Consider the following 288,358-nt stretch of genomic DNA (forward strand, 5'->3'; position numbering starts at 1 on the left):
TAAAACCAAATTTATACTCATCCTGAAATGGAATCAACCTTTAATTGGAGGCTATAGTAAAGTAAGAATAGACCTCATTTCTCGAGCAATTAGTCTGGGTCAGGCCCTGCAACATGTATTCTCTTTCCACTTCTCAAAGCCACATCGTCAATAGGTACTATTATTATCCTTATTTTAAAGATGAGGAAATGGTTCCCAGGGTGCTTTTTAAGTAACAGGTCTGAAATCACACAGTTAATAAGAGGCAGAGCTGGATTTTAAACCCAGGGCTATCATTCTTCTTGTAGGGTGAACTATTGGAAAAACTAATGACTATGGCTGAAACCCTAATAAAAGGGCTTCTGACAAGATTGGTACCTGCTGGTGACACGAAGTGGACTGCAACTGTCATGCCCATTCCTTGTCACATCTGTTGGTAATTTCTCTTGGTGGGGTTGTGTTGATTTGTGGTGGCAAGAACCCAGACACCACAAAGCATCTGGGCTGCAATGGAAGTCCTGATTCGTTCTCTTTAAATCCAATTTTCCACTTGGTTTGGCTAGGGCAGGAGGATGTCAAATTCTCTGACAGAGGTCAGCCCTATAAGGTGTTTGTCTCTATTTACATAATTCACTGGAACATTTTGGGGGGAGGGGAAATCCGTCTTCACTGACATTAGCCTCGGGAACTCTCCCTGGCAGGAGAGAGAAGCAATCCCAGGGTTAGGCCCGTACAGAGGTCTAAGTTTGCAGTTTCAACCAGGCATATTTATTTACATGTGGAAATTCCCAGTGGGAAGCTGAAGAACACAACTTAGGAGTGGTCCCCAAGTGGGAAATTGAATAGTACACTAAGCTCCTTTTATTTCCATTTAATTTACCGTTGGTATCATTACCATTATTTTGTTAATCATTTCACTAGCAATGATGTAACTTGGGACCAGCTGAGGTAATTGCGGCCAAATGGGGGAGACGCTCATCTGCAGTATTTTAGTTAGCAAAAGCTTTCATTCACCTTTTTAGGGATGGGTATTAGTTCTTTCCTTTATTCATGGAGCAGAGAGCTGCCGGGAAATGCTGAAGATATTAAGAGCTCCCTGCAGCTTAATGAACTCTATACTTGGTTGAAAAGAGGTTTCTGTAATTTTCAGCTTGCTGCTGCCTGAAAGTATCACACTGCACGGCCAAGTGGCTTCCTGAGATTCGAACAAGCCCATGTGAAACACCAGGACTGCCCCATGGCCTGAGCAACATGGAGTAATTGTTCACCCTTGGCCTCAGAGACCTGACTCTACTGTCTGATAGGCTGTGTGACTTTGGGCAAATTGCTTATGCTCTCTGGGTCTCTATTATTTCTCAAAAGGAGAAATAATACTACTTATTGCATAGATTCTCAGGCAGTAAATGAGGTAAGATGGGCAAAAGGCTCAGAGCATTCCTTGGCCCATACCAGGTGTTCAATAGATGCTGTTTCTTTCCGAAAAAGTGCTCGTATGGACTTTCCTCCTGAGCTTCAGGATTATTTGGGAGCCAAGTACAAGGAAGTTTTGAGAAACTAGTGGCTGGAAGGAAGGTAGTTTTCAGGTGGCAAAAGTGAAGACCTTGGAGAGGCTACAGAGGTGTTCATGATGGGACACAGATGGCTCGCTCACCCTGGGACTCCAAGGTGGTCTTTGTTTGGGGGCTGGGGCCCTCCTATGCCCTCACTCACTCCTCCCCTTAGTTCACTGCTGTCTCTCAGTCCCTCCCCTATGCTAGACAAGCCCTTCTCAGGGTCCTTCCGTAGGCTGCTCCCTCGGCCGGTCTCCTCTCTCCCCTAACCCCCTAGTCACCTAGTCCCCTAGGTCTTGGCTCCTCCCTCATGTCCTCGCCGGACCTGCCCCTGATCAGCCCTCACAGATCACCCTGTGGTGCTCTGCCCAATGCAGACTGGTTCCTAGCTAAATGGGCTTCTGTTTGTATGAGATTTTTAATTTCAAGTATCTCTCACCACCAGACAGTTGTTTCTCGAAGCCTGGGTCTGGGACTATTTTGCTTACACTCTAGGTGTTCCGTAATGCAGGTTGAAAGAATGAAAGAGGAAACCCTTGGGGGAAAACAGGGGAAACAAATGGGCGGCTTTGATGCTGACTATTGAACTCTCAGTCTTGGGCTGACTTTTAAGCAAAGGCAGGAAGATGAAAGGATTAAAACTAGCTGACACAGTATGCATTCTAGGTGCAAGGAGCTCTTCTAAATACTGCTTGCATTAACTTCTTCAATCTTGATTATAATCCTATAATTACTATCACCCCCATTGTAAAGATGAGAAAACTGAGGCCTAAAGAAGTCATTCTCAGGTAATAAGTAGCAGAACCATGACTTGGACCAAGACGCTCTGGCTTCAGAGTGTATGTTCTTAGCCATTATCTTATCTGTTCGACACACATTTTCCTTTCCCCCCAGATAATGTTTTCCTGCTCCAATCCTCCCCTTCTCCACACCCATACATGTTTTGGGCCTCAGGTCCCAGGTGATACAGCACTTCCTCAGGGAGACCTTCTCAGACTCCCACCCTAGCTTGAGCCCCAGGTCATCAATACTCACAGCATCCGAATTTTATATTCACAAATCCTGATTGGTTATTTCCTCCCTGATTGCAGGGCATGGCTTATTTATTTCTGGACCCTCTGTAGCAACGAGCACAAGGTTCAGCATATAGTCGGTCGGTGCTCAAAACTTGGTTATAATGGAATGCTCCATGTCCTCGGGAGCTAGCTGTTCATAATACCCACGTTTGGTGAAATGTCATTACTTATCAAAATTGCTTGCATGAACCTTACCCAGCTAGCCCACATCTAGAAATTTACCCTAAGGAGATAATCATGCAAGGACAAAATAATGTTGATGCAAGTATCGTTGATAATGGCAAAAATTAGGAACAACCTAAAATGGTGATCAAGGGGGGGCCTAGTTAAATAAATTATGTTCTCACCACATAATGGGATCCTACGAAGTCATTAAAAGGATAAGATAAGTAAATTTACAGATGATGAGTTAGAACTTTATCCATGCTGTATTGGGGAGTGTTAAGAAAAAAAGAAAAAAAAGAACAGAAGATTAGAACCATAGAGCTGAGCTGAGCTTTACTGAGAGCTTATTGTCAGGCGCTGTGCTAAGCCCTTTTACATACATTAGCTCATCAATCATCACAACAGTCCTATGGAATAGATTTCTTCTGTTATAATCCCCAAGTTTACAGACAAGAAAACTGAAGAGTAAGTGGCAAAGCCAGATTTCAACCCTTGGTTATCTCCAGAGCTTGTAATCTATATTATACCGTCTCTGGATCCTGTTACGTATTATTGCATAAACACTATGACAGAGACTGCCAGATACCCTTGGATATCCGTTTCTCCCTTCCTTCATGGTAATAGGATTTGTAGCTGAGCAGATGGCTGCCAGAAAAAGGACTACATTTCCCAGTGTCCTTTGCAGCTATGTAACTTAGTTCGGGCCAATGGGATATAAGCAAAAATATATGTATTCCTTTGGCCTTTCTTGTAATCTCTCTTTTTTTTTCCTTCCTTCCTTTCCTCCTTTTTCCCCCCTTCCTTTCCTTCCTTTTTTCCATTCCTCTAGAATGCAGATGCTGTCCTTGGGAACATAAGATGGAGGCCACATACAATACAGTGACAAGACGGAATGAGCCGGGGTGACTGACACAGTGGAGATCCTCGCCAATCCTGAAACACCTATGCAGACGTCCACGTGAGAGAAAAATGAGCTGTGATCACGTTTACATCATCATCATTTTCGTTGTCAGTCATTTGTAGGTGAACATAACCTAACACATGCATCCAGAAATTCTTGCAAGGATGCTCATAATGTTAACAGTGGTTCCCTCAGGATTGCAGGATGTGTAGTGATTTTTACGTTATCTTCATAATTCTCTGGGTACATGAGCCACTTCTTACAAAAGCAATAAATCAAAAGAAAAATATACCACAGTACCCTCTACCTTCTGCCCTACAATTTCAGTTCAGTGGCCAAGTTCTCACCTGCTCTCAGCCCATCCGTAGCACCGTGTTTCTGGATGACTGCTCCCCCTGGCTCTCTGAGGTGCACTCTTGGCTTGCCTGACATTGAGGTTCAAGCTTACATTTGCAAAAATGCATCTGCAGTACACCATTGGGTTGGGAGGGGGGGAAGAAGATTAGCTCCATGCCCTCCTCCTCCCTGGGAAGGGAAGAAAACCAGAAAATCAAGCCAGTTAATGTCTCCAGAGAGAAAACATATGGAAATAGATCTGTAGTTCATTCATTTATTCAATAACTATTGATGGGGCATATATGGTCCTAAGCTCTCTTCTAGGTATAAGGATACAGCAGTAAACATGGACTCTGTTGTCATGAAGCATACAGCCTAGAGGAAGGGACAAGCAAGCATTTAGATGCCTCTGTGCTACCCTGTCTTCCTCAGCTAGGTGGTCTGTGTCTGAATCCATCTGTTAGTGATAGTTCTACCCCCCAGAAGATTTGGCCAGTCTGATGGGAGTGTCAGCACTAGAAATGATTGCAACAGAGACAGGAGCCAGATCCCATACAGGGTTCTGTCTGATAGCAAAAGGAATGCCCAGCCTTGCCTGGAGGAGGGCTACAAGGAAGGCTTTGGAGCCATAACAGCTGAGCCAAGTCCCAGTGAATGAAAATTACCAGATATGTCTCAGGCCCAGGGAAATGATTCTCTCTGAGATGCAGACATCAGCACTAGTAAAATGCACGGGGCCCTTTATCTTTCAAGTACACCAGAGATCTTGGCTATAGTTTAAAATGGGTTTCAGATATCTATGAGATAAACAGATGAGTTCAGTTTCTTAATCCTGAAAAGACTGTTGTTTAGGGGAGAAGACAAGGTTGGGGAGGGGGTAGGGTATCTACCAGGCTCTTGGTCCCCAGCCTGGTCCCAGGGACTTGTGTCTGAGCCCTATAGAGGGCAAGCAGAACGGCAAGCTGGAGGAGCCGTTTGCAGGACGGACCCAAGCAGCCTGCCAAAGGGGTAGGTGACAAGAGATGGTTAGAGGGCATGTCCTCCTTCCCGTGAGCTCTCATACTGCCCTGTAGGCTTCCCTGAGGGAATGCTCTGGGAATGCAATGCTGCCTTCATTCTTCAGGGCTGCAGGTCTGGGAACACCAGAACACAGTGCTTTGAGGAGGAATGCATCCTCACCAGGCGCAGGCAGGATCTGAAGGGACAATAGAGTACCTTCAGCGGCTCCTCAGGCAGTGATGATCAGTGAGGGTCCCAGAGCAAAGAACACGTGGGGAAGACTCATGGCAACAGGGGAGCTGGCCTTGAGGATTCCCAGAAATACTGTGGGAGGAGGAAGGTGCTGGATTAGGGGGCTGAGCCTGAGGTCCTGTACTGGAGACCAACAGGTGACAGTTGAGATACCTCTGTCCCGTTAGGTCTTAGCCTGGGCTCCCTGAAGGCAGAGCCTGAGATAAAGGCCTGCATGGAGTTTATTTGGGAATATGATCCCAAGGAGCAGGAGGGAGGGAGGAGGGGAAATGAAACATACACTATGAGGATGTGTTGTGGAGTCGGTCACCCCGTGATGCGTGGGAGTTTCTGGGAATCTAATGGCATGCATCTCAGGACTGTGCCCAGGGGTGAAAGAGGGAAGCGTATGTCCACTGGCGCAGTCCCCCCTTGGTCACAGTGGCCCGAGGGTGTTAATTGCCCAGCACTTCCAGCAAGTTCTCAGGCATCCCACCCAGGGTGTCAGAAAAGGCCTGGGGCATGAGAGGTGGCCCAAAGGGATGGACTGACAGGTGTCCCTGCTCAAAGCAGGCTGAAGTCTGTGCTGAACTGATCACTACACGGTGGCTGGAGTCCAAAGTGGGCTGGCGGGATCTGGAGGAGTAGACAAGAGGTGCCCAAAACAGGCACCCATGAGCCGGTGAGGCCTCAGAAACCCAAGTTACAGAAGTTTCCAGAAACAAGCAAGAATAATGATATGTTGTTATTGTTATTAATAAATAATAGCTAATATTTACTGGACACAAATTACATGCTAAATCCTTATGGATAAATCATTGCACATAACCTCATAACAACCCTTTGTGGTATGTGCTATTATTGATCTCTACCATGCAGATGAGGAAACTGAGGCAGCACATCACTTCCTCAAGGTCATACAGCTTGTAGGTGGTAGAGACACGCCGCCTCCCCATAAGTGAGGGGACAGGCAGCCTGGCTCTGCGGAGGGGCATGCATCTCCCCAAGCCCTTTGACTCTCTGGTCCCCAGTGCCAACTGTGATGGACTCTTCTCTCAGTCAGGGGCCTCTCTGTATAAGATTGTTCAAAGTCATGGTGGGTGCATCAGGGAATGCTTTAGAGTCCTCTTCCTTGGGATCTGAAACTCCGGGCTCAAGGCCTGGCTCTGTCACTCAGCTCTGGGGTGGGGGAGTTTTGTTAGCATTACACACCACATTCCCTGCTTGTGCCTCATCTCCTCAGCTTTACAATGAAGTGATTAGACTGCTGAGCCTGTGAGATCACTTTTGGTTCTACAGCTCACTGACGTTAAAGATAATTCACGTAAGTAGGACCAAGATAGTTGGTCTTTATTCCCATAAAGACCCTCTTAAACAAGATACAGAAAGCAAAGCCCTTAAAAGGAAAAGGATGATGAATTTGACTATTCCCAAATGAAACTTTTCCATCCTAGAAGAGACATCCATAGACAAAGCTAAAATGAAAACACATGGGGGAAAATGTTCGCGAAACATAGAGACAAAAGAGTCCTAAACATTTAGATTACAAAAGGAATGCCTCAAATCAAGAAGAGAAAGGATCATGAACTAGGTGATTCACAGCTAAGAAAACTGAATGGACAGTAGAAATATGAAAATATGCTCAAATTTACTAGTAATGAGGGAAATGAAGATTAAAACATGAATGAAATACTGTTTTTTCACCCACCAGCATGGTGGCACCGAAACGTCTGGTATTACCAATTATTGGCACACGTATAAGGAAGCAGTGCCCCCTGTGAGCGGGAGTAGGGGGCCAGTCTGGCAATATCTGTTAAAACGTAAAACACTCAAATACTGGGCCTCCGTGGTTCTTTCTCCATATGTGCCTTCAAGAAGTGCCCACACCTGCCTATGGGAAGGCATGTCCAAGAATGTTCCCTCCAGCATTGCTTGTAGGCACTGAAAAAAACAGAACAAAATAGCAGCAAAACTGGCAGGGGAGGAAGCAGCTTGTCTATAAAGGAACTTCATTAGTTCTATCTTATGCAGTAATATGCAAAAAATAAGAAGAGCATGGTTGGAATTCTGTGCTGACATGGAAAAATCCATAGGACATACCAATGAATGGGAAAAAAGGTAAGTTGTGGAACAACGAGGAGCATGATAGCTTCCCGGGAAACCAGAATCAATTGTTCCCATAGAAACGGCATAGAAGAGAGTCTGGAAACAAACACCAAACTGGCACCAGAAATCAGTTCTGGGGAAAGGAAGAGAAGAACGAGTGCTGAGAAGGCCTTATCTCTACTGCTTTGGTTTGTTTAGAAGGGGATATATTCATGCATTTCTTGTGTGGTGTTGTTGCAAAGTATTAAAATGTATCAGTGGTTGATGGCTGATAGCTTTCCCTTTTCCCAGGCTCCAAGGAACAGAATTCCCATGCCGGAAATTATAGGATCATCCCGAACCAACCCACTCCCCGGCCAGCTCAGCCACCTCCCCCCCACCGTCTGGCTCTGCACCCACAGCGGTCTCGGGGGGCCAGGCACTCCTCTTCCCCTTCAAAGACTCCATTAGCGTTGTTTACGGTGCTCTGACATTTGTTCGCCCAGAGCTAACTGCAGGGCAAGGCTACGATTATAGTGGTGTTTTTTTGTTTTTTCATTTTTCAATAAAGAGAAAGGTGAACATGTACTGTTAACATTCAACCTGGTGTAAAAACATTTCAACCAAAAGACTTTGGAAATTGATTTTTGTGGTGCGCAACCTGGAAAACATTTGTTAGAAGTTGATCGTGTTTAGTTCTGTTAGTTGGCAAGAGGTGCTGTGGGTGTTCATTTACAGCAGGTCCCACATCAGCAGCCCTGGCATCGCCTCGCAGGCCCCAGCCCAGACTCACTGAATCAGACTTGGTGGGTAAGGCCCAGCAGCGCGTATATGAGCAAGCCCTCCCTGTGATTCAGGTGCACACTCAAGTTTTACACACCTCTGATTTACGGGACCAAACATAAACTGCCTCTTAGGAAGCTGATCACACATCTGCAAAGTGACAACCTGAAGTAAATTGTTTAAATTTCTCTTCATCCCTCAGATCTCAGCTGAATCATCACCTTCTCAGGAAACATTTCCCAGTTCTTTGTTTTCATGAGCCCATGTACCTCTTCTCTCTGCATTGATCACAGGATGCATTTTACACGTATGTGTGTGATCATCTGATTGAGATTTGTCCCCCAGCACCGCCTCACACCATAACGCGCTTGAGTACACTACAGTGCCAGGCACACGATAGGTGCATGAATGAATGAACATATCCTTCACAGACAGCCTTCCTTGCCACAGACTTTTCAACACATTTTTCACAAATCAGCAATGAAGCTTTCTTCATCAAGATCATCACTATTTTTCCAGATTTGAAACCTTGATGACCTTCTAATTTTGTCACATTCATTCATCTGCAGGTGCCAACCAGTTGCCAAGTCCTGTGGATTCTTCCATTGGAATGTCTCCCTGCCTTAAATATTGTGTTCATTCAAATTGTAGCCTGCAACTATTAGTATCTGTTGAGCATTTTCTGTTTTCCAAAGTATTTTACTTATATTAAAATATTAGCAACCACTGATTGGGGGCTCATGTGCCAGGCACCAAAGTGATTCCCATGACTATGAAGGAGGTGTTTATTAATTATTTTACATTTTCATGGAAGGATAAAGCCAAGGTAAGAAGGTCCTAGGTAACTGCTGCACAATCACTCAGCTCCTAAGTGCTGATCGGTTTGGACCTCTGATTGTGGCTGATTCTCTGACCTACCCTCTGTGCTATAATGCCCTCCACCTATCCTTTATCCACAGCCCCTCAAGCTGTAAGAGCTCGGGTGTTTGGATTCCATACCTAGTGCCTCCTTGTCACCCCTCCATGCCGTTCCTTCACTCAAAGCCACGCAATGAGAATAAGCATGCATACTGGAAGGAAGATGGGCTCTGGAGACAGACCTGGGTTCATATCCAAGCTATGTGATCCAGAGCAAGTTATTCATCCTCCCTGAACCTGTTTCTTTTTCTGTAAAATGAGGAAAGTCGAAATTATGACCCCATAGGGTTGCTATGAGGACTACATGAGATCATTCACTTATCCACATACAAAGAGTGAGCACTAATCAATGCTAACTATTATGTCTATTTCTAGTTCTCAATACACCACACCTGAACTCTGTCCACCTTTCAAGGCTGCATGTAATCTGGGCTCCTCTTTTCCTAACTGCATTTCTCTTTACTCTAGAAAGACTTGTCTTTTTTGTTCTCTCAGTATAGATCACAATCATTGCTGTTGCCATGTTCCCAATTCTAAAAAACATGGGTGCTCTTTGAAAAATAAAAGCAATATACAAAACTACAGAGAAAAGAAAAGAAAATCCCTCATTCCCACCCTCTAGAAATAACCAAAACATCTGTTCTTGTATCTGTGTGTGTGTAACTGTACCTAGATAGGCTGTGTTCTGAAATCTGATTTCTTTTTTTTTTAAGATTTTATTTATTTATTTGACAGAGAGAGACGCAGCGAGAGAGGGAACACAAGCAGGGGGAGTGGGAGAGGGAGAAGCAGGCTTCCTGCTGAGCAGGGAGCCCGATGTGGGGCTTGATCCCAGGACCCTGGGATCATGACCTGAGCCAAAGGCAGACGCTTAACGACTGAGCCACCCAGGTGTCCTGAAATCTGATTTCTTTCACTTTACAGTATTGAGTAGACATCTTTCCATGCCAGTAAGTATAGATCATACCATCGCCGAAAACAAATGCATAGTGTGGTATCACATACACGTGCTACCGATGGACTGTACTGGTGAGCAACTGCTGCTTAACAAATCACCCTTCAGTTGTAGTGACTTATACAATAAGTAATCCAGAGCAAGTTTATATAAAATTATAATTTATATAATTTTACATGTTCCATATAAATTCCACATATAGATGCAGATGGATATATATAATGTTATATAAGTATCACATGTCTGCAGGCTGGGTGGAGTTTGGTGGACTTAGGCTGGCCTCAGCTGGGTAGTTCAGGTTCAATTTATAGCTGCTCTGTCTATAGGGGCAAGGGTGGCCCTCCTCCATATGTCTCTCATCCTCCTTCTGGAGCCAAGAATCTGTCCACATACCATTCAAAGCACACCACATAGCCAAGTCCAAAGTCAAGGAATGGGGAAATAGGCCTTGCTTATGATGAAGACATGTGAGTGCAGATTGGGGTGAAGAATTGAGACCAATAATTTAATCTATCACATACATAATTAGTTTTGTTTCCCATTTTTTTACACTTATGAGCCATTTTGAGCCTCTTTGAACACATACTTCTGTTTCCTTGCCCAATTTTATCTTCTTGCGATAAATTTCTAAAGTCAAATTGCTGTGTCAAAGCACATATGCATTTCAAATATTGATTTATATTTAATAGTATTCCAAAAAGATTCTATACTCCCTAATAATAGTGTCAGAGAATGCTGTTTTCCTCATATTCTTGCCATTACTAGGTTTTATCAATTAGAAAAAAAAAAATCTTTGCCCTAATATAAGAAATATGTTGTCTTAAGTTTATTACATTTCTTTGATTATTATTAGTGAGGTTAGAAATATTTTTATGTCTGTTGGTCTTTTATGTGTTTTTTTTTGAGTGACCTCTTCATGCCCTTTGCCTATACTCACTTTTTTTCAAATAAAATCAGATTTCCACAAAACTAAGGTGAAGTCACAACTCGTTTCCCTTAACCCAGCTCTTGTGGGATTCTGTGTGTGGTCACCTTACCACCATCCCTTTTACTCAGGCAGAATGCAGTTCGCAAAGTTGGCAAGAAGGCAAAGCAGTGGACGGGTTCATGCCCTTCAGGTGCCGGGGAGAAGCCATGGATGCAGGAGAGCTAGGAAGGCCAGGCCCTGGAGCCAGGCTTCTGTGAAAGGTGACAATTCCTGCTCCTGATGACGTTGACTCAGAAGGAAGAGGCCTGCTATAAAGTCACCATTATCTTCTTGATGGCAAGAGAAAATTCCTCTATAATCAATGTCCTGGGCTATCTAAATAGTTTCTAATTAAGGGCATTTTTATTTAAATCTAAAATCTAAAATCACAGTCCGAGTCCCCAGGTTCTGGGAAGAAAATGACAAATCCTAAATCCTTCTAGTGTGGCTACAAATGCTTTGAACTTAGGAAAGAATGTCAAGCGACCCTTGCCTTCTTCCATACTGCTTGCTGGGAAACCTGAGAGTCGGGAGACGGAGGATTGGGCTAGAGGCCGAGTGGTGTAACAACAAGGGTAATCCCGGCGTATACTTAGGTAGCACTTCTCAGGGGCCGGGCATTCCTCTAAGCACTTTACGTATATGCTAACTCATTTAATCCTCACCATGACCATAGGAAATAGGAATTACTATTATTCCTATGTTGTAGCTGAGGAAGTTTCTATTTGCTCAAAGACCCACAACGAGGAAATGGTGGAGCCGGGACTCAAACTCAGGTGGTCTGGCTCCAGAGCTGGTGCTTTAATCGCTTTGCTAGGATTTCCCCAGATGCACAGCATGTCCCAAAGTGGACTCGAAGGAGCACCCATCCCGCAGGATGCTGAATGCTATTACATGCAAAGGGAAACTTGGAGTTGAGGTTAACAGGTCTCTTCACTCCAACACTTCTTAGGGACTACAATATGCCAACCTAAATGGTGGGAATTTTTTTTTTTTTAAGATTTTATTTATTTGACAGAGAGAGACACAGTGAGAGAGGGAACACAAGCAGGGGGAGTGGGAGAGGGAGAAGCAGGCTTCCTGCTGAGCAGGAAGCCCGATAAGGGGCTGGATCCCAGGACCCTGGGATCATGACCTGAGCTGAAGGCAGACGCCTAATGACTGAGCCACCCAGGCACCCCTAAATGGTAGATTTTTAAAGAAGCAAATCAACCATGCAGCACTTCCAAACATACTTGACCTTTAAAATCTTGTTTCAGAAAAGATTTTAAAGAATTTGTATTCCACAGACCATGTGTTGTTAAACGCTAGTATAGTGGGCTTCGGAGTCCGGCACACTGGCTTGGGAGAGCTCGTGAGAGCCAGGTGTTCAATTTTCAGGTGATTGAGAAAGCCAGTGGCTCAACTCAGTCATTATTAAAAATTAAACCTACAATTAAATAAATTATATTACAAAGGTAATGGATACTCAAGACTTACCACTTCCTGTTTACTTTATCACCCTTGACTATAATCTAGGCTCTTACGTAAGGTTATGCCTATAGCTCTACTCAGGTCACTGTGTGTATATATTGTGCAAATATTCGTGTGCTCTTGAGCATCTTCCCAGCTCCATGTTCAGTGACGGCGTGTCGGTAACTTGAAATCAGCCACAGGAAGGGTACCGACACCACCAAAATTGGCAAAGCCTCCACATCAGGGCTCTTTTTAGGGGAGGAGGTCTGTTTTGGGAGGAGTGGATGTTAACATTTACCAGCACATCATGGCAGACATGTATGCTTAAAACACTGACTTCACTGGTAAATACAATTTGGGGAAAATGACTCCATGTTTTTGAGCTTTGGTCTTCTACTTAAGACTGTTGTGAAGGTTACATAAACCAGACTGGAGTAAAGCAGTGGTTCCCACATCTGGTCGGAATCATCACAGGTTCCTGATGCTATTCAAGACCTACAGCATGAGAATCTCCGTGGATGGTACCCAGGGATCTGCAGTTTCAATAAAGCTCCCCAGAACATGCAGACCTGCATTTGGGGACAAGTGGTAAAAGCTACCAGTAGAGAAGATTTCTGAACCAACAAGCTATGAAAAGTCATGTGTCTCTTCTAACTCCAGCATAAGTAGCAAGCACAGAATCAAGATCTCTCTTTCTAAAGTATGACTTGTTATGGGGCTGAGGCAGAGAAAGGGGCCTACCCTCCCCAGAGCTATATCACATCTATAATCCTCTATAGGTAGTGTGACCAGGATAGGACCATTTCTCTAGGCCATCCGAAGGATGTGGAAATAACTCAGTTTTGAAATTGTACTTCGTAATGCTCTTTACTATCATGAGCTTTTACCTGCCTTGCATCCAAATCTGGACAGGAAGGCTAAGACACCAGGACTGCTGCAGGCCACGCAAATCCTCTTGTTCATCATTCACAGCTGAACATGGCCAACAGCAAAATCAGATATACCACATCAGCCCCTTGGCCGGACATCCTAGACCCTGTTCCTTCTCTCTCTCCAGCCCCATCCTGACTATCAGAGGGGGTCAGATTTACTACCTAAATATTTTATTTTTACTATATATATTATTATACTATATAAAAATGTTTTATACTATATATATATATGTATATTTTACTATATATATTACCTCTATATACTTGGTTATAAAATCAGATTACAAGAGAAGAGATCATAATAATAGTAAAACAAGGTTCCCTTGCTCCAGTCCTCTGGAGCAATTGCTCCCAAGAACCAACATTTTAAAATTTATTAAATAATTAAAAATTTTTCTTGTGGTCATTTTTACATTCCTAAATAATATGTCTCTATATTTTGATGCATCCATTTTAGACATCATCTGTTCCTTTTCTCTATGATAGAGGAGGATTTTGCTTAACTTCTACTGCCATAACCTTCCCAGTGTCTATTACTCTTATTTCCATCATTAGTTACTTTAAACATTTCACACATACACTTTTATTGCTTATTCCACGGACCTAGATTGTTTCAAGTTCTTACTGTACCCCACCCCAGACCCCTCCCAGCTACTGTCTTTCCACATTATCAAGGCTAAATAGATTTCTTTGAGATGCAGTCTGCCCAGTCATGGCAGAGATTTTGAGATTGACTACTGTCATCTTCAAAGCTCAGCATATTCAAGATTGCCATTAAATATTGGTCACATAAAATGACAGCAGAGAACATAATTCTGAATTCCCTCAGCTATCCTTTGTCTATTTAAAGAAAAGATAGGCCTTTTTTTTTTTTGCCCTGGATCACAGGAGTTATCTCATTAAATCAAGTACCATAGAACCGCATGAGGAGCCAGAGCAGATGAAGGTGTAAGGGGAATAAATCCTATTAGGGTCCCAGCAGGAGAGTCATTGGAGACGCACAGTCATGAAAGAAAGACCTGGGGCTCCACTCATGTTCCTGTGGTCTCAGGTCCAGTTTCAAAGAGGGAAAAATATTAACTGCTTGCTTTCCGAAAACATCTCAAAGCCACTTCTTAAACCATACAAAAGCTTTTGTTCTTTCCAAAACCTTTAGGATAGAAATGGGGTTAAAAACACCACTTTAAAAGAAATCCTTGCTGTCACTATTGCTATAGAACTATATCTATAGGACTAAAAAAAATTTTTTTTTTAAGATTTTTTATTTATTTGACAGAGAGAGAGAGTGAGAGAGGGAACACAAGCAGGGGGAGTGGGAGAGGGAGAAGCAGGCTTCCCACCGAGCAGGGAGCCTGATGCGGGGCTTGATCCCAGGACTCTGGGATCATGACCTGAGCCAAAGGCAGACGCTTAACAACTGAGCCACCCAGGCGCCCCAATATATCTATAGGGTTTAACAAAGTTTTCTGATCAAGATTTCTCATTAGCTAAACTATTCCTAATTATTGATATTATCAGTTTATGTACCTGTGTGTTGAAGAGATTTTTACTCATAATTTTTCCTTGTTTCCCTATTAATTAATAAATGAAACCATATTAAAATGTTTCAGAAATAATATATTTGAGGGGCACCTGGGTGGCTCAGTCAGTTAAGCATCCGACTCTTGATTTAGGCTCAGGTTGTGACCTCAGGGTTGTGAGATCCGGCCCTGCCTGCCTTGGCTCCCCGCTCAGCAGGGAGTCTGCTTGAGAGTCTCTCTCTCCCCCACTCCCTTTCCCCTGCATTCTCTCTCTCTCTCTAAAACAATAAATAAATCTTTAAAAAAAGAAATAATATATTTGATCTTTTTAAGGAAGTTTAAACTATATCCATGCAGTTTTCACACAGCAGAATTAGCCTTTGCCAATTTTAAAACACACCAAATTATCTACTTTTTGAAAAGGATCAACATGCAAGTAAGTTAAAAACCATTTAAATGTGCGTGAGTGGGAGATATAGGCTTCCAGTTATGGAATGAGCAAGTCATGGGAGTAAAAGGCACAGCATAAGGAATAGGATATGTTGTAATCGTGATATATCAGGACAGAGGGCAGCTACACTTGTGAGCATAGCATAATGTGTAAACTTGTGGAATCACTCTGTCGTACACCTGAAGCTAGTGTAACGTTGTGTGTCAACTGTACTATACTAAAAAACCAAAAATCATTCCTAGTTTGTTGGTTCAGAAATCTTCTCTACTGGTAGCTTTAACCACTTATCCCCAAATGCAGGTCTGCATGTTCTGGGGAGCTTTAATGAAAAAGCAAATTCAGGGTTTTACTGAACCATTTGATGGTCTTAGGCTTTGAAGTTTTGTTTTTTGTTTGGTTTTTTTTTTTTTTTTGAGGGGGGGTGGAGAGTCTAATCTAAGTCGGTCGTTCTCAAACTTTCTTGGTTTTAGGACCCCTTTATTTCTTAAAAATTATTAAGAGCCCCAAAAAGCTTTTGTTCATGTGGGTTACATCTATTGATATTTTACCATATTAGAAATTAAAACTGAGAAACATTTATATTTGCTTAATTCACATAATTAATATGTGAATAAGCCCACATGTTAATAAAATTAACATATTTTTATGGAAATAACTATATTTTCAAAACAAAAAATATTTAGTAAAAAGTAATAGTTTAGCATTTTTATAAATCACTTTATTCTCTGGTTTACCAGAGTACAGCTGGATTCTCATAGCTGCTTCTGCATTTAGTCCATTAAGATACATTGTTTTGCTGAGGTATATGAAGAAAATATGGACTCATATAGATAATCTTCTTCAGTACCCAACCCAAACTTGACAAGCAGTTTCTTAAAACTACTTTTAAGTAAAAAAAAAAACCTTTAAGAAAGGTCAATTGCAATGTGGAATCTAAAATTTTATATTGTTTCATTAAAATCCAAGGTTTATCTTGTCCTTAGAATGAATATTTGTAACCTTATGCATTTTGGGTGGCGGAGAATATTAGTTCACTGCATTATGCAGATCTTTCAAATGTTGACACATTTCATTATATAGTCAAAAATCAAGGATGTTATTATTACTTCTGATCAGGTTCAGGACATGCTACCCCCAAAATATGGCATCTTGGCACAATGAATATTTCAGGCTGAAGGAATTTGGAAAATGGCACGTGCAGGAAGGGTTCTTCCTCCCTTCCTCCCTCCCTTCTATTTTGTTAGCTCTGCTTGTGATTTGTTGCTTCTCAGTAAATAGGTGTACCCACAGTGTTCAACAGTGGTCATTAGAATGAACATATATTTGACCGTTCTTAAGATTTCTTCCACCTGAAAAAACTCTCGGACTTTCCCCTGTAGCAGGTCATAAAACCCTCATGTGAGAGGGGCTCTCCTGTCCTGGGAGGAGAGGAATATCTCCAAAAATGAAGGAACCCAGAGAGGATAGGCCTCAGACGAAGAGGCCTTGCTGTTTCCCCCAGTTTACGACATTTAGCTTACCTTTGTCCTATCACATCTTCCCACAACTTTCCATTCTACATCAAACCTAGCATAAAACCTTCAGGTTTAATTGTTTCTTTGGGTCTTCATTTACTTCCTTGTGAAGGCTCCTGTGTTATGTAAAACTTATAGAGGCATACATCAGAGATATTGTGGGTTTGGTTCCAGACCACCACAATAAAGCCAATGTCACAATAAAGCCAGTCAACTGAATTTCTTGTTTTTTTTTGTGTGTGTAAAAGTTATGTTTGCACTGTACTGTAGTCTAGTAAGTATGTGATAGCATTATGTTTGAAAACAATGTACATTATTTTTTAAAATTTATTTGGCAGAGAGAGGCAGCAAGAGAGGGAATACAAGCAGGGGGAGTAGAAGAGGGAGAAGCAGGCCTCCCGCGGAGCAGGGAGCCCGATGCGGGGCTCGATCCCAGGACCCTGGGACCATGACCTGAGCCAAAGGCAGATGCTTAACAACTGAGCCACCCAGCGGCCCCAAAACAATGTACATAAAGATACTTTATTCCTAAAAAATATTAACCATCATCTGAGCTTTCAGTGAGTCATAAACTTTTTTTTTTGAAGATTTTTTATTTTTATTTTTTGACAAGAGAGAGACACAGCGAGAGAGGGAACACAAGCAGGGGGAGTGGGAGAGGGAGGAGGCTCCCCGTGGAGCAGGGAGCCCGATGCGGGGCTCCATCCCAGGACTCTGGGATCATGACCTGAGCCGAAGGCAGATGCTTAACAACTGAGCCACCCAGGCGCCCCGAGTTGCAATCTTTTTGCTGGAGGGTCTTGCCATGATGTTGATGGCTGCTGACTCATCGCGGTGGTGGCTGCTGAAGGTTGGGGTGGCTGTGGCAATTTCTTAAATAAGACAACAATGAAGTTTGCTGCACTGATTGACTCGTATACAAATGATTTCTCTGTAGCATGTGATGCTATGTGATAGCATTTTATCTACAGTAGAACTTCTTTCAAAACGGAAGTCAGTCCTCTCAAACTCTGTCACTGCTCTAACAGTTAAGTTTATGTAACATTCTAAATCATCTGTTGTCATTTCAGTTTATGTAACATTCTAAATCATCTGTTGTCATTTCAACAGTCTTTACCAGGACCAGATTCTATCTCAAGAAACCATTTCTGTGCTCAGCAGAAGAAGGAAGTCCTTAGCCCTTAAAGTTTTATTATGAGATTTCAGAAAGTCACATCTTCCGGCTCCACTTCTAATTTTGTTCTCTTGCTATTTCCCCTACATCTGCATTTACTTCCTCCGCTGAAGTCTTGGACCCCTCAAAATCAAACATGAGTGTTGGAATTCAGCTTCTTCCAAACTCCTATTCATGTTGATATTTTGACCTCTTCCCATGAATCACAAATGTTCTTAATGGCATCTAGAATGGTGAATCCTTTCCAGAAGGTTTTCAGTTTACTTTGCCCAGACCCATCAGAGGAATCACTGTCGCAGCTCTAGCCTTACAAAATGCGTTTCTTAAAAAAACCTTGAATGTCGAAATTACTCCTTGACCTATGGGCAGCAAAATGGATGTGGTGTTAGCAGGCATGAAAACATCGATCTCGTTGTCCATCTCCATCAGAGTTCTTGGGTGACCAGGTGCACTGTCAATGAGCAGTAATATTTTTGAAAGGAAGCTTTTTTTCTGAGAAGCACATCTCAACAGTGGGCTTAAAATATGCAGTAAACCATGTTGTAAACAGATGTCATCTAGGGTGTGTTGTTCCATTTATAGAGCACAGGCAGAGTAGATTTAGCATAATTCTTCGGGCACCTAGGATTTTCGGAATGGTAAAAGAACCCTAGCTTTAACTGAAAGTCACTAGCTGCATTAGCCCCTAATAAGAGAGTCAACCTATCCTCTGAAACTTTGAAGCCTGGCACCGACTTCTCTCTGGCTATGAAAGTCCTAGATGGCACCTTCTTCCAATAGAAGCCTGTTTGTCTGCACTGAAAATGTTTCGTGCAGCCACCTTATTATTTTAGCTAGATCCCCTGGATAACTTGCTGCAGCTTCTACATCAGCACTCACTTGCACTTTTCTGTTATGGAGACTTTCTTTCCTTAAACCTCATGAACCAACTTCTGCTGGCTTCAGGCTTTTCTTCTGCAGCTTCCTCACCTCTCTCAGCCTTCACAGAACTGAAGAGTTAGGGCCTTCCTCTGCATTAGGCTTTGGCTAAAGGCAAAGTTGTAGCTGGTTGAAGCTTCTATCCAGACCACTAAAAACTTCCTATCAGCAATAAGGCTGTTTCACTTTCTTACAGTTTGTGTGTACACGGGAGTGGCACTTTTAATTTCCTTCAAGAACTTTTCCTTTGCATTCACAACTTGGCTAACTGGTGCAAGAGGCCTAGCTTTCCGCCTGTCTCTGCCTTTGACAGACCTTCCTCACTAAGCTTAAACATTTCTAGCTTTTGATTTAAAGTGAGAGACATGTGACTTTTCCTTTCATTTCAACACTTAGAGGCTACTGTAGGGTTATTAATTTGCCTCATTTCAATATTGTTGTTTTCAGGGAATAGCGGAGGCCCAAGGAGAGGGAGAGAGATGGGAATGACTAGTCCATAGAGCAGTCAGAACAATCAGAACATTTATCAATTTAAGTTCACTGTCTCATATGGGTGCAGTTTGTGGTGCCCCCAAACAATTACAACAGTAACGTCAAAGATCACGGACCACAGATCATTATAACAAATATAGTAACAATGAAAAAGTCTGAAATATTGTGGGAATTACCGAAATTACAGAGACAAGAAGTGAGCAAATGCTGTTAGAAAAAATGGCACTAATAGTGGTTGCCTTCACAAACCTTCCATTTGCAAAAAATCTGCAAAGCACGATAAAGCGAAGTGCAATGATACATATCGGTGTTAAATAAATTTGTATGCTTTTCTCTTGTTATTCTGTCTTTTGTTATAGAGGTCATAGTTGAGAACTTAAGAGTAGAGCAAAAAGTTGTTTTTCTTCCCCTACACCACTAATCTTTAAGTCTTTAAGGATTGGGAAGCCCTCAAGCTCATAGATACAGGTTTTCAAAAATTCCAATTTTAGCTTGAAAACTAGTATTTTATCACTAGCAACAAATTCTACCAGTTGTTTTATTTGAAGTGCTAAGGTCAGTTTTTTTTTCTTTTGCAGGCAATGCCTGCCATAGTTTCTCAGTCATTCTTTCAAGTAAAAATAATATTTTATGAAAAAAGTGGCTAGTTTAGGTCACAAATCAATTGCACAAGTGCTTTCCCTGGAGACAAATATTGTATTTCAGCATGCAGCAAAAGTGTTTTATTAGTATCATACAGAATATTAAAAGACATGTATTCAAGGGTAAAGATCTAATAAAATTAATATTTACCATGTCACCAAGGACATTTTAAAGAGAGTATGTGGTAGTGAAGAATAAAATGATTACTTTAGTAATAGTTTGGTGCCTTGATTTGTGTGCTAAAGGGCCAGCACTTTTACCTACAATTGCTTTTGCATCATCAGTATAAATGCCAATACAGTGAAAAAGGCAAACAATGTATCAGTATTACTGCAAGAATAGTTTTGATCTCCTGGACTTTCTGCAAGTTTTATTTTGGAGTCACCAGGGGTCTGCTGGCTACATTTTGAGAACTAACGATTGAGGTGAAAGATGATGCTGGTTTGGACCAGGATAGCAGTGATGGAAGTAGTTAGAACTATTTTGGTTCTGGATATATTTTAAAGGTAGATCCAGTAAAATTTGTTGGCCAGCTTGGATGTGGAGTTGAGGATAAAGGTCAAGGATGACCTTAAGGTTTCTGGCCTGAGCTAATAAAAGAAGAAATTCCATTAAGTGACGTAGAGAAAGATAGCAGGAGCAGGGTTTGGGAAAGATCAGAAATAGTTTTGAAACATGTTAAGTTTCAGATGCCCAGGAGACAGCTAAGTAGACATGTCATGTAGGCGGCTGGATATAGTCTGCAGTGGGAGATAGATGGCTGGAGATACACACTGAGGAATCATCAACATCTAGGTATTTAAAACAGTAAGACTGGATGAAATCACCAAGGGAGGGAAGATGGGCAGAAAAGAGATCTCAGGACTAAGGTACCAACATGTAAAGGTTGAAAAGTGAGGAAAAGCCAACAAAGGCAACTGAAGAGTGGTCAAGGAGGAAGGAAGAGAGTGGGGAAAGCCAAGATGAATGCTTCCAGGAGCATGATCATCAGCATCCAATACTACTGGTACCTCAAATAAAAAGAGGGCTGAGAATTGGTTACTGGAATTGGTTACATGCACACTTCACTGGTGACCGTGTTGAGTAGTTTCAATGAAGTGACGGAGGCAGTAATCCTGGTGAGCATGGGCTTAAAAAAATTTCTACGTCAATGCTCATAATGGCTTCAGCCTGGAAACAATCCAAATGTTCACCAATAGGTGAATGGATAAACAGATGAGTAGAATTTCATTTATACAATGGAATACTATTCAATAATAAACAGGAACGGACTGTTGACACACATAACCATGATGAATCTCAAAAAAACACTGTGCTAAAAGAAGGTGGAAATGAAAGAGTACATACTATATGACACCACTTACATGAAGTTCTAAAACAGGCAAAACAAATTTATCTTGATGGAAATCAGGATAGTGTTTGCCTGGAAAAGGGAGTGGGGATACATGTTGACTGCATAGTAGCACAAGAATAACTTTTTGGTGTGAAAGAAGTGTTCTAAATAGTAACAGGGGTGTTGAGTATATGCATACATTTGCCAAGTCATACTGTACACTTAACATGTGCATTTTATTTTATATAAATTATATCTTAATACAGTTGTTCAAAAAATGGGAAGAGAAGCAGCACAGACCATGAACATGGGAAACTCTTTGAGTGGTCTCAATGTAAAAGGAAAACTAGAAATGTGGCAATAGCAGAGGGAAAAGTGGAGTTAAATTTTTTTTCATCATAGGAGCACCTGGGTGGCTCAGTTGGTTAAGCGTCCCACTCTTGAATTCAGCTCAGGTCTTGATCTCAGGGTCATGAGTTCAAGCCCTGTGTTGGGCTCCATGTCCAGCATGGAGTCTACTTAAAAAAAAAAAAATATCATAGGTGAAATAATAGCCTATTTGTATGTTAACTGGAGAGAGGTGGAGGGAAAATCTGATGATACAGGGGAAACATGCTGAAGCAATTAACTTTGAACTACTCAGAGAAGGAGATGTGGGACACAGGGAGAGAAGCTGGCTTAGCTAGAAGCAATGGAAGTTCACTTAGTGGTGAGGCAATGTACAGGCATAAAGATCGGCTGGGGCATGTGGTATGGAAACCTGTGGAAGTTCTCAGATTTGTCCTATTTTCTCAGTAAAACAGGAAACAAGGACTTCAGCTGAAAGAATGAGGAGGATGTTCTGGAGGTTGGAGGAGAGAAGGTATAAAATAGTCACTGAGGAGTCTGTGAGATAAACAGACCAGGAAAATGACTATTGGACACCTGAGATTAGGAGTCATAAATTTAAGACTAGACCATCAGTATGGTTGAGTGTTTTCCTCCAGCCTCACTGAGCTGCATATGTGCAGTCATGTGTTTGGGTTAGAAGCAGAACTGTGGTTTAGTCAAGAGTACAGAAAAGTGAAGGAGAGGCGAAGAAGTTGCAGCTATATGAAAGGGGGTGTTTATAATGATGGACTATGGATTTTAAGCCGATCCAAGAGAGAGGTGTAAAAATGAAGAGGTGAAGGATGGAAGACATGTGGTATGAATGAATGGATTTTGGTCTTGGTGGAGTTGAAGGATTGCTGGAATTGGATTACAAAAGAGAGTGTGCTGAAAAGAGGTAGTTAGAATGATACTTAATGTTGAGATTTATACAGGAGTTTGAGTTCTTGTTTGGCCAGTTCTACAGGATGACCATAGAAGGGGCTGAGTTAAGGTTATAGGCAAGATCACTGGATGAGGTCAACGAGACAAAAGGTCAGCATATAAAAGGATCATTCACATGAAATCTTAAACTCACTGATGAAGCAGGAGCAGTGTGGGGCAGTGGTGGCAGTTAAAACTTTCAAGGAATGGAGATTAATCTGGAGGTGGAGAGTTGATAGGTAAGATGGTTTGTGTTATAGTCTTGATGACAAAAGACAAAGATGGGAGGGGGCAGGAAGGATTTTGGAGAGAATGGTCTATAACTGACAACCAAAAGCCAGGAAGTCACTTACTGCACATCCAAGTGTAGGGAGATAAGTGGTGTGGGAGAGGACAGTCACTATTTAAGAGGCCTTCGGGGGAAGCAATGTCCTCAGGAGGGCAAGGGATTTCAGAGAGAAAAGAGGAGACGTACAGAACTGCACAGGGATATGAGACTGGGATGCAGAACAAGGGAGGCTGGGGCTTCATCTTCCTTTACTATTTAAGCTATTGTTATCTTAATTTTAAAAAATTACAATGAACTCAATGATAGACTATTTTTGTATATATTTAGGTATACTCTAGAGCTAAATGCATGCTAACTGTTCCACATTAGCCAAGATGTTAAGGCACTATATGAAAACTGTTTCTTTGGTAGGCTTTTTTTTTTTTTGCACCCAAAACTTTATTGAAAAGGACAAATCAATTGCTAAGACACTTTAAAAGTACTTCGCTTATTCATCATTCTGCTTGGAAAAATTTACCTTTACTTTATAGCAAGGAAACAAACACAAAATCATTAAAAATACATGAGCCTCCAAGGCAACATGGCCTCATCTGATAGCTGGGCAGGGACTTTACATACCTTCCCATGGGGCCTCGTGCATTAATACAACAGGAACACCACATGCTAGGGTGAGAACCAAGCAAGGCAGGCATTGGGAGCCTCAAGGCATGTTGAAAAATGCTGATATAAAGCAATTTCCCCAACTGTCTCTCCTAATGTTGGCAGTTAGTTTTGGGTCCAGAGCCCTTTTAAGACACCCAGAAGTTAGTGAGATTCACAGAAGTGCTTCGTAGTTTAGTTTGTAGCTCGTGGGTGGGGTTCAACCATCTCTAACTTTGAAAAGTTCTGTCTGCACCTCTCTCTGGTCTTATTAAAACTTTCTAAATGAAGTTGATAATCAGCTTCAAAGTTTTGTGCTAATTTCCTTTGCACAGGGCACTGTTACAATTCCAGACACCAGTCTCAATTATGTAAGTACTTATATATATATATATATATATATATATTTTACATTAGGGTAAGTCTTGGTTAATCCTCTAAGTCTCATAAATGAAGTACATCTAGTTGCTTAGCTTCAAGTCTGTAAAAACTATAGTCTTTGTAATGTGTTCTATTGGGTGTATATTCTCTGCCATGGCCATTAATGAATCTTGTGAAGAAATATTCTACTTACACTATTAGCTATCTCTGCTCCAATAAAGCCTTATCAAAATGAGCAATGGGGTGGATTTGGCCCCAGGCTATAGTTTGCCAACCCACAGTAGGCAATGCTTGACCTCAGCTATCTCACTGACTTTGCCTTTCATCATAGATTCAAATTCTGTGACAGTATTGTATATTTAATATGTTTTTGAGATATTCTTCACAGAAAAATCTGAATCTCTAGATGTTTTGGATCTATGCTACAGCCAAGCAGCTTAAATGATCACTTCTGACATGACTGGCAGGAGCTAAGTGATATATGATCCTGTTTTAATCTTTCCTATTCAGAGTTTTTAGCAGTACTGTTAGCACACTCCCTCCACTTGATAGTTGACTGGTGAGATTAGTATGGGCTGCTCTCAAGTCAGTAACTTCACACAATACGTTTTAGATATTCCACTTTAAAAAGAGAGAAAGGTAGAATAATGGAAAACACAGGTGGACCAGATTGGTTAATCTAGATTAAGTGGTAAGAAGCAAATAACCCTGTAGGACCAGAATTACTTGCCCTCCCTCTCAAACAGGGATTATTTCAAAGTGAAATGATAGCTCCCTCATTTATTTCACAATGTATTCCTAGCACTTGGGGCTCCTTATTGGACCACTTTGTGCAATGCTGTACACCCTCAAGAGTTGTTTTGTTGAAACAATCCTTCCAGAAAATACTGTTCTAGTAAACAGAGATGACTAGTTGGATGCATCCTACACATTACAAAATAACAATGTTAATTTCACAAAGAAAAACAGGAGGAAAAATATTTTCTTAATGGAAATGAAATAAAATCCTTGGGACAGAGTAGTTTGCTATCCATAAATGTGCATCTGTCACAGCATGAAAGGACAGTGTATTTATCATTGTCATGGGCTGTGAAGTTTTAATTTTTTGTAGCAGTTTAACGGCTGAAATTCCAATCGAAGAGCTAATATTTGGATTCTCATGTTCTCTTAAAATGTTTGGTACACACATTAGAATGTTTCGGCCTGGGAAGGCAAACTGAAAAGAACAGAGATCTACCAACTATGGTTGGCCTATTTATAACCAGGAGAAAATCAAAAGAGCCACGGGGTGAAAATCCTAGGCAAATCTAACAAGAGTTTTTTAAAAAAATCATTTTTGAGAAATACTTTTTTAAATAGTAAAAAATATTTGTTATGCACTTACATGAAAGAAAAATAAGGCAAAAAAAAATTAGACGGTTTTTGGTTACTTTAAAAACCCATTAAATCTTTTCACGGGGGTTCCTTATTTTTATCACTCTACCACACTCAAATTTGTACATGAAGTCATTCTGGACAAAATTTAAAGTACTTTGAGCTATATTATCAGCACCACATATTTCTAGTAATGTTCTAAATCAAAAACAAGTTGGCTGGTTTAACCCAGTGAAAACAGAAATCATGCTTATAGAACAAGACTTAAAAGACGATGGCCTGAAACACAGCATTTGAAGGGGTTAATTTTCCCATTGCTAGAAGTCCAGTTCTCTAAGACCAAAAGACAATTTTCAAAATAGTTTTCGCTACATTAAATACTAATTTCTGTTAAAATCTTCCCACCCATTCATGTACTTAAGGGTGGTATTTGATTCCCCAACGAATCTAATGTAGATAGCACATATTCCATGAAAGGGATCCTTGACTGCCTCATGATACGACCACCTAGCATTTACTGACTGTCTTCTATGTGCCAGGCACTGACTGAAGTAGCTGAAATGTATTAACTCATGAACTGGCACATTCATCAAGGGAGAGAGAGGTTAAGGAACATGACTGAGACCCAATAGCAGTAAGAGCTGTCCCCGGAGCCTGCACCTCGGCAGTGACTCCGGAGCTCACGCTGTTCAACACTACGCTATGCTGCCTTGTGTCGGTCTTATTTTGAAAAAGAACCAGCTGTTTAACTGAAAAAAAGTATATGACCCAGCTGTCCTTAAATCCGTTTTCCTAACGATGATTCCTTTGTTAAGACTTGTTTTAAATGCTTCTGATTTTATAAAAGGCTTTAGTATGTTAAAATACCATTTTATAATGTTAATAGTTGTACATATTTTATTGAATGTTTTCTATTCTGCATTTCAAATTGAGTCAATAACTGTAAATAACACAACTGTAGGTATACTAACAGTTCTTTAATTATATTCTGATATTCTAGCAAATAATACAATTAAAAACTACTCCTCAGAGTAGAAATCTGCAATAAAATGTATAATAGCTTGTGTATAGTTACTAGTTTAATAAAACATTATCCAAATAACTAATCAGTTACTAGTGTTTAAAATTTATAGTAAGAAACATTAAAAACAACAAAAGACTATCTCTGTTTCAAATTTAGGCCTATTTAAATGATTTTCAGTATAGCTAAACTCAATATAATGGTTACATTTAGTAAAATCTTGCTGACCAGACTTCCAAGACTGTGATTATGTAGGTGGTCCACTAGGATCTGTTGTTCCTTTCCTTAGCTGAATTATATCAGATTCCTACCATGTGTCTCTAGTATTGAGGAGACTCATTAGGAAAGGATCCATCATCCATCCACATGCTCACATAAAACCCCCTCTTTCCACCCCCTACCCATAACCCACCCCCATACTAAAACCCGCAAGTTAGTTGTGCTTTTGTAGTCTTTTCACTGGAGACCATAAGTTTGAGTTGAATTATTCAATGTGAGGGTCACAATGAGAGAACGTGGATCTTTCTTATTCTTGTGGACTGTGATCTTTCCTTTCAAGGCTTCACCTATAGAAGAAAGGTAAAAGATGTGTTTAAGAATTCAAGGAATACAGAAACAAACTGAGGGTTGCTGGAGTGGAGGGGAGTGGGAGGGATGGGGTGGCTGGGGGATGGACACTGGGGAGGGTAGGTACTATGGTGAGCGCTGTGAATCACAGACCTGTACCCTGAAACAAATAATACATTATTATGTTAATTAAAAAATTAAAAAAAAAAAAGAATTCAAGGAATACAGTCTAGCAGAAAAGTAATAATGTATACCTAGTACTTCTCTTTTATTGTTGTGAGATGTTTCACTCATTTTGGAAAAAATTAATCGATTTAAATTTTAGGGCAATTTTATGTTTAATTTTTGAACAAAGTAGATCTAAAAAATGAAAAATTTTAAAATTAATTTAAAACATAACTGAATATTTAAAGCATAAATAACAACAATGTATTGGGAGATAATCTATATATAGCACCATTTGGGGAAGTGAAATTTTTACAACAATAGCTCAAAGGATTGGAGGGGGTAAATGGAAGAAAATTACTGAGTCTTAAACTATAAATGAAATGGTGTACTAATGTTTGATGGTAGTCTGGTAAGCTAAAGAGGCATGCTGGAACTCTAGTGCAACAATTATAAAAACAAACCCAACACATGTAGTTATTTAGCTAAGGGTGGAGATAAAAGGAAATAATAAAAGAATATTCAATCAAAAAAAAAAAGGTAAGAAGGAAAAAGGAATAAATGACAGAGGGGATAGAGAAAAACAAATAGCAAATGACAGAATTAAATCTAGTATCACAGATAATAACATTAACTGTAATGTGTTTAATATACTTTGAATATAAAGAAAGGGTCAAAGTAAAATGTAATTCTATATTAATCATAGAGAGTCTGAAATGGCAGTATTAATTTCAGACAAAGATGACTTCAGGAAAAAATACATAACCAGAGATAAACATATTTCAAAATGATCATTCAATTTATAAAGAGACATAATGACTTTTATGTATGATTGTATGACTACAGAGCTTCAAAACACATGATGCAAACTGACAGAACCATAGGAAGACACATATAATCCACAATTATCATTGGGAATTTCACCTCTCCTCTGTCAATAATTGCAATAACAACTAGATAGAAAACCAGAAAGAATATGGAAGACTTAACACACTACTAGATATCCCTCATAAACAAAGATTCAAAAATCCTTTGACTAAAGAGAAAAATACTACTGTCTCATAAAATACAGGAAAAAATCTGACAAAATTAATTTATAACAACTTTCAGCAAGCTAGCAATAGAAGGACTCTTCTTCAAGCTGATAAAAGGAATCTATGAGAAACTCCAGATGACATTTTATTTATTTTTAAGATTTTATCTATTTATTTGACAGAGAGAGAGAGAGCACAGCAGGGGTAGCAGTAGAGGGAGAGGGAGAAGCAGGCTTCCCACTGAGCAGGGAGCCCGATGTGGGGCTCGATCCCAGGATCCTGGGATCATGACCTGAGCCAAAGGCAGACACTTAATGGACTGAGCCACCCAGGCGCCTGACGTTCTTTTTTTTTTTTTTTAAGATTTATTTATTTTAGAGAGAGAAAGTGCATGAGCGCAGGGGGAGGGACAGAGAGAATCTCCAGCAGACTCCACGCTGAGTGATGAGCTGGACTCCAGGACCCTGAGATCAAAATCAAGAGTGGGCCACTTAACCGACTGAGCCACACAGGCACCCCACTCCAGATAACATTCTTAATGGTGAAAGACTGAATGTGTTCTTCCTAAGATTGGAACTGAGGTTAAGGATGGTCATTCTGACCACCTCTAATTAGTATTGTATTGGATGTACTAGTCAGGGCATGAAGGTGTGGGGGAAGGAATAAAAAAGGATATAGTTTGGGGGGGGAAAAAAAAGAAGCAAAACAGTCTTTATTTGCAGACCACATGGTCTTATACAGAGAAAATCCTAGTATGCAAAAAGAGCTACTAGAACTGTAAGATGGTTTAGCAATCTTAGGATAGAAAATTGCATTTCTATATGTTAGCAATGTAGAATTAGAATTTGAAATTGAAATAAAAGCCCATGAGCATTTACAACAGCATCAAAAAAAAAGCATATAATACATGAGATAAATTTAACAATATATGTACAATGTTTAGTCACATAAAACTACAAAATAGTGCTAAAGATGATGAAAGTACAGTCGACCCCTGAACGACACAGATTTGAACTGTATGGGTCCACTTAATTGTGTATTTTTTTTGATGAATATAGTAAAGTACTGTAAACGCATTTTCTCTTATGATTTTTTTTTTTTTAAGATTTTATTTATTTGACAGAGAGAGAGAGGGCAGAAGCAGGGGGATTGGCAAAGTAAGAGGGAGAAGCAGGCCCCCCATGCTAAGCAAGGAGCCCCCTGAGTTGAAGGCAGCCGCTTAACTGAGTGAGCCACCCAGGCGCCCCTCCTTAAGATTTTCTTAACATTTTTTCTAGCTTACTTTAAGAATATAGTATATGATACATACACAAAATAAGTATTAATAGACTGTTTATGTCATCGGAAAGGTTTTTGGTCAACAGGAAGCTATCAGCAGTTAAGACTTTGGGGAGTCAGAAGTTTCGTGCAGATTTTCGACCGTATAGGAGGCTGACCACATTGTTCAAGGGTCAACTGTAAACGGGGACATACATTCTGCTTGTGGATGAAGGACACAAACAATACGGTTAAGATGTCAGATCTCTGCAAGGTAATCTATAGATTCGAAACAGTTCTAATCAAAATCCTAGCAGGCTTTTTTGGGTAAAAAATTAACAATTTGATCTTAAAACTTATATGGAAATTTAAAGGATCTAGAATAATGAAAACAATTTTGAAAAAGAACAAAGTCTGAGGACTTACATCATCTTATGAAGACAGTGTCTAACTGGCATAAGAACAGATACACAGATCAATGGAACAAAACAGCTCAGAAAAAGACATATCCATATATGGTCAATTAATTTTTGACTAAGGAGCCAAGTAATTAAATTGGAAAAGGACAGACTTTTCAAGAAATGATGAAGAAACAGCCTAATGTACGTTTGGGAAAAAATGAACTATTATCCTTAAAATTAACATGAAATACATTATAGACCTAAATGTACAAGGCAAAACTATAACATTTTTAGAAGAAACATGTATGAAAAACTCTATGATGTTAGGGTAGCAAAGATTTCTTAATTAGGAAACAAAAATACAAACTTCAAAAGATATTGAGAAAATGAAAAGAAATGCTGGGATTTGGGATAAAAATATTAGCAACACATATATCTGACAAAGAACTTGTACCCATGTATATAAGGACTCTTTTAATTCAGTAAGTTGACAAACACCCCAATTAAGAATTCAGCAAAGTATTTTTAACAGACACCTCCCACACACAAAATATACAAATGACCAGTAAACACATGAAAATATGCTCAACATCATTAGTCATCAGGCAAATGCTAATTAAAAAGACTGCTTACAGACAAAAGAATGACAAATTAAAATGGCTGACCTTTTTTATAAGTGCTAACAAGGATGTGGAGCAGCTGACCCCACTATGGTGGTAGGAACGTTGAATAGTGCAGTGATTTTGAAAAAATTTGCTAGTTTCCTATAAAGTTAAACATACACTTACCATAAGACCTAGTAATTCCTCTCCTAGGTATCTACCCGAGAGAAATGAGAATGTATGTCCACACAAAGACATGTTTTTACATGAATGTTTGTAGCAACTCCATTCATAACGGCCCCTAACTGGAAACAACACAAAGTCTAGCAGCAGGTGAATGTGGTATTAGTAAACTGTGGTATGGTCATATAAAGGAATACTATTTAAGAATAAAAAGGAACAAACTACTGATATACAGATGAGCCTCAAAATATGTTAAGCAAAGAAGTATAACATTTTAAAAGAATACCAATAGTTTAGTACTAGTAATACTAATATGTAGTGGCAGAAAGCAGATCAGTGGTTGTCTTGGTCTGGGGATTGGAGCTGGGAATGACTAATCACATAGGGGATCAAAGGAAACTTTTTATTTTATTTTATTTTTTTAAAAATTTTTATTTATTTTTTAAAATCTTCATTCATTTATTTGACAGAGAGAGCGCACACAAGTGGGGGAGGGGCAGAAGGCGAGGGAGAAGCAGGCTCCCCGCTGAGCAGGGAGCCCAATGCGATGTGGGGCCTGATCCCAGGACCCTGAGAGCATGACCTGAGCCGAAGGCAGACACTTAACTGACGGAGCCACTCAGGCATCCCCAAGGAGGAAACTTTTTAGAGTGATGCAAATATCTTTTATCTTGATTAGGATGGTGCATACATTTGTCAAAACTCATCAAAGTATACAATGAAGATATGTGAATTTTTATTGTATGTAAGTTATGGAAAAAAATTGTTTAACAAATGTGGCAGCTTAGGAATAAACTGACTCAGAGATAAATGGAATATAGTAGAGAAACCAAAAGATCTGTTATGGAGATTTAGTACATGTAAGTGGGGCATTTTAAGTCACTGAGGAAAGAATTCAACAGAAATGTGTAAATATAGTAATACAATCGTTTTCAGTATGAAACCAAAGTCAGAAACCAAATGGAAAAGGTTAAAGACTTGATTATACAAAAATGAAAACAAAATTCCACAAAGCAAGATACTCTAAAGAACGAAAAGTAACTTGGGGTGCCTGGGTAGCTCAGTCCGTTGGGCGTCTGACTCTTGGTTTCAGCTCCTATTGTGATCTTATGAGTAGTGGGATCAAGCCCCCTGTCGGGCTGCACACTCAGCACGGAGTCTGCTTAAGGATTCTCTCCCTCTGCACTCCCCCCAAAATAAAGAAATAAATATATTAAAAAAAGGCAATTTAAAACACTATACTTTCACTTCTTAGAAGAGCAAATATTTTTTAAAAAGTGAATTTTGATTTGATTCCTTAGGATGAATAATCAGAAGTGGAATACTTTCAAAAAAGGCATAAAGTATATTCCAGTTTTACATTCCTGCCATCTTCATCAACACTGGGTGTTATTAGAAACCAAACAAACAAAAAAATGAGTAAAAGAGAACAATAGAAGTATTTTTGTTATTTAAACTACCACCAGAATCTGACTGCTTTGATTGCATTTCAGTGATTATCAGTGGTGATGGGTATTATTTCAAATGTTTACCACCTAAAAAAAAAAATCCTTTGTGCGTTCAAATTAGTGATTTTGTTGAGGTATATGAGGTATTGTTGCCAATGTTTCTTTTTAGTGCATGTCCTCTAATGGTTGCTGCTGTTTAAGTGCCTTGGAGGTGTTAAAAAAATGAAAGTTGGCTTGTTTGTAAATGTTCTATTCAATCCTTAGGATAAAGGTCAAAATGGAAATGTTCTATAGAGCTTATGAAGCAGGTCATCAAATTCTTCATTTCAAGTTTAAAGGGTACATTTAAGAGTTCTATGTAGTCCTCAGCTTAGAAATATAGCACAAGTCAAGATGAACTAGTAATGGATACTTTTGTTAAATTTTCATGAAAGAAAAAATTTTAAGCATCAATATTAAACACTGAATAATTAAAGAGTCATAACAGTAATTAACTTATAAGCTAGTATAATTTTCATGTCTTGAAATACAAGCAAAGTAACTATTTCTGTAATAATCTTAATTTCAAAATGAGGGTGCAAACAGCACTTATTTAAGTTAATTAAATAGCATGAAGGGTCACAGAAATAAATATGTAATTCACACTGCCAAACTCCCGTCAATTGTTTAGGCCTGACAAAAATGCCAAGGCAGTGGCTGTAATACTGGAATGGATCGTAGTAATTAATCAGTGTCAAATAGATATAAAATGACCGATGCTGTTAAGCGTGTATACGGTGGTGAGAGCTGCAAAGGACACTCTACGTGGAGCTGAGCTGTTATCACCCTGTTTTTATCATCGGCAGACGGCCGTTAGTACCACAAAGCAGTGCTGCAGTTCAATCAAAGAACAAAACTGATTTCAGTTCTGTTCTAGTGGCTTTTTAAAATTAATTTCTTCCCGAGCAATGAAATTTCATTTCCCCAGAAGGGGGAAAATTTAAAAATCATTATTATCACTATTACAGCTTAAAGAATGAAAGAAAAAAGAGAAATGGATTTTCCATTATATAAAAGCTTACTAGATACATATAGAGAAAGAAAAATAAATAGCCTGATTTTAGTCATATTTTCAAAGCCAAATTACGTGAAAAAGATCTGGATTTTTACAGTAAACACTGCCATATAAGTTTGTACAATACAAAATTGTACATTAAAGGAAAGGGGACAAACACATTGAATTTAAACTTTAAACTAAGTGTTCTTTAACTACTTTAAAAGTATTCATTCTGGGAGGGTGGTTTGTTACTCCCAGAATGCTGGAAGTGCTCAAATGTTGACAGCATTCTTCTGACATATTTTTAGATCTAGGTTGTGAATAAAATATAATAAAAAAGCCAAACACCAAAACAAAACAAACTAGGTTCATTATTTTATAGTTCCATTTTGTTTTTGGCCAAATGTACAATTCTTTTTATTTTTTAATTTATTTTATGTTATTTTTATTTATTTATTTGACACAGAGAGAGAGTAAGAGAGAGAGCACAAGCAGGGGGAGCAGCAGGCAGGCAGAGGGAGAGGGAGAAGCAGGCTCCCCAACAAGCTAGGAGCCCGACGCAGGCTCAATCCCAGGACGCCGGGATCATGACCCAAGCCGAAGGCAGCCGCTTAACTAACTGAGCCACCCAGGTGCCCCCAAATGTACAATTCTTAGTCTGAGAAATTCCTTATTCACACAACATCTTTTCTTACTTTCTAAATATCAAGTCTATCCTGAAGGGTGGAAAAAGAGATTTACCATTATTGAAGATATTCACACACCTGCCTCCATGCCCCACAATCTAGGCAGCATGATGAAAGGCATATTTATAATATTTTATTTAAAAAATCTTATATTACTTTCTGGATATTAAGACAAGGTTTATACACACAGTAAATTATTCTGATTAGACATTCAGCTTTATTAAATTTTATCTAATAATTTTAGAGCATAATGAGTCCAAAACTACTTTTAGTTTTAATTAAACCCAACTACAGAGAACTCTTCAAACATGCCAAGATAAATCTGAATACCAATCTATTCAAGTTCAATAGTATGATAAAATTTTTGAGAACATCAGAGTTGACAAAATGGGACAACCAAATAAAACAGCCAGTAAACGCCTTTGGCATGATGTCACCCAAGGTGATTAGAGGAAATGAGATTTCAACGACAATGCATATTACTATACTTACTTGTATATTCAGCAAAATATTTACAATATGGCAAATACTACATCAGATCAAAAAGGAGAAAGACAACTCATCTATTAGAACCCTTTATCACAGCATACTGAGATGTGATAATAGATGTATGCATGAATTGATCTAGGAGAACAAAGAAGACAGTAATTAATTTTCTAAGGTGAGGAAAGATTTATAGAAATAAGCTGGGTAATAAAGAGAAAATTGAAATTTATCAAGTGAAAGAGGTCAAAACAGCTTTCTATGTAGACTATCTTAGACAAAGGCAAGGAGTAAGAAAAGATAGGAAAGTTAGCCAAAAAATGAGCAGTCTGTGTAAGTCCATATGAGCTGGAGCATATGATGGGCTTATGATGTGGAATGTAACACAGTGGGATTGGAAATGATGAAAAATGGTCAGATTATAAAGGGCCAACGTAAGGAATTTGGATTTTATCCTGGAAATACTGATAGTCCAGTGAGGGTTTTTTTTTTTTTTTTTAATTAACTTTAGTAAGGCATGATTTACATACAGTAAAACATGCACATTTTACATGTGCAGTTCAATGAGTTTTACCATTACCTCACCCTCGTAAACTTTTGCCTACCCCAGATCTCAAAGATTATCTCTTACGTTATCTTCTAGAAATTTTGCAGTTTTATACATTTATATTTAGGTTTTTGACTCATTTAGAGTTGGTTCTTGAATATAGTATAAGGTAAGCATTGAGATTATTTTCCTGTACAAACATTTAGCTGTTCTAAGCACCATTTCTTGAAAAGACTATCATTTTCCCATTGAATTACATCGATCCTTTGGAAAAATATAATTAACTATACAAAAGTGGGTCTATTTCTGGATTCTCTATTTGTTATATTAATCTCTATGTCTATATATAGTATAAAACCTTACTGTCTGGTTTAACAGAACTTTTTAATAAGTTTAGAAATCACATAGTAAAAGGATTCCAATATGATTCTTTGAAAAATTGCCTGGTGACTCCAGGTCTTTTGCATTTGCATTCAACTTTTAGAATCAGCCTGTCAATTTCTACCTTGCTAAATTCTTACTAGTTCTGTAGTTTTTCCTGAAGATTCCTTAGAATTCACTGTGGACACAATCATGTTATCTATAAATAATGACAGTTTTATTTCTTCCTTTCCAATGACTTTTACTTCTTTTTTCATTCCTTATCACTTGCTAAGACCCCCAATATAAGAGAATAGGAGTGGTGAATGTGAACATTCTTGCCTTGTCCCAAACAGAGGAAAAGCATTCAGTTTTGGTCCATTCAGTATGATGCTAACTGTGGACTTTGTGTGGATGCCTACTATCAGGTTCAGAAAGTTCTCTTTTATTTCTAGTATGCTATGAGTATTTATCACGAATAGATACTGAATTTTGTCAAATGCTTTTTTGCATCCATTGATGTGACCACGTGGTTTTTCTTTAGATTGTTAGCACGGTTGACTATATTAAATAATTCTACAATATTTTTAAATTTTGTATTATTGAATCAGTCTTGGATTCCTGGACTAAACCTCACTTGGTCATAGTGTATTGTTCTTTTTAAAAAATATTGCTGGATTCAATTTGCTAGTATTTTGTTGACAATTTGTGCATCTATATTCATGAAAGATGTTGTTCTGTAGTTTAATTTTCTTGTATAATTTTTGTCTGTTTTTTTGTATTAAGGCCCTTATAAAATTAGCTCTCTTCTATTTTCTGGAAGAAACTGTATAGAATTGGTGTTATTTCTTTTTGAAGTGGTTGGAAGTATTTGCAATGAAGCAATCTGTGCCTGGAGATTTGTTTTATGGAGGGCTTCGAGGCTGGCTGCCTGTTTTTGTAAATAAAGTTTAACTGGAACACAGCCACACCCACTCATTTACTTACCATCCCTCAGAGTTTAAGATGTTTGTGGGTCCCCACTGCTGCCACTGTGGGGTTATCTGGGGGCGAGGGTATAAGAGAACAAAGAGAAATATAGAAAAGAAAAATGCGGATTTCTCTACCTAAGCATTAGGAGATCCTTTCCCCATTCCTCAAGTTAGAATTAGAGGAGCTAGTTAGTCTGCGCTGATGCCTTAATTGTGGGTTTCAGGCTGTCTGGAGACCAGACTGGGGGATATTGGAGGCAAACAAATCATAAATTTATCACCAGTTCAAGGTATTTGAATTCTGGTCTTCTCCAATTTACTTTTCAGAGATCTCAAATAGCTATTCCCTGCATTCTGGTTTATTCAAGCTGCATTCGGTGAGAGAGCTTATTTCACTGCCCTAAAAATCCTCTGTGCTCTGCCTGTTTGTATCCCCTGCCCTTGGCAACCACTGCTTTTTTCATTCTGCAGTTTTGCTTTTTCCAGAATGCCATATAGCTGGAATCACACAGTGTGTAGCCTTTTCAGATTAGCTCCTTTCATTCAGGAATATGAATTTAAGATTCCTCCATGTCATTTCATAGCATCATAGTTTATTTCGTTTTAGCACTAATATTCCATTATGTGGATATACAGACCATTCATTTTGAATTTAAGTCTACCATCACACCATTTCTTTTCTTTTTTTTTAAATTTTATTATTTGACAGAGAGAGAAAGAAAGAGAGAGATAGGGAGGGAGAGAGAGAGGACAAGCAGGGGGAGTGGCAGAGGGAGAGAGAGAAGCAGAGTCCCCACCAAGCAGGGAGCCCATTGCTGGGCTTGATTCCAGGACCCTGGGATCATGACCTGAGCCGAAGGGACTGAGCCATCCAGGCGCCCCATACCATTTGTTTTCTATTTCTTTATGTTTGCATCTTCTTTTGAACTAAATCTTTTGCTTGAGATTCCATTTTATCTTCACTAATAGCTTATCAGCTTTATTTTGTAGCTTAATTTAAACTTTTTTTACCTGTTCCTCTAGTGTTTACAATATACATATTTATCATAATTTACCATTAAATTGCTTCATGTACAGTGTAAAAACTTAATATATTTCCATTTTCTCGTTAATATTTTTGATTACTGCCATACATTTTATGTTGCTATGTTCTGAAATCCGTAATACATTATTTTTACTTTCGTCAATTATCTTTTACAAAATTAAAAAGTGAGAAAATAAAGTCTTTTTTAGGAACTCACACATTTACTATTTCTGACATTTCCCATTCCTTTGTTTAGATTCAAGTTTCCATTTGGTGATATTTTCCTTTCACTTGAGGAACTTACTTTATCTTGTATTGATGGTCTGCTGGAGATGAATTCTTGCAGTGTTTTTCTTCTGGGCAAGTTTTATTTAGCCTTCATTTTTGAAATATATTCTAAATATAGAATCTAGGTTGACAGTTTCTTTTAGCACTTTGAAAATGTCATTTATCATCTGGCTTACATAGTTTCTGAAGAATATTCTGAAATTATTCTTTCTTTGTTCCTCTGTTTAATTTTTTTCTGGTTCATGTTAAGACTTTATATTATTATCACTATTTATTGGCAATTTGTTTGCGGTATGTCTTGGTGGTGTTTTCTTTGTGTCGATCTTACCTAGGGTTCACTGAGTTTCTACAATCTGTGGGTTATAGCTTTTATCAAATGAAAGAAAAATTTGGCCATTATTGTATCTTCAAATATATTTTCTGCCCCGGCTTCTTGCAGGGACTTCTTTTATCACATTTAAATTAGAGTGCTTCATATTTTCCCACAGGATACTGTGGATATGTTTCTTTAAAAAATCTTTTTTTCCCTCTCTGTGCTTCATTTTGGATACATTTTATGCTGCATCTTCAAGAACACTGACCTGTTTTTTCTGTTAATTGCATCGAATGACATTTTCACTTCAGATACTATAATTTCCATCTCTAGAAGTTCTTTTTGGATTTTAAATATATTCTCATATAAAAGTAGTTAGTAGTTTCAACATGCTTGTGTGCTAATTTCATTTCTGGGTCTGTTTCTATCAACTGATATTTTCCTGCGGTCAGTGCTTTATTGGAAATTTTGGCCATGACGAATTTTATGTTGTTCAAGTGTTTTTTGTTTTCCTTTGTTGCCAATAAAGTTACTTGGGTCCATTTTTTTTTCTTTTAAGGCTTGTTTTTAAGCTTTGTTAAGGAGCATACAGGTTAGCCTTTATTTTAGGGATAGTTTATTCCCACTATGAAGCTATGGTCTTTCTGGACTGAATATATTGATTCCAAAAGGAGTCCCCACTCTAGCTGGTTGAAACTCATACCCCATAGCCCCATGTAAACTCTGAGAACTATTTGTTCACAGCTGCCCCAGATGCTTCGCTTGACCTCAGGCATTTCATCCTATATGCATACATCTTAGTACTCATCTAAAACTTAAGGGGACATTGTGTGTAGATTTCTGGCGGCTTTTTCTGATTAGCATGTCTTCTTCAGTACTCTGCCCTCCAACTTCTGGCTTCTATTCATTAGTACTAGCATCAGAGTTTAGCAGGGTTTAAAAAAAAAAAAGTGTTGTATTTCCTTATATAATCCCTTCTTTATACTATCATAGCTGAGAATTTTCCTTACTTTGAAATTTCCCTCTCAAGTCTTTCCCGGTTATATTTTAGGGGATTCCAAAATTTTGTGGTGTACTGGTCTTGCTATTTAAATACAAGCACATATATAATGGCAGTGAAAGAAATACAGAATGTAGACAAGAAGGCAATATTAAAATCACACACCTCCTTCATAGTATTCTAAAAAAGCTGAATCAGTTACTCTAAGGATTACTGGGTAATGAATAGTGAGGATTTCAAAATTTCACTAGACATATTTTGTTGTAATTAGGTAGGAGAAAATTCAAATGCTATTTTAAGTCTCCCTCAAGATTAAAACATGAATGAATTAGCACTACCCTTAAAATTTAGCATTAAGATAATAAAATGGTTACCATGAAGAAGAAAGCAACATTTTCAAGTTTCCAAATATCAATCCAAATACCAAAGCTATACAAAACCCAACCAATCAACCAAACAAAAACAAATGAAAATGTAATAAAATTTCATTTGTGTTCACCACACTTCAGTTTTGCTGTGCTCAAGCTTTTTGGAGAAAGAAAATGACACCATCAAGGTTTTATTTCCATAGCATTGCAATCTTAAAGTGAAAACATGACAACAAGGTGCTGCTTTACTCTAATAGTGTTTATCTGCATCTACTAAATTCAATTCATGCATCAACAGTGAAATCAAACTATAATTGAATTTTATGGAATATTTTAAACATATAGAGAACAATATAATGACCACCTGGACCCACCACTCAGTTTTGTCAAATCTTAACATTCTCCCACAGTTTCCTCAATCTAAAAGGAATAATTCAGATCAATGGCACTGAACCCTCTTTACCTTCCCTGCTCCTATTTCTATCTCTCCTCAGGGGTAGCCACTATACTGAATTCCGCAGTTATCATCTTTAAGTATCGCTTCTTATTTTACTACATGCGCATGTGTAACTGTTTCAAGGTCTTTAAACTCCATATAAACAATGTATTGTAGGAATCATTCTCCAACTTTTTTTGCTTAATGTTGCTTCTGATATTCACAAATATATGATTTATCTGTTACAGAGATTTTACTGTATGCAACTACCATATATCTTTTTTAATGGACATTCAGGTTGCCTCCAATATTTCACTTCTACAAACCATACTTTTGTTAAGATTGTTGAAGATAGGCTGCAGGGGAGATTGTTCAGAATACATGCCTAGAAAAAAACTGGTTTTAGTGATGGATATTTATACATCTATACTTAACTTGATGGTAGCAAACTGCTCTCTGAAGTTGTACCAATAAAGACTACCAGCAGAAGAGTATAGAAGTTCCATTTGGCTACACAATTGCAGGCACTTAGCCTTGTTAAATTTTATGTTTTTTTCCTGTAGTGATGGATAAGACACAGTTTCTTACATAGTTTTAATTGGCCTCTCTCCCTGGTTACTAGTGATGTTGAGTATCTTTTCATTGAAGTTCGTTGTACATTCAGGTTTCATATAGTCAGAAAGCTTTCAGTGAAGGTGGGGGAGGACAACTTATATGTAATAAACAATTTAAATAAAAAAAGGTTCCATAGTCAAATTCTAACCTTTGGAGCTAAGGGTGTAGGTACATAAGAACTGTAGGTTCTCATCAGAGTGAGCAATCAATGCGGTGTAAGACAGAGGAATGTGGAATTGGGCCAGTCCTTGAGCACTAAGATTTGAGCAGGTGGAGACAGTGGAGAGCCCCCTAGACATATATACTGAACACCGTAACTACTGAATGGCATTCTCTTTAATTTACACTTCACCTCTATGGGTGATATTTCTCTTCAGTCACTTTGGAGGTGAAAGTATTTTTAGTTATGTTTGCAACTTAGTAATATATTAGTTACTGCTTAAAGACAAGTTTTCAGAATTTTTTTGTGGTACTCAAAAGCTACATACTAAAGCACATCTTAACTGGCAGGAATTATAAATCTAATCTAGAGTTTTCTTTAAATCACCACTTTAATGAAATGATATGCCATCTAAAACTTATGCAGCTCTAAGAACATCTTACCTTACTTAGCATCTGTTATATTGCTTCAAATACAGTGGACACACAAAAAGTCATTGTAGAATGAAGGAATATTGTTTACTTCAAAATGAGTAAGTCATTTCTCCCCCTTTTCTTTCTTACCTGCTTTTTTTTAATTTAAATTTTTTTTTTTATATTTTATTTATTTATTTGAGAGAGAGAAACAGAGATAGTGAGAGAGAGCACAAGTGGGGAGGAGAGGGAGAAGCAGGCTCCCCGCAGAGCAAGGAGTCCGATGCGGGACTCGATCCCAGGACCCCGGGATCATGACCTGAGCCGAAGGCAGACGCTTAACCAACTGAGCCACCCAGGCGCCCTCTTTCTTACCTGCTTTAACTGAAAATGGCTTTTCCAATAGAAATATTGTTTGTTTCCAGTGTGTTCTGGCACTCTGGGGGCCCGTGGAGAACACAACCTGCATTGGTAGAGTTCAAAAGTATCTGATTTTTAATATCATGCTACATTAATCTACTCCATCAAATACAAGCTCCAATTGCTTACAACAGCAAAATGCTTATGATCAAATACCTTGGGGCACAAAAATAAAATACAATGTATTTCACATAATTAATTCTTATGAGAAAACTCATGATACTTACCCTGCTGTGACAATCCTTCTCAAAATATATATCAAAGTAGCCAGCAATTGCCTGTTAAAAGAAAAAAAGGGAATATAAATAATTATTAAACTAATTACATGACATAACAATTAATTATTCAGTATTTCAAGACATGGCAACAAGAAACCATTTCAAAGACTAGATACCTCTTAAATTTATGACAGGCCACTATTTTTTCCTGGAAAAGATGTTACATGTAAAAATAAAGTAATATAATTTGGCTTTCCCCCACAGAAACAATATAATAAGGGCAACAAGGCTAATCAAATAATCAATATGTGTTTTATCAGAGAAATGACTGTGGTAGACTACTGAAAAGTGAGAGACCACATTAAGGAAGAGGCCTCGGCCAGCCCCTACCTGACCCATGCTCTCCCAAAGAGAGGCCGCTGTGCAAGCTGAGCCATCTTGGAGCTCTTTGCTCCAGTCAAACCAGATAACTGCAGCAGCCTGAGAGACCCAGGGAGAAACCAGAAGAACTAGAGGATAAGTCCAGTCCAGACTGCAGAATCATACACAAATAAATCTAAATGATTGTGACTTCAAGGCACTCAGTTTTAGGGTGGTTTGTGACAGAGCAATAAATTTAACTTAAACATACTCTTTTATACAAAGATCTCATTTAATTTCTTCTGATCTTGCGCATCTAATTTTAAAGCAAAGTACTATGAACATTTTTGTGATGAGATCAACAGAATTTTTAAATGTCACATTTTTTTTTTCCTGAAGATAAACGAAAAATATATAATAGTACTCAAATAAAACTTATGTTTAAGCAAATACCCAAAGGAAAACCTCTGAGGTCACTCTAAGGATTACTGTGATAGTACAAAAAGGTCTCTAAAAGATGAATATTCAGATGAGGATATGTAATTTTCACTTCTTTTTGTTTAAAATTTAAATGATACCATCCCTTTTTCTTTCACTAATGGAATTAGCTTAATCTATTTTTAAAACTGGCAATAAAAAAAGCTTATAAAGTGTTAAAAATAGGACACCGATGACTGAAAAATCACTATAAAGCTAATTTGTGTACTCTGCTGCTTTTTGTTGAGAATGTGAAGTTTTATTGATCTGTGAGGTTAATATGGATTGGGCCCAAAACAAGTTCAATATTTAACACTGAGGTTCATTATATTTTAGATACCAAGAGAGAATCAAAGTACTATTTATAATACTGTGAAATAGACAAATATAAAGCAATGCAGTACTCAGATACAGATTATTATAGAAAACCATGTAGTTAATCAGAACATTTCTAAAACATGACTTCTTTCAGTTGGTTTCCTGGTATCCCTCCACAGACTAATTCAACTGTCTTCTTAAATTTATTCCTGTATGCCAGTCTTGTTCACCAGTGTCCAGAGCAGTGCCTGGCCCATAGTACACAATAAACATTTGCTAAGAGAATGTGCTTATTATATATAATTCTATCATAGTACTTAACCATACTATCTTATAGTTACTCGCGCTACCAGATTGCAGTGTTTTCTAAGAGCAAAGCCTATGTGGAATTCATATTGTTGTGCCCCTTACCTAGCACAGGTCTGTCATATAACAGGTTCTCAATAAATTTTAGTTATAATTTTCAGTCTTCAGTTTACTAAATTCAGCTAGTCTTATTATGTCGTCAGGACACTTTATGAAATCAGCGAATAACTAACCTTAGATAGAACTAATAATTTTCAACTGAAAATAATGGAGTATGTGTGATATGTATGGGGGAGGAGAGGAACCCTACTTCTTTGTATGAACCTGCACAAGTCTCAGCCTGACCTCTGAACTACAGGTTAGATCCAAATTAACATAACAAAGGCTGAGAGAATGGAACTAAAATCTGAATCACTGGCACAGGCCTCAAAAACCTAAAATCAACAAGTAAAGATCTCAAGAACAAAGCAGAGATTTGAAAAACCTCTACAAGTCAGACTAATCACTAAGAACAGCATATGTGCATGAGAGCCCAAAACACTATAGCAAATGTTTAGAGAACGAGACTGAGATGTGAACCACCGCCTGCCCAGGCACGGTTGACAGAACTTAATGTTTTGGCTTTAATTGGTCGACTGCCCGCTCACACCAAACATCAACAACATTCCCCAGATGATTATAATAGGGCCGAGAGGACACACAACATAACATGCATAACATCCAGAACACAATCAAAAATTATTCAACATACAAAGAACCAGGAAAATGTCTTTAACTTTCAAGAGAAGAGCTACTGCTCACATGTCAATTATGGGATGGCCCAGAAGCTGGTATTACGAGACAAGGACTTTAAGACAGGAATTCTAACTATGTCATTATGAGGTGACAGAGATGAAGTTAGAGAAAACACACTGAAATGAAGTGAACGATAGGAATTCTCGTAGAGAAAAAGAAACTACAAAAAAAACCCAAAAAAACAACTAATGGAAATTTTAGAATTAAAAAATACAATAACCAAAACAAAAAAACTCCCTGCGGTGAACTGCAGAATGGAGATGACAGAGAGAAAAAAAAAAATCACTGAATGTGAAGATAAGTCAATAGAAAGTACCTAATTTGAAAAACAGGGAAAAAGATTGAAATAAAATGCAAGAGTCTCAGGGACCTGTGCATCTAACATACACATAACTGGAGGTCCAGATGGAAAAGAAAAAAACACTGGAGTGGGGAAAAACCTTTCAAAATTCTATATCCAGCAAAAATATCCTTCAGGAATGAAGGCAAAATAAAGACAGTTTCAAGTAAAGAAAAACTAAAAGAATTCATTGCCAAAAGACTTTTTAGAAGAGATGTTAAAGGTAGTTCTTCAGGCTGGTGAGCAATAATACTGGGAGGAAACCTGAAAAATCATAAATAACAGAAAAACAACAGAAATGATCAATAGTTTGGTAAATACAAAAGATTACCTTTCCCCTCTGAATTCCTTTAAAATACTTATGTTTGTTTAAGGCAAACATGACATAACATCATTTGGTGGGGTTTTCCATGTAAGCAGATGTAATCACAAAGATCAGTGCAGGGGGTTGGGGGGTGGTTAGGAGGAAGAAGAATAAAATCCCACCAACATATACAAGTGTTTATAAAACTGGGATGTGAAGAAGGCTTTTTAAGCACCACACATAGGCAGAAACTTAATATGAGAAGTTTAAAATTTTAGTATCACAACCATAATAAGATATTACCTTACACCTGTCAGAATTGCTAGAATCAAAGAGGCAAGAAATAATAAGCATTGACGAGGATGTGAAGAAAAAGGAATACTTGGGCTGTTGGTGGGAATGTAAATTGGTGCAGCCACTGTGGAAAACAGTAGGGAAGTTCCTCAAGAAGTTAAAAATAGAAATACTATATGATCTACTAATTCCATAGGGTATTTACCCAAGAAAACAAAACCACTAATTTGAAAAGATACATGCACCCATGTTTATTGCAGCATTATTTACAATAATCAAGATATGGAAGCAACCTAAGTGCCCATCGATAGATGAATGGATAAAGAAGATGTGGTACACACACACACACACAATGAAATATTACTCAGGATAAAAAAGAATGAAATCTTGCCATTCAACAACAACATGGATGGACCGAGAAGGTATTATGCTAAGTGAAATTAGTTAGAAAAACACAAATACCACATGATTTCACTTATATGTGTAATCTAAAAAACAAAACAAAGAAACAAAGAGACAAACAAAAAAACCCAGACTTATTTTTTTTTAAGATTTTATTTATTCATTTGAAAGAGAGAGAGGAATTCTTAATCTCAGGAAACAAACTGAGGGTTGCTGGAGTGGAGGGGGTTGGGAGGGATGGGGTGGCCTGGGTGATAAGACATTGGGGAGGGTATGTGCTACGGTGAGCGCTGTGAATTGTGTAAGACTGATGAATCAAAGACCTGTACCTCTGAAACAAATAATACATTATATGTTAAAAAAAAAGAGAGAGAGAGAAGATAGTAGGAAAGGAAAAATGAAGGGGGGGGATCGGAGGGGGAGACGAACCATGAGAGACTATGGACTCTGAGAAACAAACTGAGGGTTCTAGAGGAGAGGGGGGTGGGGGAATGGGTCAGCCTGGTGATGGGTATTAAAGAGGGCACGTTCTGCGTGGAGCACTGGGTGTTATGCACAAACAATGAATCATGGAACACTACATCAAAAACTAATGATGTAACATGGTGATTAACATAACATAATAAAATAAAATTTAAAAAAAAGTCACAGCGAAAGTGGTACACATGCTATGATTCTATCTATATATAGAAAATTCAAAACAGCACAACTTCCAGTGTTTTAAGTCACAATAGTAGTTACCCTTCAATAGTGGTAGATTCTAGAAAGGGGTTACGCTCCTGGGCTGCTGGGTAATATTCTGTTTCTTCAGCTGACTGCTGCATGGATACATGGTGGATATTCACTTTGTGCAATTTTATCAAACTACACTTAAGATTTACGCACTTTTCTGTTGTGTGAGTATATGTTATGGACTCAATCAAAATGTTTATATAATGCATATACTCATTGACCCAGTAATCTAAACTTTCAAAAAAATATACTATGGAAATTTATCAAGTATGGTTGCAAAGATTTAGCCATAAGATGCCAATTTTAGCCTAAATTTTCAACAACGGGTGACCAGTTAACAAATCTTAATACCTCCATATGATGGAATAACATTTTGGCCATCAAAAGTAATCCTATAGGTAAATATTTACCAATTTGGAAATGTAGTCACAATATACTATTAGGTAAAAAGAATAATATATATATTATTGGCACTTATTATATGTTATGCAAATATGAATATATATGTACATATCTGAAAAGATATTCACCAAGCTATTGAATGTGGATGATAGATTTGGAATGTTCATATTCTCTATCCGTACCTATAATTTATATTTCCCATAAAAATGAACAGCTTCTGTGATAACACATTATTTCTAAAACTTGAGTTAAATGATCTATAGTATTGCATGGAGAAACATTCAATTTAACTATTACCTTTGTATCAGTTCCTTTTGCAACACCCAAAAATCACTCATCTCTGTACCCCCAAGGGCTAGGGCAATATCTGATATGTAATAGGAACTAAATGAATTTGAAAAAAAAAAAATGACAAGTTTTCCCAACTATAACACAATAACAACATTACTATAATAACAATTTACATTGTCAGAAAATGTGATCTAAGTCTGAAATGTATAAAATATACAAAGTAAAACATCATATACTTAACTCTGGTAAAAGACAGACTGGCAATATTATTATGCTAGAACAACTGTAATTATAACAGAATATATAGGTCTAAACGAAGAGGGGAGGGTGATGCATGAGTTTACAACAAAATTAAAAAATCAAAATATTTGAGAATACAAAGGTATTTTAGAACTGTCTTCCAATCCCCAAATTGAACTGTCTATGAAATTTAGTTAAAAATCAAAGAAGAAACTCACCTTCCTCCAAACCCACAAAAATACAGTGGAAGAAATACTGTGTAGTTTGGGTTAGCAAGAAAACAGTTTGTTAAGTCCAAGACAAATAAATAAAAATGAAAGATATAATTCACTTTGGTTATGAGAATTTGGCAGGGACCTATGACAAAGATAAATCTGAAGTCACATCCACTTTATAGTTCCCTCTGAAATGCATCCTAGTTTCTTCAACTCAAACAGATTTACCTCCCTAATGATGTCTGGTGGAGGGTAATATAAAAATCAGTTCTATAGCACATAGGAAGCAGAAGCATGAGAAGTTAGGAAGAAATTCCCTGCAGTAAAAAATTATGTGCAGATAGTCAACTCATCAGAGAGTTAAGATTCACATAACTGGGGCGCCTGGGTGGCACAGTTGGTTAAGCGACCAACTCTTGGTTCCAGCTGGGGTCGTGATCTCAGGGTTGTGAAATCGAGCCCTGTCTGGGGCTCCACGCTCAGCATGGAGTCTGCTTGAGATCCCTTCTCTCTGCCCTTCCTGCTCCTGCGCTCTCTCTAAAATAAATAAATAAATCTTTTTAAAAAATCCACAAAAACCCAAAAAGATTCACATAACTGAGCAAGTAGAAAACTCTTGCTCTGAAAAAACCAAAGGGCATTTCTGGTTTTAAAATGGGTATTAACCCTCAAACAGAATGCTACTGAAAGGGAAAGGGCTCCCCCCACCCATAAGTGGTCCTTAATAATTAAAACAAGATACTAGAAAAAAGGAGGAAAAAACTTTAAACTTGAATCATAGTCTATAAAACCCAACTGAACTATGATTAGTGTTTTTACTTCTGCAAAGCCATTATAACCAATCAAATATGTCAGCTGATTAGGGGACAAAGCTATTTATTCTGCTGAAGAACATAAATATGCCACTATTTTTCAATTAGTTTCACCACCTTGTTACCATCACTTTGACAGGCTATCTCTAGGTCTTTCAAATGTTAATTTCAATGAACTTACACTCTCTGTGGAAGTCATTCAAATGTAAGAATTAACAACAACCACAGGAAACTGAAAATGATGACTAATAGGCAATGGTAATAAATAACTGGAGCACAGCTTGACACGTGCTTGAAAAAGATCAGATAGGTTATAAGGCCTGAGCACGGAATAAATTTATCTTTTGTTCCACATGTATACCTTGTCAGGGGCAAAGGGAACTGCTGAGGGGAAAATAAGCATTAAAATAAAATATCGGTAGGAGCTGGGTTAATCTGCAAAGGCAAGGTCACAGTTAAATAAAATTTCACTGAATTATACACCACTGTCAGAAAAATTTTTAAAAAGTCCTTAGCTTGAGAGAAGGGAGAATCTGTGGTAATTAAGAACAACAACATGCTTATTATAGAAGAAAAGGAAAATACGTGCACATACAGCAAACTTCTGGGACAGTTTGATCACATTTGTAATTTGGTGGGAATCCTCCACATATACAGGAAAAGAATTCAGGCATGTGGCTTTGTTGTGCATCTTAAACATTCCTAAGCATTAGAATACAGTCTTTCAAAATGAAATGTTTGTTTCTTCTTTGAGGATTTCACAAAAAGGAAGAAAAGAACTCAAAGTATGTGTAAACTGAATATTTAAAAATCTGTTTTAAGCCACATTTTGCTTGTTTATCCCAGATACACAAAGGTAGATGCAGTTCATTTTATACATGCTCATTTGAAGAACAATGACTTGGAATCAAAATAAATTATTTCCTCACATATTTTGGTGTGATGAGTATTTCTTTAAAGAAAATGTATCATGTGTGTATGTAACAGGATGGCAGCCAATGAAATAAGACCAGACTAGACCTTATGAGGAAGAAGGAAATTAAAAATTATCATTATCACTATCACCTGCAGGGAGTAATTTATCATTTCTGTTCTTCATTGGTATCATGTTCCAACAGCGTGTGGTTACAGCAGATACAATTAGGCAGCTGGCCACAGAAGTAGGAGGATAATGTGCTTTTGATGGAGTTTATCCAAGCATGGAGACAGAGTGTTTGTAATCCATGCAGCAGAATCACTATAACAAAAATACAATTCATTTTTTTGTTGGAGTATTTCTTTCAAAATCTTAATACAGAATTCAAAAGCCAATTGATGATGAGTCTGAAGCAAGTAAAGAAAGCCTAAGAAGAAAATGCATAAAAATGATTACTATAGCTACTATAGCTTACATCACTGTATATAAAAAACAAGATGATAACATAAACATAAGCCACACAAGCTGCTGCATAAAGAGTATGAACTCTGCTAGTAATAACTGGTATTAAAACTAAGAAGATGTAATCAACAAATGTGAAAATTATATATGATTTTCTCCCAGTATTAACTATACCTTAAATTATGGACTCTTTCTTCTTCAATTAATTTTCTATTTTATCCCAAGAGAAAATTTGCATCTTTTCTTTCTTTCATGATTCCTCTAGGGAACAATACACATTAAGTGCCATATATTCCTCAAGGGATACTGCCAAATTGAGTAGTGTTTACAAATAGACCAAGCAATAGGGGAAGTAGCAAAACAGACAATAGGTCTAAAAATATTTTTAAAAAGGTATTTTTACTGAAAAACTCAATATAATTAATTTGTGACCTACTTAAAATATTCCTAGATTATAACTGAAATTTCACTTAAATTTACTTATCTGGGTCCCTTGTAATTTCAAAATTGCTTATTAAAGTGCTTTGGGGGGGGGGAGAAGGAATCACCTCTTCAGAGCCTACAACATAAGTACTTTAATTCTGACATTTCATAAATTGATAGCTTACATGCCCTAACTGCTCTACATTTCTTCCTAGCTATAAACACAAGATGCTGTTTTATACACTCAATAATCACTGACATTTACTAATATTTTCACTTTTAAAAACCTTTTAAAGTACAGTGTACGTGCAAAAAAGTGCACTTAAGTGAACATCATAAATTTTCAAACAGAATACAGTTATGAAACCCACACTCAGATCAAGAAATAGAACATCCCAGCACCCTAGTAATTCGCCCTAGCCAATCCTAGGCACCTCTACCCCTACAGGGTAACTACTATTCTGATTTTTTTCTCCAGCTTTATTGAGATATAATTGACATATAACATATAATTGACACATAACAATTGTAAATTAAAGGTGTGCAATGTGTTGATTTGATACACTTATATATTGCAAAATGATTACCATCACAGCATTAATGAACATCTCCATTGTGTCAAATAATTGTGTCATTTCTTTTTTGTGGTGAGAATACTGAAGATCTAGTCTCTTAATAACTTTTAAGTATATAACACAGTATTATTAAGTATACGCATAATGAGGTACACTGGATCCCCAGAACTTACTCAGTATCCTCTGACCAACATCTCCCCATTTCTCCCAGCCTCTATCCCCTGGTTATTACCATTTTACTCTCTGCTCTATAAGTTTGGCTTTTTTAGATTACACATGTAAGTGATAGCATGCAGTATTTATCTCTAATTTCACTTAGCTTAATCCCCTCAAGGTCTATCCGTGTTGTTGAAAATGGCAAGATTTCCTTCTTCTGATGGCTGAATAGTCCACAGTGTATGTGTGCATATATATATGCATGTGTGTGTGTATCTTCTTTATCTTCTCATCTACTGGACACTTAGGTTCCTCCCATATTTTGGCTGTTGTGAATAAGACTGCAATGAATACGGCAGGGCAGCTATCTCCTTGAGATTCTGTTTTCACTTCCTTTACACATACTCAGAAGTGGGACTGCTGGATCATATATTAATTCTGTTTTTAATTTTCTGAGGAACCTCACACTGTTTTCCATGGTGGCTGCACCGATTTATCTTCCCACCACCAGTGCACGAGGGGTCCGTTTTCTCCGCATCCTCGCCAGCACTTGTAACCTCACTACTATCCTGATTTCTAAGATCACAGATTCATTTTCCCTATTATATATTTCAACATAAACGGAATCACACATCATGTAGTATTTTGTGGACTGGCTACTTTCCCCATTATTGTTTTTTAGATTCACTTATACTGTTACATATTACTTAAACTGTTATACGGCTGTAAGGCATATTTGACTATATACAGTTTATTTATCCAGTCTAAGATTCACTGACAGGCACTAAGTAGTTTTAAGTCAAGGCTTTAATGAATAGTGCTTTGAACATTCTTTTTTTTAAGATTTATTTATTTGAGAGAGAGCGAGCGAGCGCAAGCACGAGTGGGGGGGAGGGGCAGAGGGAGAGAAGCATTGGCCTGACCAGGGGCTCAATCCCAGGTCCCCGAGATCATGACCTGAGACAAAATCAAGAGTTGGACGCTCAGCATACTGAGCCACCCAGGCACCCCTGAACAATCTTTTATGACCATGTCTTTTGGTGAACATATGTATTAAATGTTGTTGGGTATATACCCAGCAGTGGAACTACTGGTATGTGCATATTTAACACTTTTGTTAATCTTTACTTTTTCCTGTATTCTGGCTTTCATCGGGGTCATTTTCTGTTTGCCTGGATTCCTGTTAGTATCTTCTTTAGTATAGGTTTCCTGGAACAAACTTTCTCTCTTCTTATTTGTTCATCTGAAATATTTTTATTTCAGCTTCATTCTTTTTTTTTTTTTTTTAAGTTTTATTTATTTGACAGAGAGAGAGACAGCTAGAGAGGGAACACAAGCAGGGGGAGTGGGAGAGGGAGAAGCAGGCTCCTGGCTGAGCAAGAAGCCTGATGCAGGGCTTGATCCCAGGACCCTGGGATCATGACCTGAGCCAAAGGTAGACACTTTATGACTGAGCCACCCAGGCGCACCTATTTCAGCTTCATTCTTAAAAGATATTTTAGTTGGGTAAAATTCAGGGTTAGCAGTTATTTTCTTTTAGTACACTGAGGACGTCATCACTGTATTATCTTTTCAACTCTACTCTTTCTGCTGAGAAATCACTTACCAGTCTATTTACTGCTGCCTTGAAGGTAACTCAGTAGCCCCACTGACTGCTTTTAAGATTTTCTTCTTGATTTCTGTAGTTTTATTAGGATGTTCTAGGTGATTTCTTCTCCCTCTTTTTGAGATATAATTCACATACCATAAAATTTTCCTATTTAAATAAACTGTCTAATTCAATTTTTTAAAGAATATTCAGAGTTGTACAACCATCACCACAAGCTAATTTTAGAACATTTTTATTACCCCCAAAAGAAATTCTGTATCCATTCCCCCTCTAATCCGAGACCTGCCTATAGATTTGCCTAGTTTGAACATTTCGTATAAATGGAATCATATAAATGGGATCCTTTTGTGGTTAGCTACTTGTACTTAGCATAACCTTTTCAAGGTTCATCCATGTTGTAGCACATACCAATACATATTTTGTTTTATGGACAGATATTACTTCACTGTATGGATCTAAATTTTGTTTATTCATTCTCCAGGTGATGGACATCTGGTTTGCTTCCACTTTTTAGCTATTATGAATAATGCTGCTATGACCACTCATGTATAAGTGTTTCTGCGGACATATGTTTTCATTTCTCTTGGGTATGTATCTAGAAGTGGATAATTTTAAAAAATTAATCTTATTCATAAACTCAAAATGGATTAAAGACCTAAATGTGAGACCTGAAACCATAAAATTCTTACAAGAAAACATAGGCAGTAATTTCCTTGAATCAGCCATAGAAACATTTTTGTTGATCTCTCTCCTCTGACAAGGAAAACAAAAGCAAAATTAAACTATTGGGACTACACAAAATAAAAAGCTTTTGCACAGTGAAGGAAACCATCAGCAAAACAAAAAGATAACCTGTTGAATGGGAGAAGATACTTACAAATGATATATCTGATAAGGGCTTAATATCCAAAATATATAAAGAACTTATGCAACTAAACGCCAAAAAATCCAGATAATCGGATTAAAAATGGGCAGAGGACTTGAATAGACATTCTTCCAAAGATGACATACAGATGGTCAACAAACATACGAAAAGATATGCAACATCACTAATCATCAGGGAAAAGCAAATTAAAACCATAATGAGATATCACTTTATACCTATCAGAATGGCTAAAATAAAAACCACAAGAAACAAGTATTGGTGAGGATGTGGAGAAAAAGGAATGCACTGTTGGTAGAGTGCAAACTGATGCAGGCGCTGTGGAAAACAGTATGGAGGTTTCTCAAAAAATTAAATAGAACTACCATATTATCCAGTAATTCCACTACTGGGTAATTTACCCAAAGAATATAAAAACACTAATTTGAAATGCGATTATTGCTGGTTGAAAATATATATGCACCCCTATGTTCACTGCAGCATTATCTACAATATCCAAGATAAGAAAGCACCTGAGTGCCCATTGTAGATGAATGGGTAAAGAAGATATGGTGTATTTATACAATGGAATATTGCTCAGCCATAAAAAGGAATGAAATCTTGCCATCTGCAACAATATGGTTGGACCCAGAGGGCATAATGTTAAATAAAACAAGTCAGTCAGAGAAAGACAAATACCATTTGACTTCACTCATATGTGGACTTTAAGAAACAAAACAAACAAAGAAGAAAAGAGACCAAAAAAAAAAAACCCAGGCTCCTAAATACAGAGAACAAACTGGTGGTTGTAAGAGGGGAGGTGAATGGGGGTATGGGTGAAATAAAAGGGATTAAGAGTACACTTATCTTGATGAGCACTGAGTAATGTATAGAATTGCTGAATCATTATATGGTACATCTGAAACTAATGTAACACTATCGTCATTATAGTTGAATAAAAACAAAATTAAAAAAAGAATCTTATTTAGGTTATGTTGTGCTTCTTGAGTTGTAGCTCATTGTCTTTCATCTGTTTTGGAAAATCCTCAGCCAATACTCTTCAAATACTGTTTTGAAATATTCTCACCTCTTTTCCTTTGGTACTCCCATTTAAAGATGTATTAGGACTTTACTTCTATCCTCTCTATCTCTTGCCCTTCCCATACCTTCATCCTTGTATCCCTCCATGCTTCCTACTGGATATTTCATTTTTTTTTTAAAAGATTTTATTTATTTATTTAACACAGAGAGAGAGCGAGATAGGGAACACGAGCAGAGGGAGTGGGAGAGGGAGAAGCAGGCTTCCTGCTGAGCAGGGAGCCCAATGTGGGGCTCAATCCCAGGACCCTGGGATCATGACCTGAGCTGAAGGCGGACATTTAACGACTGAGCCACCCAGGTGCCCCTGGATATTTCCTTGACCTAAAATCTAGTTCAATAAACCTCTCTATACCAGTGTGTTAAGATCTGCTGTTAGGGTGCATGGGTGGCTCAGTTGGTTAAGCAACTGCCTTCGGCTCAGGTCATGATCCCGGAGTCCCGGGATCAAGTCCCACATCGGGCTCCCTGCTCAGCAAGGAGTCTGCTTCTCCCTCTGACCCTACCCCCTCTTGGGCTCTCTCACTCTCTCTCTCTCAAATGGATAAATAAAATCTTTAATAAAAAAAAAAAAAGATCTGCTGTTAAACTCATTTTAGTTAAGTTTCAGAATATCTGTTTGACTCCTTTTCAAATCTGCTATAATTCTTTTTAAACGTTTTCAATTTTGGCTTGAAATTTACAATTTCTTTTGTCCTTCAACTTAGTATGCATAGTTATTTTTATTTCTAACTTTTTTAAGTAGGCTCCATGCCTAACATCAGGCTTGAGCTCACGACTGAGATTAAGAGTCAAATGCGCTAACGACTGAGCCAGCCAGGTGCCCCGCAGAGTTATTTTTAAAGTCCATATCTGACATATCTAAAACCTGGAGCACCTGGAGCTCTGTTTTTATTACTTACTATTTCAGCTGGTTATTGATTTATGTTGTCTTGTGTCCCTGTGTGACTGATTACCTTTGATTATCATCTGAACATTATATTTGAAAAACTGTAGAAATAATTTAAGACCAATGAGAATGATCTCCTAGAAAGAATCTTTGTGCAAGGAATCTGGGGGTGCTAGCAAACACGAAGATCATCTTAATCTAATAATGGGGTTTGAGAACTTCCTGGGCCACCCAGATGATTTGAAGCTAGGCTGCAGTCCATGCAAGGGTTTATTTATCTATAATTTTACCCTATTCTTGGGTGCAATCTTTCATAGTCACAATGCAAAGCACTGGGGAATCACAAAGGCCCGATTTTTGTATTCCTATCCATGCGAGGCATCAAAGGGCTACACAAATCTTTTAGCTGCTACTTCTGAATTGGTAAATGCCTTTAGGGCAAAAGCAGTCCCAAATGTCAGTCTCATTTCTTTGGATTTTCTTCTTTTCTGAGTTTTAGCTTGATAATGCTTTACTAATTTATCTCTCTGATACCTTCAAACAGATAGTATTTTATATTTTCTTTAGCTTTTGTAGTTGTTCTCAGCAAAAGGGTCACTCCATTTTATGTAGTCCACCATTATAGGAGACAGATTTATTACTGCATTTTTTCTTCCTACTTAAGGCTCCCTGCCTGTAACACTCCCCCATTCCCTAAACTAGCTTCTCCTCATTTACTATGTGTCTGTTTAAATGTTACTTCCTCTGGGCAGTCTTCCCTAATCCCACAGAAAAGATGTTTCTCCACTCCCTGTAATAACACTTTCCATGCTCATAGTGCTTTTGGTTTAATTACAGAGACCAATAGGCCCTTAAGGGCAGTCTCACTACGTCTGTGCTCTCCTCCATATCCTCACTGCCCAAGCACAACACCTGGACATTCCACCTCAACAGTGAAGACAACTGTGCAGTTACAAAGGCATGAAAGAGCCCAGGAAGTGCAGGGACTATAGACAATTAAGAAAGATTTGCTAATTGAGAACCAATAAATGAATAATCAAGTGATATAATATGCTCAACTCCTATCAGCCTTTGGGAAAAGAAAATCATGATGCTTTACTTCTCTTATAATTTATTTTTTTAAATTCAAAATAGCTATTTGATGTCGACTACTTTAGGGAAATATTCCCTAAGTCTACACCAACAACAATTACTTGCTCTCCATTAATCTAGTGCATACGGTATTAGGAAGGCTTTCTGGAAGAAGCCATGCCTAAGGTAAAATCTTAAATACAAGTAGGATTATTGAGGACAAGAAGATAAGAGTGTGCCAGGCCAAGGGTATCTTTTATATGCCTCTCTTATTAAATTCTCTTATAGAATACCATATTACAATTATCTATTTATATGTTGGCCTCTCCTCCTAAACTAAGGTCCTGGGAGTCAGAGATTATATTGTGTTGTACTCACAGTACCTAACACAGAAGCCAGAACTAGCATCCTAGTACACACAGTACTATTCAATACATGCTGCTTAAGTGAAAATTGTCTTGAAAAGTATTTTTGTGTGTATGTGCTTGCCACTAAAAAACTTGCAGCCCACTGCTTCTCTAGATTTCTATATCCTACCTGCTTCCTGACATATCATCAGTTTCTCACTGTTTTATATCAATGCTTATTGTTTCCTTATATTCCATTTTTCATGCTGCTTTTCAATGTTCCCTAAGAACTACCCACCTAAAGGCTCTATGGCCCATTCCTAGTTCCTCAAATGGCAGAAAATACTATCAATGGTAAGCAAACATTATAAATTTTAAGAACAAAATAGCAGATATACTGAATTTAAAAATCAATGCAGAACAAAAAAGACAGCAGTTTCATGATGACTGAAGAGGTTTAAAACTGAAAACTCTTAAAACCCATTTTTGTGACTAGGTGATCAAGTTCTACCAAATGCTACTTGTTTTTACAGGCCTTTGGGAGTATAAATTAAGAAATCGAACACTGAAAGAAACTCTGACAGACAGGAAAAAGAGGGCAGGTAGAAGATGTGGTGCACTTTACTTTCCAGAAATGAACAGGGTATTTTCTCTTTTGAAAAGTGAGGTAGGGGAGCCTGGGTGGCTCAGTCGGTTAAGCATCTGACTTTTGATTTTAGCTCAGATTACTATCTCAGGGTCCTGGGATCCAGCCACGCATCAGGCTCTGCACTTGGTGGGGAGTCTGCTTGAGATTCTCTCTCTCCCTCTCCCTCTGCCTCCCCCCTCCCCCCTGCTCATGTGCATCTCTCTCTCTCAAATAAATAAATAAATCTTAAAAAAAAAAAAGTGAGGTAAAAGGATGGTTTCCACCTCCCCATGTGAGTCCTACTAAAAAAGTATCCAACATCTGAAGTGAGAACTAAATACCTGGTAGCATTCATTTATGTTTGTCCCTTAGAGGCTGCAATTTTTCAAAGAAGGTAATTATACCAGTTGTCATAAGTTCTGGCTTTATATTTGTAATTTCAGTGTTTTTTTGACTGCTTTCTCTGCACACTGCTGGGTAAGACAATCACTTACATTTCTGGGGCCCCAGGACTGACTCTGGCCCATCCTATATCCATGGGGTTGGATGCTGAATGAAAGGATGAGGAGAAAAGAGTAAGAAATCAGATGGAATGCTATGGTGCAATCTTTCAGGACAGCCAGGACATATCACTTGTTAAAGCTAAGGGCATTCTGTAATAGTTATGTCACTGTCTTTGTGATCTAGAAATTTAAAACGTGACTGTTTGCAAAACTGTAGGTAGAAAAGAAGTGATTTTGCTTTGAGAAGTTGATTTGCATAAATGAAACATTTTGAAGAAAGGTCTCATTTCTCCAGTATATCAGATAGTCAGGTATATGGACAGATTAAAGAGTTTTCATTGCATTACCTTTGCCTGTAAAGAAACTAGTCTTTGAGAGTGCCTGGGTGGCTCAGTCGGTAAGTGTCTGCCTTTGGCTCAGGTCATGATCTCTGGGTCCTGGGATCGAGCCCCGCATCGGGCTTCCTACTCAGCAGGGAGTCTGCTTCTCTCTCTCTCCACTTCTGCCCCCTCCTCACCACTTATTCTCTCTCTCAAAGAAATAAATAAAATCTTAAAACAACAATAACAACAACAACAAAACCATAGTCTTTGAAGTGGTACGTACAGCCACATCAGTTATACTTATTCAATTCTGATGGAAGAAGTAAATTCCATCTATCAATTCTCACAATCTAAAATCTCCATAACCAGGGCGCCTGGGTGGCTCAGTTGGTTAAGCGACTGCCTTCGGCTCAGGTCATGATCCTGGAGTCCCTGGATCGAGTCCCGCATCGGGCTCCCTGCTCAGCAGGGAGTCTGTTTCTCCCTCTGACCCTCCCCCCTCTCATGTGCTCTCTCTCTCTCTCATTCTCTCTCTCAAATAAATAAATAAAATCTTTAAAAAAATAAAAAAATAAAATCTCCATAACCAAATGGGTAAGTTAAAAATAAAACTAAACAAATAACCCTTTCTTTAAAAATGCAACAAGACAGGAAAATGAATGAAATATTAATTGGATTATTTTATGGAGAGTTTCTATGAGCCAGGCATAGGGGTAAGTGCTTGTGTGCATTATCTCATTCAGCACATTCAAAATAATAACTTGGTGTTATGATCTCCGCTTTTCAGATGAAAAATCTGAAATTCAGAGAAGTTAAATACCTCTTTCTAAAGTCATACTAGTAAATTCAGTTCATTGGGTCTAAAGCTGAAGCTTTTTTTTTTTTAAAGGAGGCTCCACACCCAGCAAGGAGCCCAATACAGGACCCAAACTCACGACCCTGCAATCAAGACCTGAGCTGAGATTGAGTCAGATGTTCAACTGAGTCACCCCGGCACCCCAAAAGCTGAAGCTTTTAACCACAGTGTTACATTAACACTATTTAAATTTTCCTCTTTGATTTTAATCATTTTTAGAAAACTCCCTACTATTTCAAGATTGGCCCTTTTCTCATTCAGTCTTCTAGAAAAGAGAAAGATGGACTGATTTTGGTAACTAATATGTTCTGAGCCATACAGTATTTGTAACAAAAATTTATTTTTCCAATTCTTGACTCATCTCCCAATAAAGACTGATCCTTCCTGTGAATACATACATATACATCAGATGGCTGGAAACATTAGGTGTTTTGGGATGTTCAGAATTTCTGAATGCCAATATTCACGACGGCTTCTGCCACAGCGTAAGTCAAAGGAAATCTAAACTGAGATTACTTCCTTATAGGTCATTATTCTGGGGATAACTGCCTGAATCAAAGAGGAAAATACCTGGTCAAACTCATTTATTGTCACAACCTAATAATGCTAATTGGCAGCCTCTGAGATAAGTGTAGGGAGGAACTCCCCTGACATGTCTAATCTGAGTTCACTATTATTGATTATTTGATAAATAAACCATTTTTATGCTTATTGCTGTGCTTGAGATAAGTATTTCAGTCCTGCTTGAGTGTGATTATTTCTCTCAAATTTATTCTGACCCTTGGCATTGATGATTTCAAGCATGACCCTATTCCTATCTAGAATTAAATTATGATTGTAATATAGCAGAAGAATTTCAACACTCCAAATTATATTTTAGAACAATATGATGTTCAAATCCTTTTACAATATAACTCAACTGGAGGCTTTAAAATCACTGTTAACGGACTTCTAAAAATGCAGATTCAGAGGCATTATTTACAGCATGGCTTTCAAAGGAGGATCAAGCACAGGAATCTCTATTCACTCTAAGGACACGTTATTTTACTCAACTTCAGAGTTTCTCATTTTGTGGACTTCTGCATTCTCTCTGAGCATGTTTAAATAATGGTTTAATATTGCAGGTGATTCATCCTGCTACTCTAATCAATGAACATATACCTCAAAGTTAATAGGAAGTGGGAAACATATCTTTTTAAAAAATTAAACTTTTCTTAATGGTATGTTTCCAAGGCAAGAGTACAAAAAAAGATAGGAAGGCAACTAACCACAGAAAATTAGTTGAAGAAATCTAGATTTTAAAAAGGCTAAAATCCTCTGGGGCTTAGCTCAGAAGGCTAGACTCTGTGGTTGGGGAAAAATGAAAGATTGCGGGGGGGTCAGATGGAAATATCCAAGATTTTGTAGGCAATGCATTGGGTACACCTGGACTTTAATCAAAATATAAACAATATCAGACTAGATAGAATCCCTCTGAATATGAGACAAAGCTTCCTTTTACAGTAGAGTCATATATTATGTAAAGAATTAGTCACATAGATGCCATGAAACACTCCAATGTCAGACTTATTGGGATCCCGGAGGGGGTGGAGAGAGAGAGAGAGAGGACTAGAAGATACATTTGAGCAAATCGTAGCTGAGAACTTCCCTAATCTGGGGAATGAAACAAACATTCGTGGCCTAGAGGCAGAGAGGACCCCTCCCAAGATCAAGGAAAAGAGACCAACGCCCCAGCATGTAATAGTAAAACTCGCAAATCTTAGAACCAAGGAAACCATCAGAAGGGCAGTTAGGGGGAAGAGGGAGGAACATCAGAATAATGTCAGACCTATCCACAGAGACCTGGCAAGCCAGAAAGGCCTGGCAAGACATATTCAGGGTACTAAATGAGAAGAACATGCAGCCAAGAATACTTTATCCTGCAAGGCTATCATTTAGAATGGATGGAGAGATGCAGAGCTTCCAAGACTGTCAGAAACTGAAAGAATATGTAACTACTAAGCCGGCCCTGCAAGAAATATTAAGGGGGGTTCTATAAAAGGAGAAAGACCCCAAGAGTGATAAAGAACAGAAATTTACAGGGACAATCTACAGAAACAAGGACTTCACAGGCAACATGATGACAATAAATTCATATCTTTCAATAATCACTCTCAACGTGAACAGCCTAAATGCTCCCATAAAACGGCACAGGGTTGCAGATTGGATAAAAAGACAGGACCCATCCATATGCTGTCTACAAGAGACTCATTTTGAACCTAAAGATACATCCAGACTGAAAGTGAAGGGATGGAGATCCATCTTCCATGCCAATGGACCTCAAAAGAAAGCTGGGGTAGCAATTCTTATGTCAGACAAATTAGATTTTAAGCTAAAGACTGTAGTTAGAGACACAGAAGGACACTATATCATTCTTAAAGGGTCTTTCCAACAAGAAGATCTAACAACTGTAAATATCTATGCCCCCAACATGGGAGCAGTCAACTACATAAGCCAACTGCTAACCAAAATAAAGAGTCATATTGATAATAATACATTAATTGTAGGAGACCTCAATACCCCACTCTCAGCAATGAACAGATCATCTAAGCAGAAAATCAACAAAGAAACAAGAGCTTTGAATGACACACTGGACCAGATGGAACTTACAGATATATACAGAACATTCCACCCTAAAACAACAGAATACTCATTCTTCTCGAGCGCACATGGAACTTTCTCCAGAACAGACCACATACTGGGTCACAAATCAGGTCTCAACCGATACCAAAAGATTGAGATTATTTCCTGAATATTCTCAGACCATAATGCTTTAAAACTGGAACTCAATCACAAGAAAAAATTTGGAAGAAATTCAAATACTTGGAAGCTAAAGACCACTCTGCTCAAGAATGTTTGGGTCAACCAGCATATCAAAGAAGAACTTAAACAATTCGTGGAAACCAATGAGAACAAAAACACATCGGTCCAAAACCCGTGGGATACTGCAAAGGCAGTCCTAAGGGGGAAATACATAGCCATCCAAGCCTCACTCAAAAAAACAGAAAAATCCCAAATTCACCAACTAACTTTACACCTTAAAGAACTAAAGAAAAAGCAACAAACGATGCCTAAGCCACACATTAGAAGAGAAATAATTAAGATTAGAGCAGAGATCAATGACTTAGAAACCAGAAACACAGTAGATCAGATCAATGAAACTAGAAGCTGGTTCTTCGAAAGAATTAATAAGATTGATAAACCACTGGCCAGACTTATCCAAAAGAAAAGAGAAAGGACCCAAATTAATAAAATTATGAATGAAAGGGGAGAGATCACGACTAACACCAAGGAAATAGAAACAATTATTAGAAGTTATTATCAACAACTATATGCCAATAAATTAAGCAACCTGGAAGAAATGGATGCCTTCCCTGGAAACCTATAAACTACCAGGACTGAAACAGGAAGAAACTGACAACCTAAATAGGCCAATAACCAGTAAAGAGATTGAAGCAAAAAACAAGAGTCGAGGGCCTGATGGATTCCCTGGGGAATTCTACCAACATTCAAAGAAGAAATAATACCTATTCTACTGAAGCCGTTTCAAAAAATAGAAACAGAAGGAAAGCTTCCAGACTCATTCTATGAGGCCAGCATTACCTTAATCCCCAAACCAGGCAAAGACCCCATCAAAAAGGAGAATTTCAGACCGATATCCCTGATGAATGGACTCCAAAATTCTCAACAAAATCCTAGCTAATAGGATCCAACAATACATTAAAAGGATTATCCACCATGACCAAGTGGGATTTATCCCCGGGATGCAAGGGTGGTTCAACATTCACAAATCAATCAATGTGATAGAACACACTAATAAGAGGAGAGAGAAGAACCATACGGTCCTCTCAATTGATGCAGAAAAAGCATTTGACAAAATACAGCATCCTTTCCTGATTAAAATTATTCAGAGTATAGGGATAGAGGGAATATTCCTCAATTTCATAAAATCCATCTATGAAAAACCCACAGCGAATATCATCCTCAATGGGGAAAAGATGAGAGCCTTTCCCTTAAGATCAGGAACAAGACAAGGATGCCCACTCTCGCCACTATTGTTCAATATAGTACTAGAAGTCCTAGCAACAGCAATCAGACAACAAAAAGAAATAAAAGTTATTCAAATTGGCAAAGAAGAAGTCAAACTCTCTCTCTTCGCAGATGACATGATATTTTATGTGGAAAATCCAAAAGACTCCACCCCCAAATTACTAGAACTCATCCAGCAATTCAGTAATGTGGCAGGATACAAAATCAATGCACAGAAATCAGTTGCTTTCTTATACACTAACAATGCAACTGTAGAAAGAGAAATTAGAGAATCGATTCCATTTACAACAGCACCAAAAACCATGATACCTCGGAATAAATCTAACCAAAGAGGTAAAGGATCTATACTCTAGGAACTACAGAACACTCATGAAAGAAACTGAAGACACAAAAAGATGGAAAAACATTCCATGCTCATGGATCAGAAGAATAAACATGGTTAAAATGTCTATGCTGCCCAGAGCAATCTATACCTTCAACGCCATCCTGATCAAAATTCCCATGACATTTTTCAAAATGCTGGAACAAACAATCCTAAAATTTGTATGGAATCAGAAAAGACCCTGAATCGCCAAGGAAATGTTGAAAAACAAAGCTGGGGCATCACATTGCCTGATTTCAAGCTATATTACAAAGCCATGATCACCAAGACGGCATGGTACTGGCACAAAAACAAACATATAGACCAATGGAACAGAATAGAGAGCCCAGATATGGACCCTCAACTCTATGGTCAAATAATCTTCGACAAAGCTGGAAAAAATATTCAATGGAAAAAAGACAGTCTCTTCAATAAATAGTGCTGGGAAAATTGGACAGCTATATACAGAAGAATGAAACTCGACCATTCTCTAACACCATTCACAAAGATAAACTCAAAATGGATGAAAGACCTCAATGTGAGACAGGAATCCATCAAAATCCTAGAGGAGAACATAGGTAACCTCTTTGATGTCGGCCACAGCAACTTCTTTCAAGATACATCTCCAAAGGCTAGTGAAACAAAAGCAAAAATGAACTTTTGGGACTTCATCAAGATAAAAAGCTTCTGCACAGCAAAGGAAACAGTCAAAAAAACAAAGAGGCAACCCACAGAATGGGAGAAGATATTTGCAAATGACACTACAGACAAGGGCTGATATCCAAGATCTGTAAAGAATTTCTCAAACTCAACACCCAAAAAACAAATAATCAAGTAAAAAAATGGGCAGAAGACATGAACAGACACTTCTCAAAAGAAGACATACAAATGGCTAACAGACCCATGAAAAAATGTTCATCATCATTAGCCATTAGGGAAATCCAAATCAAAACCACACTGAGATACCACCTTACACCAGTTGGTATGGCAAAAATGGACAAGGCAAGAAACACCAAATGTTGGAGAGGTTGTGGAGAAAGGGGAACCCTCTTACACTGTTGGTGGGAATGCAAATTGGTACAGCCACTTTGGAAAACAGTGTGGAGTTTCCTCAAGAAATTAAAAATAGAGCTACCCTATGACCCAGCAATTGCACTACTGGGTATTTACCCCAAAGACACAGATTTAATGAAAAGAAGGGCCATATGCACCCCAATGTTCATAGCAGCAATGTCTGCAACAGCCAAACTGTGGAAAGAGCCGAGATGCCCTTCAAAAGATGAATGGATAAAGAAGATGTGGTCTATATATACTACGGAATATTACTCAGCCATCAGAAAGGATGAATACCCAACTTTTACATCAACATGGATGGGACTGGAGGAGATTATGCTAAGTGAAATAAGTCAAGAAGAGAAAGTCAATTATCATATAGTTTCACTTATTTGTGGAACATAAGGAATAGCATGGAGGACATTAGGAGAAGGAAAGGAAAAATGAAGGGGGGTTAATTGGAGGGGGAGACAAACCATGAGAGACTATGGACTCCGAGAAACAAACTGAGGGCTTTAGAGGGGAGAGGGGTGGGGGGATGGGTTAGCCTGGTGATGGGTATTAAAGAGGGCACGTATTGAATGGAGCACTGGGTGTTATATGAAAACAATGAATCATGGAACACTACATCAAAAACTAATGATGTACTGTGTGGTGACTAACATAACATAATAAAATTAAATTAAAAAAAGAATTAATCACATAATGGGAAAATCAGGTAATCAAAATTACTCTGGAAAATCCCTTAGTAAAGTTTTACATTAGAGACTAATGTCTAAACCATCCCTCACTAAGTTCAATTCAGCCAGTTCTTCTGGCAATGGCACACATCATCATTTCTTTGTCTGGGCTCCAGATGAAGTAGACAGCTTATAACAGAGTGCCATGCTGTATTAAAAAATATGCTTTTATTTATTTTTTTAAAGATTTATTATTTATTTTAGAGAGAGAGAGATAGTGCGCACGCGTGTGCACGTGCAAAGTTGGGGGGAGGGGAAGAGGGAGAGAGAATCCTCAAGCAGAGTCCCCACTGACCACAGTGCCTGATGTGGGGCTTCACTGCAGGACCTTGAGATCATGACCTGAGCTGAAATCAAGAGTCGGGTGCTTAACCAGGAGACCCACCCACGTGCTCCATGGTATGTTTTTAAACTTTCCCGATTTTTTTTTCCTGTTCATGAAGAATGTATCCATGTTGTAGTGTACACTCAAGATCATCTTTTTTCATTGGTATATACTACTCCATATATATACTACATTTATTTATCCATTTTACTGCTGATAAATGTTTAGCTTGTTTCCAGTTTGGGATTATAATGAAGTAGGGTGCAATGGACACTTGTGTACATGTCTTTTGGCAAACACGAACACACTTCTGTTGTGTAAAGACCTAAGAGTGAAATAGTTAAGCCATAGAATAAGCATGTGTTCAGCTTTGGTAGCTATAGCAGTTGTATGGTAACAACTTAGCACAGTACCTTTGCCTCATCACTCCTATGCATTTCTTTTTTTTTTTTTTATATATTTTTATTTATTTATTTGAGAGAGAGAATGAGAGAGAGAGAGCATGAGAGGGGGGAGGGTCAGAGGGAGAAGCAGACTTCCCGCCGAGCAGGGAGCCCGATGTGGGACTCGATCCCGGGACTCCAGGATCATGACCTGAGCCGAAGGCAGTCGCTTAACCAACTGAGCCACCCAGGCGTCCCACTCCTATGCATTTCTTAGAATGCTGTCTGGTTAGTATTATTCTTTAAAAACATCGAAGTATGAAAAATTTTAAGCATACACAATTATAGAACCTCTGAGTACCTATCACCTGTATTCAACAGTTACCACTATTTGGCAAATTTACTTCATCTATTCTTCCTCTGTCCCCTTCTTTTTGCTGAACTGTTTTGAAGCAAATGCCTGATATGTCATTTCTCCCCCATATTACTTCAGTTTACATCTCTAAAAGATATCGACATATTTTTATATAACTAGAATGCCTTTATCACATGTAACCATAAAATGAATTTAAATATCTGTCTCCCTCATTTATGCTTTGTGAATAAAAGAACTGTTTTGGCTTGTTATTATATTCCCAATGCCTTACAGCTCTTAGCACATAATGCTACTCAAAAACAGTTTCTGAGTATAATTGAAGAGATTTAAGTATTGTCACCACCATTGAAGCTTAACTACAAAGGTTCAGGTTTCAGAGAAGAGTACAAAGTTATGGCCATGCTCTAGATCATATGGTCATTTATATAAGGAGAAACCTAAAACTGACTGGAGAGGTAGAATCACATAAATAGAAACGTCCTCCCCCCAACACATAAAATTTACTTAATGAAGCCTGTTAAAATATATACCAGATGTCCCACTAAAATCTATGATGCAAGTTCAAAACAAATCTTACAATTTCTAAGCAGCACAGATGTGTTTTAATAATTAGTTTCTTTAGCTGATTAGCTTTGCAAGGTCAAAATTAGGTCAATTTACACCTAAAAGTACTAAGAGCTGATTTAATACCCAAGAAATGAGTTTGGAATTAGCAGGTTTCTACTGTCTGAGAATTTTCAAGAAGATTTAAGAACAGAATTACAAAGAAATAGGCTCATTTGAAGTTTTTTGGTAAGCTATTAGAAAAAATTAAAGCTTAATTAAAAAGTAAAATAAAAAACAATACTATGAGTAAGGAATCACTAAAGTTTGAATTTTAAACATTTTAAAGTTTCATTTAATAACACTTGCATTAGCCTTAAAAAACTGTTAACCAAAGACTTGTTTTGAGTCCATCAAAAGCTAAATATCAGTGCCTCTTAAATACATCTATCATTTATCAAGTATGTCATTTAAAAACAGGGAAGAAAACCAAAATGAGAACTGGGAGGTAACATACAATTTATTTTTTAGTTCATGGACTAAATTTGTTTATGTTCATTTACTTTTCCTAACTTTCAAAAATCTTAAATACATAAGCCCAGATTTTCCAGATTGGGTTTTTAAAAACAATGCATGCAGGGACTTCTGTTTCTAGTTAGGATGTAGAGGTTTGCAAAAGATCCTCACTCTGATATAACAACAAAAATCAAAAAACCTTCGCTAAACTAAACAGTTATATTTTTCATTAGAACCATCGAAGAATCTTGGAGGCAAAGAAGTCTAGATAAACTATTTCCAGAGAGGGACGAGCCAGCCAGCCCTCCCTAGTTGAGCAGAGAGAAACAGTGGCTTTCATACCTGAAGGCATTTACCCAATGTCGGGCCCCTTAGTGGGAAAAGCAGCAAAAATGCCACAGGCACAGCAACCTAGCTGGAACAAGGAGAACCCAGTCAATTTTTAATGGGCAGGTCTGAGCTAATATGGTACACTAGAATCTGGAGAAGCCTGACAGGTAGAGCAAGTAAACCCAGAAGGTGGATGAAGCTGGTGGTTGTGCTGCAAAGCAGGCAGAGCAGAGACGTTTTCTTGCAATGCTTAGATCCCAAAGCCAAAATCATCTACAAGCACACAGTTCACTGTCACATTAACATGACATTACTATTCAACTCTCTGCTATTCCAGAAACTTGCCCAGGAAGATGAAGTTGTTTGTTTCAGGCACCTTAAGAAAATCTGTTTATATGCACAACAGACCTTTCAACTAATCCTGAGAGCTAATGCCCTCTTAAGAAGAGAAGGCTCAACTAGACTGTTTACTCTTCACTTTGAAACTCACCCTCTCATTGTGTCTGCCAATTCTCAACTAGATCACGAGCCATGCCAAATCCGTATCAGGACCTTTCCTACCCCTGCCAACTCCTTGCTCTGTACTGAGAGGTCCACCGATGATCAGATTTTCCAATATCCTGTGCTTTGTCTTTCTCCCTAAACTCAGCTGTATTTTGATTGTCATCCCAAGAAATTGGTGAGAGGGAGTGCCCTGATCCTGTGCATGTGGTACCCAGCCCTGACCAACCTCAATTCCAGATTAGATAATAGGTATCAGCCCCTCAATCCTACCAACCCAGGCAGAGGTTAAGTGGAAGCCCTTCTAGGGGAAAATATCACCTACTTTACTCTGATTTATCCTTTCAAATAATGGCTAGCACAAAACATAAAATTATGAAATATGAGAAGAAATAGGAAAAGGTGACCCATAATCAAAAGAAAAAAAGCAACAGGGGTGCCTGGCTGGCTCAGTCGGAGGAGTGCACAACTCTTAGTCTCGGGGTTGTGAGTTTAAGCCCCACTTTGGGTGCAGAAATTACTTAAATAAATAAAACTTAAAAAAAAATAACAAGTAGAATCACAGTTGGCTTAGGGAAGTAGCAAATAGACCTTAAAAGAGTGATTATTAATATGTTAAGAAATTTAGATAAAAAGATCGACCAAACTGGTTAAAAAAATGAAAGAATGATAACTCAAAAAATGAAAATAGAAATTATGGAACTGAAAAACATGATATTTAACATGAAAGTATTTAGCAGCTATCTTAACAGCAGGAAGAATACAGATGACGAAAAGACCAGCGAATTAAAAAATAGGTAAATAGAAATTATCCCAAAGTGAACTTCTTAAATGGCTACTAGACTTTAGTCTTTTCCTTCAATCTTCTCATCCTTGGAAACAGGTTTCCTCATTTAAAATAAAATCTTTTGGGGGGGGGGGTAAAGTGTTTTTTTCTTCCTCAGAATCTTGGCTAAAAAATTTAACTACCTAAAACTACAATTTTTCCTCCAGAAAATATCTCTTTTGTGCTCCTGTTCCCAAACCACTCTGTGTATACATCTATACTCATAATTTTAAAGTCATACTGAAATTTTCTTAGCCCCTGTCTCCTCTCACACAAGTGCCTTTTCAGGACAGAGAACAGGTTTTGTGTGTGTGTGTGTGTGTGTGTGTGTGTGTGTTTGTGCATAGATTTCAGACAAGAGCCTGGCACACAGTCAGTATTTAATATTTGTTTAACAAACTGAAATATCTGTTAATATAAATTCTTATATTAATGATCTTAAAAGTTTTGATAAAAAATTAAAAACCTCTCAATGCCTCTGTACTCATATTAATGTACTTTGATAAAATCCAAAAGACTTTATTGTAAGAGGTTTTTAAATACAAATATAAAAAAAAGTCTGCTATTTTTTATTTACTCCAGTGGCTCTTCTTTAATTTAGCAACTGTAGTAAAAGAAAAATGCCTAGGAAAAATGTTGTTCTTTGTTAAATGAGGTTTAGAAATATATTAAGGAAAGTTTATACAAACTGAACATTGTTGTACCAGTCACTGTTCCAGTGCATGCTAACAGAGATGTAGAATAAAAGAAAATATAATGCTGAAATTAATATATAAAAATGATTGCTCTAAGAGATAATGTATCAAATAAAAATCTTTATATGTCAAAGATTTATGTATGTAATCTGATAAAATCATATTATTTTCCTTTTTAAGGTAAACAACTCATTTGTTATACAAAAGGCAGTATGAAGAGTCATTTAATGTATCTGCTTGCCTGTATCTTTAAGGAGCTTATATAGACAGATGCCAATATAAATGCTGCTGGAACACAAAGGGAGAATATTATACAATTACATAAATGACATTAAAAATACACTAGAACTCACAAAATAAAACATATTAGTTCTAAATTGTATGGCTTTAAACCACTTGCTTTTGAACACTTATAACTTCCCATATAATAATGGACTTTATTGCTCATTTACTGCAAGGTTAGGCAGGCTATTGTGATAGACAATCAGGTGCTAACTAAATTCATATCCCATCATAAAAGGAAAGGCAATTTGACCTAAACTGTCAATAATATATGATACATAAAAAATGCTCAGAAAATCGCTATGTATACGCTACAAGTATTCATTGGAAAATTATCCTTTAACCAAGATTCAAGACACTTACATATGATTATTATGTCCCGTTAAATTCCCCAAAACATAAAAAAGTTTATTAATGCAAAACACTACATTAAAAATGCTATCAAATTTCTTCTGTGGTGTATGTACCCCTGTGTGTTGGTGGTGAAGACTGCAAAGAAAAGATGTTTTCTATTAAAGGTTCTGACAAACTTGAGAAAGCCATCTAAAAACACTATCAGTCTACAGCACACATGCTTTTGAAATTAAATGCAAAGGGGGTGTTCTTAGTATCTTGTTACTTTGAAAAATCCAATTTCCTCTAATATTTTAATTAGGCTACAAATTTAGAATCTCATTAGAAATAAATGGTTATGCATATATTTAAAATGGGCTTAACTACTCAGAGAAATCATCCATCTTACTTTTTGGCTATGCATTCAAGTTTTAAGCACAAGGAAGAAAGTATTTAATATATTTGAAGGTTTGTACTCAGCAGTACAAAAGCAAATACTTTTTTCTTTACTCTATCTAGAAGCCATACATCTTCTTCCCCAAAGTAACTTTTTCCATCTCTTTGACACGCATTGCTTTTTTAAAATTATTTTTATTTTTAGTATTTTAAATACTAAATTCTTCTTACAATATAAAGGAGAAACAAAGTTCCAATTAGGCACTCATCCTTTTTAATACCTTTGTTGTGGATTATTCCCAAGTAACCAGGCGAATAATCTATCTATTCAAAAGTAGCCTTAGAGACTAGGTTTGCATAATAGCTCCAGATGGTTGGTAGCAGAAGAGTGTAAAGACTTGGCACCACCTCAAAGAGCAAAAGATAGTTGGGAGTAGATATGGATGGATAGTTGGGATTCACAAATAATGAAACTGTAATAAAGGCATTACAGGCCACAAAACCTTACTCATGCCAGGCTCACGTTAGGGTAAGCATGCTGGGAAGGAAAGAAAGTTCCTAAGACCAAATAACGATAAATACACTCTGAAAATGTGAAGAAAAAAAATTTCGAAGATCTACTTTTTCTTTGCAGCAAAGAGGATGGGCTATGTGACTTATTTTAGCATATAAATTTGTCACCCCATCTCTGAGAAAGAGTGCATTTTGATCACACTCTCTCTCTCTCTCCCTACCAAAAACTGCTAGACTATTGGCTGAGAATCACATTATTCAGACCTGTTTCATATGCAACATGTTTTAGATTTTTCAGATCTGTTTCAAATGCAACAGGCTACCTCCTTTCTTCCCCCCCTTAATATCTCATTCATAAGTTTCTGTATGAATAGTTTGTACAATCCCACCAGAGTTTTTTGGGGGGTCAGGATATTTCACAAGTAAGACATAGTGATTTATTTTTCTTCACCCCCCCAAAAATGGGAATGTTAGTACCCGCTTCAAATGGTTATTAAGAAGACTAAATGAAATAATGATTTTAAAGTGATTAGCACATTGTCTGGCATGCAAGTGTTCAATGACTTAGACATTATCACCAAGACAATTTATATTGACAAATTATTTGACAGAATAATCTCAGAAGGGTTAACACTGAATAAGTACTAAAATTTATATGTTCAGTACCTGGTGTGCATCCAATAAATATGGCTTGAAACTATACATTCCTCTCAAAGGTGAGTTACAGAAGTACATTTTTCAGCAGTGATCAGACATACACAAGTTCACTTCAACCTTCAGCCACCTTCTACCTAAACCCCAGACCTACCTCATTTCCAGACTTCTATATTAAAATCATTCAGGCATGTTGGGAATAAAAATATAAATCTAAAAGGCTCTTTATAGATATAAGGTAATATAAGTTTCTTTTTGATTCATTTCTCTTATGGAACTCTGTACAGGAACAAATGCAGCAAGTACCTATTTGATTTGTTCTTTAATACAAAAATTTCTATTATAATTTTTGTGTTAAACAGACTACCAGCTTTTTAAAAAAATTTTTTTATTGTTATGTTAATCACCATATATTATATCATTAGTTTTACTTTACCAGCTTTTTTGTGTTTTATTTCTATTTTATTCTTTTAAATATACAGAATAAAACCAAGATCGTTAAAGGATAAGTATAATTTATTTCAACATAAAGCTTCTTGTACTCTATGTCAAATAACAAGAATAGAAAATAATTCTATATATGCATTGTGAAACTCTTTTGTAGCATCACACTACTGCAGCTAAAACTACCTCCTAAGACTTTTTAATCGCTAGTGTACAACCTGACCTATGTGCAGCCAGAGGTGCTGAATGAAGATCTGTACGGAGGACCTGAACAGCATGACTGGGGCAGGGGGGGTAGGAACAGGATGGCAGGGAAGAGTTCTGCTCATCTGGGGATGTCAGTGGTGCCTCCCATTTACTGAGAGGGCCAAGGGCTCTAGGGTTTACGGGGGCTGCAGCGGTACAGGCTGCTTTGTAGCAGGCTAGTTCTAAGATGCGGTTTAAGAGTATTTTGTCTATTCTTTTAGCTCTCCCAATGTGTCTGGAATTATGTTACTTAACTCTTCAATAAATCACCTTTTGCTTTAAGAAGCTGATTTGGACTTTGTTGTCTGAAACTAAGAACCCTGACCAATAACCCCAAAAATAAAGAACATTTCAAAAAAACTCAGTAAACTCCTCTGTCTACATAAGGCTAAAAAATATGCACAACTAAAAACAAACAGTTTTTCAGGTCTTGACTACAGTTTTACATTTGCTCTACTTTGATTCATGTGAAGGACACTGAAAGAAGATTTGAAATAATATTATTTAATAATACTGGTAATACGGCAATTTCTATCTAAGAATTCCCTTATAGATCGATCAACTGTCATTAATCAAGAGGTCTTTTTTAATTCTCAAGGATTACTAACATCAAACACAGAGCAAATCTAAGAGTTTAAACCTTTAGCCTGTAATTTCAATTGACCAAATCATTTCAGTTACTATAAAGGACAACTGGAAAATCTGGGAGAAATCTGGGAGAAATCGGGGAAGAATGAAATTTTGTTTTTATCAGTTAAACAAATATAATGGGTGCCCCGAAATCATAAATCTGGGATCTAGATATTTACCTTTTAAAAACTGTAAAACCAATTTCAATGAAAAGAATTCCTCAAAACATCAAAGCACACTGTTAAACTCACATGGATAGAAAATAATTACTGGATCAAAATGAACGGAAACAATTTTTAAGAAGCCATAAAATCTTTTGTATGTCTACCTTTTAAAAAATCAGGTTCAAGAGTCAAAGTCAACATGACTATAATCTGTTTCACACAGTTACTGACCATACAGTTTTCAGTAAAATTTTAATTTTTAAGGTATAATTAGTATTTCAAAAACTATACAATTAATTTTTTAAAATAATATAAATCTTTATATCAATACCACCTATGTAAATTCATACTTTCTTAAGTAAAGGCCCACATTTTATTAACATTCTGAGTCTCCTGGTAAAAAATGTTGTTATCTTAGTATTAATATACATTTAGAAATTATTTAAGAAAGAAAAAAACTAATATATTTTAATAACCTAACATTCCTGGCTACTTCGTAGGTGCTTCCACATATATTAATTCATTAATCTGTGTAACTAGTCTACAAGATAGAAATTATTACCATTTTTCTTAAAGCAGTTGATTAGTCTGAGGTACAGATTACCTAGGTAACTTGAGCAAAGTAACAAGCTAGTGAGTGGCAGAACCAAATGTGAATCCATACTAACTTTTCTAATGCCCATTACACCAGGATGCTTCTTTAAAGAAAGGTATATCATCATTTATTATATTTTACACAGGAATATAAAACACTATACCAAATAAACATATTTTACTTCCATCTACATTGAGTGTTAAGAGCTATTAGGAGGTGTAGGACATGAACTTGTCTATGAAGATAAAGATGAGTGCTTTCAATTAGTTACATGAGAGGCAAGAAGGAAGACTCTATAAAGAAAAATCATTGTGCAAACATGGTGTCCTACTACTTTCTCCTCTCAACTAAACTAACTTTTTTGAAGTCTACTGACCTATCAAAACAGATCCGTTCAATAGCCTAACAAAGGCAAAGATAGACTGTCGAGGGCAATAGTCTTTTTCATTTATCACAAGTCTGGTAATTAATTCATTAGCCTGCCAATCAACTGCACTGCTAGTGAGATTTGTGAAAGGAGATGAAACAGCTTACCGTGCACATGGATGTCTTTGTAATTTGCAGGGTAAAATTCGAAGAAAATTCCAAAGCTGAGACAGATGTTGTATGGCAATCTATTTGCTACCCATTAAAAAAGAGTGGAAGGAAGAAGTTAGTAAAAATAGTGAAAACAAAACCAAAATCAAACAGATAAATATCCTTTTTTATGCAGTAAACCAATGTTTTGCAAAGTTTAATCATTCAAACCTCACTTCTGGAGTTGTTTTCAAATTTAAAGGCTACTAGCACTATCATTTAGTTAATTTTTGTATAAACCAAATTAGTACTTTTTTACTTAGACTTCTTGTAAGAACACTATATATCAAATCATGGCTCTGATGTGCTAGTTAACGTTTTTCTAAGATACACTAAAATATTTTCAAATAAAATTCTTTTCTTGTTTTCCAACTAAAATCATTTTGTATACTACCAGTGGTACACATTTGCTATAAATTATGCATGGTAAGAGTCAACATTTTTATAGGAATGCCAACTTGAAAACATAGGCTAATGAAAAGGATAAGGTGTTTTAGGATTCCTTTTTGTAATTGCATTTGAAGAAAAGTTTGTTAGATATTAGGAAAAACTGTAACGGATAAAATCAAAGAGCCAAACCAAGGAAGAAGATTTAACTCAGGAAAACAATGGCCAAAGAGCCTTATTTTCCTTTCTGCCTTGGTTCAAGTCCTTCTTCACTTCACTACGGAGAGCAGATGGGGACAGACCATGGCAGTGGGACGAGAGGGAGGCCATGAAGGCTGACTTGCCATGAGTAGATTATGACATAGCATACACAATTCACAGGACTATATACCTGAGCCACTACCCTCTTTTAAATAGCTTGAGAAAATTTTAAAGAAGTTATAGTGTGGTTGCCTTCTATTTGTAGAGGATTGTGGAACATGGAACAAAATATATTTACCTAAACAAACAAGTAAATAAACATTGATTAATGTTTAAAAAAAAGAGAAAGGGTATGTGTACTTTTTAAACACCTTTGTTATCAGTCTAAAATTTTCTATTTCAACTATTTCTTCATAGCAGTTTTTGGCATTAAACAAAGAGCACTAGAGAGAAAAATTAGCCCCTTCCCCCACTACCCTCCTCTTTTTGCATAGCTTTGAGGCTGAGTTGACTGAACTGTACACTCCTACCCATAATCAAAGAATACAAATAAATCTCTTACTATCAGTGTACCAGAGCCCTCAACAGTATTATAATCATTAACCAGGCTATAGTTTTTTCTTAGAAGCTAAATGCAATTTTAATCAGCTTGCTTTTGTTGAGAAACTTTTTAAGTTTATTATTCTATGCCAACTTTAAATACCTTTATCTATTAAGAAAATTAACAAATATTTATTGAATATCCATTTTATGCAGGGAACAATTATTGATGCTATGAAAGTACGACTACAAAAAGCAGACAGTGTTCTGAACCTAAAACTGAACAAACTAAATTTATCTAATTAAAACAGACAAATTAAGGACTTTTTAAGAAAAGCAATGACTTTTCACTGCAAAGTTATTATTTAACCTATGTAAATATGACACAGCAAAATTCACAATAAAACTAGAGATTGGCATGGTGAACAGTAAGATTTTATTTATTTATTTATTATTTTTAAAAGATTTTATTTATCTATTTGACATAGAGAGACACAGCGAGAGAGGGAACATAAGCAGGGGGAGTGGGGGAGGGAGAAGCAGGCTTCCCACGCAGCAGGGAGCCTGATGCGGGGCTCGATCCCAGAACCCTGGGATCAAGAGCTGAGCCGAAGGCAGATGCTTAACAACTGAGCCACCCAGGCACCCCAACAATAAGATTTTAAAACACAAAAGGAATTAACTGAGAAATCTGAACAGAGTAGGGCTTTAGTTTCATAGGCAAATTCACTGTAATTACTTAATTTGAAAAGGTGGAAGAAATTTGAATGTGAGATGTTAAACTGTGTAGAATATATGATATGAATGAATAATCTGGCTGTAAATGAGAAACTAGAACAAGGCCAGGGAGGTGGTGATGAAGCAGAAATGATAATACAGCAGGACTTTTCGCCTTCAAACCCCTCAGTATAAGGAACTGCGATATACAGAGAAGTGATTCCAAAGGATGATATAGTCAACTGGTAAATACTGTAACCTCAAGGTACATTAGACTGGTTAATATAGGAAGATCACTGTTTTGAAAGCCCATATATAATATCAATATGTTAATTTCAAATACTGAACTCATAAATGAAAACTAATAAAAATGGCAATTCTGTTAAAATAAAACTGGTAAAAACACCTACCTTAATACTACAAGCATCTGAAATAAGAGTCTTCGGATCTAAAACTTCCACAACAGCTTCTGGAATAACTGCTTTCTTCATACAGGACATGTTGAAGCCATAAACATTATCCCAAAAAGCAATTCTATCAGCATGTTTATTCATATCACTTACTGCCACAAGGCTGATAGTGCAAATATCAGGGTAGACTGTAACAGATAAAATACCCAACAATTTATCATTATCTCCGTTTGTGGCAAAATATACTTTTTTAAAGGCTAAATATAAATCCCCAAATCATCAGTATGAATTACTAGCAACTGATTACTAGTAGTGGGGGATTAATGGAGGTATAGGTCAGGGAAAATAACCAAGTCCTATCTAGTAGCCTCTTTAAAAAAAAGATTTCCATTACAGTGATAGCAAGATTAAAATAAGGATTTCAATGATGGGTTATTAAAATAATTAAAGCAAGAGAGCATAATTGAATAAACCGGAAATGAACGTATTTGTTAAACTTACAATATGCTAACTTTAAAAAGATACTAAATCTTTACACATTACTCTGAAACATGTAGAAAGAGACAAATCATTTAAAAAAGGGCAATTATTGGTGATGTAATAAATACTAAGAAAGGGGAGGTATAAGGTACTGAGGGAGCTCATAGCAAAAATAGCTAATTCAGATTTGGCTATAGCAGGGGTGCAGGTATTTTTTTTTTTTTTAAGATTTTATTTATTTATTTGACAGAGAGAGACACAGCGAGAGAGGGAACACAAGCAGGAGGAGTGGGAGAGGGAGAAGCAGGCCTCCCGCGGAGCAGGGAGCCCAATGCGGGGCCAGATCCCAGGACTCCGGGATCATGACCTGAGCTGAAGGCAGACGCTTAATGACTGAGCCACCCAGGTGCCCCAGGGGTGCGGGTATTATATAAGAACTGAAGACCACATAAATTAGGAGTGGGGAGGGAGTTTCTAGGCAGAGTGAGCAGTGTGCGTATGGGGTCACAATTAATATACACTCCAATTTAAGAGAGTGAGATATAAGACTATAAAGGTAAGCAGGGAGCAAAGAAAACATGGCTGGATAAACCATGCTAGTAAACTGGATTTTATTCTAAGAATAATGACAAGCCTGTGAACAATTTTACATAGGGTCACAACCTGATCAGATTTTGGTTTCGGAAAAGCCAGATGGAGTACAATGTGGAGAATGAATGGGAAGATGCAAGATTAAGACAAAGACTAAACAAGAGATAAGAGATACTTGTAATAACCCAGGTGATCTGCAGTAGAGCAATGGCTGTGGGAATGGAAGGGGGAGATATAAACAGCTGACCCTTGCACAACACGGGTCGATTTACATATGGATTTTTTTTTTTTAAATAAATACAGTACAGTACTGTAAATGTATTTTCTCTTATGATTTTATTAATAACATTTTTTCTCTAGCTTAGTTTATTGTAAGAATACAGTATATAATACATATAACATACAAAACGTGTTAATCAACTGTTTATGTTATTGGTAAGGCTCCCAGTCAACAGTAGGCTATTAGTAGTTAAGTTTTGGGGCGGGGGTTAAAAGTTATAGATTTTTGACCACATAGGGGGTGGGGCAGGTGATGCCCCTAACTCCCACATTGTTCAAGGGATAGTTAGGAGGAAGAACTCACAGGATTGGCTGGCTGTGGAGGTAATGAAGAGGGAAAAGTCATGGACAAGTTTTTAGCTTCCGCAGTGGGGCAGATCTTGGTATTAACCCTTACATTAGAGAATAAATAAGGGCAGAGTCAAGAGGAACAAAAGAGTTCAGTGCTTATGGGACAAATGGGTGAAAATATCCAATAAGCAGCTGAATAAACAGGACTGAAATTTAACAGATGATCTGGGTTCAAGATATAAATTTGGGATGATGATCATATGAATGGAAATGTAAGTTACGGGAGCTCATGAGTTTATCTAGGGAGAGTACATAATGAGTACCAGAATTTAAGGGATGTGTAGAAGGGAAGGAGGTTGATAATAAATGGCTGAGAAGCTGGGGCCACCAAAGCAAGAAGAAAACCAGGAGAGTAAGTATTAAGAGAGGTGACAGAAGAGAGTGATTCAGGAAGAAACTATTCTAATAACAAGGGTAAAAAGTCTGTATAGCACCAAATTAAAAAATATATATATATTGGGGGTGCCTGGGTGGCTCAGTCGGTTAAGCGTCTACCTTCGGCTCAGGTCATGAACAAGGGATCCTGGGATCTAGCCCCACATCAGGTTCCCTGCTCATCGGGGAGCCTGCTTCTCTCTCTCCCTCTGCCCTTCCCCGCTCCACTTGTGTTCTCTCTCGCTCACTGTGCATTCTCTCTCAAATAAATAAATTAAAAAAATATTTTTCTCGGACAAATAAAAACAAAATTAACTTTGTCCTTCAAATAAAATTCAGGGGATTCATGAATTAAAGTAGAAATCACATTTTCTTATATCAATAAACTGAAAACAAGTACATATGTACCAAAGAAATGCACAAAAGAAGTAATTCCATGATTATTAACTAGTCTTTAAACAGCAGAGAAGTGAGCCTCCCCTTCTGCCAAACTTTGTTTCTATCCACAGCCTTAGGAATTTATTATTCAATGACAGCAGCACTAAATTATCTTCCTAATAAAGCCCATGATAAGATCTGTTGGCATCAAAGCAATTGCTCCTTTCAAGCCTGACGTGTGAGATACCCAGAAAAACTACTTGGTGCTATGCCACTGATAAGAAGTTTCTCAAGCCCTCCCTAAGGGGGCATGTGAGGCAGATGTGATAGCTGCACTGGGCTAGAGTACTGGGTACGGGGCTACCATGGACCGTTGAGTTACTTCTACGGTCCTCCTCTTCCACATACACACGGTAAGTCTCTTGACTGTGTTTAAATTCCTGACTAATACAAATTCTTCAAGGTATCTGATTTGTTGCTGACTATGCTGAACCAGCAGAGCATGAGCTACAGGAAAGCATGTTTAGTTTCTTGAACCAGATCCTTAGATGAGAAACACTGAAGCAGAAACAGAATTCTAAAGTAACTTTAGATATTTGGCAACTTCTTTATATATCTTTTGTTGGACTTAGTAAGACAATCATACAAGTGTCCCACATTTTGCCCTGTAACTCCATCCTTAAAAAGGAATATAGTTAGGGTACAGATCAGGGATCAGCAAACATTTTCTGTAAAGTAACTATTTCTGGTTTTGTGGGCCATATGGTCTTTGTTGAAACTATTTATCTTTGCTGCTAGAACTGTGAAACCAGCCACAGACAATATGTAAATAAATGAGCTTGGCTATGTTCCAAGAAAACTTTATCTACAAAAACAGGGAGCAAGCCAGATACGGATACCCCTGATATAGATGTGGGAGAAATGGATGAGGGAGGTCATTATCAGAGCCACCATATTGTACTACTTCAGGGAGTGCCATTCACACCATAGTCTATGGGAAACTGAATATCCTGAGTCTTGTAGTGCACAGACATTCAAGTTACTTAACACTGCTCAGAGTTCTTTTATTTCAGATATTATTAAAAATCTTAGTGAAAAATTTAAAATATCATTAGTCCCTATATCAGGGGCTGGCAAACAATGGCCCATGGCTCAGATTCAGCCCCCTGCTATTTCTGTGAACAGTTTAACTGGAACATTGCTACTCTCATTTATTTACCTATGGTCTATGGCTGCACTGTGTTCTAGAGGCAAAGCTGAGTAGTTGGAACAGAGACGGGAGGGCTTACAAAGCTGAAAATATTTATTGTCTGGTTTTTGTAGAAAAAGTTTGCTGACCTCTGGCTCTGTATCAAGCACTATGATATACTAGTAATATTACCAAGAAATAAGGATAACTTTTTCACAAGGAAAAACTACAATTTACTAAAATAAATTTAAAAAACTTTAAAAATATTTTGGTAAGAAGAAGAAACAAACAGAGAAATATGACTTTACTTTTTCTAGTGTTGAGGTATATTTTTCAAGGTAATTATATTTCACAAAGATACAGAAAATTATGGTTTCTTTATTTGCTAGCATTTAGAAATGAAATTATTTTTTATCTTTGTTAGTAAGACGTATGAATATTCATAAAGGACCTGTAATCAGTGTTACAGGTCAGTTTAGTTCCATATCCACCTCCTCACAGCTGGCTAAAATTTTGGGCCACCTGCCAGAATCTTGACTAACCCTTTACCTTCACATTCTGACACATTTGTCATTTGATTTTTGTCAGATAGAAGCATAATTGAATAATTATACCTTCTTGTAGGTGAAATTAACAAAGCGCTGATTGGACAAAGCACCCTCTTAACAGAACATTTATAAATTCATGGCTTTGACATCTGTGTCCTTCTCGATTCACTGCCCAGAATTCATTTGTCACTAGAACAGCTCACATGGTGAATAAAGATGGGAAATCCTTTATCCCTTAGAAATGCCTCACAAACTTTGGGACACTAAAGGGTAAAACTGAGATGCATAAAGAAACGATTTCTAGTAAGTACTGGCATCACTGCATGTATATAAATAACCAGAGAGTAAAAAGGTTTAGAACAAAAGGAGATAATAAGTCAAAATAAACTATTCTTTTCACAATACACGTTAACAATATGGAGGAAAGATTTTAGTAAACTAACAGTCAATGACAAAATGATTGATATGTATAAAGGGAAGTATACTACTAAGCTACTAAATCAGCAAAAATTCTGAAGTTGAATAAGCTTAAAAATCAATTTCCTATTTATTTATTAAAGATTTTATTTATTTATTTGACAGAGAGAGACACAGCGAGAGAGGGAACAAGCAGGGGAAGTGGGAGAGGGAGAAGCAGGCTTCCCACCGAGCAGGAAGCCCGATGTGGGGCTCGAGCCCAGGACCCTGGGATCATGACCTGAGCCAAAGGCAGACATTCAACGACTTAGCCACCCAGGTGCCCCTCAATTTCCAATTTATATAATAAGGATATCTTAAAAAATTAATTCTTATTTGGAAATTGGAAACATTTTCCCACCATTAACTCATAAATAGTGACTAGGCCCAGCTTAGCTAGCTGCAATATACACTGAAAAATTATGTATTGAAAAACAGTAGAAAATGATACTACTGCAACATCACTGAACAAAACAAAAATAACAAATGTGAAAAACACAGATTTGAAGACAAGAAAGTAGACAGTGAATTATGGAAATACTAAAGGAAATCTCCAAGCACTATGAACCACAAGCAGTGGGTGATTACCCTGAGTTGAACTATATGAAAGTCAAGTCTTAATAGCGTGATGCTTAAATTCATTTCAATACTTTTATAAGGTATAAACCTAACACTAATCTCATTTTGCTAGCTATAGCTCACTTCACTGTAAATCTGTAGTTTACCAGATGTAACTCAGGAGGGGAATTAACCTTTTTGAGCAACCACTTCATTTCAAGCATCCCATTTAATGATTTTGATTCTATAAAGCTAGATTATAATCCTTTTACAGATAAGAAAACTGAAGTTGGTAGCAGTAAAGTACCTTGCCCAAATTACCAGTCTTAATCAGCTAACTAGATTAACTAGTTATCTGACAAAGCAGGGATTCAACATAAGGTCTACTTGCAAAATCTATATGCTTTCCATTATGCATGATGCTACATTTTATGCTTTTCAAATGGAAGAAAGGGAAAGAGGAACCCCATTTTCCCAAGGTAAACGGGCACTTGTTGAAAGAGAAAGAGGAAGGTGAAAAGGGTTGAGAAAGATTGGAGATTAATAAAATTTCAGAGCAAAGTGAGGAAAATGGAAACATTCAGCTTTACTTATTCCAGCTGAGTGAAGGAAGGAGATCATGGTGCAAAAAGAAACACTAAAAAGGAAAGCAACCAAGCAGAAATGAGGGAGCAGTGAGTAAGCTGTACAGTCCAGCTTTCCACATAAAGTATAGCTAGGAAGGTACAGAAGCAAATGGGGACTTCATAACAGAGGCAATTTCTTATTAGCATAGATCAGGTTTCCAACGCAAATTCCAATGCAAAACTGTGGAGAGAGACAGAACTATTGGTGAAGCATATATACCTATATATCTGCCACTCTACTTAGCTGCCCCCTTCTGAACTATTTGTGAAATTCTCTATGTTACAAGGCAGGGCCTGCCTCCCTCTATGGAGGCTGAAAATGACAGAAGCTTGCTTTCCCTCTCTCCCTTGTAGGTTAGGCATGCACATATGACCTATGTCCACAAATGAATGATAAGCACCTAAAATTCTGGCTACTTCTCAGAGGTAGCAATGCCTACTGTTGGTAAGATCAGCAATGTAATATGTCAGCTAGTGCCAATATTAGGGTAGTGGTATTACTTCTAAACCAGGCCTGTAACATAATTTTAAACATTATTCCTGGCTGCATAACCTTCCAGCCTGGTTTTCTAGTTCTCACAAAAACCTAATAACCTACCCTACCTACTTTTTAATAAAGTCCTACTCTGTTGAATAGCCAAGGTAGATTTATATTTCTTCCGACAATAACCTCAAGTGATACTAAGGAAAATATGTATTTCAAATAAATTCTAAAACAAACAAACAAACAAATAAATAAATTCTTAAAATAGGACTCTCCCCCTACATTTTGGCTCAAAAGGATCCGATGTGGGGCCCAAACATCCATATTTTTAACAAAAGGCCCCAGTGATTATGATGGTCTGTCAAGATCAGGAAACAGGAAGTTAGGAACTGACGGCCTTGGTAATTGTGCATTGTACTGGACGTAGTCCTCAACTTCATAATCTTGATAATTACAACTCAAAGATGTATATTCTGAAGAACCCCAGAAGAAATGTGAGTCTAGTTTTGTGAGGGAGAAAAATCTTTCATTTTGCTTGTGATGAAAGGCAGTAAAAACATTCTTTTCTACTAATATGGAAGAAGATATATCTCCTATGATGACCTCCTAAATGTTCTATGCAACAATTATGATTTTACAAAACTATTACCAGTTCTGAGGAAGTTTCAAAGAAATGAATTATTTCTATATGCTCCTATCAGACCACAATTTTAATCTGACCCATTCCTGAGAATGTCAACCCTGATTACTTGATGAAGGTGGAGACTGCTATGCTTCTACACTGAAATTTACTCTTTTTGTAATTGGTAGCTATTTTGTGGGGAGGTTCTTTGAAACTAGGTAACTATTCCATTCTTAATCAAACTTTCAGATTATTCATTCATTCATTCATTCATTTATTATTTTAAAGATTTTATTTATTTATTTATTTTTTAAAGATTTTATTTATTTATTTGAGAGAGAGAGAATGAGAGAGAGCGAGCACATGAGAGGGGGGAGGGTCAGAGGGAGAAGCAGACTCCCTGCCGAGCAGGGAGCCCGATGCGGGACTCGATGCAGTGACTCCAGGATCATGACCTGAGCTGAAGGCAGTCGCTCAACCAACTGAGCCACCCAGGCACCCCAAGATTTTATTTATTTATTTGACAAAGAGAGACACAGCGAGAGAGGGAACACAAGCAGGGGAATGGGAGAGGGAGAAGCAGGCTTCCAGTGGAGCAGGGAGCCCGATGCGGGGCTCGATCCCAGGACCCTGGGATCATGGCCCGAGCCGAAGGCAGACGCTCAACAACTGAGCTACCCAGGTGCCCCTCGTTTATTTATTTATCTCTCAATGGACTTGTTTCCTATTTTATTCAAAGAGTTATAGCACCTCCCACCCCACAAATTAAAGGTAGAAAGTATGGAATGGTAGAAGTAAAAAACTGTCTGTATTTGCAAACAACATGACTGGTCACATAGAAAAGCCTAAGGAATTTATAAAACAACTACTAGAACTATCAAGGAAACTGAGCAAGGTCATAAGATACAAGGTTAATAAGCAAAAATCAATTGTATTTTTGTACTAGTAGTAGACAACAGAAAAATGAAATTTAAAAATTTCCATTTGTAAAAATGACAAAGAAATTTAAATACTTAAGAATAAACTTAACAGGGGCAGGCGCCTGCCTGGGTGGCTCAGTTGACTGAGCGTCCGACTCTTGATTTCAGCACAGGTCATGATTTCAGGGTCGTGAGATTGAGCCCTGTGAAGAGCTCTGTGCTCAGTGCAGAGTCGGCTTGAGATACCACCCCCCCCACCCCGCTCGTGCGCACACAACACACACACTCTCTCTCTCAAATAAGATTTTTTAAAAAGAATAAACTTAACAGAAGATGTGCAAAATCTCTAAATTGCAAATTACAAAATAATGCCAAGAGAAATTAAAGACTTTAAAAAATGAAAAGATATATTGTGTTTATGGTTTGGAAGACAACACTGTTAAGATGCTAATTACTCTCAAGTTGATCTACTCATTCAAGCCAATCCTATCATAATTCTAGCAATCTTTTTAAAATCGATAGACTGACAGATTCAAAACTGGTAAGATTATAAAATTTATTTTAAAAAACCACACACACAGACACACACACAAGGACCAAACTGCCAAAGCAAATTACAGTAAATAATTAGTATGGTATTGATGAAAAAAGAGACTTACAGATCAAATGAACAGAATACAAAAATATACCCACACATATATGGTCAATTAATTTTCAACAAAGATGCCAAGCAATTTATGGGAAAGGATAATCATTTCAACAAAGAAAGAGTGTTAGAACATATTAACATCTATCCTTACCTCATGCCACAGACAAAAATTAATTTGAAATGAACCATAGACCTAAATGTCAAAGCTATAACTTCAAGAAAAACACAGGAGTGTTCAGTGCAACCTTGAGTAAGACAAAGATTCCTCAGATTGGACATTTTTCTTAATAGGGCAGAGACTGAGCACATTTTTAAGAGTCATCTGTATTCCTTTTCTGTGAGCTGCCATTCAATTCTTTGCCCAATTTTCTATTGGGTTTGTGGTCTTATTTGTAGGATCTATTTAAGTGCTAAGGAGATTAGCTTTTTGTTGGTGACAGGAATTGAAAATTTTTTCAGTCTGTACTTTCTTGTATGACTTTGCATATGGCATACGCTGTCATTTAGAAATTTATTTATATAATCAAATTTATCAATCTTTCTTTCAATAAAGGCCTCTGGATCTAAGTTCTTATTTAGAAAGCTTCCCTTCCCAACTTTATATGTCTCCTTCCAGTATTTTTTTTTTTTAAAGATTTTATTTATTTATTTGACAGAGAGATAGAGAGAGAGAGCACAAGTAGGCAGAGAGGCAGGCAGAGGGAGAGGGAGAAGCAGACTCTCCACTGAGCAGGGAGCCCGATGTGGGGCTCGATCCCAGGACCCTGAGATCATGACCTGAGCCGAAAGCAGCCGCTTAACCGACTGAGCCACCCAGGCGCCCCTCCTTCCAGTATTTTTATCCTTTTTTTTTTTTGCACTTAATCTTGACTCATGTAATATTTACACTGTGTGGATTTTTTACTTTATAATTTATTGTGTTTTCTTTTTTAAAAAATATTTTATTTATTTATTTGACAGAAAGAGCGAGCACGCACAAGCAGGGGAGCAGCAAAGGGAGGGGGAGAAACAGACTCCCTGCTGAGCAGGGAGCTTGACACAAGGAGACTCAGGGCTCGATCCCAGGATCCTGAGATCATGACCTGAGCTGAAGGTAGACGCTTAACCTACTGAGCCACCCAAGAGCCCCTATGTTTTCTTTTTTTTTTAAGACAGAGGGCTACCTAACTGTCTCAACATAATTTACTACAGTAAATTATATGATATACCATATATTACTTGGTTTATACCAGGATTCTCAATTCTGTTCAATTTATCTGTCCATTCAAGAACATTGTTTTAATTATTGAGGCTCTGTAATGTTTTAAATTTGGTAGCACTAGCCTTCCTGTTCCCTGCTCCCCCTGCCAGTACCCTTCTCAGTTTTCCTTGCCATTACTACCAAAAAATTTAAAAATCCTAATTAAAAACACCAAACCTGGGGCGCCTGGGTGGCTCAGTCGTTAAGCATCTGCCTTCGGCTCAGGTCATGATCCCAGGGTCCTGGGATCGAGCCTCGCATCGGGCTCCCTGCTCAGCGGGAAGCCTGCTCCTCCCTCTCCCACTCCCCCTGCTTGTGTTCCCTCTCTCGCTGTGTTTCTCTCTGTCAAATAAGTAAAATCTTTAAAAAAATAAAAAAATAAAAAAATAAAATAAAAACACCAAACCTGTTTGTTGGAATTAATTACAATTTTATAAAATTTATCCTATAAAAATATCAAATACACACAAAAACAAAAGAGCATAATTAACTCTCATGTACTTATCATCTATCTTCAACAAATGTCAATGGTTTTGGATTACACTAAATTTTAAATTAATTTTGGGAAAATCAATATCCTTATGGCACTGATTCTCCTTTTCCAAGAACATCTATCTTTCCATTTATTTATCTTCCTTCTTTTAGTAGTAAAACTGCTGGCATGTAAGTTTTGCTTATTTCTAATGATGTTATTTTGTAGCTCAATAATGTACTAAATTATTTTATTATTTGTTATCATTTTTCAGTTGATTCACTTGAAGTGCCTAGGTTTGAATCAGAGAATCTACAAATAGAATTAGTTTTCTCTCCTTCTTGATTTATCTTCTATGTTCTTTCTCTTTTCTAATAGCACTGACTAGTACCTCTGGTAAAATATTAAATAATGGTGTAATAGTGGCCATCCAAATCCTGTTTTGATTATAGAGGAAATGTTTTTAGGGTTTCCCCATTAAACATGATACAGATTTTCACTTGAGATAAATATACTTTACCATTATAAGCCAGTGTGATTATTCATATTTTCTCATTTAAAAAAATCAAGAATGTAAATTGTATTTTGTCAAAAACCTTTTGAGTATCTATGAATATGGGCATGATTTTATACCTTAGCTCTAAGCCCTACTCATATGATTGATTATATAACATTTTGCTCCAATTCTCTCTTGCCTGGTATCAGTAACACCACGACTTCTACTTTCATTTTGAGGGGATTTGCTTAACTATCTTTTTTCATCCTTTTAACTTTTCCAAATAATTTTGTTTTAGATGTGCCTCTATAAGTACACAAAATTGGGGTTTTTTTGGTGATCCAAACTGAAATTCGTTTTCTCTGAATAGGTGAGTTTAACCCATTTACATTGATGGATATGAAAAACATTTTTTGATCATACTCTACCATTTTATGTTATCTTTTTTGCATTTGTAGTTTCTGTTTTCTTCTGTTTTCTTTTGTTTTTAAGCAGTTCACTACATGGTCTTTTTGACTTTTTCCTAAGTATTAGTTCTTATATTTAGGAAGTTTTGTGTTTTTGTTTTAGTAGCTAACTTTGTAATTACATTATAGAATACCTTTAGTTCTCTATTTTCAACACTATTTATTAATTTCCTATCATGAACAATGATAAAATTAGTATATTTCTTTATTCCTCCCCTTCTCTTTTTTTCAATCATAATTTTTTTTTTTAACTCAAAAGGTAGATGTATTGATGATACTAACAGCAAATACAGAGGTGGGCACAGAGTTAGTACACAGCTTTAATATATTTTTTGGGAGTTAGAAATCAAACCATGTCGTAGTCCAATTGACTTCAAGGTGGGAAATGGTACTTCACTTTTTTTAAATGTCACTTTCATTAAGGTATAATTTACACGCAATAATAAAACTCGCTCTTTTTGGCTTTTTCGGTGTATTATTCTACATGATTTGATAAACACATACAGTCATGTAATCACCACCATAATCATGATATAGACAGAATCTCTCACCACAAGCTTCACCCACTAAATTTAATCAATAGTATTATTTTAATATTAACTCTGTAGTGCTAAATGTGCTTACAATTCTATTACTTGATTTGTCACCTTTAAATGAGAGTCCATGAATTCCTGCTATTAAAGATAATGCAACTCAAGTATATACACTTCTTCCTACCTTCCTCCTGCATTCTCTTTCCAATTTTTGTAAAATACAGTATTTGACATTGTTAGGGTATTAAATACATACATTCTATGTAGTCATCCTAAAACATACATTTGTTTTTGTCTTAATTCTAGTTGTAAAAATATGCATAGGTCACAGCATATCTTTCTTTCCCCCCCAATTTTTAATTTAAATTCCAGCTAACTAACATACAATGCAATATTAGTTTCAGGTGTAGAATTTAGTGACTTATCACTTACATACAACACCCTGTGCTCATCACAAGTGCCCCTCCTTATACCCATTGGGTATTTAACCCATTCCCCCACCCACAGCAAATCATTTCCTTAGTTTTCCTCTTTATCTATAGCCTAGCTGAATGTAAAACACTACAGTTCCTGACACAACTAGTGCTTTATAAATCTTAGCTAAAAATAGTAGAAGCAATCTTTAGTAAATACATTTTCATTAACTTTATAAAATTATATTTTTAGTAGTAATAGCAGTAAATGAATACCTCCAAAATACTGCAGAATTTGCTTGGTGATAACAGGGAGAAGAAATACTTTGGCTGACTGTGTTTTATAAAGGACTTCCTCCATACCATTGTATATATAGTGAGACATAAATTGAACCTAAATTCATGGGAAAATATCAGTTGTGGTCCCTTCATGTTTATAAGAATCTTTAATATTTTCCCTCTCTCATAATTCAATCATTCTTTTAAAATCATTGCACTAATTGCTTAGTAAATCTTTCTTTTAGAAAAACATAAAGAAAAATTTGCTTTGTAACAGAAGAACGAGCACCTAGATGATTGGAGATATTCATCAGGCATACTCAAACACAAAATAAGCTAAATAGTCTACTTCATGTTACTCATTTCTGACTTTGCCTTCTTTTCTCTTAATTCTGTTAACAAGCAACATTCAATAGCACAGCCTAGGCAGTTAAATGCTGACCTCTCTTCAATATGCCTCCAGATTACCTCAGTGCTAATATTAGGTACATAAAAATATGAAAAGAACTAGACTTAGGAGCCTCCACTACATCCCTGATGATGGGAAATACTCTGCTACTGTTTAATCAACTATAACCTCATTATTTTCATGCTGTACGTTCTTAATGAATTTCATCAAGAGTTCAATTTAAATGTATTAAGTTGCTGTCAGTCCTTCAGTAAGATCGATGAATACCATTCAGGGAGGTATGGAAACAGTTTCCTGAATCTTCCCTAGAACTTCAAGGCAAGAATCAGATTCAATAAAGTGCACTTTAGTAGGGAACAAAAAGGGGTGTTGAAAAGAACACGAATATTGGAACTGGCAGATCTCAGTCTTTAAAAAAAATAGTCAAGGCCTGACCACTTAATATGTGTCCTCTAGGACACCTTTGTTTCTAAAATTCAAAGGGCTGTTGTGAGGATTAGACATGTAATAATATAAATAAAAGTATAGTTTCTGGCAGCTAGTAGACAATCAACAAATCAATAAATGGTAGGTAATAATTAGTTTTAGTCATTAAGTATAATAGTCATTTAAAAAAAGCCACTGCAACTATAGAAAGATATAGCCAATTTTTGCAGGGTAAAGTATATCTAAAAATTCTAGCCAGGTTCATGTCAGAGATCAGTAATACATCTTGAAATGCTTGCAGAAAATATAGTGATAAAATAAATGAAAGTATTTTGAAAAAGACAGGCAAACCATTTAAAAGCTATTATTAAAGAATTCTATTGTACTGGAGAATTTTCTGTGCTTTTTGTTTTGGCCTCACTGATTTTTACTGTACCATAATTGCCAAAGTGATTTCACAGAATATGGATGGGCAGGAGGCATAACTACGATCAAGTGCTTTATGTTACTAGTTCAAAATGTCCAATTTTCATCTATTTTTTTAAATAATAAGTTTCCAGATTTTAGATTTTATTTATCTATTTGAGACAGAGAGAGAGAGAGAGCATGAGGGGAGGGGAGGGGAGGGAAGGGAAGGGAAGGGAAGTGAAGGTTCAGGGAGAGGTGAATGAAGGGAGACAGATGCTATTCAATTCAGTTTTAATGATTTGATTAAATAAACTTACATGATGCTCTATATATGTTCCAGGAGCAGTAGAGCTTGTTCAAGAGTAAAAGATGGACAAAACATAATCTCTGCCTTGAAAAGGACTGTTTGTATACAACTGTTCATAGCAGAAGGCTTATAAAAACACATTCTCAAAACATACTCTCATTTAGAGTATACAGAATTAATATGAGAAAGCTTTCCAAATTTATTACGATCTAATAAAAATACTGATAAAAAATCCAATATGTCCAGTATAAAAATACTGATTGGGTATGCTGCACTTCATAAACTTAGTAGAAACCAATCACTTTTTAAATGTTCTCATTAAATCACAGAGATGACAGGTTTATATATTTAGCGAAGTCATGGAAAATTGTCCAGTAAAGTAGGTAATATCCAACCTAGTATGAAATACTCTATTAGAAAAAAAAAAAAGACTAAATGTCATAAGGATTAAAAATCAAAAGGAGTTTCTGTTAGATTTTGATTTCAACAGCAAAGAGCTTCCAAAGCTAGTCCTCCCACTAGTATTTTTATAAAAAGCATTCTTGAGATACCATTAACTTGAAGTCCTGCATATCTTCTGTAATGTTCTACTATCAACAGTATAGTAAACAACTATCTTCAAGCTTCATCTAATGGAAACATCTTTCATTTCTATTGGGAATTTTCTCTGTCATGCATAGTTTATTTGAAATCCAAAGGATCACTTGGTTCTGCCAGACTAAAATTACATTATTAAAACTAGAATTTTTACTCACCCGATCCTCCTTTTGCCAAGTATTTGTTCTTCGCATAAAGGACAGAATCTAACATAGACTCAAAAAGAAGAAAATAGCCCTGCATAAAAAACATAAAAAAAAAAAAAAGATTTAGAAATGTGTAATCAATATCTTCATAAGTATATCAATTTAAATATCTGGGCTACTCTTTTTACAAAAAATATGTTTTTGTCTCTGCCGCATAATTTTCTGCAAAGTTTGAAGTTACTTTTTGCATTAAATTCTCCAAGTACATTTAAAAAATCAGGCCAGGGTATAAAGTGGACCCAGAAAGTTTATTACGGTCGAATGTACTGAACCTTCTTAATCTGTGCTTCCACTTTCTAGACCATTGTTTCTTCCTCATTAAAAGGAAAATCTGAGATAGGAATTGTTAATGTACCCTCTAACTCCCTGGAATATTGCAATATTAATCCAGACAGTGGTTCTCAACCACATTTTTGTCCCCTGGAGGACATCTGGCAATGTCTAGTGCCATTTTTGATGGTCACAACTCGGAGGGAAGGAAGGGTGCTACTGGCATCTAGTAACGTAAAGCCAAGAAATGCTGATAAACATGCTACAATGCACAGGAAGCCCCACAATAAAGAACGGTCCAGTCCCAAAAGTTGATAGGGCTAAGGTTAAGAAAGCCTAGTCTAGAATAGCGTTTCCCAAAGAGCTTCCTGCCCAGTGACTTTCTCTTTTGTTTAAAAAAAAAAAAAAAAAAAAAAAGGAAGGAAGGAAACCTTTAAGAAACACCAGATGCTTTATCCTCATCTTGAGATTCGTAATGCACATTAGTACATTGATAGTTCTGGGTAGTGTTATGGTAAAGAGGTCTACTGAACATATCTTAACCATGTTCATAATGCACATTAGCACACTGATAGTTCTGGGTAGTGTTATGGTAAAGAGGTCTACTGAATATATCTTAACCATATCTTAATGTAACATGGTTACGTTTGTACATTTGCCTACAAACCTTTTTTTTTTCCCCCCTATTTTACACCTATCAATATCTTGCACAACTAGTGTTCTACGTTCATGAAATACAGCCCTGGAGTACTCCAGATTTTAGAGACCAGTAATGAATCCTCTACCAAGAAAGGATAATCGTAGCACAGGTGAAAAGAAAATTTACCACTACTGGTATAATGAGTAAGGGATCAATGACAGCTTGAGTCAGTCTTTCTCCTTTTAGAGCCTACCCCCCAACTACCCAGAGCAGTAGGAAGAGTCAAGTGCTTAGCACATAAAACACTTTCTTACTGCTTAGAATAAACCAACATGAATTCTGCCCTAATGACAGCATTCTAAGTTCTCACTTACTCATTTGTTTTGTGCACAAATAACTGTTTGACAGGATAAATGCAATACTCTTTAACCACATGAACAAAGACTTTTTAAAGGGGTCTCTAGAAGAGGAAAAACCTGCAACTTGGGATGGATAATCTTCACAAGAGATTATTATTATTATTTTTAAAGATTTTATTTATTTGAGAGAGAGAGAATGAGAGAGAGAGAGAGAGAGCATGAGAGTGGGGAGGGCCTGAGGGAGAAGCAGATTCCCTGCTGAGCAAGGAGCCCGATGCGGTACTCTATCCTGGGACTCCAGGATCATGACCTGAGCCTAAGGCAGTCGTTTAACCAACTGAGCCACCCAGGTGCCCCAAATCTTCACAAGAGATTAACAGCACATTTAAATTTATAGAAAATGTAGCTCACAAGCCTGAATCACTTAAAAAAAACCTAATTAAACTGCCACTAGCAACTCTACATTGATGTTTACCCAATCCCAGCAACATACCAATTCATTGAAAAGAAAATACTTGCCTACAAAAGAAAGACTTAGCAACAAAGCCTTTTATTAATTTGTTTACATTAGGAAAATTAAGGATTTGGTGGAAACTGTTCTTCTGGTTAGAGTCTCTGTAATATGTCTAACTCTTACAAGTTTGTTCACTGTTAATATCATCTGCGTATTCAAAGAACAAGGAACTTTTGGAAGTCAACTAAGAAATCTTTATCAATCTGACATAATTCATGCAGATCTATGCACACAATTGCTTATAAATAAGCATTCATCTGGTAATTAAAGTGAATTTTAATTGATTCCAAGGAATTATTAAAAGAGAAGTCTTCTATTTACCTTCTATTACTTCTTTTTTCAGACAAGCCAAGACTATGTATATGTATGCACAGACAAAGGAAAAAGATCAGCTGGTAAAACATGTTAATAGGTTGGGGAAAAAACAGTCCTTATTTGCAAGATTACTGCATGTTAAAACATTAATTAAAAATTCACATTTTGATACAAACTTAAGTATTCATTATAGTCTAGTCTTTTTTGGAAGGGGGCAAAAAAAATTAGTTTGTCATTGATTTGGCACTGTGTCAAACTGTTTTTAGTATTAACTTTCAAAGTAGTTGGCAAAAAGCTAAGTATTTTGCTTCCTATGTCCAAACTGTCTTACTTCCATGTACCACAAATAAACCAAAGTTTTTTCCATCAGTAACTGAAAGTAGCGCCTTCTAACAACATGCTTATTTACTGCATTTATGATAAAGTTATTATTAGCTATCTATCAGAGATTAAATTGTGGCATATTTTAAACTGGTGCTAGAGTCAATATCAATAATATAGTGGTGAAAAGCGTGCACTCCTGGATTTAAATCCCAGCAGAGTCCCTTTCTCTCTTTTTTTAAAAAGATTTTATTTTATTTGACAGAGAGAGAGAGAGACCATAAGCATGAGTGGGAAGGGGGAGGAGGAGGGCGGGGCAGAAGGAGAGGGAGAAGCAGACTCCCTGCTGAGCAGGGAGCCTGCTTTGGGGTGGGAGGCTCGATCCCAAGACCCTGAGATCATGACCTGAGCCGAAGGCAGACACTTAACTTACTGAGCCACCCAGGCACCCCAAGGAGTCCCTTTCTCTATATGACCTTGGACAAATTAACATCATTGTGCCTCAGTTTTTTTCATCTGTAAAGTGACAATTATGGTATTCTACTTTATAAGGCTGTTCTGAAGATTAAATATGTTAATACACAGAAAAGGTTAGAAAAATAAATCTTATTAATTTAGCTTAAAAAATTAAGAGCTATTTAAAAAATATATTTAAAAATATGCTTGTGAAGACTAATCAAAATTTTAAAATTATATTTAATAAATTAGAGAATAAAGTTTTACCAGCCTGTCCAGAATCATCTCGTTTATTTAGTCAATGGTCCTATATTACAATCCATGACTCAGAACTGGAATTCCTGTTTTTTCTTTTTCCAGGGGTCTAAGAGAATACATTTTCTTGTGTCACTTTTTTCAGACCAACCAAGACCATGTATATGTGTGCACATACAGAAAAATATAAAGCACTCAAAATTTCTTTACATTAAGAAATAGAATTTTAAAACCCAATAAAAGTAATTTGGTCACATTGGCCAAATTGGTGCCAATTCCAACTTTAAGATTCTTCTCACAAAGATAATCACAGGGATTTTTTTTCCCCCAAGACAAAAAAAAAAATCAGTTTTATTTAATACTTCAAATTTTGGTATTTGCACTTAAGACGCTCCCATATGTCTGCTTCTATTTAAAATAGTAAACATCAATAAGCATTTTTCCACATACCCTATGATGATTACATTAGCTAAGCTTACAATTCTGATCAAACCGTATTAGAGATAGTTTCTAAGGTTTTAACTATTCAAACGACCTAATTTTCATATTATAGACATCAACACTAGAGAAGTTAAATGACTTAAGTCATATGACTGGATGAATAATACTGGACAATTTTTTGCTCCCCTTACAAAACAATGGTTTTATGATTCATTTCCTACTGCTGCTAAACTCAACAGTAAAATCAAGTGCAAACAAACAAAAGAAAGAAGATAATCATCCTTGGCAGCAAAAATACCCTTTCATAAATGGCATGTTTTTCCTTCCCATTTTTTCAATCAGTCATCATTATTGATCAGAGAATTTCTGAAAGCAAATAATCAAATGCTTTTGTTGATATAGGTAAAGGATTTAGCACAGTTCTTGGCATAGGGTTAACACATAAAACCTATGAAAGACTGTATCACATGATTCTTTAATTTGGTAGAAGTCACTATGTGGGGTCAGCTACCATGTGGTAGAATTGGGCTAACATGGATAGAAGCAGAAGGCTAACGTAAGTCTTTCTTCTTTCATCTTTCCCCATTTTTATCCCCCTTTTCTCTCTTCATTGGTGTACAATTAACAATGGTATTCTGTATCTATAATTTCTGACTTCAGTATCAAAGTACTGCTTATGTAAGTATATGATGAGGCTTCTATTCTGTCAAAGTAGTTTGTAAACCTTAACTTAAAGACTAGCTGATCTAGTAAATCAACAGAAAAGCATTCCTTCAAACCAAGAATAGATTCACATTTCTTCACATTTAGTCTTCAGTGAAGACTGACAATTTTATTGGTCATTCATATCACTCAGCAGTCAGATTTCTGCTCAACTATTACCTCCTCAAAAAGGATTTTCCTGATGTCTCCACATAAAATATCATCTTTTTCCTCTATCAACCTCCATCTCTTTACCCTACTTTGTATTTCATTGTGACCCTCATGAATTAAAATGTGGTTTATTCCAAGAGGAACAAGGATTTTATCTATATTGTTCGAAGCTATATTCCTGAGGGCTACAAATGTGGCTGGTAGACAGCGGGAATTCAGTACGAAATTTTTAAATGAATAAAAGAATAAGAGTTATTAATATCATACATCATTATATTTGTTAAAAATGAAACAGTACCTGCTTTTTCTTATTTTTCTGGTACTTAATAAAACTGGTTATTTTAAGAACCTTTTTTTTTTTTTTTTTTTTTAAAGTAGGCTCCATGCCCAGCGTGGAGCCCAACATGGCGCCTGAACTCACAACCCTGAGAACAGGACCTGGGCTGAGATCAAGAGTTGGATGCTTAAACTGACAGCCACCCAGGCACCCCTAAAACTGGTTATTTTTAAATGCTGTTTTGCTTTCTAAAATTAAAATTCTCAAATAGTAGTGATAATTGCTGACTTTTATTGTATTAAGTATCTTTATAAGAATTATTTAATTCTTCCCAAAGCACATCTTATTGTTATTTCCATTTAACTGATAAGGAAATTAAGGCTTACAAATGTTAAATAGCTTAAAACCATATGACTTAAAAAACAGCTCATAGTCACAGAAATAGTTGAATGACCCAGAATTTGAACCTTGGTCTAACTACAGAGTCACGTTCTGAATAACTATCCTATGTTGCTTCTTAAATTGATTTACCTAATTTAAAATAAGATTTAGTATTTGTATTATATACTACCTTTGTAATTAAGGACTCAAGTGTTCTGAAATGAAAAATTTCCCATAAAGCATATTAAACAAGATTAGAATTTATAATAGGTATATGATTCATAATATTTCAGAGTGATAGCTTAGTTGGCAACTGGCTCTTAGCCACCATCCATTATGAAAATTATCAGTTTAGAAAATCCATGCAAATATTAGAATATATGTAGAACCAATATATGATATCTATGAGATAAATTAATATATCTAGCTTTAAATATTAGCAGATGAAAAGATTCATATATGTATTACTAACTATTGTCCTTTCTCTCAACTTTCCACTTTGTTAAACTTCATTTTACTATAGGCTCCCAACGTGATAGAATAGCCTTTAATTTCCTGGGAACTGTCCTTGGTTCTGAACCAAGGCATTTATTACTGATATCAAAAGGAGCTGCTCCAAATGTCTGGCTCATCTGCAGTGTAATTCAGAATGTAATTTCACAGGCTGCTGCCTCACCTGTAGGGGTGCCATCTGGAAGAGAATTATACCCAATATTTTCTCCCATGATGCTCATGGGGGCACGCTTCTTTCCAAAGTGATTTACTTTTTAAAATTAAAATTTGCATTTACACTTCAAAAATTAATTACTACAAAAGGTACACATTGGATTAAATCTGGGACTAAGATATTAACATTATTCATTGAAATGGGGACCTTATTTTTAAAATGTCTGTTCATATCTTCTGAGAATAAATTAATGATAAAAGAAACTTGTGATACCTTCACTATAAGGTTTTCTCTTTTTTTTAGTGCAAATAACTGAGTTACTGATACACTCTTAGGCATAATTAATTATTATAAAAAGAGAGGCAGGGGAGAGTTACAGATAAAATGAAGAGTTAATCTGTAGAAAGTCTAGTGACAAATACTCAATAATTTATCTAAAGATAAAAATAAAAGATTACTTCTAACAAAGAAACAAGGCTACAAAATCTAAACCCAATTTTTAGTATATTTCTGAAGCATAATAAATATTTTATGACACTTTTTTCCAATAGTACTCTCAATTCTATAAAATTTACTGGAGATAGAACTGTTACCCAATGTGATTGGGACTACTAGTTGGTTGTTAACTGAAAACAATACATTTTAAGGAAAAAAATACAAATAAATGTAGATATGTTTACTAATACTCTTTGAGGGGGAATATATTAATTAGGATCTTCACAATCTTCCTTGCATAAACCACACTCATAATGGATTATAATTTCCAGTTTGGATTATTTTAAAATAGAAAAAAGAATCTAAGGGTATGGAGAATCTCTGAGCTCTGTAATTCCCACCTTCCCACTTCTATTCTGTCACGATCGTTTTACTCACTACTTTACTCAACAGGAATCTTTTTACAATCCTGTTCAATAGTTTATGTTAATATTAACTGATATTATGTAAAGAAGCAGAGAAACAAGCACAATAAGCTCTTGGTAAACCTATAATACAATTAATAGGAGCAAAACAGGAGCAGCACACTGAAGGTAATTTATCAGCTTTAAGTGTTCAGTTAGCCATGGAATCTAGCACGTTATACAGAGAGAATGCAGAACATCATTAATTTATTGCATTAAATGCAGACTGGTTAAGGACATGTCTATTGTATATCCGTGTGACAAAGTATATTCTTAATGATGACACCTTTTAAGGAAAATCTTCCTTGATGTCCCATACTAGGTCAGGTGGCCTTTATAATATGATCTCATTTAGAAATTGAGTTATTATCAATGCACAGGAACGAGAACTTTAAAGCAGGGTTTCTCAACGTTGGCACTACTGACATTTTGGGCCAGATAATATTGTATTGTAGAGGCAATGCTGTCCATTGTATGATGTGTACTAGTACTCCTGGCTTCTACCTACCAAAGGCCACCAGCACTCTCCTCCTGTCTTTCTCCCTCCCTAACCCCCAAAACTGCTGTAAAAACCTAAGATGTTTCCAGACATTTCCCAATACCCAAATATCCCCAGGTGGGCAAAACTGTATACCCTTCACCACTGAGAACCACTGCTCTAGAGATATCCAAAAAGTAATTAGATAAGCACTTTCTCCTAATCTGTAATGCTCTCTGCTAAAAATGTACCAAACTTAAGTTTTTACAGGATATAATGTAACCTCTGTTTATTTCACCATTACATTTATAATAGCCTTACACACTGAATACCTGAATTGTAAAGTTTTTTCAAAGATTCCCCAGTCTATCCCTTGACTCTTTCAACTTAAAATGTGCTAATGCTAATGAATTTATCACAAATGTGATAATGAAGATACTGAGATACTGAGGTATTTTCCTTACTGACAGCTCTACAATGACTGAGACAGATATTACACTTACACATTTGGCAAATGCAAGGTGGCTGATGTTATCAAGCAACAAGAATATCTGTATGTTTTGCATTCACTTACTGTAGAATAGGTAAGAAAAATAACGTTTTGAACATGTATATGTACACACACACACAGACGACGTTTCAATGTTTTATGTATTTGGCTAAGATAAACTTCTTAAAGCAGAATTTCTGGATTAAAGGACATGTACATTTAAGATTTTGATCTGTATCATCAAAATGCCTCCAGAAAGACTGACAATTTTTATTCCCACATCTGTCTAAGTGAATTAAAGACTTATATATAGCTTAAAAAGATATAAAGTTTGTGGAGAATATTTTCATGTTCTGGGGTGGGGTGGGAGTATTAACTATAAAGAAAAAGACCAATAAGTTTTACTAGATTAAAATTCAGAACCTCTGTTCATTAAAAAAACATAAAAAGAATTAAAAAGAGTTTGAAAAGATATCAAACACACACATATCTTTACTTCCCACAAAGAACACTAATCATTAAGGAAAAAAAAAGGCAATACAAAGGAAAATGGACAAAGAATTATACACAATTACTTCACGAAACAGGAAATCCAAAGAGCCAATAATCACATATAGAGATGGTGAACTTCATTAGTAATTCAAACACAAATAGAAACTACTATTGACTAGCAGAGTGGCAATAATTACAAAGTCATACAATGTCCAGTGTTGACAAGTCTATGGAACAATAAAAAATTTTTTTACAACTTTTAGAAAAGTTTGGCATCATCTAGTAATGCAGAAGAGTAGCACACCTGTTATCTGGCAATTCTACTTCTAAATATACATGTAGAAAAGCACACTTGAGTGTAACGGCATACATGTACCTATATACGACAGCCCTATTATTTGTCATGGTGAAAGAACTGGAAATGATCCAGTGTCCACCAACCGCAGAATAATAAACATACTGTTATACAGTCACACAATAGAATATACAAAAATGAAAATGAACAAATTATCCATACTGGCAATATTGATGAATGTTATAAACATGACTTAGTGAAGAAAGCAAAAAGCTATTTTTTAATACAAAAACACACTTACATTTTGATTCCACTTACATAAATCTCAAAAATTGGAAAATATAAACTACACTGACTTGGAATGTAAATCTAAGTGGCAAAAACATAAAGGAAGCAAGTAAATGATTACCACAGGGTCAGGAGAGTGGTAACCTCTCTGGGATGGGAAAGAAGTTGTAACAGATACAATTAAAAGATAAAAAGTTATTTTTTTAAAATATTTGGGAAGATATTGTAAGAGACATCTGAAGATGAAATCAGTATACAAAGATATTTGAAGAAAGTTGAAAAGATACTTGACAGCTGCTTTCTATATTTTGATCTGACTAATGATTATACAAGTGTTCATTATATAACTATTTCTTACACTGTGTCTGTAAGTTTATGCTATCTTCTGTGCATGTTGTATTTCACAATTTATTAAAAGGAAGATTTTATGACTAGTTATATAATATGCAATAGTCTGGGAGAAGGCAAAAGGAACACACACTCAAATTTGTTTATAAATGTTAAAATGTGTCTAGAATAGTACACAATTAATTAGAAAAGTGCTAAAGTAAACTAAAGGACCAAATTTAATAGGGACAAAGGACAATACTTCATAATGGTAAAGAAAAAAAAAAGAGGCCAAACTTTATCAATAATACATAACAATTCTAATGTGTATGAACCTAAAAACTACATAAAACTATCTGAAGCAAAAACTGACAAGTGAAAAGAGAAACAGCTCCTGAACTATCGGTAGAAACTGCATTCTTCTTCTTTTAGTAGTTAATAGAACAGATAGACTTAAAATAATAAGCACTTAAAAGATGTGAATCATACTATCAACCAACTTGACCCAATTGACAATTATATAACAGTCCATTCAACAACAGCAGAATACACATTCATTTAAATGAATGTGGAACATTCAACAAAACAGACCATATTCTGGGCCATAAAGCAAGTCTGAACAAATTTAATGTAATGATAACACAGACAGTATGTCCTCTGATATCAACCAAATTAAATCATAAATCAGTAACAGAAAGATAACTAAAAAAGTTCCAAACATTTAGGAATTAAACAACATACTTCTAAATAATTCATTCATCAAAGCAGAGATCACAGGGTAATATTTTAAATTGAACAAAAAATTTGTGGGATACAGCTACCGTAGTCATAATGGGAAATTTATAGATTTAAAAGAGATGAAAAAAGCAAGGTGTAGAACAATATGCAGAATATGCTCACTCTACACTAAACGTAAGGGTGGGGCTTGTCATCTATTTTGTTCACTGCTTTATCCTGCCTAGAACAGGGTCAGGTACATAGCAGCCTCACAATGTTTGTTAAAGAAATGAATCAATGTGCCAAGAGGTAGAGATATATGTTATAACTTATTATAATGTTTCAGGAAGGATACACAAGAATTTGGTAACAGATTTTGTTGGGGAATCAGTGTAGGTCTTGAGTGGTAGTATAAAGACAAGATGAAATTTGTAACTTCTGTGTAATTATATAGTAAAAAAGCAATAATAAAATTTTACATGTATATAACAAATATTTGTCAGAGCAGCTCCTATTTCATTATTACTTCACTTGATCGTTACCTCCCATGCAAGAAGAATGAAAATAATAGTAGTAGCTACCATTTATTAAGCAACTATTATGTGCTTGCTACTCTCCTGCAAGACTATTTCCTTCCTCTCCTCAAACCTCACAACATATAGTTCTCACTTCTTAGTGCCATGGACTTCTGGAGAACATAACAGCACAGGAGATAATTCCTTCTGCATACTCTTCTAAAGTTCAAAAAACTTCTATCATATTAAAAGTCTTTTCCCCACTAGATGGCACTCTCACTTAATGAACAAAAGACTGACAGTCAAATTGGTTCTTTTCTTCAAACTGCAGCAACTGGCCCAAAAAGCAAGCCTATCAAAGGCAAAACTGGAGGTGCCTAGGTGGCTCAGTCAGCTGACCGTCTGACTCTTGGTTTCAGCTCAGGTCATGATCTCAGGGTTGTGAGACTGAGCTCCACAGCAGGCTCCGTGCTCAGTGGGGAGTCTGCTTGAAATTCTTTCCCTCACCCTCTTCTGCCCCTCTCCCTGCTCACATGCTCCCCCCTCAAATAAATAAATAAATCTTAAAAAAAGAAAAAGGAAAAACCGAATCATCTCAAGATCTTTCTAAATGCACATATGGGTCTTACTCCAGAGTTACAGAATCGGTTTCCAAGGATAACGGTATGAAATGCAATATTAATTTTTACTTTTTAAAAAAGGTTTTATTTATCCAATGTGGGGCTCAAACTCACAGCCCTGAGATCAAGAGTTGCATGCTCTATCAACTGAGCCAGCCAAGTGCCCCAATAAATATTAATTTCTAAAAATGTTCCCAATCCCCATACCAGCTGAAAAAAAATCTTAATTATAACTGGATATTCTACTTTAAAAATTACAACTGAAGTATTAGATAGTACTTCTATTGAAGAGAATTATATTAGAGTACATATATATACACATATATAACAATGTATAAAGTATGCTAACTTTTATATAACAAAAGAGTGAAAATATAAATACATACATATCTAGTATTTTTTCTAAAAAGTCAAAAGCTTATAAAAAGGTTATTCACTAAGGGACAAAAGAAATAGAATCACATCATTTCTTCATAATTAAAACACAAAATTAAACTAAATAAAGGAAAAAGCAATGTCCCAAATTGAAGAACAAGGAAATAAATAAATCTGATTGTATGTCATGTTGGTGACATACTAACCTGTGAAAATAATTACTTCAAATGACTTTCAAACACAGTAGTTAGACTGTATATTTCCCATGAGCTATATTCTAGAACAAAAGAAATTACAAAGAAATCTTCAACTGCATGTAGAAGCCTTACTGTTAGTAATAAAGGTGGTATAAAATTTGTAAAACTACAATGGGCAATTACATGATAAAGTCAATAAGTAATTAGCATTATCTTAGAAATCAAGATTTTCTGTAAAGAAATACAAGTATAAAATTAAAAACTTAAAAAATTCCATAATCTTAATTTGGAAAAATCAGTATGAACTCATAATTTTCATAATAAAAAAATAGCTACATCTGTCCACTAAAATAAACATATATAAGCAATGACATTGCATGACAATTCATTACTCTGAAAATGGCAAATAAATAGAAAATACTGAAATTTTATCCTATTTTTCCTATTCAAGCTACAGTTCATAACCAAATATTTGAGGAAAGAAAGTACTTCAGGAATAATTTCAGCTAACAAATAGAGAATAATTGGTACAGGTAGAATATCGTAACTTGGCAACTTTTTATGAAATAATGAATCCAAGAAATCATTTTCAATAGCTTCTAAAACCATTAGGTAGGTTTATAATGAATAGATTAGGCTGACAGCTCCAAAAAGCCACTGATCAACCTTAACATAATAGAAGGAGACAACCAGACATTGAGTCCCCTGATTCAAGGCAACAGAAACTAACCATCACTGCCCCCCATGAAGTATTCTGGGGGGGGAGGGAACAACAACTTTAATTTGTTAAACCTCTATTTCTGGACCCCATATTTCTGGTTTACAAGAAATACAAGGGATAGAAAAACATATTAAGTGACACCATGAGGATGCAATCATCAAAATCTAGAAAGTAGAAAATTCTACAGGACAACTGACTGAGTTTCTTCAAAGAATGGCAAGAAAAAAAGGGAGGAGGTGAATGTATAGATGATAGATTTTAGACTTGATATCAAAAGCATGATCCATAAAAATAAAAATTGATAAATTGGACTTTATCAAAATTAAAAACTTTTGCTCTGTGAAAGGCTTTGTTAAGGGGACTGGCTATAAATTGGAAAAAATATTTGCAAACCACATATCCAATAAAGAACTAGTAAAAAGGAACTATCAAACTCAGCAGTAAATAAACAATCCAAATAGAAAATGAGCAAAAGACACAAACAAACATTTTACTGAAAAAGTTACAGAAGGCAGATATGCATATGAAAAGATGTTTAACATCATTAACCATTAGGGAAATGCAAATTAAAATTATAATGAGATATCACTATACACCTATCAGAATGGCTTCAATAAAAAATAGTGACAATATACAATGTTGGCAAGAATGTAGATGGATACTGCCACTGGAACAGTCACACATTGCTGTAAGAATATAAAATGGTACAGCCCCTCTGCAAAAACAGTTTGGCAGTTTCTTATGGAACTAAACATGCAATTACCGTATGACTAGCTATTGTACTCTTGGGCATATATCTGAGAGAAATGAAAACTTATGTACACACAAAATCATATATGCACAAATGTTCATACAGCTTTATTTGTTTTTTTTTTTTTTTAAAGATTTTATTTATTTATTTGACATAGAGAGAGACAGCGAGAGAGGGAACACAAGCAGGAGGAGTGGGAGAGGGAGAAGCAGGCTTCCCACCGAGCAGGGGGCCCGATGCGGGGCTCGATCCCAGGACCCTGGGATCATGACCTGAGCCGAAGGCAGACACTTAACGACTGAGCCACCCAGGCGCCCCGTTCATACAGCTTTATTTGTAATAGCCCCAAACTGGATATTCTTCAAAAGTTAAATGGTTAAAACAACTTTGGTATATTCATACCATTGGAAAAGTACTTAGAAATAAGGGCGAGACTATGGATATGTACAATAATTTGGATGACTCTCCAGGGAATTAAGCTAAGTGAAAAATGCCAACCCGAAAAGGTCACATGCTGTACAATTCCATTTCATTCTTGAAATGACAAAATTATACAAATTGAGAACAGATTAGTGACTGCCAGAAGTCAAGGCTGGCGAATGGAAGAGGGAGGTGGTTTAGCCATAGAAGGATAACAGGAGGGCTCCTTGTCGTGATGAAACTGTTCTGTATCCAATGGTATCAGTATCAGTACCAATATCCTAGTTGTGCTGCTGCACCATAGATTTTAAGATGTTATAGAAACCGGGTAAAGAGAATAAGGCATCTCTCTGGATTATTTAATCTAATAATCTGGATTATTAATCTACAATTATCTCAAAATAAAAAGCTTAATTAAAAAAAGATTTATGAGATAAATTAATCATATGCAACATGTAGACATAACTCAGGTCCTGATTCAAACAAATCAATTGTAAAAAAATATATAAAATTCACGAAGCAATCAGGGAAATGTGAACACAGACTGAATATTAGGAATTTTTTTGGAATATGGAATTGTGCCTATATCGGTAATTTTGTTAGGCTCAATGACATAATAAATATACATTTAAAAAAGTCCTTATCAGTTAAAAAAAGATAGCAGAAAAATATAATAATGCAAAGATAAATAAAACAAAAATGGCAAAATATCGACAATTGTTGAAGCTGGGTGATAGGTGCATAAGGTTCATTAAAACATTTGTTCTAAATTTTTTACATTAGAAATTTTCCCTAATAAAGTGATTTTAAAAATTAAAAAGAATAAATAACAGTGGTCTGCATCTGTAAATGTCCCAGGTACAAAGCAAAAACAAATGCCAAATTATCTGGGGTAAAACCCAAGCACCAAAGAGTTTTCCACAGATAAAGTTCCTTAGAAAATATATGGCAGAATAATCAAATAGTACTAAACACTCAAATAAATAAGCACCAAGCACCAGGAATGCAGGCTAGTAGAAACAATAGTCAGCAAAAGCAGATCTGCAAAACTGCTGGATATTCTTTACAATTTATGAGATTAAAAGAGGCTTGAAAATAAGAGTAACAAGCAAGCAAAATTTTAAAAGAACCAAAGAGAATTCCTAGAAGTAAAAAAAAATTTTTTTAAATGAGATAAAACTCAATAGATGAGTTTAACAGATAATTAGAAAGAGCTTCAGAAAAAATTAGTAAGTTGGCAGACTGAACTGAAGAAATTATCCAGAATACAGCCAAAAAAGTCAAAACAATAGAAAATATGAAGGAGTATAAGAGGCATAAAAGATAGATAAGTCTAATAAATATGTAATGGCAATTCAAGAAAGATTTACTAAACAAGATACAAAAACTCAAACAATAAAAGAATTCTGGTAAACTTAATACATTAAGTATGTCTTATTCATCAAATCACACCAAAAAATAATGCAATGATAAGCCATGTGCTGCTAACAAACATAACTGATAGGGAATCCATCAGTTGTATCCATCAACAAGCTAAGTTATCCTACATTAACAAACAGTATCCAAATCATCACTGAAAACAGAAAAGATTTATTTCTTACATTATAGGCTGACAAGAGTCATTGCTTATTATAATTACTCAGAAGTCAGGCTGACAGAGGGTTCATATTAATACAAGCTTCCACAGTAACTGATGTGTAAAAAGGGGATATGGAAAACTGTGTACCGGGTGTTAAACATTGTCTGGATATGACTTTCACTGGCCAAAGTAAGTCATAGGGCCACATCTGACTTCGAAGGGGACAGAGAGTTAAATTCTAATATGTGCCCAGAAACCAGGAGATGCAGAAAATATGAGAAGAGCCTTAACAACAGATTGGCAACTAGAATAAATAAGGAGCTCTCAGAAAAATAATAAAAAAATAAAGATCTCCAACAGAAATATAGCCAAAAGAAATTAACTGAAATTTCACAGAATGCCAAAATGAACCATAAGCACACTGAATGTGACAACCGCCAGTCTTTAAACATTATTAAATATTTGAATTATGTACTGCCTTTCAAATTCTTATACAATTGCATTCCAGAATTTCCTTCTCTGGTTATGTAATGAAATGGAAAAAACTAGGAATTAAAAACAGTCACAAAACTTATTATTTTTTATCTCAGGAACATGCTTGTAATGGGTTTTATCTGTTGGCTGTATAAAAAGAATGAGATTTCTTTCTGTTTTTGCAATCTCTTAGTGATTGCCTGTTATGCACATCACATTCTGGCTTACTGCTTATCTAATAAAAAAAACTGTGTGTGTGTTTTCTCTTCTAAAAAACAGTAGTCACAATAGAACAAGGAAAGAGGAAATGACGTCAAAACTGATATCCCTAAGAAAAAAAAGTAAAATGTGTGCTCTTCAGGGTTTACTGGTTCTGCAATAAGGGTTCCTCAGAGCACATCATCAGCTTATGTGGAGAACAAGAGTGCCAGGGATTTTGCTTTATTAATGGTAGATTATCTCTCAAATATGATAATACTTGAGTGTTTCTTATTTTAATAACAGCATAAAAGATAATAATTCAGGAAAAAAGTAATACTTAGAACTATTTTTAAAAATCACTTGAACGTCGGGACGCCTCTGTGGCTCAGTTGGTTAAGCGTCTCCCTTTGGCTCAGGTCATACTCCCAGGGTCTGGGATCGAGTCCTGCATCAGGCTCCTTGCTCAGCAGGGAGCCTGCTTCTCCCTCTGCCTGCTGTACCCCCTGCTTGTGCACACTCTCTCTCTCTCTCTGACAAACAAATAAATAAAATTTTTTAAAAAATCACTTGAATGTGGGATTCAGCTAAATCAGTACTTAGAAATACTAGCTTCTAATGCCACATATTAGAAAAAGAAAAGCTGGAAATCAATGATCTAATAAGCTTCCTTTTCAAGAAGCTAGAAAAGAGCAGCAAATTAAACTCTAAAGAGAGTAGAGGGAAATAGAGACTGAAGCGGAAATCAATACGATAGAAAACAAATGTTGACAGATCAACACAAAGCACAATTCGGGTTCTTTGAAAAGAGCAGTAAATGACAAACCTTTAGCAAAACTGATCAAGACAAATTACATGTCATTTCCTAATAAGAGAAACTAGATTAAGCCTTGGGTTTGTTTCTGGTCACTTGCTTTTATTGGACAGAAGCACAAATTAATAAAAGTAAGACTGAAGACTGAATTCCTGAGATCAGGTAGCCTCAAATTCATTCAACTTCATGTTACTTTATATTGGGTATTCCCAAATAAATATTCTAGTATTAAAAATGGATAAAGGGAAGAGAATAGAAAATGGAGCAGACCAAATGGATGCTATCACCAATACTGAAGAATTTACTCAAAATACATAATCTACCAAAAACAGGTCAGAAAAAAACATTCATTCCTAAGAACAGATCATAATTTACTGTAACTAACTCCTGCCCTAATTCTCACTTCACCTAACTGAACAATGACTTCATAGTTCTGCTATCTATCTAAATTTTGCCAATTTGGAGACTCTATTAAAGAAAATATAACGTGAAAGATCTGTACCCCAAGAGAAGAAAACCTCAGAGGACAATTATCTTCATCAAGCCCTTTTAAATCAGTTTCAAAAAGCAGTGTAAGTCATGGCTTCTTAAACTTGTCCCTTGAAGTATCTCTAAATGGCAAAAGAGAATGGATTGAAACTCCCAAGGAACTAGGAAGGACTTAGTAAAATCAGCCCTGGGAGGGCTCAAAAAGCTATGAAGGCTAATGTTTTATCTTAAAAATTTGTGAGAATTTTGCATTCCACTTCAAAGAAATACAAATAATGCTTTTTCCCTCCCAAATCTTCACATCATACCTAATCTGTTATTTCTCAAACACACGATTGGCAGGTTCTCTAAATCCAGGTTGAGGTGTATATGAGCAAGTTTTCTTTATTACAAACTGGTGGCATCTATATGATTACTCAACTCTTGCGAATCAAATATCTATTCATGGATAACTTTTAAGTAGAAACTTCACACTAACTGTGCCAACTCAGTTACATAGGATAATCTAACTGTGTTTATATTAAATGTCCAACTGTCTGAAAATGAAAACTGAAAATTTTAGGAGCTTTCTTTCATTCACAGGTAGAAGTAAACAACATTACTTCTTCTGCTTTAACAAAGGGCTCATAAACCAAGGGGGGAAGCACTAGGAATGTTCTTCACCCAAGTGTTAATAGTCTTTACTTCATGTATATTACCATTTTCAAATTTTACTTACTGAATAACCTAGTCAGGCAGCTCATTCATTAGTTAGCAAGTGCTTAATAGACTATACAATTTTCAAAACCAAAGAGCTAACTACTGAGATTTTATTATGTGCAGAAAATGCTTCAAGAAATTTATATCTATTAACTTATTTAATCTTCACAAAAACCCTATGAAGTAGGTATTACTATTATCTTCATTTTATAAAGAAAGAAACTGAGGCACAGACAAGTTCAGTAACATGCCCAAGGCAACAAACCTAAGCAGCAAAACAGGGCGAAGGGTAAGGTAGTCTGACTCCAGAGCACCATTCTCAACCCTGTCATATGTTACCTTCTTGACTTCATGTGCTGTATAGCAAATTATAAATAAGATTATATCTATGGCCAGTGAATTTCTAAGTTGTAAAGTTCTCTTATGGTGTACATTCCCTCATCATGCTAAGCCCTGTGATAGAATCTGGTCATACCAAGTAAATCCTAGCTCCCAGTCTCAGGAGAATGGAAAAAGGTACATGAACAATTAATTACAATACACTATAATTTGTGTTGTTAAAAACAGACCAGGAAAGGTCACCTATCCTCATGGCAGTTGGCTGAAATGACATGGCTTCACTGTCAGACTAAAAACGACAAAAACATTTCAACATCCACCGTTTAAAATGTGACCTATGACAGGCTTCATGGTCAGTCTGTGGACTGTTGATAAGCCAAATCACAAGCCATGTTGTTTTTTAAATGATATCTTGAAATGCTACTCATTAATAAAGAGTATTAAATATGAACAAAAGATACCACTGTGGGTGTGGGTATGTGCATGCATGTGTATTACACAGATACACTTGTGCTGGTGAAGATGGGGTAGGAAAGTTAATTCTTAAATTTCAAGGACACATCCAAGAATATTTGAGTAAGGAGAAATTTTAGGTAGCTTCTGTGAAAAGCAAGCCAAGATAGAAAAATTGCTAAAAGGGACTTCAGACAATTTTAATGTAGGTCAGGAATGATCATGACAATGAAATATAAAGTTCACCTAATGTATAATTCTGCTGATAATCCCGATGATGGAAAAAAACAAAGGTGCAAACAAGAATCATCACTGGCAATCGTATCATATGATGCCAGGATCTCATCTATGTATTTATAAGGAGGTCACACTGAAAACAGATGGAAAACACTAACACCAAATGAGTCAATCTGGCTTAACTGGTTTGTAGCACAGAATTAGGGACACTTACTTTGGACAGTTTTATTAGACAATCAGAAATAAGATGTCATAAAGAATGGCTCTATTGGTAGAGTAAAATATGGAAAATGAAAGGAGATACTCTTAGGCATAAATACTAACATCTTATAGAGATTAAACTGATTTAACTCATATTTATTCATTCAGTTATTTATTTAATATTGGCTAATTTAATATCAGTTATTTATTTAATACCAGTTATTTATATACTGATAATAATTTTACCAAATGGAAATTCCATTCAATAAAAAATGAAAATATAAAATTAAAAGAAAGCCTAAGTCTGGAAATTCATAACTCTAAGAGGCAAGTGATAGCTTATTAAATAATATGCTAACAGCAATGATTTGGCTTTTAAAATTACATTCTTTTTTTTTTTTTTTAAGATTTTATTTATTCATTTGACAGAGAGAGACACAGCGAGAGGGAACACAAGAAGGGGCAGTGGGAGAGGGAGAAGCAGGCTTAACTAAGAACATCTTCCAAAATAAAGCAAAGTTCATGAATAGTTGTAGACAAAAAAATAAATCTAGATTAACATGGAATAGTTAGTGGACTATAGGAGAAGAAAACAAAATGTACATCTCTGTAACATACAATACCTACATTGCTACACTGCATTACAAGTCCATTAAACATCTGAGTCCAATTTTTATGCCGAGTATATTCTTTTTTTGACCTTTCTTGTTGAAAATACTTTTAGAAAAAGAGAAAAAAATGTATGTTATGGCTTAAAATTGTGTTTTTCTAGATTTTTGTACCATTACCACCATATGTTAAAAAAAAAAAAAGGCAAAGAGAGGATTCTGTGCAATATATCTTAGTTTTAAAATGCTGGTTCATGAAAATGTGGGTTTAAAATAGATTTAAAATATTCAGTCATCTACCACTGGCCGGCCCATCATTTCAGCCAAAGCAGGAATATCTGGAAAATGTTGGATATATTTTAGAAAGCATACCTGTTCCTCCTGTTAATTAGGTATTTGGAATTTTCCAACTACTCAGCTCAGAAATCCTAGAAGTACCCAATTTAGAAGAGGACTTACAGGATTTAGAAAGTACTATAAATATTGCCAATCCACAAAGTTGACTCAAAACATTCCAGCATAAGCCTACTTAAAAAGCTTAATGCAAATTTTATTAGAGAAATAAGGCTATCCAAAGTTGACTGCCTTAGAATAACGGCCATAAATTATAGTGTCTAATGCTCCACCTAACACATTTAACATGATCTGCTAGACTTCAATTCCACTGATGTCTATAAGGAAAGGGAGACAGTAAGATAATGCAAACTCTTAAGTTACACCCTTGTGAAGAGGAATAAGGAAAGTTCTTAGTTAATACTTCCTGAATACACTGATTTACTTCTCTTAGTGAAGGGCTTCTGAAAGCACCTTGGTTCCAAACAACTGGCTTTCATTCCAGGTTCCGGTGACTCAGAATTATTTGTATTATAATGCCTTCCTAAAAAAGGCAGAGATCACACCTGACCAGTCCTCCAAAATGAAAGGTACCCTTTACATCAATTACAGCCTAGGAGAACAGAAACCATAGGTCATGAAAACAGAGAAAAATGAATACAGGAAGTTGGTTACAGAGAGGGTAAAAGATAGGGTAAGTGATCAAGAAGGGACTGAGACAACTGGACATCAGCAGACACCAGGAAGGAACTACCATTCCTAGGCTAGAGAGACAAAAGGAAGAAGCAGTGCTACAAGAGTCCAGGGCAGAGTCACACAGTGGACACTGGAATTATGACAGACTTGTCCAGTGGGAACTGGAGTCACAAAAGAAATAGCTTCTGCCAGCAATACAACTAGAGGCAAACAGAAGCAAAGAAATGCCCTGACTCTTCCCTTTCTTTAAATCTCCTATTAGTGTTTCCCGTTGGGTTTCCCAAACCCCACGGAAGATGGCTGTCCTTGGAGCCTATAGAAAAAGCAGCCTGCAGAGTTAGCCCTCCTTCAGTACAGAAGCAGGCAGGAGAAGAGTGTAAAATAAAATGCACCTGAGGACAAATAAGCCCAAGAACAGCACAGCTTTTCAATAAAGTTCATATTGTAAATGTGATGATCTCATAAATTCACTCAATCCAGCTAATTTTTTGTTATTATACCAACTGGCTCTAAGATTTTAATTGAATATTAGTACTTCTAGATCATCTTTCAGATTTTGAAATGAGAATTCCTAGAATATCAATATCTAGAAATATAATTCTGCTAGGCAGATCAAGAACTATCCAACTATTTATAACCAGATACGGAAAAATGTTCTACTGAGATGACAGAAAGTTTAGTAAAGTCTGTCTCAGTTTGCTTATATCCTAATTTGGAGTAATTTAATAGATGCATTTTCCAAGAAAAGTAAAATGGTCCCTGGAGAAATGAGCATGTCAGCCAACATTTAGTATACACTATTTTAACTTATTGATGAGTAAATGCCTCAAATGTGCTTCTTCAAAGCACCTTTTTGTCATCCTTAAAAAGATGCTGGATTTTTAATTATATGTAACTAAATCCGTATCTTTTCATCCAATTCATAAAAGAAATCAGAGTGCTAATACAAATTCTCTGGTATAAGAAAAATAATGGCACTGTGATTAAAAATTATTAAAAGCTAACCCTACCATAAAAAAATCAACATATTCTTTCATGTACAAAAGAGTAACTGCTAACAACAGTGACTGTCACTGGCTCTAGATTGAAATTTACTTATACATTAAATCTGAACATTTCAAAAGCTCCCTAAAATCCCTGCTATTTTGCTAGGATTATTGCTATGATTATTCAAAATTTATAGATAATTATAAAGCATAATGCATTTTTTCCAAAATTTTTTGATAAATTCATCTACTGAAAATATATGTATCAAATACAGGTTTTTTAAAAAAGGCTTTAAAACTCTCCAAATACTTAAGAAATCTTTATCTGGAAACACTAACTTGTCTTCATCAAATTGGCATATCAACAAGTCAAATCAGTTGTCAAATACCATTAGTTTTACTTCATATACATTTAAAAATAAACATTCTGTGCCCTGACTTACGATTTCAAAAGCAAATTCTAAAGCTATAAACGTATCTTAATTTTATTATTTTAATCATGCTAATAAATTCTCTTTTATGTGATAAAGAACACTGACTACATGGCCTGACGTAAGAAAGATAGGACATTCAGTATTAGAGCAACAGTGGCAACATCATGTTAATTTTGATGAAACAGTCCTAGTAAGTCCTTACTAGTCCTCACAGGCTTTTCAGCGAACATATTTAGGTCTCCACAAATTTAGAAAATAGAAAAACAATAATTCTTTATTATGATTTTAAAAGTAAAAAAGCTACTTTATTCTCTTTTTAAAAAGATTACAAATGGCCAGTAAATAAGTGCCATATCAGAATAAACTACCATTGTAGCTGTTTTTAAAATAATACCATTATTCTGCCATTTATCAAACATAATTAAATGCAGAAAACTACTACCTTATTCACTGCTTTCTTTTTTTAAAACCAACACAAGTAGTTTTTTTTGCAAACACTTACCATCCACTCAGATATAATAACATCTACTTTTTCTACAGGAAGGCAAACTTCTTCAATCTTTCCTTTAATTAGTATAATAGTATCTTCAAGTTTATTTAGTCTGAAAATTATCATAATGAAATAAATTAGTATGTTAAACAGACTCAGAAAACTAGTTAAATTACATTATTTGTTGGTAACTGTTCGTATTATTTTGTATGTTCAAAGTTTGTTTGATTATTCCCTGAACACTAGAATTACTTTTTGATCACTGCATAAATGTCCAAGAATGTTTCTGATTAATATGGCAATACCCTGAACCCATATTGAAAACTTCAGCCTGAAAAAAATCTGAATTTTATCAAGAACACATGTCAATAAAGTCATGTTTTGTTTTGTTTTGTTTTGTTTTTAAGGGAGGGGTGGAAAGAGATATACAGACCAGACAACAAGAGTACATTTTAAAGGCAAGTAGTGTTTCACAGTGGAGAGAGAACTGAGCTCTAGATCCTCTCGTAATTGTCAGCTAAGTGATCTTCATCAAATTATATCATAATCTTCTGAGCCGGTGTGCTCCATGTGTAAAAGAGAATGATGATGCCTGACCTATCTACTTGACAGCCGATTATGAGAATCAAATATTTGTGAAAGCAGCACATACATCCTCAGCACATATTTCCTCAAAATATTACATGCTGCATAGAACCTGACCTATCTACTACAATCTTAAATTATTTAACCTTGTCCACTGACACTCATTAGGTATTTTTATATGCTTGATCTAAGACTAGTGCATATTTTCCACCTTCCTTTTAACATATGAAATAGATAAGGAGATAATTTCAGAGTTAAAAGCAAGCTGCTAAGTTTATATCTAGTTAAATAAACTCTCAATCCTCAGAGGATGTACATCTAAATTACAAAGGATTTTTTCTGCTAACAAAGGAGGATGTCTTTCCCCAACTTCACTGAGGTATTATTTACATAAAATTAAATGCATTCATTTAAAGGGTAAATTTTGTCGACTTTTACAAAAGAGACATTTGAGTGATTGCTATCATCATCAATATATAGAACATATCTACCTCCTCGAAAATATTCATTGGCACTCCTTCCCAGAAAATCCTCCTGTTCACAGGCAAACATCGATTTTCTCTCTTTCACTACATATTAGATTTGTATTTTGTAGAGTTTCTTATAAATGGAATCATAGCAAATGTACCTTTTTGTGTGTGGTTTCATTTCAATACTTTTTAGATTCATGCATACTTTTGTGTATATCACTAGTGCATTCCCTATTGTTGCTTAGTATTCCCATGTGGATAAAACAATTTTGTTGATCCACATACCCATGAATGGAATTCTGGATTGTTTCTAGCTTTCGGTTATAATGAAAAATGCTACCATAAACATTTGTGTACAAGTAAAATTGCTCTGTCAAATGAAAGTATCTAACTTTTAAAGAAACTGTCAATCTGTTTTACAAAGTGCATATACAATTTTATATTCCACCAGCAATGTATATGTACATTCTTGTTGCTTCACATCCTTGTCAACACTTAGTATTGTTAAGCTTTTAGATTTTAACTGTGTGATGAGATCTCATCATTGTTATAAACTGCATTTTTCTAATGATCAAGCATTTTTTCCCATGTGCTTATTGGCTATATCCCTACATTGCCTTTTATTCCAATTTTTTGCCCATTTAAAAAATCAAGTCAGTTGTATTCTTATTGAATTTTAGGAGTTCTTAACATATCCTAGATAAAAACCTTCTGAGATTTATGTGTAGTAAATGATTTCCACCATTCTGTGGCTTTTTAATTTTTTAATGGTATATTTTGAAGAGCTAATTTTTAATTCTGACAATGACCAATTAATATTTTTTTTCTTTTGTGGTTCATTTTTGCCTACATCAAGTCTTTTCACCTGTATTCTTCTAAAACTTTTGTTTCCATTTGAATTAATTTTTCCACATAGTATCATGTTCATTTTCTTCCATAATAATACCGACTGATATGGTGGAAAAACTATTACAAGGGATAGTTTCAACTTCCCTGAAGAAAAAAAATCACTAACCCAAAGGATTACTTTGGTATCTTTGTCAAAAATCAATTAATCATATATGTATAAGTTTATTTCTGGACTTTCAATTCTGCCTCAACATTTAAATATGCATCCTTATGCCAATACAACACTTTCTTGATTACTACAACTTTAAATTAAGTCATAAAATCTGACAGTATACATCCTTCAACTTTATTCTTCTTTTAAAAAATTCTCTTAGCTATTCTAGGTCATTTGTGTTTTCATATGAATTTTAGCATCAGCTCTTGGTAATGTAATGCACTTTTCAGTGTTAATATCTTAGACATACTTTGTTAAACTTACCCCTAAATGTTTGATGATTTTGGTTGTACTGTAAATACTATATATTTATTTAAGTTTCAATGTCTACTTGTTTGGGACTACTAATAAAAAGTATAATTAATTTTCATATTTTCACCTTAAATCACATAACTATGGGATTTTTAGTGGTTATTTTATATATTTCTTTTTTTAACATTTTACTCCTTTATTTTCTTTATAGTTAACATACAGAGTTATATTAGTTTCAGGTGTACAACATGGTGATTTATTTTATAAATTTCTTAGGATTCTACATGTATATGATCATGTCATTTGGGAGTCATGAAAGTTTTACTTCCTTCAAATCTTTTATTTCCTTTTCTTGGTTTATTGCCCTTTAAGTTAGATTCCCCAAGACAGCAGTGAATAGAAGTGGTGAGAGTGTACATCCCCTGCATTCATTAACTGTTATCAAATATGACACTACCTATCTTTATCAGGTAACAAAGGTCCTTTTTTTACTAGTTTGCTGAATTTTCCTTATGAGTTTCAAATTTTGACAAATAATTTTTCTGCACCTATTAAGATGATTCTACAGTTTTTCTTTCTTTTCTGTTAATATGATAAATTATATTGACTTTCAAATGTTAAACTTACCTTGCCTTCCTAAGATAACTCCACTTGGTCATAGCTTATTATCCTGGATGGATTCAATCTGCTAATTTTCTGTTAAAAACATTTCCATCTCCTAGACTTACCATGGTGATTATTCTGTAATGTATATAAATGTCTAATCACTACGCTGTACACCTGAAACTAATACTGTATATCAAATCTACTTCAATTAAAAAAGTATGTTTCCCTTTAAAAAAAAGAAAATAGGACGCCTGGGTGGCTCAGTCGGTTAAGCCTCTGTCTTCGGCTCAGGTCATGATCCCAGGGTTCTGGAATCGAGTCCCACATCTGGTTCCTTGCTCAGCAGGGAGCCTGCTTCTCCCTCTGCCTGCCACTCCCCCTGCTTGTACTCTCGTGCTCTCTCCCACGCTCTCTCTCCAGCAAATAAATAAATAAAATCTTAAATTTTATGTTCATAGGGATGTTCATCTATGTTCATAGGGATACTGGTATGTAGTTTATTTTCTTGGAATATGTTTGACTTTAGTATCACTGTAATATCAGCCTTATAAATTATGTTGTGAAGGGTTCTGTCCACCTCCAAGAGTTTAGTATTACTTCTTCATTAAATGTTATGAGAAATTTGCTATTTGAGCCTGCAGTTTAATTTGTGGGAAGGACTGTAATTACCAACTCATTTTATTTATTTATTTAAGATTTTATTTATTTATCTGAGAGAGAGAGATAGCGAGAGAGCCCAAGTAGGGGGAAAGGGAGAAGCAGGTTTCCCACTGAGCAGGGAGCCTGATGCAGGGCTTGATCCCAGGACCCTGGGATCATGACATGAGCCAAAGGCAGACGCTTAACACACTGAGCCACCCAGGCAACCACGAACTCATTTTATTTACTAGATCTAGGTATATTCAAATTTTCTAGTTCTTTTTGAATCAATTTTGATAACTGTCATTTTTCAGAGTATTTTTCCATTTTACCTAAATTGTCATTATTTATTGACATAAAGGTGTCTGTAATATTCCTTCATTATCCTTTGTCTAGAGGATCTGTAGTGATGTTCCCATCTTCAATCCTAATATTGATAATTTGTATCTTTTCTTTTCTTCTCGATAATTCTAGTTAGAGATTTATTAATGTTATCTTCTTTAAATAAATTTCGTTTTCATTAATTTTCTCTATTATTTTGTTTTGTATTGCACTGATCTCTGTCTTTACTTTCTTTCTTAGGTATATTTCACTTTTCTTTCTCTACCATATCTTTTTTTTTTTTTTTTTTTTTAAAGATTTTATTTATTTATTTGAGACAGAGAGAATGAGAGAGCGAGAGCACATGAGAGGGGGGAGGGTCAGAGGGAGAAGCAGACTCCCTGCTGAGCAGGGAGCCCGATGCGGGACTCGATCCCGGGACTCCAGGACCATGACCTGAGCCGAAGGCAGTCGTTTAACCGACTGAGCCACCCAGGCGCCCAAAGATTATTCTTTTTTTTTTTTTTTTTTTTTTTAAGATTTTATTCATTTATTTGACAGAGAGAGACACAGCGAGAGAGAGAGGTAACACAAGCAGAGGGAGTGGGAGAGGGAGAAGAAGGCTCCCCGCGGAGCAGGGGGCCGGATGCGAGGCTTGATCCCAGGACGCTGGGATCATGACCTGAGCCGAAGGCAGACGTTTAACGACTGAGCCACCCAGGCCCCTCTCTACCATATCTTAAGATGGAAGCTTAGATCATGGATTTTAAATGTTTCTTCTTTTCTAATATAAGCATTTAAAACTTTAAATTTCCTCTTGGGTATGGCTTTAGCTGTATCCCACAAATTCTGATACACTGTGCTTTTAATGCACTTCAAAATATTTTCTAAATTCTTTCTCTTGTTATTTCTTCTTTGAACCATGGGTTGGTTATTTAGAAGTGTGCTATTTAACTGCAACACAAGTGACACACAAACTTTAAAATATTTACTATCTGGCCATTTACAGAAAAGGCTTGCCAACACTTGCTTTAGAGCACTACAGAAGCATAGCTAAGACTATACAGTGAGAAGATCTAGAACAGAAATAAATGAGGTCACAGAAAGAGAAGAAATAAAAATCCTTGAAGAAATAAAGGATGAGGGACACCTTCATTGTGCACTCTTTGTTGAAGATTTTGTCTTTGTTTTTGATTTATTGAAGCTGTACTGTAATGTATGGATTTAAAAGAAATTAGTCTTAGATTCTTTGGATTCATCTATGGCTTAATGCTTTTTGTCAATTGTAGAAAATTCTCATCCTTTCTCTTTTTTTTAAAAGATTTTATTTATTTATTTGCCAGAGAGAGCGAGAGAGTGTGAGAGTACAAGCAGGGGGAGCGGCAGGCAGAGGGAGAAGCTGGTTCCCCACTGAGCAAGGAGCCCGATGCAGGACTCAATCCCAGGACCCTGGGATCATGACCTGAGCTGAAGGCAGACACTGAACTGACTGAGCGACAGACACTGAACTGACTGAGCCACCCAGGCGTCCCTCATCCCTCCAATAAAAATAAGTTACTCTGACACATGACTTCTTAATAGCAACAACAGAAACCAGAAGGTAAGGAATGATAATACCAATGAACGAGAGCAGAGGTGGGAAAACTTTTTATTAAATTCTCAAATAATAAATATTTTAGACTCCCAAGCCATATGGTTTCTGCTGCAACTATTCAAGTTTTATTGTTGGATAAAAGCAGCAATAGACAATATGTAAACAAAAGGGCACGGCTTGTCCTAACTTTATTTACAAAACAGGTGGCTGGTCCATGGCTGAAGTTTACGGACTTCCATACTAGAGCATTATCACACCAACCCACAATCGCCATGCAGAGAAAAATATCTCCAAAACAGAAGCAGATTATATTTTGAGCAAACCAACACCATTTTGATTTTGTTTGGCTACAGCCATAAGTGCAGAAAATGTTAAAGAATTAGTTCAGGAAGAAGGAAAATGATCTGAGATAGTCAGTGAAATACGAAGGAATAAGAAAAGAGGATGGACTTACGGGTGAGTGAATACAAAGGATCATGAACCACAGATTCTAACCAGGGTCAAGCTTTACAATTTCAAAAATACAGGCAATTAAGAGGTCCTAATTAGAGAGAAGTCTGGGACATTAAAGGCAGATGCTTTGGTCTTTCCTTCTCTACGTCAGGCATGTACTCTTTCACCCAGTGTAGACATGATCTCTAAGTAAGGAGCCCCTCTCCATGTACCAGATTGTTCCCTACTATATGAGTCTCTTGATTGCTAATATCTTTGAAATTATTAATGAAGTTTAATACTGGGTAATATCTCTGGGTAATCAGGTTTGTGTGAATCTACTGGAAAATATGTTAGCTCAGGGTAGCGCTATTAGGAGAACTCTCATACAGATCCATGAATCACAAAGGCTCAGGGTACTTTTTAAACCAGGAAAAGAAGGGGACTAAAAAAATAGAAGGATCTAATCCTCAGATGGTTACCAAGACATCTTTGGTATGAAACGGGAAAACTCAGACTCGGAGAAACTGGCCACTGGCCTGGCAGGGATTCATGGGCAGAGGAGAAGACACGGAAAAGTTCTACTCTCTGGCTGTTACTAGCATGTCTGATAAATGCTAGCCCTTTCAGGGAGGAGATAATACCAAGAGAAAAAAAAACCTGTAAGAACAGTTTTTCCTCTCACTGGAAGGCCTCCTTATGCTTATATGGCTACCTGGGGAGATGAAGTATCCACTAGGAAAGTAATGAACTTAAGGCTATGGGTTATCCCAAAGATGATATAGGTAGATGGAGGACAAAGTCAGAGGACTCCTGAGTACTGAGCCTATTTTGTGAAAGAAATAGGGCATTTCACAAAGACGTACCAGAAAAGCCTAGTGAATCATTATGGCATGGACAATCAGGAGGATGCATCACTTATTTTATATACAACAGAGTAGAAAGGATTACTTGGGTTGATGATAGATCCATATGTTGCAATGAACAGGTGCTTCTAGGTGGTACAACAACTAAACTGCTCAGTAAGTAAGAGCTGAGCTACAGTATACCTACCCCATGAGGGTAACTGCTCTGCCTTCTTCCCAACACACAGATAGTCCTCTAAAGCAGAAGGAATGCTGTGAGTGCAAGTAAACTTAGACTGACTTTACAATAACAATATAATTGAATGCTACTGACAGAGATGATGATAGATGTGGAATTCAGTGACTCCTCATTCTTGAGCATTTTATGCAACCTTGTAATATGTAATCAAGAGGTAGTATCTGATTACTTTAATTACCAAGAATGGGACTGCATGATGTTGCTGACATACAAAAGAAAGGGGGAGTGACAAAAGAAAAAATGGAGGAAGCAAAAACCAGCTCACTGAGAAGGACAGTTTATATGGCTTTGGAAAAACAGTGTGAAAAAGAGGAATTAGATGAGGTCTCTACTAAGGAGTTAGCAACAAGCTTTGTAAAGGATGGTTCATATCCTAGTAGGGTCATTAGGGTCTTTATAGGCTTATTCTAAGCAGAAATTATTGCAGAAAATGTTATAAGAAGAAATTAAAACAGCTGACTTGTGATTCATGCACAACCTTTACTGTGGGATATTCAACCCATGGGTGAATTTTCCATTAAAAGTGAATTAATGTCCTTGCATTATCCAGGAGGTTAGAAATATTAACAATATACTTTGATATATTTTAATTTCCAATGTCTGTTTCATGTTCCTTATAGAAATACAATTGATTTTTGTATATTAATTTGTATTCAGCATCTTGATAATTTTATTACTGGAATAATTTATTTCTGGTTTATTTCTAAAGTCCATATTTATAAACATACCATTAGTGAATATGAATAGTTTTCTTTTTTCATTTTCAATTCTCATAGCTTTCTTTTATTGCCTTGCTGTACTGGGATCTCCTTTACAGAGTTAACAGAAGAGGTGATGGCAGGTATCTCTGTCCTGTTCCTGAACTTAAAGCAAATGCTTTCAATGCTTCATCAAGATATGGGCGTAGGGCTTGTGTTTTTTTGTAGATACAATATATCATGTTAGGACATTCCTTTTTAGCTCTAGTTTGCTAAGCATTGTAATACATGGATACATTGAATGGATATGGAATTTTATCAAACCATTTTTTCTGCATCTATTGAGATGATCTCAGTAGACTGTTCTGGCTGATGTTCTCACACTTAACCAACCTTATATTCTTGGGATAAACTTTACCTTCCAATATATTGCTCAATTAGTTTTCTAATATTTTGATTAAGATTTTTGCATGTATGTTCATGAATGAGTAATCTGTAATTTTCTGTTCTACTGCCTTAGTAGAATTTCAGTATAAAGGTTATACTGCCCTCATATATGGGTGCTTGATTCTTGACAAAGATGAATGACACTGCAAAGCAGAGAGGAAAGAACGGTCTCTGTAATAAGTGAGACTGGGACAACTAGGTCATTTAAACAGATTACAAAAAAACAAAACAAAACAAAAAACAAAAGAATAAAACTGGATCACTACTTCATTCCATATACAAAAACAATGCCCAAGAGATTACAGGCCTAAATGTAAAACACAACTATAAAGCATTTACAAAAGAATACAGGAGAATATCTCCATAAAATTTCTTACTCAGCTCACAAATAGCCTTAAACAAGAATTTTGCTATGTGGAAATTGAGAATTTCAGTACATCAAAAGACACTATGAAGAAAGTGAAAAGGCATGCAAGAATGAGAGAAGACATCTGCATTACATAAAACCTATAAAGAACTAAAATTTTAAAAATATAAAGATCGTTTACAAATAAAGGAGAAGATCCAACTCAACAAAAATCTGAGAAAAGGTATCAACAGATATTTCACAGAAAAGGAAACTCAAATGGCCAATAATCACCTAAAAAGGTGCTTGGCCTCATTAATCATCACAGAAATGCAAATTTAAGTTGCAATGAGGTGCTATAAGACCAATTGGAAAAAAATAGAAAAGATAAGACAATACCAACCAGAACTGTTATGTACAAAAAGTTTGTAAGAAAATTTTTCATAATAGCTCTAACCTGGAAAACTAAAAAATGTCCATCAGGAACAGATCAGAAAATTGTGATATAGTCATCCATAGCATTCTTTACAATAATAAACATGAATGAACTCCATTACACATACCATGAATGAACACTAAAAAATAATGTTGAGCAAAACAAGCTAGACAAAAAAATGCATAATATATCATTTTGTTTATTTAAAAATCAGAGTTGAGTAAACTATTTAGATGGATGGCGATGTAAGTGGTTAAAGTATAAAGCACACAAAAGAAGTAATTACTATCAAAGTCAAGCCGGTAGCTCCTCGATCAGGCAAGGGCAGCATCTGACTGGAAAAGGGCAAATGGAGGTGGGTGGGATTCTATCTATAGTGTGGTAATGTTCTATTTCTTGTTATTTATGCACTTTTAATACATATGTTACATTTCACACAAAAATTTAAAAAAAGGGATGCTTTATCATATTTGGGTTTTTTTTCAAATAAGTACTTAATAAAATTCTTTCTGATAAAACTGCTGTAGTTGCTTACTATTTACTGAAATATATATATATATTTTTTAAAGACTTTATTTATTTATTTGACAGAGAGACACAGCGAGAGAAGGAACACAAGCAGGGGGAGTGGGAGAAGGAGAAGCAGGCTTTCCACGGAGCAGGGAGCCCGATGTGGGGCTCGATCCCAGGACCCTGGGATCATGACCTGAGCCGAAGGCAGACGCTTAACGACTGAGCCATCCAGGCGCCCTATTTACTGAAATATTTATTAAGGCTCTAACAGTTACAAACACTTCAAAGGAAACAAAAAGTGAGCTTCTTAAAAGAGCAAAATGTTCCCATTGCCTAGAAATATCTTGAGAATGCTAATGCTGAAACAAGATGTGTTCTGTAAGAGGCCATCTGCTCAGGCTGTTTATTGTCTGCTACAAGTCATAATCCTACTTGCATCAGTAATTACTTGTTCAAATATAAATATAACAGGAAAGATTAAGATTTTAGGCAATACACAGAAAAAAGACAAAGGCCATAATTCCCAGTAATTCTGTATTAAACAGCTCAACACAGATATCATTCACATAGATAACCCCTTTCTTGAGACTGCTCATCTTAATCACCACCTGATTTCCCATTCATGAAAAAAACTATACTTTTTACTGACTTTTCTCAAGTGGCTACTCACTAAACCTTTCTTTAGCATAAAAGCATGCCAAAAATTCTATCTCTAGAATCACCTGCTTAGAAACTAGCATAGCTTTAATCTATAGAAATATGACACTGTAATAAGAACAGTATTTTAATAAGTCTCTTAACTAATCCAGTAAGTACTGAAATCATCTATTTTTCTGAGTGGAAATTTTGTCAGGAAATAAGATGGGAAAGTATTGGTTGTTCTATCGTAAAAGTAGCAATTAACTTTTATTTCATGATACAGGAACATCAGCATGATTAATTACCTTATATTGGGCATACAGAGATGAAAGACACAGTCCACACATTTAAGAACATGGTCTAAGGGAGAGAGAACAGTAAACAGCATAGGGTATCACAGAGCTTATATAAAAAGCCCTGAAGTAAGTGAGGGACATTTGAGTTTAACCAGGAAAAGAGCACCCACAAAAACATATATATATATATATATGTGTGTGTGTATATATATGTAAGGGATATATATATATATATATATATGTAAGGGAGGGTCATCTCTGTGTGCACGTGTCTGTGTGTGTGTAAGAGAAATGGCAAATTTGAAGAACTATAAATAGTTCACTATGATTAGAACAGTAAGAAGTATACAGTGACAAAGTTGAGAGGTAGAGGTGATGCTCAAGAGTCTAGATTTTATTTAAAGGCAGTAAAGAGTCATTTCAGGATTTTTCAGAATGGGAAACATAGGATCAAATGTGTAATGTCCTTCTGTCCAATGTGACTTAGATTAAAGACCTGGTGTAGGTCCAAAGAAGAACATGGTCTAGTAGGGAGATAAATAAAAGCAGCATAAAGCATCACAGAAGTTCATGCAATGAAGACCTGTAATCAAGCAAGTGGCATTTAAAGTTTGTGACAAAATTCATCTAGAAGAATACATGAGTGCTAAGGAAGGGCAGGGAGGGAATATCCTGATATAAAAATGTATAAGGTTTACATAATAATACTTTGCTTTCATTTCACTATGGCACCCAAGCACAGATACTTCTCTTTTGTTCCCAAAGCACAACGAAATGACAATAAAGCAATGTAAAATACAACAGTAAATTGATAAATGCATAAAGATTTTAGAAGGTGATATCAAAGAAGCAAAGATTCTGATAATTTAGTGGGAGAAAAAGGGAGACTAAATTATATTGGTAAACTTGTCAAGAAGGCTCCAGTGCTTGGTGCACACAGCAGAGATTAGAATGGAGGTGGAGGCCGTTCTTCACAACACAGAGCCCTGGGGTTAAGAGGATACAAGGTAGAAGTGACAGACACTGAAAAATCAATGGAAGAAAGGGAGGGTTCCCTCCACTCCCCTCAGAAACAAAACACATTCCAGCTACCTTTATTAAAAAAATCTAGTCCTCTATTCATAAATGCAAACAAAAAAACAAGGATTCTTTTTTTTTTTAAGATTTTATTTATTTGACACAGAGAGAGAGAACACAAGCAGGGGGAGCTGCAGAGGGAAAGGGAGAAGCAGGCTCCCCACCAAGCAGGGAGCCCGACGTGGGGCTCGATCCCAGGACCCTGGGATCACGACCTGAGTTGAAGGCAGACACTTAACAGACTGAGCCACCCAGGTGCCCCAAAAAACAAGGATTCTTAACCATTTGACACAAATGGCAGATGTAAGTATATCCCATGAAAAATAAATACTACCAGGCAGATCATTTCAAATGCAGGCCCCAGACATGGAGTCAGAATAAGGCTTGTATTCCTCGAATACAATGAACTGCCTCCCTCCCAACTACACTACAGGTGTGTAGTTGTGGAATTCCTAACATTGAGAACATTTATTGTTTAAAATTAGCAATAACTCAGCTTCTAATACAATGAAAAAAAAAAACGATGAAAAGAATTGTCTGGATTCAAGCAGAGAAAATGGGCTTTCAGGTTTGATGTTGATTTGCTTTGTTTGATGTCCCAGGTCTTGAAAATTCATTAATTTATAAACTCATTCATTAAATAAGTATTTAAATTGAATACCTACTATATGCCACATTACCTTTCCTGGTGGTAAAAAAAGAGAAAAATCCCTATCTAACCTTGAGGAGCTGAAATTCTGGAAAAACTCACATTTCTATGTATTTCATCTCCTGACCTAAAGCTTTAAAAATTTACAAAATGCTGATAGTGATCTCTCACACTAGGATCACAGGTAATCTTTAGTTTCTTCTTTATCATCTCTTATGTCTTCCCAACACAAAACACATCCTTTTCCCCTTTCTTTTTTACTTAAAGGGGAGGAGAATTGAGGAGGGAAATCAGTCTGGCTGCCCTGGAGAGAACAGACGACAGCCGCTGGGAGGCAAAGGCAACGTACGAATAACCGAGCTGGTTACACGCAGCTGTATGAATTCAGGTGAGAAATGTAAGAATGGGAACTAAGACATGGATTCAAGACACGTCAATAATAGACGCGGAATGGATTTGAGAAACATTAAGGATTCTCAGTTAACAGGATTATCTCCAACAGGAATGTTGGTAAAAAAGAAGCAAAGGTTAAGTATGAATCCCAGGTTTTCAATTTTTACCCGTGAGAAAAGCATCAGTGCAGGTCTATTCTCTCAGGTCTTATCTCTGTAACCATGGCAATAATTCTTGACCAAACTCTAACAAAAGTCCTGAACATTCACATAATTATTGTATAATGATGCTATTCTATATGCCCTAAGCCATGGACCAGGATCAACCAGGATGACAGCATGTTTAAAGTAAACATGAATATTCCTGATGTGTACCTGGTGTCTGACATGCATTTACACCATGGAGGGGGGGCGGGTCATAGAGCAGGTGCCTGTATGACTAGCTCTCTTTGAGAACTATGGACTCTTTTTTTTTTTTTTTTTGAGAACTATGGACTCTTAAAACTCAAGCAAACTTCCTCAGGCAGAGACATCTTACATGTGTCTCTGAGACTTGCAGCTAGAGAGAAAAGTACATCTTGTGTGACTCTTGCAAAGAAAGGATTACTTGGGAGCCTCTCTCTACATGACCTCTTTACTGATGGATATCTTTTTCTTGCTGTCCCTGAACTGTGTCTTCTGCTATAATAAATCTTAACTGAATACAACTTTATATTGAGTTTTAGGAGTTTTCCCAGTCAACTACTGGACTACTGGGTAGTCATGAGACCTTCAAAACAGGATCACTGAGTGGGAGGGAAATTAAGGGTTTGGTGGGGTGGGAAAGGAAATGAATTTAATTTTCTTGCACAGTGCCTTGATCACCTTCATTCCTTCATAAGAATTCTATGGCTTTTGAGCAGCAAATATGTTTTTTGCCATTTTAGCCTCATCAGCTGTTCAAAATTCTCTGCAGCTTTAACTCACTCTTCTATGTTATTTCTATTAAATTTAGAAATAAAATATGAAGGAACATCCTTATTTCAAGAATTTATCCTGGTATATTTTGTGATCTTGTTCCAAATCTGATATAGGGGCTACCACTATCTTTAAAATCATTATGTTAAGTTCATTCTTCTCAAAGACCTTTATTATGCATTTGCAGTGAATCAGACACTTTGCTAGGTGTTCGGAATAAAAAGATTAAGAAAATACAGCTCCTGTCCTAGAATCCAGAGGACACTTATATAAACATGACAACAGATCAAATATTCTCTAGGCTTTTCTTTGTTTCATTTCTAACAACATTCTAGATACAGGCAATATAAAAGATTGCATCTTTAATGTCATAGTGAGACTGAAAGTATTGGATTGTAGCTGTATGATGGATCAACCTTCTCATGAAAGCTCCTCTGCAATAATATGCAGAAGTCTGAATAATGAGCTATTCCATGGCTGCGTCAATGAGAAGTCAAAGGCAGCCCGAGTAATGGTAAAAATATTACCAGAAGCTATCCCTGCTTCCTGAGGGTGAATACAATATACAATTGTCTGGCAATTCAATAGCTCTGCTATCCTTAGGTAAGTTTATGTTTCTAAAATGATCATTCACGGGGCGCCTGGGGGGCTCAGTTGTTAAGCGTCTGCCTTTGGCTCAGGTCATGATCCCAGGGTCCTGGGATCGAGCTCCGCATCAGGCTCCCTGCTCGGCGGGAAGCCTGCTTCTCCCTCTCCCACTCCCCCTGCTTGTGTTCCCTCTCTCACTGTGTCTCTTTCTGTCAAATAAAAAAACAAAATCTCTTCAAAAAAATAAAATAAAATGATCATTCACTAAAGAGTTCAAAGTACAACAGCACGAATAAGAACCAATTTTCCTTCCTTCCATATTTCACTTTGCGTTCTATTTGCCCCTGCTAATACAACATCTTTGAAAACCTATATTCTACTTTATTCATGTCTGCAACCTCAAAACTGCAAACCTGACCTTCTTCTTAAGGCCAAACATGTATATATTTATATGTGACATATATATATATGCCCTAATATACATGTCAGTTTACATTAAAATCAGTATTTACTCCATTCTAAACTCATTTCTTTAGAAATATTAGATCTTTTTTGAAAAAGGAACACAAATTATTTTATCATATTTTGAACGTAATTCAAGGACTGTAAACTAAATATATTTAAAAGTAATGAAAAATGCATTTTAAAAGTGTCCCTCAGGGCGCCTGGGTGGCTCAGTCGGTTGAGCGTCTGCCTTCGGCTCAGGTCACGATCCCAGGGTCCTGGGATTGAGCCCTGCATCGGGCTCCCTGCTCCGCGGGAAGCCTGCTTCTCCTTCTCCCACTACCCCCTGCTTGTGTTCCCTCTCTCGCTGTCAAATAAATAAAATATTAAAAAAAAAAAGTGTCCCTCTTAGAATTTAAAGTGCTTTTTTACAGATGTAAGCTTACAGAATTTTATAGAAACTCTGCTATGTACAGATCTCTGACAAAATAGCCTCAGAAGAGCAAAGACAACTCACAGCCTGCTAATTGGAAGAGTTGTTTTCACTGATGATAATTCTAGAAAGCTCCAGTATACAATAATAGACAAGTATAAGAGAAGTTGAGAGGGGGTGCCTAGGTAGCTCAGTCAGTTGAGCGTCTGACTCTTGGCTTCAGCTCAGGTCATGATCGCAGGGTCATGAGATCCAGCCCCAGGTCAGACTCTGTGCTCAGCATGCAGTCTGCCTGAGATTCTCTCTCACTCTCCTTCTGTCTCTCCCAACCACCCCCCATGGATGCATGAGCTCTCTCTCTCTCTAAAAAAAAAAAAAAAGAAGAAGAAGAAGAAGAAGAAGAAAATCTTAAAAAAAAAGAGAGAGAAGTTGGGAGTAGATTTCAAGGGTGAGTACAGAATAAAACTGGCCAAAGCTTGAAGTTTAATGGTATAAGAGAGTAGAGACTATGAATAATTGAAAAAAAATGCAGAAAACAGAGTCACCATATTTTGGGGGGATAGCTACAATGAATGATTATTTTAGAAACATAACCAACAAAATATAAAATATTATTTGAGGCACTGGTACCAAGCTAAACATACCACTATTACTACTAATTAATAATATTACAATTACTGATAAAATTTAGTAAGCAATTACACGCCAGCCACTTTGTAAAGCACCATAAACGGATTCAATCCTTATAACAATCTTATGAGATAGTTACCACCATCAACCTCATTTTATAAAGGAAGAAACCAGAGATTAAAGAAGTAATTTCCCCATTATTATGTAGCTAATTAATCAAAAACAAAACCAGAAACCAAGTCATGCAATTCTAGATGCTGAGAGAAATGCTATGCTGCCTCCTCAACCAGTAGAACAATGAGCCAGTAAATTGTGAGAATATTAACAGTAAACTGTTTCCTGCATTTCCTTTTAGAGAGACACTCACAAATAGAAGAACAGAAGTTCTTTTACCCAACAGTATAAATTTCAAAATTTCAAACGAAAGACAAGGGAGAGATGCTTATAGACACTATGGAAATAACTATCTTTTTCACAATGTAAATAGGCAAAGGACAATATCTCCAAAGAAACAGTTTAATGTTGGCTTATCCAAAACAAAATTTATCTAAAGCAAAAAGGTCTGATTTTAAACTCTATCGGTTCTAAGTAAAGCAAATTACTGAATACAACTAACACATGCCCTGTAAGTAGTCAAACGGAGATACAGTGCAGTAGATTAGCTGTGAAGATGAACTATGGAGTCAGGCTGCCTGGGATCTAATCCTGGCTCCACTACAAATAAGGAGATTTACTTAATCTCTGCCACAATTTCTTAATCTCTATAATAAGGATAATCATATACTGTAATTATATCTACCTCAAAGGAAATTCAATACAGTATTAATGTTAGCAATTTTTATTATTAAAATGAAGTACCTAAAACTGAGTGCTAAGTCATTCTCAATAAATGCCCTATGCAAAAGTTCCATACACTGCAGCACTAAATTTTATATACAATGAATGTGAATATAATCATTGTATAAAGATATTTCTAAAAAGGCACTAGGAATTCTATGTGAAATAAAATGAAACAAAACAAAACAATACAAAGTAAAATGAGTGTTATCACTATCCTTTTCTTCCATAAAGGAATTAAAATGAGAGCACATCTAGTCTCACTTTGTAGAAACCAAAAATAAAAATTAATACATAAATGTACATGGTCTTTTATAAGATTAGAGCTTCAAACAGAAATATCTTATCATAATCTTCCTATCAACAATAAGTCTTTGATAATTCTTCTAAAACAATCTCTTGTTTAGAACACTGGTTCTCATATTTGTTTGGATGGCAATGCACAAGCAAGTGAGGGTGCTCTTTACGGAAACCCCAAAATGATGATGATGTCCTTACTGGTATCCTAAGAACTAGGAAAAACTTCACTAGATTACAGAGTTGCCTATATACATGCAACACATATGCCATTTTCTCCAGTATGAAAATAATAACCACAAACCCAGAACTATGAAAAATCTAAGCAAGATCAATGTAATTTTTTCATTAACATTAATTTGGTACTTGTTAATAGTAGTTAACTTTTGAATAACTATTACGTGCCAAGCAATATGCCAAAGAAATTTATACGTGTATCTTACTTGTAACTTACCTTGCTCATAATCATATGAGGTATTCATTATTATTTTTATTTTGACAGTGAAATAGCAGGTGTCAAAAAGGTTAGATATAATTTAACTGAAGTTCAAATAAGTGGTAAGTAGGAGTGAGGTTTCAAACCAATCCTGACTCAAACCTTGCACTTTGAACCACAACACTACACTTCTACATTATGCGATAATATCTAAAAGTTTAAACATCTTACATAACTATATTTAAATTTAATACTATTAAGAAATAATTAATATTAACCAATTTTAAGAACAGAACGTAAGTATCAATGGGAGGACATTTAAGAACTCTTGTTGGGGATTTAATGTATGCAGGTGATTATAGTTAGTAATATTGTATTTATATACTTGAAGGTTGCTAAGAGAGTAGATCTTAAATGTTTTCAACACAAAAAGAAATGGTAATTACATGATGCAATGGAGGTGTTAGCTAATGTTATGGTGGTAGTCATTTTATAATAAACAAAGGTATCGAAGCAATACATTGTATTATCTTAAACTTATACAATGTGATGTGTCAATTATATCTCAATAAAGCAGGGGGGAGGCCGTGAGGGAGAGAATTGCTGAGAAGTTCCTATTAGTTATTTACTCTGAAAATTACTCCTAAGTTCCAAGTCTAAGGTGCTTTGTTAAGTATACAGCTAAAGAAATCTAGTTCTATAAGCTGTAGTTCAAATAAAAGGCCTTGCTGCGACATAAGCCAATTGTAAAGTCAATCCTCGATCAATTAACCTAACTTAATTCCTCAAAGAGAGGAGATATTTTTAGAGAATAAAATTAAGTTTTAGGGGATAAACTAAATCCACTCTGCTTTGTTTGTAGTCATTTCGGAATTTACTTATTTTAATTTGAAGGAGGCACAAAGGTTAGTGTTGTAAAAAAGAAAAAAAAATAACCCTTAGTCTTTAGTCGGATTGTTATTTGCTAAAGGAAACATTACTGAAATAAATATTCAGTTTTGTTGAGTCTTCTAACAATATTACCCTATATGCCAACGATTTCTAATTTTGTATTATTATAATTAGCATATTTATAGCCATAACTGGAAAGATAGGAAATTATATAAAAATAATTCTCATCAATGAGAACTGTGAAAAGATTGTTTATAGCTCAAACATGCCTAGCTCAATCTAACCTAAAATCTTATTATTCTGGAATGAATTTTTACTAAAAGACACATCTTGAGTCTGCACTAGATAGCTATTAAGGACAAGAAGACCTGTCAAATCATCATATTTAAAAATTATCTTAAGTCAAGCCTTAAAATACATCTACCTTATGATATCCATTGCCTGGTAAAGTATTTCAGACTGATCAACTCCAAGAACCTTCTTTGCCCCAGCTTTAGCTGCAAACATAGAGAGAATTCCAGTTCCACAACCAACATCCAGAACTACCTGGTGTAATAAAAAAACAGATGTTACTGAGAAGGTCTAGTATTTTAAGTTCTATTCATATATTTTGACATTACTGGCAAGGAACAGACCACAAAATTTAAAAATTTTACAGATCGACGATGGTAGTAATTTCTATTTGAAGAAACTGAAGGTATCATTACAATGGGTTGTTTTAAATTCTTTTTTTGAGGGGGGTACATAAGTTCTATGCCCAGCATGGGGCTTGAACTATGACCCCAAGATGATCAAGAGTCTTGTGCTCTACTGACTAAGCCAGTTGTTTCATATTCTCAATAGCATGTTTGGCCATATTCTGCTACAATCAGTTGCAACAATGTAAATTAAGAGATGTTTTATATGAAATAAGCAATTTCCACAGATTTAATAGGGAAGTATTCTGTTTCTAATTTCCCTACTGTCTGCATGCTCTAATTTAGGCTTAGTAATTCTAAATTTTAGCAGAAATAAACTTTTGCAAGTTTGAAAGGCAGGAATTAACTTAAGCAGGACAGCCTGATCCAATACAACTAAAAAATGCTTATAAAGGAATCCTAGATGTAGAGTATTGTCATATTCCCTCCATTTCCAAAATTAAATATTCAACTCATTTAAACAATACAGGTACAATAAAAATAAATTGGCTTCCAGAACTTCAAAATATAAGTTTTAAAAATGATGAGCGCCTGGGTGGCTCAGTTGGTTAAGCGACTGCCTTCGGCTCAGGTCATGATCCTGGAGTCCCTGGATCAAGTCCCGCATCGGGCTCCCTGCTCGGCGGGGAGCCTGCTTCTCCCTCTGACCCTCCCCCCCTCTCATGTGCTCTCTCTCTCTCATTCTCTCTGTCTCAAATAAATAAAAAATCTAAAAAAAAAAATAAATAAAAAAAAATAAAAATAAAAATAAAAATGATATGTGGGGCACCTGGGTGGCTCAGCTGGTTAAGCATCTGCCTTCAGCTCAGGTCATGATCCCAGGGTCCTTGGATCGAGCCCCGAAACAGGCTCCCTGTTCAGCAGGGAGCCTGCTTCTCCCTCTCCTCCCAGCTTGTGCTCTCCCTCACTATATCTGTCTCTCAAATAAATAAATAAAATCTTTAAAAAATAAAAATAAATAAAAATGATACTCATTACCATTGGTGAAGGTAGTAAGAACCAAAGTTTAAGATGATATTGGGAACAGGTAAGAAGCAATTATTTCTAAATCAAGAATTGCATGTTATTTCCAAGGTAGTATAGTGCAACCTGCTTGTCAATAAAAAACAAAAACAAATTGCTGAGGACACACATTAAGCAAAGTACAAAGAGATATATACTATTCTGTGAAATTATTGAAAACTGTAGTGCCTTAAGTCTTTCATTATTGATGGTCTAAATCCTATGCACTTATCCCAAAATACGAAATGATTTCAGTATTCTCCTGTAAATATTCACAGTTAAGAGCAGGCACTGATCACAGTGATGGGATATGGCCAAACAAGACCAAGTCCCTGTCTTAATGAAGCTTACCATCTTGTGGAGAAGACCAATGAATAAACAAATAAAATAATGTCAGGTAGTAGTGTTATAAAGAAAAATCAAGCATCAGAGTAGAGGTTAGAGCAGGGAAGAGGGGATATATCTTTTCAGAATCTTAAATAGGTCTGTGAATATGTTTCTGACACATGTGAGCACAGAACTGAAGGCAATAAAGGAGCATGCCATGCAGAGATTTGGAGGAGTGTCTTCTGGCCATGGACGATATTAAAGGCAAGGCACAAAATACCAGGCAAAGCAACACCATGTGGCTAAGCTGGGTGAGAAAAGGTTGCTTGGAGGTGAGGTCAGGGGTTAAGAAGGGCCATATCACATAGAACTTTTGGATTTTATTCTGAGTAATGGGAAGCTACTGTAAGAAAAATAGAACTAGAATTAAGAATTTATTAAATTGTTCAAGAATTATTTTACTCTTCAACTAGGTAATATAGTCACATAGTTTACACACCAAAAACTGTATTTATTTATCCTTCAAGAGACTTTCTATGCAAATATAACACCATACATTTTTTTCCTTCCCCTTTCTACACAAATGGAAGCATACCCACTGCCCTCGCTACACACTGCTCTTTGTATTTAACAATGTAATGTAGAGATCTTCCTGTATCAATTTACAGAACTTCTTTCTCTCATACAGTTGTATAGGATTCCATACTATGGCTGTACCAGAATCTACTGATCTAGTTCTTTACTGATGGACATTTAGGTAGTTTCTGAAATTTTACTATGATAATCAAAGCTATAAATAACCTTATACCCAACCCCATTCACACATGAATAAATCTATAGAATATATTCCTAAAAGTGAAAACATTGTGTCAGAGAGAATATACATACTTGTAATCGTGGCAGACATAATCAAATAAATTATCTTCCATAGGACAATCCAACCAGCAATGTTTTAAGTGCTGATGGCCTTACAGTTGAGGCTAGCCTATGGAACATATAATGAAACTTTTGGCTTTTTGCCAATCTTGCAAGTACAAAATAATGATATATTGGTCTAGTTAAAACATGCAATTCCATTATCATGAGGTTTAGCATCATTCCTTATGTTGCAGAGCCATCTGTGGTTCTTTTTTTTGTAAACTATGTACTTAATATCCTATTTTCCAGTTGTTAAGTTTTTTCTTATCAAACTTCTAATCAAAATTTTCTTATAAATCTTGTCAAATAACAGTTTTTTGTAAGCGAAGTAGATTAGACCTCTATAATATAACTTGGAATGTTTCTCTCAGCATATATTTTTGTCTTTTGATTCAGCTTACAGTGACTTTTGCAATGTCGAAATTCTTTACTTACAGTAAATCTCATCAGTCATGTCTTTTATGGCTTCCTTCTGGATTTTGATCATAATTAGACTGACCCTCCCCATCTTCTTCCCTATTTCATCCTCATATATTTCTTTCTAGTTCATTTATGGTTTCATTAAGTTTGTTTTTATCATAGTATATACTACGAGGTATGGTTTCAACTATACTTCTGTTCAGATGGCTAACCAACTGTTCCAACATGCTATAAACAGTCTGTGTTTCCCCTACTAATTTGATATGTGACTGTTATGATCTGAATATTTGTGTCCCTCCAAAATTTGTAGGTTGAAATCCTAACCAAAAGTGATGGTATTAGAAATGAGGGTCTTTGGGAGGTAATTAGGTTATAAGGGCAAAGCCCTCATGAATGGAATTAGTACCCTTCTAAAAGTGGCCCCACACAGATTCCTCTCTGGAGGAAGAAGGCATTTCTATGAACCACAAAGCAGGCCTTCGCCGGAATTAGCCAGTCACATGATCTTGGACCTCCCAGCCTCTATAACTGTGACAAACAGATTTCTGTTGTTTATAAGCCACTAAGTTCATGGTATTTTTTTTTATAGATTTTATTTATTTATTTGAGAGAGGGTGAGCGAGAGAGAGAGCACACACGAGCAAGGGCAGAGGGAGAGGAGAAGCAGGCTCCCTTGTTGAGCAAGAAGCCCAATGAGGGGCTCAATCCCAGGACCCCGGGATCACGACCTAAGCTGAAGGCAGACGCTTAACAGACTGAGCCACTCAGGCGCCCCTAAGTTCATGGTATTTTTGTTACAGCAACCCGAATGGACTAAGACAGGGACCTTGAGCATTAAGGAAAATTTCTGTATATATTTTGGATTTTTATTCTGCTCCATTAGTTTACACCATCATGTGCCAGTAACTATTCTAATTACAGAAGCTTTATAGAATGTTTTAGTATCTAGTAAGGCTGGTACACCCTCACTGCAAAATTTTTTTCACAGTGTTTCTGGAAAATTTTATATATTTATTTTTTCATAAAACAAGAGAATAAACTTGTCTAGGTTTTTAAAAAAAAGTCTTGGTATTTTTATGGGGATTGAGCTAAAATTCTAAGTTAATTTAGGGAAAATGGATAATTTGAGTTTTCCTACTCAAGAACACAGTCTTTCAAATTGTTTAAATCATCTATCATGTTCTTCAGATTTTTAAAAAAAGTTTTTTCATATAAGCCCTGCACATTATTTAAGTTTGTTCGTATGCATTTTATTTCTGTATTGTTTACTGTTACGAGTGGAGTGCTTCATTCCATTATATCTTGGAAACATAATTTACTAGAACTGACTCCAAAAGAGAGAAAATCTAAACAACCTGATTTTTGTTGAAGAAATAAAGTTGTCAAAAGGTTACTATTCTGTGTCTCCTAACTTGTGCCCTTCCAAGAAGGACAAGGCCCTATATATGCTTTCAGAGGGAGAATCTATTTCCTGTACATGTGCCCCGTCTAGAGTTGAGTCAGCACATTTTAACATAACTACTTTAACATACAAAAAAGTTAAGGATTTTAAGGTGGAAACTATACAACATTGCAAACAAAATTAAATCATTTTCTTAAGTTACAAATAAAATGTGTTAACCACAACAGCAAGAAAATACTATAATAGATAGCATATGCACTTATAGTACATTAGTTTGAAATATTATATGGCATAAAATAAAAGTGGAAAAATATATAACACAATCATAAGTGATAAATTCCCAGAAACTTTCACTGAAATAAGATATTTGCAAAATTTAAAAATTAAAAATAAAAAGTCAGTGTGGAATTTAGAAGTTTGATACTACAGTATTTGGCAATGGTGACTGGGAATATCAATAATCACACACCGTTTATGGAACGACAGGCTGGCAGCACTAACACCATCCAAGGTATAAATAACCTTTTTTGACCCAGGAAGTCCACTGCTAGGAATTTATCTTATTATTGTACTCTCACATATATTAAAAACAAATTTAAATATTTTATATTTTTATATGAATTGTTTCTAGTATTAAAAATTCAAACTTATGGGGCGCCTGGGTGGCTCAGTCGTTAAGCGTCTGCCTTCGGCTCAGGTCCTGATCCCAGGGTCCTGGGATCGAGCCCCGCATCGGGCTCCCTGCTCTGCGGGGAGCCTGCTTCTCCCTCTCCCACTCCCCCTGCTTGTGTTCCTGCTCTCGCTGTGTCTCTCTCTGTCAAATAAATAAATAAAATCTTAAAAAAAAAAAAAAAAAAAAAAAAAATTCAAACTTATGGACATTCTTACATTGGACATATAAGCCATTAAAAGAATGTTAATAAGGAATCATCGCTAAGAAAAGTTGCTGAATGAAGAAAGCTAAGTACAGAGGGATATATATCATATACTCCAATTAAAGTATGTGTTCTTTTGTAACCCTATATACACACACACATAATTTATATACATATGCATATGTGTGTGTGTGTGTGTGTGTATATAAAAGTCTTACTTAATCCTCATTCTGCAAATGAGAGAGCTTCAGAGAGGGAAGGGAACAGGTCCAGGATCATAAAGTTGGTAATTTGTAAAGCTAACATGCAAACATAGGCCAATCTGCTTCTAAAGCTATATTTTAAAAAATATTTTTAATTATATATTAATTATTTATTACACCTACTCAAAATTAGGTAATAAACTAAAACTTAAACTTGATAGAATCAAAGGAAGGTAAAAATGATGACAGAATAAACTAACATTATTTTATGAAATGAAGGAATTTGGTTCCTTTTTCCAAGGAAAAAAAAAGAAAAAGAAAAAAAGTGTATCAATTTAACTGTAGATAATAATCAAAAGCATAGTGAAGGCACCTAATTGTGAATTTCTTCAATGGACTACAAATAGAAATTAATTATGAGTGCGTGAAAACATGATTAAATGCCACCCAAATTAAATTAAATCTGAGAAACCATATGGCCTCCACAGGAGGTTTGTGAATTCAAACAATACTAAGAGAGGAATAAAGGAAAGAAGGCAAGAAGGAAGGGATGGAGGAAGAGAAGGAAGGAAGAAACACATTTTTCATTATAAGCATCTTTTTGAAAAATAAATCTCTACTATGTACTACATATGATATAGAAGCTAGTATCGTATAAAGTTTGTCTACCAAATGGAGATAAAAGCAAACAAAAACAATGGTAATAAAACATAGGAAAACAAGTTATTTCATACATTTAAAAAAAATAATTTTATGAACATATTTTATCATGGCACACAAAAATCGTATGACCTAAATATGAAAAATAATGTCAATTAAAATACAACGAATGCATCCCACCCTAATTATTCATTCTATTTTAACATAATCGTGTTTCAAGTGCAGTGGCACAAGGTTAAGGGCACTAGACTAGGAGGAAAGTGTTTGTTTTTGGTTTAGTTGCCTGTTTTAGGGCAAGTCAATTAACCTCTTGGTCTCAAATATCTACATGTGCAAAAGGAGATAAATACTTGCCCTGCCTAGTTATAGGTATACTATACAGTGACAACGACACAACATGTTTGAAAGCAATATATAAATTATCAAATGCTACTTAAATACATGGTAGTAAATTTTCTAAATCTGTAGCCATAGTATAATAAAGTATCCCAAATCATTTAAAAATATGAAAGTGCTAGATTATTTAATATTGTTAATTACAGAAATTAAACCCTGAAAGTGTTTTTTAAGGAATTAAAAATTGATAGGTATAATATTTTACATTGCAGTATATTTTTGAGAAGCCATAAGTGCTAAGCAAAACTAATTACACACTGATTAACTTAAATGAAAGCATTTTAGAGAAACTGCTAAGGAAAAATACTCCCAAATTATTTATAAGCTGTTTTCTGACTTTGGCAGATTTAATGTCTTCAGTAAGAGCAGTAAGGAAAGCACAAAATAACTGAAACATTATGTATTTTCCATGGGCATGTATTTTGTCTGAAAATGCATAACATATATATGTAACATTTCTATAATACCGTTACAAATTAAAAACTAGAAGCAGAAAAGACTGGGTATGTCTACGAATCCACTAAGATGCATTCCATATACATAGAAATATTCAGAATTACTTAATTTCTCAATGATTAATCTTCTAATTATAAGTATTTGTGCCTTTTCAGTATATTTTTACATATCATAAGACAAGAGTCTATTCAGAAGCATACTGGAAAAGATACTTCTAACTTACTTTCACTTAACAAATTCTTATAGTACTTGCATCAAAAAGTATTATGAAAAGATGGCTCAAAACCATTGCTTTTACAATTTAAAATAATCATAAAATTTTCAAACCAGAAGGGGTTAAAATGATTTCATTTTACAGATGAGGCCCAAAGAGATCCACCCACTTGTCTAAAATTATTATATATCTCGTTCCTGAGAAGCCAGGCAGGACTAATGATGTCCAGGCCAGTACATGCTTAATTTCTCTACAACATATTAATGAAAAAATAAAAGAAAAATCTGGGTACACTCCAACTATAAATATAAAGCAAAATTTTTAATAGTAACATATTTGCTTCTTGGGAAACAAAGTGGTTTTTTAGACATATTAAAAAAATTGTTCCAGCATTTGGGTATAATTATAAAAACCAAACATAAAAAAATTCTTAGTCTCTGCTGTAAAACATATAAAAAGCACACAAAAAAGCTAAGTACAAAGAACTGATAAAAAGTAAGATTTTAAAAATGAAATCACCTATTTGTCTATAACAGGGGATCAGTAAATACAAAGAAATACATATTATCATAAACCTTTCATGTTAGGTAATGCTTTGGCGAAGATATCAGAGTACCATATAAATTTCAACTGTCTAACTCAGCTAAGTCACAAGTGAAACACAGCTCTTGGGAAACAGATAAGGAAAATGAAAAGCCAATCTGTATTATATTCCAAACAATACACAAATCAGGAAAAGAAATTTTTTAAAATATAAAGATTGTTAGTCACTGCTGCAGTATCATGTAAAGCTTATGAAATAACCTTGGAGAACTATCTTTTAAAATGAAGGTGAAAGGGGAATTATAAAAACCTGGTATGTTGTCAGTATATATATTCTTGAAGTGGAAAGGGTGGGGAAAAATTCCCAGAGGTATATATGTGGCAGAAATGATATTATCTTTGACTAAATTAGTGGACTAATTTCCAATAAGAAAGAACAAACAGAAAATCTGAACTTTTAGGTAAACATGCCAACGTAGAATGGGAGGGAAGGAGGAAGTGAAGAAGAAAAAATGAAAACAATTCATAAGGGAGGAAAGAAAAATGACACAAACATCAAACACACACACACACACAGACACACACACACACAGTGTGAAATTTCATCTTTGAAATACCCTGAAATGATATTAAGACTAACTGTAAAATACAAAGTATCTCATAAAGGGGTAAATGAGGTCTTGAAAGAAAGGACCTAAGTTCTACCTTACAATATTTGACTCTACTTATTAATAATAACTTCTTAAAATTATTTTTAACTAGTTAACACAAACCAGAGTAATCACTAAAAGTATGCTTTGGTACAGGGCTTATCTGATACATTTGAAATTCATAGGAATCACAGTAAATCAACAGTATGGTTTAAGCAAAATAATCTGGATAAGCAAAGTTTAACTAAACCATGTCACTGTAATTAATGAATTTTAATTTAAAAAATCTATACACTGAATGGCAGCACCAATCAGCATTTCTGCTATCAGGATTCTGCACCACAGAGAAGCATCATAAAAGTCTTCCATGAAATAAAGCCAGCGTACACTAAATCAACTGCTAGCACGATGAGACCCAAGAGAGGACTTCTACTGCCCAAGATCCACATGAAATGTACAATTCTATAGCCTATGCTACTCACCTTGTCTTTGAAGATATGTGGATTTTGGTATATAAAATCTCGGTAACTTTCTGTTCGTACTTTGTCCTAGAGTAGAGAGAGAAAAGCATTCTGTTTATAGGATAGACTGAAAATATAAAAATTTCTAGGAAGTTATTTGTTATTTTATCACATATTGCTAGTTTGCTTGGAAAGCTAAGCTTATTTTTTTTGTCCTAAAAAAAAACCAAGAAAAAGGGCTCCTGGGTGGCTCAGTTGGTTAAGCGACTGCCTTCAGCTCAGGTCATGATCCTGGAGTCCTGGGATCGAGTCCCACATCGGGCTCCCTGCTCAGCAGGGAGTCTGCTTCTCCCTCTGACCCTCTTCACTCTCGTGCTATCTCTCATTCTCTCTCACTCAAATAAATTAAAAAAAAAAACAAAAAACAAAAAACCAAGAAAAAATAGAAATGCCAACAACACACAAAGAAAATTACTGAAAGTCAGATAAGGTCTAAATTCTTAAAGATGTACACATTTTTGTCTTGACATGCGTTATCATTTCAAGACTTCAACTGATAATTAAAGCTAATAGAAGCTGAACATGATGTTTTGCTCCTTCAAATAGGGCCTGGAATCTAGAGCCTGACAACCTGTAGTAAAGGGAGTCTACTATGTTAAATGTTAAAATGCTATGTTAAAACACGGGAGAAAAATAACCAAAAGAGGTGAATGTAAAAGCTACAGTTACATATAAAAATGAAGCCACACGGAGTATGGTTTTTCTAAGAAAGTCACTGATCAACACCTATCTGATTTATAATCCTGTTTTGTTTCTAGAAATGTCTGTAGTAAGAAATTATGCTTAAAAGCCTATAATCTCAAAGGTAAATCATTTGAGCCCTGCAGCTCACATTTGAGACTTCTACACTCTGGAGTCTCACATGACCTGTGACTGAGACAGGCATCGAATGCAAACATTTATTTTAGTTCAAGAATAGAGCCGATTCCCTTTTAAATTACTTCAGTTGAGACATATACGGCCAGCAAATTAAGCAGTAAGGGCCTCTGCTGTCAAGAAAATAAAATGAGCACGATAAAAATAGATTAGGAATTCCAGTTTTGGGTTTCACGCTAGGTAAAAAGAAATATTACAGCAAATGCTATGATATCAAAATTTATGCAATCTATACCCTTCAAAAAACAATTTTAGGGCAAAAAAACACATAAAGGTCTTAAATTAAAAGCCAAGTTGTTTTACTTAATTACAGGATATAAAAACGGGGAATAGCAGAATTAATTCCATGTTTTCTGATGGAATTATTTCTAATTGCTTTATAAACAAAATTTTAAATAAGGTTTATTAAACCTTTCCCTGAAATTATTTTAAGACTTACTAAAAGAATCTAATGTTTAAATAAATTTACACATATTAACTAATCAATTTTAAAAGTCTTTTAAAAAAATATATACGATTCCATACACTTGTCATTTTTATACTCATCTTATATTACAACCAGTGATTTCTGCTGGGTGAACATCAGTCTAGGAGGCAGTCACTTGGAAAGCTCTCGCCAATCACACTGCCTCACCACTGCTCCTGTCCTAAATCCATGCACCGCTGCTCCCTCAACTACAGTCCTTTATCTGGGCTCTTTCTACAGATCCATCTGCTTTCATTCACATGCTCACTCTGGGGCAATAAAATTCAAAGTATACCAAACAGAGTGCCTTGGACATAGCAGAGCTTCAATTTAATAACTGAAGTTTTGAAAGAAAAACCACTAAACATGAAAATGCAAGCAAATAAAAGACTAGCACTCATAACCACTTCTAAAAATGTATTCTAAGAAAACACTAACACTTCAATACAAAACAAGGGGATAGAAATCTTAAAAATTATCTTTTTCACCAGCCTATTAAAACTAAGAAACACAAAAGAAAAATAAAATCAGAGCTCTAATACTAAGAAGCAAAATAATTTTTTAAGACTAGTAAAGTGCCATGGAATTATTCCTACAAATGTTAAAAAAAAAATTTAAGAATGAGACTACAGTAAAGTATATACTACAAATTTTACATATATAAATAACAGTATGTTTTAAATGATAGGCTCATGAAGGTGGAAGGAATGCATGAGTTGGCTGGAGATACAATGAGAAGAATGCAGTAAAGAAAAATTATGTAATGGTACTATGATCTGTGATAAATGTTCACCAGGATGAACAATATTTTTCTTGGGAAAAAAGAGAGTGATGCATCTCAGATTTACAACATTAGTCAACAATGACTGTTCTTCAGAAAGATAAAGTGGCAAAGGATTCTGAAAGTTCATGTAATCCATCCTTCCATCAACTGTATCTCTGGAATTCAAAATGTTATCTTCATCTGAACCCCAGAAAGTAAGATCACAAAGTACCTTTATTTATAATTATAATCACAACATATGCCAAAATAGTGTCATTGAAATATGAGACTAAGTAACCAAAAATCCAAATACTCTCCCTATAAAAAGCAAGCCCAATTCTAAGCATAAAAATAAATCCTATTCATGGTTTCTCAATTTTAAATTATTTATAAAGATCAAGTGAGATTCTGGTAGTAGCACAACCTTAAACAGATTATGTGAGCTAAGAACTGTTTTTGATAAGAAACAGCTTGATATACGGAACATTTCCTACTCACCCGCAGTATATAAGTTAGCAAAATATAAATTGCATAAATAGTTCTTTTTGCATGGAATATATCCTTTTTTCCTATGAACACTTAATCAAGTCATCACCAAGGAGAGGTAATTACATTGTGTAACAGCTAACAGGAAGTGAGGCATGGAAAATTATATTAAAAGGGATTCTTAAATGATTCTCTAAAAGGGAAAGGTTAGCACTGGAAACTTCAAGCTGGAACTTCTTAAATCCGTATGTACGTCAAAAGGACTTAGGGTTATACCATCAAGGTGTGAAGATGTTCTAGTTATGGATATACAGCTACAAATGTCCAGAACAGACATCTGGAAATAAGCAGTCAAACTGGATTCCCCTGATGACTGTACCTAGGATACTTTTATGTACTATCTACTTGGAGTCTCAGTAACCTTATCTGTCTGAAAACCCACACTATTTCCATACCAAAGGCTTTAAAGGTTCATGGCATTTAAATTGATGGGGCGATTTAAAATGACAAACATGGGCTTAAGTGAACTCCTTAAAAAAAAAATTCTAGACACAATAAAATTAATTTTAACAAAGAAAACAGAGTAAGTCAATTTCTTTTAAACAAACTCACTCTGGACTTAAAATAATTTATCACTTATAACTGTTATTTATAACGCTATGCCATTACCCAAGTGACAAGAAAAAGCACAACCAACTGTGACATGTCATTAGTAGAGAAATGACATGACATTGCTTTAAAACACCCCAAGTAATTACAATTGCTATTAATCAGCAGACCTCCACTCTGTGATAATGCAAACCTGACTCAACAAAATACATACATGTTATTAAATATCCCTAGTTGTTTTAAACCCATCTGTGTCACAGGAACACAGTCTCAAGGCTTTCCAAAATAAAACAATCTTGTGAGGAAGGATTTAGGAACAAATTTTTTGTTGGTTTTCAAGAAAAGGTAGGGGCATCTAAAATCCACAGAGATGAACATCTAACATTTTCAATAAATTTTTTACATTCCAACACTTGTTCAACTATAGATATTTTCAGTTTTACCGAATTAAAAAATTAGATCTTACTATTTTACAATCTATAATAACATAATCAAATGTATAATTACTAGTTATAGCTAAAAATCTACTTATATTTTATATGGACATTATCATTATAAAAATTAAAACCAACCAAATTTAAAAATCTGATTTGACCAATTTAGGAAATTCTACATATCAATGATTTCAAATGTAAAAAAGTTATGCCATGACAATTGTGAGAATTATTTATAATTAAACTTTGTACCAAAAAATTATTTGCCCAAACTGAAGTCAATATTGCTATTTAAAACACTAAAATTAATCATCCCCTCTGTACATTAAAAGGCAAACGTATAATTTATTTGCTCCTATTTAATAGTTGCTCTTAAGAAGACGAAAACCAGCACCAGTTTTTTCCAATGTTCTATTTCAAACAAAAGTAAAGACTTCATAATAAAGATTAATAATGATCTTAAATGGAATTTACAGTGGCTGTGATGCTCCTGCAGTCTTTTCAACCCAAGATGTGCTATTAAGCACCAAAGAGATTTAAAAAGCAGTTCTAAAAAAACCCAAAAAACCCCCAGTTCTCCCAGCATATATATTAAGAACTTGTTTTATTCTGTTTTTCCTTTAGTATGGATTTGGTGCATTTGTGCTCTTTTCTAACCTTCAGCATTTCTTCATGTATCCCATAATGCCCGTATGAGCTGAAATAAACACCATCCTCATCTTCCTGGAGGTCTGCAATGGCAGATGACGAGCCGGTTCTGACATCTGCGTTCATCACAAAATCCTGAGCAAATTGTCTGTAATCAATTTGAAATACACCCTTGAGACAGGTTTATTGGACCATGAAAAGAGGAAAGGCTAGAGGTTGAGGGAGAGGAAAGGGGAGGGAGTGGGGTATGCAGTGTGATGAGCCTTCCAACACAACATTCTATCTTAAGGAACTGAAGGCTCCCCCTGCTGGACCTTACGCAACAGCATATTTAAACCCATATGTAAACATTCCCTCTGCAAACCATGAAAACACTGCCAACTGAAGATTATAGCTGTTTGTATCTTTCAACTGAACAAAAGCACATTATCTTTATTCAACTTTATTATTTCTATTGTTCTAAAATCTTATTTTAGCAGCTGATCAATGTGGTATATTTCAACACTATTAATATTCTTTGAAACCGTATTTCATGGAAGGGTTATACGGACAAAAAGTTGACCCAAATTGAGAATTATTTACATACAACACCACCACCCACTGCTGCTCTAAAGCTCAATTCCCTCTCTGATCACAACATATTAAGAATCTATAATGTATACATGGGGGAGAAACGCAAAGAGGCAGATAGCAGAGTTGTTGTTTACCAGATTAACCAGCATAAAATCTCAAAATGGGGAAAGGGAACCACAATCAGCTATACTATGTTCCCTGCTGGACCTTCTGGCAAACCATCAAATGGGCACTGAGGGAATGGCAACCAACTTACAAATCCAACAGCTAAAGCTATACTTGGTAGAAATGCAGAATCTCAGGCCCTATTTCAGACCTCTGAGTCAGAATGTACAGTTTAACAAATTCTCAGGCGATTCATATGCACATTAAATTCTGTGAAGTAGTAAGCCAGAAGAAGGCTAATTTACTCACTGGAGAAAACCATCCTATGTATCTGGTTTTCTAATTAAATACTACGTAATTATACTTTGATTCTTTAAAAACAAAAATTTCAACGCTGTTTTGTCCCCAACCCTAAAAAATATTAATTACTCCCCTTTAAAAGCCTAGGAGAGATAAAGTAAATGGAAAAATCTATTAGATACAGAGTAATTCAAAGGAAGGCAAAGAACAAAAGCACTCAAGAGGACAACACTCCCAGAACAATAACCATTAGTACAAAAGTAATTATAAAGAAGTATGTGAGAACAGGTAAAACCACAAAATTTTATGTTAATCAACTATATAACATATAAAAATGTTGCATATCATTAATTAACTTAAAATAAATTTAAAATTAAATACCTACATTGTGCTTTCCAGTACATGAAAGTTTTACCATATTCCACCTTATTATTAGTGGTATTACTTTTGGGATCTAAATAACTAATTTTCTTTAAGATTGATAAATTACTTCATTCTTTGCAGATCCTCACGCGCTCTAGCTAATGCAGCTTCAGCAGACAGTGCCCTGGCCTCCATATGTTTCAACTTCTCAACAACAGATGTGTTTTCACTGAGTCCATTGGGGTATGAGAATGGCACTGACACTGGTTCATAAAGATCTTCCACATCTAAAGAAATAAATGGACATTATTATCAGGCCATCTTCTGACAATGAAGCAAATATAAACATGTTATCAATAAATATATACTAAGTGCCTATTATGCAGCCAACTGAGAAATATTTGTAAAAGTACTTCTAATTAAATAAATCTTTAATATCCAGACTGCTTCCATTTACATTTAAAGAGCATGCTGGCAGTCTAAGTTTTTCGTTAGGTGGCTAAATTAACCATATATAAAAGCATTAATTATACTGAACCAAACTCAGGAAGAAACAAAAAAGTGAAAGGAAAAAGCCCTAATATGTATTGATCACCAGGTTTCTTTCAAGTACACACATTGCATCTCGTTTCTTCCTCAAAACAAACCTAAGATGGGGGCGCCTGGGTGGCTCAGTCGTTAAGCGTCTGCCTTCGGCTCAGGTCATGATCCCAGAGTCCTGGGATTGAGCCCCACATCGGGCTCCCTGCTCCGCGGGAAGCCTGCTTCTCCCTCTCCCACTCCCCCTGCTTGTGTTCCCTCTCTTGCTGTGTCTCTCTCTGTCAAATAAATAAAATATTAAAAACAAAAAAAAAAACCTAAGATGTAAATATTTATCCCTAATTTAAGGCATGGGAAATATAAATTTCAGAGAAATTAAGTGAGTAGCCCAAAGTCATTTGGCTATTGAATGAATAAACTAAGATACAGACCCATGCCTGCCCTCCTAGCTCATATTCTTGCCACTATGCAAGGTCTCTTCTCAGACTCTGGGTCTTTATCTATAGAATAAAAGGTATTACATTTAGATATTCACTAAGGACAGTGTGTACATAAAGAATTCTACACATTCAGTAACTTATTCATCCTAGGTAAAAGGGTAGTACAATCTATACACCGATGTCTTATTGCTGATATTATTGATATCCTAATTCCTAATATTAAAAGTTCTTGACTTAACTTTAATTTCACTACGTATAAACTCATTAACTTCCACTGCAGAACTAATAACTCTGCAAACAGATGTTAATATATGGAGTTAGTGACAAAGTGGTCAAAATCCCAGTGTCTATTAACCAGTCCAATTAACTTTCAGATCAACTTAAAGCAATAAAAACAATGTGGATATATTTTCTCTTCAGTACAGTACTGGGAGAAATACGGCTTTTTTTCTTACTCAGTTTTTAGTTGAGACACTGAGTTGAGAAAAAAGAACTAAGCTTAACAAATACATGAGAATATTATAACTTAGAGACTAGAGCCTAAGTCAAACAACTTCTGAAAGCAGTAGTACGGTATGCCACTAATCTCTATCAGTATGACAGAACACCGAGTCTCTCTTTTAAAAAAAACTATAGATTCATTCACTATTTAATTCACCAAAAATCAATGAGAACAACAAAATACGTTAAGGCAGTACACCAGATTTTCTACTTCTTACTACAACTCTATGTATCTTGTTTTCAAACTTCTTCAAACTGTTTATAAGCCAATTTGTTAGTTTAAATTACAGATCAGAACTGAACAAAGGAATTGATTTCTTTGTTTTAGCAAGTTTCTGTTTGCTTTTTGCTGCAATAAAAGAGTAAAAACTTTCAACACTAATAATGTAGATAATCATATATATTAAATGTTGAAAAGGACAAAGGATTCAGTCAACATTAAGATCCATAACTATAATTTACCAAAAGTCTAATTCAAAGTCCTAAACCATATTCAGGAAGATGAATTTCCACATCTACATTCTGTCTCAGGAGGTTCAAATCACCTGGATACTTCATTTTGGCAGCTGAGAACTACCACAAAGGAGAGTCAATTTATCAAGAAGACATAACAATTATAAATGAGTATAAACCTCACAAAAGCAAAAACTGATAGAATCAAAGGGCAAAAACAGACAATTCTTCAGTCATAGAAATGTAAATACACCCCTATCAACGAATGATGAATTAGAAAAATTCAGAAACATATAAAAGATCGGAACTAAAATATTCAGCACTTTGAACTACCTATTTTTAGAACACTGCACCCAAGAACTGTATCTGACACTTTTGTAGAGTACTGATTTTGTAGTCAGTCCATCAACTTGGGTTTGGCTGATGTTTTCTCATTATTGGAATAAAGTTATACATTTTTGGCAAGAACAGCAGAAAAATGATGTTATATCCTGAGTGCATTTTACCAAGGTGTCAATAGGACTTATTAATGGTGATGTTAACCTTGATCACTCAGTTGTGGTATTGTCTCCCGGAAAAGTTAACATCTCCTTTGTATTTAAATTTCTTGGGGAGATACTCTGAACTACACAAATCCTGTTTCATCTTAAATTTTTGCCCACTAATCTTAGCATCCATTGGTGGATCTTTTTTTTTTTTTTTTTAAAGATTTTATTTATTTATTTGACAGAGAGAGACAGCCAGAGAGAGAACACAGCAGGGTAAGTGGGAGAGAGAGAAGCAGGCTTCCCGTTGAGCAGGGAGCCCGATGTGGGGCTCGATCCCAGGACCCTGGGATCATGACCCGAGCCAAAGGCAGACGCTTAACGACTGAGCCACCCAGGCGCCCCGGTGGATCTTTTTTTTTAAAATATTTTATTTATTTATTTGACAGAGAGAGAGAGAGACAGCTAGAGAGGGAACACAAGCAGGGGGAGTGGGAGAGGGAGAAGCAGGCTCCCAGCTGAGCAGGGAGCCCGATGCGGGGCTCGATCCCAGGACCCTGGGACCATGACCTGAGCTGAAGGCAGACGCTTGACGACTGAGCCACCCAGGTGTCCCTCCATTGGTGGATCTTTTCTGCAAGTTATTACTATGGTGTTTGCCTAATGGTGATTTTCTATTTCTCTCTTCCCTTCTATATTTATTAATGAAAATTTTACTCTAAGTTCAAGCTGCTCCTTCTCCGTTTATTTATTTAGTTGATTATGTCAGTATGGATCCACGGATATTTATTCTATCCTATGGGCTAAAACCGAATACTATCATTTTCTGTGTTGCTCAAATTACTCCAGCTTCGGCCATGAAGAGTCCTTCAGGTTGGGTCCTGTGTTCTTGTGTAAGGTCCCCCTCTCCATCTTTTCTCTTTAAGTACTTCCTTACTTTGTGGCACAAGCTGTTCCAGACTCTTTTATCATCCTGCACCATTCATGGAATCAATCACTTCTCTAAAGAGCCTTGGTTCCTTTTATTGGACAATAGTGTTAAAATCTGGGCAATAGGCATACTCATTGCTACTGGGGTTTTTCTAGGCTCCCTCAACAGAGCTAGGAAATACATGTGTGCATACTAACCCACACATGCACAGACACCTATATTTCTGTATCTATCTGTATGTATATTAAAAACTGTGAATTTATACTGATACCTCCGATTCCAATCTATCACCATAGGACTCATCTCATCCTTCTGTACTTCCATATCTGAAACCTCCTTCTCCAACAGTGAGAAACCTAGCTCTTATTATCCGTAATACATTTACTTACTTGTCGATGCTATTATAGACAATACGGAGTCCCAGAATTGCTATTCATACATACCCTGCGAGAAACACCTTTACTGACTACATTACAGCACTTACGTAGTCTTTTTACCTGGAGCCTCAGCACAACGTCCAGTCAAGATTTTAGTTACTCAAACAGCTCTTTCCTTTGCCACCCCCTTCAGCAGTTACATTATTCCTTTGTAATATAGTTGAGTTCATCTGTTAGTGTTTATATTCCATTTTGCACCACTACTACCCTCACACATCCCGGTTGTTCTGTTGTTTTTTGTTTTTTTTATTACATGAAGGCTATGAGAAATACTTCTACAGTCCTAAGAGTCGGGGCTATATAGAAGATACCCTCAGAGAAACGCCACTCCCTTGTTATCCCTGTTACCTCAACCCCATTGTGCCCTTCTCTCCATATCTGTCCCACTAAACTCCACACGTCACTACTCTCTTTAGTTTCTAGTTTATCCTTCCTGTATTTCTTTTGTACAAATGAGCAGACACATGCATTTTCTCAAATCCCTTTCTTTCTTACATGATGAGAATATCATACCACAGATACTCCTTTGAGCTTTGCCTTTTCTTGTTTAACAGTATGTCTTGGATATCACTCATCAGTTCAGAGATCTTTGTTTTTTTTTTTTTTTTAATAGATGGTGTGGATATACCAGAGTTTACTCAACTACTCTCCTATGTATGAGCATTTAAATTGTTGTCAATATTTAGAAATTACAATGCTATACTGACTAAACTTGTGTACATGTATTTTCAGAATGTTGGAGGGGTACCTTCAAAATAGATTCATATCTGTGAAACTGTTGTGTTAAAAAGTAAGTGCATATCCATTAGTTTTTCCCTAATACCCCCTTTTTGTACCAAGATCCTATCCAGGATACTATAATTCATTCAGTTAGGTCTCCTTAAGCCTCTCTTACCTATGACAGTTTCTCAGATGTTCCTTGTTTTTGATGATCTTGACAGTTTTGAGGAGTACTGGTCAGGTAGTTTGTAGAATGACCCTTACTTTGTATGTCTGATGATTTTTCATGGTTAGACTGAGGTTATTGGTTTGGGGAGGAAGACTAAAGGGAAAGTGCCATTCTCATCACATTATATAAAGAGTTGATAACAGCAACATGATTTATCACTAATGTGATTACCAGGTTTCTCCCTTGTAAAGTTACTTGTCCCCCTTTATACTGTACTTGCATTGCCTATTTTCTTAGTCATCTCCTTTATCAATTCAATCATCTTTAAATCCTCAAAGCCTAATACTTAGCAGATGCTCAATAAATATTTACTGAAAGGCAGTGGAGGTGCAATGGTCAGTAATAAAGCTTGGAGCCAAGAAAGCGATGACCTTCTCTTCCATCTCTCTCCACCAAGGGCGAGGAGCACAGACTATTCGAGAGAATGCAGGCAGTTCACTCCAGGACAGGCCCAGTTCAAGTTCTCCTTCTTTTACTAGGCCTCTTTAAGTGTTCCAGATCGCAGTCATGGCTTCTTCATCCAAACTCCTGTAGGCCTTATTTATTTACCAATAACAATAAATTCTCCTTTATTAAGCACTTACCCTCTGACAGGTGCTGTGCTAATATGCATTATCTTTGCAACAATTTTATAAGGTAGGTGTCATTATCACCTTTTTACAAATTACGGCTGAAAGAAATTAACTTTATATATCGCTGAAGAATTAGATTCAATACCGATCTGTACCCACAGTGACCAGGACACAACATTCAATATCTGTTGATCTGAATAACCTCTTCCTCTTCTGAACAGTATTACCTTTTCTACTTCTCACAAAACTTATCATATTTGACCTCATAATACAAGACAGGCGTTTAAAAACAAAACACTCTTAAGACTATGGGCTCCTATGGGAAAGATTCATTTCTTTACGTTTCTAAAGCATTTAACGTACTACTTTCATCCTGTGAGTGTTCAATAAATGATTTTGAATTTAGGAAGTCATAGAGAGCACTTAGTGGGCACTTTGTCATTTATCAAAGAGATCACTTTGATCACTCTTGGGAGAAATGAAATTAGAGAGAATTTGTAAAAACAGGAAAGAATCAACCTGGGACTCACCACATTTTAGAGCCAGAAAGAATCTCAGATGAAAACTTAATAAAAGAAAGCTCTGTCCAGGGTCGCACAGTTCCTGAATCCTACATTAAGGTCCTTACTACTACATCGCACTGCAACACAACTTAATGATGGTCCTTCTCAAGGAAATGAGTAGTTCTCCACAGTTCTCACTAATCAGAGAACTGCTCAACTCCACACTGTCAGACTTCTGTATGTGAAGGTACATGTCTGTTTAGAATGGTCTCACTGACCTGAAGAGAGCAAACCCTCTACCTCACCTGACACAAGAAACATGAAAGACAGTATAAATAAGGGGAAAAAAGCATACATTATTAACCCTGATAAGTTATAACAATAAAGTATCTATAAGAAGCCAACAGAATTTTCACAAGATCCCTGTTCGATAAGGAATGAGTTGGGGTGCCTGGGTGGCTCAGTCAGTTAAGAGCCTGACCTGTGATTTTGGCTCAGGTCATGATCTCATGGGTCCTGGGATCAAGCCCCACCATGAGCTCCACACTCAGGGGGACGTCTGCTTGAGATTATCTCCCTCTACCTCTCCGCCCACTTGCGTGTACACACTTGCTCTCTCTCTCTCAGATAAATAAATCTTAAAAAGAGTAAAATAGGGAATGAGCAAATGCACGGAATAAATAAGTAAGAAAGCTACAGTCAAGAAATGAGAGTGGCCCTGCCACAAGGAAGGCTATAGAGCTAGTGTATGTAGGTAAGCCCATGGAAATTTGAGTGGAATCTGTTCTGCATCAAAACAAAATCTCAGGGGCGCTTGGATGGCTCAGTCGTTAAGCGTCTGCCTTCGGTTTGGGTCATGATCCCAAGGTCCTGGGATCGAGCCCCGCATTGGGCTCCCTGCTTGGCGGTAAGCCTGCTTCTCCCTCTCCCACTCCCCCTGCTTGTGTTCCTTCTCTCGCTGTGTCTCTCTCTGTCAAATAAATAAATAAAATCTTAAAAAAAAAAAACACCACCAAAATCTCAGTAAATTAGATGTCTTTAAAAAAAGTCAATTATCTCATCTTTATATATCATCTTTATATCTCATCATATATATCAGACAAAAGCAGCAAATATTATTAAATCTACTTTAAAATTACTTTGAAGCAGAAAAAATAAAAAAATAAAATTATTTTGCATCAGTAGATTTAAAAATTTTGGTTAATTTAAATTAAAAATTTAGTTAATTTTAGTTAATTTAACTAAATTAAAATTTTAGTCAATTTTAGTAGAAAAATCAGTCTACAACTAAAAATTATTTTCTCAAGTGTCCCAATGTTTCAGAACATCTAGTACACAGTATTTAAAGAAACTCCTATTTCTAAATTTCTCTCTAGTAATGGTCAGTGTAATTATCAGTTCTTAAATAACTTAACTTTCCTATTGAAACCAACTACCTAGTAAGGTCTTTAAAGAATTAAGGAGATGATATATTTTCTTAGAAAACTTAACCACCATTTGCCATTACAAATGACCCTATGTTAAAGTAGACCCAGTATGTTCTTCTTACCAAATTGAAGTAATAGGTCATCTTCTAATACTGGCTTCAAATACTCTTCTTTCTCCCAAGGCACTGGGTTGTATATGGAATTCATATACTCAACTGTAGGATTCTGGACGTAAAATTAATTGCATGTCTTTTCATTGTATATAATCACAACCCCCCGCCCCAGAAAAAATAAGAAAATTAAGCCCCCCAAAAAGGAACCATGTCTACTTCACATAAAATCTCTATTTAAGGAGTCTATGTTCACCTGTCATTTCATTAACTTGATTGGACGATTGCTTAGATTAAGCAATATGGTTTTTCGCACTTTTTTATTGTTTGGATTTGGGGGAAGTAGCATCATAAACATTCATTAAAATAGGAGAGAAAAAAGGACTAAGTATTTAAAAATAGAACAAGAAGACAACCACAGTACTTGAAATCACACTAGAAATTATTTCTGATTTAGGGAAATACGGGGTATCAGTATTATCTGACACTGAACTACTTTTTCACATAAAATCAATTCACCTCTTGGACACAGTTAAAAATGATAACTTTACTAAGCATGGTGTGTATTCATTTACTTGGTGTTGTATGTTGTACCAGCTCCTAAAGTCCATGATTCCCCCAATATGATGATTATACAGCAGTTCTTTGTATTCTTCTAAAATCAACGCACCAATAGTCACTGTGGTATTTCTTTAGTTTCCAAACAAAATTGTAAATTAAGCTACCAACTTACCTTAAGTCTAATAAAATTTATTAGTTTAATGTATCCATAAAATTCAAGTCCTAATGGGGAAAAAAAAAGATAATTCACCTATTTTAATACGAGTTTTGTTTAACTGACCTATTCTATAGAAGCTTCTCTGGTTAATAATAACCTCTAAACTACAACTTAAAATATTTTGAATTTCTTATTAAGAACTAGAAATAGTGACTTAAATACTTCTGAAAATTTTAATTGAGAAACAGCCACATGGATAACAGTTTTTAATGTTTTTCTTGCATTTTTAAAAAGCAGGAAATTAATTTTTAGAATTCAAATCCTCATTTTTAAGAACAAAACAAATCAGGAAAATTCGGTTGTAGATTTTACCAAGTATTTGGCAGCTGATATTGGAGCCAAAAGTCTCTAAATCCCCTACATTTAGGGTGCCTACCAAATTATAATTTTGCCCGGACATGGAGTATACAAAGTATACTAGCTTTTACATGAAGTTAAATGATATAAATTAAAAAACAATGAGGCTTGTTCTCTTTCCAGAAATGAAGCACTGTTTAAAGGAAAAGCAACAGGATATCTAACCAACTGGGTATTAGTTGTTGTGAGAAATGTTGTCATAAGAAACATAACAGCATTTAAAATGTTTTATATGCACAACAGCATACAAAAACCTCTATTTGTTAAGTGAAAAAAAATTACAAAATTATATTTAAAGTATGATTCCAATTCAGTTTAAAAATGCACATTAAAAAACCCAGTAAGTCATTCATGTCTTACAAAAGCAGTTGCCATTGAATTTGATTTATAAACATATTTTATCACATATTTAATGTCTTTTCTAGTTGATAGCAAATATAGGGACTAAAAAAAACCAATTCTGTATTTAGTTAATTTTAGTGGAATCGTGTAACTCTTCGGCATCCATTTAAAGAAGCAGACTTTAATTATAAGGGAAGTATGTTCAAATGCAAGTTTCAAAAGAATCATCTAAATATTTTGTTCATCACCTTAACTTCATCACTCCTTTTTCTATACTCTTGCCAAACTCAACCTTGTATGCCCTGAAGTTCATGTTACGCATCGACCTGGTTGTCTTTTTTCACAATGACCCACTTCCTTTTCCAAAGTCCACCTCCATCCTTGCTCTCCCTAATTCTAATAGGATAAAAATGCAATCACATGCCAAGGTTGTTTTTCCTTTTTAGTTGTGAAGTCAATATAATCTTAAATATAGTGAATCTTATCTAGAAGAATGACTTATAATTAGTCCTCCCTCAAAGGCTACTTGTCAAAACAACTTTGTAAGATAGGCTGTTGTTATATTTTTCACTACATTGAGCTTGTGTAGGAAAGGAAAGATCTGGAAGAATATAAAGTTTGAACTTAAATTTCACAACTAAAATTCTCTTTATTCTAAAAAATACTCACCATGTTTATGGACCATGTTATCAATATTAAATTGATGCTCAGACTTACAGTGTGAAAACGTTTCTTCAGCAGATGTAAATAACCTGAAAAATCAAACAATAACTTTATGAAATAGTCCCCTCAAAAGTCTAAATATTGATTTCATGTTAAATATGTATCCCCCCCATTCTGCTGATTCCTATTTTATATCCAATTAAGAAAAAAACAAACATACCTGTAGGTGAGAGGGACCCAGCATTTCTAAAGGGAATTAGTACTTCTGAGTCCCGTTTTACACCCTACACTAACTACATTTTAAATGTCAAGGTTCATTTATTTGCCAAATAATAGCACTGAATTTATCAAAAGGCTTTTAAGGAAGAGAACTCCCTGTGATAGATTGTTTCTCTCAAGATATGAAAATTCCCTACAGAAGATTCTTTTCTGCTCTGCGTCAACGCTGCTTCCAGAGGCTTTGAACTGTGGCAGCTCAGACTCCTTTTAGAAACAAAGCATAAAATGTAATTTTTATAGGTGGCATATTCCCAAAGTGATCTTGTAGTGTTCCGAAAGTACTTGTGTTACAGACATTGAGAGGACCAAACCTCTTTATTACGTGACCTGCAAAACCGAAGGATACTTAAGATAGGAACACACAGAGGAGGAGCCGCATACCTCTGTACGCTCCGCACCTTTGTGGCAGTTAGTTTTCAACAAACGTTTACTTCGCTGTACTTAGCCTATTACAAAGAAGTACATCCCTGATGCTCAATAAATATTATTTTATGACAACTGGAGTATATGGAGACATTCTGTACCTACGCAAGGGGCGCTACGTGCGAGAACAATGACAATCAAGAGGAACCAATATACCGCCAATCGGCACCATGCCCAGATTTATGGGAAACTGGAAAATGTTTATTCAGGTAACACTGGCCAATGCCAAGCAGGCCTCTTTCACGCCCACTTGTCCAGAAAGTCGACCAAAGTTAAAGCTTACTGAGATGAAGAGGCAGAATTTTATGTGGAAAAAACATGGATTTGGAGATAAGACAAACCACAGCTTTGTGACCTTGAACAAGTTACTAATACAATGGTCTTTTTCCTAAGTGAAAAAGGCATCAATTCCTTTCCCTTCAATGGGTGCGGAGCCCCTACCTAAGAAAGGTGATTCTTCAGACGGCTCAATGGAAATATTACACCTGAGAAGCTCTGTACTCATTAATGAAGAACAGAATGATAAAGCTGGAAGGGTCCTGAGGGATTATGTGGTTTAGTGACTGGCAAACTTGTTACTCATTAGCATCACCCCAGAAAATGCCTTTATAAAAATAGAAGATTCCTAGGCCCCACCCCTGATTTAGAAGGGCTGCGGCGCAGGCTTCAGCATCTTTTTAAAGTCTCAGGTGACAAGGGCGCACAACTAGGTTTGGGAACCACAGATTCAGATTTCACACAAGGGGAAACTGAGGCCTGTGGAAGAGAAGCTAGCATAACCTGGGCTCCCAGTTCATGGCTCTTCCGCCTACAGCACTGTGCTTCCTCCTTTTCTCAACAAACCCTCACTCCACACCACTGGTTCAAGGATTCGCGGGCAGGCCGCTCGGGTTGGACTTCAGACGAACGGACCCACGGGGCCCGGGCACCCTACGGGTGGCGCCTGGCACCGAGGAAGACGAACCTGTCACAGAACAGGCAGGGGGTCTGCTGCTTGTCGTGGGGGAGCTCAGCATCGTCCTCATCCTCCCAGGCGGCCTCGTCACCGCTGTCGGACAGCTCTGGCAGGTCGTCCTCGTCCTCCACAGCGCCGCGGCCGCCTAGCACACGCCAACTATCAGCCCTGCCCGGGACCGACACCAGTGCGAGACACCAGCCTCCGCCCCGCTCCCCCGCGGCCCTCGCCCGCGCCTCCCCCACCCTCCCAGCCAGGCCCCACCGTCCCGCACCGCATCCGGGAGGGGAGGGTCTTTCTCCCGCCCCACGGCCTGCGTGCCGGGCGAACACGGTGCTAAGGGGCCGGGGATACCCACCCGCAGAGCCCGACGCTAACGAGCACATGGCTGTGTTGCCCCGGAATCTCGCGCGCCTGGGGGCGGGGACCGGGCCGGGCAGCGCGCGCGCGGCCGCCGCCGAGCAAGCCGGGCCCGGAACCCTGGGAACGAGCGCGAGCGCAGGGCAGGGACGGAACTCGGGGAGCCTCAGTGTCGCCTAGAAACGCGAGAACGCGCGCGCGCGGACCTGGAAGCGCTTCCGGCCTCGAGGCCGTGGTTGTTGGTCACGTGAGCTGGGGGCGGGACGGGAGCCGGTGCTCCGCTTCCTCCAGCGGCAAGGTTGATGTATCGCGCGCCGAGTAGGCGCTGAAAGCTGGACTGAGCGTCGCAGACTTTGATGTGACTTTTGTCTCCTCCTCGCGCTGCGGCACGTCTTAGCGGGAGGCCCTCCCCTGCGCCCCTGAGCCCAGAGACGCAGGCGCCCAGCGGTTTTGCAATGGGCTCCGCGCCCTCTGTGCCCTTATTCGAGGAATGGGCCGTTAGTGTAGGGGGCGGCCGACCCGCGGCGCCCTCTGGTGGCGGAGAGACGGAGCGCAAGTAAGGGCCTGAGACTCGACTCTGGTTCCTGGGCTCCCTGATTCCCTTGGGGTGCAGCAGGGTGGGGAGACAGGACTGCAGGAGCCAGTGTGGGGGTACTAGAGCACACATAGGTGCCAAAGCATGGAGGACTGTTTTAAGGGTTTTAGTCTTTAAAGTGCAGTGGTTAAGTGAGAGCATGGATTCCGATACAACCTACTCAGTCTCAATCCTACGTCTGTCACTTTGTCACTCTGATCTTGAGCAACATCAAGACCTCTCACTGTCTCCACTTCCTCACCTCCAAAACAAGGATAATGACCGCACTAGCCACAGAGCCACTCTAAGGATAAAATGACTTAATACATGTAAAGTGCTTGGACGTAAGTGTTAACTTTATCCTAAACAATGGGAAGCGGCTGACCTCGGTTAAGCGACGGAGTGATGCCCTTCCATACGTTTAGAAAGTGACATAATGGCTGCTGGGTGGGAAGAACACAAACGTTCCGTTCTTCATGCCTTTTTTCCCCTTCCTAACATCTACTCAAACCACAGAATGCTTTGTTAGGTGGGAGTGGGCAGCAGTAATTTCAGTAGGTAATTGACCAAGCTCTAGTTCCAGAGACTGGCACATGTTTATCCAATTAAATTGACTACCTTGGCCTACCAGGCTCCACACAATCCTGCCTGACTTCCATGTCAACCCAACCCTTCACCCTGGGTCCCACCCTCCAGCCTTTAATCATTTTCACACCTCAAGGCTTTTGCTAAGAATGCTCTACAAATACAAACCACCATTTCTCAAGAAGTTTCCACTGTCTTTCCAGCAAGCCCTCTGTTAGTTTCTTACTGAGCATGTACCATTTGCTTGTTTTTCTTTTCTTTTTTTTTTTTTTTTTTTTGGTTTTACCCCCAATGCTGGGCCTTGTCTCAAAGGGCCTTGTCTCTTTGCTTTCGTTTCTCTGGCACATAATAGATGGCCTAACTCATAGTAGGTACTTGGTAAATTTGCCGAGTGAAAATGATGCCTTATATTGCTCAACTCTTCTGAATGTACTCCTCTGTCTTATCTGTAAACTAGAGGATAGAATCTATCAAATATTAGTTTTGAATATTTGTCCTTACATTGCCAGAATAGCTGCTGGCTCCAGTAGGTTAAACTTACTGTTCCCTGATGTATCCATACTGCCTGTGAGCCCAGGAGTGCTTAGGAAGCATTCAGTATGCTGAATTAAATAATTCAAGGCCTCTGGTTACCTGGGCCCATCCACCTTTTTGCTTTATCCTTCCAACATAAACTCCTTCTCCAGCATGGGCCACCTTCTCCCTGTGTGTATAACATTTGGAGGGATATCCGCTCAGTTCCTTTGTAACACCCAGTCAATGTTAACACACTAAAGTAAGTAACATACAGTCTAGAAGGGTGACTGAGCCAGAATCTTGTCCCTTTAAGTTTATGTCTCACCACGATGCTGGGTTTGGGAGGGAGCCACTTTCCTTTCTACTCCAAAGATGAACACAGACAGACCCTACTCCTAACATCCCATCTCACTATTGAGACCAGAATAGAAAGTTGAACATGACCCGACAGAAGGTTCTGTGGGCAAGAAAATAACATAGAGAGGATAACTTAAAATTAGCCACCGGGGGCAGCTTTTAGAGCCCGCAGGCCTCAGGATGTCCTCATAGGGTCCCCTCGCCTCATGCCTCACTCCTTGGAATCCATGCCTGTTATCACCCAAACACGAAGGCTCTTCAGAGTCCAGCCCCAAAGGAACCCTGCCTGGCAGGAGGAATGTGGCATCTCCTTCCCAAAGTCCACATCCTAAGACCCCACCCCTTCCTAAAATATGTCTCTTTCCGGGGTGACTGACAATGGGAATGTCTAATCCCTTCTACAGATATACACGCCCAATTAAAGGGAATGGCCTTTATCGTCTGGTGTCCACTGAAGCTTGAAATGTACCTGGCATACTGTAGACCCTGTGAAAATGGACTGAATCATTCAAATCACTGTTTCCCTCAGCACAGAGGTTAAGACAGGGTTTCGCCACTATCCTTTGTTCCTGGATGGAAATTAACACTGTGTACTCCTCTTGACTTTGACCCTTCCTTCTGCATCTTTCCTTTTCCATAGTTTTTAAAGTGTGGCACCTTGACATACACTTCTACTGGCTATGTGAACATTTTGTGGTTAATCATTACTGGGATCCTAACCCTATAAAAGAAAACAAATATTTCAATTTTATTCATCCATAGCATGTACTGATCCAGTCACTGTTAACTGGAACTTCCTGGAAATATAGATACCGGAGGCTTTTGCAGAGTCGTTAAAAATAATACAAGCTATGGGTCATGCTGACTTGGGTTAGAATCCTGGCTTTGCCACAGCCTAGCTTCAGGTCTTCAGCTTTGGGCCCTCAGTTTCCCCGTCTAAGATATGGGGATGATTGTAGCACCCATCAGGATTATAAGGATTGTGGAGGGTTACAGGACAGACAGCATGTGCATAGGCTGGCACTTAGCCAGCACTGGGTAAACACTAGCACTGTTATATCATCCCACTGGCCAAAACGCTGCACATTATCAGTGATACTTGGACATTTTCTAAGGATCACCCAGGACTTGTCCATTTATCTTTCTTCCTATGTTTAGTTCTCCCAGGAATTATACAAGCTCGGTTATATAATGACTTTTATTATACATTGTAAAGAAGTAGTAAGGCACGATGCCCACTGACACAAATACAGCAGTCGGGGCCGGGTAACTCAAAGACACAAATGACAATTTTAGAATGGAAATCATCTGCATAATAGATAAGGTTTGTGCTGCTACTCTGACTGCAGAGAAGCTTTTCAAAGCAGGCCGTCCCACCAGTGGCACCAGAAACACTAGGGGAAGCTTTAAAAAAACCAACAGATTCCTGCGCTCATACCCTGAAGATTCTTCTTCAGAGGTTAGAGGTAGAGCCTACAAATCTCTATTTTTGAAAAGCTCCCTGGGTGATGTATCCATACGTCCACCCAGGCTCTGAACTGCTGGTGCAGAACACAGTAATTTTTGATATGATCTGGGCAGCTGAGACTAGTGAAACCACAGTTAAAGCACACTGACTTTTTTTGTCCCTGAAAGTACCAATGAGGTGGCGGGTGTTGAGCTTTACAGTAGAAAGCATTTCTCCACCGTGGTCATGGCGTGAGAGAGCTGTCGGCTTTCCCCAGGTCATGGATGGCCTTATTATCCAGCAGTTCCTTCTTCTTGCCGCTTGGGCTCACTGCGTTGTTCAGCATGGCCCTAACCACAGTTGTCACTGGCACAGAGTGCCCACTGGCCCAAGATTCTGGTAAGGAGCCAAAGAATTTCCTAACCAACCATTCCCCTGGGCGAGATTCTTGCCTGTCACACAGTAGAACTCTAAAGAGAAAAAGAAAAGCAGAGGAAGAGATGGTTTATTGTCTTCAGACCATAGAGGGTGCTATGAACTGTACTGTGCCCAGCCCACCAAATTCATGTTGAAGCTCTAATCCCCAGTGTGGTTGTAGTTGATAACAGTGCATTTATGAGGGGTTATTAAGATTAAGTTAGGTCCTAAGGGTGGGATCTTGATTGGACAGGACTGGTATCCTTACAGGAGAGGGAGAGAGATCAGATACTTCTCCACGTGCAACAGAGGAGAGACCATGTCAGGACACAGAGAGAAGGCCATCTACAAACCAGGAAGAGAGGCCTTAGCAGACACTAACTCTGATGGCACCTTGACTTTGGACTTCTAGCCTCGAGAATTGTGAGAAAATAAATTTCTGTTGCTTATGCCTCCTGGTCTGTGCATAGGCTGGCTGTTATTCTGTTATGGCAGCCTGAAAAGATTAATACGATGGGTGAAAGGTTTTATTTGGTGAATGAAGAGGATTTTTTTTTTTTTTTAAGGCAGCAAAAGCCACCCAGGAAATTCCAGGCTACTCTGAACCTGGCACCAACAAACGGTCTACCCTTTCCTTCAAAGCCAGAAGGTATGTTCTTTGGAGAAGCAATCCACCTCTAGTCAACTTCTTTCATAGCTTAGATATCTTAGTTGTCAGCCTCTTCAAATGAAAAACTAACTTCTGGGGCATGACGAACAGTACTGTACTGTTGGGCAGTATGAACACTTACCCAGGCCTGAACACAGAGTAACGATCAAATTGTAGTTCTTCAACCCTAGCTTCCACTTCTCCCTGTTAATCAAAACCAAATTTTAGTATTTAATCAAGAAGACCAGTTTACTGTAATGCTGAAGAGGGAATAACTTGGGGTTTTGAAGATAATCTGCTTCTACGGGTCTCAATAACTGTAAATATCCTTATCTAGAATTCTAGATTCTGGGAAGTTAAGGAAGAGATCGTTTATCCTGACAGGCAGTAGAGAGTTGATGTCCTGAATGAGAGGATGGCTGCCTAGTCAGTCCAGCCTTTCATGTGACTGATTTTAAAACAGATCCAGAGACTAAGTAATGTGTTAGGAGTTCAACCATCAATGAATAATCTCCCCTTAGTCTAGAATTAATGTTGCAGGCTGATGAACATCCACCTTTTTTGGTTTTCAGGTAGTTCCAGTGGGTCAGAAGACCCACAGATGCTCTGTATTACCATCTTCCTAACAAATCCCATCAAATTTCAAGAGACTGAGATTACATCTATATGATGGCTTTAAATCAAATTTGTTAAACCAACCATGAATTTTCATGCCAGGCATCTCCAAGAACAGAAATGCCAGACAGAGGGACATCTGAAGGCCTTGTGAATTTTATGGCACGCTCTCCTCCTTCTTGGCCTGTTCATACCATTCATTTGGCACCTCACCTGATGCATCACAATCTTGGGCAGCTTTTTAAAAAACTTATTAAAAATTAATGTTTTTTAGTATATTTACAGAGTCATGCCACCTTCCCCACAATCTAAGTTTAGAATTACTTCTTCGCCCCCAAAAACCCTACACCAATTAGCACTCACTCCCATCCCCTCCCCCCAAGCCCTAGCCAACCATTAATCTTTCTGTCTCTACAGATTTGCCTATTCTGGATATTTCATATAACAGAATTCTACAAGTTGTGACCTTTTGTGACGGGCCTCTCTCTTTTAGCATAATGTTTTCAAGGTTCACCCATGTTATCGCATGTATCATGCCTTTTTACAGTCGAATAATATTCTTTTGTATGTATATACCAGATTTTATTCATCCATCAGCTGATGGATATTTGGGCTGTTTCTACTCGGGTTATCATGAATAATGCTGCCATGAACATTCACATACAAGTGTTTATGTGGACAAATCTCTTAGCTTTCACGAAGATGTGTTTTGTCTCTATTAGCAGGGTGCATAGAAGAGTTAACATAGCAGGCTGAGACTCTATTTTAATCGTAGAAAGTCCTGCCTGCAAGGTTGACCTTTGGCTTGTGTCCAAGAACTTGGATTTCAGGAGTGTCCCCGTCATTACCTAACTGATAGGGTAGTTTACGTTACCTAAACTATTTGTACAAATGATGTGGCTTATGCTGAACACTTGCTTTCCTTCTGGAAGTTTATAATTATTTTCCAGGCTCAGGGTGCCAATGTGATTGACCCCATCAAAACTCTGAACTCTGGTGCTCAGGCAAATTTCTCTCATTTTCTCAACACTCGTTGCTGAAGAAATTAAGCATGTGTGACTCTACTGAGAGAAGACTCTTGGAAGCTTGTGCCCCTTTCCTCTGGACCTCACTCCATGCACTCCTTCCCTTTACTGACTTTGCTTCCTAGCCTTTCATTGTAATAAATCATTGCTGTGAATATAACTATATACTGCGTCTTGTGAGACCTTCTATCAAATTACCAAACTTGGGGCTAGCCTTGGGGAATCCCCAAACAAGCATATTAGAGATACCTTGAGGACAAGAGCCATACCCAATACTAAAATATCATCTATGCTGGAAAAGTTTAAGAATCACTGCCTCCAAGTTTCTTCTAATGCTAAGATTCCATACTGATATTCAAGACCAGAGCTGTCACAACTCATTTCATGATTACTGGATAATCAACACGGGGAAGGACATTGGAAATTATCTTTTAAATCACTCCTGTTTACTAAACATATCCATGCAAAAAAACAGTCCCTGCCACTATAGAAAATGCATAATATAATGCATTTAATGCATTTCTGTATTATTTAGCGTTTTACATTATTTTGTAGTGCCACTTAGCCAGGGTTCTCAAAAGTATATGCAAGATAGAAATGTGCACAAACCTTAACTTGCAGATATAAAAAATTGCTTGACTTATCAGCTCCCTTAGAGGACAGCAAGTTAAAATGTTTGCACCCTCCAGCTTTTGCCAGCTCCGCAGACTTGAGGACATAATCTCGATCGACACGAACAAATCCTTCCTAAGGGGGAAAAGGATGTGAGTTATTTCCAAAAAGCTGCGAGTTCATCTTAAGGATTACTACTCAGGTTGGGTGGCAGGCTAGGAGGCCTGCAGGGGAATGGAGATCTAAATAAAATGCATCCAAGCATAGGCCCTGGGAAAAGCTCCAAGTGTGATCCTCAGGATAGAGAGACCAGCTGCGGCAGCAAGGCCAGTGAAATAATAAGGACAGTGACATTGAGACACAGACACCAAACAAATCTGCAAGGAACAAAAGGAACAATAAGACCAGGCTAAGAAAAGGCTTGAAGTCACACATTTCTTTGTCTTCTAATAACTTTCCGATTCTCAATTTTCTCTGTGTCAGCTCTCATGGGCAGGGGTCTCAAGGGATAGCTGAGAACTCTATCCAGGCACTATGAGAACAAAGTCTATTTAATTTCCAATTTGGGGGTATGCTTTACAACATACTTCATATACCAGTAAAGAGTGAATCCTCACATTTTTTTTACTGACAGGTATATAATCAAGAATGTTTGGGGACCCCCTGGTCTAGACTCAGTCCGATGAGTGTAGTGGTAGGGTCTTTCTTCTTAATTCATATCTCAGCATCAGTGTATGCCCGGCACATGATAGGTAATCTAAAAATATCTAAATGAATGAATAAAAGTCCAATAAAAGCAGAGAAAAGGCAAATCCAATTGGGAAAAAAAAAAAAAAGGACTAAGTGGCAATAAATAGGAGGGGTGGGGAGAATGGTGCAAACAATAGAATGTAAACTCATTGCCTGGGCCTAATGGAAGGACACATGCCTGTACCCAGATAAGGGAATGTCATGAAGCAACAGCTTCTCAGGACTACCACAAATGTTGGCCATCCTCAAACTCCAGAGCGCTGGAGAGGAGTCTAAAGTCTAGTGAGCTTTAGACCCACCACTGTATCATGAGGTTTTCTATAATGACGATTCCAAATCGGAAGACGACATTACCACCCTAATGATTTTTTTTAATTAAAAATTTGCCCTAGGGTACTTAATGATCCTAAATGTTTTATTTCATAGGGAGAGGTGGGTCTTGCACCTCAGGAAACACCACGTCCAACCCCTTCATTAGGGAGATGTGAAAACAAGGGCCAGTGACCTGGTGAACTTGTGGTAAGAAGAGAAAGCGGAGAGCGGAATGCATATTCTTGCCTCTGAGCCATGCTCTCCACTGTACCCATCTTCCTTCTTATCTCACACTGCCTCCAGCTAATGAAAAGGACTCATTCATAACTGGGGTGGCCCCACAAAGATGTCCGTGTGCTGATCCCCATACCTGTGAATGTGTTAGGTTATATAGCAAAGGGGAATTCAGGCCGCAGGTGGAATTATGGTTGCTTATCAGCTGACCTCAAAATAAGATTATTCTGTATCCTGCAACTGAGCCCAATGTAATCACAAGAGTCCTTAAAGATGGAAAAGGGAAGCAGAAGAGGAGGGATGAGCTATGCGGTGTGAGGAGTACTCAGTCTCCTGTTCCTGCCCTGAAGATGGAGGGAGGGCACCAGAAAATGTAACAAAGTGGATTCGCCCCCAGAGCCTCCAGAAGGGAACGTGGCCTGTCAACACCTTGATTTTATCCCAGCGAAATCCACGTTGGATTTCTAACTTACAGAACTGTAAGATGATACATTTATGTTGTTTGAAGCCACTAGATTTGAGGCAGGATGTTACAGTAGCAGTAGGAAACTAATACAGATTTCAATCTTAAAACAACAGGCCCACACCTTTTCAGATTTGTATGGAAGTCGATTATAAAAGAAAAGTAAACATATTGTAAGGACAGAGCTGTGACTTTTCATCACCTGAACCCCCTCTGCAACCAACGTCCAGATCAAGAACCAGAATGTCCCCCTGGCCCCCAAAGCCTCTCCTGTCCTCCTCTGTCAGCAGTGATGGTACATTTTAATCACTACCTGCAGGGCAGGTAACATAAACGTCACTCTTCACCCACACATCACCACCACCTCCTTCCGTGTTGTACACTCGCACATTCGAGCCTCGCAGCAGACTCGCCTACACACTGATTCCAGCTCCCGATGTGGCTCTTTCACACCCGTGTGAAGCAAACCGAGTTTACTGCCCTGCTCCTCCTGAGAAAGGGACGTGAGTCTCCTCAGAGCCGTTCTCCGAATTGAGATTTTACGTGTGCGGGAGGAATCCCCAAACTCTGATTTCGAGCCCAGCTCTGTTATTCACAATGAAATCACAGTGCTGACTAGTGAAATAAATTCCTCTTCGTTGCTGCTGCTGTTTGGCACTATTTCTTGGAAGCGTTATCATCGTTGTCTCTGTTAAAATGCTTTTTTTCTTTCACCAGCTTCTTTAAAAATAAAGGAAAGATTCAGCCAATCACAAGTCCCTGGACCGACGCTGTCTCTCTCGCTTAATCCAGGGCCAGTAAAGGGGTAATTTGATTAAACTGAGACCCTAATTTATTTGGCTTTAGTTCTGGATCAACCTCTCCTTAATAGAGTCCTGCCATCTCCAATTGTTTGATGAAAATTAAAGTGACATAAGTGCCATGGGACTTTTTCAATCTGATTAGTCAGCTAAAGCACATCAATACCACCCTAGCCATCAGACTCTGGCGTCCTTCCTTTCACGGGCCTGGCTAACAACTGACAACGGCCCCGTGAAGGACGAGCACCCACGCTGCTGCAGAGACCCCCACACTTAGCCCGTCACCCCTGTTCAATGGGCCCTGTTGACAAGGTGCCCATACCTTTCTCCACTGCTGTTCTCTGGACAAAGCTAAATATTGTTTTATTAGCAATCAATGGCTGTTAATCCAAAATGATTTCACAAATCCTCTGAGCCCCCAAGCTGATTATAAATCCGCATTTTTCCAAGCCCACAATTTTTGAATTTCACTTCCCCCACCCTGATGCGTGGCCTTTTAGCTGGTGAATGAAACTCAAAAGCAAAGGGGTCAACGGCTTTCAAGGACTTAGAAACCAAACTTAAACGTGGATCCTGGTGACAGACTTGGAGATACCAACACACACTAATTTTCTCTGCAGTGAGGAAGATTCCATTTAGAGATAGAAGGAAGCTATCTTTAAAATCTTATTAACATCCTTTCTTGTTCTCTAACGGTGCAAAAAAAAAAAAAAAAAAAAACAATAGAAGAAACAAGATACTTCATATCCCAGAAACACAATTTTCATGTGTTTTCCCAGAAAAACCATATTTAGTTTCCCTAACCATATGGCAGGAGAAAAGACATCTCTTCTGAGAGCATTAAGTCCATTCTGTTACAGTGTCTTTATGATTCTATAGTCAGTGTGTCTTACTTTAAGCTAGGAATCAGAGTTCCTTCTAGAAAAAGGAATTGATTAAATAAGTTCCCACTATAAATTTCCTTTCCCAGCATCCACTCAAAAGAAGAAGCGCAATGTAATATGACTCAGCAGAGCTACCTTCACAGGCTCCACAATCATCAAGGGAGACAAATTCTCCAATTACTCTTTAAATCTTATTAAAATCCAAAGCTACTAAGTATTTCTTCTAATCTTTACACAATCCTGAAAACTAGGAACACGTTGGCTTAGGAACAACTTCTCCTAACAAGGTATTTCAGCAGTGACGGGCATGACCAGAGAGCATGCCACAATGACTCAACATCCGGGGCGTCCTTCTCCAAGGAGGGAGGATCTGTCATTCTGTAAAGGGGCGCACTTAGCCATATTCCTGCTTCAGATTCTTTCTCCTTTACTTCCATTTCAAGCCAGCCCTATAAATTAGACTGGAAGACAGAGATGCTGACAAATAACAAATGGTATAATCTGAGACCCCATTTGTTTGTATTTCTGGAAGGCATCTCTATATTTGATGTACGGTGGTAGAACCAAGATCTTGGTTAGAGAAAAAGCTCTGGATAGAAAAAGAAAATCAAACAGGTAACTGAGATTCCTGAGTCCATCTCTACGTCCTCACAAAATGTTTCCATTTGGGGCCTTCTTTTCTCTGGGTGATGGAAGTCAAAGAATTCTGCAGGCTAACGAGGTCAGTGGTCACCTCCTTCTCGGTACCGACGAGGAGGCACCGGCCCAGGGGAGCGACCCAGCACACCCAAGGCCCCATGCTATTTGGTATCCAAACAGAGAGCCTCAAGTCACTGGGGGCCCTGTGACTTCACAAGCCCCTTCTAGAAATCGAATCAAACAGTACACATTACAGCAGGAGGCGGCAAGCTTTCCCTGTAAAGGATGCGATAGCAAACACTTCCAGATTTACAGGCTTCTGTTACAGTGACACAGCTCTGCCATCACGGAACAAGAGCAGCCACAGATAATATACAAAGTCATGACAGCAGCTGTGTTCCAATAAAACTTTATTTATGATACTGAAATTTGAATTTCTTGTATTTTCACGTCATGACATATTATTCCCCTTTTGACATTTTTTAGCCATTTAAAAATATAAAAACATTCTTAGCTCGATGGGCTATACAAAAACAGGTAGGCTGTATGTGGCCCACAGCCTGTGGTCTGCAAGCCCCTGGATTAGAAGAATGTTTCATTCTGATTCGAATCAGAAGCCAGGAGACTCTAATGATGCCTCATAAATGTTACAACGGCGGCTTTAATCGCATTACTGGCATTGTCCATTCAACAGAATCCAAGAACCTGGACCGTGAGGAAGCGCATGGAGAGGTGAAACCACATTACACCACCTCAAACTCACGAACCACATCCTTCTCTGAAGACAAATAAGGGGAAAGCGCTATTCTCAGTGACATCTGTGCGTTTCTCTCCACACCCCAGGCCAAAGTAGATCTGGTTTTCAAAGGGTATTACAACCTTCACTAGCACACAAGTTACTTCTTAAAGCCAGGTGAAGGCCATCTGGGACTCCAGTACCTAGAAGAGCAGCAGGAGGGGAAGACTAACACATCCTAATGCTTTGCGAAAGCAGGTCCAACAAGAGGAGGGCTGGCTGTGTCTGAATTTCCCAAGGAGCTTGCTAAAAATAGTTGCCAAGCTTCCAGCCTCAGAGATTCTGACCCAGTAGATCTGGACTGGGGCCAAGTAAGGAAGCCACTGCACTGTTGGACAACTGGGGCCTGTGAGTGTGAAAAAGATCAGCATCTAACACGACCAAACAAAATGGTTTTCCAAACAGCTGAAAAAGCTAACAGACCTATCCCGACACCAGTTTCAGGGGAAATCTGAATAGCCTGAATTTTATGGGTTGTAATCGTTTCCCCAACACTCATATGTTGAAGTCGTGACCTCCAGTACCTCAGAATGTGACCTAATTTGGAAACGGGGTCATTGCTGATGTTATTAAGGTGAGGTCATACTGAGTGTGGTGGTTCTTAATCTACCTGGACTAGTGCTGTTGTAAAAAGGAGATATTTGGACATAGCCACACACACTCAGGAAAAACGCCGAATGAAGAGACAGGGAGAGAAGGCGGTCATCTAGGAGTCAAGGAGAGAAGCCTGGAAGTTCCTTCCCTCACAGCCCTCAGGGGAACCAAACCTGCCAACACCTTGATCTCAGACTTCCATCCGCCAGAGCTGTGAGACACTAGACTTCTGTTGTTGAAGCCACCCTGGGTATGGTGCTTTGTGTAAGAACCTCAGCAAATTCACACACTGAAGATCAAAGGGAAATAAGATGGCTACCCCGAGGGTGTCAATAATGAGACAGAAACCCTGAAGTTCTTCCAAGTTTTTCTACTGGAAAGTTCTACCGCTAAGGAAAACTGTGGGATGTTCCAGTTACAAAACAGCTACAGAATGAATGACACCAGGCTTGCATCTCAGTATCTACCTGATGAGACAGGGCTGCTGACCCAGAATACCAGGTAGGTGAGCTTGGAAATCCACAATCCCCCATCAAACAACTATTATTACCTAACCACCTGTGAACCGTCACCTCTTTTAAATTGCCTAAAGTTATCCCAACCTCCAAACTTTATATTGCATCCAATAGAAATTAGTATCAAATTTTTTTTAAAAAAGACATTCTGGAGGAAATCTCAGCTTACTTTCTGTCACAGTCCTCTTGAACCATTTAACCCCCAACTCATTTCTGAGGTTATATTTGGCTTACTAGTTTTTTTTCTCTTGCTTACCCATGAATACTTTTATCTTTTCAAACTGATTTTGGAGAACAAAAGGTATTGCGTAGCCTAACGGGTGGGGAACCAACTCCACCTAAAAAAAATATTCCGGAGAGGGAAGACATCCAATTCCTCTGATTAAAATTGCTTTACAAAATTTGAATGCAACAAAGCAATTTCGACTTTTTCTTGGAGCACCCTATAATGAGATTTGCCTTATGTGATGAAAATCAACTGCTCTATGCCTAATGCAGTCGTTTTTATTTTGCTGAGTCACCACCAAAATCAGCCTGGCACCTGAGACAGTTCAACCTGCAGTGTACTAGAACAAAAGTTTTTCAATGCTTTTTAGAGGGCACATTGCTTGTGACTGTCGCTGGGACAGAAATGACTGTACTCACTGCTGAGCAGGATAATGACCCTTTCTAGGAGACACAATGTGCCAATTCCTGGGAGAGTCAAACTTCTCTATAATCCGTACGTCCCAGCACAGAGCTCAAAACCCAGCTGGGTTCCAAAGTGGACATGACAGAACTGCAGAAGATTTGGAAATACATCCCTACCAAAAGCATAAATAGAATTATTCTTTGGATCACCAACAGGGCCAGAGAAATACATTTGAGCTGAACTCCTTAGTTGGTATAAACCAATAGTTCTTAACCACGTGCCTTCCTAATGATTCTGATACATGGGCCTGTTTATAAATTTATGATAAGGCCCCATGGTAGCATCCTGATCCTGCTACCATAATAGCATAATACCTTAATAGACACATTTAGGGGCATCTGGGTGGCTCAGCTGGTTAAGCGTCCAACTCTCGATTTTGGCTCAGGTCATGATCTCAGGGTTGTGAGATTGAGCCCCACTTCGGGCTCCACACTAGTCGTGGAGCCTGCTTGGGATTCTATCCCTCTGCCCCTCCCATCTCCCTCCCCCCAACTTTCACTCTTGCACACTCTCTCTAAAAATAATAATAAATAAATAAACACATTTAGCTCCAACAATCCTCTGCGAGAGGAATAAACTATAGTCAAGGTATAAATTAAGAGGTATTAACACTTGCTGAAGATCTACGTAGTAAGCAATGACTTTTAACTAGATAGTAACCTAGGACTTCTGGACAGAGGCTGATGTGATTTAGAATACCATTAAAAAGAAGATAAAATGTGGATTAGAACAGTCTGAATCACCACTGGGGCTGAATCACCACTGAAGGCTGAGTCATCACTAAAGGCTAGCTGAATCGTGCCTCTGTTCTGATGTTCTATATCATAAGTTTAAAACTTGGCATGAAAACAGGTTGAAGCAAATCATTTATGTGAGAGAGAATGCTTTAAGTTTAAAACATTTATAAGGAAAAAAAAAGCTTATTGCTAACAGCATGAGCCAATTACTTTTACTCAGATGTAATGGTCTGCCTTAGTCAGGGGACGTAGTGACAGCAATTATTTGCAAGAGGCAAGACCTTGTAAATATTTATGATGTCTCCAGCACGAAGGCCTGAACTCAAGGATTACTTTGAAGGAAAGATAAATTTATCAGTACTATTCAAAGTATAGCAAAGACTACAGCAGCATATGAAATCATAAATGATAAGAGCTTTTTACATGTAAGCACTACGGATGTAAAGAAAAAGAGTAAGCAAGAAAGGAATAGTTGACATTACCAGACAGCAAAAGGGAAAGGGGTCTATGTCTTCCTTACCGCTCCGGCTTTTCTTCTGGTGGTACCCAGGCAACAAAATCCAACATCATGACCTTGAAAGGCAGAAGCGTAGTCATCCAACTTTTCAAAGTCCACCACTTCTTGGTTCTAGACAACAAGGACACAGCTGTATATAACTTGATGTTATTAAAAGAGAGAGAGAGAAAGAAAAATACCCCTCTAGATTTAAAGAATAAATTAGAGAACATTACTGAAGAGGCTGCCCACTTATCATCAAATTTTGCAAGCTCTTTGCTCTGGCATCTCTTCTGCCATTCTCCTATCTTTCCCATGTTAGTCTATTTAGTAGGGCAGATTCCTAGGGCATGGGAATCGCGATTCCACATAGTGTGCTTATTTTACTTAGTAAGAAACTTCTGATAGAGCTAGAGTGGCACTGTGCAGAGTGGCAGAAAATTGGGGCATTAGATATGAAGCATGGATACACTTAATAATTTACACAATATAAATAAGGTACTGGGTAGCTTTTAAGACCTATGATCAAGTGACTGTTACAGATGCTATTTACCAAATTGATACTTTGCTGGGAGACAAACCAAGTTTAATAAGATAAATAGAAATTAAATTAAGGAAAATGCATAATCATATTATAAAAATTTTTTGCAAGCTCATTTCTTCCCCCACTAAAAAGCAATTAATCTGAATTCAAAATCAACAATGCACTTATATGTCCACGGTACACATAACTGGACTGTAAGTGATTCAGACCTCTAAAGTCAGGTTCAATTATAATTTTCTCTCTGGAAAAATAAAAGACCTGTCTGTACTACCAGGAGGGATACTAATGAAGTACAAAGTCAGGGCAAGGAATGGTGTTTGGAATCTCAAAGACCTCGGTTTAACTCTTGAGCCTGCTACTTACTAAGCATGTAATTTTGGCCAAGTTATTTAGCCAAGTCATATGCCTCAGTTTTTCCAGCAATAAAATGGGAATGATAATCTTTCCTTCATTCCAATTCATGAACCACCTGTGTTAGAATCAGCCAGTGAGTGTTTGATAAAAAAGGCATATTCCTAGGTGTTGCACCAATACTTCTGAAGCAGAAAATGCACTTTTAATAAGCACCCTCCGTAATTCTCGTGCTCACTCAGATTTAAGAACCTCCACGTAAGGGCACCTGGGTGGCTCATTCGTTAAGCATCTGCCTTCAGCTCGGGTCATGATCCCAGGGTCCTGGGATCGAGCCCCCCATTGGGCTCCCTGCTCCGCGGGAAGCCCGCTTCTCCCTCTCCCACTCCCCCTGCTTGTGTTCCCTCTCTCGCTGTCTCTGTCAAAAAATAAATAAAATCTTAAAAAAAAAAAAAAAGAAAGAAAAGAATCTCCATGTAGGGATGCCTGCGTGGCTCAGTCAGTTAAGGGTCTGTCTCTTGGTTATGGCTGAGGTCATGATCTTAGGATTGTGAGATCAAGCCCAGTCCAGTAGGGAGTCCGCTTCTCCCTCTCTTTCTGTCCCTCCTCCTGCTCATGCACTCTCTCTCTCTCTTTAAAATAAATAAATCTTAAAAAAAAAAAAGAACCTCCACGTAACATCGTAAGTTTGTTGTGAAACTTAAAAAAGATAGATTGAGAAGTTCCCATCATCCAGGAGTTCAAATAAAATGTAGTTTTCCTTCCTTACCATCAGCTCTTTCTAAAGGATTTTTCTGGCACTGTGAGTATGCTAAAGAAAAATATGTTCCCATTAAGTGCATAACCAAAAGACGTGCCACCAAAACTTGATTATCAAAGCACAGAACTCAATTTCAAATTACTGGAGGTATTTGACACACTCCATGAAGCCAGACTGTGAAGACCACATATTAACTAAGTCTGAGCAAAGATGTCCATTTTATTTTATTTTATTTTTTTAAAAGATTTTATTTATTTATTTGAGAGAGAGAGAATGAGAGAGAGCACATGAGAGGGGGCAGGGTCAGAGGGAGAAGCAGACTCCCTGCAGAACAGGGAGCCCGATGTGGGACTCGATCCAGGGACTCCAGGATCATGACCTGAGCCGAAGGCAGTCGCTTAACCAACTGAGCCACCCAGGCGCCCCAAGATGTCCATTTTAAACAGTAAAGTCCTGATGGACATAAGATAGATGTAAAATGACCTGACCATGGACCTACAGGGATTAAGAACATTTATTTGTGAGACCACGTGGTATTTAGAATGGTCCACCTGTGAAGCCTGTGGGCCCAATGTCTATAGCTGTGGGGTCTCAGGATTACATTATAGTTTAATTTACTGCATTTCACAACTCCCTTTACATGGGGAAAGGAATCTCCACAAAGCTCAGACTTCAAATATTTAGGGGAAGTCTGGCATGTCATTTGGTTAATGATGAAAGTGTGACAATGAAGAGAATATTCCACTTACAAGGCTGCAGCCCTGGGAAGTTAGGCAGGGAAATTCTTGTAGGTGAATAATCTCACCTTTATTGCCATAGACCTTGCCTGCAATTCACTGACATTAATACTGGGTGGACAGGTAAATAAAACAAGCAAAGTGGTTGAGAAAATGGCCCCAGGTTACCAGACTATCTCTAGAACCCAGCTTGAATGGCCCTGAAAACTTGCTCTTCTCTGTCTTCCAAGCCCTCATTACAAGCCAGGCCAGCCTTATAGGGGTCTAGATTGTGAGAAGGGCTTTGCCCAAGGTCATACAGTGAGTGGGGAGGCCAACCTGGGCCTATAACCAAGACTCCAGCTTCCAGGAGGGCCTCTCACAGACCATTCTCCGCCACATTGTGATCACCTCTCCTCCACCACCGGCCGGGCAATGTTCAGCCTTTAGGCATGAATATATGTTCACCCCGAAGAATCACTGCAATTACATTTTTGAGTCCCAGCTCAAATACCCACCACATTTTTATAAGCATCCTCATCGAAGGTGAGCTTTCTCCGGCCAATGAGCGTGACTTTGGAAAACAGGCTCTGTTCCAAGATTTCTTTTAAGAGCACTCTGCCGGTTTCCCCGCTGGCGCCCAGAATAAAGACAGATTTATTCTGCATCCTGAAGTCTTCCCGAAGCTTCGGCAGCGCCTCAGTCTGGGCCATGCTGCAGAAATAACATCGATAGCGGCTGGTCTTGCGATGTTTAAGGGATGGCCCTTGCTTATCCTGGGGAGCAATGGTGGTTTACTTGCTTGGAAAAAGGTATTGTTATTCTCCGCAGTCTGGGCCCAGGGGAAAGTGCTGAATCACCTGCAGGGCGTGACACCCTGGCCATCCCCCGCACCTTAGCCAATCTACATCTCCGAAGGGGCCCTAACAGGAGAATGCGCCCAGGTGCCATGGCACCCAGAGGTTCCCCGACGGTACTCTGGGTTTCAACCCCTCCTTCCTCCGCCCACTGGGGTGCGAGGGCCCAACTAGGTCCCCTGCGCGGAGGGGTTACCTGGAGCCAGCCCCCGACCCCGCGTCCTCACAGCGCAGCAGGAGCAGGGCGGCGACCAGTGCCACCGCCGCAGCCGCCACGGCCGCGCTCAGCGCCGCGGGCCCGGCTGTCCCGGCATCACCCCTTCCCGGCGGTTCCCCGTCCCCTCGCCCCATTTGGCTGGTGCCCCTCCCAGGTGCGCCCGGGGGTCGCAGGCGGCTGAGCCCGCGCCTACCCGATTACTTCTTCCGGTGACTTCGCGGCGCTGCTGCCTCGCCCCGCCCAGCGGGGCGGGGCCTGGGGGAGGTCGGGGGCGGGGGGCGCGGACGGGTGTCTGCGCGCTGGGCTTGGCCGGCCGCGAACACGTGCGCAGCGCCAGGCGGTGTCGCAAGCTTGGAGACGGCTCCCTAAACGTCAGCAATCGCGAGCACCCTCTTTCCGCTCTTCGTGTCACCACCCAGGCTAAGCTCGCCCTTATCCATGGCTTCAGCCAACAGACTGGACCTTCGCTGGTCTCTAAAACGTGTCATTTCAGTTCTGTATTGGACAGCTCTGTCCCAAGTTCACTACGTCAAAACCTTAACCTTTCCCACGCAGCCACCCCAAACAGAAAGGAAACAAACCTACTCCTTGCCTCTCTTGGGTCTCACTGTGCCTATGCATTCTCAAATTCCTCACCCCTCCCTCCTGTCTCAAGTCAGAAATTTGGGCTGTCCGCTTTGACTCCTTTTTCCTGGCTTTTCCATAGCCCATTTTATTTTCATTTTTTTTTTAAAGATTTTATTTATTTGACAGAGAGAGACACAGCGAGAGAGGGAACACAAGCAGGGGGAGTGGGAGAGGGAGAAGGAGGCTTCCCCCCTAGCAGGGAGGCCGATGCGGGGCTCGATTCCAGGACCCTGGGACCATGACCCAACCCGAAGGCAGACTCTTAAGGACTGAGCCACCCAGGAGCCCCTCCATAAGCCATTTTAATCACCAAGTCCTGTCCTATCTGCCTTTCAGATACTTCTCTTGTATAAGTCTCCCTCTCACCATAGCTCACCAGCATAACTGGTTTCCCTGCCCAGGTCCCAGATGGTGAGCCAGGGTGATCTTCCACACCTGATCCTGTGGTTCCCTCTCCCAAGCCAGATCAGTGGTGTTTAGAACATAACAATCTACACTGGACACGCCCTGGATCTTGGAAGTCCTGGACAGGGAGTTAGAATCACAAGTAGGAATCTAAACTACAGAGATAGATTGTGTTGTAAACATTGGTTATTTGGGGCTGCCCAGCATTCAAACTCTATCCCTATTTTTGGGAATTCCAAAGTAAGTGGGAGACAGGACACTGCCATACAGGTTTTTCGCTTTGGGGGGAGCAATAAATAGATGCAGTGGAAGCCTGAGATAGGGTTTGGTTGGGTGGGGCAAAGGCATAGGGTAAGGGCATCCTTTGATCTGTCAGCCAACTAATGGCGTGATCATTTCTGTGTTTTGCCTCCGCAATTCCTGCCTGTTTTCAGAGCCTGTTCTTTATAGTTTGTTATTCTTCCAAAAATTTTGTTTCCTGCTTAAATTACCCAGAGCTACTTTCTCTTGCTTGCAGTTAAAAACCTTGAATGATACAGAGCAGAGTGATTCGTTCCCCAGTGGCCTGTCACGGTGCTAGGACCCTTCCCTTTGAGTCCCTGCAGCTTTTCTACTAAAATGCAACTTAAAATCTTGTCAGCTAGCGCTGTCTCAAGAATTCATTCATCAAATCTGTTGCAGAGATTATTAACTTCCCTCTAGTGTCCATTCTTCCCTTCTTCCTTTTTTTTAGTTGTGGCATAATTGCTATACAATAAAATGCACCAGTCCTAACAGTTCAGTTCCACGATTTTAGACAATTGTGTATACACTTAGGTAACCCACCAAAAGAAGATATAGAACATTTCTGTCATCCTGGAATCATACCTTCATTCCTCTTTCTAGGCAATCCCTCCCCATCCCAGAAGCAACCATTTTCTGATCTCTATTAATACAGATTAGTTTTGTCTGTTACAGAACTTCATTAAATAAAATCACACAGCATATACTCTTTGGTACCTCAAGTTTTTCTGCTCAACATAATGCTTTTAAGACTCATCCTTATTGTTTGTAGGGCTGCATTATGACCTTCACAGGCCCTAATGACCTCATAGGCCCTTTCTTAATAAACCATAAAGTTAAAAATTTATATCTTATAACTGTGTTGCTATAAAAACAAATATGTCCATATTAATTAACATTAATAAAATGTTTTCTTCAGCCTAAAAGTTCATTTTTCCCCCTGATTTTAAAGAAATTAGAACATTCTCATGGGCCTGGGCACTCTGCCTGCTGTGCCAAATGGGTAAGCCAGCCCCGGATGTTTCATGTATCAGTACTTTGTTTCTCTGTATTGCTGAGTGGCATTCCATTGTATGAATATCCCACAACATGTTGCATCATTTTCCTGTTGATGGACACTTGGTTTGTTTCCTGGTTTTGGCTATTATGAATAAGGCTCCTATGAACATTCTTGTATCAGTATTTCTGTGGACATACGTTTTCATTATTCTTAGGTAAATACCTAGGAGAGGAATGACCAAAGAGTTCGCTCAGGTGAACATACCATTTTATTTTCCTACCCACTTGGTATCATCAATCTTTTTAATTTTAGTCATTTAGTGAATGTTATTAAATGGCTCCTCGTCTTTCTTTTAGCAAGAGAGTCCCAAGTTATATCTGACCACATGACTGTCCATTTAGAGTCTATATTTCCCAGTAGCACTTGCAAGTCAATGTGACTATGTGACAATGTTTTAGGCAATGAGCTACAAGCAGAGATAATATGTACCTGTTTGAATCACATTTCATTTATTTTTGCATTTTTTAAAAGATTTATTTATATATTTGAGAGAGAGAGAGGGCATGAGTGGGGGGGGGGTAGGCCAGGAGAGGGAGAGAAAGAATCTTCAAGCAGGCTCCCCACTGAACATGGAGCCAGTTCCAGGGCTCGAGCCCATGACCCGAAGATCATGACCTGAGCCTAAATCAAGAGTCGGAGGCCTAACTGATTGAGCCACCCAGGCGCCCCCTGAATCACATTTTAATAAGAAAATTACCTGCTTTCCCTTCACTTTCCCTTTCCTCCTATCATTAGGCCAGAACGTGAATGTGGTACATTCTGAGCCAGTGAGCCAGCTAGTGAGCCAGCTCTGACTATGGGAAGAAAAATACCCTAGAAGATAGCAGAGCAAGAAGTTAGAACCTGAGTCCCTGGATGACTTTCTAAAACAGAGACACTCACCCACCCTGGACTGCCTGCCCTCCTGTGGGCAGTGAGAGAGAAGTAAACTTCTATCATGTTGGAGCCACCTTAATTTTGTTTCTGCAGCTTAGCCAGCAGTTGCCTAAAATCCTTGTAGTCAATCTTGCCAATGGGTACTTACTGATTTTTTTAATGTGAGCTAAATGCTGTACTAGGCACTATAGATCTTTCCAAGATGAATCAGCTACCAGATACATTTACTCTCACCTGAAAAGGCAAGTTATGAATAGTTGAGGAGCTAAATAAAAGTACATGTTAACATTATCAAGCATCCCCAAAACCTTCATAGGGTTTTGCACATGCTAAATGCCAAGTGAGTATAGAGACAAGAGATGGAAACTCAGAGAAAGACAAGCCCATGACTTTTCTTCTTTGACAGTTGGCAAGCTTCAAGGCCCTGAGATGACGTGGCATGTCCTAGGCCACAAAAGTCCATGGCAAATGGGAAGAGAAAAGCATAAGGGAAGGAGGGAAAAGGAACACAGAAAGATCCTGGGCGAGAAGACCTACCTGCCAAGTTCAGGTTTGACATCACCTGTACTTAAATGAAGTTTGTTCATTTATCTTGGCCTCCATTTTGTTACCTGTAAAAAGAGAACTATTTTATTATGTTCATTTTGCTCGAAGGGGCAGAGACTCACCCAGGCTAACTTGAGTAAAGATGGTGAATATTGTAAGAATACACATATTGTGTAAGGGAGACAGAATCTTAGAGAAACCTGAAAATATTATCTGCTGTAGGATTGGGCCTCATGGAAATAGAACTGGAAGGTGATTCTGTGTTAAGGTCAAATGGAGATTCTTTAGGATCGGGGATCCGTGCATCTTCACTTTTCAGCTATATTTTTAGTTATACCTAATTAAGACTCTTCCTGTTTGAAGCAACTGAAATATCAACTCAAAATGCTTGGAGCAAAAAAGAAAATATGCTGGCTCATGCAAATGAAAAATTAGTGTGTGTGACAGCCTTGGGCATAACCTAGAGTCAGGTCTCAGCCAACGGGGCCAGGACTCAGTCCCTTTGGCTCCCTTGACTCTAGTCTCCTTCATATGATCTTCTCTCAGACCCCACAAGGTAACCTGAAGGCTGTGAGCAGCTCCAGCCCTTCACCCTCTGTTTTAGCCAGGGTCAAAGATAGGAAAGATAATGGCACTCCAAGTGGGTAATCTAGGGTAAGTGTACTAAATGGATGGCATTTAAAAGATCAAAGGTGGGAGGGCGCCTGGGTGGCTCAGTCGGTTAAGCGACTGCCTTCGGCTCAGGTCATGATCCCAGGGTCCTGGGATCGAGCCCCACATCAGGCTCCCTGCTCTGCGGGGAGCCTGCTTCTCCCTCTCCCACTCCCCCTGCTTGTGTTCCCTCTCTCGCTGTCTCTCTCTCTGTCAAATAAATAAATAAAATCTTAAAAAAAAAAAAAAAGATCAAAGGTGGGAGAGTTGATGAGTTCCCAAAACTTCCATTGGAATAGCATGTCTGCTTTCCAGTAAAGAGAAAGCAACACGAGGGAAAGCATATTAAGGATCTGAGGGTCCCATACAGAAGACCATGAAGGGGCACCAGCCTAGAGCAGAGGGTTTATTTGAGACATCGGGTTGGATGAGTGGGGAAGCCACAGATGTCTCGAGCCCTAAATGTCAAGAAGTGAAGAGACAGTATACTAGTGTTTTAGGGCCTCCGTGACAAATGACCACAAAATGGGCAGCTTCAACAGAAATTTATTCTCCCTCAAATCTGGAGGCCAGAAGTCTGCAGTCGAGGTGGCGGCAGGGCCACGTTCCCACTGGAAGATGTAAGGGAGAACGGTTCCTTGCTTCCTCCAGTTGCTGGTGGCTCCAGGCATTCCATGGCCGTGGCTACAGTATTCTCACTCTGCCTCTGTCTGTACGTGGCCTTCTCCTCTGTGTCTGTGTCTTCTCTGTCTTATAAGGACAGTCATTGGATTGCCCAGGTAATCCAAGATGATCCCATTTGGAGATCTTTAACTTAATTACATCTGTCAAGATCCTTTTTCCAAACAAGGTGACATTCACAAAGGTCAGGATGTGGACATATCTTTTGATGGGGGGCATCATTCAACCCGCTACAGATGGCAAACGGGACAAATGTTAGTCAAATTTAAGCGAAAGTGTTGCTCGATGAGCTCTACATTTAGTGGATGAAGATGAAGCTAGCAGGGGTGTGCAGAGAAGGGATAAAGACAGAAGAGGGTTTGTGGTTGAAGCCCTCGCCAGAGTAACCCATGGGATGAAGGTGTGGACCAGAGAATCACTGCAGGAAAGGGGAGGAAGTAATGCATATGAGAGACTTTCTAAAATAACTATCATCCTTGGTTATTTAAAGTTCTGTGCAATATAGAAAGAGCATAGGATTTCAAGTTATAAGCCCCGACTTAGACACTGACTAGCTGTACATTCGGTCAAGTCTTTAGTTGTAGTCTCCTTATCTATAAATGGGGGGGGGAGGAGTAATAGCAAAACCAGCTTACTGCACAGATTGATGGCAAAGTCCCAATTAGACAGGACATGGGAAGGCAGTTGAGGCTAATTACCTGAATATGCTGTGGCATTAGTGCACCTGGTTTAAAGTCCCGCTCTGCCACCAGTTAGCCAAGTGACTTCCAGCAAGTTCCTTAGATTTTCTATTCCTTGGTTTTCCCATCTGTAAAGTGTGAATGATAATAATTACCTAACTCATGGAGGTTTTTTAGGGGGTTAAATGAGATGATGCAAGTAAAGCACTTAGTATCTAGTATAAAACAGGCACTGAATACATGTCTTATGACAGGGAAGAACTTTGTAAACTTTGTTTAAAAAAAAATCTAAGTGCTATGACAGTGACTTGCCATTCTGACTACACTGAAGCATCTCTTGAAGCTTCAGAAAAATGAAGATGTCTGGGCCTTGCCCTAGACCTACTGAATCAAGACCCATAGTTTTTTTTTTTTTAAGATTTTATTTATTCATTTGAGACAGAGAGATACAGAAAGAGAGAGAGCGTGAGCAGGGGGAGAGGCAGAGGAAAAGGGAGAAGCAGACCTCCCACTGAGCCAGGAGCCGGACATGATCCCAGGACCCAGAGATCATGACCTGAGCTGAAAGCAGAGGCTTAACCATCTGAGCCACCCAGGCGCCCCAAGATCCATAGTTTTTAAAGCTTCTCAGATGAATCTGCTGCACGAAGGAGAAATTCGCCACAGCAGAACATGTTATTAAGGATCCATTTCCTAATATCCATAAGAAGAACAAACAGTCTTTAAAGAGACCACATAAGCGGCCTAAAGCATCCCGAGCTTAACTCCTCCTTTAAAAAAAAGTGTAGTACTTATTACATGTCAAGGACCATTAATTACTTTATATGTATTGACTCATTTAATACCCACAACATCCTTATGGAGCAGGAATTTTTGGTATTACAGATAAGGAAACTGAGGCACAGAGAGGCTAAGCAGCTCACCAAAAGTCCCCCAGTTAGAAAGGTAGGTAGGTAGCACCAGCGTTGGAACAACAGTCTTCTGGCTCGAACAACAACACCAAATGGATTCTCTCAAAGCTGTAGGGTCTTTCAAGCATGTAACCTCTCTGAACCTCAGTTTCCCTATCTGTAAAATGAGGATTATAACACGACTTACTTCACAGGGGACTTGTAAAAACTAAGTGAGATGCTGTATGCAGAGTACTCGGCAATGTATTTAGAATCTACTAAGCATCAAATGAAAGTCAGCCATATTATTCATAATTTTAATATACTATCACTAATTATTTAGTTACATGGAAATATAATGCTGGTTCCAGCTTAAGTGTAAGAATCTTTTATTTCCCAGCTGCTGGGGCAGGACACCTGATTCAAGGCAATGTGGGATCTGTCACTTGCATTTACCTCCTGAAGCTCTGTTTCCAGCACTCGAGGATAAGAGTCCTTTGGTGCACAGGAAGACTTGAAGAGTGAAAAGGCCCATTTCATTAGCGAAGAAACACAAACTCTGCAAGACACTGAAGGACAAGCCCTTCTCAGTAAAGGAAAAATGAATGGAGAACAGCTGTGTCTTCTTCCAAAGAGAATTTCCTGCAGCTTCAACTTCTCAGGGAATTCAGAGCCTTGGCCTGAGGAAGAGGGAGAGACCGAGAGAGGCCGGTGAGAGCAGTCTTGCCAGATAACACACGTCACACACACTTCCCTTACGTGCCTTTTATAGGTCGTGTGAGTCTCTAGGAACAGGAGTCGACGGAAAGTCAAACTGATAAAGGAGATCACGGCCTAGGGGGACTAGGGAAGCCCAGGTCACATAATATTTTACAATTCCTGACACAGGCACTGGTTGCAGTAGCGTGCAGAGAGAGAAAACAAAAGTGTGATCCGTAAGGGTGTGTGCGTACTATGTAGAAAACAGATCCAGTTTCAGTTCCACGCCTCTCCACTCCCGCCCTCATCGGCACCCTTGATTAGTTTCCGCCACAAAGCACCAGGGGGCGCCAGAGAAGGCGGAAACTTGTGTTTTCCCGGGGCCCCCAGTGTTAGAAAAATCTTCTCTGGTCTTCATGTAGTATAAGGATGCTCACTATCAGTTCTTTTGATATTTTTTTTTAAATGAAATGACTATATGCGTAAGTTTACTGGCTAATACTTTTGGGCGAGGTGGGTAGTTCACAAATGAAAAAACAAATAATTAAGCATTGTTGGAGAATGCAGAAGTAAAGGAGATTTTCTAGGGATGAATGAATTCATTTGTCAAACATCTATTAGCTGCTTTCTAGGTGCCTGCTGGTTAGATGCTTTTTTGGTGCCATGAAAAGCGAACACACGATTTTCCACTGAATTCCTTAGTAACTCACGAGTCAAAATTTTCGTAATGCTCTTTGGAACTCTCTTTATCTTCCTCATCTATTCACCATTAACGTCTTCAGAGGAAGTCTGTGGAAGGGATAAGCACAAAGGCCTTGGAGTAAGACAGCTGGGTTTGATTCCCAGTTCTGCCACTTTCTAGCTATTAAGCTCCCTGTGCTCTACTTCCCTTATTTGTAAACTGGGGTGATTACGGTACCTACCTCGTTGGGTGTTGTGAGGATTCACTGAGATAATTCATGCAAAGTGTTTGGACCCATCATATTTAAGAGCTCAGTGTCTATTCATTCTTATTCAGATACTACCCATCCTTGGGAGTCCAGCTGAAATCACAGACAGAGATATAATTATGCAGGCCAATAAATTCTCTTTTGGTTCAATCACTTGCAACCAAAAGCATCCTGACTGATACAGTGGCTATATTTATTAATTCTTAAATTTGTGTCAGTTACTGTGCAAAGTACTTTCTGTGTCTTTTCTGTCTTATCTTTTAATGCTCATAATAGCTCTATGAGGTAGACATGACACAGGTACTGATAGGATTCTCATTCTACAGATGAGGAAACAGTAAAAACCATTAAGTAGCCCATCTAAGGTCACACGGCTAATAAATGGAAGCATCAAGATCTAAATACATTTCTACTCCTACTCTTACTATAAAATTGATATTTCCAGAAATGACAAAAATATGCGCTTTTGTAACATGTTTAGAAAGCATGACCTCAGTCATTTGAGACTCCATGTTACAGGCACACTTCCATACACTAGAACCTTCACTGACTTTTCCTTTCCCTGAGTATTGGTCAAGGTCACTATCAGAGCCCCCACATTTATCCCTTAATTACCTACTGTGCTCTCCTATTTACTCACAGTCTGACTAGAATGAACAGTCCAAGAAGGCAGGACTTTGTGTTGTTCACTGTTATGTCCCCAACACCTAGGAGGATGCCTGACGTAATATAGGCACTAAAGAAACCTCTCTCCCAATCTCTCTCAAGTAAATAAATAAAATCTTAAAAAATCCCTTTTTGTTCCTTTCTTTCATATCATCACATCGTAGGAGCTAAATGCACACACGTACACACACATAATGACTGATAGATATTTCAACTCTATCCTTAAAAGGAGCTCCTTTCCTTCAGAGTCCACAGCAGGATCCTGTGAGTTCCTGCTTAGTACACCACAACAGAATGTGAATGTTCCCAACTCTGTTCTCGGTTCCATCCTTAAGGACAAGGGTTTACATTCTTGTCACTGTTGTGATGGAACTGGCCACAGCATAGAGCCTAAAAGATCTGGGGTCTCATCCTAGCCTTGCCACTAATCCTTTAGCCTCACTGAACCTCCATTTCCTCAGGTGTAAAATAGGAATGATCTCTCAGCTTTTTGTAAGGATCAAATTATATGGTTATGAAAAGGCTGAAAAACCCAGCAGGATATACAAAGGAAGACATAAATTTTTTTTTTTTTTAAGATTTTTATTTATTTATTTGACAGAGAGAGAGAGTACAGGTACGCAGAGAGGCAGGCAGAGGGAGAGGGAGAAGCAGGCTCCCTACTGAGCAGGGAGCCCGATGCGGGACTCGATCCCAGGACCCTGGGATCATGACCTGAGCCGAAGGCAGCCGCTTAACCGACTGAGCCACCCAGGCGCCCAGGAAGACATAAATTTAATACATACATACCACTTCTGGGTAAGAGAGGTTTAAAAAAAAAAAAAATCTCATTTTGATGACTGAATGCCTTATATTGATTGGCTTGTGAGGGTAGCATAGGATTTGGCCAAATGCAAATTGGAAATAATTTAGCTACATGTGATTTGAAAGAAAGCAATTTGGTTGAAATTAAGTTGGCTCCTAGGACAATTTAGTCAAAATATGGTTCGGTGAGCAAACTAAATTAGAAAAAAACTAATTTTTCTCAGTTACTGGTTTTACAAAAATTGGTTGTTTTGGTTTACTTTGGGGATAGAGTTTTTTTTTTTTTTAATATCTTTTAGCATTTTTGTCATTTTGAAGAATTTCTGTTTCTTTTCTTCTTAAGTCATTTTCAGTATGCCTTTGAGTTGGGGATTTCATCAGTTTGGTCATTTGTCAAATGTGTTTCCTCTCAGGAGATCCATTTAACATTGATTAATTATTTATAATGGGAATTCATAATTGAGTATAAAAATGAATTGTCAGAACACAGTCAACCACTTAGCTTGATAACTATTGCAGTTTGTCTTTCAAACATCTGAGCTCTTAGAAACTGGCTGGTTTGGGGTCTTTTTACCACTTTTATGCAATTTACTGTTAAGAGAGCAATGAAGGGGAGAAAATCTTGAGTGCAGGGGAGGAAGCATTCAGGATTCCAGTGTGGACAAAGACACCATTATCTGCGAAGAGCCTTCGAAAACCTCAATTTAAATGTAAAACTAGTGGCAAACTCAACTGTTGAAGTGGAAAAAGAAAGATTGCGTGGGAGGAAGGGGGTGAGGGGATTTTACTCGTCTTGATGTTGTAAACTCGGATGAAAGCACAAGAGGGCAGTGCAGTGCTAAATATCTCAAAGCTGACTGTTTGCAATGACTTGCAGACAAACATACCATCAGGGAAGGAAAAAAGTCAAACTCCTAGAAAGAGAGAGCGGGATGGTGTTTGTCAGGGGCTGGGAGGTAGGGGACGTGAGGAAAGTTGGTAAAAGGGTACAAATTTTCTGTAGAATAGATGCCTTGGGACACAGGATTCTTGCGAGGATTGGAAAGGACAACAGACAGGAAGTGCTCGGGACATAATAGCTGCCGCAGAACTCATTACTATTATTGCCAAATTTTATTGTTACAATGCTTCCCATTTCTGAACAAGACAAGTAATACATAATCTGATTACAACAGCAGACAGTTCATTTTCCTCCTCTTCCTGGGTGAAAAGTGTAATTAGTTTGGGTCTGCCACATTCATTCTCATGCTGAAAAACCATCTTTGACTATGGAGATCGGTATAATATAACTCATTGGAATATAGAAATTAGAGTTCTTGCAGAAACACAGCAGATGAAAATGTCCTATTATACGTTAAGATGTTGTTAAAGAAAGTTTAGGAGGGGCGCCTGGCTGGCTCATTCGGTGGAGCATGTGGGGTTGTGAGTTCAAGCCCCACATTGAGCGTAGAGATTACTTAAATATAAAATCTTAAGGGGTGCCTGAGTGGCTCAGTCGGTTCGGCTCAGGTCATGATCCCAGGGTCTTATGATCGAACCCTACGTAGGCCTCTCTGCTCAGCGGGGAACCTGATTCTCCCTCTCCCTCTGCCTGCTGCTCGCCTTGCTTGTGCTCTCTCTCTCAACCTCTTTGTCAAATAAAGAAATAAATAAAATCTTAAAAAAATATATAAAATCTTAAAAACAACCACAACAACAAAGAAAGGTTTATGAGTAGAGCCCAGCAAGCCAAGAATTCATAATCCCATTTTTCTTGTCAAATCCCAATACCTGATCTAATAACAGTAGTAACAATAATAATGTAGTCCTTATTTTTCCAATATAAAAGACTGCCAAGTCTTAATTGGTGAAAAGAATTCACCTGGGCATACAACAGCCATCCTGCCATGATGTCAATCATAATAAATCACTGTGCTATGGATAAATCAGTCAGCAAGTCAATGTTGTCTGGGGCGAGTTTAAAGAAAGGAGAACCAAGGACCAGAAGGAGTCACTGAAGCTCCCCGGTCCCCTAGGGATTGTTGCATGGGAGTCTAACACTTAATAGCAGTAAATATTCTGCAGGTTCAGAAAGATTTCTACCATCATTACTGGCCTGGACACATTCAGGCTGAATCAAGAATTCATTTGGGAATGGGAAAGTGGAAAGACTTGAGTTTATTTTCAAACTGTACATAAACAAAAAGATGAGTGCAACATCAGCTGCTAGTATTTTGAGTTTCTGTTGATCTGAAATATTCTCTATATATGCATTTTAAAAATCTTACTTTTTAATTAAAATGTAGCATCCTGCCTTATACCCTTTTTGGTACAAATCCAGCTACATGTAAATGACTGGAATGAAATGCAAACATCGTAATTAAATTTTAAGATAAACATGTGCTTGTTGTGTTAAAATAATTTTACATGCTTATTAAGATAAAACATCCAAAATATACGAATTTATTTGAAGATAATTTCGGCAATTATCTGGTTGTGCTAATACAACAAAAAATAACCCCCACACATCCATGTTACCACCCTCCCCTGTAACTTCAAAAGCATCTGCTTTAATTCACTCTGCTTATTACAAAATCATCATTCAGTTTTGTTTTTTTTTTAAGATTTTATTTATTTATTTGACAGAGAGAGAGAGAGCACAAGCAGGAGGAGGGGCAGGCAGAGGGAGAAGCAGGCTCCCCACTGAGCAAGGAGCCTGACACGAGACTGGATCCCAGGACTCTGGGATCATGACCTGAGCCGGAGGCAGACGCTTAACCGACTGAGCCACCCAGGCATCCCATCATTCAGTTTTCTAACATTCTACAAAAATGGATATCAAAATTACTATATTAAATGTATTGTGCTTTGGTAAAGAAATGTGCACTGCAGGGATGCCTGGGTGGCTCAGTCAGTTAAGCGTCTGCCTTTGGCTCAGGTCATGATCCCAGGGTCCTGGGATTGAGTCCTGCATCGGGCTCCCTGCTCAGCGGGGAGTCTGCTTCTCCCTCTGCCTGCCGCTCCCCCTGCTCGTGCTCTCTCTCTGACAAATAAATAAATAAAATCTTAAAATAAAAAAAGAAATATTCACTGCAACTATCTGAGTTGTAAGGACTGTATGTATATAGGAGTAAAGATGAAAACCAAAAATATGTTCTTTGTAGGAAAACTAGTGATTTAAATCAAACCCATTCGAAGAGAGTAATGGTTATCAACTTGGATAACTATGGTTAATGGCCACATGAATGGCTTCATCTGCCAACCAAATTCCTCAATTTAAAGTTGGATGGCCCTTTCCCTTAGAATTGCATGGAGGAGATCACACACTTCGACAGGGCCAACATGAATTCATTTGGATGGTATTACTCTTTCCCTGGGATAAGATGGACTGCCAGAGAACATTAGTTCACTCTGCAGTCATGGTTTAAAAGTGAACCTAATTGTTAGTAAAACATGCTAATTGTCAGAAACAGATGCTTTAATATGGGTAGGTCATTCTTAACAGTGTAATCAAGGCTCTTGGAATGATGATCTGCCCTTGAAATATGGATTCCAGAATTCCAGAATTTAAGAGTTGGTGTTTTTAAGCCATTCCTGCAGCCTCTTGGGATTAAGGTGGAGACTCTTCTGACCTTGTAAAACTCCCCAAGATTCTATTCCTATCTTACTAATTGATCCTGTGCACTTACTAACACAAATGTTTAAGTCCTTTCCTGAAGTCCAAAGTGAATCTGATATGCATGAAGAAAGAACAGTGAATTTGGAATCAAAAGATCTGGACTTGACACTTTCTATTTGACCTTTGGCAAGTCCTTTGTCCTTTCTGGGGTTCAGTTTCCTCAACTGTAAAGTAAAGCAAATAAGCTAATAATCCTTACCTACCTCAAAAGAGATTGTGAGAATCAAATGAGCTAAGGTATGTTAAAACATGCAATAATTACAAGACTGCAGACATTTAGGAAGTTTATAAAGAAATAAAATCGGGTTTAGATCTTAAATAATTATGCTACTAGGAATTTTGGTTATGATTGTTCTCAGTCTACACTAGACATACCACTCACTCAGGGATCTGACACCTAGGACTAAATTCTACAGAATTTCCACATCCATCCACTGCTCCTAGACTTTTTAAGCAGTTTGTGAACTGTCAGTCATTATACAAATTAAGCTGTTACCAAAATGACTAGTATTATTATACTAAGAGCCAATGAGCCACCTGTTTCAGAAAAGCCTGAGGCTAAATTGTCTTATAAGGCCTGGGCTGAGGAGTTTTGTCTTAGAACCTATAATGCATATCCTTTATGAATAAATCTAGCTTCCAAGGAATGTGGCCATCCAGAGAATCACACAATCCTAACATGCTAGTCAGCATCCCCAAAGCCAAAGGCCCATATTGACAAGCAAGGTAGCAGGGAAAGTATCTGCCATTTGCATAGGGCTTTCCAGTTTTCTATGCATTTCCATATGCTACAAATCAAATGTGTATATGACTCTCATTATGGAAGCACTGTCAGTAATTTGAGAAGTGGCAACAAAAAGTAAGGAAGGAAATAGCATGAGTTAAACCACTTAAATATCTTAAAGCAAAACTGTAAAATAGATTAAATACACAGAGGTATACCAAATTGAGCTATGATACTAATATCAATCAAAATATAAAGCCGTGCTTGTATACAATGGAGTAAAGATTTGTATCCACTCAGCATTTACTCCCCCCCCCCCCCGCCCAGTTTCCTAACTTTCCTTTGGGAAAACTTTACTCATTTTCTAGCATCTATGTACTTTTGGTAGTATTGACCTCATCCTTTGGTCTTGGGGTTAGCCCTGATTGCTCTACACCAGTCTGAATAATCCTGACCTCTGTTGTTATTCAGAAATAGTCCAATCACAAGAAAACTTAGAACTTTTGTTTGAAGGTTATAGGAAGCATCTTTCCTCCCAGGATGTGAACGAGGAAGTCCATAGCCCAGCATACTGCTGGCAGCCATCATAAAACTAAGAATGAAACGAACCTAATGATAAATACACTAACGGAGAAGAGCAAAGCCTAATCCATCTCAGGGCTTTCCAGTTATGAAAGCCAATACTTTCTCTCTTTATTTAAGCTACTTTGAAATTTCTGTTCTTGCCACACAAATCACCCGAAATGATATATTTAATAAAGTACTTTTCCATCATCTATTGCATAATTGGACCCTCGCAATGACTCAGTGGAGTGGGTTTTTAGTGTCATCTCTATTATACAGAAGAGGAAAGAAGTCTCAGGTTCATGACCTGCCTAAGGTCCATCCATACCATGTATGTGTTAGAGTTGGAAATGGAATCAGGTGTTCTAGTCTAAAACAATTGCTTTCTATTCTACCATGCCGTGTTGAAATGCCAAGTTAAGAGCATAGTTTTAAACTTTTATGACTTAGGCAACATATAAGATTTTGTAATTATTAACATTATTAAACATGGCAGGCACATATTATAAAATCTAGAATCTCAATCTTTGGTTCTTGATTCCTTAATTTTTAAATCTTTTTGCCATATGGGTCCTAACCTGTGGTCTAAGTATGCTGTAATTTTTATGGAGTGTAATGCAGTTCTTGCTCTGTACTGTACAACAAAGCAGAAATATTGATCTTAAATTATGTGAAAGTTGAGCTATAAACATCTCATGGTTAGTGCTACTAGCTCTGATGCTAAGAGCATCCCACAGAATCTTCACATTGCTCCATCTCAAAGCATTTGTCAATCTCAAAGCATTATTCTTTGAAGAAAAGATGAGACCCTATATTAACCTACTGTTAGTTTGTCAATGTTTTGCTAAAAAGTCCATTCTCCAATGTCATGGATGTGGAGTCTCATTATAACAGAAAGACTCAATTGATATTCATTCAGTGAAAATTTTTAAGGACAAACTATGTGTCAGAAACTACTGGAACTCAGTTACACATTTGAATAAACCAGTTTATTCTACTCTTGGGTTTACCTGTCCTTTGTTTTAATTCAGTCAGCCAATAATTAGCAATCTTCTAGGTCGAGCATCTTCTGGGGAATGTGAGGGATTCAAGATGTGGTCTTTGTCTTTGAGAAACTCATGAGAGAGTTGGAGAAAAAAGGGAATACTGAAACATAAAGCTATGTAAGAAAAACCAAATTATATGCACATAATGAATATCAGAATGGGCCCAGTTTTCAGAAAAGACTTCAGGAAGGTAGTGGAACGCAAAATCAGTATCAATAGGGGTAACAATTCTATTTTCCTCAATAGAGGGTCACTATGCCTCAAGAAGACCTACCTCCATGGATCTGGCTCTAAATTATGCTTGATTTATGCAAAGATTCCAGCTTTTTTAGCTAGTTTCATCATCCGATAATAGGAATAAAACGAAAACCTTCTTCATGGGTGGTTGTGATTATCCAATCATATGTATGAGATGAAAGTATTTTCATACCAGTTAGGATGCTTTCAGTTTTAAGTAACAGAAAACCAAAATTTTAATTTTGGCTTAAATAATACAAGGAATGTAGGGGTGCCTGGGTGGCTCAGTTGGTTAAGCTTCCGACTCTTGGTTTCAGCTCAGGTCATGATCCTAGGGTTGTGAGATCAAGCCCCACATCGGGCTGCACGCTCAGCACAGAGTTTGCTTGAGATTCCTTCCCCCTCCCACTCCCTCCTCTTCTGCTCCTCCCCCCACTAGTGCTCCCTCTCTCTAAAATAAATAAATAAAGTCTTAAAAAAATAATACAAGGAATGTATTCTCTTTCTCAACTCTATAGATGGATTGAGCTTTTAGGCACAGCTTGAATAGGGCTCTACCATTGTTTCTGTCTGAATTTCTCTAATTTTTCCTTCTTTGTGTAATGGCTTCATCTTTAGGCTGGCCTCCTGTGTTTTTCAGAGTTTAATCCCGAGACTACCCTCATCAGAATCTCCTATTGAAGTAGAATCTTGGGATGTAGGGTGGGGAGAGGATATCCAGGATGTTTATGTTTGAACAATATTTCAGATAACTCTTAGGCACACTAAAGATTGGGAACCACTGGATAGCCCTGAAGGAGGAAGGTTGAAAGAACATTGTCTATTCCAGATTTTCCTATAACAGATTATAATGACTATAGGGCTTTAGCTAACTACTTGGTAAAGCACAAGTCCATTTATTCTTATTCTAAATGTACTCAGAGAGAAACCGAGGTCTGAGACTCTATAAACATGATATTTAGCTCTGGTCTCTTGCCTGTATTCTTCCCTTCAGACATTTAGCACATCTACCATTTTCTTCTGGGAATCTATAGAGGGAGAGGCAGATGGAAAGTGAACTTACAAAGAGTATCATTGGAATTTTTTATTGCATCAATGAAAACAGACTCTGGCTATATTAGGGAAAAAAGAAAGAAGCCCATTAGGTAGACACTAGGTGCTCACAGAATTGACAGGAGGCTGAGGGACCAGGCTTAGAGACTGTGAAGGAAACATAAGACTCCTGGAAGGGTAAGCATCAGGAATGGCCACACCAACAGTCTAGTCCAAAGTCTACTCGGCAATGCAGATGACATCCATCTCTCCCAAATCCTTGCACTACTTGCTCAAGATGGATCCACCAGAAGTCACATATCTGTTCTATTGTACATGAAATGGAGAGTGAAATCTAGCACCTTGGGTTTCTAGGATAGGAGCTAGCTACTACTTCCTACCAAGACTACACACAAAAGGGAAGTATCCAGAAAGGAAATAAAAAGTGAGACTACCTACAATTCAATAGCCAAAAAAAGAAAAGAAAAGAAAAACAAAACAAAACAAAACAAAACAAAGTACCCTGATTAAAACATGGGTAAAGGACTCGAAAAGACATTTCTCCAAAGAAGATATATGAAATGGCCACTGATGCATGAATACGTGCTCAACATCACTCATCATCAGGGAAATGCAAATCAAAACCACAATGAGCTATCACCTCACACCAGTTAGGAGGGCTATTATTAAAAAAAAAAGATCAGCATTGGCGAGGATATGAAGAAATTGGAATCCTAGTACAATGTTGGTGGGAAAGTAAAATGGTGCAACTCCTAAGGAAAACAGTATGGAGGTTCCTCAAAAAATTAAAAATAAAATTACCATGTTATCTAGGAATTCTACTTCTGGACATATATCCAAAAGAATTGAAATCAGGATCTCAAAGATATATCTGCATGTCCATGTTCACTGCAGCATTATTTACAATAGCCAAGATATGGAGAAAACCCAAGTATTCATCAACAAATGAATGGATAAAGAAAATGTGGCATATACATACAATGAAATATTATTCGGCCTTAAAAAAGAAGAAAATCCTACCAATTACAGTAACATGGATAAACCTGGAAGACGTCATATGAAGTGAAATAAGCCAGTCTCAGGAAGCCAAATACTGTAGGATTCCACTTATATGAATAGTCAAACTTACAAGAGCAGAGAGTGGAATGGTGGTTACCAGGAGCTGGAAATGGGGAATTGTTGTTCAGTGGGTACAAAGTTTCAGGTACACAAGATGAATAAGTTCTAAAGGTCTGTGATACAACATAGTGCCTATAATTAACATGGCTTTGCGCACTTAAAAATTTATTACATGGGTACATCTCATATTAAGCATTCTTACCACAAGAAGAAATGAGGACACAAAAAACTTTTGAAGGTGAAGGATATTTATTACCGTCATTGTGGTGATGGTCCCATGGGTGTATGCATATGTCTAAACTCATCAAATTGTACCTATTAAATATGTTCAGTTTTTGCTCCATGAATTATATCTCAATAAAGGCATTTTAAAAAAAAGTAGTGGGACTAATGGCTGGGCAGCCAAATAATGGCAACTGCCCACTACAGGGGGTTCTGCATTAAGCATTTTCCAAAGAACACTGAGCCTGCCATCCGGAAAAGACTCCCTAGGTTTAAAAGATAGCATGATATGGGTGGCCAGACAGCACCACCAATGAGTACCAAGAAGGGACCAAATGAAGTTCCAAATTCTCATTCATCCCATTTAGGTGACATGCAGGGCGTCTGATGAGCAGATAGAACCTCTGCATTTTAGGAAAGGTCCAGTGGGGAAGGCTGTTTCTCCTTCCCTATAGTATTTATTTCTGGGATTCACATTTATGTCTAGTGAGACTTAAATTCAGAATTTGGGAAGTCTTCATAGGATCCTAGAAACTCCAATCTGTAAAAACCATTAGAGATTAAATAGCACTCTGGTTTGAAAATGTTCTTGCTTCAGACGCCCTTCTTCAAAGCCTGGCATGTAAAGTAGATAAAAGTACGGCTGCTGTGGTTGGAGTGGGGTGCAGTCCTGCGCCACCTGCTTAGTTTCCCCCGCTTCATCCACACCCTCCCTACCCAACCCCCCCACCCGCCCGAAGCCAGACCAGCCCCTCGAGGCACCTGCGCCACACTAACTTAGTCATCAATGCTTCGATAAAGCTGCATAAGAAACCACTCCCCAAACTCGAGGCTTTGTAACAAAGGGCACTTATTTTATCTTACAGTTCTGCAGAATGCAGGGGATCTTGCGTGGATTAGGTGAAGAAAGGGAAAGTAACTGTTTAGAGTTTAAGGGAAGCCAAGCAGGCCCTGCTGCCTTAGGATATATTGCAAATCCTTCCATTGATAATACCCTTCTTTGGGTCCTCTTCCTCCTCTCCTGTTTCAATCAGATTCTACACATCTATAGACTGCCTACTCCATGCATGGCCCTACCCTGGACACTTGAGAAGCAGAATTCAACCTATGGTGGGAGCTTTTGTCACTAATTTACACTAAAGTATCAATGACTTATTGGATCTCTTCGCCTCATAACTAGTAGGACTTATAATCACACAGCACAGGTATCCAGATGAATAAAGGCTGTAGGGCCCTTTTGGGCAGAAGGGCAGGGCACAAACAAAGTTGCTGAGGGTTCCTTCCGCCTATTTTGCAAAGATCTATATCTTATACTTTTTAAAAAACATTTCCCAGGACCCCTAACACAGTGCTGTGAATTCAATCCATGATCATTAATTTGTTCATTTGATGACTATTCATGCACCTGTTATCTCCCAGGCAGCAGGCACTCGTCAACTGATTGATCTGTCTAGCAACACAACTCCAAGAGATCATCACCATTTTTCTTGACTCATTACCTCCAAGAGGCGCTGGTACCATAGGTCCAACAGGACACGTTATCCAGCCAAGCTCTGTGAACTACAGAGTGTTGCACAAATAATCAGCAATTTCCATTATTATCAACACCGCCATTGAGCAGAGATGAGAGGCTTAAAATATGATTCCTGCTTCAGGTTCCAGAAGGATAGAGCCTTGTGTGATGAGGAAGGGACTCCAAAACTATTATTTGATCATTTGATCATTTACTATACCCCCAGACACTAAGGAATACAGCAGTGAACAAGACTTTGCGTTCTGTGTCCTCATGGAACTTACAATCCAGTGGACTGAGGGCTGAGAGCCATGTGGTGATTATAATTTCTTTGAGTCAATCTGTATTGAATGTTCTTTCTGGGCCAGGCCTGTGCTAGGGGTATAAGAATTTAAAAAATAAAGCAAACGAGAACAACCACAAGCCATCCTTGCTTGCAGGCTACTCACAGACACATAAACAAGCAGCTAGAAGGTCGTGCTAAAATTGCTATCATTCAGGATGTACTTGGACAGCTCCGGGACACGGATGAGGCTGCTCTGACTTCTAATTGGAGAGGGGAGTGTCAGAGGAAGCCCCACAGAAACACTGACATGAGCTGAGCTTTGTCAGAAGCTGAGTTCATCAGAGGGATCTGTGAATGTTAAGACTTCATCCTTCTGGTTAACGCCAGATCATTCAAAATATACAGCTTCAGAAGACCCTCGAACAGAAACAGAAACCACTGCAGCAAGGTAGACTTGGGCTTAAGTTGGCTCATTTATAAGTGCAGTTACTTAAAAGTTACTTTTCCCCTGGTTTTGTGAAAATGTCCCCAGCGAAACCTTGTCCTCAGTAACACACCACTCTGGACATCAGGTGTTTGTTGACAAATGTGGTTGACAGTCCACTTATTTTCCTGTTTAACTTTGTCTCTTCTAGACATTGTTTACCAACCTGAACAATGACAAGTGAAAGAAGAGAGAATGTGGAGGAGAGGGAGAGAAAGAGAGAAGGAGGAAGAGGAGGAGGAAGAAGAGGAGGAAGGAAGGAAGGAAGGAAGGCAGGGAGGGAGGAAGGAAGGAAGGAAAGACAGGAGGAAGGGAGGCATGGAGGGAAGGGGGAAGGAAGGGATAAGATCCATTCCAGAGAGAGATTCATTTGGAGATTAGAATCCAGTGCAAAAAAGACCCTAGTTTTAAAAAGGAACAGCACGGCCCGGCACCAACTGAGATGTGAGACAAGCAGGTTCAACGAGTCAAGAGAAAAACAACCAAAATAAGCCGCTGAAAACAACCGGGCAGGAGGAGTCAGAAAAGACAGGTGATGGAGCAGCACCCAGAGGATGTGACCTAATTCCAAAAACAGGCAGAGACTAGGCTGTTGCTCTACTTACTAGGAAAAAGGGCAAAAAGTATGTAAAATTTTACCCCTGTGCACACAATCACCTAAAAATAAAAATTGCTTCAGCAGAGGGAAAGTAGTTAAAAATTGGCTGTTTGCAGAGAAGGAAAATGCCCATTTCACATCCTGTGCTCAGTGAGCAGGCTGAAAAATGTCTCCCCAAAGCCAGCTGAGACTGTGGTTTGAGGGCAATTATGGCAGACTGTGGTGGGGGGGGTGGTTTCCTGTCCTTCTACTGAGCTTTTGACCCAGAGTAATGATGGTGATTCCTATTTGTCACTAGCTGGGGTTCCACTAAGAAGTCTTTTTCAGCTAGTTTGCAAGAGAACAGTTGGAATAGATTGCCAGAGAAGATGACAAGTCCTATTTCTGATTGCTGTGGCTGACTCCTAGAAAGTTCCATCCCTTGAAATGTTCGGATCCCAGGCAGCTGCACAGGACTTGATTTTCAGATGGAGTCCTGGGACTATCACTTCCCCCCGGGGGATTTGCTCTTTAAGCTGCAGAGCGAGAGGCGTCAAATGATACCCATCCTGGCGCGGGGAGCCCAGGGAGAATTTTTACGTTTCACAGCTGAACCAAACTTCACAATGCGCCAGGGAAGAACTGGTAAAAGGTTGAGCTAGAGCGATGGTCTTCAAATTGGAATACTAATGATGACCTTTAATGAAGCCTGACAGTCCAATCTGTTTCTCATTGTTGCTTAAGTGCAGCTCCCAAGCACACCCTGGCTTTCAAGGAAGGGACAGACTGGGATAAATGGACCCTGCTGGTGAGCAGGCCTGAGCACAGCTGATCTTTCAGCCAGGATTAAATTAATTAAAGTGATTCTCTCAGCCAAAGAATTAGTCTTTTTATCTGTCATTATTGTATTGTTTATTAATCTCCAATGGGGGCTAATTGGTATCTGAGCTTTTGGGGACAAGGGATCTTAGAGTGATAGGGATGAAATTGTTCTCATTTGGAATGGGGAGAACAGGAAGGGTTGTCTTAGTTCTAGATGTGAAACGAGCTTGTTAATTTAAGATCTTCGTCAAAAGACTACAACAGCCCAAGGCAAGAACAGTAAGGCAAAATGAACCTATATGGAGAAAGGTTTAGTTGTGTTGGCTTTGCCCCAGATTAGTAATCAATGGAATAGTCACTAAGAAACCTACTGCAATCATGGCATTGTGCCAGGGAATTAGAGGGACCCATTCATATGCCATGGCTCCTTAAATAGGGTGCACTTTAGTTAATGAGATGCCTGAGTCCCATGTCCCAGAGGAATCTGGGGACAAAAAAAACTTGAACACCCATCTAGTTCAAACTCCCAGTTTAACAGATAATAAGGAAATTGCAATCAGTCGTGAGGAAGTTTCTCAGAGCTGGGGTATTTCTTAAAGTGGGAAAAATGTATCAGGCCAGGCTTGAACATCCAGATGTCAGCTGGGTCCAAAGGGAATATGGTCCCTCCTCCTCCTCTGCTTTCAGTTCTACTCTCAGGGTTGGGATGAGCTTGGAGGGATGACCGAGGAGATCTTGGGCCTGGGAAGACATGGGAGGAGGATACACGTCTTGAGACATCCTAGCCAGGAAAAGAGAGAAACAAAGTTCTGTTTGTATCAGCAAAGGCGAAGTTTGCAAGTGATAGAAGCTTCACTGTCCTTTGCCTCATGGCCGCTCCAGGGAGGTACATTCTGGGGGAATTCCTGTTCTGAAGGCTGCACTGCTTTAGCAATTCTCTTCTATTGCTCTGAGCTCTGGCATCCAGGGATTGCAAAAGAAGCTAATCGATTTCAAGACATTATTTTGCAAGCTTGCGATCTCTCTCTGGCAATAACAACCCTTAAAACCATGGTAGGCTGCTAGACTGTTAGTGTTCCATTAGTGACAGTGGACGAAGGCCCAAAGCCAGAAATCCTGTTCACGGTCCCTGAACGTAGACACCACCCCTGTGGTTTCTGTCTCTTAGCAATAGTCTTGCTACTCTATTCCCACTCTGATCACTAGGTGCCACCTTGGCCTCTATAAGCAACATAATAGCCTGAGGTGGAAACAGTGGATGTTCTCTTGCCTCCAGGCTGCCTCCCAATGAATGGCTGTTTATAACAGTCAGATAGGGAGTACACAGCAGCAGTGTTTGGGAGCAATAGAGAGGGTCAGGCTTCCCTGTTGCATGGTTATACCAAGACCCCAATATTATTTTCTATTCTGTATTCTGTCTCCTTCCTTTGTTTGTACTATCCAGAGCACTGATGAAGGATACAGCTTTTTCAACTCAAGCAGATACGACTATCTTGAATTATTGGCCATGGCAGAAAGAGTATCTCAGTAATGACCCTTTGTTGCTGGTGCTCACTTGCTATATGTTGGAAACTCACAAGGGCTCAGCCCTGTAGTGAGCACCTCTACCCAGACCAACGGAGCTCACCTGGTAAAGGGTGGGGAAAATTTCAGAAGCTTCACACTACCAGGGCCACTTCCACTGCTGCTGTCACTGAAGGGGGGGTGGGGCGACCTGTTACTCCCTTGCTGGCTCTCATTCAGAGTGGAAAAGTTAAAAGACTTGTGTCCCACAGGACTCCCCCATCTAAGCCCTCTGGTTACAAAGCATGGGCTCTTATTAAAGCCTTTCCTGTCTGCACCCACATGCAGTTCTAGGTTTTAGGCTGCCCTAGAGCCCGAGACAGGATATCTAGGAGCGAAAAGAGAAGCAACCTTAGAGGTTCGCGTCTGGGTCGTCCCTCAAACATTGGGTTCCCTCCACAGTCCGTTGCTCCACCCCCTTCCCAGAGTCCTCCGATAGTTGCTTTACACATTCTGTCCAGGGTTTTAGTTGTAGTCAATGGAAGCAATAGAGTGAAGGATGCTTGTTCCATCTGGATCAAAACCAGAACTCTTCTGTGTCTTTTTAACATGTGTCCATTATTCTTTGAACACATCCTTGCTTTCTGATTAAACAAGGCGCTGGGCTCATCTTATATCTTCTTTGCCCCAGCCCTTGAATCAGTCATTTCTCAAAGGAGCTCTGGTTCCTTTTATTAGAGAAAGGTTTGAGGAGCCAAGATCCAGGCACTAGATTGCTACTCTTTTGGGTTTTGCTTCTTCTAGGCCCTTTTCTGCTCCCAGGTTCTCTCAGTGGTCAGACCTTAAAATAAGCAGCCACGGAGACACAGATAATTGTGCTACCTGCCTATTTAAATTTAACATTAAAATAAGTAAAATTAGAGAGGCAATACTCTAGTTGCACCAACCACATTTCAAGTGCTCAAGAGCCACGTGTGGGCAGTGACAATCATATAGAATATTGCTGATATGGAACATTTCTCGCATTGAAATGCTGGTCTAGATAATTTCAGCCAAAAAAAGTCTGCATTATCTAGATTGTTTGTGAAAATAAAGTATAAAGCCTACGTCTAGTTATTAAATACACAACATTACCTTTAACAGGCATACATACAATCCAGAATTTGCTTCAGAGCAAAAGGATGATCAATACCTCAAACAATCAAGTTGCTTTTGAGGCTAGCCGTTTATCTATTTAAGTCAGCTTTAGCTCTCAAAGAAGACCACAGGGATTATAACTGAGAATCTTCTCGAGAATTCAGTCCAACCACTTTCTTAAACCATACACAAAAATAAACTCAAAATGGATTAAAGACCTAAATGTGAAGCATGAATCCATGAAGCTCCTAGCAAAAAACACAGGCAGTAATTTCTTTGACATTGGCCTCAGCAACATTCTTCTAGATACGTCTCCACAGGCAAGGGAAACAAATGCAAAAATAAACTCTTGGGACTATGACAAATTAAAGGCTTTGCACAATAAAGGAAACCACCAACAAAACAAAAAGGCAACCTACTGGATACGAGAAAATATTCACAAATGACATATCTAATAAGGGGTTAATATCCAAAATATATCATGAACTTATACAACTCAGCACCAAAAAGACCCAAATAATCCAATTAAAAATGGGTAGAGGACCTGAATAGACATTTTTCCAAATAAGACATACAAATGACAAAGAGACACATGGAAAGATGCTCAACATCACTAACCATCAGGGAAATGCAAATCAAAACCACAGTAAGATATCATCTTACACTTGTCAGAATGGCTAGAATCAAAAAGACAAGAAATAACAAGTATTGGTGAGGATGTGGAGAAAAAAGAACTCTCATGCACTGTTAGTGGGAATGTAAATTGGTATAGCTACTGTGGAAAATAATATACAGGTTCTTCAAAAAATTAAAATATAAATACCACATGATCCAGTAATTTCACTACTGGGTGTTTACTCAAAGAAAACAAAAACACTAATTTCAACAGATATATGCATCCCTATGTTTATTGCAGCATTATTTATAATAGCCAAGATATGGAAGCAGCCCAAGTGTCCAATGATAGATGAATGGATAAATAAGATGTGATATAGATATATAACGGAATATTACTCAGCCATATAAAGGGAGGAGATTCTGCCATTGGTGACAATATGGATGGACCTAGAGGGTATTATGCTAAGTGAAATAAGTCAGACAGAGACAAATACCATATGATTTCGTTTGTACGTGGAATCTAAAAAACAAAACAAATGAATAAACAAGCAAACAAGCAGAAACAGACCCAAACATACAGAGGACAAACTGGTGGTTGCCAGAGGGGACAGAGATGAGGGGATGGACAAAATGGGTGAAGGGGAGTGGGAGGTACAGGCTTCCAGTTACGGAACAAATAAATTGCAGGGATAAATGGTATAGCACAAAAAATATAGCTAATGATATTGTAATGGAGTTGTCTGGTGACAGACAGTAGCTACACCTGGTGGTGAGCAGAGCATAAAGTATGGATTTATTGAATCACTATGTTGTACACTTGAAACTAATGTAACATTGTGTGTCAACTATACTTTCATAAAAAAATAATAAAAAAGAGATCAGTCCAAGATGTATTAGCACTTAAAAGGAGACATTCTTTATTTTCATTCCCCATGTGTATTTTTTCCACTGTGCCATTAAGTAAGCACATCGTTGACAATGGAAGGCATGTTTTAGCAGCACAGTGCATCATGTCCTTCCTTCCTGAGCACCTTAGGATGGAGACTTTGATGTCTTGATGAAAACTGTTGAAGAAACTGACACAGTTCTCACTTTTTCAGCATTCTTACTAAAGCGTCATAAGTCCAGGTCAGCTGAGAGTGATTGTTTAGAGAAAAAGACAGAGGAAAAAAATGATCTCAAAATTGTGTCATAGAATAAAAGATGAGAGAAATATACCGGGAGTGACATATATATATATATATATATATATATATATATATATATATATATATATATAAAATCATTATTAAATGAGATAATGCACATACAGAGTTAGTATAAGACTTGGCACAGTTAAGTTTTTGTTACATTTTAGCTATTCTTTTGATTCCTTTTTTTTTTTAATGTAAGTTTAGTTTCTTTTTTTTACAAAAAGATTTATTTGTTTGAGAGAGAGAGAGAGAGTGAGTGGGGGGAGGGGCAGAGGGAGAGGATGAGAATCTTAAGCAGACTCCACGTGGGCCATGGAACCCACTGTGGGGCTCAATCCCAGGACCCTGAGATCACAACCTGAGCCGAAGTCAAGAGTTGGATGCTCAACTGACTGAGCCACCCAGGTGCCTCTGGAAGTTTAGTTTCTGAGTGCAAGTATATTTCTCTTCCTCCTTCTCTTATGCTGACAAATTCTACAAATATATGGAGCCCTTTTGGTAAGCTCTCTGCATATATTATCTCATTTAAGCCTCAAACAACCCAGTGAGGTAGGTACCATTATTACACCAAGCTCCAGTTAGATTAAATAATTTGCCCAGAATCATATAGCTTGCAAGTGGTAGAGGAGAGATTTTGTGCATGTCGTCTAGCTCTAGAGCCAGGACTCCTAATCCCTGTGTAAGAAATCCCAAAATGGGTTGCAAAATCCTTTCACATCAATTTATTATGTGAAAAGGTTCAGAAAACATTGACCCCAAACTATAAAGCCTTGTACATCATAAGACACACCTTGCACTCTAATACCTAGTTCAAAGTGAGGTCGGGGACATAGATTCAGAAACAATGTTGATGCTCGATGATGATGATGATGATGATGATAGCAAACACATATAGTACTTATTTTGTATCAGACACTGTTCCAAGCACTTTATATATACTAACTCATTCAATTTTCACAATAACCCTATAAGGTAAGTACTATTATTATAACTATTTTTCAGAAGAGGAAATGAAGCAGGGAGGTTTAGTGACTTACCCAAACTCCACACAACCAGTAAGTTTTGAATCTGGGATTTGAACTCAGGTAGTCTGACTCAGAGTCCACACTCCTACCCGCCATATTATATTGTCCCAATGTTGCTATCACATAGCTAGTGATGTCTGTCACTGAAGAAGTCATCCAACCACGACTACCACTGTCATGCCAAACTTAAAAATTCCTCAAAATTGGGATGCCGGGGCGGCTCAGTTGGTTAAGCATCTGCCTTCGGCTCAGGTCATGATCCCAGGGTCCTGGGATGGAGTCCCACATCGGGCTCCCTGCTCAGTGGGGAGCCTGCTTCTCCCTCTGCCTGCTGCTCCCCCTGCTTGTGCTCTCTCTCTCTCTCTCTCTCCCTCTTTGACAAATAAATAAATAAAATCTTTAAAAAAAGTTCCTCAAAATTGAGGTTACAAAGTCTTTAGCCTTATCTGAAGAGAAGCATATAAATAGACAATTTAAAAGAGCAAATCCAGTTGTCATATGTATTCTATTCCCATAGGTTACTGGAATTCTTATTCTCCACCACTCCCTCCCACATTTCCTTATTATTTCTTTATCATTCACACACACACACACACACACACACACACACACACACACACACACAGCTCCTTTAGAAAAACTCAACCATTATGTTTGTCTTTCTGAATTATTCTGACTCTTCGCACTTGAGACTTGTAGCTCCTTGAGTCGCAATATGCCTGAAACAAAAGAGGAGATCAGTTGAAAAACATGAGTGGATTTTCTTAGAAAATTGCATGCTTCCATCACAGGGCTGTTGAGAGGATCAAAGTGAGAATGTGCGTGATCTCGCTTTGAAAATTCTGAAGGCCTTCAGAAATGTAAGGGATAGTTATTGTCACCACACTAAAAACAAAACCCCAAGCTCTCTTCCCAAAACAATTCCCCAAACACAGTATCAATGGGAAGGCAGAGTTGTGGTTCACAGTCTTTCTTTTTATTGTGTCAGACTTTAGAGTTTTTGTGGCTTTTTTCATAGCCATTAATATTTGTTTCCTTGGAGTTGCACAAGGCTTGCACAAGCTCATGGAGACTGTGCAGTAAGATTCGTTTATGAATTGGCCAACAGATGACACATTTTTTTTTCAAGGAAATTTGCATTTGTCATTGCAATAATTGAATTCACTGCTCAACACATGAATAAATTCTTCAAAGAAGTCTTTGTGTTGTGCTTGGGATTAAGAGTACTTTTTTCTGTCAAAGCAAGGCAAATTCTGCCTGAAATGAGTTTCTTTTTGCAGCACAAAAAAAGTGAGTTGGTGAAAAGATGTTAAGACGATCCTTTGCATATGATGACCTCAGTTGAACCAACTTGCCCTATGGCCTGAGTAAAGTCAGAACATTTTTTTGGACCTTAGTTTTCCTAGCTACAGAATGGGGAGGATGGCCTAGGATTTTGTGATCCCTTCAGACTCTAATATTTTATGATCCTATGATTCTTCCCTTCTGAGGTGCCCAAAAGATTAAATATGGTACACCTACCCTAACAATGGAAAAACTTTAATGCTCCAGAAGGAAATGTGAGACTTCATCCTACGTTCATTATAATCAAAAATATGTACCTCTAACTTTATAGTTCATGGAGTGTTTCCACATATATTATTTCATTTGGTCCTTACCATAAATCTTTGAAGTAGTGATTTTTATTCCATATTACAGATGACAAAATTGAAACTCAGAGCGAGTTGTTAAAAGTCTCTTCCAAAATTCCACACTTAATAAATGGTGAGTCCAGGACTCAAAATATAGGTCTGGAGTAGTATAATTTCACCTCCTACTCCATGATGCCTGACAACTTATTATAGGAGGATATTTTTACTCCTTCCTTATGGATTGCAGATGTTGGTATTGAAAATTATGCCGGTGATGCATATATTCTTGCATGAAACGATGATAAGAAATTGGCTGAGCAAGAAAGTTGGAATCTTATTAAGCCTGTTTCATAAGCATCATAAAGGCAAAGGTCCCACAAGCAAACTAAATGCTGTATCTCAACATTCACTCACTTCCTCATTCATTCATGAATTCAGCACAGATTTGCAAGCACTTAGTATTGTTAGGCATGGTGCTAGGAGACATAGCATTGAATAAAGCAATGTATAAAATGTATAATATAACAGGAAAAACAAATAGGAATTGTTATGAATCTGCTGGGCAATATTTAGAATGCTGTAGGAGCATAGAGAACAAGCATGTGACTGTCTGCAGCCTTCCCAAAGGACATGGGGTTCAGACTCAGAACTGGAGGCAGACCACTGCTAACATGAACAAGAGAGAGATGTTCTACGTAGAAAGAAGAGCATGTGCAAAGGCAATCCTTGCTTTTACTTGTAAAAAGTCACTGCCTCTTTCAAAAATACGTTTCTAAGATTTTTAAAGTACAAAAATGATATGAGTGTGTTGTGTCAAAGGAAATGATATAAAGGTCTATAAAGAATAAGTTAATATTCTAGCTCCATCCTCATCCCATTTCTACTCAACCAGTATGAATTGTTCTTGTGTGGAATACCCCGCCTCCTCTATGAATTGTTCTTGTGTGGAATACCCCGCCTCCTCCCTATCATACTGTTATGATGTAGCTAATTTGTTTCAAAATGCTTGAACCCAGACAATGTGATAGTCGTTTGTTAGTCGGTTTAAGTCACAAGCCAAGTCAGCTGCCCTAATTCAGATGTGGCTACTGTAACTGCATCATTAATCTTCATCTTTGATCAATACAAAGACATTTCACTGATTAGTATAGTAAATGTCAGAAATGGGTTTTTCACAGGTGAAATTAGTAGCTTGTTAGCCTGATAGATGTTTAAAATGGGTTCTCATTGGTGAAACTGGTGGTATTCAATTATATATGACTTATCTAAACTCTTTTAGAGACACTCCACTTCCTTGCAGAGATAGGGTTTAAATGTCTAGCAAAGCCGGTAGCCTGCTCCCTCAGGGATGGTGTCTAAGACTTGATCCTAAAGAGTACTGATCCAGGGGTGCCTGGGTCGCTCAGTCGGTTAAGCATCTGCCTTCATCTCTGGTCATGATCCCAGGGTCTTGGGATAGAGCGCTGCATTGGGCTCCCTGCTCAGCGGGGAGCCTGCTTCTCCCTCTCCTGCTCCCCTTGCTTGTGTTCTCTCTCTGTCAAACAAATATATAAAATCTTTTTTAAAAAAGTACTGGTCCAATTTGTTTGGGAGAATTTCTGATGGCCTGATACAGACCATAAGGAGAACAGAATTCCGCCCCTGCCATATTGTCACATCTGGCTCAAGGGAACCTGTCATGAAAGATGGTGAGGAAAAGAACTAAAGGGTCGAGCTGGACTTAGCTGAGCTTCTAGAACTGGTGATATGACCTATGTGTACTTGCTTGTTATAAATGTTCATATATGCAGTGGGATAGAGTCTAAGACCTGCTTACTAAACTTACCTAAAACTTTATTTTTTTAAGATTTTATTTATTTATTAAATATTATCAAATGGAGAGAGATTGCCTGCATGCGTGCTTGCTCAAGCGGCGAGGGAGAAGGAGAAAGAATCTGAAGCGGACTCTGCACTGAGTGCAGAGACAAGACTCGGGGCTCCATCCCACGACCAGGAGATCTCCACCTCTTGATCTCCACCAGAGCTGAAACCAAAAGTCGGATGCTTAACCAACTGAGCCACCCAGGTGCCCCAAACCTACCTAAAACTTTTAAGAGGTTAATATTATTTACTAATATGACCCTAGTCACATTTAGTGCATGACTAAATTGGCTTAGATAAGTTCACAGTACACACAAATAGCCTCACACACACACACGCACACACACTTGTAAAATTTTATAAAGTAAAGATGTATCATACCAGATTAATTTCTATTTTTTTCATTTAATAAATACATGGGATCCATCTAGGTTAAGAGATAAAGATATACTGTAATTTGTTTAAAGACTGAAAAATATTCCATAGAGTAGATATACTCATTTGTTTTACCATTTACTAGATACCACTATTCATGAATACTTTTCATTTTTATTTTTGTTTATATAACTATTGCTATAATAAGCACCCTTGAACTTAGAACCTTATTTTAATGTTTTTATTTCTATGGAATGTATTTTTTTAAAGCAGGATTGCTTGAGCCAATGGAAGTTTAATACATTAAAATGAAGTCTATTTTAATATGTATCGCCAGATTACTTTCCGAAAAGCCTGTAGTAATAGACAAATTCCGATATCCCATTAATTTATGGGAATGGCAGTTTTCTAGCATCCTCTCCAATTCACAATGGTATTGCTCTTTTTATGTTTTGCTGATTTGATGGGTCAAAAGGGTACTTCACTGTTACCATATTTGGCATCTCCCTGATTGCTGAGGTTAAGTCTTTTGTCTTATGTTTTAGGACTTTTGGATCTTTTCTTATGTGAATTTCCTGTTTATATTATTTGCTCAATTCTAAGGTTTGCCTTTTAAGATTTATGGGAGCATAAAGAATAGTAGAAACATTGTTCTGTTTGTCATGTATTTTTCATTTTTTTCTAGGCTACCACTGGTTTTTAATTTTGTCACGGTATATTTGTCACTCTAAAAAACATCTCTCAGGGCGCCTGGGTGGCTCAGTTGTTGAGCGTCTGCCTTTGGCTCAGGTCATGATCCCAGGGTCCTGGGATCGAGCCCCACATCGGGCTCCCTGCTCTGCAGGAAGCCTGCTTCTCCCTCTCCCACTCCCCCTGCTTGTGTTCCCTCTCTCCCTGTCTCTCTCTGTCAAATAAATAAATAAAATCTTTAAAAAAAAAAATCTCTCTTCATCATGGCTTCAAGGTCCTATGAATAGGAAGGTTTCCCTCATAACAGGTTTCTACAAATGCTTTTCCAAATTTTCTAAAATTTTAATTTTATTTTAAAGCATTGAAATATGTAATCCATCTGTAATATTTCAATAAGGTTTGTGTAAGGGGGTCTTTTTCTTCCAGGAAGGTAGTCAATACCATTTATAAAATGAAACATGTATTTTTCCTGAAATAGAATGCCACATCTCATATCTTTTTTTTTTTTTTTTAAGTAAGCTCCATGCGCAGCATGGGGCCCAACATGGGGCTTGAACTCATGACCCTTAGACCAAGACCTGAGCAGAGATCAAGAGTCAAATGTTTAACCAACTGAGCCACCCAGGTGCCCCATACATCTCATATCTTAAGTTCTCAAATGCACTAGATCTTACTTTTATGGAGATTTTCTATTTGACTCCAATGCTTTATTTTTCTTTTATTTTTCTATGCTCTTGCCAATCTTACACTGTGAGAACAGTAGACTTATGGTAAGTCCTACTTTCCTTAGCTGGTTGTTATTTATTAAGAAAAATGAATTAATCAAGTGAAACAGCAAATTATTTAAATTTTAAAAGTTTATTATTCCAATGAGAAAGGAAATGGAAAATAGGCAATAAGACTATTGAATCACAGACCTGTACCTCTGAAACAAATAATACATTATATGTTAAAAAAAAAAAAAGAAGATAGCAGGAAGGGAAGAATGAAGGGGGGGAATCAGAGGGAGAGACAAACCATGAGAGACTATGGACTCTGAGAAACAAACTGAGGGTTCTAGAGGGGAGGGGGGTGGGGGATGGGTTAGCCCCCCATAAAAAGGGCACGTACTGCATGGAGCACTGGGTGTTATGCACAAACAATGAATCATGGAACACTACATCAAAAACAAATGATGTATGGTGATTAACATAATATAATAATAAAAAAAAATCTGGAAAAAAAATTCAGGTTTACCTAACTAAGCGACTCTGGAAATGTCCCTGGACTTCCCTTGCCATTAGTTTACTCATCTGCAAACTTGGCATTTATAATTGTCACTTACTCCACAGGTTTATTTTAAGTAGCTAAGGAAGTTGGATATCAAAAATAATTTGTAAATTCTAAATGGTGTTACACCTGTCAGTTATTGTCTGTGCATGATGTAATATGTGGGACACCTATTTCTTTATGGACTATGCTTGGATCTGCAAGCATGACAACATCTTATAAAGTGTCATGAGCCTGCTCTCATTTCTCCCTGTCAGAATAGAGGAATGGTCTACAAGGCATTAAAATCACATGTGTTTTCAAAGCCCTGGCCAACTAATTGGGAGGAACTATAGAAAACAAACGGCAATGATGAACAATGCAGGGTGGAAAAGCTGCCTCCCCAAATCCCCAGGTTAAATAGACTTAAGAATCCCATGTTGTGGCCTTGCCTGGGGAGGATTCTAAGAGGATCATCCCCCCATGGCAGCCTGGGTAAAGGGTGAAAGGTTAACAGGCCAATCCCAGGACAAGGTGTTGGCCCAAATTAGGTGTTTAGAACATTTGCTGAAGGACTTAAGTCTGTCGAGTTCTTTATTTCCAACAGCAAAAGTATTTAGGGAACAAAAAAAAAGACTTTTGTAAGGAAGAATTCAAGAAATCTAGTTGGGTCCTCTCTTCTCCAAGGGAACCAAAAAGGTTAAAAATTTCCCCATTTCAAGGAGACGATTACAAATAAAAAAACAATAAAGCTTGTTTTGTGTTCTGGGAACAGCTCCCTGTTCAACATCTTTCATTTGGAATCACTCTTCCACCAAGATCAAGCAGAACTGCCAAGAAGTACCTATGATTACCTGGTATTCCGGCATCTAAATACTTCCAATATCTTTTCTGTATTTTAGGCCACCGAATTCTCCAGTGAAATCCAGGTTTGGGGCAAGGGCAGGAAGAAGGAGACAATTTAAGAGCTGGAGGAAAGAAGTGTAATTGGACACCTGCCCCCAGCCCATAACCCCACACACTCCAAAGACCAGAATAATTTTTCTGCAGTCATCCTGCAAAGTACTTAAGCACTGACTTTGGCTATGCTGTTATCCAAAGATGGAATTCTATAGCAATGAGATCATGCGCCTGGAAAATGACATTTTTGAAGGGAGAGAAAAGCATTTCTTCAGGTATTTGTGCAACATACTCTGCAAAGGTGCCTGGCCAATTTCATCTAGCACCAGAACTCTCATATCACCTCTCTGAATTCTGAAGATGTCGGTATAGAGAGAACACAAAGAATCACATTAGCAAATTCATGAAACTGGGCACCAATCGAATAAGGGTTTACCTCGATTTTGCAATGACAGGCCAGAAAATTTTAAAAGCCAAAAGCTTTGGTACATGACACTAACTCCAAACTCTATAAACTATAACATTTAGAAAATTTAGTGTATAGATCCAGATAAAAAGGTAAATGGCAGAGGGGTAGTGGTGGTGGCAATTATTCTGTTTATGGAAGGAACTGCAAATAGAATTCTTTCAGATTGCAAGATGCCTTAATGGATTTCAATATGGTACACAGGAAACAACAATGTGAATTATGCCCTTCTGTGTAAGATAAAATAAAATGCCTCAAAGGCAGACGATGAGCCTGAAATCCCAACCCTTAGCAACATGAAATCCTTCTCATCTCTAGTCTCTTGTAGCCAAGTGCACATTTTCAAAAGATGGCTGGTGGAGGTTGAGGTGCTCTCTGTGGAAGATGGAACAAAGCCTTCTCTCCTGGAGAGCCGTCCCAGATGATCCCACACATCCCTAGCTGCTTCTCCCTGGGTTGCTGTCCTCAGACAACTGCACAGAACACTTCCCTCCCAGTATCCTGCCTTCCTCCGTCCAGGGTGCTTTTGGTCTTTGTTTCTCTGTACCTGGTCAAGGGCCCAGTACATACTAGTTTTGCAGTAGAGAGCTGAAGGGACTCCCATTTTATTTTCTTTGACTTTTAGATTTTATTTATTTGAGAGAGACAGGGAGAGAGCCAGAGAGAAAGCACAAGCGGAGGGGAGGAGCAGAGGGAGAGGGAGAAGCAGACTCCCCACTAAACAGGGAGCCCATTGTGGAGCTCGATCCCAGGACCCCGGGATCATGACCTGAGCCGAAGGCAGACGCTTAACAGACTGAGCCACCCAGGTGTCCTGGGACTCCCATTTTAGAAAGGCTTTGACTCTGCTGTTTTTCTGCTAGGCCCCATTGACTCATGTTTCATATTTTGCCTCTGAATAAGCTACAGAAGCTATGTTCCCACTCCAAGCAGGAAGCAAGAAAGCTAATCATTCTCTGAGTTTTGTCCTAAGCCCCAAACACCTGACAAGACCAAGAACAGCCAGATCTCAAACATGTTCCAAGACATTAGCTTCAAACAAACCTCAGCTGACACTGGCATCAATGACCCTTCCTTCAGCAATTTAGCAGTTAGCAATTTTACATGTACCCTAGACCCTTCTCCAATATAAATCCCTAGTCCCAAGCAACGATGAGTCTCATTCTTCTCTCCTTTCCCAATCTCCCACACACTCCCATCTGCTATTCCCTGTCACTCACGCTACTCAATAAACTGTTTCCACTTTCTCTGGCTTGCGTTTGATTTCTATCCTGTGTGAAGCCAAGGACCCTTTTGGCTGGTCCTGTGGGACCCTCCCCTGGGTTCCCGGACCAGCCTGGCTGCATCAGTTTGATTAAAGGAGGAGGAGGCCCTCATTAGCCCTAAACTCTTCAGGAGTTCTGGGACAAGTTGGGTGCGGGGGCTGCATTTATTCAACAAATATTGATTAACTACCTATGACCTGCCAAACACTGTGCTAGGTTCTGGGGATAAAGACAAGTAAAACAGGGTTTCTGCCTTCAGGCAGTTTATAATCCACTAGATTATAGGGAAGCCAACACAAGTTACCATGGAGATGACGGAGCAATGAAAAGAGGAAGGGGATGTGCAGCCAGAGAAAGGAGGTTTGAATCCTTCCTTGGTCATTCACAAGCTGGTTAACTTGACAACCAATTAGTATCAGTTTAGCCTCTACTTACGTCACGTAACCTCCATGTCAAAGTCTGATCGATACCCGCTGTACTAAGAAACTTGGAAGAATCACTAAGAGCAAGCATGCTACAACATCTAGCCATCTCTGGCACGCCACAGGCACTCAGGTAGGTCCATTTTTCTCTTCACTTTAATGAAAAGTGAGGGTAGAATATAAAATTATTTCTATGCTATGATGACATCTATGTAATCATTATGCATGCTTCTGGGCCAACACTGAGAGAGAACATGAAAAAAATAATAAAAGCCATGCGGAGGGGGATTAGAGGTGATTTTTTTCTTTCTTTGCTTCCTTCCCCCCAACCCAGGCTTTTTATTATGTCTCACTGATCCTTGGAAAATAAAAAACGGTTATAATTTTTAGAAGTCCAACTTATTGTAAGATGAAGAGAATAAGAGATATCCCTTATGATAACAGGCATGTAAATTTACTATTTTCCCAGAAGAGATAGTTTGTAGAAAATCAAGTCATAACATGCAAAAGTCTTTCTTCACCACGAGAAAATTAGAGAAATCTTAAAGAGATTTAAAATTCTCCAAGCCTGATTTTGCTCTTTACACAAACCCTCCTTCTTTTTTTCGCTGGCATTTCAAAAGCCCTCAGGCCGAAGAGAACCCTGGCAAAGCACAGAGAAATTCCCAGTTTTGCCCAGTCAAAAGAGTGTACCCCTGGTTGAGGACCTCACCATCTCCCCATTGGGGGTGTTCTCAGGTTTACACCAATCTCAGGACTAGGAAGATAACATAAACACAGGGGAGGGGGAGTGTGAGACCACATGGAATGAGGGGGCCTGGAACAATCCATCTGTCAAATTCTAAACTCTCAGAACACAGTGCCAGCTAAAGAAAATTTCTGAAGTTGGGCTCTCACTCATCAGCCTTCGGCCCCTGGTTAAGATGCCTGGGGCCAGAATGATCTCTCTAAGTTGTAGGTTAGGTCATGACCCTGCTTAAAGACTTCATGTGGCTCCTGGATGGCACAAAATAGGTAGGCAGGGGACGAGGCTCCCACCCACCCTGCAGTTTCACAAGCTCTGCCTGTCCCCCATGTCCCAAGTCCAACCATACTGACTCTTCTGAGGAAGCCCAAGTCCATGTCCTCTTGGCCTTACCCATCTTGTTGACCTCTCCTTCCCATCATGTTCAACAGGCAAACTCCGACTGATTCTTCAAGACGAAAAGTAATGTTCCATTAGACCAATGGTTGGTAAACTTTTGGTCTCAGGACCCCTGTACACTCTTAAAAATGATTGAGAATCCCAAAGGTTTTTGTTTGTAAGGGTTATATCTCTTGATATGTTCGGTATTAAAAGTTAAAACCGAAAAGTTTAAAAATATTTATTCATTAAAAAAAACCATAACACATCCATGGCAAATCATATGCAATCTCCTCTATGATAAAGAATATAAAGAATTTAATGAAGAAAATGCTAAAGAAAATAAAGGCACCCTAAAAATATCTTGTTTTTGCACTGACCTCAGTTGACAGTGAGCATCTATATGGTTTCATAAATGTGTCGTTCAGTGTCCACAGGAACAGGTTGGCAGTTGACAGTGTTTTATACATATTTAAAAAATCATTTTCCTGTTCTGAATATAAAACAAAACAAATTTGAATACTAACATGTTGACTAATAGAAATGTAGCAATAGGGGCACCTGGGTGGCTCAGTCAGTTAGGCGTCTGCCTTTGACTCAGGTTGTGATCCCAGGGTCATGGGATCAAGCCCCGCATCAGGCTCCCTGCTCAGTGGGGAGTCTGCTTCTCCCTCTCTCTCTGCCCCTCCCACTGCTTATGCTCTCTCTCTCTCTCTCAAATAAATAAATAAAATCTTTAAAAAAATGTAGCAATAATTAATTTTAAAAATGAAGTTTCAGGTTTGTTTTTGTATCTCACAGATTTGTTCCATGATGGTGATATTTGGTTTTGGCCAAATTTTGATGTTACACTAGACCTTTTAGTATTTTATATTTGTCAATCGCTTACTGCTATTTATGGCTTTACCACATATATTGCTCATCTTTGCTCATAATTGAACTTTCTATAAATGACTGTGCATAGTCTCTGGGCTTGCTTTTTTCACTCAACATTATATCTGAGAGTTGTTTTCTTTGCTGTATCAGATTTTATGTATATGCCTCAATTTATCTATCCATTCTGTCAGTAGACATTGGAGTTGTTTCTTGTTTTGTTTTGTTTTTATTAGTAGTAAAACTTTTCTGAATATTAAAAAATGTAAATAAAACCAACATAAATAGCATGTTTTTATGAAAAGTAACTCTTTTCCAGAACAAAACATGTTTGGTAAAGAGAGTGACGTCCACATTTTTGCAAATCCCATTTGTGTCTGGCTTTAGTAGAAGACAGCTGAATTCTATCTGCCTCTGTATGCAATCTGTTGGGATATGTTATTTTGGTTGAAGTATATGAAGACTATCCGGCCTCATAGATAATGTGGTTGGGAAAAAATGAATATTTTAATAACCATTTGTGGATAACTGGACTTTATTCTTCAACATCATACCTAAACAAAACAAGTAGTAATTTCTTAAAGGTTAGTTGCAACGTGGAAGTTGAAACTATTTTAATGGGATTTTCATACTCTGTTACAATAAAACTCATTGGTCTAGCTGGCATTCTGAAAGGATTTTTTTTATCCATGCCTGATTTTGTAATATCATGCATTGGTCGTTTGGAAAATATTAGCCCACTAAGTTATGCAAATCTTCCAAATGTTAACACATTTCATTACTCGACACTGAAATATCACTTGCATTAATATCACCACTAATCTCACTGAAAAAGTCTTTATATTGGGATGTGTCAAATTCATGATGTGGGGATACAGCTTTCTAAAGTTTTAATTTTTGCTTGAAATCTCAAATTTTACCATTAGCAACAGATGCTGTGAGTTGTTTTTCTTGAAATGACAGGCCCATCTCGTTCCTTTGCAAGAAAATGTCTGTCAAATACCCTGAATAAGCATAGTTTGTCGCTCTTTCAAGTAAAAATGGCATTTCATGAAAAAAGCCGCTAAGTTCAGCTCAGAACTTGAACCATCACACGGGGCTTGTCTTGAAGTAATCATCACGTTTTGGTATGAAGACGTGCTTCATATGCACTTCCTAGGCCATCACACAGAATGTTAAAAAGACATGTATTCAAGGGTCAAGATTTGATCAAATTAATGAGTTTTACTCTTCATTCTTAAGAGAGGCTGGAATTTTTTTTGTTTTCCTGCAAGTGAGCGGTGGTGTTCTAGCCGTGTGCTGCTTTGTGCTCAGCCTCCGGTTTTATCACCATTGTTTTCGCACCATCAGGGCAAATGTCAATCTATGAAAACAGGCGAGTTGCATCTTAGCGTAAAGTAAAAACAGTTTTGGGGTGCCTAGGTGGCTCCGTCAGTTGGGCGCCTGCCTGCCACTCAGGTCATGATCTCAGGGTCCTGGGATCAAGCCCCGCGCCCAGCTCCCAGACTCAGTTTGAATGACTGTGCTAGACCGTAGGTCACGTGAGGGCCAGGACTGCCTCCCGTGGTGCACGGGAGCCAGCTCGTACTGGCTTGCAAGAGCTGATGGTTAATTTTTTGAGAATTTTTGCAAGACGCTTGATGTCACGTCGGCGGTTAGGCATGATCCATGGTAGGAGCCTTTACTCCATGGAAATCAGTGGACTTACAAATCAGGGTCTTTTTTCTCTTCCAGAGAGCTGATTGTCAACCGTCTACCAATATACCACTGTCTGTGCCCCTATTTCCCTGTGAATCAAAGTAAGTGGTGAATGATGTTGAGTAAAACTCCCTCTCACTGCTGCTCAGCAGTTTCTCAGGCCCTTCCTCCTGTGGGGAAAGAAAAAAAAGCCCCTACCAGAGGCCACTCTCATGTCGCTGCGTATGCCTAAACACCCAATGGCCGGATTTATTAACTTCATATCTTTAGCGAAGAGTTCATGTCAGACCTACCACAGGCCTAAAGATGGCTCCTGCTGGGCCCTCAGGACGAGGACAAATGTTTAGGCTAAGAGTGCGAGCGCGGCATGAATAGACCTAAATTAGGCCGGGTCTAATAACCCGTTTACTAACACCTGTATTAGTCCTCTATCACTAGGGGTGAACTGCTGTCGGACAAGGCATAATCCCATAAGCTTTTCATTTGCATATCCCTCATTAGCTGATTAAAACCTGAAGAAGGCAGGTTTCTGCAGCTGGTGGGCCCATTCCTTCACACTGTCTGCCTGGGTGGTTTGGGTAATGAAGTCATGTGGGTGGATGTGAGGTTTATATGTATGGAAGGGATTAAGAGTATTAGGATTTGTGTGAGCTGATGTTGCCATATTCTCTCTACTGGAACCCAGTAATTGGATGGGAGGAGAAATGGCAGACCCATTAGTTTTGTCTGTTTACTCAGGAGCAGGGTGCTAGAGATTCAATTTTGCTTTCTTTGGCTCCCTCGCCTTTGTGCGGCGGGCCTGCTTTGTCTCCTCTGGCCCTGAGCACCTCCAAACGCCAGCCCCGCTAAGGCGATTCAGCCACAAAGGACAGACGTCGGTGCCTAGAGGCCCGAGGAAGAGAAAATGCAGCCCCGACTCAAGTACTACTTGAAGGCAGTCCCATCCTGCTAGTCCAATCCTGGGAGACAGAGCAAGAGATAATTGAAATTTATCAACACTTCTGGGGCCCTTTTTTGATTATTTTATTAGTTCTCCACGTTTGGGATTAACAATCCTCAGCATCAAACGCACCGCAGGCTCCTTACTTGGGAAATGAATGGTTAGACATTTCGGGAGTCTTAACAAAGCAATTGTTGTATTTGCCGGGTTTGCATAATTTTAATAGACGAAAAATAACACGAAGAAAAAATCCATTTCCTGTGCTGTTTGTACAGCTGGACACAGAGCTCCTTGTGCTTGATGATGTAAGAGATGCGCCATTGTCTCGCCCCTCACCCCGACAATGAGGTCCCACTAACGTCGTTAACAAAACCGGACCAGGCAATTCTGAAAACTTTGAAGCTGAACATTGTCTCCAAAATGTATGGGGCGCCACAGACAGAACTATGTTTATTCATCAGCAGTGCTGGGGTTTGCAAAGCTGGGAGATGACTTGCACCAGCGAAGAGTGAAGAAGGGAAATGTGGGCGGATCACAAGGCCAGAGTTTGAAGCCACGGAACATAGGAGGGAAATGTGGATGAGGGATTTTATTTGTCTTCCATAAAAATACTGGAGAAGTATGGGAGAATATTTCAACTCACTTAGATTCTGTGAAGGTTTATTTTGTATTTTTAGTTTTCTTTATTAAAAGCCGCAGCCCCTACACAGAGCACCCCCCCCAAATTCTAATGTGAAACTTGCAGTGCAAATACTTTTATCAATTGCTGAAATATTCCATTTCAATTGGGTTTATGCTACGATATGTCTTCACTGAAGGGACACATTAAAAAATCCACCAAATGCAAGTCTGAGTGTTTGAGTTCAGTCATTTGCAGGATTTTTAGTGATAAATTGTTTAGCGAGATTAAGGGATCCAAAGAGACCCCCATAAGCAACAGAGAATCAGCAATACCAGTCATTATAAAAGGTTTCCCATAGTAAAATCAAATCTTTAAAAACAAATCCAACAAAAAACCAAGCAAGCAAGCCAAAAAAACAAACAGATGAATAAAAACACCACATCCTAATCATCCTATGGGCATATTTATGTGTGTTTTACCAAACTGCAAAACAAAACTCTCCATTTCTATCTCCCTCTGCCTTTATTATTTTTAATTATTTTGTCCATTCCTGGTAACATTGTTAGTAAAAGCAGTTGGATTTTCTGTGCTATATGCTCAATTCAGCTAACATTTTTGAGCCCCTACTCTCTGCTATGTTAGAGATAGAAACACAATCACTCAACAAAGCATGCAGTTTCAACCCCAATCGGGCACTACCGGTGTGCATTAAAGGAAATGTAATTAGAAAGATAGAGAGGAAAATTTTAACCTGGCTCATATGATCCCTGATGCCAGAGATTCGTTGAATCTCAGGAACAGAATGAACCTTAAAGGTCCTCAAATCCAACCATGCAACTGATGCTCTAAATCCCCTCTTAGCAAAAATTCAGTATAACCCCTTACTTGTTCCAAGCATTTGTGCCCTATCATGTGCTTCCATTTTTGTAATCCTGATCTACAAATTGATCTTCTAGCCACTTTGCATCCCACCAAAGCTTATCTTTGCATAATATATTCTTCACGGGGAAAATTTGAACATTTTTGAGCACCTACTTACCATACAGCCTGTCAAACATGCAGTATCCTGTGAAGTGGGAATAATCACTCTCATTTGTAAGTAATGAAACTGAGATCAGCGAGGCTAAGCAGCCTACCCAAGGACTCATGGCCTCCAAGCAGTTCAACCTCCTGTTACATAACAAACCACTTCAAACCTCATCGTTTAAAACAATAGCCATTTTATTATTTCTCATGATTCTCTGTTTAGGCTAGAAGGTTATGCTGCTCTGGGCTGGGGTGACTGGGGCTGGATGGTCTAGGATGGCCTCACTTACAGGTCTAGGCCTCAAGTGGGATGACGAGGATGTCTGGTCCTCTTTCCCTGTCATCCTTAAGGAGACTAATGCTGATTTGTTCAGATAGTGACAGCCTTTCAAGACAGTGAGAGCAGAGGCTACAAGGCCTACTGAGGTCTAGGCCCAGAACACATAGTTACTTCCCTGTATTGTGTTGATCAAAGCATGTCACAAAGCCAGTCCAGGCTCAATGGGTGGGAAAATAGATTCTGCCTCTTGATGGGAAGAGCTGTAAAGAATTGTTGGCCATTTGCACTTGAACACATGGTCTGTGATCCACACTCTTAACTCTAGAGCCAGAAAGTCTATGTGCACATCTTGGCTTTGCTAGGTGTTCGCATGATGCCTTGGGAAATGTAACTGATGTCTTCCTGTCTGTTTCCTCATCTGTAAAATGAGGATAATAATAGGACTCTCCTAGAAGGGTAGTTATGAGGATTAAGTGAGTGGATATATATTACACACTTAGAATATTGCCTGGTGCAGAGTCTGCACAAGTATTGATGATGAGTATTGTTGTTAATAATCCATATGTTGTACTGCCTATCTCAATATTTGCTAATGTTTAGTATGTGCTAAGACCTGGGGATATAAAACAAAGGAGTTGAGTGGGAAAGATTTAATATTCATTTCCCACCTCTTTATGTAGGCTCCATGTTGGGTGCTTTACGGAGAGTTTTTCACTTAATTCTTATAAAAATCTGATAGTTTAGGTGTTATTCTTCCTGGTGACAGGTAAGCTAAGGTGAATAAGACATGGTCTCTTTTCTGAAAAAGCTCAGATTCGAGAGTAAAAATCATTACCAAAAAATGACATTTGTTAGGTGATTTTACAAGACACGGCTGTGCATTACTAACTCACTGGGGCTCAATAGCATTTTGTCACCTCTAATAAGCAGATGAAGACACTGGTGTGCAGAGAAGTTAAGTCTAGCACAGAGAAGAGCCTGGACGAGGACTGGTGGTTCAGGTACTCCATTATAAGCTTTCCCATGACGTCCCAATGTCTCACTTACTTAGATCAGTAATTGTCATGTGGGGGAAAAAAAAAGATGCCCAGAAATTGCTAAGAAAAACTTGGCTAGATGAAGGCAGAACAATGAAATGAGGAGTAAGATGGCTGCCTCTGGAACCTTCCACACCCTGGCATAACACTTCCAGTTGTTTGCTGAGATCAAGTTTGGATGTGGTATGCCTACTGAGCAGATATGAAAACACGAATGGATCATAGCCTTTTCAGGACTAGAGTCAAGGAGCCCAGTTCATAAAAGGAAACGGTTCCATGGCCAGCTTGGTCTGGAATCAGCTCACAGGTGCAAAGCATTAGTCAAAGACTAGGATGGTCACGACTGGAGCAGCTTTCGAAAAACTGGAGATCTTCCATTTAATTTAGGGTTGCAACAGCTCCTGGTCCAGGGCTGACTGGCACATGTGGGCTCCCTTTGCACTTTGGAGGAAACTGATACATGCCATCAGAAAGAGCAGGGCTGGAATCAGACAGACCTGGATTTTGATCCTGGTGACATGGCCATGGGCAGTGGTGGCCATGCACCGGGCAAGTCCTTAGCTCTGTGACTCCTTTAGATGGCTGATGTGTGGAGTGTGTAAAGTCCTGCATATAAAGTGCTGAGCACAGTGCCTGGCACACGGTAAACTCTTCTTATTGGTGAAGGAAGAATTGATCCTATCAGAGTGAGGAACCCAGGCATCACCAAATCCTGCCCTGCATTCTCCCCTCCTTCTGAGGGAGTTAAACACATGAGGAACAAAAGTGGATGGAAATCAAAGTGCCCTTTTGGCATTAGCCACTGGCCTACCCTTGTTCTGTGTTCCAGAAAAGCTTTGGTAGAGCACACGGTTTCAGCTTGAGGACGAAGCAGAGATTTTACACTCTCCTCTCCTCCCGAATTTCAATCTCAGAATCATCTACCTCCTGGGGGATTTACAGGAAAAGGAAATCAAACAAGAGAAAGAAAAAGTTGCTCAGGTTTGGAAAGAAGGAAGATAGGGAAAAAAAAAGGAAGTGAGAAAGAAAGAGGAAGAAGCAGCAGAGAGAGGAGGGGCGGGGGAAGAGAGGAAGAAAAAGAGGAAGAGAGAGATGATTGGGCCCACGCTCATGTGCCCAGAGCCCTGTCTGGATCTGCTCACCACACAGAGGTAGCAGGAAATGGTAGCGGTGTTTTAACATAGTGACCCTGTCTTGATAACCATGACCCATTCAATGTTGTAGATTCTTGTTATTCACTTAGCAATGCTTCTTCCCTTTACAGGGGTCATGGAAGCAGGCATTGGGAGACAAGGCTGGAGACTCACCTACCCTATGGCATCCAACACACTGTAACTCTAATCGCTGTCATTGCCATGGGTGCCGTTGTTACGCTCCTGTGCTTCAGTGTCCCCACTACCAGTGGAAAGGAAATTGAATCATAAGGACTTCCTTTCAGATCTGAATTAAATATAGCAATATTTCAGAAAAACTGTGGATAAATAAAAACCTATATAAATCAAAATTTATTTTCTAATGATACATTGAGAGATAGCATGACATAAAAATAAAGCAGAGAATCCTATGTGGGCATATTATTTAACCTCTCTGAGTCTTTGTTTCCTGATCTGTAAATAAGAACTAATGATAACTATCTCCCAAATTTGGGAGAATTAATGAGCTAATATAGAATAAAGTTTTATAGGTGGCCAGGATTCAAGACATGGTAGTTCATTATTATAAATACATGGTATAAGAGTTTATCATCAGTTCATGCCTTCATTATGCTATTCAATGTACTCCTATTTTTCAGCTTTAAGTTTATCATTCCTTACCCACCACCACCCCAGGTCCAAGTGGAGCATTAGAGTAGAAGTAGCTTCGGATTCAGATTCAGTAAGAACTGGAATTGAGCCTAGGCTCTGCAGTTTTATGGGTTTTGTGTCTTGGAACAAATCATCTACCTTCTCTGAACTGCTTCTTCACCTAGATGGTGATTGTGTGGCAAAATTTCTAGTTGTCAACCCCAGGATCCATTCTCTTCCTTTTTATCTGAGCACGCCTGCTTAGAAGACTACATTTCCCAGCATCCTCTGCAGCTAGCTGTGTTCCCATGACTGAATCTGGGCCAGTGAGATCTAATTAGGAGTGTTCCATGCCCTTCTTTAATTTTTCCTATTTGTTGGAACAAAGGCATGATGGCTGGAACTCAACAAACTTCTTGGCCCCTGAGGGTGACTGAACAGAGAGCTAGAGGAGCCTAAATCCAAAGACAGTGTGGTTCCCATGCCAGCCCTGCAAAGACTACCTCTGAATATCCTTATGATTAATTAAAAATAATGCACCTATTTAAGCTGGTTTTATTTTGGGTTTTCTGTCAGCTGTGGTCAAACCTTTGTAAGATAATGAATGTTAAAGTGCTTGGCACATTGTAGGCCCTCAATAATTTTAGTTTCCTCATCTTATCTTTCCAGAGAGTTCGTTCTTCTTACAAAAGCCAGAGAGCTTTTCTTAAATTCAAATATTAAACAACAAATTCCACAGATATGCTCATGTTATCCCCATTTCAAAGTCATTGATGGGGTCATGATGAAGGTCAGAGGAAATACTTCTGTAAAAGTACTTTGTACATTGTAAAACTTCATCTAAATAAGAGGCATGGAGACCTTTCTCAGTATGGCCACATCCCCTCTGACCAGTCTTGTTCCTGCTCTCTCCTCCTGTCCATCCTAAGCTCTCCTTCCAGACATCTCATTTTCTAGCTATACCAAAGTGAATACCTCATGCATAAGTCTCAGCTTTTTCTACTTATGGCAGAGAAGAATAAGCACAGACCCCAAGAATATCTGGAGACAAAGCCTGAAGCAGCCTTATAGAAAAGCCCAGAATTTCTTGGAAGCATTAGATTTTATCTCAAAAAATTAATTTGAATTTTTGTTCTCCTTTACTATATGCTCATGTTTACATTAATAAAACTATACTATTTAAATCACTTACCCTTGAGCAGCCTGTGGTTTTGAGAACTCAGATCCAGATCTGGGAAGGAAGGCCACATTTGTCATATCTGTGCTTTTTGTGCTGTTTCTTCTGCCAAAAATGTCTTTCCTTGAGCTTTCTCCTTCTTGGTCTCTTCTGTAAACATGTTCTTGATTCCTTTAAGCCAACTGAGTCACTTTCTGGCATGTTGTACACCCCTCTACTATAGTACTTAAGAGATTATATCTAAGCTGGTTTGGGGGCATGGGTGTTGGGAGTGGGATGGCTGTATCTCTCATTAGTCTATAACATCCTTCAGGGAAACGACTGCAATTTTGTACCATCATCACCATTACAACCACCATACACCCATACCCAGTATGGCCTCGCCCTGCCTAGTCCATAACATGCTTGTTCGAGATTAGATGCAATGAACAAATTGGTGAATGTTCAGCAAATAAGTCAAAAGAAGAGGCATCTTTGTGGACCTTAGACTTCAAATTTCACCCTCATGCACCATCTAGTTTGGCTTAGGTCAACACCAGCTGTGATCTCTTCCATGTATATGGCTTAGTACACTTCTACAATGGACCCTGAACTCTTCTACATGTACAATGGAAAGATAAAGGCAACCATCTCCAACTCAAGTCAGCCCAGCCAGGAAAATCCACTGCCAATGTCCCAGTGGTCTCCGAAATGTCAATACTATGAAGGTTGACGCTAAGCTCCTCACACCCCCACATTATCAAATGCCCGTTTGCTTCATGTTTTGTCTGGTCTGTCAGCACCATTTAGTGCTGAGCAGGTCCCTTATCTTTATTGATCACTTAATTTATCTTTTCTTAACTTCCCTTGCACCGTCTGGTGCCGTGTGTCCGTCTGTTGAGGCTGTCATGACTGGTTTGCTCTTGAAATAATAGGGGCAGCAGGTGGTGTGACTAAGTCGACCCTTCGCAGAATGGGGGACCATTCCCAGTCCCTGTCTCAACCTGCCAGTGTGTCTACACCCTCCCAGCTGTTCCACATTAAAGCAGTCAACTGTGACTTTACAGTCCGAGTTTTACACAACTGTTTTACAAACCGGGAAGAAGGTCTTTTGTCACAAATCCTTTGTCAGGCAGTAGAATGAGGGGGAGAGAAAGCCAGTTCTGAGACTTGGTGCATTTTAATGACTATGCAGATAGATGCATACTCCTTTGCTCTCTGGTAAAAAGGGGTGTGGGTTGGGGGTGGGAGGCTGACTGGGAGGAGAGAGCAAACTGACTCCTTGCTCTTGGGACAATTTAGTAAGAGGAGCAACTGTTCTTTCAACACTAGTTTCAGCTTCAAACACTACTCCGTGAAAACCTTCGTTCCTCTTGTAAAGTGAGAATAAGGGCAATCAGAGCCCTATGTCCCAGGGTCAGTACTCTGGGGGCAAGTGTTTGCAATTGAGAAAACAGCAAGAAAATTATGCCTTTGAGACTTGAAAGCCAAGTGCCTTTATGACTTGGGGCTTGTAATCACATTGAGAAGCAATGAGACAAAGTGAAAAGAGCACAGAGTTTTGAGTCAGACAGATCCTAGCTCCAAAATTCAGTGACTTGGACATATCTCACTGTTGACAATATGGTATATTTGAATTCCTATTTCTTAATACAGAAATCTTTGATATGACATTTATCTCTATTAACCAGAGGTTAATTAATCAAAACCTTTGAATAATGAAAATCCACATCTCTCTCTTCCTCTCTCTCCACACACACACACACACACACACACACACACACACACACACACCCCTTCACTCTTCACTTGGATTATAAGCTAAAAGGCAAGGGAAAGATAAGTTAAACTCACCATTATGGAAAGAATATATTAAGCTAAGAGTCAAGAAATCTTTCATTCTCTCTTGTTAACACTAAGAAGCTGGTTGAGTTTATGCATAGCACTTAAGCACTGTGAGCTTAGGTAGGAATAAGTCAATCAGAGAAAGACAATTATCATATGGTTCCACTCATATGTGGAATATAAGAAATAATGTAGAGGACAGCAGGGGAAGGGAGGGAAAACTGAATGGGAAGAAATCAGGGAGGGAGACAAACCATGAGAGACTCTTGACTCAGGGAAACAAACAGGGTTGCGGATTGGGAGGCGGGTCGGGGGGATGGGGTAACTGGGTGATGGACAATAAGGAGGGCACGTGATGTGATGAGCACTGGGTGTTACAGTGAACTGATGAATCACCAAACATTATATCAAAAACTAATGATGTACTATATGATGGCTAATTTAATTTAAATAATAAAAAAAAGGAAACTATCGAATGTAGTTTATTTCTAAGGTGAGTGAATCAGGAAAGTGGATGGTAATAGGAGAGTGAGAAGGAGAGTAGAATCATTGTCTTTCTTTCTCCTTATTTATATAGGTTTGTAGAACCAGAATTTCTACTTTCTTCTGGATGTTAGAATGACAGCCCTTCCTCCTAATTACTCCCTAAGGTGGGAGAGTGCTAGATTCCTTGCAGCCACTTCTCTCTCCTGGGTGATGTAGGGCATTAAATGTTGCTGTTTCCACAAGGCCTGTCCTTTTCTCTTTCTGGTTGGCTGGCCCACAGGTCATAGGTACTATACTCTCCTTCCAGCCCTCACTTCTTAATTCTTGTGGTGAGCAAACCTGGATTAGAACCCAGGTCCCATGATCTAAAGCAGAGATACTCAAATGTGACCTGCTGACCAAAATGTTTATGACCAATCCATGATAAGAAATGCAGACACTGTCATTAAACATTTAGAAAGCTGTCAATTCAACCTAAGCATGAAGCAAGTTCATTTTTCACATTAAAAACTAAATATTGATGTAGCCAAGAGGAAAATATATAGCATTAAATGTTCATATTGGAAACCAAGTAAGTTCTTTAATCAATAATCTAAGTTTCCCTTTATGAAATTTTAAAGAAGAGATCAAATTAAAACCAAAGCAAGCAAAGGGAAGGACATAATAAAAATAAGGGCAGAAATCAATAAAATTTAAAAAACAGAGACAAATCTATAAAGTTAAAAGTTATCCTTTGAAAAGATCAATAAAATGGATAAACTTCTAGCCATGTTGATCAAGAAACAAAAAAGAGGGAATACACGAATTACCAATATTAGCAATGAAAAAGAGGACATCAATATAGACCCTACAGAAACTAAAAGGATAATAAGATAATATTATAAACATCTTTATGCCAGTGAATTGATAACTTAGGAGAAACAGACAAATTCCTTGAAAGATAAGAACTACTCAAGAAGAAATAGATAATTTTAATTGTCCTTTATTATTTTCTGAACATTCAGGCATGATATTCTCCAGCTTATAGGAGATCCTAGATTATATTCTTTTGGTGCCCCCCACAGCTCTACAGTGTCTTGCTCATAGAAGGCACATAACTATGTTTTAAAAGTGTCATTTTAAATTTTTTTAATTTTTTATTTGTTAATTTTTTTCTTAAGTTGGCTCCATGCCCAACATGGGGCTTAAACTCACAACCCCAAGACCAAGAGTCATATGCTCTACTGCCTGAGCCAGCCAGGAACCCCTGCCCTTTATTTATTAAAGCAAATGAATCTGTTATCCAAACTTTGCCATAAATAATACTTCAGGCCTAGATGGGTTCGCTGGTGAATTCTATCAAACATTTAAGGAAGAAATATGCTGATTTCATACACTTACATAAAATAGAAGAGAAGAAAATATTTCCTGAGTCATTTTATGAGGCCAGCATTATCCTGATAGCAAACCCAGAGAAAGACATTATAGGAAAAGAATCTCATGAATGCTAAACAAAAATCCTTAATAAAATTCTGTCAAACTGAATCCATCAATATAAAAGATTATACATCATGATCAAATAGAGTTTATCCCCAAAATGCAAGGTTAATTCAATATTTGAAAGTTAACCAGTCATGTCAGTGAACTAAAAACAAAATGCTCTGTGCTCATATCAACAGATGCAAAAAAAGAAAGTATTTGACAAAACCCAACATCCATTCATGATATGATAACATTTTCAGCAAGCTAGGAATGGAAAGGTACTTCCTCAAGCTTATAAAGGCCATCTTTGAAAACCTATAACTAACATTATACTTAATGGAAAGAAATGGAGTGCTCTTCTCACTAAAATCAAGGAGGCAAGGAGGTTTGCTCTTACTACTCTTACTCGACATTACACTGGAGATTGTAACCAGTGCAAAGATGCAAGAAAAAGAAATAAAACAATTGGAAAGAAAGAAAGAAATCTCTTTATTTGCAGCCAATATGATCATCTAAGTAGAAAATCCACATAATCTATTTTTAATGGTCTTAGAAGTAATAAGTGAGTTTAGCAAGGTTGCAATATGCAAGTCAATATAAAGAATCAATTACATCTATCTACTAGCAATGAACAATCAGAAATTAAATTTTTAAATGCCATTTGCAATAGCACCAAAAAACATGAAAAAACCATGAAATAAACCTAACCAAATATGTGCAAGATTTATGTGCTGAAAACTATAAAACACTGATGAGAGAAATTAAATACCTACATAAATAGATATACCATATTTATGGATTGTAAGACTCAATACTGGGAAGATGTCAACTCTGCTCAAAGTGATCTTTGTATTTAAATCAATCTCAATCAAAATCCCACTAGGATACTTTACACAAATTACAAATCAAAAGCTTATTACAAAATTAACATAGAAAATCTGGTACCTAACCTGATCCCAGAGTCTTGGGATCGAGTCCCACATCGGGCTCCTTACTCAATGGGGAGCCTGCTTCTACCTCTGCCTGCCACTCCCCCTGCTTGTACTCTCACTCTCTCTCTCTAGCAAATAAATATATAAAATCTTAAAAAAAAAAAAAAAAAAAAGAAAATCTGGTACCTAAAATAGTCAAAACAACTTTGAAAAATCAGAACATCAACTAATTTCAAGGAACCCTCATGCACTGTTGGTAGGAATGTAAATTGGTACAGCCACTGTAAAAAAGAGTATGGCGGTTCCTCAAAATATTAAAAATAGAAGTACCATATGATCCAATAATTCCACTATTGGAAGAAAATGAAAACACTAATTTGAAAAGATAAATGCAAACCCATATTTATTGCAGCATTATTTACACAGCCAAGATATGGAAGCAACCTAAGTGTCCATCAATAGACGAATGGAAAAGGAAAAGATGGTATATATAAACAATGGAATATTATGCAACCATAAAAAGGATGAGATTGCGCCATTTGGAAACAACATGGATGGACCTAAAGGGTATTATGCTAAGTGAAATTAATCAGACTGAGAAAGACAAATACCATGTGATTCCATTCATAAGTGGGATCTAAAAACAAGTAAACAAATGAATAAACAACAAAAAAAAAGCAGAATCAGACCTATAAATACAGAGAACAATCCGATGGCTACCAGAGGGAAGAGGGGGCGTGGGAGAGTGGGCAAAATAGGTGAAGGGTGAGGTAGATACAGCCCTTCGTGTTATGGAATAAATAAGTCACAGGACTAGAAGGCACAGTATAAGGAACACAGTCAATGATACTGTAATAGGGATGCAATGGGACAGATGGTAACAACCCTTGAGGTGAACATAATGTATAAACTTGTTAAATCACTATGTTGTACACCTGAAACTAATGTAATATTGTGTATCAATTATACTTTAAAAAAAAGACTTACTATAATGCTACACTAATAAAGACAGTGAGATAGTCAAGTAAATATTGATATGTAGATCAATAAAACAGAATAGAGGGTCTACAAATTTGCCACAGGTATAATCAACTGATTTTTGACAAAGCTGTCCAGTTAATGGAGTAGACAAAGTGTAGTCTTTTCAGTAAATGGTGCTGGAAAAATGGAACATTTATATGCCAAAAAAAATTAAAATTAAATAAAATCTCAATTTTTATTCACCACATAAACAAAAGTTAACCCAAAATGGTCACAGACCTAAATGTAAAGCCTAAAACTATAACATTCCCAGAATAAAACATGAGAAAATATCTTTATGATTTTATATTAAGCAAATATTTTTTAAATTTAAGACAAAAACTATGAATCATAGTAGAAAAAACTGACTAAATGGGCTTAATAAAAATTTTAAATTTCTGTTAAGACATTTCTAAGAAAAAAAATCAAACCACAGAGAGAAAATATTTGCAAAAAAATTGATAAAGGACTTATATTCAGAATGTCTAAAGAAATCTTTATAACTCAATAAGAAAAAAATTTTGATTAGCAAACTATTTGAACATACACATCACCAAAGAAGAGATCTGAATGACCAATAAGCACATGTAAACATGCTAACATCATTAATTACGAGAGAAATGCAAATTAAAACCACAATAAGATGCCACTAGTTAAAATGGCTAAAAGAAAACAAAGCACGGGGCACCTGGGTGGCTCAGTTGCTTAAGCGTCTGCCTTCGGCTCAGGTCATGATCCCAGGGTCCTGGGATCGAGCCCCGCATCGGGCTCCCTGCTCAGCGAGGAGCCTGCTTCTCCCTCTCCCTCTACCTGCCTCTCTGCCTGTGCTCTAGCTCTCTGTCAAGTAAATTAAAAAAAAAAATCTTTAAAAAAAAGGAGAAAGAAAACAAAGCTGACAGTAGGAAGTGCAAGTGAGGATGTGGAGCAAATGGAACTCTCATACATTGTTGGTGAATATATACAACAGTGTAGTCACTTTGGAAAACAATTTGACAGCTTCATATAAAAGTAAAATTTGTGCCTACCATATGACCCAGCAATTCCACTCCTAGCTATTTACCCAAGAGCAAGGAAGACATACATACAAATAAAACCTATAGGTGATTGTAGCTGGCAACTTCATTCATAATCACTAAAAATCAGAAATAACCCATATGTTTATCAACTGGTGAGTATGAATAAACAAAGTTTGTTAAATCCAACCACTAAACAATGAAAAATACTACTCAGAAATGAAAATGAATGAATTACTGATACATGTAATAACATGATGAACCTCAAAAGCATCATGCCAAGTCAAAGAAGTCACCCACAAAGGCTACATGCTGTATGGTTCCATGTATATGATATCTTATTACTTGTTTCATTGTTGTTTCTGGAGATTTTCTGTTTCTTTCTTGTCTTTATCACTTTTGGTCTTTCCACTCAAAGAGTCCCCTTTAATATTTATAGACTTTTTAAAACAATATGAAATTCTTTGCAAATTTGTGTGTCATCCTTGCTCAGGGGCTAAGCTAATCTTTTCTGTGTCATTCCAATTTTGGTATGTGTGCTGCCCAAACAAGCACTATATGATATATTTTTTTAAAAAAACAAAACTATAAGCAACAGGGTCAGAATTGCCAGGAGTTAGCATGAGGTAACATTTTGGGGATAATCAGACTATTTTATATCTTGAGTGGTTGGTCGTTACATATCACAAAACTCATTGAGCTATACATCTACAAAGGGTGAATTTTAAAAATGTTTGAATGTACACACAATTGTACGATTACATCCTTTGCAACTATTAAAATGACACTGTAGGAAATATATATATGGGGGAAGGACAAAGGGAGAGGGAGAAAGAGAATCTTAAGCAGCTTCCATGCCCAGCATGGAGCCTGACATGGGGCTCAATATCACAACCCTAAAATCATGACCTGAGCTGAAATCAAGTGTGATGTTTAATTGACTGAGCCACCCAGGCACCCCTATTTGTGCATATTTTTAAAAGAATGATGTAACATACCCAAATAGGGTTTATTTTAAAATTTCAAAAATGATTCAACATAAAATAACCTATTAACATCCATTCCTGATTTTAAAAAACCTCAATAAACAAAAAAGTAATAATGTAACTTACTATGCTACTAAAATATAACATTATGAGGAATTACCTGAAATTCTCAGCAAGATTCTTCTAAATAGTAAAATACCAGATGAAGAAATGAAATAAAAAATCAAAAAAGTAGAGAAAGTTGTAATTATTTATAGATTATACAATTGGCCATATGGAAAACTCAAGAAAATAAAGACAAGGAAATCCTGTTACATGTTTCAGCATAGATGAACCTTGAGAACATTATACTAAGTGAAATAAGCCAGTTAGGAAAAGATAAAAACTGTGCTCTCCCACTTACACGAAGCATCTAAAGTAGTCAAACCAATAGAAAGAGAAACTACAAGTCAGGGGCTGGGAGAGGGGAAAAGGGAGTTGTTATTCGATGGATATAGAGTTTCAGTTTTGCAAGGCGAGAGTTCTATAGATGTTGTTGCACAACAATATGCATATAATTAACACTGCTGTATTATACACTTAAAATGGTTAAAATTGTAAATTTTATCTTATGAGTTTTTTTAACCAAAATAAAAAGTACTATTGGAACTAATTAGACAATTTTGTCTATTACTGAATAATAATTTATGAGTAGAATGCTATAGAAAAGTAGCAACCAGTTGGAAAATATAATGGAAAAATAGATGCCAGTAGTAATAACAAGAACAATGCTATAATACCTTGGATGAAGCAAAACTTGCAGAATCTATTTATTATTTATTTATTTATGTATGTATGTATGTATGTATGTATGTAAGATTTTATTTATCTATCTGAGAGAGAGAGAGAGAAAAAGCATGAGCAGGCGGAGGGGCAGGGGAGAAGCATGCAGGGCTTGATCCCAGGCCCCTGGGATCACGATCTGAGACAAAGGCAGATGCTTAACCAAATGAGCCACCCAGGCGCCCCAAACCTATTTAAAATAACTATAATTTTCTAGATATGTCTAGCAAAATTTTTCTAGATATGTCTCCTTAGGCAAGAGAAATAAAAGCAAAAATAAACTATTTGGACTACATCAAAATAAAAAGCTTCTGCACAGAGACGGAAACAACAAACAAAACTAAAAGGCAACCTAGGGGCGCCTGGGTGGCTCAGTCGTTAAGCGTCTGCCTTTGGCTCAGGTCATGATCCCAGGGTCCTGGGATCGAGCCCCACATTGGGCTCCCTGCTCCGCGGGAAGCCTGCTTCTCCCTCTCCCACTCCCCCTGCTTGTGTTCCCTCTCTCGCTGTGTCTCTCTCTGTCAAATAAATAAAATATTTAAATAAATAAATAAATAAATAAATAAATAAATAAATAGAAGGCAACCTATGGAATGGGAGAAGATATCCTCAAATGACATATCCAATAAAGGATTTACAAAATATATAAAGAATTTATACAAATCAACACCCAAAAACAAAGAATCCAATTAAAAAATGGGCAGAAGAAATGAATAGACATTTCTCCAAAGACATCCAGATGGCCAAAAAACACATGAAAAGTGGCTCAACATAACTCATCATAAGGGAAATGCAAATCAAAACTACAATGAGATATCACCTCAAACCTGTCAGAATGACTAAAATCAACAACACAAGAAACAAGTCGTTGGTGAGGATGTGGAGAAAAAGGAACCCCTTGCACTGTTGGTGGGAATGCAAACTGGTGCAGCCACTGTGGAAAACAGTATGGAGGTTCCTCAAAAAGTTAAAAATAGAACTATCCTATGATCCAGGAATCATGCATGCTACTGGGTATTTACCCCCTAAATACAAAAACACTAATTCAAAGGCATATATGCACCTCTATGTTTATAGCAGCATTATTTACAATAGCCAAATTACAGAAGCAGCCCAAGTGTCCATCAATAGATGAATGGATAAAGAAGATGTGGTACACACACACACACACACACACACACACAGGAATGTTACTCAGCCATAAAAAAGAATGAACTCTTGCCATTTGCGATGACCTGGATGGAGCTAGAAAGTACAATGTTAAGTGAAATAAGTCAATCAGAGAAAGACAACTACCATATGCTTTCACTCATATGTGTAATTTAAGAAACAACAAATGAGCAAAAAGAAACAAACCAAGAAATAAACTCTTAACTATAGAGAACAAACTGATGGTTACCAGAGGGGAGGAGGGTGCAGGGATGGGTTAAATAGGTAATGGGTATTAAGGAGGGCACTTGTGTTGAGCACCAGATGTTGTACATAAGTGATGAATCACTAAATTCTACACCTGATAATAATATTACACTGTATGTTAACTATATTGGAATTAAAATACAATAAATAAAATAACTATAAAACTTTACTGAAGAACATAAATGAAAACTTTAGTAAATGGTGAGACCTGGCATGTCCTTCAGTGATAAGGCTGATTATTATAAAGATGCAAATTTTTCTCATATTAATCTATAAATTTAATGAAATTTCAATAAATGTCCCAATTGGATATTTTAAAACTCAAATATAATTTTAAGTACACCCAGAACATTAAGATCTGAAAATAGTCTAGAACATTTTTTGGAAGTATTATAAACAGTGTGAAGGACACAGAGGTGGTTGTCCTAGATATTAGATATTAGAACATATTATAAAACTATAGTAATTAAAATAGTGTGGCACTGTGCATTTTCATTTTCAGAAAAGACAAGAAATTTTTTGGTACACAATGATAAGTTCAGAAACATACCTAAGTATATAATGAACTTGATACATGATTCAAAATGCTGAGAAAAAGGTCTAAGATCCATTATCAATAAGTAGAGCTGGGACAACTGGCTCATCATTTGGGGAAAAAAGTTAAATCCTTATTCTTTGTGACATATCCAAATAAATTCCAAATGCTCCATTTATTTAAATGTAAAAGATAAATATTCAACTAATCATAGAGTGGAAGAGGACTTGACAAGGTTGAATTCTGATATAGATCTATAAGGAAATGTTGATAAGTTAAAACATATAAAGTTAAAACTTTAATGAAGAAAATATTAGGAACAAAATGAAAAGAAGCAAATGACAAGAGAAAACACATTTGCATTACGGTAGATCACTAGAAGAAAAAAAAAACTTCTTACAAATAAATGAGATGAACATTTAGCTAGAGATATAGACCAAGGACATAAGGAGAAATTCATGATATAATTCATAGAAATAGGAAATGCACATCAGAAAAGATATTCAGCTTCCTAGTAATCAAATAAATGCAACTTAAAATCAGAATTTGAGGATGCCTGGGTGGCTTAGTTGGTTGTGTCCAACTCATAGTTTTGGCTCAAGTCATGATCTCAGGGCCATAAGATAGAGCCCCGTGATGGGCTCCGCAGTGAGCGTGGAGTCGCTTGAGATTTTCTCTCCCTCTATCTCTACCCCTCCCACTCATGCTCTCTCTCTAAAACAAATAAATAAATCTTTAAAAAAAATCTTACAAGGAAATCGGAATTTGTTTTAATTTTAAAAACATTACCCACACTGTTCATCTTTGTTATGCTGATGGTAGATATGAATTTATACCACTTTACTGGAAAATCTGATAATACCCACTAAAAATTCAGAAATACTTATATCTTTTGACTCAGAAATTTCCCTGCAAAAAAATTATCTTAAAGAAAACTTTGTTCAAGAGTGCAACTGCAAGGATGTTCAATAGAGCATCGTTCATAAGTATAAAAACTTGGAAACAGCTGAAATATAATAGATTGGTTTTAAAAATGTTTGAATGTACACATGATTGCATCCTTTGCAACTACTAAAATGACATTGTAGGAAAATATTTAATACCATAGAAAGCTGCTTAAGGAGAAAAATAGATGTAGTATGGTCCCATTTGGTAAATTAACAAAAAATACTCACGAAGAGTGGAATACACAAGTCAAAATGTTAATAGTGACTTTTCTCTTTTGTATTTATATTATCTAAATTCTCTAAAGTGAAAAATTTCATTTAAAAATGATCCAACTACATTGTTTATTTTGCTTATGTTGTTCTTATGTTGCAGAGTAAGTCTAATTATCTTCATGCATATGTGATTCTGTATGTCAAGCTTGGGCCATATTTTTATCATATCATATTCCAATTATTTATCTAAATATCTATCTCCAGTAGACCATGATGTCCTTCAGACTTATTCATCTTCAGTATGTAATACAATATTCCTTATACGTGATGAATAAATATTTAAATTTGAAAAAAATGATGCTTCACCAAATAAGAGACCAGGGTGACAAAATAACACACATCAAGATGCTCACTTTCAGTAGTTATTTAAAGAAATACAAAGTAAAACCACAATGAGATACCATTTCATACCTATTAGAATTACTGAAGATTTTTTTAAATGACAATACAGAGTTCTGGTGAGCAATGAACTCTCATATATCACTGGTAGGAATGCAAAATGGGAAACTGCTTTGGAAAACTTTGGCAGTTTCTTAGAAGGCTAAATACACAATGCACAATACACAATAAGACACAGCAACCCCAGATATTTACTCAAGAGATACGAAAACATGTGTCTCCACAAAGACTTGTGTGCAAATGTTTACAGCAATTTTATCCATAATTGACCAAAACTAGAGACAACTCTGAGGTCCATCCACTTGTGCATGGATAAATAAATTGTACTATGTCCCATACAATGGAACACTGCTCAGCAATGGAAAGGAATAAATAATGGATACAAGTAACAACATGGCTGAATCTCACAAGCAATATGTTAAATGAAAGAAGCTAGACATATGTGGCTATATCATATACGGTTTTATTTATATGTCATTTTGGAAAAGGAAAAATCATAGTATCAGAAATCACGTCGGTGGTGGCCAAGGAGGAAGCAGTGAGAAGGGTTTAATTGTAAGGGAACTTCCTGGGATGATGAAATATTCTATATCTTGATTGGTCACATAACTGTACCCCTTTATTCTTACCAGACTGTGCACCTAAAAAAGGGTGAATTCTGCTGTGTGTAAATTATACTTCATTAACTTGACTTATAAAAGCTATTGATATACACAATGTGCACTCAAAGTGTGCATATAGGCATTAAATGTGGGGAATTGCTATTTTACTCATAATTTTTTGTTTTGTTATGATTTAGGAGTGGCAAAAAGTCATGAGTGTAATAGTAATTCTATATACTAATTGCCTATAGGCACCCTTTCAGTGAACTACATAATACAGTTTTGTAATTCTTCTCTTTTACCTATATTGTTTAATTATATTAATGGAAACATAATTTTATACCTAATAAACACCTCAATTTGTGTTTTATATGTCTTTGCTTTCTTTATTTCATTTGCCTAGTACTTCATTGCTACTGCATTTGATACGTTTATAGGTCTGTTATAGATTGGGAATAAAAAAGAGAAAAACTGGTTCTTCAGCACAGATAGTTCTAGAAGCACCATTCTAGAGGCAGGTGTAGAGCCCCACCTGTGCCTGCGTGTGTTGTTTCCCTTGTAACTGGTTTGGATCGCTCCCCATCCTGCAGACCCAATCTCCTCTTCATAAGCAGGTAACAATTCTAGAAATTCCACTGGGTCTCAAATACAAGATTATTTTCCAATGCGGCTCTGCTGGCAAGCTATGACTAATTCTCAACTCTTTCTGAAATTGGCTTTGTGGAGGGAGGGCATGATTGGACAAATCAAAACTTTAACATGAAGAACCTTCCAGTTTTAAAACCTTGAGATTCTACCAAGGGTTGGTTGGTTTATTTATTTATTTATTTATTTATTTATTTAAAAGATTTTATTTATTTATATGACAGAGAGAGACACAGCGAGAGAGGGAACACAAGCAGGGGGAGTGGGAGAGGGAGAAGCAGGCTTCCCACTGAGCAGGGAGCCCGATGCAGGGCTCGATCCCAGGACCCTGGGATCATGATCTGAGCCGAAGGCAGACGCCTAACGACTGAGCCACCCAGGCGCCCCAACCAAGGGTTTATTTAAAACAAACAAACAAACAAAGCTCGGGGTGTTTGCCAGAGTCAATGCACAGAGAAATCTCCTTACCCTAGTCCTTTTCACCGATCCTGGCCACTTCCCTTCAACCTAGCCAAAGGTTACAGATACCTATTCTTTTTTGTGTCCCTGCTCATGTAATAAGTCTGTAATAGGGAAGATGAACAAAGTAAAATCTGTGTCCTCCAAGAATGTATAGCTTACCTTATGCTAAGAATTGTTCTTCAAAATGGTGATTTCAAAGCCAGTAATGTCAATAATTATCAAGAAACATTCAGTTGGGTTTTCTTCCTTAGGTAATTAGATAATTAGCTTGATTTTTATAAACCTCTGTTTTCGTATTGTCTTGGGTTTTTGTTTAAAATTTTTCTGTATTTACTTATATACTTTTAGGTTTTTCAGTTGAGATAATAGACACAGCATTAATTTCTTCTGGTTTGTTGATACGTTCAAGTGGTGGAATATAAGGTGTATATAGAGATCCTAGTTTCCAATCTTTTTCTCTGCTGAAATGTGAAGGCAGGACCTTAAGAGATAATGATCTAAATGATTTTCATTTTGAAACTAATTGTTTAAACCCAACCATCAAAAAAAAAAAAACTTCTTTCTGGAATTTTTTTATAAAAAGGTCTGACTTCGCTGATAAGCCCATGTATTTCTGTTTATTACAAAATAGGATTTATGTAACTTATCGTATTTCCCTTTGGTTTAAGCCAAAGGTTTTATCTCCAGTTTAAAATTACTTAATCCTTCCTTTATATGATTTTTTTTTAAATCTGTCTTGCAACTTTATTTAAGCTATCTCAGAACTTCTGTGCAAGTGAGCAGGTATACAGCACTCAAAAGTAGAATGATTAAATTAATAATGGCAATATAAGAATGGGTTCTATTAGGTCCTTCCTCTCTTTTCACTACTATGCTGTTTAATTACTTAGCTCTCAAGGTCTTTCAAGAGCCTAGATGTATTTCTTTTAATGAAATCCATATAATGCTATATAATCAGGTACAAATATTTATTACATTAAAATTGGATATTGTTTATTATTTCCCTCCTAATGAAATCAAGGATGACTTACCAGGTTTCTGGGAAAAAGAAGATAATTTTTTTAAAACAAAAATAAAAAACTTCACAAGCAACTAAAACCAGGTAATGGGGAATTCTATTCCCCAAGAAAATCCTAGGGTAAAAATTTGAAATTAGTCTTTAAGAAAAAAATTCAAAATAATATATAAGGAATCTGGGCAACATGAATAATAAGCAAAACACGTTTTCTTAAGTACAGCATCAAAAATTTTATCCTATAACCAAGCTCTGGGTTTCAGGTTTACCGTGGAATACAAGCTTCATCAAAGATAATCCTAGTTCCAGTATCTCTTCTACCTCCTGCATCAGTAACGAAACAATGTGAGCAAGTCACTGAAATGCCTGCCATCACACTCTGAAAGTTGGACTTTTTCTAAACATCTTCATTTAAAAGTTCTCCAGTTGGGGTTATTTACTGTGGTCAGGCGATCAAATAGCAGGGTCTCTCACCTCAGGGACCCAGGGCGTAAATTAGAGAGAAAGCACAAGTGAACGGAGTTTGGTGGTCGTTTGAGACCCTGATGGACATTTGTCTACCTCACAAAAGCCTCCGTACAATTGGGCTCAATTTGTCACAACTGACAGTTTCTGCTCTAAAGAGGCCCAGATCTGGAATGGCACAGATGTTATAGTTTTTCTCATTCCTCCATTAGGAACACAGGGACGAAATTCACCCATCAAAGTTAATCCTTCCAAGCAATCTGCACAACCCCAAACAGGCACCTTTTCTAATCTCTTTTCTACTTCTTTCCCTGGGGTTCTGATCAGTTTCCTTAGGGTGGAGAAGCCACACACACACACACCCCCGCCCCCGCCACCGCCAGATCTGAGCAGCAGGAGACCTACAGGGACACAATCATCTCAGGAACCATTAGAAGGGGGATAAAAAATGCAAGTTGAGAGAACATCCCCATAGACGTCTCCGACCTCCTGGAAGCAGAGTCCAGCCTATCCATTGCTGTATCCTCTACCACAAAGCCCAACTTGGCTGATCTCAGAATAGGCCCTCCATAAATGTTACATGAAATTGACAGAGGAGCTTGACACGTCTCCTTATATGTCAATGAGGCCATCTCATTCAAACCCCCCTTATACTAGTTCCAAAGAAAGCCCAATTTGTAATCAGGTATCTACAGCAGGGCCCTAAGAAGGTACAATGGCAGTTGTTTCTTGTAGCAAAACTCATCAAACGCCCCTGTTTTTTGTTCCCAGAAAAATGACCGAAGAAAACAAAAATTGTTGTGCAGGCACCTTGCAGTGAGGACAGTTTCCATATAATTGTCTTAAGAGTAATTGAATCTGTCCTTTAACAACTCACAAATTATCTCCTGACAACTTGAAATAATAGACCTTTTTGTTAAAAGGAGAAAGCTTGTGGAGACCAAAGGTTAAACAGGTCTTTTCATCATGATAAATCACTGGTTAATGAGGTCACTATTGTTGGGTATTATGACCGTTCCTTTAATGCCATTACCTCCTGGTTGTAAAGCTGACACTACTAATAGTCTGCATTCTTTGAACTTCTCCACAATATTGACTGGCTTCTCGGAGCAGATGTTCCTTGGATGAGATTGCAAGAGGGACTACAATTCTGAATCATGGAAAGAGTTTCAAGCGAGCTTATGGAATCCAGGCGGTCCAAGCATTTGCAGAAAGGCAGTAAGACGTAGCAGGAAAAAAAAAAAAAAGCCAGGACACAGCTTTAATTTTGGGATAATAACATCAATTTGCCATGAGGACCTGAGGCAATGTAATGTGGTAACTAGCACCGAGAGCTTAATGAATGCTCATTAATTAGAAGTAAGGTGACAAGTGCAAATAATATTCGTATCGCTCCTTACACATCACAATAGCATACGCCGTCTCACTTATCCTTATGAAGACCCTGGAAGTTGTATACATTATTATCATTTTGAGATAAAGAGGCTGAGATCCTGCAGAGAAATTATTTCCCTCGGTCCTGCAGATACCAGATGATAAGGAAACACTGACTTCAAACTTCATGCTCTCCCATACAGCCATTGCCACCAGGAGAAGAAACTAACCAGTGACGCATCAGACTGTGTAGTATTAACAGCTACTTCAGAGAATTCCTTTACAAATGCCAATTGCACCATAGAGTAGTTCTTCCTTTGCATTTGATGACTGAACAGAAATACAACTAATTTCCACAATAGAAAGATTTTAGAGATCAATGATGTAGGGAACACAGGCAGGCAAATTAGCAACACTTAAAGCCAGGCAACAATGAATGTATCATCAATGTCAAATCTGCAGCAGCATTCTCAGGCGAATGGCTTCTGGGACACATTTGCAATTTTTGAATCACAAAGTTTCCTTTCCTTCTTTTTTTTGTTGTTGTCGTGTTATATTGTTTTGCTTTGTTTTGCTTACCCGGGCCAAAAAATGAAAACATGAATGAATAATCCAGATATATTGCTAATATGAAGTCAAATACGTGTGATACCTTCCAAAGACACTCATGATTAGACGTGTTTTGGCATGAATTATACATCCTATCCAACACCTACTGTCCACTGCCTTTGTGAGAGAAAACAACAGCAATGCAATTGTAGTCACCTGAGTGCTAGTAGGCACTCAATAAATAGGAGTTGAGTTAAACTGAAAAATATTTGTATGAATTTATACCATTTTTGTTTCATCAAAACTGGAACCATTGAAAGAATTTAAATGCTTTAATCTTTGGGTTGCTAAGAAAGAACTTTTCTCCTAGGGGAATGAATGTGGAATCGCTTGCTGCTTTTTCTCCCCTAGTAAGTAATCATATCCACAGCTTGAGCCAACTTTTGTTACTTCAACCCTGAGTCCAGCCAAAACAGTGTGGGTTTGTGTTGCTTTTGAGAGGACACTGAAGATTCAGAGAGGGGGGAAAAAAGCAATTAAAAAAAAGGGAGAAGAAACAGAACCATCTGTATCCAGCATACTGGACTCTCACTAAAGACTGGACTATATTTTATTCACTTTTCTACCCGGCAGAGAGAAGGCATGCAATACATGTCTGCTGAATTAATTAAATAAATACATAAAGTTACAAATGCATGAATGAAAACTTCACATATACACTACAGATAATAGCTTAATTACTTTAGACTTTCTTTTCTAAAGCTGGCTCACTTCAAGTACTTAATTTGTTAGCACAATATCCATGGGTCAGTTAGGTGGGGAATCATCTTGTCTATTTTGACAGATGAAGAAACGGGTCCACAGAGCAGGGAGCAAATGAGATAAGAGTGAAATATTAATTTCAACAAGGCTTTGTTCTATTTTTTTTAATTGTGAAAGGGACACTGTCCAAAGGAAGATTGATCAAGTTAATGCAAGAAACAGTCTTGGTTGTGTGTATTCCTGCATAGAGGAAAGGGGTTTCCGTTCTAGGAAAAAGAGTTAAAATCTTCCCTTTTGCACAACAAAGAATGGAACATGGTATTGAAACATTGAGTTAATCTCCCAAGTGCTTTGTCTCTGCACCACCAAAAGACACTGAAATAAGGGGGAAACTCTGGATGTCTGGACTCTTGTATCAAAGCCCTAATAATTAGCTCTTTTTCACTTTTTTTGAGAACACAACCCTGGAACCACAGGGGGGATTAGGCAAATGTTAATTAGTAGGGCTTAATGTCCAAACCAAAGCTCAGACCAGGCCTTTCCAGCATTCAGATGAAATCTGAAAAAAAGTCAGGAACACTTTGCAATGTTTCAAAATATATGAATATTAAGTCCTGTATTGGTAAAATGGATATTCTGCTTAATTTCATTTTTCACCACATTTAGGTATCACAGAGAGTCTAAATTGGAGATTAAACCCCATTCTCTTCCTTTCAGGGTTTGTAGAGCCTCAGTCTCTAATTAACTTAAATAAGTGATTCTAAGAACCTTGGAACAAGTCAGTAGACAAAGACATGCTGGGAGGATGGGATGACAATTTACATTTTGCTTGAACTCAACAACAATCCTGTATGGTGTTAGGTTTGGCTGGTATAGTCAGTCCTATTTTAGATGAAGAAACTAAGGTTCACAGGTAAAATGAGGCTAGGACCTATACAACTACTAAAGAAAGACCCTTGCCTCTCTGCTTCAAAGATTATGGGACTTTTTCTGTCGACACCTCAGTTTGGTGGTCAGCAGAATGGGGTTTCTAATGTCTCCTGTACCTTAAAATACCTCCGTCTAATCTGTGTGATAGTATGGAAGGGCCAGGTAGCTTCAACTGTAACTTCAGGGGTGATCAGCTCACAGGTTGTCAAGAAAGAACTACCCATGAGTGGTCAGCTAATGCTATACTCCAGAAAATGCCAAGTCATTCTTGATCGATAATTCACACATTGCTAATTGGCATGGGGGTATCAGACAGGGGGATATTACCAGTGGGACAAACATCCTGTTAAGTAGTATTACAAATGTTAGGAAATCGCTCTCATTGGTAAAGTGAGAGGCATTCAAGTTTCAGGGATGGGCTAAAATAGGTTAGGGTTAGGTTTCCACCCCATCCTTATGTGAACAAAGGTGTAAGAATCTACTGAGGCTATATTCTGAACCCCTGAGGAATGGCACTCATGGCTTGACCTCTAAATTGGTCCTGCATCCAGCCATTGCTTTAGCAGAGTTTCTGATTGTGTGATGCCATCTAGAAGGCAGAGAACATTGCCCAGAAATGTTGCTGTGTCTGCTGCAGGTGAATCTTTCATATGCATTATGGTTGTTACACCTGACAGAACAGAGAGCTGGCGTCTAATCAAGCTCACAGGACAGAGTATAGAAACTACCCAGAACTGTTAGTAAATATCTGTATGTGTACAGAATTTAGTCTAAGACTTACCTGCATTACAATCTTGTAACAGGATTCGGGAGAGAAGCTAACTTACCCACCACTAACTACAACTATCTACCAAAATGAATCTGAGTTATTCATGGATCGAACTGGGTTAGGTCAGTTCATAACAATAGGCATTAGTGTGAGCCAGACATGGGTTCAAGTCCAGCTTTGCAAATCAGTCACTGAACCACAATTGTAGTTTCCTCGGTGATACTTCAGGCTCTGTGGTTCTTTGATAGCACATAAGCTCTGGGTGAGGATTTCTGCTAATGACCTAGACAGTTACTTCACTCTGCATTTTAGTTTCCCCATCTATGAAATGCAGATAATAATTGTGTCTACCTCATAGCATTATCCTGAAGATTAAAAGAGATGATTATGAAAAATAAATAAATAAAAGGGATGATCATGGAAAGTTACATCAGTGATTAACATATAGTAAGTGCTCGCTACATGTGACCCACTGATAATTACTGTTATAATTTCAAAGATCCCAACTCTTCCACTTCATCCAAGACATGCTTTCTCCTGGAGGGAAGCACTCCAGGAAAGAAGAGATTCTGCCCAGATGAGAGGCTAGGCTCCACTGGAAGGCCTCAACCCTTAGTTTTCTGTGAGCTGAATAATGCCCATCCCCACAGCCAGCTGGCTGAGCAGCCATTCTGGCTGGAAGTCCTACAGACCGTGGTGCTCCTGGTCCCTCTGTTTCCAACTGGAGGGTTTAGGAGAGAAAGGAAGCAGAGGTGGAGTTCAGAATGCAAAGGTACCCCCCCGAAGTGAGGCAGGTGAACAAAAAGGAAGCAGATTACCCATTTAGGCTCCTTGGGTTTCTCCCACGGTGCAGAGATTTATTGATAGGAAAAAGGCATCTCTAATCGATAAGTCATTTCAAACAACTGTAGCAGACATTTGTCATTGTTTTTGGTTAGTAAGCACCAACCTTCCTGTTTTGGGGGGGAAAGTGCCTCCATGGTCTCAGTATGAGCCCCAGCTCTACTTCCCACAGCAGAAACGGATGAGTCAGATATGCCCTCTCCTCACATGATCAATGCTCCCGTGGGGCTCACACACGCAGGGAGTAGTCAGGCCTGCGGCAGCATCGACATCTGAGATCCCCATGAGACTCTTGCCACATCACGATCTTAGCACTATTTCTTGCTGCTTAACCCACTTTCTGAGCCTGGTCCCCCAACTTGCCCATCAGTTTGGTGATCTACCTTGTTCTTTAAAGCATGTTCCTCTTTGGATTAAGTTTGCCAGAGATATTTTCTGTGGCTTACAGGTAAGAGCCCAGGCTGATTTACCAAACCATTATTGGGCACCGCTGATGCCCCCATCACAGGAGCAAAAGAGAAGAGATCCAAATACCCTGAGAAGCTTGCCTTTGAGGAGGGGTAGAAGACAGGTACACAGTCCATCAGACCCTCCCTGATGCACCACTGTGATCACATAGTGCCTACCTTTGGCCATAACATTGCCCCGGTCAATATGATAAATTCTGATCTTCAGATTCATTATATTCCCAGCATTTAGCACAGGGCTTGGCAGGGAGAGGGTTCAATATGTGTTTGCTGAAGGAGTGAATGAGGAAATGAAAGAATACATTACAGTGTGTCACCAGGGATCTGTCTTCCCTGATATTACTATGCTGACCTAATCATACAAGGAAGGCAGGATCAATGCTTTATTCTCTCCCTTTATTTATTTAGAATAATAAGTTGGTGCTGTAGGATCTTCTAAAGATCACACATGAAGTTCTGTTTTGGAATCTTTTGATTAGCACTTTGAATTATGAATTTAAATCTATTTAATGTGTTCAACCCATTGCTTTTATTAGTCCCATTGATACTCAAATCGTGCCAGCTTTGACCAGTAGAAGACTCTTCAAGTTGGCCCAATTAAACAGCTGCAGAGCTGTGCCTGGGTGGCTCAGTCGTTAAGCGTCTGCCTTCGGCTCAGGTCATGATCCCAGGATCCTGGATCAAGCCCCGCATCGGGCTCCCTTCTCGTCGGGAAGCCTGCTTCTCCCTCTCCCACTCCCCCTGCTTGTGTTCCCTCTCTCGCTGTGTCTCTCTCTGTCAAAATAAATAAATAAAATCTTTAAAAAATAAATAAATAATGCCATTTAAAAAAAATAAATAAACAGCTGCAGAAAATTTAAGAATGCATTTGAAAGTCAAGGCAAGTGACGTTTGAGAGTCCAATCAGCAATGGTTGAAAACTTTTTGGTTTTCTGTATTTTTCAACATTAAAGATGCTCTTTTTTCATTTTAAGAAAGTTGTAAAAATTGCTCTGTGTTCAGCCTGGTGAACGGTGCATGTAGTGTCTGTATCTGTGTCTGTCTTAGTGTCCTACCTCGCCTGGTAGAGGGTCTGTCTCCCAGACACAGTCCTTTGCAGGCCACAGCAGCCTGCAAGTTTGGGCAGTCCTGAGCTGTATCCCTGAAATGACACAAAAGACAATCACACAGATGCAATGAGACTCTAAGGTAGTGGCCCTCGGGTTGAAGGAGTGTTAAATGAAACCAGGAGGCCTACATAAGCAAACCAAAATCTAAGTCTATAAATGCCTCAACGTTATAGCATCAAAACCTAAGGACAACCAGTCGGAAAGAGCCAACGAGGCCTTGAGCAAGAGCCAATCAAACAATGTCCTTGCTTTGCTTGTATCTCCTCTTTAAAGGTCCTTACCCAGCTCCTGTTGGTGGAGGACTCCTAACCACCTCTGGTTTGGTGTAGCCAACTGGAATCCCTGCTTTCTCAGGTAAACTCTTAAAATTTTTAATACGCCTCAGTTTATCTTTAAACAGGAAGGAAAGACGACATCCCTTCTGATAAGGGGAAATCAGGAAAAACTGGGGGGTGGAGGTGACAGTTGACTCAGAACATGAAGCAAATGCGTAAGATTGTGACGGATGATGTAGATAAGGCCGATGGACAAAGGCCACCGCAATGGTAGGGGAGCAGCATGGGCAAGGGTCAAAGGTGGGATCTGGTAAGCTCAGAGCCTGCTCAGCAGGAGCATGAGTGCTTGGAAGGCTTATAGGGGATCTAGGAGGTTGGGGACACACTGTAAAGGACAGAAAGTGCCCACCAGAGTATGTGTAAGCATTTTGCTTTTTCAAAGGACTTGCCTTATGCTGGAAGTCTTCCCTGTAGAGTTGCCTTGTGTAGGTCTGGTTAATGTGGGCTCTTTTCTACTTTCCTTTGCCTCTGATTTGGGAGACAACCAGACCTACCCCCAGTACGGATCATTCTCTCCTCAAAAAGGTGAGTATATCAGTTTCATTTCCACAAAGACAGCCCATGCCCGCTGAGGCCCTGCCCACAAATGCAGAGAGCCCCAGGCTGAAGAACCAACTACAGAGCTGGCCAGCCAGGCGGGTTCTGTCAAGTCCTCCCCCGCCCGCACGCATTCCGAACCAAGGCCCCACCAGCTGCGTGCCTCCGCTGAAGAATGCAGCCCTACAGGCTCCACTCCTTTATCGGGTTTCCAAGTGAAAGAAGTAAAATTTGTAAAAAATGCTCATTTCATGTATGCTGATTAGCATAAAATTGCTCCTTTGTCTCAGCTGCTAGGAAGGACAATGGCGCTGAGACTCCTGGCTGGTGAGATTGTCCCTCTCCCTTCCTCTGTCCTGAGTGCAGCAGGCCAGGCTACACAAAGACTGCAGGGAACCAGGATCAGCCAGACTTGCAACTGTGGACACCAAGAAGAGGGTGCTCTGGCCTGGACCTCCTTTACCTCTAGGCCAAAGTATGAAACAGGACCTGGACACCTGGGCAGCACAGAAAATACTCCTCCCCAAAGTGCAGTTTCTGCTCTCATTCAGGAGCTGAAGGTTAAGACATCAGACACTTCATTTACTCATTTATTCTTTTACTGTTTATGCACCGACTTCTGTGCCCTTGACACTTACTAAGTACTGATTTGTCCAGACCTCTGAGAAAGAGACAGGAAACAGCAAATCAAGCCAAGGCTTTTTCCCAAGAAGAACTTGGAAAACTTCACCAGCCCCATGATGCTGAGATCCAAGTACACATATTTGATTCCCAAATGCACAATTTTTCTACATTTTAATATCACTCAAATAGGGATAAGGCCTATAACTAGTAGCACCTGAAAATTATAAACGGCAGGAATTTTCCTTTCTTGGTGGTATATAAAATAATGGTGTGTATAGCAATTGAGTGTGTCTTGGATTGGGAAAAAACAAACAAACAAATAAAAACAAAAAACCTCCCAGGGAAAGTCCATGACAAAACATTTGAAACCGATAAAGATAAAAACCTGGTAATGGCAAACTCTGCCCATCTTAAAGGAGTTTCCCTCCCCATCCCAACCCACCAAAGAAATATTTTCCAGGAGGCAGAATTTTGTTTTATCATTCTGAATATGAGACTGTGTATTTTAAATTCCCTAAGAGGACCTGGTTCCTAGCAAAAGAGCATGGAAACCGAATAAACTCTGGGCAGACAGACTTGGTGCTAAATTGTATTTCTGGTACCTACTATTCGCTTTCCATTTGGAAGCCTTGCTTACCGGATCTGGAAAAGGTAGACAACAACATTTCCTTCCCAGAAGTTGTGGGGTTATGTGACATAAAGCGTGGCACATAGGAGATTCTCAATAAAGACTACTTCTCTTTTTATATAGATTTATGTGTTATACTGGACATAGAGCTAAAAAAAAGAACCAAAAAACAAAAAACCTCATTCAATCTGCAAAACGTGCCCATCAGACAAGGAACTAGTAAGCTGAACAAGGTCACACACCTGGTGAAGGAGACTTGGCTGGGTTTCCGAACAGTCTAGTGCCCTATTCTCTAGACGAGAGCCAACTCCATCAACACCCTCATCACAGGCCCCAAGCCCCACACTCTGGTTCCTGAAGAGCCCCAACCCATTCAAAAAGACGAAGCTCAGAATAAACAAACCCAGAGAATGACATTAAAACGGTGCGGCTCTTTACAAGACATTGATTGATTCTAGTGAACATCTGTGTGAGTTATTGTGTCAAAAATGCAGGGGTCATCATTAGCTCTGATATGATCTGATGCCTGTGACCCTCTTCCTCGGACGTCCTCTGGGGGCCACCAGTTCAAGCTGCTCTGCCCCCCCGGTTGGCAGCTATATTGACACAGCCATTTTCATGGTAGGCCTGTTGTAAATTTGTTGTTACATGGCGCGTCTGCCCCAAATTGCACGGTGTACGTAAATTTTTGTGTGTGTGGCGGGCCTGGCACGGGGGTTAGGGGGGGTACCGGGGCTGAATGGAGCGTGTGATGGGGCAACCCGCAGGAGACCTAACCCTGATAAATTGTTTACTTGTTAGCGATGGGGCTCAAGAGTGGGCCGGGGGCTGCAGGCTCAGCGGGACAGACGTAGAAGGTGGACCCACGCCAATTACCGGCCATTGTGGCGTCCCACCCCATGATTGACACCAATGTCTCCCCTCTCACCATGGGTCCTTTTACTATCCCAGACCCAACACAAACCCCACTGTGCTAATACCATGGTATCTTCAATTTCCTCTGCTGCTAGCAAAAATTAACCTAGGCCTCCGGCCTGTAGAAAACCTAAGGCCTTTATTTTATTATGCATTTTCCCCCAGTTTTTCAAGGATGAGTTAAAAAATAGAGGTTGCTAAGGCCAGTTGGGCAACAAAGGAAGCAAAGGGACAAACATTATCTTTGGATGACTGACTTCAAAGTTAATGATCTTCCCCACTGAATTGCGCCCTCCACTCCTCAATGAGGTCTATACCATCAGATAAAGAAGCGCTTCTTTAATCCACTAACACTCCTTTGTCCCTTTGTGGCAAAATGATCATTTCATCAGTTTCGGGTACTCTCTGCCCGGAGAGTTTTTAGCCTGAGTGATTCAGAGCAGGAGAGACAGAGAAGGGTATTTCTCTACTTCATTTTTCCTCAAGTGACGGCTGAATAACTATGCAAAAAAATTAAGGCATAATGACCCAGCAACAGTGACAAAACCTAATTAGTCACGGAGGCCACTGGGTAATGAGCCGCAAAACCCGGCTCTTGAGTGTGTAATAACTGTATTTTTCTCCATTTCTTCCCCTTTAGTCACAGCCTTGTGTGGCATTTTTAACAAACTAAAATGGCACCAGATGCAACAGGGTTCAGACATTTTAACTTGAATTAAGAAACCATATGTTCCGATAAGTCATGGTCTCTTCTTTCCCACAGACTAGGTCCTCCATCTGTGAGGTAACCCTCCGGTGGTGAGGGAATGATGGCCATTGGGATGATAACCCCTTGAAGATGACTGGCTGTTGGGGTTGAGAGTGGGGCCTCCAGAACCCTTCCGAGACAGAGGTTCTGGTTCCTGCAGGCAGCCTGGACATTCCAGATGTGAGGCAGACACACTCCCCGAGCACTGTTAGACTGAGAGGCTGAAGTAGGAAGAGAAGGTGGGAGGAGACAGAGGTGGGAAGGACTCTGTGTCCAAACAAGAGAGTCTGGAGTGCTAAGCATTGCCTGTAACCATTTATGACAACATTATCCACTTTTGAGCGGCTTAAGACACACATTAGCCACATCTGAGACTCACAAAAACCTTGGGGTATAGGATAGGCCTTATCACTTCCATCTTTTTGAGGTGAGGCAACCAAGGATCAGTGAGGTTAGGAAATTGCCCATCGTCCCGGTCAGAAATGCAGAAATCAAGATTGGAAGCCACATCTATAATCATTATCCAGTATGTTTCCTGTTTCTTGTCCTTATTGTACTATTTATAATAATTTCCTCTTAAAATTAGAGAAATTTTAAAGGGTAGAAAGTTTACATATCACATAGTTTGGCATGATATCTCTCTTTGTAACCCCCCCATGCACCCAGATCCAAAGTCAGTTAGGTAAAATGTCATTAATATATAATTTTAATTTTGAGCAGGGCATCATCCAGGGTATGTCCTTGGCCCCACTCTGGGTTTAATGTGGGAGGCTTCGATTCCAGTCCAGGGAGACACTGTCCCACAGTGTTAATGTGTGTTTCTCTTTCGCTTTCTGCAAATGTCATCTTATTTCTAGCTGTCACCAACTATGGTGCTGCGATTGGGCTTATGAAACAGCAAGTATTATGATCTTTGCTCTCTGAGAGACAGGAAGGCTGACTTTTCTTTTGTTCCTCTCCATACCTAGCAGACCAAGAAAAAGTCTCCGCAGGATGAAACCAACTCCCCCTAGACTTCAGCAAGGACCTCATTTCTTCCGGAGCCTCTGACCATGGAATCACATGAGGGAATCTTGAATATGGAATCCCATGTGGAATATGGGGTATAGAATTAACCAGAGAATGCAGGCACAGGTTTGGACAAAGACCACTATCTCCTTGGGGAATTTTAAAACAGCATGCATTAAAAAAGAAAATCCAGCACCAATTTTCTTCCTATAATAGGAACAACACATAAAATGAAAAAAACCAAACCAAACCAAGTCAAACAAACAAAAAAAACAAAAAACAGGACTGGCTCTACCAGTCGGGGATTTATAAAATATAAATTATACTTTTAACTCCCCATATAATTCTGACACAGCAAGGCCTGGTGTCTGGGACTGTGTAATATGACAGTTCTTTGTCTCTCTAATCCAGGACCAGCTGCATGATTTGCTGGGCCCAGGGCACGATAGAAATGTGGGGTCCCTTTCAGGATGGCTAGAGCCGGGCATTCAACCAAGTGCAGGGCCCTTCCAAGCACAGGGTCCTGTGTGACTGCCCAGGTCACACCACCATAAAGCAGACCCCGCAAAGAGAGCTACTGCGTCAGGATCATGTAGGAAAGGCACACGCTCGACCACTGTGAACACAGAAGGCCGCCCAGCATTATTCCCACTGCTCACTCAGAACTGCTCAAAGTTGACTCTTTCTTCTCTAAACTTTGAACTTGAGAAAGTCTACTTTGGCATCTCGGAAGTACTGTATGGAAAATGGGGAGTCTCACCATGCAGACAATGCCATTTCTTCTTGACTCTTCTCCAAACTTTCATCTATTCTCGTCCCGGCAAGCTTGGCTGCTCTGTTCATTGGGCCTTTTCCTGCACTCAAGTCAAGTCATTATCCTCTTTTTATATACTGCACTTCGTGCCCTTGTGAACCTGTTGAAAAATCCTGAAAGGGAGTTGAAAAGTACCACTGGCTCCTAAAAATAGTGCTGACTAGGAGGCAGAAAGGGGGAACTCCGGTTTTATTCAGTGCTAAAGATAACACCACCAGAATGATAGACTCCTCCGAATTGTTTGTCCCCACTGGCCATTGTCCCCTGAGCACTGAATGAGCCTCTTAGCAGCTCATGAGGGCCTGTCACAGGTAGGCACCCAACAGGGATAATTCCCAGCCTATGCTTGACTGCCCCTTTATAGACACTCACTCATGGTTCTGAAAGGGCTCAGACACTGTTGAATAAACTCCTACTCGCTTCCATAAACTTTTTCTCCCACTGAATTTTCCGGGGATGTGAGCAGCTTCCCAGCCTCGCTGGAGGATGCTTCTGAATGCACTCCTGTTCTGAATCAAAGCCTGACAGCCAAGCCTCTCTCCAAAACAAGAGCAAAAAGCTGGGCCGTCCGTCCCCAGGACAAATCTGTGCTTTCTTCTACAGGTGAAGGCCAACTCCCAGTGGCTCAGGCCTTCTTCCTGTTCTTCTTACGGGTTTATTTATTTGGCTTGGAGGAGACTTTTTTTTCCTCTGGAGGGAAAAAGCCTCTGTTTGTTGTCTGAGCCCTGTCTCTTTTGGTTTTGAAAAAGAAGGGCATCCCTGTAGGGCATAGAAACTCTGGGGGCATGTTTGTCTTCAGAACGTCCTAGAAGAGCATGAGCTTTGGAGCTGCATGAAGCTGGATTTGAATCCAAGCTCTACCTCTTAGTAACCTGTGGTGCCTTGGGCAGCTCACTTGCCTTTCTGAGCCACAGTTTTCTCAACTATAAAATACAGCAAGAATAATCTATCTCACAGGCTCTTTTCTTTCAAAGGTTAAAATAGGTCATGTATGTAAAGTATTTAGTAAGATGCCCAGTAGGAAACGAGCTCAGTAGAAAAGTAGACTTTATTATGATATTATTACTGTTTTTCTTATGGAATTCTTTGGATTTACCAGACTCTTAGGAGCCCTTTTAAGCCAGTCACTGGCTTCTGAGGGACATTCACCCACCTGCCATTCAGAGTCCTCTAAATTGGCTTCTCAGTAAAGGAGACAATACTTCTTTGTTAATACTTATAACCCAACTCTTTAAAATGTGCTAGGTAGATGCATGTTGTTATACTTCTCTTTTAAGTTCCCTAAGGCAACAGGCATCAGAATACTTGGGAAGGAAATCATATGAGACTTTTATTATTGTTCTTTTTATTCTGTAGTCCTTGCTCACCTTTTATTTCATTGGGTGAAATAAACAAAATGATTGCTTTACCCTCCTCTTCCAAAAAGATTTCTTTTAGCCAGAAAGAGGAAGATGAGTCCAAGAGTAATGGCAGCATCCTCATCCTTCCCTTTCCCCCAGCATTTCCCTGGAACATCATTATACACAATATGCAAACTTTAAGGAGATCCATCTCTGAGATCTCAATTTTTAAATACCAAGCACTTCCTTGATAAAACCAGAAAGGATTTAATCTACATGCTGATTGGTGTGTGGATCTTTAAAAATCAGTAGGGTTGGGGGATAGAGAGGAGGCTGCCCCACTGAGCCCACTAGCATTCTTTCTCTGATAAGAATAAGCACATTTGTGCATGATTCTCCGTGTTCCCCCTTTAGGATTAGCACAAGTCTCCCTGAGGCAAAGTATTACCAGGATTTCTGGGAAGTCAAAACAGCATGAAACTTGGTCCTTGTCCTCCCAGGGGTTATAGCCCTGCTTCTCGGTCCTCTTCTCTCCCAAAGCTATAATGTTAACATCCCCTTTATTTTGAAATATAGATGTTATCATACATGATATAATCTACTTACATATATAATTTCAAAAAAACAATGTATGCCCTATCAGTAATATAAAGGAGAAATAAAAAGAAAATAATTTATAATAAAACAACATGTATTTTAATATGTGAATACTAGAGGTAGGTTATGCTACTGGTTTAAGAGAGGTCAAAAGTTTTCCTCTACATATAGAATCATTGTAAATGTAATTGGCATAAAAGCTGACTGTAATGTAATGGCTGTATTTTGTTGGAGACTCAAATACCATAAGCAGTGTTGTCATCAGTAGATGTAATTTTCTGAAATGGTGAAAAATTCTTGGCCAAAGACCAAGCTAGACAAAGTATAATCATTCATCCCCCCCCCCCGCCCGCCTTGAACAATGGTCATTGTACTCCTGGAAAATTCTCCACATGTTAAAACTGTACAGAGATTACTAGATGTCTATATTTAAAGCAGAGTTAGGTTTGAACCTCATGGATAATTATGAACAAGTTTTTAACTTTGGATGTCTAATGGAACATAGAGAGTCTTGTGGGTTATGGGATAATTCTTCATTGCCTAGGACTGTCCTACGCATTGCCCCTGCACAGTAAATAACAGTGATCCTCTTTGATCACTGTGATGCTCAATCCCCACATGCATACATTCCCAAAATGCCTCCTAGGGACAGAGCTGCACCCATTGAAAACCACTAGCTTAGAGTTCAGTTGAAGGGGGAAGTTCACACCCCAAAAGACAATCAGTAGTATAAGTAATCATCCGTTAAGTGTCAAACCAGTCATTCAGAAGAGACATCAGGTACTATGCAAAGGAGGGCAAGAAAACCATGGGTTCAAGTCATCAGGAAATTCTTTACAACCAAGCATGGTTTCAGAAGAAGTATAGATTTTAAAATCAGACAGCCCTGGGTTCAGAATCCCAACTTTGACATTTACTCCCTGGGTGAATTTGGGTCGGTAATTTAAATTCTCCAAGCCTCCTCTTGCCTGCCTGTAGAATGAGAGTAATAATACCTACATTGGAAGATACGGAGAAAGAATTAAATGAGATTATATATGTAACATATTCAGGAGTATACCTAGTTCATGGCTGATGCCAAATAAATATTAGCTGTCATTGGTATAAAGAAAGAGTCACTTCAGCTGCTCCTTGAAGGATGGCAGGAGTGGGGGAGAAGGCAAGGTAGGCACAGCGTGAGCAAAGGCCCAGGCGCAGAATTTGTATTGTGGGTTTTGGGGCAAAGTCAGGCTGCCAAAGAGAGTGAGGGTGGGAGGCATGACTGGCAAGGTGGACACAGTTAAGAGTATAAAACCTTGAATGCTTGGCTAAGGAGATTGTCATTTGTTCTTGTTGGCTAAGGGAGTCAATGAACATGGAACATTCTGAGACACAGCTGGGGTCAGAGCCAATGGCAGACAAGCCCAGCAAGAGCTACAGCCCCTCTGCTCTAAACAGGCCTATTCTGTACCACATGCTTCTCACATTGCTCTACACCTCAGCTGACATTAACTGAGGTGGACTTGGGCTTGAGGGCAGCCTGTCCATGACCTGTGACTTATGCTTAAAAAGCCTGCTAGCAAAATTGAGCTGAGCTAATCAGATTCTTCTTTGGGGAATTTGAAAAGAACAAGATAATAATTGCTAGAGATGAGCAGAGAAATCTCAAGGCAGACCTGAGGCCAGAGTGTCCCCTCGGGACTATGGACACACTGAAATTAGGAGAAAGCCAGTTGACAGACAGCTAGGTGACTGGCTCAGACATAAACAGGAGCAGCAACATCATTATGAGAAACCAAATGGCCCCTAAGAGAGACTGAGAGAGCAGATACCTGTGGCACAGGTAGTTTTCTGGTTCTAGTTTCATTTTATGTACATCCTTACAAAAACTCCCCCTCCCTTAAGGTTAGTCAAGTGGGTTTATGATCCAACACGCCCAGACTGCTCTAAGCGCAGTAGTGTTTATCTTTTCTGGAGGTTCCTGGAAAAAGTGATTCCAATCCTTTTAAAAGTCTTATGCATCTTAATATCTCAACTTTGGATGCAGTCTAGTCGTTGAGGTATATGCCAAGTTACAATCTGTGACACCATAAGAAAGACAAAAAATGGATTCGGATCGAAGAATGGGATATTATGCTTTAGGTTTAACTTCCCCTCGTGCAACAAAATCTCTACTAAAATGATCAAAGAAAATCAACTGTTATGAGGAAAATCCATTTTCTCACTGGACAGTAGGGAATGGTACCACTAACATGTCAAAAATTTTAGGGAATTTCCGCAGATTACAGTGTAAGCACTCCCATATTTCTGGAGGGACCAACAATACGCCATGTGGGAAAAAAGACTGAGTCGTAAAGGAAGAGACCCCTATGGAGCCCAGAAAACAGTCCCTAGCATGCAGCATTTCTGGCAGGAATCAATGAAGGGACAAATTCCAAGTTTTTTAAAGCTGTAAAAGGGCAGAGTGCTATAATCCAATAGGCATCAGGATCCTGCTGCAAGAGACCATACCTGACATGGATGGATGATCTGTGAAAATACACAGAAGAGTCTGCCAAAGTTGGTTCTCAGCAAGAGCGTCCTGCAAGTAAGAGGAAAGAATGTGGTGAAGTTAATTCAGACAACTACATCCAAGGGAAAAACAACTCACACACAAAAAGTAAATATCCCTGCTTTGACCCCTCTGGTGGCTGCTTCCTTCTGCTCCATGGTGTCTGGTCAGTGAAAGATGGACGGAGATCATGGCTTGCCCTTCATTGCCATTGTCCTTCTCTTCCTAAGTAATGAAATGTTCAGCGGGGTGTATTGCTGCTTAGAATAAAAAGAGCGTTTCCCAGTCTTCTTTGCAGTTAGGATTCAGTCATGTGACTAAGTTCTGGCCAATGGGATGTAAGTCGAAGTATCACATGGCAGCTTCCATGAACCTCCCTTAGTCTCTTTTTTCTCCTTTCCTCCATCCTGCTACTGAGAATGTAGGTGTGATGGCTGCCAGTGTACGTTGGGCCATGGTAATAAGGAATACACCTTTATGGTGGCAAAGCTACAAGGAGCCTGTGTCCCTGAGGACTTAGAGAGAGCTGCCTTACCAGTGTTAAACTGATTACGTCCAGGTTTTTACATAAGACAGAAACAAATTTCTATCTCATTTAAAATACTGTTATTTCCTATGTCTGACCCAGCCAAACCTACTTCTAACTGATTCAAAGAGTAAAACTGTAGTAACTCAGAAGTGGGCACTTTCCCCTTTATCTGAGCTTAAAGAGCTATATAAAGGTCACACATAATTAATCACAGAACTTTCAATACCGGAAAAAACTTTCCACTATAAAGACGAGCAAAAGGAGAGGGTTCCTTGCATACACAGGAATATTCAGCAATTCAAAAGAAAGGACCAATAAAGGAATGAGAAAATAGGGAGACCTAAGAAACAAAGGAGAACTACAGAAACAACTCCAGTTTGTAATGTCAATAAGCTCTAGAAGCTAGTGCATCTATAAAACAGGACAAAATTTGCAACAAAAAGGAAAGAATCTATGTGGAGAAAAGTTTTTGTAAATGAAAGTATGACTAATGGATTTTAGAACGCAATGAAGGCAATAAACAACAGATTAAAGCTGGGTGTCCCTGGTTGTCGGCGTTGTACATCCTAAGCTTTTAATTTCTCAAGCTTACAGCGCAGTTCATCCCACTCTTCCAAGCCTCTGACTTCACTTATTTCACTAAGAATATTAAGTCTATTAGGTGTGAAATCTCTCCAGCTTTTCTCTACACACCTACACCCAATTCCTACCTGCCTGCACTCTGACCTAAAACCCCTTGAATCTAAGAGAAAAATGCATGTCTTCCTGTTTTAAGGCCAGTCTTTTCATCTCTATCCTTGATCACCCCCTTCTCTGATTTCTCTAAGATCAGAAACTTGTTCTTCCTCTGTCCTCTACATCATTACCCTTTCATTCTTTGCTGAGTTCTTCTGTGCAGATTACAAATATGTTCAAATCATCCATCTTTTTAAAGATCCTGCAATTCCTTTTTCTCTCTTTCTTTAAGTAATCTCTAAATCCAGTGTGGGGATTGAACTCACAACCCTAACATCAAGAGTCACATGCTCTATTGACTGAGCCAGCCAGGCATCCCCCAAATCCTGCAATTTTTCATCCTCCACTAGTACCACATCACCTATCATCTGTCTCAGATATGGTCCCCAAAAGAACAGGTGACACTACCTCTATTTTCTCACTTCCCATGCACTGTTCCTTAAATAAGTTGTTGAATAAATAAATGTTAATTGTAGAAATCTTGAAAAATGTAAAAAGATACATCAAATAAAAATCGTCCATAGATTTGTGACTCGGTAACAATTACTGTGACTATTTTGGAGATTTTTCTATGCATCTAGTCTTTATATAGTAGAATATAAAATCGAATCCTACTATAATTATAGTTTTATAGGCCTTTTCTCACTTTGTGTAATACTTTGTAATTTTTCCATGCTATCTAATTTTCTGCACAAACATATTCACTTAAACAAAGACTTGTACACAAATGTTCATAACAGCACTATACACAATAGCCTAAAGGGGTAAATAACTCAAATATCCATCAACTGATGAATGGATAAACAAAATGTGTTATAGCTATACACTGGAATATTCTTCATGCATAAAAGGGAATGAAATACTGATACATGATACAACATGGATAAATCTTGAAAACATTACATTAAGTGAAAGAAAGAAGCCAGGCACAAAGGTCATATATTGTAGTATTCTAAATATATGAAATGCTTAGAATAGACAAATCCATTGAGACAGAAAGCAGATTAGTGGTTGTCTGGGGCTTGGAGGGAGGAAGGATGGGGAGTAATGTTTAATGGGTAGGGAATTTTCTTTCGAGATAATGAAAATATTCGGGAACTAGATGATGGTAATGATGGCAAAACATTATGAATGTAACAAATGCCATGGAATCATGTATCTTAAGATGGTTAAAATGGTCCATTTTAAGGTTATATGTGTTTTACCACAATTTAAAAAAATGATATTCGATGATTGCAAACAATTACATTGGATGGCCATGCCATAATTCATTTAATGATCTTTTTATTGTACAATATTTAAGTTTTGCTTTTTTAAAAAGATTTTATTATTTATTTGAGAGAGAGAGAGAGAGCGAGCAAGAAGGGGGGAGGGGCAGAGGGAAAAGCAGACTCCCTGCTGAGCAGGGAGCCCAACGTGGTGATCGATCCCAGGACCGTGGGATCATGACCTGAGCTGAAGGCAGATACTCAACCAAGTGAGCCACCCAGGCACCCCTAAATTTTCTTTTAACTCAATATTGCAATAAAGTTATTTTATGATTAATCTGACTCAGAATGTGATAAATGACAGTTGGCTTGATATGCATTTTTTAAATTAGGTTACAGAAGTACTAATCTATTCCTAGTATTCTAGGCATTTTAATCGGAAATAAGTCCTCATTTTATCAAGCACTTTTTCAACATTCATTGACTTAGTTATATTTTTTCTTGTTCTGCCATAATATATTTTACTTACATATTTTCTTATAGCAGACTATTCTTGCATTCCCGTTATACATTTTACTTGGTTAAAAGGTACTACCAAATTCTGTGTAGTAGCATTTTAAAAAAATTCTTCCACCCATATTCATGAATGAGGAGATTTACAGCAGTGTTTCCATGCTGGTGTCTTAGAGTATCTGTAGAACATCGAATACATTTGGAAAATATTTGGGGAAATGCCTTCAACAGGGTTTCTTTATAGCAGAGATCCTCAGAGCCTTTAACATGCAAACAAGCCTTGTGAATCTCCACGGGAAAGATATGAGAATTTCCCACATTTATCTGACTATAGGACACATTTTTTAGGTCATACGTATTACTAGAACAGTGTTCCATAATGTGGAAGTGTGTTGCATGCAATACCATTGGGAAATTCCAGCTGTATTTTTCTTGTGGGCTAAATTTGAGTATATTAATACTTTGTTCAATTCAGAAACTAAAGTTGGACACCTCTTTATCTTTTCCTGTGCTTTGAAACCTGTCTTCTTACTCTCTCTCTCAATCTGATTTTGCAGAGGCTTGTCTTTTTTTATTGATTTTATCCCAGAACTACTACTGCTTGGTAACTGTACATGCAGTCTCTCTCTTCTCTAATGCAGTGACTTCTGGTTTCGTCCGCATTATTTCCTGCTGTATCCTCTAACATCCTAGCAGGAAAATAGAAACCGCAACAGTTATGCGAACAGAGAGAATGTGTCATAAGGAACCAGTGAAATAAGTATGCCAAGACTTACAGGGCAGAGGGGTCTCAGAGATGGGCACAGAGCCACTAAATACAAACAAAGCTTCCAGTCCCCAGGGGGAAAAAAGGAGGGGCTGGAGGTTTTAGAACCTGCCGTCCTTAGAGGAGACAGCTCTGGGAACTTAAGACATGGTCTCTGAGGATGGGCTGCTATCTGCTACTGCAAGGCTCCTTGAGGGGGCATGATGAGGCTGGCTCAGGGAGTGTGGACAGAAGCAGGGAAGGGGACAAAACACAACTGCCATGCCAAGGAACCGCTGTGAGGTGACAGTGACAGATGCCGCGAGCAACAGCGGATGCACATCTCTTCCTCCTCCTCAGCTTTCCAATCTCCCGCCAGTTCCTCCTCCTAGGCACCCACTAGCAAAAGGGGAAGGTGGTTTACAGAATCCAGGCCCAGCATCACAAAGCAGGGCACAGAAGGATGAGCGTGGGTGGAGCTGAGAGACAGGAGCTTCCCAGCCAGTGCCCCTTCCTTTGCTCTCCTGTCTGAGTGCTGTCTCCTTTTCTCCTCCTCCTTCTCTTCTTCTCCTTTTTTGCATATTTTCTTATTGAGGTATAATTTACACGCCATAAAATTCACCCCCCTTTTTTCCACCCACTTCCCCTCTGACAACCACCAGTTTGTTCTCTGTATTTAACAGTCTGGTTTTTTTTGTTTTGTTTTGTTTTTTGGTCTCTTTTTTTTTCGTTTGTTCATTTTTTTTTCTTAAATTCTACATATGACTGAAATCATATGGTATTTGTCTTTCTCTGTCTGACTGACTTCACTTAGCATTATACCCTCTAGGTCCATCCATGTTGTTGCAAATGGCAAGATCTCATTCTTTTTATGGCTGAGGAATATATATAAAAATATTATATGTATATATAAAGAAGATGCGCCACATCTTCTTTATTCATCTATTGGTGGATACTTGGGTTGCTTCCATATCTCAGTGATTGTAAACAATGCTGCAATAAACATAGGAATGCATATATCTTTTCAAATTAGTGTTTTTGTTTTCTTTGGGTAAATACCCAGTAGTAGAATTACTGTATCATATTGTAATTCTATTTTTAATTTTTTGAGGAACCTCCTTACTGTTTTTCATACTGGCTCCATTAACATGCATTCCTGTCAACAGTGCATGAGGGTTCCTTTGTCTCCACCTCCTTGCCAACACTTGTTTCTTGTCTTTTGATTCTAACCATTCTGACAGGTGTGAGGTGAGCTCTCATTGTGGTTTTGATTTGCATTTCCCTGATGATGAGTGATGTTGAGTATCTTTTCATGTGTCTGTTGGCCATTTGTATGTCATCTTTGGAAAAATGTCTATTCAGATCCTCTGCCCATTTTTTAATCAGATCGTTTTTTGCTTTTTGGGTTGTTGTTTTTTTTTTTTTGGTGTTGAGCTGCATAAGTTCCTTATATAGTTTTATAGTTTCTTCCAAACTATTCCAAAAAAGGAGAGGAAGGAAAACTTCCAAATTCATTCTGCAAAGCTAGCATTAACCTGATACCAAAACCAGATAAAGATACTACAAAAAAAAATAAAGAAAGAAAGAACTACAGGCCAATATCTTTGATGAATATCTTTCATGCATATACATGCAAAAATCCTCAACAAAATATTAGGAAACTGAATCCAACAATACATTAAAAAATCATTCACCACCACCAACTGTCATATATTCCAGGGTTATAAGGGTGGTTCAGTATTTGCAAATCAATCAGCGTGATATAGCACATTAACAAGAGAAAGGATAAAAACCGTATTATCATCTCAATAGATTCAGAAAAAGCATTTGACAAAGTACAACATCCATTCACCATAAAAACTCTCAACAAAGAAGTGTTAGGGGAAAGATACTTCAACATAATAAAGGCCATATATGAAAAACCCACAGCTAACATCATACTCAATAAGGAAAAACTGAGAGCTTTCCTCTAAGATCAGGAACAAGACAAGGATGTCCCATTTAACACTTTTATTCAACATAGTACTGGAAGTCCTAGTCACAGCAATTAGACAAGAAGGAGGAAGATGAGGTGGCGGAGAAATAAAAGGCATCCAAATTGGTAAGGGAGAAATAAAGCTTTCACTAGTTGCAAATGACATGATACTAAATATAGAAACTCTAAGGACTCCACCAAAAAACTTCTAGAACTGATCAATGAATTTAGTAAGGTTGCAGAATACAAAATCAATATACAGAAAGCTGTTGCATTTCTACACACTAATAATGAAGTGGCAGAAATAGAAATTAAGAAACAATCCCATTTGTAATTGCACCAAAAAGAATAAAATACCTAAGAATAAACTTAACCAAGGAGGTAAAAGACCTGTATACTCTGAAAATTCACCCTTTTAAAGTATACAATTCGGTGATTTTTAGTATATTCATTATGTTGTGCAACCATAATTTCTATCTAATTCTAGAAAATTTTCATCATTCCAAAAAGAAACCTCATGCCTATTATTAACAGCCACTCTGCATTCGTCACTGCCCCAACCCTTGGCAACCATTAATGTGCTATCTCTCTATACAGGTTTACCTATTTTGGACATTTCATATAAATTGAATCATCCAACATATGACCCTCTGTATCTGGCTTCTTTGACTTGGCTTTATTTTTTAAGGTTCATCTTTGTTACAGCATGTATTCAGTGCTTCATTCCTTTCCTGGCTGAATAATATTCCATTATGTGAAGATACCACATTTTACTTATTCATTCATCAATTGATGGACATTTGGGTGTTACCATTTTTTAGCAATTATGAATGTTGCTACTACGAATATTCACATACAAGTTTTTATGAGAACAATTTGGTTAAATATATAATCTTTCACTTATTCTTAAACATAGTGTTCCATTTAATTATTTGTTATATTTAAGAGCTTATACCTTTAAACCAAAGAGGCAAAGGATCTCTACTCAGAAAACTATAGAATACTCATGAAGGAAATTGAGGAAGACACAAAGAAATGGAAAAATGTTCCATGCTCATGGACTGGAAGAACAAATATTGTGGAAATGTCTATGCTACCTAAAGCAATCTATATATTCAGTGCAGTCCCTATCAAAATACCATCAACTTTTTTCACAGAGCTGGAACAAATAATCCTAAAATTTGTATGGAACCAGAAAAGACCCCGAATAGCCAGAGGAATGTTGAAAAAGAAAAGCAAAGCTGGTGGCATCACAATTCTGGACTTCAAGTTCTATTACAAAGCTGTAATCATCAAGACAGCATGGTACTGGCACAAAAACAAGCACATAGATCAATGGAACAGAATAGAGAGCCCAGAAAGGGACCCTCAACTCTATGGTCAACTAATCTTCGACAAAGCAGGAAAGAATGTCCAATGGAAAGAACAGTCTATTCAACAAATGGTGTTGGGAAAAAAGACAGTCTCTTCAACAAATGGTGTTGGGAAAATTGGACAGCCATATGCTAAAGAATGAAACTGGACCATTTCCTTACACCATACACAAAAATAGATTCAAAATGGATGAAAGACCTAAATGTGAGACAGGAATCCATCAAAATCCTTGAGGAGAACACAGGCAGCAACTTCTTGCTAGACACGTCTCCAAAGACAAGGGAAGCAAGGGCAAAAATGAACTATCGGGACTTCATCAAGATAAAAAGCTTTTGCACAGCAAAGGAAACAATCGACAAAACCAAAGACAACCTACAGAATGGGAGAAGATATTTGCAAATGACATATCAGATAAAGGGCTAGTATCCAAAATTGATAGAGAACTTATCAAACTCAATACCCAAAGAACAAACAACCCCAGGGTCCTGGGATCGAGCCTGCATCGGGCTCCCTGCTCAGCAGGGAGCCTGCTTCTCCCTCTGCCGCTGCCTCTCTCTCTCTCTGACTCTCATGAATAAATAAAACATTAAAAAAAAAGAAATGGGCACACACATGAACAGACATTTCTCCAAAGAAGACATCCAAATGGCCATCAGACACATGAAAAAGTGCTCAACGTCATTCGGCATCAGGGAAATACAAATCAAAACCTCAATAAGATACCACCTCACACCAGTCAGAGTGGCTAAAATTAACAAATCAGGAAACAACAGATGTTGGCAAGGATGTGGAGAAAGGGGAACCCTCCTACACTGTTGGTGGGAATGCAAGCTGGTGCAGCCACTCTGGAAAACAGTATGGAGGGTCCTCAGAAAGCTGAAAATAGAGCTACCCTACAACCCAGCAATTGCACTACTGTGTATTTACCCCAAAGATACAAATGTAGTGATCCAAAGGGGCACCTGCACCCCAATATTTATAGCAGCAATGTCCACAATAGCCAAACTATGGAAAGAGCCTGGATGTCCATTGACAGATGAATGGATAAAGAAGATGTGGTATATATATACAATAGAATATTACTTAGCCATAAAAAAAAATGAAATCTTGCCATTTGCAATGACATGGATGGAACTAGAGGGTATTATGCTAAGCAAAATAAGTCAATCAGAGAAAAATAACTATCATATGATCTCACTATAGTGGAATTTAAGAAACAAAATGGAGGATCATAGGGGAAGAGAGGAAAAAATAAAACAAGATGAAATCAGAGAGGGAGACAAACCATAAGAGACTCTTAATCATAGGAAACAAACTGAGGGTTGCTGGAGGGGAGGGGGTGAGGGAATGGGGTAACTGGGTGATAGACATTAAGGAGGGTGCATGATGTAATGAGCACTGGGTATTATATAAGACTGATGAATCACTGACCTCTACCTCTGAAGCCAATAAATATGTTAATTGAATTTAAATTAAAAAAAATTTTTTAAAAAGCTGATACCTTTAAGCTTAGCAGTCTTGCTCCAGATACAGCTTTTTCATATCCAATAGTGTTTGATATTCAGTGTTTTCACTAATACCACTTTATTTTTTTTAAAGATTTCATTTATTTATTTATTTTTGAGAGAGAGTGCACACATGTGCATGAATGGGAGGAGGGGCAGAGGGAGGGGCAGAGCAGGAGGGGTAGAGCTGGAGGGAGGGGGAGAAGCCAACTCTGTGCACTGAGCACAGAGCCAGATGAGAAGCTCAATCCCAGGACCCCAAGATCATGATCCAAACTGAAACCAAGAGTCAGACGCTCAACCAACTGAGCCACCCAGGCACCGCTCACTGATGCCACTTTCTAAACAATTGTTAAAGTTTTGATTTTTTTCTTTCACTCACTTGTTGTTTAGAAAGCTGTATATTTCAACTTTTGTTTCAATTACAAAGGGCACTTAATGCTATTAAAATGTGTTGAGCTTTTCTTTGTGGCCTAGTATATTTTCAATGTCTTACATGATCCATGGATGCTTAAAAAGCTTTGTTACATACATTTTTAAAATTATATTCTGCGTACTGTCCTTTTTATCTACTTGATATCAGATAATGATAATCTCTTTCACAATATTTTTGTCTCTCTCAATTTCTCTTTATGTTTCACACAATTTTGGCTTTATATATTTTTGGTACTTCATTAGTTGACCCATAAAAGTTCTATTGATTCTCCCTTGTGAATTCAATTTTTTATCAATATAAATTTAAACTATTTATTTTATTAATGATTTTCTTTTACTCTGAACACATTCCAGACAAGAGAGTTTGCATGCTTTTACTAATTATCTTTTCTATCTAGATTCCTCTGCAATAGTTTTCAGTATTAATACTGAACTGTTTTTTATGACAATCATTCAGCATTGATTCCAAGTTTAATTTTGTCCAAAATATTGCATATACTGTCTCAGAGTGTCTAAAATGTAGATTATTTATTCTTTGAGGAAAAGATAGTGGAGTGACAATATTTGGACAATGTCTGCCTAATAAAAACCAAAAATACCAAATATTTATTGAGCATTATCGACAGCTAAGATCTGCCACAAAAACCCTACTTATATTAGATTACGTACGTAGTCCTCGCTAAAAGATGGTGATCTTGACCACTTCATTCCCTGACTCTGCACACTCACCACCATATTTCTTTCTTTGGCAGTGTCTCTTTCCACACCCCTGCTTGAAAATCAGGTTCATATAGTGTGACACCCTTTCCTTGCCACAGCTGATGGGAACAGGGCTAGACATCTGACCCAGAGCATCCACCTATGGACTAGGCTGAATCCCTTTTATATTTTGACCAAGAAACCCAGAGACATTACAGAGCTCTGGGCACTTGGGTGACAAGTTTATGTGGAGTCTGCTGGGTATCCATCTCCACAACCACATGAATGTTGACAATGCAGTCTGTGGGAAGTTGAACCAAATGTGCAGAGATAAGGAGTGTCAGAGATCATATGTCTCCTGAAGGAGAGAGAGATGGAAAGACAGCTGTCTGATCAACTTCCAGTTCCTATGGAGCTTCATTGTATTTCCTATATTTTGTTACTGTGAGATTTCCTTGCCTCCTTTTTATAATCTCCTTTTAACTTCCACTGGTTTTGGTGGCCTTCTGTTTCATGGATGAGCTCTGATTAAAATGGGCCCAGACTGGATGCATATTTATCTAGGTGAGATACTGTAGCAGAATGGATTTTCCAAAAAAGGATATGGTAATATCTCCTATACCATATACTTTTCTGGAACCTTGCCATTCTCAGTTAAAAGGTGAAATCTATGTCCTCTCTCACTCAGTATGGGTGGGTCTTGGTAACTGCTTTGACCAGTATTGTGCTATGGAAAAGACAGTATGTGAATTCCAAGGCTAAGTCATCAAAATGTCTTGTCTTCTTGGGGTACTTGCTCTTGGAACCCAACTCTATGCTGCAAGGACGCTGAAGCAATTAGCAGAAGCCCAAGGAGAAGAACACTGAAGGCCCCAGCCCACAGCCCCAGCTGCACTCCCCCACTGACAACCAGCATCAACTTACCAGCCAAGTGAAGGAGCCATTTTGAAAGTGGATCTTCCAAGCCTGAATTAAGTTGCCCCAGCTGATACCACATGAAGCATAGATGGAGCTGTTACTACTAAGACCTGCCCTAATTGCAGATTCTTGAGCAAAATAAATGATCATTGTTGTTTTAAGCCACAAAGTGTGGGGGCTTTTTCCTCCTTTAGGAATAGATAAGGGACATAAATAACACATTAAGCCATAGTCATTCATTAATACAGTTACTCCTTAGCAGGGACCTAGCAAACTGGACATGGAGAAGGAGGCTGTAGGATGGAAAGGCAGAGAACAACAAAGAGACAAAAAGCCACATTATAGGGGCGCCTGGGTGGCTCAGTTGGTTGGGCGACTGCCTTCAGCTCAGGTCATGATCCTGGAGTCCCAGGATCGAGTCCCGCATCGGGCTCCCTGCTCAGCGGGGAGTCTGCTTCTCCCTCTCCCGCTCCCCCCTCTCATGCTCACTCTCTCTCTCTCTCAAATAAATAAATAAAATCTTTAAAAAAAAAAAAGCCACGTTATAGTTGCCCACAGTGAGTGCATGTGGACACCTAAAGACAGTTTAGCAAAGGAGTGGATGGAAAAGGGGAAAAAGGATTGGAGAAGAGGAGGACTGCCGTTTATTTCCTTATGTTCATCAGCAGACGTCCCTTGAATGGCTTGGAGGAGATGAAGGAGGTGGTGATGGGAAGTACAAGGTGCTGACTTGAACTGTCAACTCCTACAGAGTGTGCCCCTGACTTTTTCATTCATTACTGTACCCACAGAGGGCGGCACAATGCCGCTTACGTAGTAGGTGCTCAATAAATGTTTTAAATTAAATTTAAGGGGGCGCCTGGTGGCTCAGTCATTAAGCGCCTGCCTGTGACTCAGGTCATGATCCCAGGGTCCTGGGATGGAGCCCCGCATTGGGCTCCCTGCTCCGCAGGAAGCCTGCTTCTCCCTCTCCCACTCCCCCTGCTTGTGTTCCCTCTCTTGCTGTGTCTCTCTCTGTCAAATAAATAAATATAAATTAATTAATTAATTAATTAAATTTAAGGAATGGAAATTTCATAGTGCCCTAGTCATAATATTTGCTTGTAAAGAACAGAAACCCCACCAAATTAAAGTAAAAGTGAGTTTAGCGTGAAGATAAAGGGGAACTTCCCATAATCAAATTGCAGAAGTACAGCAGGGTCTTGTGAGAACAGAAAAAATATCCATTGTTTCCCCCTTATCTGGAGCTATGTGGATCCCTCACCTTGGCTTCTTTGTCCATATCTCATCTACTCTTCCTCCATAAATTACTTTCCTCTGTCAAGCTTTTAGTTTCTACTCTCCCCAAATTCCACCTGCATGAGGTTTTGGATAGCCATATTGGCTACTCCACATGCCTACAGCTCCAATGACCAGCGATGAAGACTGGCTCAATCTCTGCCTAAAATTCAAACTCCCAGGAGAGAGACTCCAAACAGCTAACCTTGGGCCAGGTGTCTACATCAGTCTAAGCAGTTGTGACCAGGCTGGCTTCATGCGGTTCTTTGGGTTTCCTCTTCTAAATTGTGAGTGAGCCAGATTTCCTAAGATGGGGCATTGTTGGGGGGAAATGGTGATGCTGCGACATGGGTAAGCACAGAGTTAAGGGGATTGCTTTCCACCCTTCAAAGCTTTGGGCCATAGTCCATGGTCTTATGAAAATGGGTTTAGGATCTAGAACCACCGTAGCCATAGAAACGCCATCAGTAAGCTTCTAATAATTGGCATCACCTCTATACTACCCATGGTCACTCCCAGACTATTAGGGCCTATAGTCTGCCAATGATCAAGATTAGAGTCTCTCCCTGATGGTGAAGTGCAAACAGCAATCCCCTTTCTAAACTTTCCAGGACTCCAACCTTCTAACAACATGCATAGAAGGACATAGGAACCAGTGAGTTACTTTGGATCACCCTGCTGTGTTAAGGCAGAAAAGAGGAGTAGCTTTCTGCAGAGTACCCACATAAGGCTGATGGTTTGGAAGGGTCTTCAGACTCTGCACGGGTCCCCAAGTGGCCTGAAGGGGGCAAAGCTACTTCCCATGCTCCATCTTATTCTTGAAGAGCAGCTCACAATAAAGAGAATCTGGTTATTTTTTACTATTTGGACCACATGCAAAAGAACACATAAGTTACGAAGTCAGACCTAGAAAAAGAATGACCTAATAATATACTACATTTTAATCCTTGCTTGCACATATTGTTCTGATAAAAGGTATCAAAATTCAAGTGGAACAGTGCATTTCCTTCATTCTGGTATTCTGTTCTGTGTTTTAATCAGTGTGATGATAGAAACCTCAAAAGCCATCATGTGAACTAAATTGACAAAATGATTTATGAGTGAAAGCCCCTAAGTGCCAAGTTTATATCATATTAGTTTCAAAAATGTCTATACATAATCGATTTTGTTTCCTAAAAACCAAAACCAAAACCAAAACCAAAACAGAGAAACCGGTTCTTGCATCAAAATACCTTTTAAAAAAAATTCTTTTTTCAATCTTTAAAGATCCAGGCTGTTGGTGAACTGAGAGAGCGCCTGGGTTGACTGACAGTATCTGTCAGAGGCGATGAACTCCACTTCAACGTTGCCTTTATGCTGGTGTGTCAAGTTGTTCAACTGTGACCCTTCCATCTGTTCCAGCTAATCTGAAAGTCATTTAGACCCGCTTCCCCATTCATTTGAAACACAGCACATTCTCCTGTTAACACACATATGCAAAGTTGTCTGCTGTCAGCAACCTACGGGTTTTTTTCTTTTTTTTTGAAAAGTCTCACTTACAACATCTGTATAAACATTTACACAACAGAAAATCCATTTATTGACTATTCCTGCCTCCCTAACTTAAGTTTTTCAGACATGTCTAAGTATAGGGTCATTCTGAACAGACGTTGAGGAGTTTACTTCCCCAATTTACTTTTTAAGCAAGAATGATCCATTGCTGTTGACATGTCAAAAAAATCTTTCTGTGTTGTATCTTTAGACTTCTTAAGAATTCATAGTCTTATTTGCTAGGGTTCAGTTGACACTGAAAATGCTTGCATACTTTGTTTGTTTGTTTGTTTGTTTGTTTTTAAGCAAGTTTGGAAGGATGTAGTGAAGTTCATCTGATCTACTGAATAGGAATCTCTGGGGTGGGGCTCTGGGAATCCGTACTCAAAAAGTCCTCCAAGTGATTTTGAGGATCAACAGGTCTGGTTACTTATACTTTACTAAGATGCCTTATACTGTATGATTCTGCTTTCTTATTTGTATGACTCATATGATCCTATTAAGAGACTTAGAAAGAACTTCAGTAAAGTACTTAGTGAAAGGTAAAAAACAAAATATAATAAAATAAACAGAAAAGCTTATTTGAGTGATTTACATGGATGTTTCTTTGCATCATTTGTAAATTGGAACTGCATTTAGATGTGACACAACAGGAATACTCATATGATGCTAAATGAATTAAGACCTCCTTTGGTCCAGAACTTTAAAATTGCTTTGCTTTTTTAAACTGATTCCTTCTCTGTCCTCTGTCCAGATCTATACTGCATTTCTCAGGTCTGGCCTCAACCGTGACACTGAATCTCTGTGTGACCATGTTAGTAAAGTTAGTTCTCCTCTCTGAGATGTAGCTGGTATGGAGTTAGAGAAGATGATCTCTGAAGTCTCGTCCAGCTCTGACATTCTTTGGGCATCTAAAATAAGTTCTGTATATCCTTTTCCTCTCTGATAAGATCACCTCCAGCCCAGAACATTCATTATCTCCAACCATATACAATCGGGGGCCCACAAAGTTACAAGCTGATTAGGGTATTTTAGGGAAGTATTTCTGAGGTATAAGAGCTTAAGGAACCACTCTTTATTAAATGTTCCCAGAACTTATTTTTAATTTTTTTATTTTTAAAATAAGATTTATTTATTTATTTTGAGGGGGGATGGGCAGAAGGAGAGGGAGAAAAAGAGGGAGAAGGAGAGAAGCATACTCCCAGCTGAGCACAGACTCCAACATGAGGCTTGATCTCACAACCCTGAGATCAGGACCTGAGCCACAATCAAGAGTCGGACCTTTAACCGGCTAAGCTATCCATGCGCCCCTTTCTAAATTTTTTTAAATAAGATTTATTTATTTATTTTGAGAGAGAGAGGAGAAATGTTCCTAGAGTTTAAATTTATACCTCTAGCTCCAATAGTTTTTTTTTTTTTTAATTAAGCTACTCACAAAATGTTCCACTTTGTCCTTTAAGGTTGTATTTCCAATCTTCAAAGGTTGTTCTCATTACATTCATTGTCTTTGTCCATTTCACCATCTCCCGTTTATTTTTTTAATTTTTAATTTTTTTATTGAGATCTAACTGACATGTAGCATTATATTAATTTCAGGTGTACAACATAACAATTCACCATTTGCATATATTGCAAAATGATCACCACAATAAGCCTAGTTGACATCCATCACCACACATAGTTACCGACAAATTTTTGTCTTGTGATGAGAACTTTCAAAATTTACTCTCCCAGGGCGCCTGGGTGGCTCAGTCGTTAAGCGTCTGCCTTCGGCTCAGGTCATGATCCCAGAGTCCTGGGATCGAGTCCCGCATGGGGCTCCCTGCTCTGCGGGAAGCCTGCTTCTCCCTCTCCCACTCCCCCTGCTTGTGTTCCTGCTCTCGCTATGTCTCTCTCTGTCAAAAAAATAAATAAAATCTTTAAAATAAAAAAAAAAAAAAAAAAATTTACTCTCCTGTTCATTTTTGTATCTGGTCCTCTTGCTGTGGCTGAAAGGACATGTAAGCCTTCTGATAAGTTATATGACCTCGAACAAATAATTTAATCTTCTTAAGCTTTAGCTTTTTCATTTGTAAAATTGAAATAATATCTGCTTGAGTACAAAAGGAAATAAGTCTTAAGTACAAAAGGAGATAAGTGAGAAGTGCTTTTTTTTTTTAAAGATTTTTTCTTATTTATTTTAGAGAGAGAGAGCAAAAGCATGAGTGGTGGGGAGGGGCAGAGGGAGAAACAGACTTTCCGCTGAGCAGGGAGCCCGATGTGATGCAGGACTCAACTCCAGGACCCCAAGATCATGACCTGAGCCGAAGGCTTGTGCTTAACCAACTGAGCCTTCCAGGCACCCCATGAGAAGTGCTTTCTAAACTGTAACTTGTTGTAGAGATGCCATTATTATTGTCTTTATCGTAATTATTGATACTGTTCCTACTGCTCATAAGTTGGTCCTTCTCTGTACCATGATCATAAATAAAGTACCACCTAATAAATTACTGTTTGGGACACCTATGGAGAAAAATGAAAGGGTATTGTAGACATGTGTATCAAAAGCTTCAAAAACATAACTTTTGGCACAATAATTTTACTTTTTTTTTTTTTTTTTTTGAGAGAGAAAGAGTGTGTGTGCTTGCATGGGGGAGGGCATGCAGAGGCAGAGGGAGAGAGAGAATCTCACGCTCAGCACAGAGCCAGACAAGGGGCTTAATCTCACGACCTGGAGATCATGACCTGAGCCAAAATCAAGAGTCAAGACACTCAAACGACTGAGCCACCCAGGTGCCCCTTAATAATTTTACCTCTGAGAATGTATCAAAATATATATCCTATATTTTGTATAAGGATGTCCATCAAAGCACTGTTTATAATAGCCCATATTAAAACCAATCCAATGCCCATGAGTACATCATTTTCTAGTCATCACTGAGACACTCCGTAGTCAATCAAAATGGTGTTTTGGAAAAGTATTTAATGACTTAGAAAATGCTCATATTACACAGTAAGGAGCAAAAATAAAGCAGGATGCAGACTTGCATTTCAGTATGATTTCAATATTATGGTAAAATATATTGTCTAAACAGATCTCAAAGAAAAAAGATATACTGAAATATTTGCAATGTTTGTCAATAATGGGAGCATAGACAATTTACATTTTCTATTTGTCTCTGTGTTTTCTAGGATTTCTTTTTTAAAAAAATGTATTATTTTTATAAAACTGTAGCACATCCTCCCCTCCCAAGTTTCAAATTACGTATTCAATCACCCACCAAATACATATTGAGTATCTCCTGTGTGTCTTTGCCCGCTGTTGGACATGATGGAGATAAGGAGGTGTATAGCATGGTCATAAGCTTTAAGGAGCTTCTAGTCTAGAAGGAGAAATTGTTTCTTATACAGAGAAAGGCAGTAATAATGGGTCTTTAGAACAGTACAAATGAATTGCCATAGAAATTAAGAGAGGAAGTTTCTCTGAAGATATAACAGGTAAACTGTTCATTAAACTCTGCAAGAACTGTTATTGAGGTAATAAACAGTTCACAGGAATATTTTAATCTGATTAGAGTCTTCATAGACTATATCTTCTCATCAGGAAATAGAGAGTATTTTAGTTTAGTTTTTAATTACTCTAATGCTCTTACCAAATTAAGTCCCAGCCCATATTTGCCTAAATAATAGATAAAATTTAATTCCTCAGCAATCCATTGTTAGGAGGTTAGATACCCAAGAAAGAATCTGAAGAGTCTTCAAATAGCACGAGGCCACCAAAATCATCTGAGGGCACCTGGATTCATCTAGTTACTCTCGCTGAGTCCCCTAAACTCAGAGGTACAATTCCAAATAGGCAGGAGGAGCTAATGTGAGGAGAAAAAGAACACTTTCTATCCAGTCCAGGATCCTCTACCTAAGGGAGAAAATAAATGAAATATAGCTGGAGCCTGTGATGCTGGACCTATAGTAGAAACACAAATAAAATTCTCCACAGAGCTGTCCTACCCCCCACCTTCCACAGCATCATCTTCTATTTGTGATTACATTGGTGTTAGTACATCCATTTAGATGAGCACATCTAAGTTTAAAGCATGATGGGTCATGAACTTCAGTTGCTTCCAGTGGCCAAGCAGCTCATGGAGATGTGTGGACTGGACAGATACAAGATACTGATGTGGTTGTGCCACAATAAATTGGAGAGTACATGTCTCACCTAATGGCATACTATTTAATATAAAAAGCATCATGCCAGCACAATAAATTTGTATCTGTTGGCTAGATTTGCCTCCTTCTCCTGCAGCCAGTGTGTACCCTGCATAGAAGGGCCCATGGAGAAGCACGTCCATCAGTCCATTACTCATGGTTCTAGATAAGGGTCATTAGTTTTCCCACCAATTCCAGTTTTAGTTCCTGGGAGTGATTCCTCCTCAGTGAGGAATGTAATAAAGAGAAGCAGAGAGAGAGCCCCATGTGACCAGAGAGTCAGGCAGAGCATAAGCCTTAACTAGAGGAATGTAAATAATGAGAGAAATCACACCAAACCATCAAAGAACTAATAGGAGTTACTGGTCTCTTTTTGGTGTTTCCAGATCATGAGACAAATTGCTCCATGGCACTGGCTGGAGCAATTGTGCCCCCGGGGGCCATTGGGCAGTGTCTAGAGACATTTTTGATGGTCACAAGCTTGGACAGGGGTTGGGGGTGGCATGTGACTGGCATCTAGTAGGTAGAGGCCAGGGATGCTGCTAAACATCACACAGTGCACAGGACAGTCCCCCACAACAACAACAAAAAATGTCAACAGTGTGGATATGAAGTGAGGGGGCCCTTTAAAGTGAGTGGTTAAGAAAGAGATCTGAGGAGATTACATTTGGGGTGAAATCTGGTTGAAGCCAGAGGAATAATCTACTCCCAGAAAGACCTGGGGGCAGAGTGGGGCAAGCAAAGGGAACAATAGGAGCAAAGATGCTGAGGTGAGAACAAGCTTGATATAGTTGAGGACAGAAATCTGACTAACCCTGCTTTCCCTTGCCCCGTTTGCCATGGAATTTACTGGACATAAAAATGAACTACAACACAAATTTTAAATTCTTAATAGCATCTTAGCAATCATGTTACAAGTGGGGAAACTGAGACTCAGAGAGTCAAAGTAAAGTAAGGTCACATAACAAATCAGTGGCAGAGAACTTAGATCTGACTCCCATTTTTGTATCCTTCTTGGGCATGGTGGTTTAACCATCACTGATTTTGTTTTCTATCCTCTATCTACATAACATTTCTCTAAATAAAACTTACTCTACAAGTACTTTATGTATGCTTTTTAAAATGTATTATATTATAAAAGTGTACTGCATTATCTAATCATCGCTGTGATACTCTAAAGGAGGTATGACTATCCCTCTTTTACAGATAGTAACTTGGAGATTCAGAGAGGTGAGCATCTAACCCAAGAGGACAGAGCTCATTAGTGGAAATAAGATGTAACCCAAATCTGGCTGGCTTTGAGTTCCTCTCCTGTGCAACGTGACCTCTAGGTTAGATACCTTCCCAAAGTCACCTGAGTGGTTGGCCAGCTGAAGTCTTCTGGAACTGTGGATGGACGAAAGAGGACTCACAGCTGACCATCAGGAGTACTCCAGGTTTGAGTCCATGTAGAAAGAAACTATTTTCCAAAGGTGAGGTAGTCAGTGCCTCCTGGGGTGTGATCCCTCCCCCACCCCCAGGTTTATTGAGGTATAACTGACGAATAAAACTGTAATATTAGGGTATACAACATGATTTAATATGTGTATACATTGTGAAATGATTTCTACAGCCAAATTAATTAACACATCCATTACCTCATAGTACTGTGTGTGTGTGTGTGTATGTATGTGTGTGTGTGTGTGTGTGTGTGTGTGTGTGTGTTGGAAACACTTAAAATTTACTCTCTTAGCAATACACTATTACTTACTATGGTCACCATGATGTACATTGGATTCCCAGAACTTACTCGTCTTGTAATGGGAAGTTTATATCCTTTGTCTAACATCTCCCCATTTCCCCCACCACCCAGCCCCTTGCAACTACCATTCCATCCTCTGGTTCTGAGTTCAATTTTTTAGATTCCACATGTAAGTGAGATCATACAGTATTTCTCTTTCTGTATCCGACTTATTTTACTTAGCATACTGTCCCCCAGTTTCATCCATGGTGTCCCAAATGGCAGGATTTCCTTCTTTTTTATGACTGAATGATATTCCATTGTGTATACGTCATATATTCTTTATGCATTCATCTGTTGACACTTAGGTTTCCATATCTTGGCTATTGTGAATAATACGGAAATGAACATGGGACTGCAGATATCTCTTCATGAAACTGATTTCATCTCCTTTGGATATTTAACCAGAAGTGAAACTGCTGGATCATACAGTAATTCTATTTTTAATTTCTTGAATTTCTTCATACTGTTTTCCATAATGGCTGTACCAATTTTCCTCCTGACCAACAAGGTACAAGGATTCCCTTTTCTCCAGATCCTCACCAATACTTGTTATCTGTCTTTTTGATAATAGTCAACCTAACTGGTATGAGGTGATATCTCCTCGTGGTTTTGATTTGCATTTTCCTGATAATTAGTGATGCTGAACATCTTTTCATGTACCTGTTAGCCATCTCTATGTCTTCTTTTAGAAAAATGTCTGTTCAGGTCCTTTACCCACTTTTTAATTGAGTTGTTTGTTTTTTGCTATTGAATTGTATGAGTTTATTATATATTTTATATATTAACCCCATATCAGATATATAGTTTACAAATGTTTTCTCCTATTCTGTAGGTTGCCTTTTATTTTGTTGATTAGTTCTTTCGCTGTACAGAAGCTTTTTGGTTTGATGTAGTCCCATCAGTTTATTTTTGCTTTTGTTGCCTTTGCTTTTGGTGTCATATCCAAAAAATCATTGTTAAGACTGATGTCAAGGAGCTTTTTCCCTATGTTTTCTTCTAGGAGTTTTATTGTTTCAGGTATTACATTTAAGTCTTTAATTTATTTCAAGTTAATTCTTGTGTATGGTGTAAGATAAGGGTCCAATTCCATTCTTTTGCATGTGGATCCCTGGGAAGCAAGGATGGTTCAATATATGCAAGCCAAAAAATGTGATACATCACATTAATAGAATGAGGGATAAAAATCATACAATCATCTCAATTGATGCAGAAAAAGCATTTGTCAAAATTCAATATCCCTTCATGATAAAAACTCTCAACAAATTAAGTGTAGAAGAAATGTACCTCAACATAATAAATGCTATATATGACAGGTTCACAGCTAACATAATTTTCTTCTTCTTCTTTTTTTAAGATTTTATTTATTTATTTGAGACAGAAAAAGAGAGAGAGAGAAGACAAATGGAGGAGGGGGAGGGAGAGGGAGAGGGAGAAGCAGACTCCCTGCTGAGCAGGGAGCCCAATGAGGGGCTCTATCCCAGGACTGTGAAATCATGACCTGAGCTGAAGGCAGACACTTAGCTGACTGAGCCATCCAGGCACCCCGCTAACGTCATTTTCAACAGCAAAAAACTGAAAGCTTTTCCTCTAAAATCAGGAACAAGACAAGGGTGCCCACTCTTACCAATTTTATTCAACATGGTACTAGCAGTCCTAGCCAGAGCAGTTAGGCAAGAAAAAGAAGTAAATGGCATAACATTTGGAAAGGAAGTTAAATTGTCTCTGTTTGCAGATGATGTGATCTTACATATAGAAAACCCTAGAGTCCACTAAAAATTTGTTAGAACTAACAAACAAATTAGGTAAAGTTGCAGAACACAAAATCAATATATAAAAATCAGTTGTATTTCTAGACACTAAAAACAAACTAACCAAAAAAGAAATTAGGAAAAGAAAATCCCACTTATGATTGCATCAAAAAGAATAAAATACTTACGAATTAATTGAACCAAAGTTCATAAAAGATATGTACATTGAATACTCTGTATAAGACTTTGATGAAATAAATTGAGGAAGACACAAATAAATGGAAAGGCCCTATGTTCATGGATTAGAAGCATTAATATTGTTAAAATGTCTCCACTACCCAAAGTGATCTACAGATTCAGTATAATCCCTATCAAAACTCCCATGGCATTTTTCACAGAAATAGAAAAAAAAATCCTATAATTCATATGGAACCAGAAAGGCCTCAAAAGCCAAAGCAATCTTGAGAAAGAAAAACAAAGATGCAGTCATCACACTTTCTGATTTTAAACTATATTAGATAGCTATAGTAATCAACACAGCATGGTGCTGGCACAAAAACAAACAGACCAATGGAACAGAATAGAGAGCCCAGAAATAAACCCACACAAATACAGTCAACTAATATTTGAAAAGGGTGCCAAGAACACTCACTGGCAAAAGTATGGTCTCTAATAAATGGTTGGGGGAACTGGGGTGTGATCTTAAGGACCAGGGAGGGATTCTGTCTCAAACTCACCACACCCATCTACTCACTCATGCTTTGAGTTCCTTGGCTTGAACCAGAGTCAGATATTCTAGAACAAAAGAGCCAGGCTTTAAATTTATGTCTCTGAGAGGCTTAACACAGAGGTTTTTCATTCTAATGCTGAGGAACAAGGTAGACGGGTATGCCTCAGGCAGCAAACAGGGTTTGATGAGCTGGGGAAAGAGAGAGAGAGTATGGAGTTGCCAAGGCTGGCATGGACATCAGGGCACCCCAAACTGATACCACTTCACCTCGCTGCCCCAGAGCCAGCACAGGAAGGGCTCTGTCAACACTGGCCGAACTGAGTGGAATTGCATTAGATTTACTCACAATAGGATAATTACACTTGGGAGATTTCCTGGGATGGGCCTGGCTTATGCCTGTTGTCCTGGCATAATTATTCATAGCAGCCCCTTTACGCTCACACTGTCCCAGGTAGGATAACACATTATATGCTCAGGAGCTCTAGGGCCCATGGGCCAGAGCAGCAGCGCAGCCCCAGGCAATGTTGAGGTGGTATCTTGCTGAATCTCAGCCTCTCTCCTCCTAGACTCTGCATAAGGGGCAGTGAGCCAGCTGGAACAACAGACCAGCAATCAGCCAGGTGGAAGCAAGGTTCCGCTCATTCGTTGCCACCAGGTCCCTAATATGGCCATAGTGAACATTTATTGCTTTCATCTGTCTGTCATTCATTCCCATACCTTCTAGGAATGCTCCTGGACTGTGCTTAGGAAACCACACTCCCATCACTATTAAGCCATGGGGACTCAGGCATGAACATGTGACCCAGGCTGGTCAATCACAGCATTTCGAATCCTCGGTCACAGGGTTTGGTTCAAGGATGGGCAGGTGACCCAAGCTTGGCCAATTACAGTTCAACACTGGATTGCCCACATTTGAAAAAAAATTTCTCTGCTACAGGATGCTGGATAACCCCAAAAAGTAGAACCCGGTGGGACTGCTGAAATCTTAAGTGAAAGCCTGGTGTCACTGTCAACAATATTTCCACTGTGAGAGGAAACCTTATGTAAGAATAGAGTCAACACAAGGGAAAGGCAGAACGGAGAACAGGAGAGAAAGAGATGAATCCTAAGGACAGTGTTTAAATTCCTGCATCCATTGGGGCCCAAAGCTAGTATTGCCCTAAGTTTTTTAGTTAGGGGTGGTAAAGTAGTAATTTCCTTTTCTCCCCCTTAACCCAATATAAGTTGGATTTCTATCTCCCGGAAAACAAGAAAGACCATCCTGACTAATATCAAGACATTAACAAGAAATTCACCTTTTTGACTTAAGAAACTTGAGAACAGGTACCAAGCAAGAGGTGTCAAAGAACCTAGCCTTGAGACATGATCGTCGAAGTTCATTCTGAGCTGAGCAATGGGCTGACAAGAGCTGCCCAGGCTGCTTGAACTCTTCCTGCCATGCGAAACTCACTTCCGGAAGCACCCTCGTCCTTTGCTGGCAGACCCAGACACTCCAGCTGAGCTGAAATCTTTCCCCCTGCACCTCCTACAAACAGCTTCCAAGTCAGTCCGCTGCAGCCACAGAACAAGCTGGCTTGCTCTTCCTTATGCGATGCTTCAGGTATCTGAAGACAGATCTCCTGCTGCTCAGAGACAGCCATTCCCACAAGCCACGGTTCCAGAGCCTCTACCAGAGTTCGGACTCCTCTGGAGGTCTCACAGAATGCACTCCCACCCTCTAATTATAATCAGTACCATAACAGCCAAGATAGATTAAGCATTTATTATTAGCCAGGCAGTGTGCTACATTCTTGCCACAAGCTTTATCTCATTTAATCCTCACAACCACCCTAGACGAGTTGGGTATTATTAGTATCTCCATTTCACAGATGAGAAACGGAGGCTTAGAAGAATTGAATTCGAGGGGCGTCTGGGTGGCTCAGTTGGTTAAGCGGCTGCCTTCGGCTCAGGTCATGATCCCTGGGTCCTGGGATCGAGCCCCACATCTGCCTCCCTGCTCAGTGGAGAGCCTGCTTCTCCCTCTCTCTCTGCCTGCCTTTCTGCCTACTTGTGCTTTCTCTCTCTGTGTCAAATAAATAAATAAAATCTTAAAAAAAAAAAAAAAAGAAGAAGAAGAATTGAATTCGGACTGCATTCGCCACTACATAATACTGCTGTTCCGGCCTGTGGCAAGGGGCCTTATACTGCACATAGGAACTTGGGTAATGACTCCACATCATATTGCATTTGTACAGAGAGCTACATAATACCAATATAATATCTATGAGAAAACACATTTCTACTGCTTAAAGCCACCAAATTTGTGGTAATTTGTTAGAGCAGCCCCAGGAAGCTAACACAACTGATGAGTAGTTTTGACTCCTAACTCCCTAAGCCAATGATGCAACTGTATCTTCCAATCTTACATTGCTTGCAGCAATGTAAAAAAAATCACAACCTCTACATATATAATCATGCAACTGCTGACATGTAGACCAAACACAGGACCCGTCTATGTCATTGTCAGGGTGGGACTCTGGTTTCACAACAGCTATTACCAGACAAAGGGCTCTGTGGTTTAGTAAGGAAGTTTGGGAAATTCTGAGTTGAAAATATTTTTTAAAGTTTCTCTATTACAGGACTTCTCAGAGCCTTTAATATGCTAATAGACACTATGAGTCTCCAAGTAGAATGTGGTCTTTACCAAGCTATTTGATTATAATCTTTCCAACCCCCGGGGAAACACATTTCTTTTGTTGTTGTTGTTGTTGATTTGAGAGAGAGAGAGAGAGGGAGAGAGTACAAGCAAGGGAAGTGGCAGGCAGAGGGAGAAGCAGATTCCCTGCTGAGCAAGGAGTCCAATGCAGGACTCGATCCCAGGATTCTGGGATCATGACCTGAGCCGAAGGCAGCCACTTAACCAACTGAGCCACCCAGGCGTCCCCACACTTCTAAGGACTAGTGTTAGAAAGACCACAGTTAGAAGGAAAATGTCCAGCCCAACCACCTCATGGCCCTGACTATAACACTGAAGTCCAGAGCTGTTGCTATGCCCAAATCCCACTCCTGGTAGAGGCACATTCAGAGTTATAACCCAGGCCTCCTAACATTCTTTTTGGTTTTTAATTTAAATTCAATTAGCCAGCATGTATAGTAACATCATTAGTTTTTGGTGTAATGTTCAAAGATTCATTAGTTGCATGTAACACCCAGTGCTCATCACATCACGTGCCCTCCATAATGCCCATCACACAGTTACCTCATCTCCCCACCCACCTCCCTTTCTACAACCCTCAGTTTGTTTCCCAGAGTCAAGAGTCTCTCATGGTTTGTCTCCCTCTCTGATTTCTTCCCATTCAGTTTTCCCTCCCTTCCCCTATGATCCTCTGCACTATTTCTTATGTTCCACATATAAGTGAAACCATATGATAATTGTCTTTCTCTATTTGACTTATTTCACTTAGCATATTACCCTCCAGTTCCATCCACATCGATGTATATGGTAGGTATTCATCCTTTCTGACGGCTGAGTAATATTCCATTGTATATACGAACCACATCTTCTTTATCCGTTCATCTGTTGAAGGGCATCTCAGCTGCTTCCACAGTTTGGCTATTGTGGACATTGCTACTATGAACATTGGGGTGCAGGTGCCCCTTCTTTTCACTACATCTCTATCTTTGGAGTAAATAGCCAGTAGTGCAATAGCTGGGATTTATTCCTGGATGCAAGGGTGGTTCAACATTCGCAAATCAATCAACATGATAGATCACATTAATAAAAGAAAGGACAAGAACCTTATGAATCTCTCAATTGATGCAGAAAAAGCATTTAACAAAATACAGCATCCTTTCTTGATTAAAACTCTTCAAAGTTCAGGGATAGAGGAAACACACCTCCTAACATTCTGTCCAGTATTCCTCCTACAAAACATGCTGAATGTCTGAAAAGGAAGTGCTGAATGTTAGCTTTAAAATAAAGGGAGGTGGGTTCTCTAAAGATAACTTTATTGAAAGGAACATTTTCTGCAGTGAGTGAACAGCTTATAGAATGCAGCAATGAGATATGAGGAAAGGTGGATTTTTTTCCTATCTTTTGTTATTGGCATTGACCCTGAAGGCCCTCAGTCCTCCCCAGAAGCTTAAGGGGCTTAGATCAAGGGCAGATTTTGAAATTGAATTTATTCAGATTAAGCAAAACCTCCAGTGAGAGGATTTACTCCCCACAAGCTGTTGCCAAGTTGGGGCTGTCCAGGCCAGGCCCATTTTCCCGAGCCACAGTCGATTCATTGCTGGCAGCGTCCTGCCAGTCAGTTTCCTCAGACATTAAACCTACAGTTTCCTGAGCCTCCTGGATCCTTCTTGGTCTCTCTGATATTTTTAAGCAGGGTTCTGGTAGGCTGCAGATTTTCTAACAATTGTACAAGGAGATGATCCCAGGGAACACAGCCAGAGATCCAGAGTTCTAGAACAATACTCCTTCCTTATCAGTTAGCAGCTGACAAATCACAGTGAGATTGTTCCTGGTGAGGACATTTTGCCACGATAACACTCTAGGAGACCAGGGAGCAGTTGGGAGCCCAGCGTTACAAGAAACTGTTTGTTTGAGGGGTTTTCTTTTAATATTTTATAACACTGGTTTACCAGCTGCTACTTTTCCTCCCCAAATCTGAGAAATTGTTGCTGATTTTGAGACATGGATGTAGCTGGGATAATAGTTGCCAAGCTATCCCTCGACGTGGGGGTTCTATTTCCGGGTCGTAACACGATCCCCGCTCTGTGTGCTCTGCCTTCAAGAATGAGTTTCTCTCAATATTCGGGAGGCCTCATGTCTCCAGTTTTTCTCTTTTGGGTCTGTGTTGTAAAAATAGCTTTAATGCTTTTTTTCCTTATAAAAAGGAATATATATATTTTTAGAAATACAAGAGAAACAAAGAAGAAAATAAAAATCTCTTATAGTTTCACCACTAATAGAGGTCATTAACATTTTAGGCTCCAAATCCTTTTATTATCATTATTGCTATTATCATCATCATCATCATCATCATTATTATTATTATTATTATTATTATTATTTGGGGGGGGAGCTCTAAGTCCTTTTAGAGTCATTTTTAAATATCTTGACAGGATGCTGGTGAGTCCAGATGCTGAGGTTGGTCCCTCTAATCCCCACAAGACGGAAGGCAGCCTGTGTAGTTCAGTGCTGCATCAGATACAAAGAGAACTGCTGACAGTTTATCGAGCTACCATTTCCAGAAAAATCTCTGTCAGGCTGGATGGGGTCTGAGAACCCCCCTGAATAGGTGAGAAAACTGAGCACCGGAGAGTGATTGCCTTCCCCATAACACCCTGCATCTCAGAGGGAGTCCAGGGACCAAGAAAACCATCTCCTGGTTCTCATTTTAGTGGTTTCTCCCTTCACTATACCAGTTGTCTCACTATAGCAGGAATTACACTAATAAAACTCAATTTGAGCAAGAACATTTGGCTATGCCAACACTCAAAGCATGAGGAATTTTTATGGACTAATTATTTGGCATTATGGACAAGGAGTCACATAAACATAAATTTCCAAACTACTAACAGCCAGCTTTCTAGGCACAAAGACTTTTAGCTTAATTTTCACCAATTTCAGTGGAAATTATTCTAAATGTGCCTTTTTAAAGATGGGCACGTTTAATAACAATCTCCTCTTGAGCCTCAGTTTCAAGTCTATGCTGTAACACAGTGAGACCTTCCAGGTTGGTAAAACTGTAAAACCCTGAAGGGCTCCAGAACTGCTAAGCTTTCATCATCTTATGTTTGCTTTCTATGGATTTTCTGTCTCCCCCTTCACAATCAAGCTGTCAGCTATTATTTCTTGCTACTCTCAATATGTCTGAGACCCTCTCCTCATTTGTTTCCCATCTGCTATGCTGCTTTTAAACTATTGTGTGCCGGGAAGCAGACATCCAAGTTTGTTAGAAGTATTTGCAATGTAAGAGTAAATAGGCTCTGAGTGAGTAGTGAGGGACTCTCAGTCATAAAGTTAGTGAGCAGACTTGGGGACATATATTTTGATTGCTCAGAAGCCTTGTTACATTTGCTTTCTTTTTAGATTGGCAAATAAATAATGTCTGGATAAATGATACAGTACCTTAAAAACATAGATATAAACAGACTTGAGGCATTCAGATATCCTTTGCTTATTTATGCACATCGGTCTTTGCTTGGGAAGAGCCTAAATCTCTAAGCAACAGAGTGGGTTCTGGGTTCTTGAGTTGTTTCTTTTGTTTCTTTTAAATTTCTAAAATCACTTTCCAACATAAAATTGGTCTTTTCTAACCTCAAGTGGAGGGTGAATGGAAACACAGCCGTGGCTTCCCCTTGTGAGAGGCGGGCAAGTAGAGAGGACAGGTCTCCGTATGAGGACTGCTTTTCCCTAGCAGCTGCAGTCCTCCCCTTGGAGGTACAAAAGTTGCCAACATTGTCACTTCTTCACTTGTTGTTTGTGTATTTGGGGGAAGATTAAAACAAATTTCCCTTTTTCCAAACGTGACAATTCTTTTACATGATCAATAAGACTGATTTTCCTACTCTGTCACCATGTTTTCTTCCAGATTCTAAATTCTAAGAACATGCTCACCAAGAATAAACAAGTGCATGAGGTGGACTAGTAAACAGCTAACATCCCAGCTCACATGATGCTGAAATCATTTTTAAAGCTACCATTAAAAATGGTGCTGTGGGAGAGGCACGGGCTGCAAAAGCCAAGCGATTTGCAAACTTATGCCAAGATGGGGCACTACTCAATGCAAACACCTGCTACGGAGCGATTATCAAATTATCCACAGTGTAACTATGACCCTGCAAGCTGACTTTCCTTTCCCCCCTGACTCCACGGTCGTTTGTATTTACCAGTAAACACCCACAAACCCCGCACTCTGGTAAACCAAAAGGCCAAATTAAGCAACTCACACAGGAGTTAATGAGGGGTTGTAATAACACCAGCCTGGCAACATTGGAACGGGGCATTAACAATCTGCACAGGACTTCCACACACAGCATCTCACTTGTGGCTTGAAATCACTGCACAAGGCTGTTCCCTGGGAAAGTCACCACCAATGAGTTTTCCCCCAAAATGTGCAACACTATAAAATAAAAAGTGAGGTTAAACTATAATCCTAAAATTCCCTTCTATTTCATCCCACTGCTCCCCCTCCCCACCTTTCTTTCCAGCTGTCAGTTTTTAAAGTGTATGTTTTAATTTTCCACGGTTGACCACATCCAAAGCTGTTTTAAGGGGCATGGGATTCTATTCTTCTCTAAAATCTATATGCAGCCGTGGATTACCACAGCTGGCTCTGGTAACATTTGCAAATTCTAACTTACTATCTAAGACTATTTCTAAGGCTATTGTGAGTGACATTAGGCCCGTTTCTGGCAAGAAATCCTCTAGTTGTAATGTATACCATCTTAAATGGGTCTTTTTGTGATCATGGTCTCTACCCTTAAACAAATGCGGGGCATATTTTCCCTGATGGGTGTCCCAAGGAGAGCTTGGGAAGAAATCATCATTATCAAGGCAGTTCACCCAGACACACAGACTTGCTTGTTACCGTATTTAAAGAAGTGGCCACAAAGAAATAGTCATTGGATTTACAATAGGGGAGACCTAGTATGCATTTCCAAGGAATCACATTTTGGGGAGAATTACAGAATAATTACACATATGCTTAGATCACGAGCATTCAATGAAGCGGACAGTATTTTGAGGATTTAAGATGTTGGTGTTGTGGTCGTCTCTAAGAAACCAGGATAATTCAGACATTCAAATGCAAAACCGCACCATTTGGAGAGTGTAATGCGGTCTGTTCTGGTCACTGTTACAAATTTGGAAAGGATTCCCTGGCTGCAGACATTAGAGGCACTTAATACTTAAATCTGTTTCCAAATGTAAAGCATAGAACAAAAGTGCTGGGCATTAATGAAATGTATCCTAACACTGGTGTGCTGACACATTTCATTAAAGTGTCACTTTGGGAGAGTAAAAAATAATGACAAGAGCTTTGCTGTGTGCAACTTGATAAGGTCCTCAGATGAAATATCATTAACTAATAACACATTAAACATCCATTTTAACACTATCAGGGTTTTCAGATCGCGCTTGAATTAATTTCATGCCTAGGATGTTGACTATAACCAATTACTATAAATGAATCTCTTTTATGGGTCTAAATACTGATTGTTTATTCATGTTAGTTTTATTTTGACTGCCGGGAAATCGAGTTAGTTTTTTGGAGGTTATTGCAATTATCTTAAGAAAAACACTTTAAAATATCAACTATCTTGTTTACTTATAAGGCCAGCCATTGGTTATTTCCTGAAGGAATATCCTGCATTTTAAAAAATACACACTTTTCCCATTTTTGTTGGGTGACGGGCAAAATACTTGTCCGCTGATCTCTAGAAAGTTCTAAGTATTCTTCTTAGCTCAAAATAGTTTCTCTTCTTTTGGTAAACAAAAATAGATAAAAGATTTCAACAAGTATAGACCAAAACTCAGTAGTTTATCATGTTGTCTAACAAAAAGCCTTCCAATTTAATGGTTAAAACCAAGTAGTTTTCTACTCAGGACAATATTCCACGTGTAAATTCATATTTTCAGTAAATTTTTGAAACTTCCCCTTCAAAAACCTTGTGTTCAAAGTATCAAAATAACAAGCATTTTGCGATTTTGGCAACTACGTCGATAATCTTAACCGACAGATTTATGTTGGGTGTTTTCCCACATTTATAGATTTGTTTGATTTTGTGCAGAAGAATCATTCTATAAAATGTAGCAAGGCAAGAAATTCCCAAGCTGGGCCTAGGCAGCCAAGAATCGAGTTGCAAAATAACACAAAACAGAAGAGATGAAATAGAGAAATTAATCTAAAGCAAAACAAGAGAACTGCACAAGAAACTTAGAGCTGGCAATCTCGCAATGTGAAAGGTTAATCACAAGATTTAAAATCTAATCTTGCTTTCAAAGGCAGCTCATGTAATTGCATACATTGTAAAGGGACATGAGAACAGTGGGAACAGAAAAAAAAAGAAATTTAAACAAGCAGGCTTGATATAAGCCGTAAATTTAATATGGAGAAAAGCAGAAAATTAGCAAGAGCAGGCACAGACCTCAGTGAAGGGTCAACCAGGGAACTGGGACAGTCGAAAGGGCCCCAACTAGACGTGTCTAAAGGAAAGGGAACTTTAATTTTAGATAAATATGTATTTGAATGGAATGCTCTCTAAAGATATTTTCTATTAAATTGCATTCATCTGTGTTGTCTAACAAGTATTTATAGGGGGCCTATCCTGTGCTGATATCGTAGGAATACAAAAATAAATTGGACACCAGAGGAAGAAAGTCATAGCTCCCAAGAACACAAAGCAGAAAGTACGAAGTGAGAGTTGAGAGGTGGGAGAAATCACTCCATAAAGAGGATGGCCTTTAAACTACGCCTGGAAGGATGGGTAGGACTTGGCCATATGCAGGTGGGAAAGCATGGACTTTTTGCAGAAGTCAAAAATGACTTCAGGCTGACTGCGAGCGCAGTCTACCTACACAGGAGCAGGGCGGGCTGGAAACGGACATGTGGGAGGCATCAGAGGACCTGGAGGAGTTTGACTTAATTCTCTGGAAAATGGGAAGCCACTGGAGTTTTTGAATCCCAGGAAGGGTAAGATGCTAAAGGTATTGGAGAAAGTTAACCTGTGTGAGGCAGCCTAGAAGAGGAAGGAGAAAATGTAATCTCAGCAGAATATATTTCAGGACAGCAAAAATGTAGAGGTTTGTGTTCTTGGGCTAGAAAGTGTGGAAAGCATATTTAGGAGTTATGTGTTTCTAAATTTCAAGACTGCCATTTCTTGCTAATTGGAAAAGCAGTAAGAGGTGCCACTGAGGGATATGCAGTTTATCAGAGAACCGTGGAAGCCCCATGGCCAGTGCGTATTCCTCAGACCGAATCTGCTGGTTTCCCCGGAGAAAAGGACAAGATCTGGGCTGTGTGTCGAATGCCAGGGACTGAACAGATTATAACCAGCCCCGAGGGTATATGTAATTCCTCATCGGAGCAGGAATTTGGATACAACTCCGGCCCAACCATGACATACAACTGCCAGCCAGTGTATGAAGCTGCAATGCAGACGTGTGCGAACCAGGACGGGAACCTCATGAACCCTGGGGAAGGGGAGCAGGCCTCATTGTGTCAGCGAACATATTTAAAGACTTCCGGTAACAACTACGTGGTGTGAGGCTTTGGGGGAGACATTGCTGAAGAAGATAATGTACCAGTGAGCCAAAACAATTTTTTTTGGTATTCAAAGGGCATTTTTAAATCTGTCATATATTTTATATTTCTTTATACTTATATTTTTCAAAGTGATTTTTAAAACTATTATTTCATTTCCCCCAATAACCCCATTATTTTTGTGTTACAGAGTTACAGAAGCCCAGAGAGGTTGTGTGGCTTCCCCTCAGACCTCACAACCACTTGGTAGAGGAGTGAGCATCCAGAACACAGGTCTCTTAAATCTCCCTCCACTTCAACGCCTGGCCGCCTCCTACTTATAATCAACAAATATTTATTGGGCATCTATTCCATAGAAGACATGTTCCTAAGTCTGAGGCAAGCCTCAAGTGTTCCTGAGAGTTTTCACAGAAAAATCCTAGCAGGGCTTTTGGTGCCGAATGAAAACCTGGCCTGTCTTCCCTGCATTAGAGCCCCCTGGTGGCAGGTAAAATAAGACTTAGGACTTAGGATGTCTTGGGAAGTTTTTAGATCCAGACATCTTGAGAAGTTTCTAGGCTATGACTTTATGGAAAGATGAGAGCACTAAAACATAGAAAATAATTTTTAGAAGGGCTCATCTAATCTAGTGCTCTCACTTGGCGTATTCAGAGGTTGATGTCCAGAGAGGTTGAGCAATGTGTTCATGGCAGCACAGCGTCCTAAGCTAGTGCTTCTCTCCAGTAAGAAAGGCACCCCTCAGCATCTTCCTTATTCACGTTCCTCTTGTGGGTTAACATTCATGCTACAGAGGCAATGCTCTCTTTAGGAAGTAGGACACAAAAAGGATAAGTTCCTGGTATTTGCCCAAATAAGTTACAGATGGATACCCCTGGCTCCTGCTTTTAATAGTTACATGACCCATGTGACTTCAACCTCCTCATCCCCCTCTGAGCCTCAGTTTCCTCATTTGTAAAGTAGGAGCAGAGATAGTTCCCACCAGCCAGGATTGTTTTAAGGGTTAAATGAAATAATGCAAGTGACACACTTAGCACCAGCCT

The 288,358-nt window shown here is 38.3% G+C and overlaps 2 protein-coding genes and 1 non-coding gene across 6 annotated transcripts; all 3 read right to left on the minus strand.

Moving 5' to 3' along the window:
• Positions 1–26,310: 26,310 nt before the first annotated feature.
• Positions 26,311–158,017, minus strand: PRMT3 (protein arginine methyltransferase 3). Its single transcript, XM_078058303.1, has 16 exons — positions 157,827–158,017; positions 157,478–157,613; positions 155,818–155,900; positions 154,405–154,454; positions 153,684–153,786; positions 146,451–146,610; positions 144,992–145,130; positions 140,662–140,727; positions 131,840–131,961; positions 113,356–113,455; positions 90,912–90,990; positions 76,201–76,388; positions 73,904–73,990; positions 41,378–41,428; positions 41,106–41,193; positions 26,311–26,939 (listed from the first exon to the last, which is right to left on the minus strand). The coding sequence occupies exons 1-16, from the start codon at positions 157,852–157,854 to the stop codon at positions 26,830–26,832; spliced, it is 1,590 nt and encodes a 529-aa protein (XP_077914429.1). The 5' UTR covers positions 157,855–158,017; the 3' UTR covers positions 26,311–26,829.
• A 3,027-nt stretch (positions 158,018–161,044) lies between these two features.
• Positions 161,045–176,245, minus strand: HTATIP2 (HIV-1 Tat interactive protein 2). 4 transcript variants are annotated; one of them, XM_036077568.2, is made up of 6 exons: positions 176,175–176,245; positions 175,426–175,683; positions 172,561–172,668; positions 164,623–164,760; positions 162,516–162,577; positions 161,045–161,777 (listed from the first exon to the last, which is right to left on the minus strand). In XM_036077568.2, the coding sequence occupies exons 2-6, from the start codon at positions 175,618–175,620 to the stop codon at positions 161,552–161,554; spliced, it is 729 nt and encodes a 242-aa protein (XP_035933461.1). In that variant the 5' UTR covers positions 175,621–175,683; positions 176,175–176,245; the 3' UTR covers positions 161,045–161,551. The 4 variants fall into 4 exon arrangements, with proteins under 4 accessions (XP_035933461.1, XP_035933463.1, XP_035933460.1 ...); XM_036077570.2 differs by having other exon boundaries at positions 175,426–175,621; positions 176,175–176,234; XM_036077567.2 differs by lacking the exon at positions 176,175–176,245 and adding an exon at positions 175,961–176,168 and having other exon boundaries at positions 175,426–175,621.
• A 53,935-nt stretch (positions 176,246–230,180) lies between these two features.
• LOC118526361 (U6 spliceosomal RNA) lies at positions 230,181–230,287 on the minus strand. The gene has a single exon (XR_004912570.1). It is a non-coding gene; the product is annotated as a U6 spliceosomal RNA (small nuclear RNA).
• Between the last annotated feature and the right edge of the window lie 58,071 nt (positions 230,288–288,358).

The sequence above is a fragment of the Halichoerus grypus genome, chromosome 11 (genome assembly GCF_964656455.1).
Source record: "Halichoerus grypus chromosome 11, mHalGry1.hap1.1, whole genome shotgun sequence".
Taxonomy (NCBI): Eukaryota; Metazoa; Chordata; class Mammalia; order Carnivora; family Phocidae; genus Halichoerus; species Halichoerus grypus.

Bases quoted from the DNA above. Each gene is read 5' to 3' on its own strand.
- PRMT3 (XM_078058303.1), bottom strand. From the start codon at position 157,854: ATGTGCTCGTTAGCGTCGGGCTCTGCGG. The intron at 155,901-157,477 runs GTTCGTCTTCCT...TTGATTTTTCAG, and splicing joins CCCTGCCTGTTCTGTGACAG to GTTATTTACATCTGCTGAAG. The intron at 76,389-90,911 runs GTGAGTAAAAAT...TATCTGTTACAG, and splicing joins CTTGGCAAAAGGAGGATCGG to TCTACCCTGATATTTGCACT.
- HTATIP2 (XM_036077567.2), bottom strand. From the start codon at position 176,115: ATGGGGCGAGGGGACGGGGAACCGCCGGGAAGGGGTGATGCCGGGACA. The intron at 172,669-175,425 runs GTGGGTATTTGA...CTTGTTGTCTAG, and splicing joins AGGATGCTTATAAAAATGTG to AACCAAGAAGTGGTGGACTT. The intron at 162,578-164,622 runs GTTTGTGCACAT...TTTGATTAACAG, and splicing joins TTTTATATCTGCAAGTTAAG to GGAGAAGTGGAAGCTAGGGT.